The 288,358-nt window shown below is 40.3% G+C and overlaps 1 protein-coding gene across 3 annotated transcripts; it reads left to right on the top strand.

Moving 5' to 3' along the window:
• Positions 1-50,451: 50,451 nt before the first annotated feature.
• Positions 50,452-269,720, top strand: LOC140205545 (leucine-rich repeat-containing protein 4C-like). 3 transcript variants are annotated; one of them, XM_072273163.1, is made up of 2 exons: positions 50,452-50,531; positions 266,193-269,720. In XM_072273163.1, the coding sequence occupies exon 2, from the start codon at positions 266,243-266,245 to the stop codon at positions 268,163-268,165; it is 1,923 nt and encodes a 640-aa protein (XP_072129264.1). In that variant the 5' UTR covers positions 50,452-50,531; positions 266,193-266,242; the 3' UTR covers positions 268,166-269,720. The 3 variants fall into 3 exon arrangements, with proteins under 3 accessions (XP_072129264.1, XP_072129265.1, XP_072129263.1); XM_072273164.1 differs by lacking the exon at positions 50,452-50,531 and adding an exon at positions 147,293-147,309; XM_072273162.1 differs by lacking the exon at positions 50,452-50,531 and adding an exon at positions 159,479-160,474.
• Positions 269,721-288,358: the final 18,638 nt, after the last annotated feature.

The following is a 288,358-nucleotide window of genomic DNA, read 5'->3' as shown; positions in this document are numbered from 1 at the left end:
CAAATCTGGCAACATCCTTGTAAATTTTCTCTGTACTCTTTCAACCTTATCTACATCTTTCCTATACTGCACACAATACTCCAAATTAGGCCGCACCAACATCTTACACAACTTCACCATAACATCCCATCTTCTGTACTTGGGTCATTTGTTGGTGTAGTCTAAGCGAGTAAGTCTAATGCATATTTTGCATGCTGCACAATACAACTGGTGGTGAAGAGAATTAGTGAAAGATGGAGTACCAGTCAAGCATTGACTTGTGCTGGATGGTCAAGTTTCTGAACTGTTGTTAGAGCTGCACCTTTCCAGCAGGTGGACAATATTGTATCTCGACCCTCTCTTATGCCCTGTAGATGGTGAAAATATTTGGGAAATAAGGTGAATAACTTAAATCAAGAAACACAGCTTCTAATCCAAATGTGTAGACACCGTATTTATATAGATAGTTTTGTAGGGATTGAATTCTCTCAATTTATAGACTCTCTGTTGTTGGAGATTGTGATAACATAGTATCCAATGATACATATTTGCTTTTAAGCCCAAACCTGAAAGTTGTCTGGGTGTTATAAAGGCATGGGGTGCTTCATCAGAATGGAATCAAACATTGTGCAGTCAGCACTAAGCATCTACACCTCTGGCTTGTGTTAGAAGGGTGTTGAAGGATCATTTAAAAATTTTGATCCATGAATACCACTTCCATGTAATACTATGGCATCAAGTTAAGTTTGGACAAGGAAACATCCTCCTGATTATCACCTATTGGCCTCCATCAGTGCTGTTTCATTTTGATTTTCTTTTGGACAATACACCAAAAGTACAAAGGGTAAAGTGTGTGCTGGATGGGAGATTTCAATGTCCAACACCAAGCCTGGTTTAGTAAGGCCACTGAATGAACTGTCAAATTCTGAAGGGCATGGCTGCCAGACATGGTCTGCTGTCAGGTAGGGAGTGAACAAATATGATGGGTAACCTCACCCTCATCAAACAGTTTTAATAACATGTGTGTGTATTGATGATAGTAGTCCCATCATAGGAGTATTACCTTCATACCAAAGACACTCACAGTTGTGTTGTGTGGACTACAGTCATGCCAATATACAGACTCAGAACAGATCTGGCAACAAATAACTGAATATCCATGAAGTATTGTATTCCACCAGCAGTGCCAGTGAGCCATGAATAACGGCAAACAATTCAATTACTAAGGTGAGGGGGAGGCATCAAGAACATTCCCATCATCATTGAAAGTGGGGTTCATCATCTGAGTGCTCAGAACAATGTTGCAGTATTTGCAGTAATTTTAAGCCAAATGGTGAGTGGTTGAACCATCTTTGTCACTCATGAAATCCACATTACTTAAACTAATATTTTGTTAATTTGTTGAACTCTATATGATGACAAGAAATGGCTAACAGATTTGAATACAGCAAAGGTAAAGAGCCAACTAATATCCTTGCTGTCATCTGAAGACTTGGACAACTGAACTGACTGAACATTCAGCCAAGCTGTAACAAAACTTGCATGTCCCCATTAATATACAAAGTTGCCCAGGTATGTTCTGTTTGCAAGAAGCCGAACAACTCAATTTCAGCTAATTACCACAACATTAGTCTTTTCCCAATCATTAGTAAACTGATGAAAGGTATCAACAATGGTCTCGTAAATCAGTATTTACTTACCAGCAACATGGTCTCCAATGTTCAGTTTAGGATTTACTAGCACCATACAGAACCAGTCATTAATCACATTAATCAAAGAAGCATGGGGGCCATTTTTCTTAAGGTTGGGTGAGACTAGAGCTTGAGGTGACAGGTTTAGGTGAAAGGTGAAATGTTAATGGGACTCTGAGGGGAACCATTGGTGTGTGTGTGAAATGGGCTGCCAGCAGAAGCAGTAGATCTGAGTTCAATTGTAATATTTAAGAGAAACTTGGATGGGAGGGGTTTGGAGGGCTATAGGCTGAGTGCAGGTTGATGGAACTAGGCAGAAAATCTGGCTGGCATGGACTAAATTGGCCAGAGGGCCTCTTTCTGTGCTGTCGTGTTCTAGGACTCTATGGATCGATGAGCAGGATTCCTCAGATAAGGTGAGACTGCCAATCTGTGACATCAAAACAAGAATGTGGTAACAAGAATTAATGGGCTTCAGAAGGTAAACATTGGAATGGTTGAGGTTGTACTTACACAAAGTTAGATGTAATTATCAGCGGTCATCACTGCAGGAACTCCTCAGGGTGTACTTACTAACCTCCTACAACAGAGAAGAGGGCATTTTGATGATCAGGTTGATGTCATCTTCCAGAGCAGAAAATCCCATTGGTCACATTCCACTTCCCCCCCTTCCCTCATCTCTCATTACTTCTGCGAACTATTCTCTCTCTCCTCATGCTCATCAACTCTTTTGCTACTTACCTATAACAAGGAGTAATTTATAAGTACAAGTGACCAATTACCCTAGCCGCACATGTGACAAATGCTGGCTCGCAATGTTTGGATCAAATCAGGGATCCTGGAAAAATGAGATAGCAATGCTAGCCAAGCACCAGCTACCGGCCATGAAAGATGCCTTGAGGTTTCATGATGTCTGGGGTCAGTGACAAAGAATCCCAGGGCTACTCCCTTCTGCTTGTATGTCACTATTTTGTCCCTTATGGTGAGTTTATCCTAATCATGGGATTCGACTTATCTAGGAATTGGCAAGTTTTCTGCAATGTTTGATTATGGGTTCACCTGTCTTTTAAGTAAGCTTTGGGAGGTATCCCCCTATTTAGATGCCAGTCACAGGACATATGTGAGGAAGGCTTTGCAGGTTGTCTGGGCCAAGAGTGTCTGTGGTGCCCAGGTAGATACTCAGGCGGTAATTTCTCAATTTCACCAGAAGACTGTAAGACATAGGAGCAGAATTAGACCATTTGGGCCAATGAGTCTGTTCCACCATTTCGTCATGGCTGATTTATAACCCCTCTCAATCCCATTCTGCTGCTTTCTCTCTGTAGTCCCTGGCACCCTTACTAATCAAAGCCCTATCAACATCCACTTAAATATACCCAATGACTTGGCCTCCACAACAGTTTGTGGCAATAAATTCCACAGACTCACCAGTCCCACTGTCCAGCTAAAGGAATTCCTCCGTATCATAATTGTCATAGAACAATTGAGTGGTTTATTAGGTTTTTTCAAAAACCAGACAATGTACATTTTTCATCTGTTTTATCAGTTTATTTGTACAGCATGGTTCAATGAAATTATCTGGGTGATAGAAATAAAACAATCCATTGATAGATCTGATTAATAATAACATTCAAGTTATTTTAATTGATTTCAAAGATAATATAAGAAAATATCTTATTTGTTAGTACAAATAAGTAATTCTTCTCATGGACTGAATATATAAGGAACAAACCAGTGACTCTGTGCCACAGATGTGATTCCATTGTATGGTGCCTGACATATGGTCAATGTTACCACTCAGCTGGAGGGTGCATCTGAGCTGGGCTGGGGCAAATGTCATCATGTGGAGGTTTGCTGATGCCAATGGTGAAGCTTTAAATCTGCAAATGAAATGGAAAAAAAAGAAAAGAGGCAACAAAGGAATTTGGTAGTACTTCTCAGATATGACGCTGATTAACGTGAGTCACCATTAAACACTGGGGCATATAATGTCACAGGAATAACTGAAATATGATGTAATTATAGGAATACTAAACATTTCTGGTTAAGGCTTTGGAAATGAGAAGAAGGAGTAAATAAAAATTATTAGAGATTAGAGCATTAATAAAAAAACAAATGCTACTGTAAGAAGAGAGGACATATTTGAATGATAAGAGGCCATGTGTACTTAACTGAAAATACAGATCAGGGACAATGTTGCTTCCAAAAAGATGGACCAGAAGAGAATGTTCTCCATTGTAGAAAATACAGCTTTCCTACCTTGGATCTTGTTTTGACTGAAATAAATCTGTTAAATCTAGTGCAGAAGGTTCAGAAATGTTGGTAAGGCTGAAGAATTTTAGCAATAAAGGAAGATCAGCTGGATTCTTATAAAAGGCCATTGTCTGGCCTGAAGTTTAATTCTGTTTTCTCTTCACTCTATGGCAAATCACATTGAAAAGAGGATAACTACATTCACTTGCCCATCCATTGATATGTTCCCACATCCAATGATCTCACATTAAGGACTGTTTATCTCTATATTTCATGTTCTCATTATTTATATTTGCATTTGCACAGATTGTTGTCTGCTGCACTCTGTCTGATCTTTCTTTGATCCTGTTATAGTTACTATTCTATAGTTTTGCTGAGTATGCCCACAGAAAAATGAACCTCAGGGTTGTTACTGGTGACATATGTGTACCCTGACAATGAAATTTACTTTAAACTTTGAATGTTGAAGAAATAATGGGCTTGGTACTTGAATTTCTGCATCAAATAAGGCTGCTGACCAAGAATTGAAAAGTGGGAATGGACTTGATAGCTCCTCTTCAGCCAACATAGACACAACTGAACATGTGTCTGCCTTTTGGGTCATAAATTTTTATAATCCCAAGAATATCTTTGTCAATTAAACAACCACAAGGGACTTTGAATATTGTAACTGTCAGGACACAGAAGCAGGGACCTAATTGCGGACTAAGTACTGTGCACACTGTGATATTTACTGAATAGCAAATCCAGGGGGGCAACAAGGTCAGTGTCAAAGTTCAGGCAGAGATCAGAACATCCAGAGAAATCCAAAAACCAGAATCAGGAAACAGGCAGAGTCAATATTCAGATAGACAGGGTACAGATACAAATGCTGGAAAGGTTCAGGAAAACTCACTGGCACAACCTGGTAACAAACAGGTGAAAACACAGGACTGAAATACACTGAGCAATAGACAGAGAGGCAGATGATAGGTGGAGCACAATGAGACACAGGTGGCAGCAATACAGGTAATAATGAGAAATAGATGAGAGACTGAGTACTCAGTAATACAGTGGCCAGAGTAGAGCAGGAGCGGGGACAGGAGCATATGGGGCATGAAAACAAACAAGAGCACATGGCAATACAAAACCACAGACTGACAGCTAGGGGGAAACACACAAAAAGGCAGTTCAACTGGAGGTACTGACAGTGAACAACTTGGAGTAGGGGTGGACCATTAATCATTTTTAAAAATATCTTTATATGCAAAAAGTCTTGCAGTTAAATTTTCGGAGAAGCTACTCACAATAGTTTCAAACAAATGCAATATTTAAATAGACTCTTGCAAGCTCCAGTTACAAACAGCATGAACTTTACATACGTCAGTATTTGTCAAACAGATTTCTTTGTTAGAGAAAATATCAACTGACAACCAAAGATCTTTAATCCTTCTTGCAGCATCGTGAAGCAGAAAAGAGACCATTTTGTGTCATGAGTGAAAAAGATCCAATCTACTGCTATAATTAAAAGTTTGGCAACTGGAGAGTATCCAAAATGTATGTTGCATACTAACTGATTTAATTTTTGCAGAAAGCAATTAAGGATCCTATCTTTCATCTGCTAGAAACATAGAAACATAGAAAATAGGTGCAGGAGTAGGCCATTTGGCCCTTCGAGCCTGCACCGCCATTTATTATGATCATGGCTGATCATCCAACTCAGAACCCTGCACCAGCCTTCCCTCCATACCCCCTGATCCCCGTAGCCACAAGGGCCATATCTAACTCTCTCTTAAATATAGCCAATGAACTGGCCTCAACTGTTTCCTGTGGCAGAGAATTCCACAGATTCACCACTCTCTGTGTGAAGAAGTTTTTCCTAATCTCGGTTCTAAAAGGCTTCCCCCTTATCCTCAAACTGTGACCCCTCGTTCTGGAAATGTATCTTTTTTTTTGGTGCATTCACTTCTGTTTACAAATGAGATGTGTAACACTGGTGGTTAAAGTCACACACTGCGGTTTATCACTGTGCATTTTGACCCCTTGAATTCACATTTTACTAAATCATTACCCTCTATTTAGTCTGAAGTGGAAGAGCTAAATTGTCACAAAGAATAAAGTCCATGTCAATTCTCAGCTATTGAAATCTGAAAGCTCAGATGGGGCCACACTGCAGACTGATATACATAAGAATGTGACCTGGCAAGTGTGATGCATATACTGATGATGCTCACTTATATTGTCTATGTCAAGTAATAGCAGTTTGTGCCACACACATTAGCATACATGGACCTCATCCAAACTGGTGGAAATGAGCATGAGATTGGAAAGGAATGTGTTGTTAACACAAGGCAGTTCCCTGGTGTACAGTTACCATGATCAGTTAAAGGAAATGACAGGCAATGACAAGGATTTTGTTTTCATTAACAGAATGCTTTTCACTGTTCACATCATATTCAGTTGCACAAAGACATTTTTGTGGTCTTATCAGTGGGAAAACTCCAACCTGACATCTGTCTCAGCACTGTATGACTGAAATAGATGCTTAGATACTGCAGAATCAGAACCAGTAATAATACAGCTGCTCATCGAATCATCTTGAAATTTCTTCGTTGAGACTTGCAGACTACAAAGCAGAATATAAAGTGAAAAATATAGTCGTGTAGACTGAGGAACCAATGTGAAGACTGAGATATATAAGTGAATTAAATGCAAGAAACAATAAATAGGCAATAAAAGGAGACATATGCCTACATATATTAATCGGCAACACTATTTTTCGTCCTGATATGACATCACATTTGTAAAGTTAATTGCTCAGGGACAGAAAGGCTATTCACCAGTAATTACTTGTTACAGTGCTTAAAACTCATTCATACTTTAAGCTTTCAGCTGTTGTGGAACTTCAGAGCAAGTTAGCAATTGTAGACCTCATAGTAAAAAATATTTTGAATCTATGCAACTGGTATTTTTTTAACAACATTATTCTTCCTTTTACACAATCAAAGAGAAATGGTTGGAGAAGGAGTTCAATAATAAATTTACTTGGCTAGTCAGATATTGAAAAGGAGTAAATGATACCTTTACATCAAATGGTCTACTCCAGCTAGAAAGAAATTTAACTGACACGGTGCATGGATTTATCAAATCCTTGTCACTATCCTTATTCGGAAATATATTACTGTTTCTTTCGCAGCATGTAATCTTATTTCTGGAATACACCACGCAGAAATGTCTTCAGCAAGAGAACTACAGACATTCAAGTGGTTCACTATCACTTTGTGAAGGCCAATTAAAACTGAGCAATAATTGTTGCCCTTGTAAGTAATGCCCAATTCTTGGAAAAACAAATGATAAAAAAATATAAGGCCTTGAGGCTTCATTCCTGGCATTAACTTTAAGTGCACTATCCTCCTGAATGCCTAAGCCACCACAGAGGGCCTCCCTCCTTCTGGCTATCTTGCTACATAGGCATCCAGCTCGACACCTGAAAAGTGGAGAATTTAATCACTTTAGTGGCCAGCTCTAGCTTATATAGTTTTCCAAACTTCTCCAATGGTTTGTTGCAATGAATGTTCTTAGTAAGCTTCTCCCGTTAAAGAACACTAGAGGTGGCTTCACTCACTAGCAGTAGACGCTTGCAACTTGCGTAACTGAACCTCATGGAGATGTGCCGAGGTAAATAATGACATGTTCTTTCAGGATTATTGTAGTAAGTTTCAAAAGAGCATAGAAAATAGAAGACTAGAGCGCAAGAACAGGCCATTTGGCCCACAATGCTGTACCGAACCAGCTGAAAAGCAAATCTTTCTTTATAAATCTTTTTATTGAGTTAGTACTCAAAAGGTAAACCATATAGGCACTGATACACAGTTGCAATATAACTTTACAAGAGATATTAATACACAAGAAGAAAGTTAGTACAAACAGTGCAGTTTAGATATAAAATAACCAGGTAATATAATAGCATACTAATTTTCAAATATGTCAATAAGGAAAAAAAAAAACTCAAAAAAAAACCCACCGTGCAACTAAACTAAAAAGCAAAGCAATGCAATGGGCTAACTAGGTATCAAGTAGAGTTAAACAACTTAAAACAATCACGTCCTCAAACCCGACCTCCATTAAAAACAGTTAAAAAGCAAGAAGGGAATGTAAATATGGACCGAGAGAGAAAAAAAAAGTTACATTAAATGAAAATGTTGAATAAAAGATCTCCAAGTCTGTTCAAATTTAACTGAAGAATCATAAAGATTACTTCTAATTTTCTCCAGATTTAAACATAGTATCGTCTGAGAAAACCAAAAGAATGTAGTTGGATCATTAATCTCCTTCCAATGTTGTAAAATAAATCTTTTTGCCATTAAAGTAAGAAATGCAATCAATCTACGGGCTGAAGGGGAAAGATTACTGGAAATTTTAGGTAATCCAAAGATAGCAGTAATAGGATGGGGAGAAATATCTATATTCAATACCTTTGAAATAATATTAAAAATATCCTTCCAAAAAGTTTCCAGAGTAGGACAAGCCCAAAACATATGAGTTAAGGAAGCTATCTCCCCATGACATCTGTCACACAAAGGGTTAATATGAGAATAAAAACGAGCTAATTTATCTTTAGACATATGTACTCCATGGACAACTTTAAATTGAATTAGGGAGTGTTTAGAACAGATAGAGGAAGTATTAACTAGTTGTAAAATATGCGCCCAATCATCCACCGGAATAATAAGACCCAATTCCTTTTCCCAATCTGACCTAGAAAAGCAAATCAAAACCACCCAAACCACCCATATCCCTCCAACTTCCTAATATCCATGTCCCTATCCAAACATCTTTTAAGTATCCACAACACTCTGAGATAAAACTTGCCCCCTCACATCCCAACCTGAGTTTTCTAATGTTGCAACATAGCCTCCTGACTTTTGAACTCAGCACCTCGACTAATAAAAGCAAGCATTCCGTAAACCTTCTTAACCACCTTATCAACCTGTGTAGCCACTTCCAAAGGGCTATGAGCATGGATCCCAAGATCTCTCTGCTCAGTAACACTGTTATGGACCTTGCCCTTAACAGTGTACTGTCTCCCTGCATTTGCCCTACCGAGGTGCAACACTTCACATTTATCTGGGTTAAATTCCATTTGCCATTTCTCTTACCCATATTTCTCTTGGTCCAACCAAGTAGAGTTTACTGCCAAGAAGGCCCACCAGCACCTTTACTTCCTGAGAAAGCTAAAGAAATTTGGCCTGTCCCCTAAAACCCTCACTAATTTTTGTAGATGCACCATAGAAAGCATTCTTCTAGGGTGCATCCCAACCTGGTATGGAAGTTGCCCTGTCCAAGACCGAAAGAAGCTGCAGAAGATCATGAACACGGCGCAGCACATCACACAAACCAATCTTCCATCCGTGGACTCACTTCACACTGCATGCTGTCAGAGCAGTGCTGCCAGGATAATCAAGGACACGACCCACCCAGCCAATACACTTTTCGTCCCTCTTCCCTCCGGGAGAAGGCTCAGGAGCTTGAAGACTCGTATGGCCAGATTTGGGAACAGCTTCTTTCCAACTGTGATAAGACTCCTGAAGGGATCCTGACCCGGATCTGGGCCATACCCTCCAAATATCCGGACCTGCCTCTCGGCTTTTTTTGCACTACCTTACTTTCCATTTTTCTATTTTCTATTCATGATTTATAATTTAATTTTTTAATATTTAATAATTTTTACTATTTTTAATATTTTAATATTTAACATTTGTAATCCAAGGAGTGGAAAGCACAGAATCAAATATCGCTGTGATGATTGTACATTCTGGTACCAATTGTTTGGCGACAATAAAGTATAAAGTATCTGCAACTGATCCATATCGTGCTGTATTCTTTGCCAGGCTTCTATAATATCCACAACTCCATAAGACCATAAGACAAAGGAGCAGAAGTCAGCCATTCAGCCCATCGAGTCTGCTCTGCCATTTTATCATGAGCTGATCCATTCTCCCATTTAGTCCCACTCCCCCGCTTTCTCACCATAACCTTTGATGCCCTGGCTACTCAGACACCTATCAATCTCTGCCTTAAATACACCCAATGACTTGGCCTCCACTGCTCCCAGTGGCAACAAATTCCATACATTCACCATCCTCTGACTAAAAAAAAATTCTTCGCATTTCTGTTCTGAGTGGGCGCCCTTCAATCCTCAAGTCATGCCCTCTCGTACTAGACTCCCCCATCATGGGAAACAACTTTGCCACATCCACTCTGTCCATGCATTTCAACATTCAAAATGTTTCTATGAGATCTCCCCTCATTCTTCTAAACTCCAAGGAATACAGTCCAAGAGTGGACAAACGTTCCTCAAATGTTAACCCTGTCATTCCCGGAATCATTCTAGTGAATCTTCTCCGTACCCTCTCCAATGCCAGCACATCCTTTCTTAAATAAGGAGACCAAAACTGCCCACAGTACTCCAAGTGAGGTCTCACCAGCGCCTTATAGAGCCTCAACATCACATCCCTGCTCCTATACTCTATTCCTCTAGAAATGAATGCCAACATTACATTCGCCTTCTTCACTACCGACTCAACCTGGAGGTTAACCTTAAGGGTATCCTGTACGAGGACTCCCAAGTCCCGTTGCATCTCAGAACTTTGAATTCTTTCCCCATTTAAATAATAGTCTGCCCGTTTATTTCTTCTGCCAAAGTGCATAACCATACACTTTCCAACATTGTATTTCATTTGCCACTTCTTTGCCCATTCTTCCAATCTATCCAAGTCTCTCTGCAGACTCTCTGTTTCCTCAGCACTACCGGCCTCTCCACCTATCTTCGTATCATCAGCAAACTTAGCCACAAAGCCATCTATTCTATAATCCAAATCATTGATGTACAATGTAAAAAGAAGCGGCCCCAACACGGACCCCTGTGGAACACCACTGGTAACCGGCAGCCAACCAGAATAGGATCCCTTTATTCCCACTCTCTGTTTCCTGCCAATCAGCCAATGCTCTATCCACGTATGTAACTTTCCCGTAATTCCATGGGCTCCTATCTTGTTAAGTAGCCTCATGTGTGGCACCTTGTCAAAGGCCTTCTGAAAATCCAAATATACAACACCAACTATATCTCCCTTGTCTAGCCTACTGGTAATTTCCTCAAAACATTGTAATAGGTTTGTCAGGCAGAATTTTCCTTTAAGGAATCCATGCTGAGTTCTGCCTATCTTGTCATATGCCTTCAGGTACTCTGTAACCTCATCCTTGACAATCGACTCCAACAACTTCCCAACCACCGATATCAAGCTAACAGGTCTATAATTTCCTTTTTCCTTCCTTGCCCCCTTCTTAACGTTTGTAAATAGCAGAGTGACATTTGCAATCTTCCAGTTCTCCAGAACCATGCCAGAATCTATTGACTTTTGAAAGATCATCGCTAATGCCTCCGCAATCTCCACAGCTACTTCCTTCAGAACACACGGGTGCATTCCATCTGGTCCGGGAGATTTATCTACCTTTAGACTATTCAGCTTCCTGAGTACTTTCTCTGTCGTAATTGTGACTGCGCACACTTCTCTTCCCTGCCACCCTTGAGTGTCCGGTATACTGCTGATGTCTTCCTCAGTGAAGACTGATGCAAAATACTCGTTCAGTTCCTCCGCCATCTCCTTATCTCCCATTACAATTTCTCCAGCATCATTTTCTATCAGTCCTGTATCTACTCTCACCTGTCTTTTACTCTTTATATACTTGAAAAAGCTTTTAGTATCCCCTTTGATATTATTTGCTAGCTTCCTTTCATAGTTAATCTTTTCCCTCTTAATGACCTTCTTAGTTTCCTTTTGTAAGCTTTTGAAAACTTCCCAATCCTCTGTCTTCCCACTATTTTTTGCTTCCTTGTATGCCCTCTCCTTTGCTTTAACTTTGGCTTTGACTTCTCTTGTCGACCATGGTAGCATCCTTTTTCCATTCAAAAATTTCTTCTTTTTTGGAATTGTTACGTTTCCCGTAACTGGGTTGCCAAACCAGCAGAAATGGACCACTTAGTTGGAGTCTGGTTTAGCAGAAACTAATAAAGTTTTATTAAAGGAATAAGTAACACAGTACTCTAATCGTAAGGATATAAATGCAACAGGTTAGCAATGATAAAACACACATGCACACAGAACTAGGGTAATAGGAATCAATCAAGCTCTATTGCAGTCTAGGGGTAAAATGATCAGTCTCAAGTGACGCAGAGTTCAGTTCAGCTTAGTACAGTTCGCAGTAATCGCTGTTGTGCCGTTGGAGAGAGAGAGAGAATGCATATTTTGATTCAAACAGACCTTTGATGTTCTTTGCAGTTAGCTTTCGGGCGGTCCCTTTTTTATGTCTTCTGTGGTCACCGACTGTGACCCCTCCGTTCCGGATACGACCGTTCTTCTGTGGTGAACCCGGCACCCAGGCAAGAGTGGACACACACACCAGGTTCCTGCCGATCGTACCTTTTCACCCTGTGCGTTTATGGTCGGTTCCCGCGACCAGACCTCCAAACTGTCACCAACTTGTGGGGGCACACCGCTCTTCCAGGGTCTCATTATCTCGTGATCTCATGGTGTGTGTCGTGCCTTAGTGAACCTGTTCTTTTTATCCTCCTGCTGGAGTATCGCCTGTCCATCAAACTTCAAACAGTTCAAAGCAACCGGTCTGTCAATATTCTGAAATGTGTTTCTTTCTCGTTAATCTCTCTCTTCTCTCTTATTAGCATTTTGAATGTTTCTCCATTGTCTCACTTATCTCTCTCATCAGCATCAATCTTCTGATAACTTGGTTTGTCGTCACAGAATATACCTGTCTTGCACCCTCCTCACTTCTCGCATAAACTCCAGCCACTGCTGCTCTGTCGTCTTTCCTGCCAGTGTCCCTTTCCAGTCAACTTTGGCCAATTCCTCTCTCATGACACTTTAATTTCCTTTACTCCACTGAAATACCGACACATCAGATTTCGGCTTCTCTTTTTCAAATTTCACAGTGAACTCAATCATGTTATGATCACTGCCTCCTAAGGGTTCCTTCACCTCAATCTCTCTAATCACCTCCGATTCATTTGTACAGGGCCCTGGTGAGACCACACCTGGAATATTGTGTGCAGTTTTGGTCTCCAGGGTTAAGGAAGGACATCCTGGCTGTGGAGGAGGTGCAGCGTAGGTTCACTAGGTTAATTCCTGGGAAGTCCGGACTGTCTTACGCAGAGAGGTTAGAGAGACTGGGCTTGTACACGCTGGAATTAAGGAGATTGAGGGGGTATCTGATTGAGACATATAAGATTATTAAGGGATTGGACAAGATAGAGGCAGGAAATATGTTCCAGATGCTGGGAGAGTCCAGTACCAGAGGGCATGGTTTAAGAATAAGAGGTAGGTGATTTAGGACAGAGTTGAGGAGGAACTTCTTCTCCCAGAGAGTTATGGAGGTGTGGAACGCGCTGCCTCAGAAGGCAGTGGAGGCCAATTCTCTGGATGCTTTCAAGAAGGAGCTAGATAGGTATCTTATGGATAGGGGAATCAAAGGTTATGGGGACAAGGCAGGAACCGGGTATTGATAGTAGATGATCAGCCATGATCTCAGAATGGCGGTGCAGGCTCGAAGGGCCGAATGGTCTACTTCTGCACTTTTTCTCTATTGTCTATTATCAATCTAGTACAGCCGATCCCCTAGTGGGCTCAACAACAAGCTGTTCTAAAAAGCCATCTCGCAGACATTCTACAAATTCTCTCCCTTGAGATCCAGTGCCGACCTGATTTTCCCAATCCACTTGCATGTTAAAATCCCCCACAATTATCATAACACTGCCCTTCTGACAAGCCTTTTATATTTCCTGTTGTAATTTGTAGTCCACATCACTGCAGCTGTTTGGAGGCCTACAAATAACTGTCATCAGGGTCCTTTTACCTCTGTGATTTCTTAGCTCAACCCATAAAGATTCTGCGCTTCCAATCCTATATCACCTCTTTCTAATGATTTAATATAATTTCTTACCAATAAAGCCACGCCTCCCCCTCTGCCTATCTTCCTATCCTTCCGATACACCGTGTATCCTTGGACATTCAGCTCCTTTAGCATCCTTTAGCCACGTCTCAGTGATGGCCACAATATCATACCTGCCAATCTGTAGCTGTACAACAAGATCATCCACCTTATTCCTTATGCTGCATGCATTTAAGTATAACACCTTAAGACCAGTATTTGGTACTTTTTGCTTTGATTTCACTGCAACTTTATTGCACTGCAACTCATCCCAATGGCTACAAATTTGCCCCATCACCTGCCTGTCTTTCCTGACGTCTTTACTTCTCACTATCTTAGATTTATTTCTGTTTTTCCCTTCCTCTGCTCTGTCATTCCGGTTCCCATCCCCCTGCTAAATTTGTTTAAACCCTCCCTAACAGCTCTATTAAACTTTCCCGCCAGGATATTGGTCCCCTTCGGGTTCAGGTGTAACCTGTCCTTTTTGAACAGGTCATACTTCCCTCAGAAGAGATCCCAATGATCCAAGAATCTGAAGCCCTGCCCCCTGCACCAGTCTCTCAGCCATGCTTTTATCTGCCTGATCCGACTATTCTTGCCCCCGCTAGCACGTGGCACAGGTAGCAATCCTGAGATTACTACCCTGAAGGTCCTGCTTCTCAGCTTCCTTCCTAACTCCTGGAAATCTCTCTTCAGGACCTCCTCCTTTGTCCTATCTATGTCATTGGTACCAACATGTACCAAGACAACTGGCTGCTCAACCTCCCCCTTCAGAATATTCAGGACCCAATCCGAGACATCCCGTATCCATGGAGACATCTCCACCAATCTTGGTATCATTCGCAAATTTACTCACCCATCCATCTACATTTTAATCCAAATCATTTATATACATTATAAACAGCAGAGGTCTCAGCACAGATCCCAGCGGAACTCCACCAACTGCAGACCTCCAGCTCGAATAAGCCCCTTCAACCACTACCCTCCGTCTTCTATGTGCAAGCCGGTTCTGAATCCAAACAGTCAGTTCACCGTGGTTGCTACGCACCTTAATATGTGGATTAGCCTCCCATGAGGAACTTTGTCAAATGCCTTACTAAAATCCATGTAGACAACTCCCACTGTCTTACCCTCATCCATCTCTCTTGTCACCTTGTCAAAAAACTTAAATCAAGTTGCCAAGGCATGACCTGCCACACACAAAGCACGATGGCTTTTCCTAACTAAGTTATGGATTTCCAAATGCTCATATATCCTATCCCTAAGAATTTTCTCCAACAATTTCCCTACAACTGACATGAGACTCACCAGTCTTTAGTTCCCAGGATTTTTCCTTCTTCTCTTCTTAAATAGAGGTACAACATTAGCCACTTACCAGTCCTCCGGGACCTTGCGTGTGGCTAGAGAGGACACAACGATAGTGGTCAAGGACCCTGAAAACTTGCCTCCTTCAAAAACCTGGGGTAAATCTCATCAGGCCCTGAGAACTTATACACCTTAATACTCGTTAGCAAGCCCAACACTTCCTCCTCGATCGTTAAACGCCCTAACATATTTACACATTCAACATTGATCTCCTGGTCCTCCATATCCTTTTCCTTGGTAAATACTAAAACAAAGTACTCATTAAGAAACTCACTTACATTCTTTACATTCAAGCAAAAGTTCCACCTTTTATTCTTGAGTGGTCCCAGCCTCTTTCTAGTTATCCTATTACTCTTGATGTATGTATAGAATGTGTTCTACACCATGCCAAACTGGGAATGCCGGGTAGTGAAGTGGTGTAAGATTATGTATCCCTTTCCCAGACCAAGCTTTCCATTCCTATCCAGTTCAATCCCAAGTACTGTAGTCAAAAGTTTCATTAAATCAAATAATTAAGCAGAATATATTAATGACCAAATGCTGGAATTCTAATGGTTAATTTATCATTCAAATATACCTTCTCAATCACAGGCAGATATATTCTGTACCTGCTATTGTGAATGCAGGAGAATTTTGGTTCTATAAACAAGCATTCCAACAAAATTACTGCTCCTGTCTGTGTGTATCACACCCAATAGGCCCCCAAATCAAGCAAAGAATGCCATAAAATATTGTTGAAATCAAGTAAGGATTCAGATGTCAAAGCATGTGATTCATTCTTGAAGTAAATATAAATACTGTATTAATTACTAGCCAGGAGAAACAAAAAAGCTGGTGAAAACTATTCAAGTTCTTCCTGGCCATCAGCCTTTCTGACTGCATTATAGGACAATAAGCTAACGAGATTCAGTGCTGAACACTTCAGTAATCTTGGTCAGTACACCTGTAACTGTTAGTTTAGCTTTCTCATATTCCTAGGCTCAGCATCTCCTTGCAGGTGTCTGTGTGGTATTACTAATAATTGGCTAAAATCACAATTATGCGACTTTTTCACTAATTGGAACCACTTTTCTCTTAAAAGAGGACATGTTTGTGAGACACCCTTTTTCATGGGTAATAGTCTTGTCTTCATGTGATTCGACTTCTCTAATTACTTCAAGCCTTTACTTATCACAGTTTCACAAGAAATTACCAGCACACAATCTTTGAAGTCATTACCTTTTATACTGTTGCGATCACTTGTCTCAGTTGAATTGTGTCTGCTGCAAACGGAGCTAAAATGATATTTGGTACATGGATGCTGGGAACAATTTCACATCAGGTGGCATCGTTTTTCTCAAGCCACAACAGAGCTCATGCCTGACAACAATAATCATGATATACTTTGCTCTGATATACTTGGCCCATTGTGACAGTAAATATGTATTTGCTAAAACAGCTTTTCCTCATCTGGACAGACAAGCACCTAATTGTTAACATCTGAAGCATACTGACAATATAGAATATCTCCGATCAAAATGTTGACTGTTTACTCTTTTCCATAGATGCTACCTGACCTACTGAATTCTCCAACATTGTGTGTGTGTGCATAAAAGACACAAGATTCTATAGATGCTGGAAATCCCCCTCCCCTTCCTCTTCTTCATTTTCGCATTCTGGCCCTCTGGCCCTCTCTTACCCATTCAACTCACCTGCCCATCACCTACCCCAGTGTCCTGCCTTCTTCCCTTTCTCCCATGGTCTACTTTCCTCTCCTATCAGATTCCTTCTTCGCCAGCCCTTTACTTTTTCCACCTACTACCTCTCAGCTTCTTACTTCATCCCCCCTCCCCCACCCACCTGGCTTCATCTATTACCTTCTAGCTTGTACTCCTTTCTGTCCTCCAACCTCCCCCCCACCCCAACTTCTTATTCCGGCATTTTCCCCCATTCCTTTTCGGTCCTAATGAAGGATCTCGGCCCAACACATCAATTATTCATTCATTTCCATAGATGCTGCCTAACCTGCTGAGTTCTTCCAGCATTTTTTGTGTGTGTTACTCTAGATTTCCACCACCTGCAGAATTTCTTGTGTTTAAGGTTAATTTATATGTTTTTTTTTAATGGGCACTTTATTTTCTAACAACAGATTTATTAGTTTCAGGTAGTTTTCATATTTTCTAATGGCTTTCAACGGAACAAGTCTATAGTGGCTCTCCAGTAATTTTCCTATTCCTATTCCTCCAACTTATTTCCCAATAACCTCTCTGTCACTCATGCCCATCACTTAACACCACTAATTTACTTTAGTCAATTAGCCAATCACATCACACGTCTTTGGGTTGTGGGAGGAAGCAGAGCACCCAGGGAATACCAACGGAGTCACAGGAAGAATGTACAAACTCCATACAGACAGCATCGGAGATCAGGATCGAATCTGCTTACTAAAGCTGTGGAGAAGTAACAATCCCTGCTGTTCCGCAGTGTCACTGTCCTAAGCAGATCAATTTCATATCTGCCTAAAGGATCCGCTAATAGAAAGGTTGTGAGTGGTAGTAAAAATCTTCTGAGGTGTATATATTTCAATGCTAGGAGTATTGCGAGGAAGGCGGATGAGTTGAGGGCGTGGATTGACTCGTGGAATTATGACGTTATAGCAATTAGTGAAACTTGACTACAGGAGGGGCAGGACTGGCAACTTAATATTCCAGGGTTCCGATGTTTCAGATGTGATCGAGGCAGAGGAATGAAAGGTGGGGGAGTAGCGTTGCTTGTTAGGGAAAATATTACAGCAGTGCTCAGGCAGGACAGATTAGAGAGCTTGTCTACTGAGTCCTTATGGGTGGAGCTGAGAAACAGGAAAGGTATGGCCACATTAGTGGGATTGTATTACAGACCACCCAATAGTCAATGAGAATTGGAAGAGCAAATCTGCGGGGAAATAGCAAGCAACTGCAGGAAACATAAAGTTGTGGTGGTAGGGGATTTTAATTTTCCATATATTGATTGGGACTCCCATACTGTTAGGGGTCTAGATGGTTTAGAGTTTGTAAAATGTGTTCAGGAAAGTTTTCTAAATCAATATATAGAGGAACCAACTAGAGAGGATGCAATATTGGATCTCCTGTTAGGAAACGAGTTAGGACAAGTGACCGAAGTCTGTGTAGGGGAGCACTTTGGTTCCAGTGATCATAACACCATTAGTTTCAACTTGATCATGGACGAGGATAGATCTGGTCCTAGGGTTGAGTTTCTTAACTGGAAGAAGGCCAAATTTGAAGAAATGAGAAAGGATCTAAAAAACGTGGATTGGGACAGGTTGTTCTCTGGCAAGGATGTGATCGGTAGGTGGGAAGCCTTCAAAGGAGAAATTCTGAGAGTGCAGAATTTGTATGTTCCTGTCAGGATTAACGACAAAGTGAATAGGAATAAGGAACCTTGGTTCTCAAGGGATATTGCAACTCTGATAAAGAAGAAGAGGGAGTTGTATGACATGTATAGGAAGTAGGGAGTAAATAAGGTGCTTGAGGAGTATAAGAAGTGCAAGAAAATACTTAAGAAAGAAATCAGGAGTGCTAAAAGAAGACATGAGGTTGCATTGGCAGTCAATGTGAAGGATAATCCAAAGAGCTTTTACAGGTATATTAAGAGCAAAAGGATTGTAAGGGATAAAATTGGTCCTCTTGAAGATCAGAGTGGTTGCCTATGTGCAGAATCAAAGGAAATGGGGGAGATCTTAAATAGGTTTTTTGCATCTGTATTTACTAAGGAAACTGGCATGAAGTCTATGGAATTAGGGGAAACAAGTAGTGAGATCATGGAAACTGTACAGATCGAAAAGGAGGAGGTCCTTGCTGTCTTGACGAAAATTAAAGTGGATAAATCCCGGGGACCTGACAGGGTGTTCCCTCGGACCTTGAAGGAGACTGGTGTTGAAATTGCAGGGGCCCTGGCAGAAATATTTAAAATGTCGCTGTCTACAGGTGAGGTGCCGGAGGATTGGAGAGTGGCTCATGTTGTTCCGTTGTTTAAAAAAGAATCGAAAAGTGATCCAGGAAATTATAGGCCGGTAAGTTTAACGTCAGTAGTAGGTAAGTTATTGGAGGGAGTACTAAGAGACAGAATCTACAAGCATTTGGATAGTCAGGGACTTATTAGGGAGAGTCAACATGGCTTTGTGTGTGGCAGGTCATGTTTGACCAATCTATTGGAGTTTTTCGAGGAGGTTACCAGGAAAGTGGATGAAGGGAAGGCAGTGGATATTGTCTACATGGACTTCAGTAAGGCCTTTGACAAGGTCCCGCATGGGAGGTTAGTTAGGAAAATTCAGTCGGTAGGTATACATGGAGAGGTGGTAAATTGGATCAGTCATTGGCTCAATGGAAGAAGCCAAAGAGTGGTAGTAGAGAATTGCTTCTCCGAGTGAGGCCTGTGACTAGTGGTGTGCCACAGGGATCAGTGCTGGGTCCATTGTTATTTGTCATCTATATCAATGATCTGGATGATAATGTGGTAAATTGGATCAGCAAATTTGCTGATGATACAAAGATTGGAGGTGTAGTAGACAGCGAGGGAAGTTTTCAGAGCCTGCAGAGGGACTTGGACCAGCTGGAAAAATGGGCTGAAAAATGGCAGATGGATTTTAATGCAGACAAGTGTGAGGTATTGCACGTTGGAAGGACAAACCAAGGTAGAACATACAGGGTTAATGGTAAGGCACTGAGGAATGCAATAGAACAGAGGGACCTGGGAATACAGATACAAAATTCCCTAAAAGTGGCGTCACAGGTAGATAGGGTCGTAAAGAGAGCTTTTGGTACATTGGCCTTTATTAATTGAAGTATTGAGTATAAGAGCTGGAATGTTATGATAAGGTTGTATAAGGCATTGGTGAGGCCGAATCTGGAGTATTGTGTTCAGTTTTGGTCACCAAATTACAGAGAAGGGTACAGAGAAGGTTTACAAGGTTGTTGCCGGGACTTGAGAAACTCAGTTACAGAGAAAGGTTGAATAGGTTAGGACTTTATTCCCTGGAGTGTAGAAGAATGAGGGGAGATTTGATAAAGGTATATAAAATTATGACGGGTATAGATAGAGTGAATGCAAGCAGGCTTTTTCCACTCAGGCAAGGGGAGAAAAAAACCAGAGGACATGGGTTAAGGGTGAGGGGGGAAAAGTTTAAAGGGAACATTAGGGGGGGCTTCTTCACACAGAGAGTGGTGGGAGTATGGAATGAGCTGCCAGACGAGGTGGTAAATGCAGGTTATTTTTGAACATTTAAGAATAAATTGGACAGATACATGGATGGGAGGTGTATGGAGGGATATGGTCTGTGGGACTAGGCAGAAAATGGTTCGGCATAGCCAAGAAGGGCCAAAAGGCCTGTTTCTGTGCTGTAGTTTCTATGGTTCTATGGTAACCAGTCATTGTGATTTACTCATCTGAAAGCAGAAGCAACAGGGCAACATTTAGAGGATAAAGTTATTAAACTCGGAAAATTATAAAACTAAACTGCTATTGGCATATGGCAACTGGAATCTCTGCCACGTGACCTCTTTACTGCCATGTGAAACACTTTGTGTAGCAGTCTATGTAACAAAGACATAGATGAGCAAATTTGCCTGAAAAACTATAAGAAATGGGAATGGGAATACACCATTCAAGCTTGCTGTGCCATTTAAATAAATATAGTAGCTAATTCATATTTTCTCACATCTGCTTTCCTGTCTTACTCTCATAATCCACAACGTCCTTTCTAATTACAAATCCATGTATCTCAGCATTGAATATAATCAAGCCTTCACAGCTTTTTAGGCTAAAGAATTCCAAGGACTCATAACCCCTCAGAGAAGCAGTGCGTCCTTACTTTAATCTTAAATTGGTGCCTATTATTTGTACAGAGCAAGGTGGATGGGTAGGAGCAGCTGGTGTGTGTTACGGGTCCTGGTTATGCGGCCACTGGCGCCAGCCAGGCATTCTCTGAGGAGTGTTGATGGTGGCTGGGCTCACCTGTCCTGTGGAGATGCTGCCCAGAGGAAGGCTGTGGTGGACTAATTCTGCGGAGGAATTTGTCAGGATCAGTTATGGTCATGGGCTGTGATAACCCACCTCGTACATGATAAGTAAGTGTTTTAGACTGTATTTTATCAACTAAAAATGGATCAATTGAAGTCTTAATTTGCATTGGTGTGAGCGAGTGTGGGTCTCCGTTGGTCGGGGTGAACTGTGGACGTTGCCTCGCAGCTGTCATACAGAAGCCAGGGCAGAACGATACGGAGAGCAAGCTGTTGCCCATGCAGCAGGTTCACCTTCTTCATGCAACTGAGACTAATGGAACGGCAGAGACCAATACAGTTTGGCACTGGCGGCATCGCAGCAGTTGCCAGTCGGCGTTGAGCTCAACATAAGACTGCCTCAGGACTCCAGGCAGTGGGTATAGCTGCAAAGCAGTGGAGGTTTAAGGTTTGAGATCAGCTTTCTTTCCCCTAGATGAGTTGATGAACCTCATTTCACAAGGCATTTGATAAGGTGCCACACATGAGGTTGCTTAACAAGATAAAATCCTGTCCATTACTAGAATGATACTGGCACAGGTAGAGGAATGGCTGACAAGCAGGAGGCAGCAAGTGGGAATAAATGGGGCCTTTTCTGCTTGGATGCCGACGACTAGTGGTATTCCTCAGGGGTCAATATTGGGACCGCTACTTTTCACATTGTTTGTCAGTGATTTGGATAATGGAATTGATGGCTTTGTGGCAAAGTTTGTGGATGATATGCAGATAGGGGGAGGGGTAGGTAGTGCTGAGGAAGCAATATGATTGCAGCAGGACTTAGACAAAATGGAAGAATGAGAAAAAAGATGGCAGATGGAATGGCATAAACATCAATTTCTCCTTCCAGTAAAGATAAAATTCTCTTCCCCTCCCCTCTTCTATTCCCCACTCTGGCCTCTTGCCTCTTCTCAGCTGTCTATAATCTCCTTGGTTCCCCTCCTCCTTCCCTTTCTCCTACGGTCCATTCTCCTTTCCTATCAGATTCCTTCTTCTCCAGCCCTTTATCTTTCCAACCCACCTGGCTTCACCTATTGTCTTCTACTTATCCTCCTTCCCCTTTCCTCATCTTCTCCCTTCATTTCCAGTCCTGAGGAAAGGTCTCAGCCCAAAACGAAGACTGTTTATTCATTTCCATAGAAAACACCTGACCCGCTGAGCTCCTCCAGTATTTTGCATATGTTGCTTTGGATTTCCAGCATTTGCAGATTTTCTCATTTTTATCATCGCAAAGCGTTTAGAGTCTTAAAAATAGGGAGCTTTTGTTACATTTTCACAGTGGTAAGACGTGGCCTCAGCTGGAGTATAGTTTTGGTCCTCTCAACCAGAGGCATTGGAGCCAGCCAAAAATAGATTCACCAGGCTAATTTCCATGATGAGAGCGTTGTCCCTGTCTGGAAAGGCTGAATACTTTGGGTGTTTTCTCCTTGGTGTTTGGAAGAATGAAGGGTGAAGCCGTTGGGTCATATGAGATCTTCATAGGGTAGATGTTGAGATGTAATCTCTAGTGGGTGAATCACAGACAAAGGGAAATAGTTGCAAGATAGAGGGCCAGTCATTTATAACAAAAGTGTGCAAAAATTTCCTTTTGCAGAGCGTTGTGAATCTTTGGAATTTTTTACTCCACTGTTGTGGAGGCTAGATTACTACAAATACTAAATGTTTGAAAGGTCTGGGAATTGAGGGCAGTGCGGAACTGGCATAGGAGAGGAGTTGAGGCCGGTGTAGGTCAGCTACGATTGTATTGAATGGTGATGCAGTCTGAGGGGGCCTGCTGGCTTACTCATGCTGATATTTTCATGTGCGTTCAGTAGACAAACCCTTTATTCTTGGGTTCTTCCTGATGTATTTTCCCTGAATGCTGTTAATGATAAATAAAACTTTCCTTAAGTAATGGGACCAACAGTCCCCTTGATGTGGCTTCAGTAGAGCTTCTATAATTCTCTACATCTATGCTTCAACCTCTTGAAATAATTATTGCATTGCATTTGCCTTCCTGACGATCTACTCACCTGAATGCAAGCTTTTTGTGTCTTACCTAGTGTGATGCTTGAGTTTACTGTCTGCAAAGTCCTGAACTGAAGAACAAGATTTAAAGTCCTATCTGATGTACCTATAGGTATCTATGGGTACCCTTACTATCGTATCAACCTATTCTTCATAGCCTAACTTACTTTCCTGTCTAGTCTCTGGGGTGAGGTCCAGCTGTCAGTACTAACTATTTGAGTGGTAGGTTCCCTCTCCCTACCAAGGTGGCAATACTTTCAGCTAATGAAGTAGTTAAAACATAGTTGATATTATTTTTAATGATGCGCATTTAAATTTAGACAAATACTAGTTACAGCACACATATAAAACTCACTGATGATATCTGATTTATAAAAGTTTTCTGAAATACAAAGGTTTATAAATTATGTAGGATTACCAAACATATGCACAATTCTTTTGAACTAAATGAACATATCAATGAGTTGCAATCAAACGAGTCAATTGTTGCGAAAACTGAATGTTGAGAAATAATTTCTATTTTTTTTCCTGTTATTGTCTTTCTGTCATTCTCCTTGTCATTCCTAACAATCCCATTTGGTGTCTAACATTTATACTGTTTTACTAGTAGTTTGACATTGACTGCATGTGATGCTTTTCAGGTGTCTTTGCTGGGACAAAGTAATTCACACAGATGGTCTTAAAGCTTCTGGAGACAGAGATCTCAGACACCCAAAAATTAATACTGTGAGAGCTGACTCTGAGTACACAAATATCCCAACTATCAATTGATCAACTATACCTGTGACCATATTTGATGTGCTAAGTGACGTAATCAATCTGGTCTGCAAGCTTCCTTGAACTCAATCACAATGGTTCAAATAACCATTGTCTGGTTTGATGCAGACCGATTAGCATGACCACATTGTTTTACGTTAGGCTGATGCAGACAAGAAGGTTTCATGGCCACTTCGCTTTGAAAACCATATCTATTAGCAGCTAGCCTGCTGTCGTGCTAGAAAGGTGAAGTTAGCAGTAATTCCCTTGTGCCCATGAAACTGAATATCTATCACACTAGCAGGGCACCTCAGTTGTCTCTGTGCTGGAGCACTCTATAGTCCTTCGCTCTGTAAATAATAATCCCTTTTATTATTTGTCCTTCCAAATTGACCAAATTCACAATATCCCACATTCTTCTCCATTTATCAAGTTATTATGGTCTTATGGTCACTAAACCTATGAATATCTCTGTGTAAACACTCTCTGCTGTTTGCCTTCCCAGCTATTTTTGTGACATTTACAAATTTGGCTACAGCCCATTCTCTTCCTTCTTCTAAGTCATTAATATATATCAAAAAGAGCTGCATTCCAAACAGTGAACACCAATCCCTGCAGCACCTCACTGAATACAGGCTGCCAACCTGAAAATGGCCTCCTTTTCCCAAATGTTTGTTTCCTCATTAGCCTATCCTTACGAACGTATTACCACTAATGTCATGTGCTCTTATTTTGCAAAGTAACTTTGTGTGTGTGGCAAATTCCTCTAAAAAAAAACAAAATTTATTATATATGGTTAGTCTGTATCCAATCTGGCGGATACTTCCTTAAAGAATGCTGTGCCAAAAAATAGCTAAATCAAATTTATGATTTTTTATATGATCTGCTTTCTGTCCTCAAATCAAATTCTAGAAATTTCCCAGTAGTAGACATTAGACTATGCTTCCCATCCTTTTTGAATAAGGGTATCACATTGACAGCTTTTAATCCTTTGGACTCCTCCAGAATCTAACAACTTTTGGAAGATTTCAACTACTGTATCAATTATCTTTGTAGCCACTCTGGTTAGGATTCTATCATCAGGTCCAGGTCGCTAACAGCTTTTAACCTTATTAGTTTGCCTGATACCAATTTCTTACGATGGTGGAGGTATTTAATTCCTCTCCCATATTTTGGGTATTGATATGATGTGCATATTTCTCTTAAATATCTCTGCCATTAACTTGTCCCCATAACAATTTCCCAAGCATGTGAAGTGGTCTGTATGGACAAGACCACTTTCTTCCCTTTAATGTCCCTTTTTCTCTTGACATGTTTTAATCCTCCATTGCTGGTTCTAATATTTTTTTTAGAATGAAGATATTTTTGTGCAATGAATCAGTCACTTTTATTCCTGAGAACATTGAACTGGTCACACGTCAAAATATTTACTCGTCAAAGTCAAACAAGAGAGAAATGCTTCCTCTATTATGTGCACAGGTTTGAAGTGTTTCGCCAGCATTTTCCCATGGAATGAGAGCCAATCATCCAGTTGCAGAGGGAGGTACAGAGGCCCAGGTTTTGCAGCTTTTTGATTAGTACTGAGGGGATGATCATGTTGACATAATCCAACAATAAAGCAAAAAACTTGCTGGAATTTTTCAGCATTCATGTCTGTGCATCAGTTTACACCTGTCCTTGATTTCAAACCCTTTTATTTCAATGAAGATTTTAAACTTGTAACAGAGAAATTTAAGAATAAGGGCTGTCACATTTTTTTATAGAAGGGAAATCTAGGGGCTTAGCCTAGCAATCAGTAATAGTTTTTCAGAGGAAGACTGAAGACAAGGCTTATTCTGTTGTCCCTACATGACGTGATTACTTTGTGTGAGGCCTTGTTATTGCTCAGGATTTTGACACACAGGTCCAACATGGTCTCAGCCAAAAGGTTATATGTTTGATACAAACTATAACTCACTGATGTGCCACTAAAACAGAAAGCCAAATAAGAACCTGCATACTTGTGGACAAAGGAAGTGTATTTGTATATGTAGTCAGTAGTGAATGACTGTGGGTGACAGTCCCTGTAATGTATTGAGTGAGTATTCGTATCATCAGAGTGCGTTTGACATCAGGACGTGGAAAAAGGGTTTAAAAAAAATGGAAGTCTGGTGAGTAAACATTGGTTGTTCAATCTACACCAGTGTCCGAGTCACATAAATATTACATGGTGTCAGAAGTGGGATTTATTTACATCTCTGGAATGCACGCTTATCCTGCAACAAGTCAGTTTAAAATTTAGTGATGCCTTCATGCCTCCCAAACAAAAACTGATAGACTGCCGCATTAGACAACTGCCAATCCTTTCAATTGTCTAATTTGGTCTTTGATTTTTAAAATATACTATACATAGTGTGTCTGCAGGTTTTAGGCTTCGTTTTCTGCTGGAGAACTGTTTGTTGTGACTACTGAATACTCACTCAATACATTACATCAGGTGTGATCATCTCTATCTTCATCGTGTATATTCAGGTACAAATATTTATACATCAATAAAAGAAGAAAACGCGAACAATAAAAAGGAAGAGAAGCCAGGTAAAAGATGTCACAGTTACAGCCTCCGTCAAGTTTAAGCCAACAAGGTAATCTTGCTGAGAACCGGAAAATATGGATCCAGAAGTTTGAGCTGTTTTGCACTGCTAGCGGCCTAGCTGAAAAGACGGAGAAAGTGCAATGTGCTACATTTCTGCACGTAGTGGGAGAAGAGGCAATAAAGGTTTGCAACACGTTTGTCTTCCAAGATGATGAGCAAGAAAAAATTGAAGTGTTGAAAAAAAGTTTCAAGATTACTGCGAACCGAGAAAAAACTTACCGTACATCCGACACCGGTTTTTCACTAGGGCTCAAGGACCAACGGAGACCATAGACGCCTATGTAACAGATTTGAAGAGCAAGGCAAAAAAACTGTGAGTTCGGACAACTGCATGACTCTTTAATACGTGACAGGATTGTATGCGGCATACGAGATGATCAAGTGAGAGGCAGGCTACTGAGAGAGGCAGATCTTACATTAGAAAAGGCGATTGATGTTTGCCGTGCCAGCGGGATCATGTTAAGTCAGGTTAAAGTGCTCAATGAAGAGATTGAAGTGCACAAAGTAAAAACTGTGAAAACTAGCAAGAGTAGGACAAAGATATTTCTACATATACAGACTTGGAAACAAACGACACCAAGAGTGATGCAGACCCCAAAAACACAGGTCACTCGAGAGACTGACACGGATGAAGGTCAAGCACTGTCGTAGTTGTATCACACACGGTCTGGGAGACAAGTCAAACTTCCAGCTAGATACAGAGACTAGACATACAGTTTGAGGCAAAGTCACAGATGTCATAAGTTCCAAGGTGTGAAATAAAAGGTTTATTAGTCTATGTTAGTAAAAGAATATACACTGCTGTTAGTATTGTAAAATACAATGCAGAATACAGTACAAGAAGGTAAGATTTTTTTTAGTTTATGTCATAGTTGTTGCACTGTAAGAGGGGCATACCTAGAGGCATTGTTTTGGTAATTCACAGTGTTGTAAAAAAAATCTTGAGAAGGGGGATGTAATGTATTGAGTGAATATTCGTAGCATCAGAGTGCGTATGACGTCAGGACGTGGAAAAAGGGTTTAAAAAAAAATGGAAGTCTGGTGAATAAACGTTGGTTGTTCAATCTACACCAGTGTCCGAGTCACATAAATATTACAGTCCCCACTCAGGCTATACTCTTCTTCATACCACTAAAGTTGCATTTCAGAGTATTTATCAGGTTTCTCAGGAATGTCTCAAATGCTTCACATAGATTATTTCCGAAGTGACTGATCTTTGGACGGTTATATTGTATTTTGCACAAAACACTCAGAAAATAAGGCTAAATTCTGAGATTGACACAGAGCTTTCTACAAGGATTTTTAAAATACTGTCAGTAAAGGCACCAGACGAACCTCTGCTTTGCTTGTAATGGTGCTGGGTTCCGCGAAGTTCCATGCAGGGATGTCATTCTCTATCTGAAGTAAATGTCAATGTGTATCCTGAGGTCTTGAGCTTGTTTGTACTTGTGTATCCATGTTGTACAAGTGACCAATAGGCATATTCTTTTTTTTGGCGTAATATCATTCATATTAGTTGCTAAATGTAATATATTTATAGAACTTTGCCGAAGTTGTTGGAACATATATACAACTAAGGTGCCTAAGACCTTTACACAATATTGTAGCAATTTTATGTATTGCACCGTACTGCTGGCACAAACAAAAATCATGACATATCTGAGTGATGATAAACCTGATTCTGATATGGGGCGCTATTGTAGACAGAGAGTGGGAAGGAGGTAGGGAGAAGGAAGGCAGCAGGAAGCACCGGAGAGACATTGTGTAATGATCAATAAACCAATTGTCTGGAATCAAAAGACTTTGCCAGGTGTCTCAGTACAGGGTGTGTCTGCACCCCTGCATCCCTGCCCCAATGCACTCCTTCGCTGCCACCTGTGCCACACCCCTCCACGGCACTTCACCCTCATCATTCCCAACATCCCACCAGATTTACAAACTGCTCACTTTCCAAATTAATAAATAATGCACAGACAGAAAGAAAATGCAATCAAATTGTTGGTGAGAATGTGACAAAGAATTTGGAAAAAATCAGAATCAGAGTCGTTCAATATCACTAGCATATATTGTGAAATCTGTAGTTTTGTGGCAGCAATACATTGCAATATATAGTATTTTTCTAAAAACCTATAAATTTATAGGTTCCTGAAACGTTAGTGTGTGTCTTCAGGCTCCTTTACCTCCTCCTTGATTGTAACAATGAGAAAAGGGCATGCTTTATCTTGGGTAATTGGGGTTCCTTAATGAGGGATGCTGCTTTCTTGAGGCATCTCCTTTTAAAGGTGTCCTCGATGCTGGGGAGACTGGTGCCCATGATGGAGCTGGCTGAGTTTATAACTTTCTGCAGCATTTTCCAATCCTGCGTAGTGGCCACACCATACCAGTTAGAATGGTCTCCACGGTTTTGCTAAAGACATTTGTGAGAGTCTTTGGTGAAATACGAAGTTTTCTCGAACTCTTAATGAAATACAGTTGCTGTCATGCCTTCTTTGTAACTGCCTCCATATGTTGGACCCGAGATAGATCTTCAGAGATCTCCAGATTTAGAGAACCTCAGGAGATATTTTGATTGATCCTTCATGTTTAGATTGCTGTAGTGCTGGGGCTTTCTGGGAATTTCTCTCTTAGCAGTTGTTGAATTGGGTTGGAAAAAGATAAGGAGACATAAGTGGAAAATTTAGAAAAATGGGAAAAATTAATGAATATTAGCAATAACAAATAATGGAAGATAGAGTCAGCAGCAAGGAGAGTGCAAACAGCAACAAAATTGAAGTACATTTGAGGATACAGCAGCAGGAGTGAGAAGGATAATGGGAAAAGATGGCGAAGAACCAAGTTTATGGGGGAAAACAGCGAGCAGAAGTAGAAATGAGATATAAGGCAAAGGAGGAATGTACAAAAGAAATCAACAACAATTGGTGTGGGAAAGAGCAATTGACAACACATGGCAAGATAAATAGAGAAAGAAAATGAGAAATAGGCAAAGACTACAGCAACAATAATATAGGAAAATAAAGAAAATGGATGTCTCAGTTACCTACAATCCAGGATAAATTTATGAACACTCATTCCCAATGGAAGCCTTATATTTAGTATCAGGACAAAACTAATGTTGGAACTAAGTTGACATTTCCTGACTGTAACATAGTACAATATGTGTCCTAAGAAAAATGAAATGCTGATAACCTTATTGAAGTTTTCAGCAACCAAACTGGAAAGAAACTACTCTGGGGTATGGGCTTTTATTTATTATGTGTTGGAAATTTTGCAAGCATTTTTTTTTCAGTTGAGGCCATCGATATAACTTTGACAGCCACTATGCTCCGCGCTGTTGATGCATGATGACGTTCAAACTACATGATTAATGATAGCGATGTCGGTGCTGGAGATATTTCAAGAAACTGCAGCTGATTAATGGGAAGTTCTATGGCCAGCATTTATTACATTATGTTATGACTTTGATCAAAATATTTAAGCATTTATATTGCTTCCGTACATTTATCGGCTTTTTTGTGTGCCTATGCTGGAATACACAGCAGGAAGTAGCTCAGCTACAGGAAAAGCAGATATAATTGAAACGTACAGAGGATACAGAATAACTTGTGAGCATTCTCTTTGAGTATGAGAATTATAACCTCTTAATCTTGTAGAATTGGAAGCTAGTGACCAAAAGGAACAGGTTTGATGCCAGCCAGGGTAATAATCAAAGTACTACCAAAGTTTCAGCACTCCTGCATTAAGAAAGTGAATGCTGAGATTGGTTTAAGATTTAAAAAAAAGATTTCAAATCTGGTTGAACCAATCAACCAGAATTTCAAATCCAAGCCAGCATATGCTGTCTTGCTCCTATTGGCAGAAATTGGTTGAAAGTTATGATTGTTCAGTTTGTAATCTGCTAGCGTAGATATTTATTTCAAGAGTAAATTCATGGTGTTGATGGAAAAAAGTCAAGAACAAGAAGAACTATTTGTAGAAGTGTCTGTATCATTAGAGTTTCATCTTTGGTTGTAATAGAAACAGTAGGGTTAGTTGTCAAAAATCGGATGTTTATTGATTACAGATTTATTGCCTGCAAAGGTAATCATGTTGGTCGACAAATAGATTTGTATTTAACATAGTTCATGATTTGCTGAAAATTTCATTCACTTATTACATTGATCTGTATTTTATCTTGTACGACTGGTAGGATAGATTCTTAATATAATATTTTTTTCTACATTGCAAACAGCATCAAAATAATACATATAAGCATATAAAATATATCACATAATTTGTTCCAACTTGTAAATGTGAAAGTAAGAGATGTTGAAAATAGAGTTTGCAAGAATTCAGGTGTGGAAATATGATATGAAATATGTGTCTTACTTGTTCTGTGATAACTGTAATGGAATAATTATACCAACGAAAGACTAGGCAAATAAACTACATGTTGCAAAACTGTCAAGTTATTTTGAACAAAGCCAGTCATAATTGAAAGGGAGTTTCAGTAGAAATGCAGCTTCATGCATCTTCACCCTTCTAGCCTGGGAGAGTACAATGTTATCTTCACACAGAAGATTGTGAGATGTAGAATGTAATACCAGTGGTCATGAGAGAAGCAGAAATAATATCCACCATTCTGAACAAGTTAGATAAGTGAAGGCAATGGTTATTTAACTGGTATTGGCAGTACCCAATCATGCTAAGATTCCCTACGTATATCTAGGGAAACCAGCTCTCTGATTTTATGCTAGGCAGGTAGTCCTAGCAAAGATTTGGACTTCCTATTCTTTTGCATGGGAATTGATTATCTGGAGACTAGGAGGAAAAATAGCATTTATTGATTATGTAAATTTATTTTTGTTATTTTGGATTTCTTAGTCTTTAAATTTGTTTAAAATTAATTTCTTTTTTTAATTATCTAATGGTTTATTTTATTGTCAAATATAATTTAAAAACTGTTACAGGTGACACCCAGCTATGACAGGTAGTGAGTGTCGACATCCCAGTCCTGTTGCCTGTCAAAGGTTGTCAGGTATCAAGGGACAAGGCTTCAGTGGTTAGCCAGCAGAGGTCTATTTGTGACTGAGGCTTCGCTATGCCTCACCAACAACATGAAAATAAATTTGTCCAGCTCAATATTCAAATGAAGTAAACACAACCGTCAGGATCAACAGTGAGGTCTAATACCAGGCTGAATCCAGCTTGAGTCTATGCATTGATTCAGAACTTACCATTGTAATCATCTAATAGCATTTGTCATTTCCCAGATGTTGAAATTCAGAAACTCTTGTCAGAAATACCAAGCTCCTTCCTTGAGTGCGCTGTTATAGACAGAGGTGGTAGAACTGGCATTGAACTCATCATAAGTTATGAACCTAAGGGGCTAATCTATAGAATAGGCTGACAAAGTTAAGATTTGGATATTACAGAGTATGTGATATTTCTGTAAGGATAGTAATTATAACAAGATAACTCAATTCAATGTATTCTATTTTCTTATATTTTTCAATATGAGCAGAAAATTAATAACAAAAATATAAATTCTTTTACATTTTGTTTCTTCTGAATAGCACCAACTTTGCCTCTTGTACAGAATTTAGATGCAATTTACACTCAGTGATACTTTATTAGGTACACCTGTACACCTGCACGTTAATGAAAATATCTAATCTGCTAATCATGTGGCAGCAACTCAATACATAAAAGCACACAGACATGGTCAAGAGGTTCAATTGTTGTTCAGCCCAAATATCAGAATAGGTAAAAAATGCAATCTAAGTGAATTTGACCGTGCAATGTATGTTGATGCCAGATGGAGTGGTCTGAGTATCTCAGAAACTGACGATCTCCAGGGATTTCCATGCACAACAGTATCTACAGTTTATAGAAAATGGTGTGGAAACAAAAGAAAATGTCCAATGAGTGGCAGTTCGGTGAATGAAGACACCTTATTAATGAGAGAATTCAGAAGAGAATGGCCAGACTGGTTCAAGCCGACAGGAAGGCGACACTAACTCAGGTAACCACATGTTACAACAGTGGTGTGCAGGAAGCATCTCTGAAAAGACAAAGTGTCAAACTTTGAAGTGGATAGACTGCAGCAGCAGGAGGCCACAAACGCACATTCACTGGCCACTTTATTAGATCCAGGAGGTACCCAATACAGTGGCCACTGAATGTATGTTAATAAGTGTGTGTGTTATCTTTAGCTGCAGGCAATGAATTACAATTTGAAAATTCACATCTCATTTCCCAAAGATTGTGCAATTGTGCTATGCACCCATCTCCTTTCAGGAAAGGTGCATTTTCTATTGATAACTGCTTAGCTGTAGTAAATGATCTGTTATCAATTGACAGAGTAGTGTAGTGTAACTGTATGAATAAATTCTGAAACTGTTTCTACTCACCGTTGCCATGGCATTGGAATAAATCCGTTCCAGAACTTTAGAACCCTTATGATTCAAAGTTAGCATTGGTAATATTCTCAAACCTCCAGTAATGTTTCCACCCTCCCCCCTTCACTATTTCCCATCCCTTTGTCCCTCTCTCATGTTATCTCCTTGCCTGCCCATCACCTCCCCCTGGTGCTCCTCCCCTCTCCCTTTTCTTCTTTCTTTCATGCCCTTTTGTCTCTTCTACCAATCAATTTCCTAGCTCTTTGCTTCATTTCTTCCCCCTCCAAGTTTCACCTATCGCCTGGTGTTTCTCTCTCCCCTCCCCCACCTTTCAAAGCTAGTCCTCAGCAATTTTTCTCCAGTCCCGCTGAAGGGTTTCAGCCCGAAACGTCGACTCTACTTTCTTCCGTAGATGCTGCCCGGCCTGCTGAGTTCCTCCAGCATTTGTGTGTGCTACTAGTAATATTGTTCCAGTGGCCTGAGGCATCAGCTGCAAGTAATCTGGGTCTCAGAAGCATGTAAAAGGACAGGGATCTTTGCTGTCCATTAGAGCTTGAATTTTGGGCCAGGCATGAGGTATTGGTCTTTTCTTGAATTAACCAAAGGCTGTGCTGATCCTCTAAAGATGGTAATGAATTACATCAACAATAACTGTCTTCACCCACTCCAAGATATGGGAAGTGAGCCACGTTTCCAGAATCACACTTGAACCTTTATTGTCAGGGGCAGTGTGACGGAGTGAGGGTACAGCAAGTTGTTTACTGATGCTATTAGCTTCCTGAACTGCTGAACCTCCAAAGTCCTGTCATTACAATCGGTACAAAGTGCCTTTGCATTACGATTTGCTGTTTCTCTACAAGCTTGAAGGGCTTAAATTGAAAACAATGGAAATCAATATGATCACTGCAGAGGCATAGATATTTTTATTTTTGTGCGCTTGATTTCAATTGGTAGCTTAACATCACAAAAGGAGCAAATCAAAAGGATCACCCCGGTTGCCTGAGTACTATATCGATACTGCGGCAGGATTGAAGGGTAGAAATCGACTTGTTTTGCAGTACAAAGCACTTGGTGGTAGATTCTGTTGTTTCATTACTTTGTGACCTTCAAATAAAAACAGCAACTGTTGGAAATGTTCATCAGATTTGGCAGTGCCTGTGGAGAGGCAATAGTTAACATTATTGAATGATAACTATTTCAGATTTTGTATATTTCAACAGAGGTATTATTTCCCCCATCACTTATTGAATCAAAGAAAATGCATAAATTAACAAAATTACAAAATATTTATCAATGAAATAAAATTGCACTTTTGCCATTGTAGCTATTTTACACTGGTCAAGTCACAGTGTATCTGATAAAATATCGTTGAACCATTTCTCTCTTCATGATTGCTGTCTGGCATGTTGGGGTATGCCCAGCAATACAAGGCCCCAAACTGCCCTTCCAGGTGAGTAAGTTGGGGTAACTTAGTGTATCTGGTGCTCTTGGTGCTGCCTCCTCCACATCAGTGAGAGCCAAAGTAGACTGGGTCCACTTTGTCAAGTACCTTCACTCCATCCACAACAAGTAGGATTTCCTGGTGGCCAACTATTATAAGTCTAATCCCTGTTCCCACTCTGACATGTTGGTCAATGGCCTCTTTTGCTGCCACAGTGAAACCACTCTCATATTCTGCGTAGCCTCCAACCTGACAGCATGAATATCAGTTTATCTAAATTCCAGTAATTTCTCCCGCCTTCCCTCTTCTGTTTTTTTTCCATTCCTATTTGTCTATTATCTCTTACTTCTTTTCTTCTCCTTGCCTATCTGTCACCTCCCTCTACTGCCCCTCCTCCTTCTCTTTCTCGCATGATCCACTCTCCACCCCTAACATATTCCTTCTTCGTCAGCACATTACCTTTTCTACCTATTACCTTCCAGCTTCTCACTTAATCACCCCTTCACCCCACTTACCTTCCCCCTCACCTGGCTTCACCTATCACCTGCCAGCTGTACCTCTTTCCCTTCTATCATCTTATTCTGGCTTCTTCTCCCATCTTTTCTAGTCCTGGTGAAGAGTCTCAACCAAAATGTTGCTCCTTTATTCCTTTCAATGGATGCTACCTGACTTGCTGAGTTCCACCAGCTATTGTGTATGTTACTCTGGATTTCCAGCATCTGTAGAATCTTTCGTCTTTATTCCCAAAAATTTCTGTTTTTATTCCAATTATCTAGAATTTGCAGTATTTTTTTTCCTCTATGCTTTCTGGCCGTCAACTTGATCTATTTTCAATCTTAAAAAGTTAGGTAGCTGTTCAGTAGACATAGCACAGGAGTACAACCGGCTTTTTCCTTTGAGATAAATGAACACAAGCTGAGCCAAATGTGCAAGCTATCTCTTTGAGTGGTGGATATTCTTAAAAAATGCTAAGAAATAGTAACATATGGCAAATCAAAGGATTCTTTTTGAAAGCTTGCAATGGCACCTTAGCACATTACACTGAAAATTGACATGACAGAATTATACAAAAATGGGAATAAATTACCTTTGGCTACTATCACTAACTGGGTGCTAGGTGTCAGCTGTAGATATGTTTATCTTGGTATAGCTGGAGATTCAGTTCCACTGAAGTCATCAGAATATGCAGGTGGTAGGTAGAACTGGCTAATGATACTCTTGCATGTATTTCGTGTGAGTATCCAAATTCAAAATTTTCCACATGAAGTCTAAAATCTGTGACAAAGTAGTTATTTTATATCTATGCCTTAAAGGAGTACATTTTCCACCCCACAAGTGTGAAGTAAGTATTGACTTTTGTCTCCTATTTTTTCCATATCGCCCAGTGGAATCCCTGTGGTTTTACTAACAACTTGTAGCTCTCAGAATGCAGTCAAGCCCCAGACCTTGCTGCAATACTTTGCTCTTCTGCAAAATGGAGTGACGAAGCCTCAGCTGGCAGTCCCTTCGATCCTCCTTTTTGTCCACTAATAGCCTTTTGACAGCTCATTGTATCACTTCTTAATTATTTCAAAATACCTCCGATAATTCAGAATGAAAAACAATAAATAAGTAAATAATATCAGATATATACACTGTGGCTGGTGAGATTAGAATTACAGGTTATAGGTTAAGACTGAAAGTAGAAATATTTACATAAAGGGAACATGAGGGACAACATCTGGACTCAGATGGTGGTGAATGTGTGGGAAAAACTGGCAGAGGAAATAGTGGATGTGGCTTTGATTTCAGTATTTTAGAGAAATTTTGAAAAGTACATGGATGGGAGGGGTACAGAGAGCAATGGTTCCAGTGCAGGTTGATGGGACTAAGCAGAATAGTAATTTGGCATGGAGTAGATGGGCCAAATGGCCTGTTTCTGTACTGTAGTACTCTATGACTCTATAAAAATATCTTAGAAAATAAAAGCAGATGTACATGATGTATATTAATTATAACATTAGTAAATCTTTATCTATAATTACATTTACAATCCAGGTTATTGTGAAAATGCATGAGGCAGCTCTGTGGTTGACAGAAATGTTCGCGTTAACGTGCAAAGTTCATTCAGCCTCACAAAATAGCACCATCCTGTATTTGATATGGAGTTCAGTCATGGAGAGGGAAGTCAAACCTTATGAAAGGTCTTATCCTTTGTGCTGCAATACATTGGGGCAAATTTAGAAGTGCAGTGATCTGCAAAGAGGACATCACCAGCAAGTCTCTTCCAAGCCAACAGCTTATTCCATCATTCAATTTATTTCATCTTTCAGGTGTAAGTAAATGAGCTTTTAGTAATGTTGTCTGTGATCAGTACACAGACTTGAAACTGACTCTTTACTATAATCTGATTCTGATAGGCTTGGGCTATTTTCAATTTTAGCTCCTGAAATATATTTGGTAAATTGTAAACCCACCATGAAGCTGACTTTCAAAAACAGGACCAGCTGTGCTGGTGATAGGGAGCCAACATGCATCTATCTTGCACCTCATGAGGATACACTGCTGTTCCATTGCATGCAGCTCTGCATGAGACAAATTATGCATTTATTGTAAACAGAACAGAATCAATTGCTTGGAAATTCATCCCTGGTCAATAGTGCCTCTAGTTGTATCAGTACAATGCACTGTGTATCTAAAATTCATTACATTTCCTTCAGTGGAATAAATTTAGTAGACACAATGAAATGAAGATTCCCTATAATACCTGGAAGCATGCTATGATTTTATATATTGTTTTCGCTTAAGAAGTCTTCTGAAGCTTTTTAGGGGCTTTATCATGCTAATAAAGTTTTAAATTATTTTATTGTTTGATATTTTACATTTTATTATATATAAAACATGTACAAAACAAATCTTTTATTTAGTGGTCAGATTCATGGTTAATCAGCAGGTAAATCCCTCAAAAACAGGTGGAGTCCTCTATACTAATTTTACAGTAATTGAAACAATGGAAGTCAATGTCTCAATATCATACACTTGCATCAGCTGCCATACAGCTTATATGTGGAAGAATTTTCTTTTGCACATTGGGATAGTTGATGGACTTCTTCTTTTAACGGGTTCTGTTTGGTTTCTTTGTTTTGTGGCTGCCCATAAGGAGACAAATTTCAATATATATAGTATACATACTTTGATAATAAATGTACTTTGGACTTTGAAATACAATGGGATACGTGGCCTCTTTCTATGTAGTAAAATTCCATGGCATACAGAATTTACAAGTTAATGTTGAAATATAATCTGTTTGTGTGATGGTCCAACATCTACAGAAACTGTATTATTACTGAGAACGCCCTTTGCTTGGAACAACCAAAACTTCAGTGAGAACATGGTCATTTCATTAGCCTCGTCTTATTACCAGGCTGATTCCTTGCATCCCTGAAAGCATAAGGCAAAGGAAGGCAGAGCAGACTAAGATTTTCACTATGACTGCTCTACAATCTTTAATGATTGTGGCTGTGATCCAGTTTGATTATGCACTCACACTTTTTTCCCCAAAAATCTATCGATCATATCCTTGAACCTTCTGCATTTTGTATGCCAACAAGCCAAGATCTCTTTCTGCAGAAGACCCACTGGACTGCAGCACAATGAAGGCATCATACGTACTGCTAGGATACCAAGCATTTGCCATATTGGTTCCAAGTTAGCAGGTAAGAAATAGCAGCAGGAATAATGAATGCCTTGTGCCTGCTTTGTCATGTAAATGTATAAATTTACCCCAGTCCCCTGATTCACTTGATGTCTAAAACTTTCTATCACAGCCTTATGTACGTTCTAGAACTGAGCCTTCTTAGCTGTCTTGAGTAGAGAATATCAAAGCCTCTGTAGTTTTTGCATGTCTTGGTCTATATGGACAATCTTCCTCAGTCTGTAATAACAGATCTTGTCAACCAATCCAGGGCAAACATCAGCCCCACATTTACCTAGACAAAGCCCAGAATAATTTTGCTTGTTTTAATAGGTTATACATTTGTACATTTCCAAAATTGATATGGAGAGAATGAGCCTACCTGGTCCATTGCATCTCTGCTGGCTCTCTGTGAGGACAACGCAAAAGAGTTAAATAAAAGACAGAAACCACTTTGTGGCATCAAGTGGCATCTGTAGGTATACCACAAACTAGTCATCCAATCTGCATTTCATTTCTGCAATGTAGAGGAGACCATACCTCACCAATTAATCTGGGAAACCTTTGATAGTCTCCATTTATTTCAAGTACACCCTTCCTTTGTTCAGTAGATCAGAGCAGTAAAGAGTGCAGTGGATTCCAGTTAACTGAGCCATTAGTCAATCAAGGCAGCTGCTTACTTGGGACAAACAAACTGAGAAAATAGCCAGGATTTCCTTCATTTATTTAGGACACTACACTGCTTAATTAGGACAGGAGACAGTCAGTCACATGCACTTGTATCACACTTAGACACTACGCCATGCTTAGAGTGAAAAATTGCATCAGTTGTGTGTGCTTTTGTTATATTATTCATTTGGGCTGATGGGCACCGATTCAAACAGCGGTGGGTCTTTTTCATAATCTTGAGTTTTTTTTTTACTTTGACTTAAAAAATTGAGGCCCTTGCCAAGAAAAGGTTTGAAAATAAATGAAGAAATTAGCCTACTGGACCAAATAAAAAGCCATCCACCTAACAGCATTCACAATCACCTAGCAGAGATAACTGGAGTGCTGAAATGTACAATTGCACGCTTGGATACGTCAGTAAAGTAAACTGCGAGCAACAACAGAGAACATTCCAAAAATGAACGTGTGATGCTGAGGATCCAGATGTTGAAGAAGCCCTCAATCAATGGTTTTCCATTGCAACTGCAAGATGCGTACATATCAGTGGATCCACGTTAAAAAAACAAGTCAATGGAGCTAGCTGAGAAGCTGGGTCATGAAGATTTTAAAGCAACAGATGGTTGGTTATCTCAATGGAAATGTAGGCACCGCATTAAATTCAAGAAAGCACATGGTGAGAAAGGTAGTGTTGGTGCTATAAGTGCAGAGACATGGAAATCGACAAAGCTGCCGACTTGCTTCAAAAATTTTGTGTAGGTGATATCTACAATGCTGAAGAAACAGGTCTTTAATCGTGGCATGCCAGACGGTTCCCTTTCCTACAAACACGCAACACTATCACGTTCAAAGAAAGCACTGGATTTCATAATTGTGATGTGTTGTTCAAATATTTGAGGCAGAGATGAAAATAAATTGTTGGTTATTAGTAAAAGCATTAAACCTTGATGCTTTAAGGAGCTGAGAATGGATAGTTTACCAATTGAGTGCACTTAATGAATTCCTCTGTCTGTAACCATTATGAACTGATACACAGTTTTATAGTGTTATAGTACTATTGGTAGCATTCTAGTTTGTTCTATGTTTCTTACAAATACATAATTTGTTACTTATGTAAGGGGTTTCTTTTTATATGCAACTGTGTAATCTAATTAAAATGGCTTCTTTGTTATGTTATAATTGAAAGGGCTTCTTTGTTATGTTAACTGCTGAGAAAGTCCTCCCACTAGCAGTTTGTTTGAATCACGTTACTGCTAAGAAGATGCTATGAACCAATTGTGATAGTTGTTATGTTTTTGGCGTATCTGTAAGATATTGTATGCGCGGGGTTTTGGGGCAGAAGGCGGGAGAGAGAGACAGGGCATGGACCAGGTGCTGTGAGTCCGCTAACGGAGTCGGACCCCGAGCGGGGCGTTTGGCGAGGAGAGGAGACGGAGACGGACTCGTGTGGAGCGTCTGGTCGACCACCATTGTTGGTCCCAGGCGGCCATTCGAGGTGGTCTGAGGGGTCGCAGGGTGAAGAAGAAGGGTCCTGAGCTCCAACTGGTTGTGCACAAAGAGATTGAACTTTGATAAGTGCGGCGCCTTTGATTTTCCTTTTATATTTTATTCTCTATTAATTATATAGTTCCAGTAATATCTATAAACTGTAAATCATTTAATCGTATCTGGTGTATTGTCTGTTATTTGGGCGGGGTGGGGTACATCACACAGCATCCACACAAACTGATAACCCAGTTTGGTGGGGTGGAGGGCGGTTTCCCTAGACGACAGCGAGCCGAGCGACCCTGAGACTGGCCAGGGGGGCTACACTTAGTTGAATGGTAGTTTGTGTTTTTTATACCTTTTTGGATATTTCCATGAAACTTTAGGTAATGGGGGCAGTAGCTGGTTACAGTGTGTCCCAGTTAAACAGAATCCACTGTATTCTAGGTCTCACCACCTATATACATTGTGTGTCTTGAGGAAACAGAATCGCCTTTGACAACAGCACATTCCTGAGTCACTGTGCGTCTCACAAAGTGATTACCATGCAGTCAACCTAAGAATCATTGTGAAGCCTGATGCCTTTGCCTGTTGCTTTCTGGCAAGAAACAATGTCTCTTTATGTAAAATGCATCAGTAGTCTTCATTAGAAATGAATGGATGGCAAATTGCAAGGTACTATGTTATGTTCAAGTTTATTCTGGAAGGACTCCAGCAAAATAAAGTGAATTTGACAACTATCAATGTTGCCATTGATTTACGTTGAGGTGCAGCTATTGCTGGACATTAGTGAGAATGCTTTTCCTGAGATGCAGGCATTTTGTATGTGGTTCCTTGATAAAGTTCTGAGATAGAATTGCACACTGAACTTGTGGTTGGATGCGCTTTCTCACTGACAGCCCATCTAAGGAGGCTACTGATAACCTGGATGACATGAAAGAGATAGATAGTTTTACAAGAATATAAAACATTTCACCTACGAATCTACTGGCGTCATCTGTTGTATCTGTTGCTCCCAATGTGGACTCCTCTACATTGGTAAGGCTCATTGTAAATCATGGGACCACTTCATTGAGCACCTCTGCTCCATCCGCCACAAGCAGAATTTTAATTCCAATTACCATTCCTGTTTCAACATGTTGGTCCATGGCCTCCTCTTGTACCAAGATGAGGCCACCCTTAGGGTGGAGGAGCAACACATTATATTCTGCCTGGGTAGCTTCTAACCTGATGGTGTGAATATTAATGTCTATTTCTGGTAAAATCACCCCCCCCTTTCTCTGTTCCCCACCCTGACCTTTTATCTCTTCTCACCTGCCTGTTACTTCCCCCTGGGTCCCCCCTCCTTCCCTTTCTCCTATGGTCCACTCTCCTCTCCTATCAGATTGCACCTTCTCCAGCCCTTTCACTTTCCCACTCACCTTGGCTTCACCTATCACCTTCCAGCTAGCCTCCTTCCCCTCCCCACACCTTTTTATTCTGGCATCTTCCCCCTTCCTTCTTAGTCCTGAAGAAGGCCTTGGCCCGAAACATTGACCATTCATTCATTTCCATAGATGCTGCCTGACGTTTTGAGTTCCTCCAGCATTTTGTGTGTGTTGCTTTTGATTTCCAGCATCTGCAGACTTTCTTGTTTTCAAAAGAATGCAGATATTTGTTTCAGTCTATAATATAGTGATGCTCAAAACAAAACAGAATCTTGATAAAACTTAATCAGAAAATAATATTTTGACAAGCTGGTGAATTGGTAATCAAAAGGTGTAATCTCAAGATCAAGTTGAATGCAGGGAGAGGTCACAAGTGTTTATATCATGGTGACATGTTTGGACATGGAGCACCATAACTGTAATGATGGTGAAAGCTTACACCTTTTCATAAGGGAATTTGGAAAATAATTGTAAGTGAATATAAATTTAAAATATCACAGGAAAAGGTAAGAAAACACAGGAGGTAAAAGTGATACGATAAACACGCAGAAACTTAAGAGATGTGACACTGATGAAGGGACCAGAAAGCTCCGGGTAACAACACCAAAAAAAACTTGCTATCATCACTTAGGTGTCACTCCTGATATGTCTCAAGATAACGCATTGAATAGTGGCTCTAAATTATTATTTGCTTGTAAATCTTGTTTAAATTTGTCTTATATGATGATGTACAAAGTCATGCCTTGTTATAAACAATTCTAGTACTGATTTTACTAAATATTCCAATAAAAATGAATGTGACTCCAACTTGAGAGATTATTATTTCAACCCCCAGATATTTCAATTGGAATTATACCCAACATAAAAGACAAAATCAATCCATTTTTCTCCATTGGTATGTGCCAGTATTTATGCAACTTGCAAACCTTCTCCCATCCATGATATAACCATTTTAACATTATGTTCTGTTCCTTTCTCTCTTATATAAGTATCTGCTTTCCCCTTAATTACAGCAATTCTCTTTGCCTCAACTGTCTGTCCGCATAGTAGTGTGATGCCCACCAAGAGTCACAAATCAAATCATTCTCTGGATAAATAATTCACAAGGGTTTAGTCTATGCAAGGAAAGTTTCAATTGCTTAGTAGGGCACATAAGGATTATTCAAATGTGGATTAATGACAATTTCTTTCATCAACTCAAGGTCAGTCTTTATCAAACAAAAAATCAGTTTGAGTGTACAGTGCACTTTAGAATAAAGGCAACATCAACTTTGAATTTTAAATGATATTTTTACGGGATGGCTTGCAGCAGATTAAAACCTAATCAACAGTTAATTAAATAAACCCATTTTATAATCTTTTGCTAATCGTCATTAATGAATACTATTTCTATGATCCTAATTCATCTAAGCAAATTCCCTTAAAGTTACTTATGATCTAAAGTTAATTTATTTGCAAGAATTACTTCCTTTTCATCAGAAGATTCATCTTAATCATAATCCAGAGCACAAGACGCCAAGGATTGGTCAGCATATGATATGATTGATCTCATATCAAAATAATTCCGACAGAGTTGTGGACTATCTGTAATCTGCCATTCAACATAAAGAATCTGGTTTTCCCAAGTGACAATTGCTGATTTGTCATTATATTTTCTGATTATAATAGTTATTGTTTTGTGCTGTTGATTCCGTGAGAACTGCAGACAAATGTTTACTCCAGTAGTTCCTCCATTGGAACACTTTCTTTATTTCATGTCCCATTTCTCATCTCCATGTCGGACTATGATGACTCATACTTCTCAACCTCCAGTATCTCACTTACCTCAAACTTCATTTCCTGTCAATAATGCTGTACAAATTATACATAATTTATTCTATTGGAATAAATGGAGCTGGGCTTAGAGATTAATTGCAATGTACTATGTGATTGTATAAAGCATTTAGTGTTATTGCCCAGGAATTTATTTTTTAAGCAACATTTTGTTAACAGAGAGCCTGAAAATATTTGAGGAAATTTGGTATGTCACCAAAGACTCCAGAAAATTTCTACATACGTACCATGGAGAGCATTCTAAATGATTGCACCTCCATCCTGTATGGAGAGACAACTCTGTACAGGATTGGAAAAAGCTGCAGAGGGTTGTAAACTCAGCCAGCTCCATCATGAGCATCACCTCCCTAGCATCAAGAACATCTTCAAAAGTTATGCCTCAAAATTATAACCTCCATCATTAAGTCCCCCCATCAGCAAGGTTTATGCTCACTTCTTAGGTACAGATGCCTAAAGACACACATTGAACATTTTGGCAGCAACTTCTTTCCCTCCGCATTCAGGTTTCTGAATGGACAATGAACCAACCCATGAACGATAGGAAATATATATATTTCTTATTGTAATTTATAGTTTTTGTTAAATGCATTACACTACTCTGCTTCCGCAAAACAACAAATTTCACAGCGTGTGTCTGTGGTATTAACCCTGATCCTGATTCTGATTCTGAAGCGAGCAATGATTGGTGTCAGCACACGAAGCAGAGCCTGAACAGATTGAGAATTGGATTTGACATATGTAAATTATCTGTGTAATACACTATTATGTAGATCTGAAGAAGCAAGCCTTGCGTCATCTCCTGAGATACCCTGCAGGATCACATGATATCCTCCGCACAATTTGGCAGCACCAATACTAGAAACAGTGGTCTGAGTGAATCATATGAAAGGTTGGACTGGAAACGCAAAGAACAAGGAGAATGAAACTGTAGCCTGAGCCTGGTTCTGTTTTCACTCTGGTAGCAGGAATTGTTTCACAGTAAAAGTGCAGAGGTAATTTTCATTTAGAACCCTGTCATCAGGCTAGTTACCAGTTTCCTGAAGCAGTGAGATCATATTCCAAACTCACTTAAATATATGGTCAGGATGAAACAAAAGAGGCTTATACTTTAGCAGAATTTATGTAAAAAATTAATATCCTTAATGTCTGTCATTACCTTGGAATATCTCAGAGGGTTTTCCAGCTAATGGAATGGATTTTGAAGTTTATCACTGTAGTGACAAATGAACAGTGCACAACGAGGTCCCACAAACACCAATAAATAGATAGTCATAGTCATAGTCATACTTTATTGATCCCGGGGGAAATTGGTTTTCGTTACAGTTGCACCATAAATAATAAATAGTAATAGAACCATAAATAGTTAAATAGTAATATGTAAGTTATGCCAGTAAATTATGAAATAAATCCAGGACCAGCCTATCGGCTCAAGGTGTCTGACCCTCCAAAGGAGGAGTTGTAAAGTTTGATGGCCATGGGCAGGACACAACAGCACACAACAGCAAACATGATAGCACTGGCCACCACAGACTCGTAGAACATCCTCAGCATTGTCCAGCAGATGTCAAAGGACCTCAGTCTCCTCAGGAAATAGAGACGGCTCTGACCCTTCTTATAGACAGCCTCAGTGTTCCTAGACCAGTCTAGTTTATTGTCAAATAGATAATGAGACAATTAATTTTGGTAATGTTGAGGAAGACATACAGTAACTATTAACTGGGTAACCACAGATAATTCCCTGGAAAATTGCAGGGAACTGTTATGTCCACCTAACCTGTCTGATGGCAGGTACCACCTTACATCTTATCTGAAGAAATAGTCCAACAATAGCCAAAGTACAACCCTGTAGGACTCCATCAGCACTGCAATGGAATGGCAGCCTGGACATTTGTAATCTCACAACCTTCTAACTCAAAGACAAGAGTGCTACCAGCCTCATCATTCTTGACATTGTGGCCAGTGGTCAAAATCAGTAATAGAGTGAGAAACATGTATTTGCAAGCCAAACACTGATATCTGCACATCCTTTCCCAACTCATCACAGGAGGTTTCTGAGGTAATAAAATGTTTCAGACCCAACAAATGATAGTGTTTTCAATCGTGTCCATGCATCTGCACTCCAAACACATCTGACAGAAAACAGATTTTAAAATCATTTTGGACCTCAGCATTAGCAATACAATGATCAGTAGCACTGATATAATGTATCAACTCTTTTCCAGTGTTATGTTTGATTGATTTGAAGCTACTTAAATAAAGTAAAATTAGTATACTTTCAAGTGACATTAGCAAAGTAGTTGGGATGCAGTTTTGCTTTTTAATCTAGGTCCCTAATCTTTTAGGCAAGCTGTGCCTGAAATCAGCTTCATTAAAATGGTGATTACGGCGGGGGGCGGGGGGGCATGATCTATATATTATTAGGACCACATGTATCCAAACCTCTCCCCAGCAAACACACTTGCACCCACACTGACAACTTTAACAAGCAATGTCCATTGCTCCCAATTAAAGATCTTTTTCTTTTTAGTTAAATAAGTCAGCTTGATCTCATCAGAAACTTTCTGTGTAGCAACACTACTAATTAAATTATAAGACAGAAGTACAGTTGAATTGAACCGGTTAAATAATCGACAGGATTAAAATGGCATATTTCTGAAATTTTAAAGTGTTAAACCCCAAAGGCAGAGGAATGGAGAATGGACAGCCGGAAGGTGAGGTTCATAATTTTAAAATGGCAAACATGGCTAAAATCCAGGTCTCAGACACTTAATTTCAGAAAGGGACAAAGTGAAAATCCCGTTAACCAGAGGCTAATTTATCCTTTCGAAGTTTGTTAAGGCTTTTCACTGTCATGTATCTCCTGTTTCTCTGGACCTAACAGATTCCATGCCTCTCTAATATGTGGCCCAGACTGCAGAAATACTTCTTTCATACCTCTGAACCTTACCTGTAAACTAGACCCTCACCTCTACTTCACTCAGATGTTTAAAGCTTTTAGTCCAATTATGTTATTAATTTCAAATGTGTGTTCAATTTAGCAGGGTGTGCAGAAAATAGTATTTAACAAAATCCCAGCAGCAAACCCTTTTCTCCTCCCTTGCTTCAGATGTGAAAGGCACCAAATTTTGTTGCTTTTACCTTCACTACAGTTAGTGGCATTCCGGGTGAATTGTCCAAGATGGCCATTCTTTAAAAAAAGTATTAGAAATAGGAGCAGGAGGAGACCCTACCATCTCTCAAGCTTGTTCCACTACCTAACACTCATCTTGTATCTGAGCTCAACTTTCTTGCCTGATCCCCATTTCCTCTGATTTTGTCACCATCCAAGAATCTTGAATATCTCCAATGGTCCTGATGCAATGAAGACCATTAAATGAGAAGGTGAGGGATATTGGACCTAAGAAACCCATGAAGTGATATTATGGGGCTGAGAAGATTGACCTCCAACAACTAACTTTGAGTGAACTTTTCCCCTTGATTTCCATAAGCTTCATTTTCAAAAAGTCTCCATGATCCTGCACTCACTTAAGTGCCATCTTGATATCAACAACAGTCACTCTCACGTTACAATTGATTAAATTGTGTTTGCAATGATGGATTACGTTGTTCGTCTATAAGCAGATATATTATAAGACTTTGCAAAAATCAGTATATGGCTGCATTTTTGCTTTGTTGTATTGAGCCCCTGTGCTATATGTTTCATAATTTAAATTTGTTGTAATTTTGCTAAGCAACCAACTGATAGACTACTAAGCGGTATTACATACAGTTTTAATTAACACACCAATAGCACCACCAGGGCTGTGTAGCAAATGCCAGCCTCGTTTCAGTGGGAGTTCTCTCACGTCTGAGTCAGACATTTATGGATTCACCACCCACTCCAGAGACTGATACTCCTGTAAATTCATGCTGGCACTTCAGTGTAGAACTGTTAGACTGGGGCAGTGTTGGAAAAGACTTATTTCCAATGGATCTTTTGGTCTTTCCATAAAATGTCCTGTAATACTTTAGTCCTACAATAATGTTTGGAGTACAGTGGATTCTGGTTAATTGGGCTATCGGTTAATCAGGACAGCCATTTATTTGGGACAAATCTTAAGAACAAAAAAACTAAATCAAGAAACTGGCCAGCATTCCCTTCATTTACTTGGGACACTGTGACACTCAATTGAAGCAGGGGACTGTTGCCGAACATACTGTAACTAATGTCAGCTGGGTGCACTTGCGTGGCTGTTAGAGACTATACCATGCTTAGAGTGATCAGCTTTTAAATAGCGTCAGTTGCAGGTAATTGTGCTTAAAAAGCAGTGATTTTTTACCACTGGTAGTTGGAGTGAAATAAGTAGTAAGACAATTTAGACTGGTTTTGCTCACTGCGGTTTTAAGTTTTCAGGCTTGGAGATGCACCTCATCTTCTGTCTGGGAGTGTTACAGCCAATAGTACTGGTTGGATCAATTATGTAGCTTACTTTCTCTTTTTGTATCAAAGTGGCTACTTCTGATACAAACCATCAATTGGTGATATTAGCACACCTTATATCTCTCAGTTAACACAGTATTTCACAACTTTTCCTTTCCTTCTATTCTCACTTTCTCGATGCCCCCATTTACCCAACTACTGGTTGATCTTTACCCTTTATCCCGGAGCAACCTTAGCCTCATCCTATCATAGATATTCTATTTATCCTATACATTCATTGTAACTACTTCTCTACAAATTAAACTTAACTTCTTTCCTGCTTTTCTCTATTTCTATTTCCATGGTTACTGCCTGATTTGCGGTGTGGTTCCATTCTCTTCATTTTTATTACAAAACTGAGCATCTAGGTTACAATAATGAGCTCACAATAAGATTAAATGTGGTAAAACATCCAAGATACAGGTAAGAGTATTATCAGATAAAATAGGAGATATGTTAGCATAAATTAGGGTAGGGAACCAAAAGCTTGTCAGCACTAATAGAAGGGAGAAAGGGAAGGGTGTAGGTAACGGTTGCAAGACCTCAGAGTCTGAATCAGGGGTTGCCAACCTTTTTTATGTCATGGTGCCTTACTATGAAACCGAGAAGTCTGTGGACCCAGGTTGGGAACCCCTGTTCTAGATAATTGAAGGCACATCAAAGGAAGCAGCTGATTTCCACAGGGGCTCAGAAGAATTAAGATTTTTCATTCAGTTGCAGATCTGAATAATGTTATGCCCTTGAGATAGTGCAGTTTTGATTTTATTAAGTTTCCACTGCAATTTAAAAATACTTATTGTGTATAAGTTCAAAAGTTGGAAGTTCAAAGTAACTTTATTATCAAAGTACATATATTCAAGCTTCTAAAATTCAAAGCACGTTTATTATCAAAAAATATATGAATTATACACCTTGAAATTTGTTTGCTTACAGGCAGCCACAAAGTAAGAAACCCGAATAACACAATTTTAAGAAAGACAAAAAACCACTGTACAGAGAAAGAGAGAGAGAAAAAAAAAACAAATCGTGTAAACAATAGAAGCATTCTGAACCAGACTGGGTCACAGACCTGCTCCCAGAACAGGTAGAGTAGTCCCAAGATGTGCTCCCAGGTCATCACCCCAGTGGGGTAAAAACACAAAGCAGCCAGCTCAGTTCTCAGCCATAGTGCCACAGAAAAAGGAATGAACTTTCTTGGGAGAGCAGGCAAAATCAGCTCAGCCCCTGCCTCCTTTCCCAGCATTCAGGCTTCTAGATTCTCTGTGCTGGTGCCTCGCTCTAGGATCCGGACCGCAGCACCGTGATACCCTTGGGCCACCCTGCCCAGAGCCATTCTCAATCTCACTCAAGTAATGGCACATGAGGCGATCCAACTTTGCACCTGGATTAGGTAGACAGGCATCGAGACTTTTCCACATCGCCTGCACTCCATCTCCAGTAGCAATATGAACTCCGTCTGCTACCCCTGCTCAGACACACTGCACCTTGCAATGCCCCAGCACTGCTCATTTGCCAGATCAGCCTCACCTCCACCAGCTTCCTCACTGTCTGTGGCACAAGTTCACCACAATTGGCTTCAGAAAAGACGTTATAAGTAATGTGTTTAGTTGAATTTCTTACTTTTCAATCTACCAGTAAGCTGTTGCATGGCTTTGATAGTGCTGTCTTCAACCGGAAGTGTTAAGATTTTAGCATACTGTTAACTACATTGAAATTCATTTTGTTGCAGGTATTTACATGGAACATGTGAAAATATAATCTATTTATAATTATGTACAGAATTTACCAACACTGTAAAGGAATATGGCCAGTTTTTATTCCATTTCCTTTTCTGATTTTAAGAAATTTTTAATTGTAGTACTCAATAAAAGAATTGTCATGGAATGGAATGGCTTTCAATAGGGTTAACATGTTCTCATTGAAAAAAAATGTACAAGACAGATAAAAGTACAATTGTTATAGCAAAATTGCATTGTGCATTGACATCAGTTTAGATTAGTTTGACCTAATTTCAATTAATGAAGCTGGCTTTGAAACCAACTTGTGAAAAGTGGTTAAGTAAATTTAAATTGTAGTTTCACAGAAAAAGGACTATTTCCATGGGAACAGCATACCTAAAAATATCCCTTGGCTTCAGACATTTGCAATTCTCCAAACTTCATTATAAGGTGACAGAAGTGACGTAGCTTCCATTTTGGCCACCAAACCAACTCATTCTTATTAATGACTTAAGCTCTATAAAGAAATAATTTCTGCTTTCTCTTGGTATTGTTGAGTGAACAACATTGGATTGGCATAATATTGGAGTCTTGTTCTTCACACTTAGGTCATTCAAGTGGCAGAGGATATATTCAGTGTTGCTATTATTTGAAGCTGTTGTGGTAGTATCTTCCATCGGAAATCTGGAGATCCCACACAAACTTCATGGAACCAGCTGCCATGCAGAGTGGAGGAACTGAAAGCATAAGGAGAAGGAGGTATGAATCTCATTGAATTTTAAAGAGGCTATCTGTTGGACATGCTGGGTGTCAGCTGAGGCTGCTTGTGTACTTGCAGTAGATGAGATAAATTATGAGCAAATGTATTCCTTGAAACGTATAATTTCTCAACGCTTGAGGTTTATTGAAGTTTTATATTATCATTTCAAGGCAAAAGTATAACTGAGTGCAGCAACTCAGTGAAGTGCTAGTGAATTCTTGCTTACATACTGAAATAATTTGTTTTGATCATACTTCTGTAATATAGTGGTGAATACATTAATTTGAAATTAGGGCTACTTCATTCTATCGAAGATTGCTAACAGATTGGTTGCTGAGATTTGTTTGATGTCTTCCTGGGAGATTCACTTGGGAATTATTGGCCTTCAAGTATGACAGGGAGTTGGTTGCAATAAGCAAAGCAATTTGTTTTTCAAAATCATGAACTAAATACTTACTGCCTGTTACGCTGCTGGTGTTTAGGACAGCAATGAAGGTTTTTTCCATTGGTGTTTTCGTAAAAAAAAAAAAAAATTGACCAGTCAGGGTTGTTGACACGGAGCAGAACTCCAGCGCCTGGAGCAATGTGCTGAACAATCTTAGTCTGGCCTCTACTCTTTGAACTGTTTGGCATGTGTGACCCTACCAATAGTCAAAGCACAAGGCCCTGATTCCAGCTAACATAGCTCCCTGGGTCATTGAGGCGCGCAAGACCCCAAAACCTAGGACAAGTTTGGGGTCCTCGGAGGATGAACTAACTAGAAATATATATTATAATTATATAATTATAAAAACTACAACATAGTCTAAGCAACTCAGTAGCTGCCCTACGCACTCCCAAATAAACTTGCATTGTTTTTGTGGGATAAAGATAGTAGGCTGATACAGTGATATAATGATTAGAGACCTTGTTCACTGACATTCACAATAATAAAGTTACAAGTACCTTATAATGGCTCAATCAATATCTGTAAAATTTGTTATACAGTTTATATCATGGGGAATATCTTCCTCAATGTGACAATATATTGAAAAAAAAACACAATATCCTTAACTACCTAGTTCTAGAAGGTAAGAAGGCTACACCCTACAACTTTGCTATATTGCATGATTGAAACTTGTCATTGCAAGATCTTAAGGAGCAAATAATTTTTATTTAAATTAAATTTATAATTATGATTAAAAGGGAAGGATATAATAAACTTCATTAGCCATGTAATGTCATTATGATATGGAAAAGTTGAATGGAAAAATATGATTTTGGTTTCAATAAGAACACATCAAATTTAAAAACATAGTACAATAGATTTTTACTATCCTTAGCACATAATGTAACAATGCACCAGAGTCAGAAGAGAAACTCAGCTGGTCTGTGGTAAAAAGCACATGCTACATGTATCTTGCTCAGAAAATAGAGAACTAACTTCAGCTAAAGGGCTTCTGCTATAACATAATTTCTCTGATCATTCTTACCTGGAACTTTTCAAAATTACTCCTACCATGTGTGTACAAAGGAAGCTAAGTAAAATCACTTATTCATTGGTGAATTGTGCTTTAAATACCTGCAGTTTAACAGAATGGCTGAAATCCTGAGCAGTTTAGCAAAGGTTATCTAAGTCAGTTTTTAAATGATTTATAATCTGCTCCTTGATAAAATTTGGTCAGCATGATCAGATTTGACTGGTTGTTTTTTTCATACTTATTTACCTGTTATTCCTTGCCAGCAAATCTTATTCAGCAATATTTTTAATATTTTCTGTATTTATTACTTTGCTTTAATATAGCATTAATATTTAAGTGCTCAGTGGTGTGGAACTGAGCGTCAAGGATAAATGAACTAATTAATGCTGTTGAGTCTATTGCCCTGAGACAGCATGTAAAATGTAAAATAAAGCTGTGTCTAATCTTGATAGTATTTGATGTGGCAGTGCAAACTAAGAGGGGAAGAAAGATGGTATTGAAGATATTCTCCCCCTTGAATTATTCAATGCTGCCAATTATATTCTCCTTTCAGCATTGCAGTAAAATACTTGATTCTCTCTTTCTTTTGACATATGGTGGCATTGAGGAATGAAGTGTAATATATACCAGAAAATGGCTCTCTTGAGATAACAGGAAATGAGAGTTGGTATTATATGAAGTCTATTTATTAATGTAAAAGGTCTATGTGTGAAAATCCCCAGAGATCATCAGTTTCTGAGATACTCAAACCACCCCATCTGGCACAAACATCATTCCAAGGTCAAAATCACTTAGATTACATTTCTTCCCCATTCTGATGTTTGGTCTGAAGAACAACTGAACTTCTTGACCATAACAGCTGGAATGTTATGATGAGGTTGTATAAGGCATTGGTGAGGCCGAATTTGGAGTATTGTGTTCAGTTTTGGTCACCAAATTACAAGAAGGATATAAATAAGGTTGAAAGAGTGTGGAGAAGGTTTACAAAGATGTTGCCAGGACTTGAGAAACTCAGTTACAGAGAAAGGTTGAATAGGTTAGAACTTTATTCCCTGGAGCGTAGAAGAATGAGGGGAGATTAGATAGAGGTATATAAAATTATGATGGGTATAGATAGAGTGAATGCAAGCAGGCTTTTTCCACTGAGGCAAGGGGAGAAAGAAACCGGAGGACAAGGGTTAAGGGTGAGGGGGGAAAAGTTTAAAGGGAACATTAGGGGGGGCTTCTTCACACAGAGAGTGGTGGGAGTATGGAATGAGCTGCCAGACGAGGTGGTAAATGTGGGTTCTTGTTTAACACTTAAGAATAAATTGGACAGATGCATGGATGGGAGGTGTATGGAGGGATATGGTCCGTGTGCAGGTCCGTGGGACTAGGCGGAAAATGGTTCGGCACAGCCAAGAAGGGCCAAAAGGCCTGTTTCTGTGCTGTAGTTTTCTATGGTTTCTATGTCTGCATGCTTTTCTGCATTTAGTTGTTGCCACATGATTGGCTGATTAGATATCTGTATTCATGGGCAGATGTACAAGTATAAATAATAAAGTGGCCACTGAGTGTATCTGTTGGTAGATGTTTGATATGTTAGTAGATGCTAAACATATGTTGCAGATAACAGAAAAGCAAAATACTCCACATCAGTTCCCTGAGATTGCAACAGAAAATGATGGAGATGCGCAGGAGATAAAGCCGGCTTGGTAGGTGGATAACATTTCAGACTAGTAATTTTCAATCTGATCTGGAAAATGTAACTGCTCAAAGTTTCAAGCAAACAAAAAAAAAAGGAAAGTGTAGAGAAGAGAAATGACTAATTCAGAAAGTTGGTGATAAAGCGATTGATTTATAACATGGATCTAACAACATATCTCTAATTACAGCTTTGGTAACATTCTCAGACAGAGAATGGTCCCAGAATCCTTCAGTGCATGGGAAGGCATGATAAGTAAATGGTACATATATTTAAAATAAACTCTTCAGCTAAGCGCATCACTAGTATGGTCAGCCTTTATTGTTCATCATTAAAACATCTTCTTCTTGGGGACATAGAAGGGAGACTCATTCTTGTACTGCTGCAGCTTTTGTCTCTTAGGCGGGGACTTGCAGGACTTGGATCAATTGAGATACAAGGACCAGCAACATGTTTCCAAGTCAAGATGGTGTGTGACTTGGAAAGAAACCTGCAAGTGATGATGCTTCCATATGCCAGTTACACTTGTCTTTCAATGGTGACAGAGTTTACAGGTCTGGTGATGCTACCAGATTTGCTGAGGATTTTGTAAATGGCACACAGTGCAGGCATGGAGGGGACTAACAAAGTGTTTTTTGAGGGCCTGCCATTGAAAGTTTCTATAGTTATGAAGGTCCAGGATGTTGTGTCACATGGTTGTGAATTAGCTGAGCACTCTTCAGTGCCAAAAGGGCTCTTATTTGTAAGTGTAGGAAAACTGATAGGTCATCGGTTGAGAGTCATACAGGAGCAGCATTGAGCAACATACTCAAGAACCTGGGATGTCTTCATGTGAATCTGAAGTACAGGTCTTTTCCTACATAAACACCATTACACATATTCAGGTGGCTCCTTGAGTTATGTACTAGGTCTTCAATTTCCTTACCAAACATCTTTCCATAAAAATTAATTTGCTTAGTGCACTTAAAGGTTGTGATAAATGATGTAATTTCTGGATCTCTGCTTTCTGTGTTAAATTCTTAGATTGCCTGATACGTTTCAAGCAAAATAACTATTATGTTACAGAATAAATATTCAAATCATTTATTGCATTATTTTTGTTAAGAGTTTGCACAAAATGTTTCTGTTAAGTGGCAAACAAGTGTAATAGTTCTTTAGCATAGCAGTGCATGGTCCCAGTCTTATGGGGGATATCTCATCTGAATTAATTAACCAGAAAGTTGTTTCCATGTTATTTGTGGACTTCTTTACAGCTTGAATTGAATGGTTATCTTCTTTATGTACTTTCCGTCAACAGATAATGTATTTTTCAACTCCAAAAAATCAGCAACAGGGTCAGCAAATCAAGCGTTTAATGGAAAGGTTCCTTTACTTATATTTCTAAATAGAATCCAAGAAACATAGAACTTGCCACTCAGAAGACCACTCAACCCACCAGATCCATTCTGGCCAAAATTAACTGTTTAGGTTTATCCTACTTTCTCGGCTGTGCTGTGTTGCTTTGTACGTTTGGCTCTTCAAGCACTCAGTGTAATTGATCTTTAGGTGATTAGCTAATGTCACTGCCATTAAAGGTTCAAGTACGAGTTAAATTATTATTCAACCATACATGAATACCCTTGAACGCAGCCAAATGAAACCGTGTTCCAAGGTGCAAAACACAGTACCAACAGTCATACACAGCATAAGGCACATATAACACATGTCAGATCACAGTAAACATATAGTCACACAAAAAAGAATATGTATAGACCAAGTCCCTGAGTGACACGTCCTGTAAATTGATGATGCATGGGTGTTGTCGGCAAGAACAAGCAGTTTTCAGCAGTACTCAGACAAATGTTTGAACACACACATGCACGCAATCCAGCTCGTCTTCCACCAGTCGAACACTGGAAGGCAGCACCAGCAGAAGGGGACAGCCCCCGATCCAGCACGAACGCCGTGCTACAGCGCCTCCAGCGTCTCTCGTCCTGGACTGCTGCAATGGGCAGGTGTAACCCAGGTTAGTTAAGCCCAAAGATGTAATGTTAGAAAGTTCCATCTGCGGAGGGATGAAAATGAGGTTTACAAAATTAAAAAAGAGAGAATTTGAAAAAAACGCTATGCGAGTGAAGGTGTGGCTGACGCAGGCACGGACAAGGAGAGAAACGCAACAACATTTAGAAGCTGAAGACATGAACTGTGAAGAGTGGAATTAGTAGGAATATCTTTTTACTCTACTATCTTGAAAACCTCAGTTTGAAACCCCTGGAGGAGTGGTAACAGCGATAAAAGATTTATTGAAACTACAGCTATAACACGCAGCAGCTCTAACGAGACAATATTGGCAGAGATGAGTGTCCAAAACCCTCACTATGTAGTTGGGAATTAGTTTTGTAAAATCATGCCAAGGGATTTGGTCAAGTTTTTGTCCAAGTTTGTGAATTGACTTGCTGCGTATGATAAACTATTTCATTCCAATGAACCAAGAACGAAGATGCAAACTACCTAAAGGTTGACGAACCAGTATGGGAACGAAATGATGCAGAGGATTTATTACAGTTGGATGTATAAGTTATTTTCATTTGAAGAATCTGTATTTGATTTCCTGCAAGAATTGATTATTTTTGCAAAGACTTTGATAAGTTACTGAATGAGATTTATTTTGCTTAAAAGTTGTGATGTTGGAGAATTGTCATGAAAGGAGTTAAATAGTGTATATATAATTTTTGAATTTGAATTTAAACTTGTAGATATACTGCCTGGAACTGAAACTGAAGTTAACTATAATACTTAAGAATAGGAATTATATTTGATTTTCTAATTAATTAGGGATAAGTAACAAGGAAAGTTTAGTCTGTAAACTTTTAAATAGGGAATAACACTAGATCTAATTAGTTAGAGATTCGAGTAATAAAGGAATCTCACTGATTCTAATTAAAAAGGAATTTGTTTTGGTTTGATATCTAAGATTTGGAACTTAAACAGAACGTTGGAATTTTGAATTGTTCTTGCTCATGTAAATATTTTGTACAAGTTGTTTCTTTTCCTCCAGAAGCTTCTATTCACTGCCTCCTTCTGATACCTAGAATCTTCTGATGGCCTAGCACCTAGTGTAATTTGATTTTCTCAAAGAGTGCAGCAACTAGTCACACACGATACGACTGCTACTACACAGGGGTTACACAAGCCTGCTGCATGAGGCCTAGTGCTTGCTACAAACAAAGCCACACAGCTCTCTCGCTATCAGTCTCACCAATAAATCAGTGAACCGGATTTGCAGTACTTTATATTGCCAGTGTCCAACAGAGACTTGTGACGACAAGAAAATTATGCGAGGAATCACTCAGTGTAAGACAGCACTCCGCCATCACACATCAACACGGTTCTGTAGCAGGCAGCAACACCGATGGCACCAAGTCCAACTCCTCCAGGTTCTCCACTAATGACCAACTCACTGATGGGATATACATATACTACCTGAAGTTCTTAATGTCCAACATTGCCCTGTTATCATAAAAAAAAGACAAAAACACCTTTGGTTGACCCAGAAAAACTGCTGCAAGAAGTGTGCCACCATTTTACCTGCCACCTTAAATGAAGTTCTTTCTTTAAAGTGGCGGGATAATCTGGGCTTATGTTTGAACTTCATTGAAAGACATGAAATTGTAGTGATTGTTTTGGTAGACATGAACAAGACTTGGCAAAGAAACTTGAGTCTTATCTATTTTTATCTAAGTACATTTTAACAACATAATAATGTTAATTACTGTCAGTCTCTCTGGCACTGAAAAGCTAAATATGGAGTCTCACTCATACAAAAGGTTTATTTTATTCTCCCATTTGAGTTTTTCTTTCTCTCTCTCATTTTGCTGTCTGCATTTGATTTGGCGATGAATTCACCCACTCTGATTTATACTGCCTTCGTAATCCTCCCACTGTTAATTCTGTAACACTTCAAGCCAATGTATTAAGGAGACAAATAGTCACATTTCCCCTTTGGTTTTGTCACATAAGAATTATTGTTTGGTTAGGCATGATGGCTAAAATGACAGAGTTTAGAATAGATTCATGTAAGATGGTGGCGCGTTCAAACGCAGTGGCTTCTGTGAGGTCAACAAAGGGGCTACTGTCCCTTTTAAACATTTTTTACGATTGCCAGATTTTGCGAGACATTAAGAACTTAAAGTACTGCAGGTCTACCCCATTAGCAAGTTGCTCATTCAAGGAAATACTGAAGGAGTTGTGTGCTTACATCAAAGAGGCTTCTGGGGATTTGGTGCATGTAGGATGTGAGCTGTCTAATAGTGAGTGTAATCACAAGACCCTTTTGGACCTTGTTAGTGTAGAATGCTGCAAATCCGATTCACTGATATGTTGGCGGACAGCAGTGGCAGATGACAGGGGAGCTGCACGGCCTCAGCCATAGCAAGGACTAGGCCTCAGGCCATGGTGTTGTCTGTTTACAGACACCGGGTGAGCTGGTGCACTCCACCTGGGGGTGGTGTGGTGCTGCGTTCAGACTGAGGTCATAGATACCCCATCAATATTCACTCAGCAGAAGACAAGCTGTATTGTGTTCGACTGCAGATTTCTGTGGCATTCATGGACTTGGGGCCTGGACTATTTTATTTTGCATGGATGTATTTTACTGATATCTTACATGTACTTGCTATATTGTGTGTGATGAATGTGCTTTGTGAGGTGTGTAACTGTTGGCACTGCATTTTGCACCTTGGCCCTGGAGTAACATTGTCTCGTTTGGCTGTATTCATGTATGGTTGAATGGCAATTAAACTTGACTTGAACTGAATTGAATGGAATGGAATAAAATGGAATGGAATGAAATGGCATGTGAGCTCTCATTCTGAGTATTGAGCACAAGGTTATGTTCATGGTGATCTGAAACTATTTCGCATGAGGGATTGATAGCCCTTTCTATTCCTGAATGGATCAAGATTTATATATAGACTCAGTGGCCACTTTATTAGGTACATCTGTATACTTGTTCATTAATGCAGATATTTCATCAGCCGATCACGTGGCAGCATCTCAATGCAGAAAGATGTGTGGTCATGGTCAGGAGGTTCAGTTCTTATTCAGACCAAACATCAGAATGGGGAAGAAATGTGATCTAATGACTTTGACCGTGGAATGATTGTTGGTGCCAGATGGGGTGGTTAGAAATTGTTGATCTCCTGGGATTTTCAGACACAATCTCTAGAGTTTATACAGAAAGGTGCAAAAAACAATAAGCATTCAGTAAGCGACAGTTCTCTAGGCAAAAGCACTTTGTTAATGAGAGAGGTCAGAGGAGGATGGCCAGACTAGTTCAAGCTGACAGGAAGGCAACAGTAAATCAAATAATCACGTGTTACAACAGTGGTGTGCAGAAGAGCATCTATGAAAGCACAACACACCAAACCTTGAAATGAATGGGCTACAGCAACAGAAGGCCCCAACCCATCTCTCAGCCTTCCAATCCCCAAGCTAGATCTTCCTCTCCCACTTCCTGCTGCACTCACCTATGCCACCCATTCCTACTCTATGGTGGTGTTCAACAAAACTCACAATCAGTTCATGATTCAAGAGGGAAAAAGCCATCTTCAGCTCAACCTTGATGTTACAAAATATTGTCCTTCACTCAAACCGAGCACAGCCAGATCCATTTCAATTCAGTTTCCAAACAAACTGCAAGTATTAAGATCCTCTTTAAACATTCTAGTCACAGAGGTACTTCCTGATGTTCAGACCTGCTGAATGGTACTTTGATGACACAATGATTGGGTGGACAGACTTGGCCCAATCCATAAATCAGAGTAGAAAATGGAAGCTGGAATAGGGTGGTAGCATAGGGAAAACAAATCTCAAAAATGAGGGAGTAACAAAAGTATGTTTGAAACAATTGCTCCAACATATTGTATATTTCCCATAAATTACATAATCAGAAATGGTCCTATTTATTTTGCAACCAAGTTGTTAGAATATTTTCTTGTATTCTCATTTCTCCATATGAGTTGCAAACACTGTTAATCCATACTGATGCATTTAGGTTTTGCAGACTAATATAACACAAAGTAAGTAAGTTCAAGGTTATCTCATTGCTTTTTTACAAGAATATTTCATGAGCTTGTGTTTGGACAGATTAAGAGCTGTGAATAGGAGAACATTTTATCTTACACCATGTACCAAGTGTCAGCATCTAACATTCTTAGTGCTAACATTTCAGTATTCACTACTGCTTCTGCTTGGAATGTCCTGTTTGGTTCACAGAACAGCACTCTGGATGTCTGCTATAGAATGCACTGCTGAATCTGTATGTCTCTTGTGTAATGCACTTTTGTACCCGTGGAGTTCCCCTGTGTAATGCAATGTGGAGTCAATGGATTGTCTCTTGTGTAATGCACTGCTGAGTCCGATACAGCTGTCCTTTGTAATGGATGTCACAGAGCCCTCTTGTCTGAACAGTTTCAATTCTTACTAATGTGCAGCTAACACTGTACTACAGATGTCTACTCATAAGGAAATTACTAGATTATATAAAATCACTGGCAAACATAAAATGACATCTGAGGATGCTTTTTGATTTGGAAAGCTAAAAGCACAAAAACTCTTTGTATCTTCAGTGCAGTTCCTATTATGAAATAGCATTGCCACTAATTATTGATGTATGGTTCATTATTTTTATGTTGCTACATTTCATTTCTTAGCTGCAATGTAATTCTCCATATTAAACAAGCTCATAACTAGCAAGAGAAAATCAACACCTTGAAACAGTTCAGCTCATTTAAATTCCAAAAAAGCAAATCTTCTATTCAGATTAAATATTCACTCAGTGCATTTATGATTTCCATCTAAAGACTCTTAACTCCTGCAAGTTAATTCAATGTGTTCTTGGATATTTACATGTTATACTTTTGGGAGATGATGTCATTGGAGCATTGAAAATGTAACTGATCTTATTCATAAGCATTTACTCTATAACTAAAGACAGCCAGTATCCCCAAAGAACCTAATCAGTATCAGATCTCGTTAAATCAATGCCAAAATTTAAATGTAACTCTTGAATTTTATCTGCATTTTAGCAGTTGAAATAAAAGTCAATCTTTATATTCTTATCATTTTTTTTTCATTAACGTAATTTGTTTTGTACAAATCCAAGCCATTTTATGGGATTTAAACTGGAGAACTGATTTACCGAGGGAATCATGCTCATGTCTTTCCCACATGATGAATTGTTGTGTGCAGTTTGTAGGCAGCATCTCAACTGCCTCCAGCCATTTTTTTTATGTGCGCATGCGCCAGTCGTGCATGCAGCCTGTTACAGATGCTCCGTAGTGTCTTACATTTAAACTTTTTAACTTAGTTATTTGTTGTATTTTTTTTTTCACGGTAACACGTTGAAGCTGCACCCTCTCTAACATGCTGGTGGAGAGAGTTTTACTTGTTTTTTTAGTGCTGGAATGAGTTAGATTCCGACACGTCTCGTTAGCGTGGCAGCAGGATGGCCGCATTATTTATTCCAGGGACCAATTGATTGCGCTCATGCCCGCCGGCTTAGCAAACAGAGCAGCGGACATCCCGGCTGAAATCTGGAGGAAAATACACAGAGGATGCAGAGGTGGATCAAAAAGGCGAGGGAAGAGGACCCGGTTGAGAAAACAGAGGCTTATGGAGAAGAGAAGTTATAAGCCATGTCTCCCCTCTCTCATCATGGGAAATGTGAGATCACTGGGGAATAAAGTGGACGAATTGACGGCGCTTGTCAGAAGTCAGAGAACATTTCGGGAGACCAGTGTCATGTGTTTCACTGAGACGTGGCTGCACGAGGACATACCCGATCAAAGCGTTTCCATAGAGGGCTTCCAGACCGTTCGAGCTGACCGGAATTGCACTGAGAGCGGTAAGCGGAAAGGAGGGGGGGGGGCTGACGGTTCTGGTAAATAACAGATGGTGCAATCCTGGGCATATTACGATCAAGGAACGTGTCTGTAGCCCGGATATTGAACCTTTTGCTGTTGGAGTCTGGCTATATTATTTGCCAAGGGAAATCTCGCATGCAATTGTGGTTCTTGTGTACATCCCTCCCTCTGCCAATCCAACGTCGGCACGTAACATTATTTACATCGTCATAGCCAGATGACAAACCCAGCACCTGAGTGCCCTCATTACCATCTCGGGTGACTTCAACCAGGTTACCATGGCTAGAACACTGCCCAACTTCACGCAGTATGTGAGCTGTACAACCAGAGGGGAGAGGACTCTGGATTTGATATACGCTAACGTTAAGGATGCATACAGCTCCTCTCCCCTCCCTCCACTGGGAAGGTCAGATCACAACCTGGTGCATCTAAAACCCTGCTATGTGCGTCTGGTGAAGAGTAAACCTGCAACCTCAAGGACAGTGAGAAAATGGTTGGTGGAGGCTTATGAGGCGCTCCAGGGTTGTTTTGAGGTGACAGACTGGCAGGCACTCTGTAAGCCACATGGAGAGGATATTGATGGGCTCACAGAGTGCATCACTGATTACATCAACTTCTGTGTGGACTGTAATGTTCCGACAAGAACTGTCCTTTGTTATTCAAGTAACAAGCCATGGGTGACAAAGGACATTAAGGACATCCTGAATGCTAAAAAGAGGGCGTTTAGAGATGGAAATAGGGAGGAGCTGAGGGCGATACAGAGGGACCTGAAAGCCAGGATCAGGGAGGCTAAAGACAGGTACAGGAGGAAGCTTGAGTGGAAACTCCAGCAGAACAACATGAGAGAGGTCTGGAGGGGGATGAGGACCATCACTGGGTTCCAGCAAGCTAGCAGCAGAGGAGCTGAAGGCAGTGTGGACAGGGCCAATGAACTTAACCTGTTCTTTATCAGATTTGACATTGTGGCCCCTGTCCATCCCCCACATGCGCCATCTGTTGTCGGCCCCCAACCAACAGAAATTCCACTCTCCCCTCCTACCCCTCCTCACAGTCCCCCACCCTGCTAATTTCTTTAACCAATTTCCCCCGGGATCAATAAATATGACTATGACTATGACTATGACTATGACTAGTTTGTTTCTCTTTCCCCTCTGGACACCCAGATAGAATATTTATCTATTAATTGTTCCACATATGGAATAACAGCAATGATGGGAGCAGGTGTAGATTTTGGCCCCTTGAGTTTGCTCCACCAACAAGGTGATTGCGACTGAACTTTTCACTCTGCAATCACTTGCCGATCATCTACATCCCTCCAGGGTAGAAAATTCCAAAGATTAAACCCTCTGACTATAAAAATGTCTACACATTTCAGTCCTTTTTAACCACTCCTTTACTTAAAGAGTGCAGTCCCTATTCTGAAGCTCTTCATCCTAGGGAACCATTATTTTTTCATCTTCCTTTATGTGCTTCTGACAACTTGGTACTCATTCTCTCATTCTTCTAACCACCAAAGTGAAGCTGCATTTGTGACAAACTCTCAGCTTCAAGAGTCATTCCAAAATTTACAGAATTTTGGAAGATTTGGAAGGTAGTAATCCGAGCAGCCCCTAACTCCATTCAAACCTCTTTCAATACTCCGAGAGGTCAGTCATGAGGTACTTAGTAATCATCAATTTTTGGTTCATTGGCAGCATTTCTTCACTTTTGCTTTATTGTCTGCACCAGACCTTCAGTTCTTTAGTACTTCTGGGAAATTCTTTGAGTATTTCTTTTCTCTGAACATAACATAGAACATAGAATAGTACAGCACAGTACAGGTCCTTCAGCCCACATTGTTGTGCCGACCCTCAAACCTTGCCTCCCATAGAAACCCCCCACCTTAAATTCCTCCATAAACCTGTCTAGTGAAGACAGGCACAACCTGTTTGTTCAATTTTCTTCATCTACCATTGTGAATCCTAGTATCATTGTCTGTAATCAATCTTTATTTGTCCTTCTTAGATGTTACCATTTTTATGTATATAGAAACCCTTACACACTGTTTTTGTTTCTTCCAGTTTATTCTCACATTCCACTTTCCCTTTATTTGTTAATTTTGCAGTTATTCTAAAACACTCCAAACCTCAGATTTATGGATTTTTAAAGAAACTTTGTATGTCCTTTCCTCATGCTTTCTTTAATTTCTCCTCTAGCAGATCATGTTCTACTGTAAATGAAGTCATTAGTTGATGTATTAATGATGATACTTAAAGAAATATTTAAAAAAACATAAAAACTATGAAATAAGGGTATTTGGATGATGAGAATACAAATAAGGGAAAGTAGAAGTTCTAAGTTGCCTAGCTGTCTAACACATGTAATAGGCTGGGCATTTCTACTGAAGAGCGGATAAAATAAGCTTGTATCACAACAGTAGTTACCGCAGATTCTGAAATTTCCTTTTGAGTCTAAAGGGTTGCAATTTGCCCAGGTGCAAGATGAGGTGCTGCTCTTGAAATTGCTGCTCTGCCTCATTATAATGGTGTAGAAGGCAAGACATACATTGAGTGTATGTTCATGAACTTCTCCTGCTGTAGCTTGTACATTTCAAGGTTTGACATATCATGCATTCAGGGATGCTGTTCTGCACACCACAATTTGTAATGCATGGTTACTTGAGTTACTGTCACCTTAAACCATTTTGGTTATTCACCTCTGACTCCTCTGATTAACAGGGAGCTTCCATCCATAGAAAAGCCACCCACTGGATGTTTTAGTTTTGCTTTTCACAACATTTTCTGTAAACTGTAAGGACTGTTGTGTCTGAAAATCTCATAAGACTATAACCCATAAGAGCAGAATTAGGCCACTCAGCCCATCATGTCTGCTTCACCATTTCATGTCCCGACAGGCCCCGGGGATCAGCAGATTCTGACATACTCAAAGTCTGGCACCAACAATCATTCCAAGGTCAAAGTCTCTTAGATCATATTTCTTCCCCCATTCTGTTGTTTGATTTGAACAACAACTGAGCCTCTTTTCCATGTCAGCATGCTTTTATGCATTGAGTTGTTGCACATGATTCGCTGATTAGATATTTGTATTAACGACCTGCTCTTCAGGTGTACATAATGAAGTTGTCTCTTAGTGTAGTTTAGAGTGGGAGAGGGATGGAGAGTAAAAGTGGATGAGCTGCTGATTGCTTCCAGTTTTTATTACTTTAATTTTAGATGTTGAAGAATTGCAGTTTTTGGATTTTCATTTACTAGCAAACCTAAAGTAAAATATATTGTAACCATTTTATGATAACAGCTTTCTACTGGCTGTTTAACAGCAAGTTTATCAAACTAAATTGAAATATTTGCAAAAGGGCATGAAACTATACATGTGTTGATTACTGGAACTGAATATTCTCTATTATGAGGCACTTAATGGTTCTGGTCAAGATGGAGCCAGGCTATAGTCTCTGTTGAGGTCACAGCTTAGACATAGTTTTTCGTTAAGTTGTAGGGATGGTTTTGGGGATGGACAGGGGAGTTAGTGGTCAAGTTAAGGTTTAGCGATGGGGATGTGTGGCAGTTAGAGGATAGGCTGGAGTCTAAATCTTCGCTCTGGGTTCAAAGCCTAGCAAGGTGATTGTATTTGGACGTTGTCAGGTCAGCATGTGCCCCACCTCCCCAGGTCAACAGTTATCAAGTCTTTGGCCTGTTCCAGGGTTCCTTGTGGGCAGGAGGTATGATTGATGATGACTTTGTAGCTACACAAATAGGTAAGACTGATTTAGAAGCCTGGTGTTTGAGTCCCAACATCAGCGAGTTTGGAGTTTGGGACCTCATCCAGAGTCCTCATTCATCGTCATTGGAGAGTTCTGAATCAGACATCCAGATCAAAGCCTGAAGGTTGATTGGAAGTCCACATGTGAGGCCCAATGGATGGAGATCCAAGTATGCGAGTCTCTTTGAGTATGCTGGGAAAGTCAACGGCCCATAGTCTGCAAATACGCGAGGGTCTTGGATACTGGAGGCTGAAGACGACGTATCCTCAAGTTAAAGCACTGTGTTCGTGTGTGCATGGTTGGGAGGAGTGAATGAGGCTTGTTTTGCTGTTGTTTCTTTGTTGCTTGGTTTGTTCTGTTTTGTTGTGTTTTGTATTGTTCTGACGAGCCGGGGAGGCATGCCATGTTAGCGTTGGAATGTCTGGCGATATGTTCAGGCTGCCCCAGCACAAACTTCGGCATATTGGTCGTTAATGCAAACAATGTGTTTCACTATATGATTCAACATATATGTGACAAAGAAATCTGAACTTATATCTTATATTCTGGATTGTATTGAAGTCAAAGGCTGAAGAACAGGACCTCAAGGGTGACGTTCTCAGGATTGCTGCCAGTGCTACGTGACAGAGATGGTAAGAATTGGAGGAGATGGCAGTTGAATGCGTGGCTGAGAAGTTGGTGCAGGGAGCAGGGTTTTAGATTTTTAGATCATTGGGATCTCTTCTGGGGAAGGTGGGACCTGTACAGATTGGATGGGTTGCACCTGAACTCAAGGGGGAGCAATATCCTCGCAGGTAGGTTTGCTAGCATGGTTCGGGAGGGTTTAAGCTAATTTGCGAGGGGGATGGGACCCAGAGCGACAGAGCAGTGAAAGAAGTGCATGGAGTAAAGCCAGATCTAACATACAGAGAGGCTTTGAGGAAAGAGAAGCAGAATAAACGGTGTAAAGACAGTAAGGTAGAAGGGCTGAAATGTGTGTACCTCAATGCAAGAAGCATCAGGAACAAAGGTGATGAACTGAGAGCTTGGATACATACATGGAATTATGATGTAGTGGCCATTACAGAGACTTGGCTGGCACCAGGGCAGGAATGGATTCTCAATATTCCTGGATTTCAGTGCTTTAAAAGGGATAGAGAGGGCGGAAAAAGGGGAGGAGGGGTGGCATTACTGGTCAGGGATACTATTACAGCTACAGAAAGGGTGGGTAATGTAGCAGGATCCTCTTTTGAGTCAGTATGGGTAGAAGTCAGGGACAGGAAGGGAGCAGTTACTCTACTGGGGGTATTCTATAGGCCCCCTGGTAGCAGCAGAGATACAGAGGAGCAGATTGAGAGGCAGATTTTGGAAAAGTGCAAAAATAACAGGGTTGTTATCATGGGTGACTTTAACTTCCCTAATATTGATTGCCACATGATTAGTTCCAAGGGTTTAGATGGGACAGAATTTGTTAAGTGTGTCCAGGACGGATTCCTGTCACAGTATGTGGACAGGCCGACCAGAGGGAATGCCATACTAGATCTAGTACTAGGTAATGTACCGGGTCAGGTCACAGATCTCCCAGTGGGTGAGCATCTGGGGGACAGTGACCATCGCTCCCTGGCCTTTATAATTATCATGAAAAAGGGTAGAATCAAAGAGGACAGGAAAATTTTTAATTGGGGAAAGGCAAATTATGAGGCTATAAGGCTAGAACTTGCGGGTGTGAATTGGGATGATGTTTTTGCAGGGAAATGTACTATGGACATGTGGACGATGTTTAGAGATCTCTTGTGGGATGTAAGGGATAAATTTGTACCGGTGAGGAAGATAAAGAATGGTAGGGTGAAGGAACCATGGGTGACAAGTGAGGTGGAAAATCTAGTCAGGAGGAAGAAGGCAGCATACATGAGGTTTAGGAAGCAAGGATCAGATGGGTCTATTGAGGAATATAGGCAAGCAAGAAAGGAGCTTAAGAAGGGGCTGAGAAGAGCAAGAAGGGGGCATGAGAAGGCCTTGGCGAGTAGGGTAAAGGAAAACCCCAAGGCATTCTTCAATTATGTGTAGAAAAAAAGGATGACAGGAGTGAAGGTAGGACCAATTAGAGATAAAGGTGGGAAGATGTGCCCGGAGGCTGTGGAAGTGAGCGAAGTCCTCAATGAATACTTCTCTTCGGTATTCACCAATGAGAGGGAACTTGATGATGGTGAGGACAATATGAGTGAGGTAGATGTTCTGGAGCATGCTGATATTAAGGGAGAGAAGGTGTTGGAGTTGTTAAAATACATTAGGACAGATAAGTCCCCGGGGCCTGACGGAATATTCCCCAAGCTGCTCCACGAGGCGAGAGAAGAGATTGCTGAGCCTCTGGCTAGGATCTTTATGTCTTCGTTGTCCACTGGAAAGGTACCGGAGGATTGGAGGGAGGCGAATGTTGTTCCCTTGTTCAAAAAAGGCAGTAGGGATAGTCCAGGTAATTATAGACCAGTGAGCCTTACGTCTGTGGTAGGAAAGCTGTTGGAAAAGATTCTTAGAGATCAGATCTATAGGCATTTAGAGAATCATGGTCTGATCAGGGACAGTCAGCATGGCTTTGTGAAGGGCAGATCGTTTTTAACAAGCCTGATAGAGTTCTTTGAGGAGGTGACCAGGCATATAGATGAGGGTAGTGCAGTGGATGTGATCTATGTGGATTTTAGTAAGGCATTTGACAAGGTTCCACATGGTAGGCTTATTCAGAAAGTTAGAAGGCATGGGATCCAGGGAAGTTTGACCAGGTGGATTCAGAATTGGCTTGCCTGCAGAAGACAGAGTGTGGTGGTGGAGGGAGTACATTCAGATTGGAGGATTGTGACTAGTGGTGTCCCACAAGGATCTGTTCTGGGACCTCTACTTTTCATGATTTTTATTAACGACCTGGATGTGGGCGTAGAAGGGTGGGTTGGCAAGTTTGCAGACGACACAAAGGTTGGTGGTGTTGTAGATAGTGTAGAGGATTGTCAAAGATTGCAGAGAGACATTGATAGGATGCAAAAGTGGGCTGAGAAGTGGCAGATGGAGTTCAACCCAGAGAAGTGTGAGGTGGTACACTTTGGAAGGACAAACTCCAAGGCAGAGTACAAAGTAAATGGCGGGATACTTGGTAGTGTGGAGAAGCAGAGGGATCTCGGGGTACATGTCCACAGATCCCTGAAAGTTGCCTCACAGGTGGATAGGGTATTTAAGAAAGCTTATGGGGTGTTAGCTTTCATAAGTCGAGGGATAGAGTTTAAGAGTCGTGATGTAATGATGCAGCTCTATAAAACTCTGGTTAGGCCACACTTGGAGTATTGTGTCCAGTTCTGGTCACCTCACTATAGGAAGGATGTGGAAGCATTGGAAAGGGTACAGAGGAGATTTACCAGGATGCTACCTGGTTTAGAAAGTATGCAATATGATCAGAGATTAAGGGAGTTAGGTCTTTACTCTTTGGAGAGAAAGAGGATGAGAGGAGACATGAAAGAGGTGTACAAGATAATAAGAAGAATAGATAGAGTGGATAGCCAGTGCCTCTTCCCCAGGGCATCACTGCTCAATACAAGAGGACATGGCTTTAAGGTAGGGGGTGGGAAGTTCAAGGGGGATATTAGAGGAAGGTTTTTTACTCAGAGAGTGGTTGGTGTGTGGAATGCACTGCCTGAGTCAGTGGTGGAGGCAGATACACTAATGAAGTTTAAGAGACTATTGGACAGGTATATGGAGGAATCTAAGGTGGGGGCTTATATGGGAGGCAGGGTTTGAGGGTCAGCACAATATTGTGGGCCGGCACAACATTGTGGGCTGGCACAACATTGTGGGCCGAAGGGTCTGTACTATTCTATGTTCTATGTTCAAAAGACTGAGGCCTTCTGGCATTTTTAATATTTCAATCTGATGACATCCCATCCTGCTGCATTCAAACCAGAGTCTGTCTTTTTCTCTCTCCAATAGTAACTGACCTCATAGCTGATCTACATTGCAAATCTTTTACAGCTCTTTCAAAATGTTCCCTGAATCATTCAGCTCTTTGGTTTTGTCTTAGCAAGGCATCCATGCAATTGATCCATACCATTTCTATGATGGCTGCTGTTCGATTGTTTCCCACTGACATGCATCGGTACACAGGAGTGTGGTGCAGAATGGCATCAAGTAAATGGGACTGGGATCGCATTGCTTACCTTGTCGTTATGACAATGTCAAGGAGAACACAAGTAATGTTGTAGGGAATTGATCTTAATAGATAGCATAGCAGTTAATGTGATGCTATTACAGCTGAAGGCATCAGGGTTTGGAGTTTGATTCCAGTGCCCTCTTTAAGGAAGTTTGTACATTCTTTCTCTTCTATGTGTGGGTTTCCTCTGGGTGTTTCAGTTTCTTCCCACAGTCCCAGGAAGGTTAGTAGGTTAGTTGGTCATTGTGGATTGTTCCGTGATTAGACTAGGGTTAAATCAGTAAGTTGTTGGGCAGAAGTCCCTCGTCCACGCAGTATCTTCAGTACAGTATCAGGCAGTGAGAGTGTCTGGGTTGGGGGAGGAGTAGAAACACATAGCTAAGGGAATCTTTGATGTTTAGTCCAGTCTGGAATTCACAGCAGAGCAGAGAATGGAAGAAGATATGCTGACTGTTGCAGATCAAGCAGGGACAGACACTGGCAGCAAGAAAGCCTGCTGTTAAGACAGGTGCAAGGTTCTGGTTCAACAGCCAAGGATTGAAATAACACTGTAGCAATAGTGTTGTTATGGGTTGATTGTCCTCTTGTGTCACTAAATGAATTATTGATCAAGTATGCATGAGCTACAGTTATATGTTTTGTACTGATCCAGTGCAAGAGCTTATTTTAAGGAAGTACATAACAGGAGGTACATTTTGGGTGATCTTTTAGGCACAGCAAATCAATGTTGATGGTTCATGGTTACTTCAGATTTTCAGAAAGAAACCACCTTTCTTGATGATGGATACACCCAAGCTCTTGACACTGTGTGTCCCAAGTGGTCGATATACGCTGCTCCACGTTCCCAGAGAATCTTGTAAACTCCAGCTTCCTGAGTCCCAGGTCATCGTTGACCTGCATAAACTGTGATTTGATGGGGTCAGATAGGGCGGATGGTGGAAACCTACATCAAGGAGCACAGGAGGTGTATTCAATTGGGTTACCCGGATAAATCAATGGCAGCAGACATTGCACTCGCAATGGCTATAGGATTGACCTTGACGGCACAAAACTACTGTGCCACACCAATACCTTTTGGAACTGCCTGATAAAGTATGCCTTTGAAATAAAACTAGATGAAAAGAATTTTGACAAAGATGAAGGTCTCGCTCTAAGTAAGAACTGGAATTCGATTATAAAGAAGATGGGACAGCAGAAACCTGATTGGATGAGGGCTAAGCAATCAGGTGGGATGAACAACAGGGGTATAAATACACCAGACTGGATACAGTATGCTCAGGCATCATACCTGTTGAAGGTGGCAGATTTTGTCATCGAACCGTCAGTTAAAATTGATACCTGTACCCGGCTGAAAGTCTGAGAAGAGTTTATTCGTCAGCGTTAACAGAGAAGGAATTTGACTTTGATTGTCTACTGTTATAATAATGAGCCATCATTGGAGAATGGAAATTCAGTTTGCAAGTACCCCGAAGTTCTGCAGATTCCAAGGAAATTTAAGACTAATGTGTAAACAATAATATTAAAAAATGATAACCTGTCTTGACTGCAAAGATTTATGATCTTTTCTTTGTTTCAGCATTATCCTTTCAACTTAGTCCATGGCAAAAAAAAGTATCAAGAATGATGTAGCAGTAACTTTTGAAACAATAATTCAAGTGAGCAACATTTTAAATAAAGAATGTGGGATAATCAATATCATTGAACAGTACAATGAATTCTTACAGAGTTTTCTTCAAAGTATTAATACACCAACATCTTTTCTTTGATTTTGATTAGTCTTTCTTTCTTTTCAAAAGTTTTGGATGTTAATATTAGTGTCAATAAGGAACACTGTTCTTTTTCTGCGAGGGAGGGGGTTTGGGGTTTGATGTTATTGTCATTGTATTTTTTTTGTGAAGGAGGTGGGTGGGGGCTTAGGGTTTTGATATTCCAGGTGCTGTTTTCCATGTGGGTGAGCTGTTAGCTTTTTGTCCAAGGGAGAGGGTGAGGGGGGGATTTGGTGTTTGTGAAGTTTGTTTCTTTTTCTTTTCCATAGTTGGGATTTGATGTCTTTTTCAACAGAACCCATGTTTTATTCCCCATATTTCATGACTATCTGAAAAAGATTAATATCAGAGTTGTATTGTCCATGCATATTTTGACAAGAAAATGAACCTTTAAACCTTTGAATAATCAGGAATAAGCAAAACGACTGAATTGGAAGTTATTGGGCAAATTCACCTTAGTCAACTACTTTAAATAAAATGCAAGACTGCTTTACAAGGACATGCTAAGAACGTGTTTACAGTAATGAATATCTTTGAAAGAAAATAGAGCCTGACAGTAGTTATACAGCTTTAATTTTTAATACAACGAAGGCAGTGATAGTCTTTCAATGTAAGAGTGACTCAGTAAGCCAGTTACACTACTGACACTAATAATAAGAATAAAATCATTAAAACATTAATAATAACAGTAAAAAAGATATAAATGACATATTAAGACATGTCTAGAAAGATGTACCTTCAAGTAAGTGATTGTAAATCTCCTACGCGCTATTTATATTTTAATTTTCCTTTCTTTAATGAAGACCTGCCATCTTGGATCACCACCCACACCTGGGAGCTTCTCGACTAATGTAATTTCCAACTGACATATAGTATCTGCTTGCTGACATCAATAGAAATCATTTTGATGTCCTTCAGAATGATGTTACAGACCAATCAGCAAGTGCTTGAACTGGCAAAAATTGCATTTGAACCAATATTACTGTGCAGGTCATGTGTTGTGGCAAATAGGAAAAGCCGTTTACAATAAACTTCACTTGTTAGGAAAAAAAATCATAAGCAGAGAGATTTTGTCATTGGGGTTTGTGCGTAAGTGATTAGATGATTTACTATCATTAGGCCTGTTTGGACTCCTGTTTTTTTTTATTTAGTAAGCCTGAGTTTGTCTTTCATTTTAAAGAGTATCTTAAGTCTGTAGGAAATGAGTTTGTCGTGAGGTGCAGCATTGCAGAATGAAATATTGAGAAAGGAGATGGGGCATTGAAGCAGCTCTTTATTTGACATCAATTTTCACTGAAATTGAAACTACTGTAAACCTGCAGGTTAGTGTTATAACTTGTATTCTATTTTGGAGCGAACATAAAATAAAGGCCAGGTTTATTGACAGGCAAATCAGAAGAGGGTGTTCCACAGTTTCACCTAGTGGATAGAGTCAAAGATATTAGCGAGCTTGAAAAGTTGCTGGTCATGCTATAAATATCACATCTTTTGAGATGGGTCAAATTCACAGTGTGGTTCCCTGAGCAGCACTTTGACCACTGTGTGGGGACTATTCAGAAGAATTCTAGAGATCACTGCCTCTGCGATAGTTAGCAGGGAAACCCCTGAGTGGTTACCACAGTCAGGTTTATCTCCTTTCGTTGGGATTTTCTCAAGATTATGAGATTTCTGACCATTATCATCTACCCCAAACACCCCCTCTTCCCAGATGTGAGCCAATAGGCTATGAATTTATGACAAAGCGCAGGAGGGATACAATTTACCTCTAAGGGTGAGGGAGTGAGCTGATAGAGGTATATAAAATTATGAGAGGAATAGACAGGGTAGATAGTGGGTGGAAGTGTCAAATACTAGAGGGCATATGTTTAAAGAGAGAGGAGAGGGTTTAAAGAAGGTTTACAGGATAAGTTCATTGGCTTTTTAAAACAGGGAGTTACAGGTGCCTGGAACATATTCCGAGGGGAGATGATTGAAGCAGATCTTAGCAGCATTTAAGAGGCATATAGATAGACACTTGAATGGTGAATAGAGGCACGTGAACCATGAGCGAGAACATGGGATTAGTTCAATTGACATCTTATTTGGCGCAGACATGATGGGCTTAAGGGTTTTCCTTTGGTGTAATGTTTTATGTTCTAATTCCTAAAAAGACACACAACACTCATAGTCCTACTGATAGATGAGACCTCGGGTGAAAGAAAATTTATGAGTCATTGATTACCCATAATGCAATTTAGGATTATATACAAAAGGGAAGTCCACTCAGTTGATCCAAGAAAGAGGCAGTTCTCAAACAAAATGATGCTTTCACATTCCTTCTGTTTTCTGACGCTTGCCATCAGTGAATGTACCAGCGTCTTCTCTGTCCATGGACTATAGCCATGCTCACAACCCCAGAGGTAAAGTCCTCTCCATCATTGGAAATTCTCTCTTATATACATGTGATTAAATAGCATCCTATTACGTGACAAGTTCTTCCTGTCACATGGCTAATCTCTAGGAATCAAGCTTTATTTAATCTGTTGAACACATTATTATTTACTGCAAACAACAGGAATTCTGCAGATGCTGGAAATTCAAGCAACACACATCAAAGTTGCTGGTGAACGCAGCAGGCCAGGCAGCATCTGTAGGTAGAGGTGCAGTCGACGTTTCAGACCGAGACCCTTCGTCAGGACTAACTGAAGGAAGAGTGAGTAAGGGATTTGAAAGTTGGAGGGGGAGGGGGAGATCCAAAATGATAGGAGAAGACAGGAGGGGGAAGGATAGAGCCAAGAGCTGGACAGGTGATAGGCAAAAGGGGATACGAGAGGATCATGGGACAGGAGGTCCAGGAAGAAAGACAAGGTGGGGGGGACCCAGAGGATGGGCAAGAGGTATATTCAGAGGGACAGAGGGAGAAAAAGGAGAGTGAGAGAAAGAATGTGTGCATAAAAATAAGTAACAGATGGGGTACGAGGGGGAGGTAGGGCCTTAGCGGAAGTTAGAGAAGTCGATGTTCATGCCATCAGGTTGGAGGCTACCCAGACGGAATATAAGGTGTTGTTCCTCCAACCTGACTGTGGCTTCATCTTTACAGTAGAGGAGGCCGTGGATAGACATGTCAGAATGGGAATGGGATGTGGAATTAAAATGTGTGGCCACTGGGAGATCCTGCTTTCTCTGGCAGACAGAGCGTAGATGTTCAGCAAAGCGGTCTCCCAGTCTGCGTCAGGTCTCGCCAATATATAAAAGGCCACATCGGGAGCACCGGACGCAGTATATCACCCCAGTCGACTCACAGGTGAAGTGTTGCCTCACCTGGAAGGACTGTTTGGGGCCCTGAATGGTGGTAAAGGAGGAAGTTTAAGGGCATGTGTAGCACTTGTTCTGCTTACACCGATAAGTGCCAGGAGGGAGATCAGTGGGGAGGGATGGGGGGGCGAATGGACAAGGGAGTTAATATTTACTGCACAGTTTTTTCTTTAAACAATATTAGTTCCACATTTCACCAACTGCATCATTTCCCATATCTCAGGTGTATTTCCAAAGGAAAAATTGAGGTAGTATACATGGGTTCATTGTCCATTCAGAAATCTGATGATAGATGGGAAGAAGCTGTGTTCGTGAAATGTTGAGTGTGTGTCTTCAGGCTTCTGTACCTACTCCTTGATGGCAACAATAAGAAGAGGGCATGATGGAGGTGATGGGGGTCCTTCATGATGAATGCCACCTTTTTGAGGCATTGCCTTTTGAAGATGTTGCGATGCTGGGGAGGCTAGTGTCCATGATGGAGCTGGCTGGGTCTACAACTTTTTGCAGCTTTTTTCCCATCTTCTGAGTGTCCCCTCCATACCAGTGATGCAACTGGTTAGAATAGTCATAGGCAATATACCAAGTGTCCTCAAACTCCTAATGAAATGCAGCCTCTGTCTTGCCTTCTTTGTAATGACATTGATATGTAATTACAATACAATGTACTACTACTGAGGAAGTGAGCTGATAGAAGTATATAAAATGATGAGAAGAATCGACAGGGTAGACAGCAGGTGAAAGTGTCAAATACTAGAGAGCATATACTTAAGGAGAGAGGAAGACCCAGGATAAGTCTTCAGATCGTAGACATCCAAGAACTTAAAACTATTCACACTTTCCACTGCTGATCCCTTGACGAGGACTGGTGTGTGTTCCCCTTCCAGAACTCCACAATCAATTCATTGGTCTTACTGACGTTAAGTGCAAGGTTGTTGTAGCGATGGCACTCAATCAGCTGATCAGTCTCACTTCTATAAGTCTTCTCATCACATCTTAAATTCTGCCAACAATAGTTGTGCCATCGGCAAATTTATAGATGGCATTCGAGCAGTGCCTAGCCATGCAGTCATGGGTGTGGAGGGAGAGTAAAGCAGTGTGTTAAATACACATCTTTGAAGTGTGCCAGTGTTGATTGTCAGTGAGGAGGAGATGTTATTGTCAGTGAGGAGAAAGATGAAATCAAGAATCCAGTTGCAGAGGGAGGTACAAAGGCCCAGGTTTTAGAGCTTGTTGATTCATACTGAGGATATGATTATATTGAATGCTGAGCTCTAATCAATAAACAGAAGCCTGATTTAGGTATTGCTGTTGTCCAGAAGGGTATTGATTCAAGGCCAAGTAGAGAGCCAGTGAGATTGTATCCACTGTAGATCTGTTGTGGCGATAGGCAAACTGCAGCGGGTCCAGGTCCTTGCTTGGCAGGAGTTATTCCGGCTTTGACGAACCTTTCAAAGCACTTCATCACAGTAGATGTAAATGCAACTGAGTGATAGTCACTGAGGCAGTTCACCCTGCTTGGGGATCATCACCCTTTTGAAGCAGGTAAGAACCTCTGAGTACAGCAGTGAGAGTTTGAAGATATCCTTCACCACTCCTATCAGCTGGTTGGCACAAGTCTTCAGTGCCCTGCCAGGTACACCATCAGGGCCTGACACCTTGCGAGGATTCACCCTCTTGAAAGACGCTGTTATGTCAGGCTCCAAGACAGAGCTCACAGGGTCACCAGATGCTGCAGGGATTTGCACAGACATAGTTTTATTCTCCTTTTCAAAGTATGCAGAAAAGGCATTGAGCTTATCTGAGAGTGAAGCTTCACACCCATTCATGATATTAGTTTTTATTTTGTAGGTAGTAATGGCCTGCAAACCCATGAGAGCTGACGTGCATCTGATTGCATTTCTTACTTCACATGGAACTGATTTTTCACTCTTAAAATAGTGTTCCATAGGTTGTACCTGGACTTCTTGTATAGTTCTGGATCACTGGTCTAAAATGCCACAGATCTAGCCCTCGGCAGACTGCAAATCTCCTGGTTCATTCATTGCTTTTAGTTTGGGTATGTCTGGTATGTTCTCAAAGGCATAAACTTATCCACACAGATCTTAGTGAAGTTGATGACAACTGTGGCATATTCATTCAGATTAAAATATGAATCCTTGTATATTGTCCATTTCACTGAATCAAAGCAGTCCTGTAAGCACTCCTCCACCAACCTTGACCATAACTTCATGGCTGTGGTCTTTAGTCTCCACCTGTACTTTGGAGTAGAAGTACAGCTAGGTGATTGAACTTTCCAATGTGTTGGTGCGGTAAACATTCTTGATGGTGGTATAACAATGGCTAAATAGGTTGGCTCCTCTAGTTCCACAGGTAATTATGTTGGTGATAGTTGCCCAGAGGCCTCTTCAAGATTGCCAGGTTGAAATCCTTCACGATGGTAGTGAAACCATCGGAGTGCTGGCCGTGGTACTCTGCTCTTCAGGTGCCTGCCTGACATTGGCCAGAGGTGAAATATACATCACTACCAGGATGATAGCGAAAAACTCTTAAAGCAAATAAAATAGATAACACTTGGTCGTCAGATATTCCAAGTTGTGTAAGCAAGATTGAGACAGAGCCACCTCGTCTGTGCAGCATATTGAGTTAAAATGAATCATACTGCACCTCCTCTACCTTTAAATAATTCAGTTGTTCTGTCTTTGTGGTGGATGTTGAAGCCCTCGGGTTGCAGTGCTTCATCAGAAATGGTGGGGGTGAGCCATGTTTCTGTGAAGCAAGGTACACAGCAATCCCTGAAGTCCCTCTGGTACTGTAATCTTGCTCTGAGGTCTTTAATTTCACTTTCCAGAGACCGTACATTTGCCAGCAGGATAGTAGGGCGTGGGAGTCTAAGGCAATTATACCTGAAGCCCAGCATGCTTTCTACACTTCCTTTATCTTAAAGGGGAAGTGCCCTTGTGACCTGAGTCTACCATCCAGGGTCCAACAACTTTGAGGATAGATTTTTTAAATGCCTTAAAACGACGTTGCTTACTGAAGTACCTATGGCTGTGACTGTGGATTTCAGCTATTGTAGTCCTGAATGGGAATATGTGATGAATCCTATTGGAGCTGCATGTAAAGAGTTTTTATTTATTGATATTATCTTGATCTAGCTAGACAGAAGAGTTCCCTGTTCTTTATCAAGCTTATGAAACCTGTACCGGCATCCCAATGCACTGAAATGACACTTAAATTGACTCCTCAAAGCCCTGCAAATAGAAAGGTAAATAAACCAATGCCAAGCCAACATCTCCAGCATTAAGGCCTACCTTCGGTGTAAGCATGATAACCTATTATTTCACCTTCACCATAATACCATAAGACATGGGAGTAGAATTAGGCCATTTGGCCCATTGAGTCTGCTCCGCGAAACAACCGTGGCTGATCCTTTTTCTCCCCTTCCTCTGTCCTACTGTCCAGCTTTCTCCCTGTAACCTTTGATGGCATGTCGAATCAAGAGCCTATTAAGGTCTGCCTTAATTACACCTAATGATCTGGCCTCCACAGCTGCCGGTGGTAATAAAATCCACAAATTCACCACCGTTTGGCTAAAGAAATTTCTCTGCATCTCTTTTAAATGGACACTCCTCTATCCTGAGGCTGTGCCCTTTTGTCCTAGACTCCCCCACCATGGGAAACATCCTTCCCACCATCTACTCTGTCTACGCCTTTCAACATTCAAAAGTTTTCAATGAGATCCCCCCCTCATCCTTCTAAATTCCAGTGAGTACAGACCCAGAGATATGATGCTTTCTTTCCCAGAATCATCCTTGTTAACCTCCTCTGAACCCTCTACAATGCCAGAATATCTTTTCTTAGATGAGGAGCCCAGTACTGTTCACAATACTCGAGGTGATGTCTCACCAGTGCCTTATAAAGTCTCAGCATCACATCCCTGCTCTTATATTCTAGACCTCTTGAAATGAATGCTAACATTGCACTTGCCTTCCTCACTACTGACTCTACCTGCAAGTTACCCTTTAGGGTGTTCTGCACAATGACTCCCAAGTTCCTTTGCATCTCAGATTTCTTGATTTTTTTTTTCTCCTCATTTAGAAAATAGTCTGCACATTTATTTCTTCAACCAAAGTGCATGACCATGCGTTTTCCAACAATGTATTTCATTGCCATTTTCTTGCCTATTCTCCCAATCTGTCTAAGTCCATACGATTTTCCTGTTTCCTTAACACTACCTGCCCGTCCGCCAATCTTTGTATCATCTCCAATAGTAAATAATGATATAACTGGAATCATTAAATGAGAATGTACCTTAGATCTTGACACTGATAATCACCTTTATCCTGAGATAGGCACAGCAAATGCCTTATCAATATCCAAGCAGAAGACAAAGCAATTAACCATGAACAGCTATATACTTGAATCCTAGATGAGATTATCAAGGGAAAAAGATAGAACATTTGTGTTCTCAAAGTTGGGGCTAAAATCATCAGCAGCAGTTCAATAAGAGTCGCTACATTACACATTTTCAGTACGTGTCATGATGAAGACAGAATGCTCGTGAACAGATTCTGATAAAGTGTCACTGACCTGATACGTTGGCTCTGTTTCTCTTCCCTGCAAGTATCTACTGAGTCTTTCCATTGTTTTCTGTTTTATTTACAGAATGCTAATTATTCACCTAGCTGTCAAGTTAACAAAGTGTGACATAAAGTCATTCTTGGAATTCCATATCTTGAATAAGTGGCAATAATTAAATATGTGGCCTCATAAACTACAAGGTCAAAGTGTTGAAAATCCAATCTCAGAATCAGGTTTAATTCTACTGGCATCTGTTGTGAAATTTGTTGTTTTGCAGCAACAGTGTATTGCAAAATGTAATAATTAAAAAAACTATAACTTACAATAAGAAATATACTGTATAAAATTAAGTCAAGTAAGAAATGCAAAACAAGAGCAAATTAAAATAGTGAGGTAGTACTCATTGTCCATTGTCAATTCAGAAATTTGGTGGCAGAGGGGAGGATACAGCTTAACGGAAATGTTAAGTATGTATCTTCAGGCTTCTGTACCTCCTCCGTTATGGAAGCAATAAGAAAAGTGCATGTCCTGGGCAATGCAGGTCCTTCATGATGCATGCAGCCTTCTTGGGTAATTGCCTTCAGAATCGCTGGGGAGGCTCGTGACCATAATGGAGCTGGCTAAGTTTACAACTTTCTGCAGCTTTTTCCAATCTTACGTAGTAACCCCTCCATACCTGATGGTGATACAACCATTAAATATGCTCCCCACAATACACCTGCAGCTTTGGCGACATACAACGTGTCCTCAAACTCCTAATGAAATATGGCTGCAGTTATGTCTTCATCGATGTGCTGGACCCAGGATAGATCTTGAGATGTTGACCTGCAGGAACTTGAAACTGGTCATCCTTTCCACTTCTGATCCCTCAATGAGGACTGGTGTGTGTTCCCTCGACCACCCCTTCCTGAAGTCCACAATCAATTCCTTGGTCTTACTGACACTGAACGCAAGGGAGTTGTTGCGATACTACTCAACCATCCGATCTATCTGTTCCTGTATGTTTCCTCATCGCCATCTGAAATTCTAACAATGATTGTTGAATCATCAGCAAATTTATAGATGACATTTGAGCTATGCCTAGCCACACACTCATGGATGTAGAGAGAGTAGAGCAGTAGGCCTAGCGTATATCCTTGAGGAGCGCAGGTGTTGATTGTCACTGAGGAGGAGATGTTATTTGCTGACTGTAGTCTCCCAGTGAGGAAGTGAAGGATCCAGTTGCAGAGGGAGGGACAGAGGACTTGTTGATTAGACCTGAGGGTATGATTGTGTTGACTGCTGAGCTATAATCAATAAACTGCAGCATGATGTAGGTATTGCTATTGTCTACATCATCCAAGGCTGAGTGGAGAGCCAGGGATATTGCATCTGCTCTAGACCTATTGTGGTGATATACAAATTGCAGCGTCCAGGTTCTTGCTTAGGCAGGAGTTAATTCCAGCCATGACAAACCTCTCAAAGCACTTCGTCCCAGTAAATGCAAGTGCAACTGGGCGATGGTCATTGAGGCAACTTACCCTGCTCTTCTTGGGCACTGGTGTGATTGTTGCCCTTTGGAAGGAGGGGAAAACCTCCAACTGCAGCAGTGAGAGATTGAACATGACCTTGAACATTCCTGTCAGTCGGTTGGCATAGGTTTTCAATGCCCTACCAGTTACACCAACGGGGCCTGACTCCTTGTGAGGGTTCACCCTTTTGAAAGATGTTCTGACATCATCCTCAGAGACCAATATCACAGGATCATCACGTGCTGCAGGAATTTGCACAGATTAGTCTTATTCTCACTTTCAAAGCAGGCATAAAAGGCATCACCGCTATTCATGATGTTAGGTTTTGCTTTGTAGGAATAATGACTTGGAAACCGAGTTAGGGAACTGGAGCTGGAGCTGGATGAACATTGGATCATTCGTGAGGTAGAGGCAGAAATAAACAGGAGTCACAGGGAGATAGTCACCCCTAAAAGTCAGGAGGCATGTAGCTGGGTGACTGTCAGGAGAGGGAAGGGGAATAGACAGAATGAGCAGAGCACCCCTGTGGCCGTTCCCATCAATAATAAGTATATCGTTTTGGATACTGTTGGTGGGGACAACCTACCAGGGACAAGTTGCAGTGGTTGCATCTCTGGAACCAAGACTGGACCCTCAGCTCAGACGGGAAGGAGGGAAAAGAGGAGAGCAGTAGTGATAGGGGATTCGATAGTTATGGGGACAGATAAGATGTTCTGTGAAAAAGATCGAGAATTCCGGATGAACTGTTGCTTCTCTGGTGCCAGGGTCCGCGAAATCTCAGATCGAGGTCTCAGTATTCTCAAGAGAGATGGTGAGCAGCCAGATGTCATGATCCATGTAGGGACCAATGACGTGGATACGAAGAAGGAGGAGGTCCTGTAAAGAGAATTTGGGGAGTTAGGTGCAAAGTTGAAGGACAGGACCTCCAGGGTTGCAATCTCAGGATTGCTACCCATGCCACGTACTAGTGAGGCTAGAAATAGGGAGATAATGCAGCTAAATGCATGGCTAAGGAGTTGGTGCAGGAGGGAGGGCTTCATGTTTCTGAACAATTGGAACTTGTTCCAGTGAAGGTGGGACCTGTTCCAAAGGGATGGGTTGCACCTGACTGGAGGGGGACTAACATCCTTGCGGAAAGGTTTGCTAGTGCTGCTCCGGGGGGTTTAAACTAGATTTGCAGGAGCAGAGGAACCAGAGTGTTAGAGCAGATAGTGAGGTGGAGGAGGATAAAGGTCATGAGAGAACTGCAAGTATAGTACATGGAGTAAAGCCAGATAAAACATATAAAGAGGCTTTGAGGAAAGAGAAACAGAATAAAGGGTGTAAAGGTAGTAAAGCATAAGGGCTAAAGTGTGTGTACTTCAATGCAAGAAGCATCAGGAACAAAGGTGATGAACTGAGTCAGTATGGGTAGAAGTCAGGAACAGGAAGGGAGCAGTTACTCTATTGGGGGTATTCTGTAGGCCCCATGGTAGCATCAGAGACACTGAGGAGCAATTTGGAAGGCAGATTTTGGAAAGGTGCAAAAATAACGGGGTTGTTATCATGGGTGACTTTAACTTCCCTAATATTGATTGGCACCTGATTATTTCCAATGGATTAGACGGGGCAGATTTTGTTAAGTGTGTCCAGGATGGATTCCTGTCACAGTATGTTGACAGGCCGACTAGGGGGAGTGCCATGCTAGATCTAGTATTAGGTAACGAACCAGGTCAGGTCACAGATCTCTCAGTGGGTGAGCATCTGGGGGACAGTGACCTCCGCTCCCTGGCCTTTACCACTGTCATGGTAAAGGATAGAATCAGAGAAGAAAAGGAAAATTTTTAATTGGGGAAGGGCAAATTATGAGGCTGTAAGGCTAGAACTTGCGGGTATGAATTGGGATGATGTTTTGGCAGGAAAATGTACTATGGACATGTGGTCGATGTTTAGAGATCTCTTGCAGGATGTTAGGGACAAATTTGTCCCGGTGAGGAAGATAAAGAATAGTAGGGTGAAGGAACCATGGGTGACAAGTGAGATGGAGAATCTAGTCAGGTGGAAGAACACAGCATACATGAGGTTTAGGAAGCAAGGATCAGATGGGTCTATTAAGGAATATAGGATAGAAAGAAAGAAGCTTAAGAAAGGGCTGAGGAGAGCAAGAAGGGGGCATGAGAAGGCCTTGGCGAGTAGGGTAAAGGAAAACCCCAAGGCATTCTTCAATTATGTAAAGAACAAAAGGATGACAGGAGTGAAGATAAGACTAATTGGAGATAAAGATGGGAGGATGCGCCTGGAGGCTGTGGAAGTGAGCGAGTTCCTCAATGAATACTTCTCTTCGGTATTCACCAATGAGAGGGAACATGATGACTGTGAGGACAATACGAATGAGGTTGATGTTCTGGAGCATGTTGATATTAAGGGCGAGGAGGTGTTGGAGTTGTTAAAATACATTAGGATGGATAAATCCCGGGGGCCTGGCAGAATATTCCCCAGGCTGCTCCACGAGGCAAAGGAAGAGATTGCTGAGCCTCTGGCTAGGACCTTTATGTCCTTGTTGTCGACGGGAATGGTACCGGAGGATTGGAGGGAGGCAAATGTTGTCCCTTTGTTTAAAAAAGGTAGTAGGGATAGTCCAGGTAATTATAGACCAGTGAGCCTTACGTCTGTGGTGGGAAAGCTGTCGGAAAAGATTCTTAGAGATAGGATCTATGGGCATTTAGAGAATCATGGTCTGATCAGGGACAGTCAGCATGGCTTCGTGAAGGGTAGATCATGTCTAACAAGCCTGATAGAGTTCTTTGAGGAGGTGACCAGGCATATAGATGAGGGTAGTGCAGTGGATGTGATCTACATGGATTTTAGTAAGGCATTTGACAAGGTTCCACACGGGGTAGGCTTATTCAGAAAGTCAGAAGGCATGGGATCCATGGAAGTTTGGCCAGGTGGATTCAGAATTGGCTTGCCTGCAGAAAGCAGAGGATCATGGTGGAGGGAGTAAATTCGGATTGGAGGTTGTGACTAGTGGTGTCCCACAAGGATCTGTTCTGGGACCTCTACTTTTCATGATTTTTATTAACGACCTGGATATGGGTGTAGAAGGGTGGGTTGGCAAGTTTGCAGACGACACAAAGATTGGTGGTGTTGTAGATAGTGTAGAGGATTGTCAAAGATTGCAGAGAGACATTGATAGGATGCAGAAGTGGGCTGAGGAGTGGCAGATGGAGTTCAACCCGGAGAAGTGTGAGGTGGTACACTTTGGAAGGACAAACTCCAAGGCAGAGTACAAAGTAAATGGTAGGATACTTGGAAGTGTGGAGGAGCAGAGGGATCTGGGGGTACATGTCCACAGATCCTTGAAAGTTGCCTCACGGATAGATGGGGTATTTAAGAAAGCTTATGAAGTGTTAGCTTTCATAAGTCGAGGGATAGAGTTTAAAAGTTGCGGGGTAATGATGCAGCTCTATAAAACTCTGGTTAGGCCACACTTGGAGTACTGTGTCCAGTTCTGGTCACCTCATTATAGGAAGGATGTGGAAGCATTGGAAAGGGTACAGAGGAGATTTACCAGGATGCTGCCTGGTTTAGAGAGTATGCATTATGATCAGAGATTAAGGGAGCTAGGGCTTAACTCTCTGGAGAGAAGGAGAATGAGAGGAGACATGAAAGAGGTATTCATGATATTAAAAGGAATAGATAAGAGTAGACAGCTAGCGCCTCTTCCCCAGGGCACCACAGCTCAATACAAGAGAACATGGCTTTAAGGTAAGGGGTGGGAAGTTCAAGGGGGATATTGGAGGAAGGTTTTTTACTCAGAGAGTGGTTGGTGCGTGGAATGCACTGCCTGAGTCAGTGGTGGGGGCAGATACACTAGTGAAATATAAGAGACTACTAGACAAGTATATGGAGGAATTTAAGGTTATATGGGAGGCAGAGTTTAAGGGTCAGCACAACATTGTGGGCAGAAGGACCTGTACTGTGCTTTACTGTTCAATGTTCTATGTTCTGTGAAACCCTGCCAGAGCTGACATGAATTCAATTCTGTCTCTAACTTCAATCATTATTGTTTTTTGCCCTTAAAATATCCTTCCATAGTTTGTCCCTGGATTTTATTTTGAATAGTTCTGGATCACTGGACTTGAATGCCATAGGTCTTTCCCTCTGCAGACTACGAATCTCCTAGTTGATCCGCAGCTTTTGGTTTGAGTATGCATGGTCTGTTCTCGGAGTTACACACTCATCCACACAGGTCTTGGTGAAGTTGATGACAACTGTGGTGTATTCATTCAGATTCATAGATGAATCGAAGAACATTATCCAGTCTACTGACTCAAAGTAATCCTGTTAGTGCTCCTCCACCTGCCTTAACCATACCTTCTTGGTCCTCACCACTAATGCTGCAGTCTTTTGTCTCTCCCTATATGCTGGGAGCAGAAACATAGCCAGGTGTTCAGACTTACCAAAGAGTGGGTACACGATGGCATGGTAAGTGTTCTTGATTGTGGTATAACAGTGGTCAAATGTGTTGGCTCCTCTGGTTTTACAAGCAATATGATGGTGATCGTTATTGTTACGTACCCCGTAAATGGGTTGCCAAGCCAGCAGAAATGGACTGCTTAGTTGGAGTCTGGATTACTCGAACTAAGGAAGTTTTATTAAAGAAGTAAGTAACACAGTACTCTAATCGTAAGAATATGAATGCAACAGATTAGCCATGATAAAACACACATGTACATAGAACTAGGGTAATAGGAATGAAACAAGCTCTATCACAGTCTAGGGGTAAAATGATCAGTCTCAAGTGACACAGAGTTCAGTTCAGCTTAGGACAGTTCGCAGTAATCGCTGTTGTGCTGTTGGAGAGAGAGAGAGAGAGAGGATGACATGCAAATCTGATTCAGACAGACCTTTGTTCTTCGCAATTAGCTTTCGGGCGAACCCTTTTGATGTCTTCTGTGGTCACCGACTGTGACCCCTCCGTTGCGGATACGACCGTTCTTCGGCGGCACCCAGGCAAGGGCGGACACACACACCAGGTTCCCGCCGATCGTACCTTTTCACCCTGTGCATCTATGGTCGGTTCCACGATTAGACCTCCAAACTCCCACCGACTTGTGGGGGCACACCGCTTTTCCAGGGTCTCGTTATCTCGTGATCTCGTGGTGTCTCTTGCCTTAGCGAACCTGTTCTTTTTATCCCCCTGCTGGGGTATCGCCTGTCCATCAAACTTCAAACAGTTCAGGTTCAAAGCAACCGGTCTGTCAATACTGGGACTGGTGTCTCTTTTCGTTATCTCTCTCTCCTCTCTCATTAACATTTTGAACGTTTCTCCATTTGTCTCCCTTATCTCTCTTATCAGCATCAATCTTCTGATAACTTGGTTTGTCGTCACATTATTCAGAGACTTTTCAAGCTGGCCTGCTTGTAATCCCCCACAATGAGAAGAAAGAAATTAGGATGTTTCATGTATCATGACTGTTGATATGGTGCTGAGTTTCACCAGAGGCTGTCTGACGTTGGCCTCAGGTGGAATGTATATCGCTACACTCATGATGGCAGAAAACTCCCACAGTCGATAAAATAGACGGCACCAGATCATTAGATTTTCCAGGTTGGGTGAGCAAGACTGTGATAGAACCACCATGCCTGTGCATCATGATGAGTTAATCATAAAGCATACTCCACTTCCTTTCCCTTTAAAAGGCTGACCTGTCCTGCCTGCGGAGAATAGGGAAGCCATTTTGAAGATCTTTCATCAATTAACAATAACAGCCAATCAAGTATTTCACCCAAATTCATATTATTTTCTCCAAATTCGGATTGTACCAAAGTTGTTATATACTGATGAATTCAATAATCATTCAAGCTTAACATTTTGAACCCAATGTAGTTAATTTAGCTGATAACAAGAACTCTTCACTGAAGATCAGATACAACTTCTCACAATCAAACATTGAAGAAATGCAGACCCTGGGGAATATAAATCATTGCTGTTTGAACATCCTAATAACGTGTACTTCATTGAGAAAAAATAATGCGTTGTTAGTGAATTGCTCATGATGAGTTGAAAATTAGCCATTATTCGCCATTACTTGAGAGAGAACATGTTGCATTATCTGAGTTTGTGATGTAAAATAATCAGGCTACACAAATTTTATAGATGTAATGGCATATGATACAGATAGGCATCTGGATGAAAGGAAAATGGAGTGTTATGTGGAACGAAAGGGATAGATTGAACATGGAGTAGATTAATGCCAATAACATCATAGGCCAATGGGCCTTTACTGTGCTGTACTGTTCTGTGTTCTATGACATATTAGGCAATAAGCATATTCACATTTTGAACAGAAACACACATTGAAAGAGGAATTTACAGTAAAATCACTGCAGTTCAAGCAGGTGTCTCATCACCACTTTAACAAAGAGAGTTAGGTAACAGATAATGAAATTAATAACCACAACCGGATTCTGAAAATTAACAAATAAAAAGAAGTTTGCTGCCACTTTGAATTGGAATTGGTTTACTATTGTCACATGTACCAAGACACAGTGAGAAGTTTACCTTGAATACTTCTGTCCAAGTAAACATAACCAGAAATTGCCTTCAAATTAGTCAGTCTTAGTACGGCAGCATGTTTGGAGAGAGAGAGTATTTCCAGCATTTCCTGTTTTAACTTTACATAGTTTGCGCACCTGTTTATTTTACTTCTAAGAATTTTGCTAAAATCTGCTTGAACAATATGGAATTAAGAGGTTCACCAGTTCTCCTCTCAGTTTCATTGCAACCTGAAGATTCTTGTTAACTTCCGTTCAGCCCTCTTCTGATAACCATCCCCTCTCACATGGATGGTCTAGCTCCTTTTATTAGATCTCTGACACTTATCACCATCAGTGAATGCTGATGACAACTTGACTGCCCATAAATGTGACCCTGTTTAACACTGATCTGTGGTGGGGTGGGGTTTGGGGGACCTTCAGCAAATGCCTGCTTGCTTATCTAGTATACGCAAAGGTTGAGACCCAACCCACTGTCAGGTGAACTTCTAGCTAACGTATTTGTGTGCAAGGATAATTTGTTGCAACAAATTTTAGGCTGCTGTATTTAAAAGTTCCTCATGCACTATTTGAAGAAAAGTTGGAATTCACCATCACACCCTCCAAAACAGAATATCTGTTCATCCATAACAATGTTGTTTCCTGGTTACATGCTGTGCATTACCAACTTCTCATTTATTGTCAAAAGCATCAATGATTGTGAAGGGCTTTGGGAAATCTTTAAGCTATAAAAAGAATCTTCAGCAGGCAAATCAGAAAACATGTCTGACCAGTGAGAGAAAGTGAGCAAATGCGCAATGTCATTCTCGTTATTGTAGCTCAATGCAGTCGGTCACTGAATCTCAGAGGATTTCCTTTTTTTCAATGTTTGCAACAAGCAGACATTAACCTCTTCCTAGGTTGTGTAGGTCATCTGTGGTGGCATCCGTTAGTCTCGCGAGACCATGGAGCTGCGCCTGGAAAGTTCCAGGGCGCAGGCCTGGGCAAGGTTGTATGGAAGACCGGCAGTTGCCCATGCAGCAAGTCTCCCCTCTCCACGACACTGAAGTTGTCCAAGGAAAGGGCAAGGGCTGATGCAGCTTGGCACCAGTGTCGTTGCAGGAGTTGCCAGAACAAGGTTGAAGGCAATATCGGACTGCCTTAGCTCCGGATTTGTCCTTAGAGTTTACTCCCGAAGCCTTTCCCATGGGTGGGTATGGCCGCAAGGCAGCAGAGCTTTGAAATCAGAGTTTTCCCTCTCTTAGATTATCAAGGTCCTGAAATTTCAGATTAACAAATATTTCTCATCTTACTTACGTGAAGATTTCATCAGTATGAAAGAGCCTTAAGCTAGGATCAGTTTGTTGAATGTAAATATCAAACATATCATAGAAAATGCAAAATAATAATTTTGGTAAAGCAGTGAATTATTTTAATAATGCATAGACTTAATTGATATAATTACAGTCTAACAGGACAAATAATCTAACAGCACAAGGATATAATTAGAACTGCAGAGAATAATTTGAGTTTACATAGCTGTTTTGAAATTAAAAAGTGTCCCCTTAGCTGCAAGACTACCATTATTTTCATTTATAGTTTGAGGTAAAATACCTTTTGTGACGGTACTTTTTGTGTGCAGCTATCACCTGCTCACGGTGGGATACAAATGGTGCATTTATTTAAAGTTGTGCCTGCTGCACAGCTGGTGATAATCTCTACATGGCAAAGACTCACATATATATGCCTTCTTCGTCAACCCTTTCAGAAATGCCTAGGGCACTTTACACCCAGTGAAGTAGTCTGTGAACTGTACACAACACACAATTGTGCTCTTTTGCAATATGTCTTCAGTAATATTGTCAGCCTAAATTTTTGTGCTTAGGTTTTGAATGTGGGATTCAATCCATAATCTTTTGACTCAGAGAAAATGAAGCTACCAAGTGAACTGAGATTGCGAGAAGCCATATTGTGAAGGAATGGAGGAGGAGAATAGGGAAATGAAAGAATGCCAAGAGGTCAGGAAAGAATGGAAAAAGAGTGATCACTGGAAAGAACATGCAAGTGGTGGGTGCTGAATGGTTGGACTTGCTGTCATTCAGATGAGGTTTTCAATATAAGAGGAGTACAAACTCAGTAGAAAATAGATAGTATTAAAGAAAGGAAATTAATAAGATATAGCGTGGGAAGATCTTTTGAAACAGGTTGTATTGTATTTAATAAAAGATATTGCAATGGGCATTTATGACTGGCATTTGATACTAGATCTGTATATGGATTCAGGGACTAAACAGTCACCCAGCCTTCAATAGGAAGTGAATCAACTTTAGTGTCAAAAAATGATGTTCAAAACAATCCATTATACTGGAAATAAACTGTTGACACACTATCCACAGGTATTTTATAATATTTTCTGCTACTAATAATTAGTCATTGGTATTGTTCTGTCTTCAGTATTTTCACTCTTCAAGATATATTGCTTGTAACATGAGAGGAAAAGAGAGAACTAGTCAAAGCATCACACATTATAAAAAGATGAATCAATAAAAGCAGAAGTCCACAGTTACAATCCGAACAGAAAACAGGTACTTCAGACACCAGTGTTTCAACACGAAATGTCAGAATCAGGATCAGAATCAGGTTTAATATCACATCACCGGCATATGTCGTGAAATTTGTTAACTCAGCAGCAGCAATACAATGCAATACATGATAAATATAGAAAAATGAATAGTTAAATTAAAAATAGTGCATAAGCAGAAATAATAAAAGTAGTAAGGAAGTGTTCATGGGTTCAATGCCCATTTAGAAATCGGATGGCAGAGGGGAAGAGGCTGTTACTGAATCACTGAGTATGTGTCTTCAGGCTTCAACTCTCCATCATTTCCCCTACAGATGCTGCTTGTCCTACCGAGTTCACCCACCAGCTTGTTTTTTTCTCGAGATTCCAACATCTATGTTCTCTTGGGCCTCAGCCTCCCTGAAGAGATAATACTGGAAATAATATATAATCATGCATTAACATAAGGAAATGGACATTTCATATTTGATTTCCTTGAGCGCACTAAAATGTCAGCAAATAATGCAGGGTACGAGTGGAATAATCTACATGAGCATCAGGATAAATACTAACAGTTTAATATTGTTAAAAGCTAAAGCCAGAAAGATGAGACTACTTTATGATGTGTAAACCTGCACTGTATCGAATATAACACCATAAACAAGCAACATTATTCCTTGTAATTGGTTTGTTTTTAAATACTTAATGTTAGATTTTGACAGCTCAAAATCTACTGAATTCAAACAATGGATTTTCAAGAATGTTTCCTTAAGTATTTTCTGGGCACTGTCAAGAGATCTGCATCACTTCCCAAGTCCAGATGAGGTAAAGTGCATATTATGAAATTGTTAAATTTGATTTAGGAGGAATCTTCAAGCAATTCAGAAAGACAGTTTCTTCAGTTTTACCTCTGCTATTTATTTGAGAAATCAAAGAATGAACTCTAATTTGGAGATACAGTGCAGAACAGGCCCTTCCAGCCCAACGAGCTGCACCACCCTGCGACCCACCTTTTTAACCATAGACTATTCACGGGACTGTTCACAATGACCAATTAACCTGTTAACCAGTACACCTTTAGACTGTGGAAGGAAATCGGAACAGCTGGAGGAAACCCACGCGGTGCATAGGTATAAACTCCTTTCGGTGATGCCAGAATTGAACTCTGAACTCCAGAACACCCCAAGTTGTAACTGAATTTTTTTGGTACTGTTTTTGAAAAACAGTGATCATAGACTCAGAGTCATACAACACTACAGTATAGAACCAGGCACTTTGGCCTATCTAGTCCATGACAAACTATTAATCTGCCTAGTCCCACTGACCTGCATTCGAACCATAGCCTCCCATACCCCTCCCATCCATCAAGATGTTTCTTAAATATTGAAACTGAATCCAAATCCAATTTCTGGTAGCTGGCAACTCATTCCACATGCTCACCATTCTCTTGAGTGAAGAGGTTCCCCCTCATGTTCCTTTTAAACATTTCACCTTTCACCCTAGACCCATGTCTCCCAGTTCTAGTCTTGCCCAACCTCTGTGGAAAAAGCCTGCTTACATTTACTCTATCTACACCCCTCATAAATAGGTATACCACTATCAAATCTCTCCTCATTATCCTACTCTTTATGGAATCAAATCCTAACCTATTCATCCTTCCCTATAACTCAGATTCTCAAGCCCTGGCAACATCCTTGTATTTGTTTTCTTCATTCTTTCAATGTTATTGATATCTTTATTGTAGGTAGGTGACCAAAACTGCACACAATACTCCAAATTAGGCCTTACCAATGTCTTATACAACTTCAACATCACATCCCAATGCCTATACTCAGAACTTTCACTTATGAATGCAAAACTGGCAAAAGCTTGCTCCACCACACAATCTACTTGTGATGCCACTTTCAAGGAATTATAGATCAGAATTCCCAGATCAATCTCTGCTCCCACACTCCTCAATCTCCTACCACTCACCATTCAAGTCCTATGCTGGTTTCTCCTACCAAAATGGAACACCTCACACTTGTCTGCATTAAATTCCTTCTACCATTTTTCAGCATATTTTTCCAGCTGGTCCAGATCCTGCTGCAAGTTTTGATAGCCTTCCTCAACGCCTACCATGCCCCCAGTCATGGTATCATCTGCAAATTTGCTGATTTGGTTTATTATATTATCAACCAGATCATTGATATAGATGACAAATAACAATGGACTCAGTATCAATTCCTGCGGCACACCACTAGGCACGTGCCTCCAAACATAGAGGCAACCATCTACTACCACTCTGCCTTCTCGTGCTTTTCTGGTCCTTTTTTTATTGAAACATTATTTCAAAAGGCAAATGGTTTTATCTCTTCATTATTGAAAAAAACTGGCTCCATACTTAAATGATGAATTTTTCTGATAGTCTCTGATGGCAGTTCACCAAACACAGATTGCATTGGGGAAGTTAGATATTAATATAGAGAGTGTATAGATGTACAAAATATTGTCAATATAAAGTTTGAACAGGGGCATGAACTACAATAATAATGATGAAATGGCTTTTAAAGTCATTGACAGAAACTCAAGAATCTTAACATGTCCAACCAACACAGAGCAGTACCTGACAAAGACAATAGAATGCAAAATTAATAGTCAAAATGTGGAGTCAATAGGAATCTGAATAGTCATGATAAAACTATACCAAGTTCTCGCCAGAGTGCAACCAATTATAATCACCAATGCATGTATCAAAGGCACAGAAGAGCAGAAACAATTACTGCATTTGTAGTATCAAGAACAGCAACAATAAGAAAAGGAGGAGGTAATAATAGCTTTAAATCTAAGAAAGTGATCATAGAAACATAGAAAATCTACAGCACTTGATCATTTGGGTTGTGAAATTAAAATGTGCAAAATTCTAAAAAGAAGGGAAAATTACAACCAAAATGTATACAGTAGTGAAACAGAAGTGTTTTTCGTTTACGTCAAGTTATCTCCAGAGTGAAAACTTGTTAAAGTGCTGCAAGCTTTCTTTAAAACAATTGATTTTGCATGGTCATAAACATGATGATTTATGTTGTTGTCAGGAAAAGATTGTGCTAACAAAATTAGCAAAAGATGACAGGGGAATCATTTGTAAGAAAGTTTGCTGAATTTGCTTTCAAGAACATCTGCAGTGACTTTAAAAAAACTTAAATTTTCTAAAAAAATATCTAAATAAGGAAGGTTAAAAGTTCTGAAAATACTTTAAGAAGTCTTTTTAATTATATTAAATTAATAAATATTTGAAAAGCACTTCCAAAAGTCATTCTTAAAGTTAATAATCTATTTAAATACTCTCACTTGTACCTCTCTTTGCCATTCTTGAAAATCTTCTATGGTATACTGAAGCACTCCATGTTTTGCTAAAACCTGGTGCAAATCCACTGAGAGTTAATTACAGGCAGTGAACACCTAACCCAAGTTCACACTTCATTGTTGATCTTCATGTTAACTTCATCATTGGAGTCATGATCGACACAACCTACAGAACTGTACTGAATTAATGACATGAGATTCGGGATTTCTGCAGTTAAATCACACTGTGCTGTAATCCCAGAGTTATTCTCAGTTTCACTCAGTAACGCTAGCAAACAGCAGGCTTAATTTTTACTCCTACTGCAACATCAAGTGTAAAAAATAAGTAAAATGTATTAGTGAGATTAGTTTAAGCTAGCTTAAAGATATATTTAGGACTGAACTCAGTAATTTTTTCTTCACAAATAAATAGTGGGTGTTTTGGCTGCAGAAACTGTAGCTGGGAGACAAAGAAGACCTTATTCAACACAACAGAACTTCTGGAAAACATACTCTCGTCTCCTGACATGATGTGGTGTACATTTTAAACACAAAGACAACAATAAATGATGAACTACTGTTTCAATGGCCATAATTACCTACTTAAATTTAACATTTCAAATGCAGATGGGTTAACCAACGGTACTACCACATTTGGAGTGTTGTGGGCAGCTTTGCGCCCCATATCTAAGAAAGGATGTGCTGGCATTGAACAAGATCCAGAAGAAGGTTATGAGAATGATAGCAGGAATGAAAAGTTAACATTTGAGAACCATATGGAGGACATATGAGCCACCAAATCCAGCACATCATTCTCCACAGCTTCCACCATCTTCAATGGGACCCTGCCACAAACAGATCTTTACTTACCCCTAACTCTTTGCTTTCCACTGGGATCACCCCCTTCATGATTCCCTTGTTAATTCTTTCCCACTCTCACGCCCCCTACCAAATAATCCCCCTCTTGGAATTTATCTCTGCAAGCAGATGAAGTGCTACACCTGCTTATTCACCTCCTCCCACACATTCATTCAGTGCCCCAAACAGTCCTACCAGGTGAGGTAACATTTCATCTGAAAATCTGTAGGAGTTGCCTACTGTATCCAGGGCTCTCGATGCAGCCTCCTTCACATTGGTAAGACCTAACGTAGAATGGGGGACCACTTTATCGAGCACCTTAGCTGCATCTGCAAGAAGCAGTATTTCCTGGTGGCTAACCATTTTAATTCCAATCTCCATTCCCATTCTGACATGACGGTTCATGTTTTCCTCTACTACCACGATGAAGTTGGAGGAGCTGCACAATCTGGATAGCCTCCAACCTAATGGCATGAACATCGATTTCGCCAACTTCTGGTAATTTTCTCCTTCTCCCTTCTTTCATCTTCAACTCCCCACTCTGGCATTCCTCTAACCTCTTCTCACCTGCCTATCACCTATCCCTGGTGCTCCTCCTCCTTCCCTTTCTCCCATGGTCCACTCTCCTCTCCTGTCCGTGTAACTACATGACCAAACATCTGAGCAATCACGTTATCAAATTCACTGATACCACAACAGTGGTAGGGTTCATCATTAACCACGATGACATGGCCTACGGAGAGAAGGTGGAAGAGGTCAAGGCCTGGTGCCAGGAAAATAACCTCTTCCTTAATGTCAACAAGACAAAGAAGATCGACTGCAGGAGAACTCACACTTGCCTTTACAGTGGCGGCATAGCAATGGAAAATGGAAGCAGTTTCAATCACCTGAGAATGCACATCACACACTACCTCGCATGGTCCCAGAACACATCCTACACAGTCAAGAAACCCCATCAATGCCTCTACTGAACAGAGCTGGACCTTACACATCCATACTCACGTCATCCTAGAAATGCACAGAAGAAAGCATCCTAAGAAACTGCATCACTGCTTGGTATGGAAACTGCATTGCAGCGGACAGGAAAGCTCTAGAACAGGTAGTCAAAATTGGCACCAGCCTATCAGTCATCAAGGACATATATACAGAGAAAGGTGCTGGAGAAGGGCCAGTAACATCATAAAGGATTCCGCATGCCCTGCTCATGAACTGTTTGTCCTATTTCCATCGGGGAGGAGGCCATGCAGCATCCACACCAGGACCACCAAAATCATAAACGCAAACACGAGAAAATCTGCAGATGCTGGAATTTCAAGCAGCACGCATAAAAATTGCTGGTGAACGCAGCAGGCCAGGCAGCATCTCTAGGAAGAGGTACAGTCGCCAAAGGGTCTCAGTCCGAAACATCAACTGTACCTCTTCCTAGAGATGCTGCTGCCTGGCCTGCTGCGTTCACGAGCAAAAATCATAAACTGTTACTTTCCCTGAGAAGTAAGGCTGATCAACTCCTCTACCAATAACTCCACCACTACTTTATTATTTCCTGTCAGTCACCTTTTCCGCAGACTAGTGTCACTTTAGGGACATACAATCAATCTATGTATACAAGCATTCTTATGTATTTATGACTATTGTGTTTTCTATTATTATCATGTTCTTTATCTTTTGTGGGGTTTTTTGAACTGCATTGGATCCGCAGTAACAATTGCATCATTCTCCTTTACACGTGTGTACAGGAAATGACATTAAACAATCTTGAATCTAAACCTCTAGAATCAGATTTCTTTTTCTCCAGCCCTTTACCTTTTTCACCTATCAACTCCCAGCTGCTTATTTCGTCTCCCCCTCCCCCACCCACCCGCTTTCACCTCTCACCTTCCAGCTTGTACTCCTTCCTCTACCCCCTTCCTTCTTATCCTGGATTCTTCCCGCTTCCTTTCCAGCCACGATGAAGGGTCCTGGGCTGAAATCTATACTGTTTATTCATTTCCATAGATGCATCCTGACCTGCTGAGTTCCTCCAGCATTTTCCGTGTGTTGCTCTGGATTTCCAGCATCTGCAGAATCTCTTGCGCTTAACATATGAGGGCCATTTAACGACTCTAGGCTTGTACTCGCTGGAGCTGAAAAATGTGAAGGAAGATCTCATTAATATCTACAGAGTATTGAAAAGCCCAGATAATGTGGTTGTGGAGAGGATGTTTCCAGTAGTAGGAGAATCTAGGACCAGTGTATACAGATTCAGAATACAAGGGTATCCCGGTAGGGAGAGATGAGGAGGAAGTTATTTAGCCAGAGGGTGGTGAATCAGTGGAATTCATTGCCACAGGTGGCCAAGTCATTGTGCGTATTTAAAGTGAAGGTTGATAGGTTCTTGATTAGTAAAGGTTACAGGGAGAAGGCAGGAGAATAGGTTGAGAGGGAATATAATTCAGCAATGTCTGAATGGTGGAGCAGATGTGACAGGACAAATAACTCAATTCTCCTCCTATGTCTTGTGGTTTTCCATTTGAACTGCAGAACCCCCTATGAGTATTTATATCCTGGTGGCTTGTCTGAAAGCTTTTGACTTCAGACACCCAAAATATACTGCTTGATTTACAGTATTGTGGAATGACTCCCTGAATATACAAGTAACCAGAATACAAAGTGACATAGCAGACATGTCCTGAACTGTGCAATAAGTGACAAGCATATGCTTTTAACAATACGTTAATACAGGAGATGTTCACTTACTTGTTTCTCTGATTTCATTATGAAGGTCCAATTAACATAAATAAACATCTATTACCTTTCCTTGTGTAGTTCTAATAGCACGAAATGAGAATGACTAACACCCAGAGATATGTTTTGATAGCTTTACAGCATCAGCCGAATTTGATTTTATTTTATTTAGCAGCACAGCACAGGGTAGGCCATTCCAGCCCTGCGAGCCACACTGCCTCAGCAACCCAAAACAAGCCCAATTAACCCTAACCTAATCTCGGGACAATTTGCAATGACCAGTTAACCTACCCAGTATGTCTTTAGACTGTGGGAGGTAACTGGATGACCTGGAGAAAACCTATACATTCTTTGGGGAGGATATACAGACTCCTTACAGAATAGCACTGGAATTGAACGTCAAACTCAAGAACACCCGGGGTGGAATGGTGTCACCCTAACTGCTATGCGTTTTGAACAGATGTAATTTCATGAAAACTGGTTGTTATGTCAACTGGTTGTCAAGAAGCAATTCTTGTATTTGCCTTCCATAATATCATACCACTCAAATAATCCCATCATTGACCAGAATAGATATTGGACTTCCAATCATTAGGTACAAAATAAGAGAATTGGATTCATATAAGAAACAGATGGAAACATCAATTTTAATATTTTTTAGGTGGTTGTACTTAGTTGTTAACTAACCCATAACTAACCCCTCATATGTAATATCTTTGCTTGTTCAGTGTCTCCAGCTGAAAGATAAGGATTGCCCAAGCCTTTTTTGTGATTGCATGGCCTTCCATTTTCCCTGGAGGATTGACACTGCCCTTTAAACGTCTTTTCTGAAGAAAAAGTAACTATGAAGCAATTCTTGTATTGTTATTACATGCAAGAATGCTTTCAGATTGTGCAGGCTATGAATAATCAGCATATAAACTAGGAATTATTTAAACTTTTGAGGCAGAGTTCCACTTGATGACACAGTGCTACCTAAATATTTTTAAAGTATTGTAAATCTTTGCAGTACATTAACAGAATAACTGGCAGATATGGAGTTCTGTGATTCCTCTAGACAAACGCTAATGCTCAAAACTTCCAGCTTTTCCATTTTCAATGTTAAGAGAAGGAAGAACTTCTGCAGTTTTGGTACCAAATGGCTTAGCTGTGGCAAATAACATGGTTGCACATAAGAGGAATGTAGATAGCCAAATTGGTAAGGAAAAAATATGTGAATAAAGTGTAGGAGGTTTTGAGGACAATTAAAGAAAAACTGACAACCAATTTGCCTGAATGGCCTGTTTTTGGGCTGTTAATTCTATGTATTAAAATATTCAGGATTTCAGAGACAAAGGTTTATATGTGCAACTTTTTCATTAAGTAGACCTACTGAAAACTTAAGGTTAAAATTTCCAAAAATTTCAGATTAATTAGCTGCCTGTTCTCTTAAATGGTGAGACGTTTATTGACCTAGCTGCTATTTTTTTCGGTCGTTCCACAAATTGCATTTTTTTATCTGTAAGCTCTCACAGTTGTATCAAGCTGGGATAAAGAGATGTGCAATGCTATGAGCACACCTGCTATTGGGTTTCTCATTCATTGTTGCATACAATTCTTGATCTTGATCAGGCCTTGAGGGGGAGTGGGGGCACTTAAAAACTGGCTGAATATTAGTGAAAACCTGGAGTCAGTCTCCTATCTATGGGAATTCTGTGGATGTATTAATTACTCTTGGTAATTGATAACAAATTAATTCCTGGCACATGAATCTGCAGTTGATTGTCTTCATCTGTCCAATGTAGACGAGACAGATGACTGCTCATATGTGAAATAAAACATCAAGGCATTTCGGTTCATGAGAACTGAATGGATAGTTTCCTAAATCACTAAGAAAATCAGACAGATGGACACACACGTGAATTTCTATGGGATTTGAGGAAGTCCATGTTAGACACTTACAGTGCTTGAATATGGCTGCATTTGAGCTGAAAGACAAGCATTTATTTTGAGTCAGTATCTCTGATGGGTCAGTTGCTGACTGATCCAGTCAAGTGCGATTGGAGTCTTTATTCCGGGTTTTATATTTTACCCTCCCTATAAAGAGCACTGAGGCCCCAGTGGGACTGTATTGGCTCCCTTCCTGTTTACCCTGTATAACTCGGACTTTAGATACAACACTGAGTCATGTCATCTGCAGAAACTCTCTGATGATTCAGCAATAGTTGTGTGTATAAAGGGAGGACAGGAGGATGAATACAGGGCCCTGGCAGAGGACTTTGTCAAATGGTGCAAGCTGAATCATCTGTAGCTCAACATCAGTAAGGCAAAGTAGATGGTGATGAACTTCAGGAAGATTAAGTCTGCACTGCTCCCTGTTACTATTGATGGTTAGGACATGGCTGTGGTGAGGAGCCACAAGTACTGGGGGAGGGGGGTGCACCTGGATGACAGACTTGACTGAAGCACCAACACAGAGGCTGTGCACAAGAAGGGAGAGAGCCACCTCTACTTCCAGAGGAGACTGAGGTCTTTAGAGTATGCAGGTATCTCCTTCACATGTTCTAACAGTCTGTTGTCACCAATACAATCTTCTATATGGTGGTGTGCTGGGGCAATGGCATCAACTTGGGTGATGCCAACAAGCTCAATAAACTGATTAGAAAGGCTGGCTCTGTTTTCGGAGTCAGACTGAACACACTGGAGGCTGTGGTAGAACAAAGGACCCTAAGAAAATCGTGGCAATTCTGGACAATGTTTCTCACCCTCTGCATGCCACCTTTGCTGAACAGAACAGCACTTTTAATAATAGACTAAGACAACTGTGCTGTTCCAAAGAGCACTCTATGAGTCATTCTTACCCTCAGCCATTAGGCTCTATAATGTCAACCTATAGCCAGGGAAGTGATGACTCCGTCCCGTTAGACTGCTTGATGTAACTGTTTATTCTTTCTTACCTCTACTCTAATATTTGTCTATTTGTATATCTGTGCACTTATAATGCTACTGTGAAACTGTCATTTCCTTTGGGATCGATAAAATATCTACCTATCTGTTGGTAATACAAAATAGGAATCCGGACTGGTCCTTAATAGCAAAGTGTATTTGGTAATTGGATGACAATAAAGAGGAAATATTTATTCTGCAGTCATTGTAATATTGTATTTCTGCCTCAGATGAATTAGCCAATTGTCCATTTGAACGATGTTGGTAACGAATATAGGAAATCAGTTTAAAATAATTAGAAAATACTAAAAAGCTCATTTAAAGCACAGGTTTGAAAGTAGGGCATAGTATCTGAAACATTTTCTACAGCTGGGATTTACACAAGATTTACAGTACTTAAGGGGTAACTTCTAATGGCAAAGAAGAAAGGAAATGAGCAAAGGCACTGATAGATTCCCGAGCATTACTGGGCAACTCAATACAGTTAATGTGGAACTGCCAATCCTAAATATTCTTTTATAGTTATTCTTCAGGTAATCTGAAATTCAAAAGATACAAGTAAAGTAAAATACAAGAGTCATGAAGAACAAAGGTAGAATAGTTTCATTTATTCTCGATAGATATGGCTCTTCCAATATTTCCTGTCTATCACCCCTATCCAAGAATAGAGGACCAAGAAAAAATCTTAACCATGTACATTTATCTTCATGGAATATGTGAAAAAAGTAAACAAAGTCACAGTATAGTAGCTTGTTTGCTGTATTATACGCCCGAGGCTGAGAGGAATATGCAGTGTTGCAGCTTTACTTCCATAATAAATGAGTTCACCTTTGTGCAGGTCTGTTAACATCTTGACCTTGGCCCAATGTTACTGTTTAATTAAATAGGCAGGGCTTCCATATTGTAAGATTATTCATTTAAAAGTTTAATAGACAAAAATAGCCAACTTGGATGAATACAGGACAAATACTGAATGCCAACATACTAAACTTTAATTAGATATACTATTGAATAACACAGCAACAACATTGGCTTTATCAGACAAACACTGTAACAATCCACAGCATGTGTCAGCTTGGTCCTATTTTGCAAGAGATTCATAATCCCAACTCCAAGCAAAAAAATTTCAAATCAAAGAGTTAAACCACAGGGATCATGTTGCTCACCTTCACCTCCACCATCTCCGATAAACTGCTCCACTGCAACATCTCCAATAAAATTCAGTTTTGATGTCAGTTTACTGTAAGAACTGGCTGATTAATGACAACATCTATTTCAAAGAACAACATTGTTTTTTATCAGATTCCCCTGTTGAACGTTGCATAATTCTATCTTCATTCTGAGTCTTTGAACCAAAGAAGGAAAATTAATACAGTAGATGTATTTATTTACGTCTGTTTATTACTTGTAGGCATTTGAAACTTGCTAGGAAATGATAACAGTTCTGTGCTAACACTTATCATTGTAAGTGTTAAGGAATTTTGGACTTCCATGTGCGAATTGAAATCCTTAAGTTGCTGCATAGATTCCTTCAGTAATTTTCTGACCATGGTCATGTACTAGTTAGAAAGTATATCAGCAGCGAGCACAAGCAGTTCACAGCTGGCCACAGGTTCCGGATATTTGGATCTCTGAATGAAGTACTTAGTACATTGAGATAGAGGTGTCCTCACAATAAGGAACATCATGAAATTATGTAACATTTTCTACATTCATGCAATCAAGATAAAAAATAAAGGTAAATCTGATTTATGCTATCAGATACAAGAGATGTCAGGAAATAATGGTAGAAAACTTAGAACTGTGAACTGTGTTGAATGAGTATGTGTGGCATACATATAGCATACGCAGGCAGAAATGATCAGCGCAGCTGTACAAAGAAGAGTACAGTTGACCCTTTGGCCCACCATGTTGTGCCTACACTCCAAGATCAATCTAACCCTTCCTTCTCACATAGTCCTCCATTTCTCTTGCATCCATGTCCCTATCTAAGAGTCTTAAATGTCTCTATCTGCCTCCACCAATATCCCTGGCAGTATGATCCATGCTCCTAGCCCTCTCTGACTAAAAAACACAGCCTCTGAAATCCTCCCTATACTTTCCTCAAAACACATTAAAGTTATGATGTTGTGCAAAATAGCAATAAACCAGTGTATTTTTAAAAATATAAGCTGATTTAGAAACCAATAAATCAGTGAAGAAGAAGAATTGGTAACATATGTATATACAAATTAGGCCACTGCCCTTCAAAACTCCTCTGTACCTTACTGAGAATGTGGCTGATCCGTTTCCACAGTCTCGTTCATCTGCAGAAACCTTTAATCCTTTTGCAGACTCAAAGTGAGATGCCGAAGAATAAAATTTAAACAGACGTTGAAGACTCTAAGTGGGACAGAAAATTGAACAAAATATAAGGAGGTGAGGATATCATGGCTTTAAACTTTCAAATAGTAAACTTGGAAATTTTATCATAAGCAAGGACGATATGTCATGACTTCCCAGGTGGAGCAAAGTGAAACAAAAGTCTGAGAATTACTCAAAAAATATTTGGTTGCTGCAGTGGAAAGACTTTAAAATCACCCTGGCACTTGAGCAAAGGCAAATAAATTTTGGCATCAGTAATTATAAGATGAAAAAGAAGTTAGTGTTTAAAAACTGCACTGTAGCTCAAAACTGAATTATGAATGTTTAAGTGGTGATTCAGTTGATTTACTTCATGTCTGAAGCCTAACAGGGGGAGTGTCAGATAAGCTGTCGGTTCCTTAAGTTTTCCCAGTTCTACATCAGAAGCGGTTGTAATGGGCTGGATTAATCAGTCCCAAACTATTTGAGTGTCCAGGAGATGTGGGAATAAGTGTACAAGCACAACAAAGTCTAATTTATTACCAGCAAATGGAAAGCAAAAATAAACCAAACAAAATACTATGTAGCAAGACATAAAGATTGCTACCAAAATTTCAGGACCTACAATTCTCAGTCACCATTTGATTGTTCCCGTTGTTGGGGGAACTCCGAATTCCGACTCACTCGTGAAACCACCCCCTAGACAAAGGCACCAGTTACGATTTCCCGCCCTCAGTTGAAGTCTGACGAACTCAGGAAAGGCACCCCAATAAATACAAGTTTTACAAGTGCAGAGTAATCCAGAAACAGAGAAATACTTCGTTCTTTTGTCTCAACACAGCCTGTCTTTTTTTTCAAACACACCCTGTATCCAGTAACACAGTGTTCAGCATATCCACATAAATCAATTAGCCACTACCCGTTATGTTGGAGCACACAACATTCCTTTGGACTTACAAAGGAACATCAGCCCAAATACAAGCAACACACACAAAATGCTGGAGGAACTCAGCAGGCCAGGCAGCATCTATGTCCTGCTGAAGGGTCTCGGCCTGAAACATCGACTGTACTTTTTTTTCCATAGATACTGCCTGGCCTGCTGAGTTCCTCCAGCATTTTGGTGTGTTGCTTGGATTTCTAGCAGACGTTCTCTTGTTTTTAAGCCCAAATGCAGACATACACTAAGTAAGAATCTATCAACCCAGCTCTCAAAGTGACCAACAGACATTTTGTCATTAACGGACCTACAGACATTCTACATGCTGTGAGCTTAAAAAGCATTAAATTGTCATTTATCCTCCAGACATTCATCCAATGTTTTACAAAATTAAATAGAATACATTCACCCCTTGAATTCTGACAGGTGAAAGATTCATTGTACTCTTCATTCTGCTTAAAATGAAGAATACATATTAATATCCCTCAGATGATTAAAACTAATATTAACATGATAATTAAACTATGAAAAATTTTACATATCCAAGGAGTAACTTCAACATTCACATTAAAATATATGTCCTCATCTTAATGACAGTTCAAACAGAATGGGTAAAACTTACAAACATTGTAATCAGACATGCTAGAGTCAAATTACAATCAATTTGGCACTTCAAATGTTTCATAGTAAAAAGTCACATGGGGCCAGTCACTCCAGGTTCAAAAAATTCCCTCACATTTATAGGCCCCCCATTAGCACATATCACACAATGTACCTCTTTTCCTGAAACAATAAAATCATTTTCACAAATCACAGTGTAATCAATGGCTTGTCAGGTCTCAAGAGAAGTCCCACATCCAACAAAACACAAGACAAGCATTAAAACTGCACAAAGCAACACTCTACACAACAGGAATTCTGCAGATGCTGGAAATTCAAACAACACACATCAAAGTTGCTGGTGAACGCAGCAGGCCAGGCAGCATCTGTAGGAAGAGGTGCAGTCGACGTTTCAGGCCGAGACCCTTCGTCAAGCAACACTCTGGCAGGAACCTTTAAAAACAAAAGTGGAGCAATACAGTAGTTAGAAAAGTTTTCATTCTCTCTTAATCAGTTTAACCTTATCCACACACAAAGGACGAGTCTGTCTTCACATCATCACCCAGTATGTATCTCCTTGTCCATCGGTTATTAAACTCACCTTCCACTGGAGGGGAAGACAGGTATGTCACAAACACTTTACCTCCTTGCAGAACTGAATCAGCTCTTTATCTGCCCATTCAGTTCTGCCATCGGGAACAAGAGAAATATATTGTCCTGTCATTAACAAAAAAAAAGAGTGCCTTCTTTCAAGGGGCAGTTGTTCCAATTATACAAAGCACGGGGAGGACAGGTAACCATCCAGATAAGGTTTGGACAGGAATAAGTAAACAATTTTTCTGTTTTAATAGGCCATTCCTTCAGCCAATCAGGCCACTGGCTTGAGGATAATAGAGGACATGGAAGACCCACCGTACACCATTAGACGCAGCCCACTCTGTACCCTGGAACACAAAAAGTGTGAACCATTATCAGATTGAATTTCAAGGGGATCACCATAGGCAGTGAATAGACGTTCTAATCCCGAAAGCATACCATCCTGATTAGCCTTAACAGTGGGGATTGTCATCAAAAGAGCAGAATAAATGTCCACCATAGTGAGGAGGTACTGGAATTGCTTCTGTAAAGGAAGGGAATGTATTTGCCAAATCTGTGAGGAGTTCCCCCACAGCAAATGGCAGACAAGGGTTGTTTTAAAAGCTGTCAGTCCTATATCAATGGGAAGGAATAATCACTGCTGCCTGGACCACTCTGTGGTACCCTGTATCCCCAAGTGACCAGGAAACTCATGGGCCCACTGAGCAAGTAGCAATAATGGTATTTGAGGCTGAGGGATACATGTCACCACATCAACATAAGCAAGTTAAATATTGTCATCGGTGAATCATCTTTCAAATAGTGTTGACATGGTACACTGTAATTGTAACATACAATAATCAGTTCCAAAAGTTCCTCCATAACTCTTCCCCATAAGGGACGTCCTATAACAGTATAAGACTGTTGAGTTCACTAGGGCAAGCAGACAGCAAGTCGAAATGCAGCAGCCTAAGAATCAGTATAAATAGAAACTTCTCTGGTTTCATGTATGAAAGCATGCACTACTACGAGCTCTGCATATTGACTCAATCCATCAAAGCTTTCCTTCTTCAGAACGTTGGGTGAGAGGGTTAAAGACAGAAGCCTTCCAACAGGGACAACTATTCTTCCACAGAACCTCCTGCTGACGATTGAACTCTATTGTGCACACCCTACCTTATGGGTGAGCATGTCAGAGAGTACCCATCCCATAACAGCAAGGTCAGGGCAGAGAGAGATGAGGAAATCTCCCATCTGTGTTTCAGTCTCTATTAAAGCCCTGTTGCAGGCAAGAAGTTGTTTCTCAAACCCAGAGTATCTGGTGGCAGCATCAGAAAGTTTTTGGGACTAGAAACCCAGAGGCATATTCTTTCTTCCATACTTCTGCCACAGGCTCCAGACAGTCACATAATCTATAACAGAAATTTGCAGTTCAAAAGGAAGTCCAATCACAAACGAGGGAAAATCTGCAGATGCTGGAAATCCAAGCAACACGCACAAAATGCTGGAGGAACTCAGCAGGCCGGGCAGCATCTATGGAAAAGAGTGCAGGCAACTGTTCCATAGTTGCTGAGTTCCTCCGGCATTTTGTTTGTGTTAGTTCAAAGGGGAGGCCCTCTTGATGAAGAGAGAGGGATAAGGCGGCAACAAAGCCTCCTTTGCAGTCTCAAATGCTGATTGTTGCTCGGGGGCCCCATACAGAACTATATTTATTTTTGGTCACAGCATACCAGGGTTGAAGGCACATGAGGTATGAGGTAGTCAAATGGGGTATGTGATGTTGCCTATGTACCAAAAGGCCAGCAACACATTGGGCTTCTTGTTTTGTCGTAGTGGGGGCTGTGTCTAGGATCTTATTTCCAAATTTATCAGGAATTATCCTGTTTCTCTTAGTCCATTTTATTCCCAGAAAATGAACATTTGTAGCTGGGCACCATACTTATCAGGTTACTTTCCCATCCCCTCGATTGCATGTGGTCAATCAAAGTATTAAGTGCTTCAGAAACCCCCTCTTCAGAGGATCCCCACTACAGCACATCATCTGTATAGTGAGCTACTTTAATGCTGGGGGATAGGACACATTCAGGTAAATTTCGGGCCACCACACTATGGCAAATAGGAGGACTATGGACATATCCCTGTGGAAGCCGTGTGAAAGGCATACTGAAGGCCATTGCACGTGAAAGCAACCTTAACTTGGGACTGCTCAGCAATAAGGGTGGAAAAGAAAACATGAGTCAAATCTTTAACAGCACAATAACTGTCAGTCCCGCAAGAATGGTCCTCGGTCAGGGTCACAATGTCTGGACAGCTGTGGCCTGCAGAGGGGCAAATCGATTTGACCGGCAGTATTCAATGGTCACGTGCAATGAATCATCAGGTTTCTGAATTGTACAAACAGGGTTATTAAAAGGGGATAAGGCTGAATAAAGAATCCCAGGTTTCAAGGGCACTCGACTGTCTTAGCAATTTCCTTATGCCCTCCTGGGATACAATATTGATTGGCAACTATTATTTGCAATGCCAAAGGTATAAAGTCAGATTCCCATTGTGCTTTCCACACAGAATAGACACCTTCCGAATAGCAAAAGCAAATTTGCCAAAAGGTGTTGTGATAAAAACTCCCATTGCACATCAATTCTCAAAATGTTTGAAGGTACCTGGGAGATGAGCACAAGGTCAGACCGAGGAGGCCCTCGCCAAAAGTTAAACAAACCTTCGTTCGTACAGTGCCCATAGCCGATCCTCCATATCCTTGAATACACACAAGCTCCCTTCAATATAGATCCAGATTCCCATGAACTAAGGTAATATAAGCCTCAGTATCCACCAGGGAGATTCACCGCTGCTTGGTACCTGGTGACCACCAAAGGATACGGCCTCATGTTTCCCTCTGGAATGCCGGAAATATGAGTTGCCAGAGCAAGAGCGAAGGTGCCGGTGCCCTGGCCATACAGCCAAGGCGATGGGCTGAGTAACCCGCCATCCAGGGTCCGATTCACCCAAGTTCGGGTATAACCGGTGAACAGCCTTCTTGGGATGAACATTATAAGTCGAATGCAACCCACCTGGATCACAATGCTCAAGGTGTAACATATAAAGAACACAAGAAGGTACATCATCATTTTTTTTTCCTTCTCCAGTCCTGCATTCAGTAGGAACAGACACATTTCCTTCCTAAGGTGGGAAGAGGGCTCTTTGATACCGACTGTTGAGGCACGGTCGCCTGCAGCTTTGGAGCATTCACAGTTCTCTACATAAGGCGCTCAGAATTCTTCTGCTGCCACCAGATTTAAAAGCAGTATTAACCTGAAACGTTTCCACTCTACATCTGACCCTTCAAGTTGGGTCAATAGACTCCTGTTTGCAACAGTCTGACCCTCAGCTGGCCCTAACAGAGCCAGCAAGATATCTTTCCATTGTGAGGGTCCACATTCCTTCAATCGGGGGCGCATACCAAGGGAAAGGGGACAGCCTCAGGGCTGTTAAACACATTATTATTATAAATGACAGATTGTGCTGCCATATCATGCAGTTGTAGCCTCAGAGATGGGGTGGGGGGAGGTATATTCCAGGGACGAGGAGCCGCATTCCAATCCAGAGGGGCAGGGTAGCAAGCACGGACAGCGTCTATAACAACTGCCTGTAGGGAGCGTCAGTTCTGTACAGAAACCCGACTAGCCTGCAATTGAGCCGGGACCAATGGGTCCGTCGTTTATGACATTAACTGAACCAGTTCCTGCACATTACATCAGTTGTGAGGCCCGTAAATCCTATAGGTGGGTGTGCCGACTAGGCGACGATTCCCCTGGCCATTGATGCAGCTTTGGGTTAAATCCTATAACTCGGTGGTAGTGTAGTTACAGATCAGGTCCCGGTGCTGGTAGGGACCACCACTGCAGCTTGTTTTTATTCATCAACATTCCTGCATTCCTCTTTAACTTTTACAGGGGGCGCGCTTTGATTACATTATTCCCGTCCCCATCCTAATCATCATCCCAAATATCCCCGTCAGCTATGGCAGTCTGCTTAGGCTTAGGCAATTTAGCGTGCCCCTGCGCCACCCACGGTATTTCATCTTAAAGTATGTTCTGAGAACTCAAAGAGGCCAACTTGCGTTGCGGTCGCTTGTTTTCCTCAGAGGGTTCAGCTGTTCAGATACTCAAATGCCACAATGCAGTCATAAAAATCCACCTTACTTGAGGCAAAGAATCCACCTTGGAGGGAAAAGCAATATACTTAAGGTACTGTGATTCTACACACATTGTCCTTAGCACCAGACAATTCAGCAAATACCTTCTCCAAACATCTCAGAACATTAGCCAATGACCCAAACCCTCAGAAGTATCCATCCATCCAAACACTTGATAGGTCTCAACTATGGTATCGCTCGACTTGCTTGTCCACCTCCACATTTTCCCGCAACCTATTTGCAGCGCCAAAGAACTTAGAATTAGAATTGGAATTTATTTAAATCTTACATCCATCTCACAATGTGAGAGAGTAAAAATCTTTGCCTTATGACTCTGTTGAAATGTACAGACGTGAATTTAAAAGACAAGTAGCTTGTAGAAAACAAAACTGTCCCTTAGCCTGTTCATCCATGCTTTAATGCTGTGGTAGCATTTTCCAAACAGAAGCAGCTGAAACAGTTTATGTTGGGGTGACTGGTGTCCCCGATTATCTTCCAGGCCTTCTTTATGCACTTGCTGCTATAAATGTCCTCAGTGGAGGGCAGTTCACATCCACAGATGCACTAAGCTGTCCGTACCACTCTCTGCAGTGCCCAGTGATCAAGGTTGTTGCAGTTCCTCTACCAGGAGTTGATACAGCCAGTCAGGATGCTCTCAATGGTGCCCCTGTAGAAGGTGTAACCCTCAGCGTCAGCCAGCTCGTGTTCATCTCAGGGAAAACAGCCTTTGGCCCCGCCAAACTGAGAAATCACTTTTGTGTGGATGCTGTGTAATTTACCGCCCAGTTACAAACCCACAAGGCAAAATATCAGACAGTACATCATATACAATTAAATGATTGAACTTTATGAATCTTAATCTGAATATAGGGTTAGTATAGAAAATTTAAAAAGGGCCCAATTCAAGGAAAAGTCAAAAGTGCACATTTGCCATTCTTCCTCCATCGATCTCTGAGCGTCACCAACATTCGGACCCTCAGATCCCAGTCCACTCTGTCTAGTGGTCTACCAGTTCTCTCCATAAGTGCCTTCCCTCCTCATCTCTCCTCGAAAAAGACCGCAAAAAACCTCCATCCAGATTCACAAGCAGAGCAACAATCTCTGATTGGCTAACAAGCAGACCATAGTCCTGTTATCTCCAGCCATAACCCAAACATTGCTGTTACAGAGAAACCATTACATCAACAGTGAACATTACAGAGAAGCCATTACATTAGCCTTAGCAGTGAAGCATTACAAAGAAGCTATTACATTAGCAGTGAATCCTTACAGCACGTTACAAAGGTCTTGAGCATTTTGGTGCTGAGCATTTTAGGGCCCTTGTCGAACTGAGGTGGAATACTTTATACTTTATTGTCGCCAAACAATTGGTACTAGAACGTACAATCATCACAGCGATATTTGATTCTGCGCTTCACACTCCCCAGATTACAATATTAAATATTAAAAATAGTTAAAATTAGTAGATATTAAAAATTTAAATTATAAATCATAAATAGAAAATAGAAATATGGGAAGTAAGGTAGTGCAAAAAAACCGAGAGGCAGGTCCGGATATTTGGAGGGTACAGCCCAGATCTGGGTCAGGATCCGTTCAGCAGTCTTATCACAGTTGGAAAGAAGCTGTTCCCAAATCTGTCCGTACGAGTCTTCAAGCTCCGAAACCTTCTCCCAGAGGGAAGAGGGACGAAAAGTGTGTTGGCTGGGTGGGTCCTGTCCTTGATTATCCTGGCAGCACTGCTCCGACAGCGTACGGTGTAAAGTGAGTCCACGGATGGAAGATTGGTTTGTGTGATGTGCTGCGCCGTGTTCACGATCTTCTGCAGCTTCTTTCAATAGATGCTGTTGTGCTTTTTTTTTGGCACAAAGCCGGTGTGTACAGTCCAGGTGAGATCATCAGTGATGTGTATACCGACAAACTTGAAACTACTCACTCTCTCAACTGCAGACCCATTGATGTTCATCAGGCCAAGCCTGTCTCTGTTCCTCCTGTAATCCAAAATAACCTCTTTTGTTTTTTGGACATTGAGGGAGAGATTGTGTCACGTACACCGTGACGGGTTAAAGAACCAGCAGAAATGGAAAACACTTTGGAGTCCAGTATTGCTATTAACTAATGGTATTTATTAGTAACTACACAATACAGTAATATAAATGCAGATAAATCAAACAGGTTAGCAATGATTTTATATATATATATATATATATATATATAAGTAAGTATGGAAATATATGAAAACCAAGCTTCCTGAAGTCTAGGGGTAAATGGGTAGTCTTACGAGGATGAGTAAAGTTCAGTTCAGTTCAGTTTGTGGTATTGAGTTGAGTAGTGATGGAGAGAGAGAGAGGGAGAGATTTGAGTCTTCAGGTGAGCTGACGCCGTCGATCTTCCCGTTGTCCTCCGAAATCCTTTAAAAGTCACCGACTGTGACCACAACAAAGGGGACCGTTCTTCTGTGGTGGAATTATCAACCCAGGCGAGGGTTGGACACACGAATCACTCCCCACCTGTCACACCCTTTTCACACTGCGAGAGCCACTGATTGATCCGCCTGATTGATCCTCCAAAACCCATCTTTTCTGTGGGCACAACAAAGCTCATTCAGTGTCCAAAACCATATATCTGTAGTCTAACAGCTGACCTTCTATTTATCTCACTGTCATGGTCCGGATCGGGGTCTCTTTAAATTTACTTCGTTTATGTTACGATCCGGACCATTGACTCCCTGTTTCCCTTTGGTTCCCTGTTTTCCCGTGTCCCTTGGCCTTGGTGATTAGAGGCAATTTACTCTTGGCTGAACCGGTAGTTTATAGTCTCCAGCTTTCAGCTGTTCGGCACAAGAGCCTCTGCAAAGTCACCAAAGGTACGGCGTACCAATGTCATCCGGCCGGAGCAAGCCTAGTCTCAGCCTGAAGCCAGTGCCGGTAATTCGCCTTTCCTCACTGGAGCAACCCTGTCAAGTTACCTCATCAAAGCGAGCCTGCAAAGTTTCCTCACTGAGGTGGGTCTGTCAGTTAACCCGCCGGAGGGAATCGAGAACCGCTGTCTACTGTTCCCGGGCCAAGTCCAGAGCTCGCCACTACCCGGAGGCTCCAAGTCAAGTCCTGGCTCTGGGGGCATTCAAGTATCAAGTCAAGTCCCGGCCCTGGCGGCATCCAAGTTCTTAGTCAAGTCCCGTCCCTGGTGGCAGCAAAGTACCGAGTCAAGTCCTGGCCCTGGTGGTCTGTGATTCCTGTCCTACTCCCCCTGTCTGAATCCCTTCTCTGCCCCCCTCGCCTCTAGCCTTCGTCTGCAGCCTTCGCCTGCACTTCGGTCTAGTTCAATCACCAGAGCTAGATAGGTACTGTCTGGTATTCTTTCGTTTTGGTTGTCTTGTCCTCGCCTCCGTGGGGTAAGTCAGGCCGTCTTGCCATTGCCCCGCGGGGGGGGGTCATGTCTTGTCTTGTCTGGTCCTCGCCTCTGTGGGGTAGGTCTGGCCATCTTGCCATTGCCCCGCGGGGGGTCATGTCTTGTCTTCTCTGTCCTCGCCTCCGTGGGGTAAGTCAGGCCGTCTTGCCGTTGCCCCGCGGGGGTCATGTTTTGCCTTGTCTTGTCCTCACCTCCATGGGGTAAGTCAGGCCATCTTGCCATTGCCCCGCGGGGCGTCATGAGTCCCAGCCCTATGTCCTGTACCCAAGGAGGGTTACCGACTCTGTGTTCTGTGTATGTGTCCATGGTTCCATGTACCTGTTCTCCCAAGACCGAGGCTCTGTTTTTCCATGTTCCTCCTCTCCCTAGCCCATCTCATGTCCATGCCTGGTTCTGGGGTCCGAGCCTGAGGCAAGAGCCAGGCACTGGATCCTTGCCCAGTCCCTGGCTCAGAGTCCATACCGTAGCCTCTTCATGTCACCCCTAGTTCTGGGATCCTATTCCGAGTCCTAGCCCAGACCCCTATCCCAGCCTAGTCGTAGTCCTGAGTCCTTGTCCAGTTCGTTATTCCTGCTTCTGCTTTGCTCTCCTGGTATCAAACAATAAACTCAATTTACTTAACCTCACAAGATGTGTCTTGCATTTGGGTCCACCCTTGCTCCCAATGCCCCACCATTGTGACACTCAACGTGCTGAATACCAACTGTCCATCAAGCAGCTGCTCCCTTCTCTCTCTGTAAGAACTTGGAAGTTGCTAGTGCCCTTGTAGGAAGTATAAACAAACTGTGAGCAGTCTTCGCCTCTCTCTGTCTCTTTCTATCTCTCTCTTTTTAACAAGGTGTCTGTGTTCCACACCTCTCTCTCTCTCTTTCCAAAAGCACAGTTCATAGGGGTAATTCAGGACCCTGTCACAGGTTGCTATCCTGGCACTTCTGCGTCAGCGTGTCAACCTCTTCTCCGTAGGCTTTGTCATTACCACTAGAAATAAGGCTGGTCAAGGTCGTGTCATCTGCGAGTTTGATCATCGGATTGGAGCTGTGTGTGCCGTACAGTCGTGGCTGTAAAGGGAGTAGAGAAGGGGGCTCAGGACACAATCCTGGGGGGCACCTGTGTTGAGGGTCAGAGGGACCGAGGTGAGGGAGCCCATCCTTCCCACCTGTCAGCAATCAGATAAGAAGTCTAAGATCCGCCTGCACAAGATTCCTGTCAGGTCTGGAGGGAATTATGGTGTTAAATACTGAACTGAATTCCAGGAACAGCGTTCTAACGTATGCTTCGCTGTTCTCCAGGTGAGTGAGGATGGTGTGTAGTACTGTGGCTATGGCGTCATCGGTAGACCGATTCCATCAGTAGGCAAATTGTAGGGAGTCCGGTGTGGGTGGTAGCATGCTGCAGATGTAGTCTTTAACTGGCCTCTCAAAGCATTTTCTTATAATTTTTACAGGCTGGATTAATTAGTTCCAAGCAGTTGCAGTTGTAGTAATAAGCATACAAGCACAACAAAGTAACTTAAGCCTAATTTATTATTATGAAATAGAAAGCACAAATAAACCACACAGAGATTCAGGGTTCACAGTTATCCATCACCAATTGATTGTTGCTGTTTTCGGGGGAACTCGGAATTTCAACTCACTCATGAAACCACCCCTGGTCACAGGCACCGATCGCAATTTCCAGCCCTCAGTTGAAGTCCGACGAAATCATGGAAGGTATCCCAATAAATCCGAGTTTTACAAGTGCAGAGAGACCTGGAAACAGACACTGTGTTCTTTAGTCTCAATACCGCCTTTTCTTTTCAGACACACCCCGTGTCCATTGACATAGTGTTCACAATATCCACGCAAATCAATTAGACATTGCAACACATTCCTTTAGATTTACAAAAGAACATTAATGTTTACAGATAAGTGATAAGCCCAAATGTAGACAAACACTACGAAAATGTCCATCAATCCAGATCTCAAAATACCCAGCACACATTTAGTCTTTAACAGACCTATAGCGTTTAACTTGGACAGACATTGCACATGCTGTGAGTCCAGGAAGAGCTAAATTGTTATTTAGCCCTCAAGCCATTCATCCAATGCTTTACAAAATATAATATAACACAGTGGTGAATGCTAGAGGCCTGCGATGTTTAACATTTTAAAAATTCAGCAGTAGCAAGTGGTAATTTGGCAGTCTGGGGGATCCAAGAGATGATGTGGGAAATGCATTGCTTTTATAACATTCAGCAGTGGTAAATCTGTGAAGAAAGCTAACTGTGTAATATGTAAACCAGGTGACTCAAAGTTCAATGTAAATTTATTATCAAAGTATGTAAATGTTACCATATAACTTAACATTCATTTTCTTGCAGGCATTTACAGAAAAAAAAGAAATACAATAGATTTTCAGGAAAACTAAACATAAAAACTGACAAACAACATATGTGCAGAAGAACACAAGCTGTGAAAAAAATACTTAGAGCAAGAGTTGTAAAGAGCTCTGGAAAGTGAGTCTGTGGGCCATAGTAACAGTTCAGACTAATGGTGTTTGAAATTATCCATGCCGGTTCAAAAGCATGATGGTTGGTACTGCTATATATTATAACTTCAAAAACTAATCAAAAATAAAACATGGGAGTTGGGAAAATGCGTCCGCTTCATTTTACTTTAGTAAGGCAATCACATATGACGTGGTGGCATAATGGCACATACCGTTCACATACTTTTACATGTAACGTGTAATGAATTACATAAACAACATATAATGCTTAATCAAACAATGTATTTACAATATAACTCAAATATGATTGAAATATTAAATACACAACACTCTTCCCTGCTTAGCTATAAACCCCAATTCAATATAGAATGCATCTCAACTTACGTAATATACAGTATGTATGACAAGGTCTTTCCTGACAAGGGGTGGGGGGGGGGGCTCACTCTGCTTGGCAGGTGAGACTTGTGGCTATGAAATAATCTCAGGTTCTGGAGCCTCATCCATGGTGGTTGTAGACATTAACTCTGGGACTGCAGGAAAGTGGTTCTGACAACTCTGTAACAATTGATCCTGCTGTCCTCAACTGATCAATGTGCTGCCTCCAGATGACATCAGATGCAATCTCCACTGTGTAGGGGAGTGGTTCAGTTCTGTGCCTAATTTTTTCTAAGTACCCACTTTTGATCAGCTCTGTAGCCCTCGCTAGGACTGCTTGTTTAGGAGTGAAATATCAAACCTCTTTTTTTGAGGAGCCCTCAGTTTGTCTCAGCTGTTTGTCCTGCATACTCCTTCTGAGATTGGGCTTGAGAAGAGCCAAGCGTGAGCTCAAGGGATGACCCAGGAACAGCATAGCTGATGACTCATTAGCTGTGGAGTGAGCTGCACTGCAATATGCGAGGAGGAGTTTCTGATTCAGTGTAGTGTGTTTTGCTGATATTGCTCACAGTAAGTTCTTTAGACACTGGACAAACCTTTCAGCCAAGCCATTTGTAGCTGGGTGATATAGTGCAGATGTAATAGGTCTTAGTCCCCTTGTTTCCTGGAATGACTGAAACTGTTCTGAAACTGGTCCATTGTCACTGATAGGGTGTCCTGAAACATTAGTCATAGTCATAGTCATACTTTATTGATCCCGAGGGGAATTGGGTTTCATTACAGTCGCACCGATCAAGAATAGAGTATAGATATAGCAATATAAAACCATAAATAATTAAATAATAATATATAAATTATGCCAGAAAATAAGTCCAGGACCAGTCTATTGGCTCAGGGTGTCTGACCCTCCAAGGGAGGAGTTGTAAAGTTTAATGGCCACGGGCAGGAATGACTTTCTACGGCGCTCAGTGTTGCATCTCGGTGGAATGAGTCTCTGGCTGAATGTACTCCTCTGCCCAACCAGTACATTATGTAGTGGATGGAAGACATTGTCCAAGATGGCATGCAACTTGGAAAGCATCCTCTTTTCAGACACCATTGTCAGAGAGTCCAGTTCCATCCCCACAATATCACTGGCTTTACGAATGAGTTTGTTGATTCTGTTGGTGTCTGCTACCCTCAGCCTGCTGCCCCAGCACACAACAGCAAACATGATAGCACTGGCCACCACAGACTCGTAGAACATCCTCAGCATCGTCCGACAGATGTTAAAGGACCTCAGTCTCCTCAGGAAATAGAGACGGCTCTGACCCTTCTTGTAGACAGCCTCAGTGTTCTTTGACCAGGCCAGTTTATTGCCAATTCGTATCCCCAGGTATTTGTAATCCTCCACCATGTCCACACTGATCCCCTGGATGGAAACAGGGGTCACCGGTGCCTTAGCCCTCCTCAGGTCACCACCAGCTCCTTAGTCTTTTTCACATTAAGCTGCAGATAATTCTCCTCGAGAAGAGGTTTCTCAACACAGCAACAGTGTGCAGGGCTGTAGTGGAGGCTATTGGGAACACTTCTGGCCACTTTGTAGCTGCATCCACTACTGCCAAGAAATTTGTGCCCATGAATGGTCTCGCAAAATCCACTTGAGTCCTCTGTCGGTAGTGCAAGCCATTCCCAGGGATGGAGAAACGCTGCTCTTGGCATCTTCAAGGTGTTTTGGCATCCCAAACAGTGCATTACAAGCTGCTTGATCTGCTGATCTATCCCAGGCCACCAGACAAACCTTCAAGCCAATGCTGTCATCTTGACCATGCCTAGATGATCAGCATGTACCTGCTCCTACACTTTAGCTCTCAGCTTGGATGGTACGACAACTCTAAATCCCCACTTAAGGCAACCTTCATCAAGGGCAAGTTCATCCCGACTCTGGGAAATATGGGAGAACTGGTATTTCTGCTGCTCATTCCAGTCATGTTGGGTAACCATGTAGATTTAAGGTTGTGTGGGGACTTTTCTTGTTTCCCTTTGGATCATCTTTGCTGTAATAGGGATTGGCTTATTTTGCTTTATGGAGAATACAGCAAGAGGAGTGTCTTCTTTTGTAAATTCTTCAGGTTATTTCCATTTCTAAAGATAAATGAAACAATCAGTCAGCATTTCCGTGATTAGTTGCCCTCTTGAATTCGATCTTGCATTTCTGTCGTCCAAGAAACAGAGGTCATCTCTGCATTTGTGCTGCTGGTGTGGGTGAAACATCCTTCTGTGGATTGAAAACGGACACAAGTGGTGATGATTAGGAATAAGGGTAAACTTTCTCCCGTACAAGTACTGTTTGAAACGTTTTACACCCCAAACCAGACTTAAGACCTCTCATAATGTGTGAGTAATGTGTGAATGTGTTCCTTTACCTCTTGGACTGGCACCTCACACCTCACACCTCACACAGCTTTGTCCACTGCCGAACTGTAGTAATGAATTCAAGGGGTGGAGTACAGTAGCCAGGTTTGGCAAGAGCCTGTTACGGTAATTGACAAATCCTAAAAAGGACTGCAATGTTAATATGTCTTTTGGCCGTGGGGCATCCACCACTGCTTGAATTTTCTCAGCACACTTGTGTAATTCTTGTGTGCCAGTGGTGTGACCACAGTAATTCCGTGCAATCTAGCTCACTGGCTAATTGTCACAGATGGTATAAGGAACGCGATGAGCTTTGTAAAACTCAAGTGTGGTATTTTCATGTAACAGCATTTTACTTTTGATATATTTGAGTTTTCCGATGCCATCATTGAACACTGCTGTGGCATCATCCAGTACCTTTCTTCACTCACTTTCAGTTAACTCTATTGCAGGGGATATGGCATGCAAATGTTTGATGGATCTCCATTCAAGTTGTAGTTGTCTCAGCCAATCATACCACATTCAAACCCAATGTGGTTGCTGTATTTCACTATTACAAATGTCATTCCCACAGGAGTTATCTTTTCTCCAGTGTAAGTTCTTAGTTGGATATCTGCAGCTTGTGGTGCACCTATGCTGATGGTGATTGTGGAGGAGATGTTGTTGCCAGTCCATATTGACTGGGGTGTGCAAGTGAGGGAATTCAGATCCATTTGCATATGGAGGTATCGAGGCCTAGGTCTTGGAGCTTTGTGATGCGTTTCGAGGGGATGATAGTGTTTTATGCTAACCTGTAGTCAATGAAAATCATCCAGAGCTATGCAGCTGTATTGTCCAGATGTTCCAGAGCTGTGTGAAATGCCAATGAAGTGGCATCTCTGTTGACTTGTTATGATGTTAGGAAAATTGGAGTGGATTCAGGTCACTCCTCAGGCAGGTGTTGATATACTACATTTTGAGCCTCTTGAAGTACCTCATTGCATTGGGTGTACGTAAACGCTACTAGACAATAGCCATTGAAGCAGGTTACCATGCTCTTCTTAGATATCTTAGTGCCGAAGCGAAAGGTTGAAGATGTCCATAAATACTCTAGTCAGTTGATTACCACACGTTTTCAATACTCAGCCTGGTACACCGTCTGGGCCAGATACTTTTCGCAGATTCATCCTCCAGAAGGGTGCTCTCATGCCGGCCTCAGAGACTAAGATCACAGGGTCGGCGGGGGCTGTGAAAGTTCTTGAAGTTGTCTCTATGTCCTGCCAGACAGTGAGCATTAATCTCATATGAGAGTGAAACTTTATTGCCAGTTACGGGGTGATTGATAAGTTCGTAGCCTAAGGCAGAAGAAGTCAATTTTAGAAAACCCAGCACATTTATTTTTCAACATAGTCCCCTCCTACATGTACACACTTAGTCCAGCGGTCGTGAAGCATACGGATCTTGGACCTCCGGAAAGTGTCCACGGCAGAGGTGATTGATAAGTTTGTGTTCTAAGGTGGAAGGGGATGAGTTATTACATTAGATTATGAGGACATGCAGTCCTCATGCATTAAGAAATGATACAATGTTTTTCCAGAATGATATCACGAAAACACATGACAAACCGACTTAAAAACTAACAAAAACCACATAATTATAACATATAGTTACAACAGTTTAAAGCAATACCATAATTTGATAAGAACAGACCATGGCACAGTAAAGGTCTCAAAGTCTCTCGGAAGTCCCGTCATCTCATGTAGACGGTAAACCTCCGGCGCCGCCAACTTGCCGATGCGGCATACTGGAAGCATCCGACCACAGTCCGACCCCGAGTCCATCCGAAGACTCCAAGCCCCCGACCAGCTCTCCGACACCGAGCACCGAGCACTATCTCTGCTGAGCGCTTCGACCCCAGACCCGGCAACAGGCAATAGGCAAAGCCGAGTATTTGGGTCCTTCGTCTCTGGAGATTCTCGATCGCACAGTAGCAGCGGCAGTGAAGCAGGCATTTCAGAAGTTACTCCAGGTGTTCCTCCATGCTTCTCACGGCTGTCTCCATCAAATCCGGATTGTGCACGACCCCCTAGTTACACATACGATATTCATTCGGAACGGCCGCGTGCACTGCGTCACACTGCCATCTTCTCCTCCCTCCTCCCCTCTCCTTCTACCTTAGGCCATGAACTTATCAGTCACCCCTGATGAGTTATTAACTTCAAACTTTCTGCATAATCACTCAAAGAGTTGAACTGCATGTGCATGTAACAAAGCCATATAACTCATCGCCTTCTACTTTAGGCCACGAATGTATCAATCACCCCTGCTGTGGACACTGTCTAGAGGTCCAAGATCCATATGCTCTACGACTGCTGGACTAAGTGTGTAAATGTAGGAGGGGACTATGTTGAAAAATAAATGTGGTAGGTTTTCTAAAATTGACTCCCTCTACTTTAGGCTACAAACTTACCAATCACCCCTTGTATGTTGCTTGGTTTTGCTCTGCAGAACATTATGCAGAAGATTAAGCCCTGCCACAGTGTTGAGTGTTCTTCTGTGATTCAGGTTTATTCTGGAGTTGCCACTTTTCATGTGAGATCACCTTCCAGAAGTCATACCTGGATGCCAGACCTAAATTTCCACTGATCTAGACCTCAGCAGATTTTGATTCTCTTGGTTTATCAAGGGCTTCTGGTTGGGGAAGACTTTGAATAATTTTTGTAGAGATATACTCATCCATGTATGTCTTCATAAAGTCTGTGACAACTATGGTGTATTCATTCAGGTCTTCTGATGAATCCTTGAACATGGCCCCATCCACTGACTCAAAGCAGTTCTTCAGCTGACCCTCTACCTTCCAAAATTACTTCTATGTTGTCCCTTATATTTGTACCTTGCTCTTTAGTCTCCGCCTATGTGTAGGTAGGATAACTCAGCCCCACTAATCTTCATTACATGATATTTAGCATTAACTTGAAGAGCAGTCACGTTAATTGTGTTGATCACCTTAAAGTTCATTGTCATAAATAGCTAATAGGTAGAAGAAATGCTTTATTGATTGCAAGGACAGGAACTAATTTCATAACATGCAAATTCACATATTGTTTATGGTATTTGAAACCAATTATCCTTATGAAAAGGGCAATTTTAGTTGCATTTTAGCTGATGCGAGGGTCCAGAGATTCCTCAGATCAGAATTAATAAATTTAGCAATTTGATTAATTCATTATGTCAGGATTAAATTAAGCTAATGAACAATGTTTAATAATGTTAGCTAACTACACACTATCAAAACACATTTCTATTTAATCTTAATAAGTCAAGAAATAAATGCAGTCACATATTTTAAGCATTAATAAAGTTACTAAATATTAATTTTACTATTTTGGTGTTGCATTTTGAATGTAATTGTTCAGTGATTTATAAGCTTTTTGAATATGATTGACCAGATTTCTATGATCAGCATAAACCATTCTTAGTGGAGAATATACTTATGCATTTTTCATGTGTATTTTTAAATCTTTCTTGCATAATTAGTGGATGATATCAAACAAAATCAATTTTAGATTGAAATTAGCATAAGCAGATAATTGACTCCAGCCAAAATCTGCTGATTTAAGGAAAGGCACATAACTGCCTCAGCATTCCCTACATAACTAAAGCACAACAACAGTCAGGAGACAAAATCAGCAAAATGTACACACAGTGAACTCAAATAGCCCTGTCAGATTGGTAAATAATTTTAATTTTCTTATTAATTTAATTAATGAATGACATTAAATTTGTGGCTTGGAGAGTATGTTCAAACATAATTTATTTTCCAGTGCAATTCACCTAAAATTCCAGAAATAAAACAATACTAATAATCCAAGAATTCCAAACTACAGACAATTACAATTTGAGATTCTGCATTTTTTAAAATATATATAAACTATTACATTACAGCCACTTGCTCCAACAAAAGTAGCTGCAGTCCCAGATCATATTAAGCTACATTGTGCAATTCTATAAATTGCATCTATTTATTTGAAGGTTGCCTTTTAAACTTTCACAATTAAGTTTATTTTCTACCAAATGATTCTTCATCATATTACAAAATAATAATGCTGTCTTGTTCAAAATCTGATTACTCAGATAGTGAGCAAGGAAAACTGGTTCTTTAATATGAAAACTCCACAGTTCTTCCGTATCAATGAACCAACATTGGATTAGTATTTTTTAACTCATCAAGAACTATAATAATATCTCTGTAAGATATTTCCTGTTTGTGCTCTTCCATGGTAGAATTTATATTCAGTAAGTCTAAATGGTAATCTAACTGCAATCTTTTTAAAATAATGCCATTTAAAGCCAAAATCACTCATTCCATTCAAGCAGAAATTATTTGACTCCTAATATTTGAAGCAATTTAAACTAAAAAAAAAATACTGAAAATATTTAGCAGGGCAGGTAACATATATAGAGAAAGGAAAACTTATAATTTCAGATGAATGAACACTTCATCAGTACTGGAAATATTTGAGATTTAACAACCTTTAAGGTTTAGAACAGCACAAAGGAAAGGAATAAAAGAGTGGAATAATTTCTGAACATTCGTCTTTGAATGTTTCATTTCTGAACATAACTGATGCTAGTTACCTTGCTAACCATCAAACTGTCATGATTTCTCCTCCTATTTGTGATCATTTCAGAAAAAGGAGGGGTTCTCATCGAAACCTATTGAATATTGAAAGGGCTAGATAGAGTGGATGTTGGAAGGATATTTTCTATCGTGGGGGAATCTAGGACAGAGGACACAGCCTCAGAATAGAAGTACTGATTGTCTCTTTAGAACAGAGATGCGGAGGAATTTCTTTATCAAAAGGGGGTGAATCTGTGGAATTCATTGCCACAGATATCTGTAGTTTAAGTCATTGAGCATATTTAAAAGTGGAGATTGATAAGGTTATTGATGAGTAACAACATCAAAGACTATGGGGAGGAGGCAGGAGAATGGAATTTAGAGTGAAAATAATCAGCCATGATATGCAGCAGACTTGATGGTCTGAATAGCCTAATTTCCTCCTATGCCTTATAGTCTTATTCTGTTTAAAACTAAGTTTATAATATTTGGGTATCTGCACATCAGCCGATGACCATTTACTGGAACTATTTTAATTTCAGCATTCAAATCATGGAATATTCTTCAAATAAAATCAAAAATAATTATTATTAAAACTTGTAAAATCATATTTGTAAACTTTCCAGTGTCTGAATTATCCAGAGTCCTTAATGTAATGCATGTATATATTTTTTTTCTTTTTTCAGCACTGCATTGACATGTTGCAGAATAGTGAGAGGGAAAAATAGTACATTACCCTGGTTTCCCTCCAATTAGATAGGTCAGTCTATGTCAAACTCAAAACTCTTAACATCTATAGCAAAGATGAAATATTCATCCCATATCTGATTTAATTATTAAGTCTCTATATGCACTTGGCATTCACTTTAATTCATAACATGTGAGCATTGGCTTGAACTAAATCAATATATACATGCACTGTGTCCTTGAATATTGGTAATGTTTGCATTTATGTCAGGATGGGATTTTTGAAAAGCTGAATGATTTGACAGACCGTAGTATATGGGATCCTTGTGTAAATTTAATGATGTTACAGGAGTGCTTTCAAAGCAACAGTTGAAGGTGACAACATCTGCAGAAGGCTCCGAAAGACTTAATCTGAGGACTGGTCTTATATCCTCAGCTTGTATTTTTTTTTCAGCATAGGCAATCAAAAGGTGATCTGTTTGAGGTATACAAATTGGCACACATATTGAGTAGGGTAAATGTGGAAAACTAGAGCTATATCAGTCTTCTGATGGAACTTAGCAGGTCAAGCAGCTTCTGTGGTGAGAAAGGAATGTTGATATTTTGCGTCAAAACCCTGCATCAGGACTCATTCAGGGCCTGTCTCAATGTCAACAATTCATTTCCCCCCTTCTCGACCTGCTGAGTTGCACCATCAGACTGCTTGTTGTTCCAGATTCCAGCATTTGCAGTCTCTTTTGCTCCAGGTATGGAGAGCCTATTCTGCTGAGAAATTAATGACAAGGAAACAGTGGTTCAGATCTTGAAGTAATACAGACCAAACCATTATGCAGTGCATTGAGACAGAACAAGGTAAAACAACAAAGCAGAATAAACTGTAGCAGCTACAGAGAATGTACAGTACAGGCAAAGGTCATAACGAGGTAGATTGTGAGGTCAAGGGTCCGTCTTATCGTACTAGGGAACCATTTAGTAACATAATAGTGGGGTCGAAGCTGTCCTTGAGCCTGCTGGTATGTGCTTTCAGGCTTTTGTATCTTCTGCCTAACGGAAAGGAGAGAAGAGAGAATGTCCAGGGTCTGTGGGATCTTTGATTATGTTGGTTGCTTTGCCAAGGCAGTGGCAAGTATTGACGGAGCTCATAGAGGGGAGGATGCTTTCCATGATGTCCTGAGCTGTATCCACAACTCTCTGCAGTTATTGCAATCACATGCAGAGCGGTTGGCATATCAAGTCATTATACATTCAGATAAGTTGCTTTCTGTGACAAAAATTGTAACGGTTGATTTCATTAGCCTCCTGAGGAAGTAGAGATGTTGGTGAGTTTTTTACCGTTGGCATCTACATGGTTGGACCAGGATAGGCTGTTGGTCATATTCAGTCCTTGACAGTCGAAGCTCTCAAATCTCTCAACCTCAACACCATTGACGTAGATTGGAGAAAGTGCACGTTGTAACCCATGTCTGCACTACACTTTTCCAGATATAGACAACTAGCTGAGTTGATCCTCTGCATCCCCTGGGCATCCATTGTGGTGTAACAAGCTCTGTACTTCAAGCATACCTCATGGCAGATTGTGAAGATGCTTCCGGAAGTATGAAATGACATTTGTCAGCTCATGCATATTGAAAGGATTTTTGGTGTTGTTTTTAACTATCACCGATGAACAGTGACAATTAAAAAAAACTTTATGGTGTCCAATTTTGAGCTCTTTATCCTTGAGTAATCCCACCATAGGAAATTCCTCAGAAAACAGCTGGCTGAGCAAATTAAACATGGAACAAGTTCAGTATGTTTGCTATATTCAGCAACATTCAGGATCTTTTAAAGAAGTGTTAGGTGTTCCTGTCAGTGTGTATTATAAAGATATGCTCTTCAAATCATCAAGTATTACATTTAATATAAAACACATCAGATTTTTATAAAACTGAAATATTTAGCTTGTAAATCGCAATGTCCTAGTACAATAACATCCATTAAAATTGAAATGTCAATATTCATGTGATGTGACATTTTTAGCTGCATAAAACCTGCCAGGAAGGTATTTACTTAAATTTCCACTTGGAATATTTCATAATTAAGTAAGTTTTAGCAAAGCTTATCTGGCTATTTGGTATTAATATTTATTTCAAATTCTCTCATTGGATGTTGTTTACTGGACCATTCCAATTCCATCTCTATCTGACTGCTCCTTATCTTTATGTTAAAGAGCAGACATTTTTTACATATAACAATAAACGTCAAAGTAAAGCCCGAATTTGCTCTTACCAATAGATGAACATGAAATCTTTCCAGCTAACTTCATTATGATCAGAAGAAAAAATTCTGTCTGGTTCACCTGCATGACCCATATCTGCCACATTCATTATTAATAACTTCGGAGGAATGTTAATTGCTTTCCCTTTCCACCAGTGTTACCTGATTGACTGGGTTCCTCCAACATTTCTGTTTTGTTCCTGATCCATGTGTGTCGTATTATAACTATAATAGGGACAATTGTATTATCACAGATCAAGGAAAATTATTGCAGACATTAAGGATAGTTATCTAAGGTTATAGTAGAATATAGAAGGATACTAGGGCAGAGCACTGCAAGGTGGAATTTAATCTCTACAAATGCAAGGGGATGCATTATAGGCATGCAAATAGAGCAACGACTTATAAAGTAAATGTTGTGAGCTAAGAAATATTGAATAGTGAGACCTAGGCGCCCAAATCCATATTTCTCTGCAAGTGGCAACGCAGGTGTGTGAAGAAAGTATCTGGCACGCTTGCAAGGGATAGGATATAAGAGTTGGGCTGCTTGGTTGCAAGTTTACAGCACAGTGCTGTGTGTAGTCCGGCCATATAAGGATGTGGTTATGCTGGAGAGAGTGCAGAGGCGATGTACCAGGATGTTTCCTAGACTTGAGAATTTTAGTTATGGGGAGAGATTGCTTCAGCAGGGCCTTGTGTTTTCCCAGACTGAATGGAGCTGAGGTGACCTGACAGAAGTATACAAGATTATAACGGGTGTAGATAGGTTCGGTAGTTGAAATCTTTCCTCCAGAACAGAGATATCAAAAACCAGAAGACATAGTTTTAACAAAACTGGTGGAAGGTTTAAGGGAGACCTTAAGAATAGTTTTTTTTTTATACAGAGAGAACTTGAGATCTGGAACATGCTGCTAGAGGAGGTAGTGGAAGTGGATACAGTTAGTCTGCTTAAGGGAAATTTAGACAGACACTTAAACAGACAAGATTTAGAAGAATATAGTCCAAATGCAGGAAAATAGAATTAGTCCAGTTGGGTAAAAAGTAGACTCAAGGGCCTGTTCTGTGATGTACAACACTCTGATTCTGTGATAAACATAGATCATTTCAAGTTTGTATGTTTGTACCTACCAGACAGTGCATTTGGTGAAATTTTATGCATATATTAAAAATATCTTAATGCAGGTGTTAATTGAAATACAGTCTAAAACAGTTTTTTGTTTTGGTGTGGCACATTTGCATAGCAGTTAACGTAATGCTGTTGGAGCGCCAGCAACCCGAGATCATTTCCTGCCACTCCCTGTAAGGAGTTTGTACGTCCTTCACGTGTCCACATAGATTTCTTCCAGTTGTTCTGGTTTCCTCCCACGTTTCAAAAATGTAAGGGGCAGTAGGTTAATTGGTCACTTCGGTGCAACTAGGGGGTGTGGGCTTATTGGACCGAGAGGTCCTAGTTCTGTGCTGGTATCAGTAAATTAAGTTGAACTGAGACTTCATATCTTTTCAAACAATGGATAAACTAAACAATATGAATTAAGATGTTTTGGTTCAAACATCTAATCCACACGATTAAAGGTTTAAAAATGCCATAGTTCCTAATCATAACAATCACGGGATACTTTTAATATCTTGTTGCTAACAAGATGTGGTAAACATCAGAAGCATGATTTTTGTTTTCACATTTATAACTTTCCCACCAAATGTAAATGGAGGAATTGATGTAATTCTGTATTGAATATATATGATTGTCTTGTTGTTCCTAAAATAATTTAATGTTTTGATTCTCCAAAACAGATTATATACTGATACAATACTCACAAAAAATGCTGGTGAATGAAGGCCTGCTGTGTTCACCAGCACTTTTTGTGCGTGTTGCTTGAAATTCCAGCATCTGCTAATTTCCTCGTGTTTGCATATACTGATACATTTGGGAAAAGTCCCAATGGTTTTCATTCAATCTGCAGGGATGGCACGGTTAGTGGACGGAATTAACCTTTATCATAGAGCTTTTACAATGAGTGCAGTGCATATAATACATATGTAGCTTGATAATAAATTTACTTTAAACTTTTTGAATTTTGAATGAGTAGGATTCCACGGATGCAGTTGGTTTATATGTGATTTTATGAATAAACTTTTTCACTGAACTTCGCTCACATGAAATAAACATAAGATTCAATGTAAATAAGATACTTACTTACATACTGCCCATTTTGCCGCTGGAATTTAGGACAGCAATGAAGGTCCTCCATCTCAAGTGGTGTTCAAGGCTTCCTTCATTATGTCAGTAGCTTCCTCCTGGTTTTCACTTCTGTCAGTCATGTAAGTCTCGCTTGGAGACTCAGGAATACTATCACACTCATAAATAGTCCCGAAGAACCGGTGGACCACTATTATTCTGGTCTTTATCCTTTGACCTGTTAGACATGGGTGATCCTACCAAAAGTCAAAGCATAAAGCCCTGACACCAGCTAACATACTGTAGCTCTCCAGGTCATTGAGGGACTCAGGTCTCCAAACCCGACAACATGGTTGTGGTCCTCTTGGAGGAAATAAAGATAGAAATAATGTAAAATCCTTTTCTCCAAACTCTTCCTTTCCCTACTGATGTTATGAAAATTACTTTGTAAGATAATAAATCTGTCATTTATGCATATTTTGTGCAATAGGCTGCAATTTTCATCAGGTTACTCTTTCTTTGCAGGCATAATCATCCACCCAGCACAAAAATTTGTAGAAGTTAATGTTAAGTTCAAGTTTCTATCATATACTACATTCATTCCAAAAGCTTTATGATTTGAGTGAATTCCATCCACAAAGCTAGCTATGCTTGCAGAATGAAAGAAAACCATTGGGAACCTTTCTTAAATGTATCAGTGCATGATCTGTTTTGGAGGACCTTAAAACTATATTATTTTATGAACACCAACAGTGATATAGTTTATATTTTCTAATGTGCTAAGGAACTGAATACTGCACATTTATATACAAATTGTTTTACTATTTTGTTATCTAATATTGTGTAACTAATATATTTACATTAGTCCCTTACTCAGTTGAAACAAGCTTCCTTTTAAATCTTCAGTGATTTTTTTTTTAAATGACTAGATTGCAAAGTGGAAACTTTTGGGTAAGATATTATTTAGATCTTTTCTTTTACTGTAATGGATTGTTACATGATAGACAAAAACTAAACTGCAGAAAAAAGCTGAAACTTTAAAATAAATAAGGCAATGGAAATAGTGAATTCACCCTGCTGCTTCTAAAATTAAGGCTATATGTAAGCCTGTGTTATTGCAAAGAAATTTGGTGCTCATTATTTTTTGGATGGGGTTCAGGGTTAAGTTAATAGGCTTTTTGGGATTTCAGGAAACACAACTCTTCACTAATGCAAAAGGTCAAGAAAAACTGTGCATGGTAAGTTTTGGTACAAGCATCAAAAGAAATTTGGTTATAAATTTCCTAGGAAAAAACTCAGTTCTTAGCTGGTTGCTGTGAACAAAATCATAAAGAAATTTCAATCCAGTAAATAGAACAAGAATAATTATTTAAGATACAAATTGGCAAATAGTTTGCTTTTTAATATGGGCCCGGACTAATATCAGCATCATGATAAGGCAACTGCAAATTATCACTGCGGTGGAGAGATTTGTGATGATGCAAGACTTTAATGTTCCATTAATTTGTTTAATACCATATCATGATTCTGAAACAAATCCAGTTTTTGACATGCAGTGAATTACTCTATGAACTGTTCTGATTGTTGTTAAGAATCTGAAGCATCCAATCTGTACAGAGCAGATACAGAACAAACATCAAAGGAAAAAACTGTCCAATTTATATTTAAAAATATTTGCTTATTTTGATCGAGACAAGCACATTAACTAGGAGATTATCTGGATCCTAGGAGAACTTGTTCTTTGAACAGTTCCATGATTTTTTTTCAACAACAATTATATTCAATTGGGACTTGTTTAATGTCTTACTTGAAAGCCAAATATTGGGAAGTTCATCCCTCATGGCCCAATGCACAGAATATAAACTTGGAGATTATTTAAACTAATCGGTCAAAGAAGTAAGGCACGGAATATATGTATGTAGATGTGGGATGAGGTGGTGTGATGGGGGCTGCAGGGAGAAGTACAGTCAAATATAGAAGAAAAGCTATCAGTATAGTAAGCAGAGCATACATAGGTGTAACTTAACACATTAGAAGGAATGCAAGACGCAGTGCACTTATTTTAAAACAGGGAGTCTGGTGAGCAATCAGATGAGTGGAGGGTGTTGACTGGCAATGATAATATAATAGACATTTTAACCATCACATGGCATGGGTGAAAATGGGACAGGCAGGAACCTTGGTTGGTTTGGATGAGTTAGGCCAAAGCTTGTTTCTGTCTTGTGTACTCTACAAATTTTTTATTCAAGGGTTGTTTGGAATCTGGAAAACAATGCCTGTGGGAATGGTGAGGCAGCAATCCTCAGGATATTTAAGAAACATTTAGACAAACACTTGAACCGGAGGCAGAGAAGGCTATGGAATAAGTGCTGATAAATAGAATTAGAATAGATTGATGGTGTGGTGTTGTGGAGATATGTCTCCGCCAAGGGCTGCTAGCCTGCAGGTCACCCTTGGGCAAGGTGTAGTATCTACTTAGCACACCCCCCCCCCCCAATCAGGGTCATGTAAAGCCTTGGGAGCAGGTGGCGGATGGTCATATGAGCAGCTTGTGCATAGCAGTCATGATTATGCGACTACTGATGCCAGACAGACAATGTCAGAAGGGTATTAGTAATGACTGGGGTCACCCATCTTGTAAAGACACTTCCCAGAAGAAAGCAATGGCAAACCACTTCTGTCAAGAACAATCATGGTCAAGACCATGATCGCCCAAGTCATATGATATAGCACATAATGATGATAACTTGATAGTTGGTATTGGCACAATAGGCCAAAGAGCTTCTGTATGTGAACTACAACTCTATGGTCTAATTGTACTGAGCCTCTGTATTTCAGTTCTATTGTAGTTGCTGCTGCACAATGCACGTAGTACTTCTGAACAGGTATGGATTGCTAGGTGAAAATCAACAACAGTGTTCTGTCATTTCTGCACAGAGTATCACACCAAATGACATGTTCAATTCGTAGAGTGGGATTTTTCACTCAAATGTGAGAATGTTACCAACTGAGTCAAGTTGACACTACAAAGCTGACACATAGTATTTGTAAGGAGAAAGGTCAGGAAACTTGCACTTTACGCAACATTTAACACTTTAGTATAGGTGTTCTGCTTATTGTTTGTGTCATATATTTGAATAGATAATCATGCTGGCGATACAACAAGAATCTGAGGGGCCATCTTGAGGAAAATGTAATATAGAAGAGACGGCTAGTTTTCAGTTTTCAAAACTGCACATGAACTGGTGCTCACAATGGCAGTATAAAATAAACAGTGTACCGAAAAGTAGAAGGAAGTGTGAACTTAATGCAAAATTCAACCACTTACTTACTGGTGTTAATGCAAGACAAATCAAATTAGTGAGGATAGGCTTTATAAGAGTTTATAGAACATATTCAGGATGATTTCACAGTGCCATACATTGGGATGTCTCTAATCAGGCAAGCATTCTATTAGTTCTAGCATTCAAGGGATAAGACCGTCTATTCTCATTCTTCAATACACAAGTGTAAAGGTGAGTGAAATGATTGTTACTTTGGACCAATGCAGTATTAAAAAAAAAACACAATAAGCATAAAGAACACAATAAAAACACAATAAATATAATTACATAAATTATATACATAGGTTGACTGTATGTACATTATCATTAATTCTGCTGTCATAAATCGTAATTGTCATTAATTATTGATTTCATAGTAAAAGATAGCCTAGGATAGATTCATTATAATCTGGTAGAATTTCACATTCAGTCTGACAGTATGAAATCTGTGTCTGAAGCAATGGTGTTATGCCAGAGCTGAATAAATGGATGGAGAATATAGATTAAAGGGGAAAATAGATTAAAGGGTAAAATCAGAAGTGACAGATATTTAAAGAGATATTTCATCAATTTCAGCAAACATGTTTTCCAGTGAGTAAGAAAAGCTCTATGAGGAGGAAGCTGGTCCTTCTCGAAGTAAAGACATTAAGGATAGTGTCAAACCAAAAGAAAATGCAGATTATGTTGCACAGATTAATTGTATGGCAGAAGATTGGGAAATGTTGGTATCCAGTAAGAAATAACTGAGGATATTTTAAAAAGGGGAAAGATATAGCATGATGGTGAACTAATAATTAATATGAAAAGAGACAATGAGATCTTCTAATAAATATTCAAAGCAGTCAAAGTAAATGTTGGTCTCTTTGAGGCTGAAATTGAGAAAGTGAGAAATAGCTGAGATACAGAATAATTATTTTGGATTAGATTTCATGGTAAAATGCACAAAAGGTATCCCTTCAATAAAGAAAGAACTTTTAACAAACTCATGAGAAACATGTAATAGTCAAGTCACAGTGCTAAATAGATATAAATGCCGCGATCAGATGGTCAGTATTCTTTTCTCTTAAAGGAAGTAGCTGCAAACAGAATTAATGCATTGGTTGATATCTTCCAAAATTACTTGCATTCTGGAGATGTTACCAATGATTGGAAAACTCCAAATGTAATGCTACCATTCAGGAAAGAAAAGAGAAAAAACAGGAATCAACAGGTATAAGACAATTGCTGTAACGTCACTGAATGTGAAAATGCTAGAATCCATTATTAAAAGGGTGATAACAAGATATTTAGGAAATCATAGGACAATTACATCGAGTCAAAATAGTGATGTAAAAGTGAATTATGTTAGGTAAATTTTCAGTATTTCTTTGAGGATATAATTTGCTGGCCGTCAAATTGCTGAGTTCCTGACATTCAGGAGCAGTCAATGCAACTAAAAAATTAACAAAGCCCTTTATTTTGGAAGAAATAAATTTTAAAATGCAGACTTAAGCAAATAAAACAAAAAAAAATTAATTCTGAAAATATAATTAGGGTCAATCATTCTTTGGCTGTGTGACTAAAACTGAGGTTAACTTATTATTTTGTTATTAATCAGAATTAACAGTTTTAAAACAGCAGAAGTGAGTAGGCAAGGATTAGGAGATGGGGTGTAATGTGGGAAAATGTGAGGTTATCCATTGAAATCCAGGTTTTGATACATTTAAGAAATCTGCAGGACCATTTCAGATTACCTTTAATTGTGAACAAGATTATTTTGTATCTTTGGTCACATTCAGCCCTATCCGACTAAGATCAGTTTTCTTCTCTGAAGGGCATTAGTTAACCAGTTAGATCTTGACAAATTAGGTGTTTTGGTATTAGTTGGGGATGTTGATAGAGATGTATAGATTATAGTACGGGAATGCACTTTATAGTGTGGAGTTGTGGGAAGAGTTTAGACTTGGTGATTGGAGTACAGTGTGTGACCTTAAAGGCTTGGTTGGGATGAGATTATTTGTAAGGGGTAGTAGTCAGGAGTGTAGAGTAGACATGTTGGTGGGTGGATGGGTTGGCAGATATGATGAAGCACTGGTAATTATGGTCAATATTCCAGGTAGCTGGCTAGAATGACTAATTGGATCTGTAATTTTCTTGGATAGAACACTGATATATAGCAGAATGTCATCAAATTTTGAGGTGTATATGCACACTTTCTGCACATTTTACATTGATTTTTATTGTTCTCTATTGGACAAGAGGCTTTTGCAAATATAAAGTCCTCTAGTGCATTGTGTTTTGACTTTTCAGGTTTCACAGCTAGATAGTTTCTAAAACAATATGATTACTGTTAGTTCAGTTGTGGGATGAGGTGGGAAAATAATTCACAGATATGTGAAAACTGGAAACCTCAATTTCAAAATGATGATTATTACGTCTGTACTTTATTTAAATTTGGCAGTGTAACCAATAGCCCAAAATTACTACAAAATAGCTGTTCCATGTATAATTGATGACATTTACCTCCATAATTGTGAGAAAGCCAGGGACTTTGGTACAGGTGCAAAGTTCCAGAACTTCCTCAGAGCTGGTCACTATTATCATTCAATATGCACTGTGATAATGGAGCAGAAGATTTCCCAATTTCTCAGCTGTGGTTCTGCATAACCTGCTTGCTGGATCTGCATCCGGGACGGACTGTTTATTTCAGTGGAGTGGAATGGTTGCTAGGGAGTTATATATCAGTTACTTTTCCTGACTTTGGTTAATTCAATCACATTTAATAAGTTAACACACACAGCGACACATTTCACTGCATCTTTCCATGTACATGTGACTAATAAATCTAATCTTTGACCTCTGATGAAGGATCTCAGCCTGAAATACCAGCTCTTTATTCTTCTCCATAGATGCAACCTGACATGCTGTGTTTCTTTAGCATTTGTGTGTGTTATTCTGGATTTCCATCATCTGCTGTATCTCCTGTGCCTAACATTTAATGGTTATAAGTATTTTCAAGTTCCCAATCTAATGCTATTTTATCAAGTTTTAATAACTGTAAATCAATTTAAAAGAATGCTTAACTTTTAAGACTAGTGTTTTAAATTTATGTTAATATCTGAGGTATTTTGTTCTAAGTGAGTTGTGGGCCACTGGAGTGTGCAGAATGAAAATTTGGGAATGATAAGATGTATGACAAGATGTTACACCCTTCCCACATTTCCTAAATTGCCACCTCACAGGAAGCCTGCAAATGTGACATGAGTGAATAATCCCTCTGCTTTTACGTACCCTACAACTGGAAGGTTTGTTTTATATCAGATATTATCTTGATTATCTGGAGTGTCCAATTCAGGCTGGTATCACTTGCCTAAAGAACAACTGTTGCAATAACTCAAGGAGATGAATCATTGCATAAATTGCTTTGAGGCATCTCAGTGTGAAAGGAATTTTCTCTAAGGAATTTCTACGAACGAATGCCACTGCTGTTAGAAAATGGTAAAGGATCACAGAACTCCAGTTCAGAGCCAACAGAATTACAGGTTTGAGACGCGAGTTGTAATCTCCCTAGAAATATATTTTGAAATTGAAAAATTGTGCTGGATTGAATCAGATCTGCTTCATGAATTGCTGATAGTTGATACCTACGTATGTAGCTTTTTCCATGGTGAATATTACAGCATACCACTAACATTACAAATGCTAACTAGAGATGACCCAAAAGGCATTTGTTATTTGTGTTTTTGTACTAATTATTACATTTGCTTAATTTTACTAGTTTGTGGTTTTATTTATTTGAAGAGTTCAGGGCCAATTTAAAACAGCATACTGTATAGAGGTGACTGACTTCCATTGCAAGCAGGACACTGATTAAATTAGCAGCATTTTGATAATCCAGCTAATGCAGTATGTGAAAAGGAAACTATTTAAATAGGGTGTTTCTTTTTAATAGGGTCCATCCTGGAGGTGATTGTAGAGAGAATGGCAAGAATAAATTGGTCTCTTGGTAAAAGTTCTGCAGGTGACCCTTATGGTAAATAACCGTTAAAAAATATCCACTGAATTCGGTTTGACAAACAGTAAAATGTGATTTAAAAGGTTATTTGCTGCTTTTTTAAAAAAATCTTTCTATTTTAAGGCTGTTTCCAACATTGTGTACTTGGTGCTCTGACCCATTTAGACATTGGAAACGAGTGACATGTCTGGTTACAATGCAAGCTACCAAGATTGTGTAACTTTACTAAGTGTTAATTTGCAAATATGGGAGATGGCGGGGGGTGGGAAGTCAAGTGTCCCCAACAACCATGTCTGCAGAAAGTTCAACCAGCTACAGCTCCCCTTGGATTATGTGGATCAATTGGAGTGAAATTTGAACTCAGTGAGGAGCTCACAGGAGACGGAGGTATTGTGAAATATGTTGCAGGGAGGTGGTCACACCACAGATCTGGCTAAATAGACACGTAGGTAATAGACAGGAAGAGCAAGAAGGGCAGGAAGGGCCGATGTCCCCTGTGACTGTTTCCGTCTCTAACAAGTACGCCCTTTTGGATACTGTTGGGGTGATGTTTTCTTGAGTAAAACAACATCAATTCCCAGATCAGAGGTACCATGGCTGGTTCTGTTGTACAGCATGGTAGATCAACTAGGTGAGTTGTAGTGTTAGGGAACTCTATAGTCAGGGGCACAAACAGTTGGTTCTATGGCAGGGAGAAACACTGCAGATGTTGTAAATTAGTAAATTGATTTATTATTGTCACATGTAGTGAGCTAGAGTGAATAAATTATTGAGCCATCAAAACAGATCATTTTTTTACATCAGCTTATCAAGATAATATGGCAGAAAAGCAAAAACAAATGTTAAGTATTAAAGTTACTGAAAAATTGCAGTGTAGGTAGACCACGCCACAATGAGTAGATTATGAGATCTAGAGTCCTTTTTATTGTACTATGGCATTGTTTAATTGTCTTATAACAGTGGGACAGAAGTTGTCCTTGAGCCTGGTGGTACATGCTTTCAGGTTTTTGTATCTTCTACACAATAGATGGGGGGAGAAGAGAGAACGTCCAGGTGGGTGGGGCCTTTGATTTATGTTGGCTCCTTTACTGAGGCAGCAGGAGGTATAGACTGAGTCCATAGAGGAGAGGCTGGTTTTCATTAGAGGAACTGTGTCCACAACTCTCTACAATTTCTTACAGTCTCGGGCAGAACAGTTGTCATACCAAGCTGTGATACATCCAGATAGAGTTCTTGCTGTGTTGCATGAATAAAAATGAATTGGTTCTGAGGAAATAGTGGCATTAGTTAGCTTTCTTGGCTATGGCGTCCATATGGCTGGACCAGGACAGGTATCTGATGATGTTTGAACCTTTCAACTCTCTCAACCTCAGCACTATTGATGTTAACAAGAATTGTTTACTAACTCCCTCCTGAAGTCAATGACCAACTCTTACTGGTTTTCTGACATCAAGGGAAAGGTTATTGTAATTACACCATTTCATTAGGCTCCATAGCCACTTTGTGCCCTCTGACTCTTTGAGATTTGGCCCACTACACCAGTGTTACCTGCAAAAATGCAAATGGAGTTAGAGAAGAAGCTGGTCTCACAGTTGTGAGTTCATATGGAGTAACACAGGGGGCTGAGGATATGGCTTTGTGGGGCACCAGTGTTAAGGATAATCATGTTGGGGCTGTTGCTGCCTACCCTTAGAGATTGTGGTTGGTTGGTGAGGAAGTCAAGGATCCCTGGTGCAAGAGTCAACGAAATCTCTGGGCACAGAACATAAGGCTGGGCAAGTTCTGGTCTATCCCTAGACCAAAGAAGCCTGAGAGTTGACATGATAGAGGTATACAAAATTAAGAGAGACATATTTAGTGTAGATAGAAAAAGTGGGTTTTCATTATTTGTGGTTTGGGGGCAAAACCCTAGGTTTAAAGTGAGAGAAGGTTTACTGGCAATCTGAAGGGTAACATTTTCACACAGTGATTAGTCAGAATCTGAAATGAGATGCCAGCAGAGGTGATGGATTCAGGAATAGCTACAGCGTTTAGAAAGTATCTAGATAGTTAGCTGAATGAGCATGGCATAGAGGAATATGGAATTAATGCAGACAAGTGAAATTAGTATTTTGGTTATGATGGTTGACATTGATATGCTGAGCCACAACAAACATGTTTCTGTGCTGTAAATCTCTATGACTCTATACATCTTGTGAGTTGCCCATTCTTTGTTTCAGGCCACAGACCATAAGACATAGGAGCAGGAATTCTATCATGGTTGATTTATTATCTCTCTCAAACCCATTCTCCTGCCTTCTCCCCATAACCTTTGATGCCCTTACAAATCTAGAGCCGATCAACTTCTGCCTTAAATACACCCAATGACTTTTCCTCCACAGACATCTGTGGCAATATATTCAACAAATTCACCACCCTCCCTGGCTAAAGGAATTCCTCCTCATCGCTGTTCTAAAGGGGCATCATTCTATTCTGAGGATATGCCCTCTGCACCTAAACTCTCCTACTATAGGAAACAGTCTCTCAACAGCCACTGTATCTAGGCCTTTCAATATCAAATAGTTTTAATGAGATCCTCTCTCATTCTTGTAAACTCTAGTGAGTACAGGCCCAGAGCCATCAAAATCTCCTCATAAGTTAATTCTTTCATTCCTGGAATCATTCTTGTGAACCTGCTGTGGGCCCTCTCCAATGCTTTCTTAGTTAAGAGGTCCAAAATGCACATAGTACTCTTCAGCTACCTCTTTTAGAACTCTGGGGTGTTGTTCATTTGGTCTAGCTGAATTACCTACCTTCAGACCTTGCAGCTTCCTAAGTACATTTTCCTTAGTAATAGCAACAGCAACAGTAATCAGATCCACCATGAACCCAATTTTCCCAGTCTGCTTGCACGTTGAAATCCCCATGACTATCGTAACATTACTCTTTATAAACAGCTTTTCTATCTCCCATTGTAATTTGTATCCCACATCCTAGCTACAGTACAGAGGCATGTATATAACTCCCTTCAAGGTCTTTTGACCCTTGCTGCTTCTTAGCTCTACCTCAAGGATTCTACATGTTCCAGTCTTTCAGTGTATCCAACCTGTATTGCCCCTGTATCATAATTCTGAGATCCGTTTGGTTCTCCTCCTAACAGTTCCTGTTCCCCTCAACACAATTGGGAGGAACATCATTGGACAAGTGCAAATTATGAGATTCCTCCAATGCTACCTTTTGGATACTCATAAATGTTTAACTCATAGTAAAACTACCAGTCTCTCTAGTGTGGCTATTTCTACTACATTGAATCCAAGAGATATAACTACTTCCTGAAACAAAGTGCATCACTGTGTCCAAACCTTGAACTCCAACTCTTCAACTTTGAACCAAAGTTCATAAAATTGTAGACACTTAATACAAATATGGTCAGCATGGATCCCAGTAGTTTTGATCAACTTGCACATACTACAAACAGTACCTGCCCAAACAAGTCTGTTTAAATTAATGTATTTACTAATCTAATCAAAACCCTACCCTCCCTGAAGTACTTCACTTAGCAATCTAGTCTGTTGTTGCATTAAGGACACTATATTCAAAACATTCAGTACTTTTAGCTGACCCACAACCTTATTTACCAGTTACCATTATTTTGGAGTCATGCATGGAATAAGCCAATTCTAGTTGATTACACAAGTGCCTTTGAGTCTGAAGCCTATTTGTTGTTTACCATGTTATTTCTCAGTAATGTTAATCTATAAGAGAATATGACTGTAAAATCAAATTACATAAATACATGTTTTAAATTGAAAATAAAATCATTGCCTAATTACCTTATGTTGCAAAAGCTACACCTCATTGATGTAGCTCTGTGAATTCTGTAATAAAACCATGCTCTGCTTTTCAGCTGGGCCCTTAGATTTAATGCATCTCAATGAATTATTTTCAAATGTTGAAGTTCTAGAGTCGTTAAGTCATAAAGCTTGTCAACAGGCCATTCAACCCTCCAGATCTACCCTGACCACTCCACATCTATACTTAATATCTTCCTGGGCCTATCCATCCTGATCACACGTGCCATTCATAACTGGGACAGTTCAGTTTGGGATTTATTTTTGCACATAAGCTGAAGTGCAAAAATAAACACACACTCAATGGCCATTTTATTAGGTACACCTGTACACCTACCTCTTAATGTGGCAGCAACTCTGCAAACAAAAAAGAATGCTGACATTGTCAAGTGGTTCAGTTGTTCAGACCAAACATCAAAATAGGGAAGAAATGTGATCTAAGTGACTTTGACTGTGGAATGACTGTTGGAGCCAGACAGGATGGTTTGGGTATCACAGCAACTGCTGATCTCCTGGGGTTTTCACGGCCAACAGTCTCTGGAACTTACAGAGAAAGGTGCAAGAAACAAAAAAAAACTTCCAATAAATGGCGGTTCTGTGGGTAAAAATGCCTTTTAGTGAGAGAGGTCAGAGGAGAATGGCCAGACTGGTTCAAGCTGACAGGAAGGCGACAGTAACTCAAATAATCACAGATTACAACAGTGGCATGCAGAAGAGCATCACTAAATGCACAATACTTTGAACCCTGAAGTGGATGGGCTACAGTATCAGAAGACTATGAACATATACTCAATGGCCACTTTATTAGGTACAGGTAGTACATAATAAAGTGCCTACGAAGTGTATATACAGTATATTTACTGTGTGATTACTAACATGGAAATGATTAACTTTGTATAAAATATAGTTCTGGAATTAACTATGTAGTAACTTCTACTTTGAAAAAGGCACACTCGACAACTTCATGCCCAAGAAACAACTTTATCTCGAACTTCAAAACTGTTAGGTATATACAGAGGATATCACAACCCATACGGCATGGCAGGCACACTATATACAAAGCCCACCGGAAGTAAAAAGAATGGAAGTAAACCCTCCCCCCATTATCCTAATTAGTATTAACTTACTTTTAATAATGCTCGCATTACAACATTTCTCCCCCTTTAAAATCCAACACTCCCCAAATGTTAAAACTAGGAAATAAAAACAGTGGTGTTATTAACTTGCGTACCCCTGAAAACTTATACTCGTATCTCAGCACCAGTTAATCAATACCAAACATCTGGAAAACATGACAGATTCAACATTCAGTCTAACAACAACAACAAAAAAAATTGTCCCGTCAAAGATTCAGTCTGTCAGGAGGTTTACGAGTGCGCTGTGATCTGTGCACCACCCCCGGGCCGGTGACCCAGCAGGCACTGCTGGTGAGGGGATTTTGGGTGGATCTGGTTTAGGGGGCATGAGAGGGGTCTGTGTGTCTGCGTGAGAATGTCTATCCTCTTCAGGGGACTCCGAACCCTCTGCCAGTTTCTCACCCTCTGGCAAAGTCCCTGATGGACATGCTTCCACCGTAGTCTGTCTCACAAGTGGAAACTCCATGGAACTGTCTGCCTCTGAGCCGGTATCATGACACAGGCGCACATGTTCCTGATGTCTGTGGGAAACACGCCCATCAGTCAGCTTAACAACATAGGAGACTGACCACTCTGCTTAAGAATAACCCCAGGCAGCCATTGCTGTTTGTTTTTCACAAAGACATTGTCATCCGGTTTTAACTGTCCCTCTCGCGTATGTTGATCATGTCCCTCCTTCTGCTTTTCCTGCTTTCTCTCCACTTTCGCCTTCATGTCCGGGCGCAGCTGGTCCAATCTTGACTTGGGCCTACGCCCCATCAGCATCACTGCTGGGGTGTGGGCAGTCATAGTCTGTGGCGTAAGGCGGTATTTAAACAGGAAATGTGAAAGCTGCATGCTAAGAGAGTCCCCTGTCATCCGCTTCAGGCTTTCCTTCACTGTCTGAACAGCCCGCTCAGCCAAACCACTTGTGGCTGGGTAGAAAGGGGCTGTCCGAATGTGACGAATGCCATTCTGCTGCATGAACTCACTGAACAGCTCACTGGTGAATGTCAGGCCATTATCGGTGACCAGAGTGTCAGGCAACCTGTGGACTGCAAACACTTGCCTGAGTTTGTCTATGGTTGAGGGTGCTGTGATGTTGCTCATGATGTGAGCTTTGATCTATTTAGAATGCGCATCTACCAATACAAGAAACATCTGCCCCAAAAAAGGGCCAGCAAAGTCCAAATGTAGCCTAGACCAGGGGTGGTCTGGCCACTCCCATGGATGCAAAGGAGCTGGTGGTGGCATATTCTGATTAGTCTGACATTGTGTGCATGATTTTACCTTGTCCTCCAGATCCTGATCCATTCTTGGCCACCAAATGTAGGATCTAGCAAGGCTTTTCATTCGAGACACTCCGAGGTGAGCCTCATGAATTTCCTCCACAATCTGTGAACGGCCAGGGGGAGGCACAATGACTCTCGCCCCCCAGAAAATGCAACCATCCTGCAGACTGAGTTCTGACTTGCGTTTGGCATAAGGCCTCAGTTCCTCTCCTCCCACGACTCTGGGCCAATCTTGTAAAAGAAAAGTCTTGACTTGGGACAGGACTGTGTCCCTCTCTGTCCACTGCCTAATCTGGGTCACCTTTACAGGTGTCTCTGACAGCCTCTCTAATGAAAACACAGTCTCTGGAGGCACATATGTAGTAACAGGTGTCTCAGGTAAAGGTAGTCGACTCAGTGCATCAGCATTTGCATTATTCCCACCTGCTCTGTACACTATAGTGTACTGGTAGGTTGACGATGTAAGAGCCCAACACTGTATCCTGGCTGAGGCTAGCAGTGGGATGCATCTAGTCTCACTGAACAGGCTCATTAGTGGTTTATGGTCCGTATAAATTGTAAATACGCATCCATAAAAGGTACTGATGAAAGTGTTTGACTGCTAAAACAATGGCCAGACCTTCTTTGTCTAGCTGTGAATATCCCTTCTCAGCAACTGTCAAAGTATGTGAAGCAAAACCAATAGGCTTCTCTGAATGGTCCTCCATTACATGTGAGAGAACTGCCCCGACTCCATAAGGCGAAGCATTGCATGCAAGGGTGATCTTCTTGTCTGGGTCATGGTGAACAAACAGCTTCGCTGAGTGGAGGAGTTCTTCCACTTCCTTGAAAGCTTTCTCCTGCTCTTCACCCCATTGCCACTTAGTGTCATTGCGAAGCAGCTTATACAGTGGGGTCAAAACCTTTGAGAGGTCAGGAAGAAACCTGCCATAATAATTCACCATGCCCAAAAATGATCTGAGTTCCGTGACGGTCTTAGGGCATGGGGCCTCCTTAATAGCTCTCACTTTGTCCTCCACAGGGCAAAGCCCCTCAGCTGTGATCTTGTGTCCCAGGTAAGTCACACTTGATGCCAAGAACACACATTTTCCATGTTTCAACTGCAGCCCTGTGTCTGAGAGCCTCTTCAGCACCCGTTCTAAGTTAGCCAGATGCTCCACCTCCGCAGCCCGCATGATCAAAATATCAAGGTACACTGCTATGTGCAAAATCCCCTGCAGCAAAGTGTCCATTGTCCTTTGGAAAATGGCATGGCTGGACGCTACTCCAGACACCAGGCGATTGTACTTGAATAATCCGTTGTGCGTATTGATTGTGATGTACTCCTTTGAAACCTCGTCGAGCAGCAGCTGTTGGTAGGTGTGGCTCATGTCCAGCTTTGCGAACAGCTTACCCCCTGACAGGGTCGCAAACAGGCCATCCACCCGTGGCAATGGGTACTCCTCCAGCCTAGAGACCTGATTCACCGTAAGCTTATAATCCCCACATATCCTCACTGTTTTGTCTGCCTTCAAAACTGGAACACTGGAACAATGGGAGCCGCCCACCTTGAAAACTGGACGGGCTCAATAATGCCCAGCCTCGGTAAACGTTCCAGCTCCTCCTCGACTTTGCCTTTCATGGCACAGGGCACCGACCTGGGCTTAAAATAACGTGGTGTAGCCTCAGGGTCGACATGGAGTTTCACTGTCACACCCTTCAGTGTTCCTAGCTCGTCCCTGAAAACGTCACTGTACCGCTGCAGAATGTCCTCCGTCGTGTGTGCATACTTAATTTCATGCCAGTTTAGCTGGAGTTTGCAAAGTCAATCATGACCCAAAAGACTGGGCCCCCTGCCCTTAGCTATCACCGGCCTGGCTTCAGCCTTCTGACCCCCGGCTGAAATGTCCACATATAACACCCCAAAATGAGGTATGGGCTGCCCCGTATAGGTCCTAAGTTTGAGCTTTGACGGTCTGATGGGAGGCAGGTTGGACCCCCATGTCTTCCTGTAGGTCTCCTCACTAATGACCGATGCAGTAGCCCCTGAATCAATCTCAAACTTAATGTCCTTTCCTGTCAGCGACTGTGGCATAATATGGTTTAGGTGGTTCCACCTCATCTGTTTCCACTGCAAACATGTTGTAGGCACGCACTGCCTCTTCATCTGCTTCTTCTAGATGGTGTGTGGCTGCCTGAGCTTTAGCCTGCCCAGGCTTAATCTTACCCTTTGAACTTCTGCACTTTCTAGCTAAATGACCCTTTTTGCTACAAGCATGGCAGACAGTGTCATTGAATTTGCAATCATTTGCGTAGTGTGTCCCTCCACACCGGAAACATTCCACCCATTTTGCCTGTTTACCAGTCTCCCTCCTGACTTGGTGCACTGCCGCCGACTGTGACCCCCCCCACCCCCCAATGTCCTTTCTGGATATCCTTGACATTATTAGCAGCCATCTCCATGCCTTGGGCAATTTCTAAGGCTTTCCTAAAAGTCAACGTTGGGGTTTCCCCTAATAGGCGGTGTCGTATGCCGTCATTATTAATGCCACATACCAATCTATCATGGAGCATGTCATCCAACACCACTCCGAAATCGCAATGCTCCGACAGCTGCTGAAGCTCAGCCACGAAATTGGCCACAGACTGACCTGGCTTCCTGAAATGGCTGTGAAACTTACACCGTTGGATTATCACAGAAGATTTCAGATTGTAGTGGTTCCCCGCGAGTTTGACCAGTTCGTCATATGGAATGTACCCCGGTTTTCGCGGTGTGGCTAAATTCCTTATCAGCTTGTAAGTCTTTGCCCCACACACACTCAGGAGAATAGAGCGCTTCTTAGCCTCCTCAGTAATGCCATTAGCACAGAAAAAGTGTCCCAACCTATCCTCATACTCCGGCCAGTCCTCATTTCCTTCCAGAAATTCGCCGATAGTTCCAAACATAGCCATTTAAAACACGAAGTTCCCCATTCGAAAAACGTGCCGATACGTTCACAATACCAGTTCACCTAGTCACCAAAAATATGTAGTAACTTCTACTTTGAAAAAGGCACACTCGACAACTTCATGCCCAAGAAACAACTTTATCTTGAACTTCAAAACCATTATGTATATACAGAGGCTTTCACAACCTGTACGGCATGGGAGGAACACTATATACAGAGCCCACCAGAAGTAAAAAGAATGGAAGTAAAACCCCCCATTATCCTAATTAGTATTAACTTACTTTTAATAATGCTCACATTACAACAAACTATATAAATACCTGTTGTAAAGATGAAATTTCTAAAACAATCCAGATCACAGCTCTTGGTGTTCTTCAAAAGTGAAATTTTGTCACTGATTCCAAATCTCCTTTCCTCCTACTCTATCATCTCCCCATTTATTTTCTGGGCCATAAAATTGGTGAAGCTTATTTTTTTGCGAAGGGCAGTTCTCCGAGTACCGTAATTTCTCCAGCTACCCATAGTGGAATTATTGGTAATGGCATGCATCAACAACCACAAATAGTCAATTTTCAGGTGTTAGTCAGCTGTGGAAATAGCCATAGTCCAGACGAATCTTCCATTGACTTTATACCTAAAGGTGAAAATAGAGTTTTCTAAATAGTGATCTCAGTCATGAAGGCTACCTATGTTTTCCACTATCCTTTCAAAACAGGATAAAGTTATAATTACTCATTTCACTCACCATTATATAAGCAATAACCCAAATCATATATATGACCATAAGACATAGGGGCAGAATTAGGCTATTTAGCCCATAGAATCAGCACCACCATTTCTTCACGGCTGATTTACTATCCCTCTTAAACCCATTCTCCTGCCTTCTCCCCATAATCTTTGGTGCCCAGACTAACCAACAATCTATCGATTCCCACTTTAAATACACTCACTCAGCCTCCACAGCTGTTGATGGCAATGAATTCCACAGATTCATCACCCTCTGACTAAAGAAATTCCTCCTCATCTCTGTTCTAAATAGACATCCGTCAATTCTGAAGCTGTGTCCTCTGGTCTTAGACTCTCCCACCATAGGAATCGTCCTCTCCACATCCACTTTATCTCAGCCTTTCAATATTTGATAGGTTCCAATGAGATATCCCCTCATTCCAGTGAGTTCAGGCCCAGAGCCATCAAATATTCCTCATTCATTAACCCTTTCATTCCTGGACCCTCTCCAACATCAACACATAATTTCTTAGATAAATGGCCCGAAACTGTTCACAACACTCCAAGACTGATCTGAACAATGTCTTATGAAGCTTCAGCATCCCATACTTGCTCTTATTTTCTAGTCCTCTCAAAATGAATGTTAACATTGCCTTCCTCATCACTGACTCAACCTGCAAGTTAACCTTTAGGGAATCCTGCACAAGGAATCCAACTCCTTTTGCACCTTTGATTTTTGAATTTTCTTCCCAATTAGAGTGTAGTCACTGCATTTATTCCTTCTATCAAAGTACATGACCATACTCTTCCCTACACTGTATTCCATCTGCCACTTCTTTGCCCATTCTCCCAATCGTTTTAAATTTTTCTGCAGACTATTGGGTTAGGGTTAGGGTTTAGGGTTAAGGTTAGGGTTCAGGGTTAGGGTTAGGGTAGGTATAAAGTATAAAGTATAAGACTCAGTGCTTCCTCACCACTACCCACCCCAACACCTATCTTCGTATCATCCACAAACTTGGCTACAAAGCTATCAATTCCATTGTCCAAATTGTTGGCACATAATGTGAAAAGAAGGGGTCGGTCCAATACTGACCCCTGCGAAACACCACTAGTCACCGAAAGTCAACAAGAATAGGCCTTTATTCCGACTCTTTACCTCCTGCCATTCAGCCAATCTAACATACACTAATTTTTGTTATAATATATGCCTTCTCCTTTGATCTTATGCTGTCTTTGATTTCCGTTGTCAGCTATGGTTGCCTCATCCTCCTTTTACAATACTGCTTCATCTTTCCTGTGCCTTTCAAATTGACCCAGAATCTCCAACCATTGCTTTTCTGCCATCATTCCTGCTAGAGTCTCCTTCCAATCAAATTTGGCCAGCTCCTCTCTCATGTCTCTATAACTCCCTTTACTCCACTGAAATACATTTGAGTTTATCTTCTCCCCCTCAAGCTGCAGGGTGAATTCTATATTATGATCACTGCCTCCAATAGGTTCCCTTCCCTTAAGCTCACAAATAAAATATGTTTCCTTACAGAACACCCAATCCAGAATTGCCTTTCCCTAGTGGGCCCAACCATAAGATGCTCTAAAAAGCCATCTCGTAGGCATTCTACAAATTCCTTCTCTTGGAATCCAGCATCAAATCGATTTTCCCAATCTACCTGCATATTGAAATCCTCCATGACTAACATAACATTGCCATTATTACATGCCTTTTGTATTTCCCATTGAAATTTATAACCCACATCCTGGCTACTGTTCAGTGGCCTGTATATAACTCCCATCAGGGTCTTTTTATCCTTGCAGTATCTTATCCACCAGTAATCTACTTCTTCCGAACCTATGTCACCTCTTTCTTAGAAGTTTATTTCAATTTTTACCAACAGAGCCATGCCACTTCCTCAGCCTACCTGCCTATCCTTTTAATACAATGTGTATTTTTGAATGTTCTGCTCCCAACTATGATTACCTTTAGCCACAACTCAGTGATGCCCACAATGTCATAATGCCATTCCTAAGCGCGATACAAGATCATCTACCTTTTTCTATATACTGAGTATATAATTTCAAATGCCTCCATACAACATTCATGAAGACTTACTAGCTTTTCTTGTTCCATGTCACTCTGTTGTGTTATTATTGAGTCATCAAAGAGGTCAAGATGTCTCCATTTTGTGTATACTGTACATTTTGGGATGTTACAAATTTTATAAAAAATAATTAGTAGCTGAATCAGAAGGCCAGAAGATTTCATTTCTCAAAATGTCACATTATAGGCATTATAGGTTTGGGAAATGAAATTCCTTTGGCAATTTCATAATTTGTTTTTGCCAATGCATATACTTTTCATTCTTATTGCATGTTATGCGCTGGGGTACGTTTAAATTGTGTATTATAATGCAAGCTATTTTCCTTCAAGCTTGATTTTTAACTTGTATTCCTAAATTGTAAATGATTGATTTGAGCAGCAATGTATTTTTTTTAACTTTCTGAGAAGTGAAATGCAGCAATAGAAAATACGCTGGCTCATTGATGATGAGGTTAGACATCCTGATTGACAAAGCCAGGATGGAGACTAAGACTGTACATCCAGTAACAAACCAAAGGCCACTTTTTAGGTCACAAGGGAGTTAGTATGGAAATAAGCAATAGGAAAAGAATGAGGAAGGAACTTTAGAGAAGTAACAAAAAACATTTGTTCTTGATGTTACTGCTGCTTTGGGACCACAACGGTAATCCACAAAGCAGTTGCTGTGCATGACAATATGATCATTTATGTCAAATAGCAGCACACAAAGAGAAATGCAATATATGTTTCAGAAAATATCCTTAATTTGGTTAAAGCATTTCTCTATTTATTGGTATTTATACTGAGTAATAAATACTCAGTATTTATGCAACAGGCAAATACATCAGAGATAAGCACTTAACTGCAATGTGCTCAATACATTTCAAGAGAACGAGGAACTAAAACGAAAAGAATTTGAGAAAACAAAATGACCGAGGGTGATATTCTTAAAATGGAATATTAAACAATGGACCAGAATTTTATGGAGCACAATATTTGAACTTACACACATTTCTTCATTTTGCTGTACATCCTCTGCGAATACTTACAGAATATTCTGCATATAAGCTGCAAGTCCCCACAAATAAATGAACATGTTTATGCAAATTGAAAAATGTTACTGAAAATTAAGCTTTTATAAACATTTAATAAATGACAATAATTGTGAATTCTTTATTATGAAATAGTTTTATTTGGGGTTAAGAAATTACAATAGTTCTAATACGTCAGCCTTACTTTCCTCTCTACTCTCTTAGGTACAAACTAATCTCAGCATATCCATGACCATCTCATAGGTCAATCCACCAATGATCTGATGAGGCATCATTTCTTGTGAGTCACTCTTTTCCAAATCCATGAATTTAAGTCATCGTCTGCTGTTGACTGATGAGCTCACCCTACTGACTGGATGACCAAGAGATCTTACCTTCAAGGTAGAAACCTCATACCCATAAACAGATATAACAGCAGTTTTCCATTGATCTATTGCTAAGTTTCATACTCACTATCTTTCAGTCTGTAGAAACAGAACTTCAGCACGCACTACAACTTCTCCGTTGGGTAACTGTGGTGGAATTTTAAAGATAGAGTTTGACTTCTGTTCCAGCTGGTCAATAGTTACAATGGGATTATATTTATGACAGGGTTTCAGTTAAAATAGGTAATTAGAATAGAATTATATACAGTGGATTCTGGTTAATTGGGACACATTGGGACCAGTACATTTTGGCCCAATTAAGTGGCTGATATAATTAGCCAAAGCTAAAAAAGGAAACAGTTAAAAAGGTATAAAAAATAGAAACTACCATTCAATTGAGTAACAAATTAGGCATTTAAATGAAATACAGAACAAATTCGAACACTACCAATATTACCACAGTACCAGAAAACTGTGTATTAATTCCTAATATTTATTGAGGAGGAATTCATTCAGTATACTCAGCTGTGTTCTCTGGATTGACTGTAAGTGAACAAAATCAGTGTAGACACCTAATGCAGATAATGTACTGCCTTTGTACAATGTTTTCGATTATTTCATCCTTGAAATTTTCATTTGCATTGTAATTTTCAATATAATTGTCATTACCTTCAAATTCTTTGTAATTCCTAAATTGTCAAGCAGTTTTCACTCCTGGCGATTTCTGGCATCTTCAAGCCTCAGTGCTTGAAACCACAGTGAACAAAATAGTTCTGAATTGATTGCTTATTAGTGAGAAGAATCACTGGTTTTTGAATGTAGCTGACACTGTTTAAAAGCTAAGCATGTTGTAGTATCTAATGGCCACACAAGTGCACACGACTCATGCTGCTTAGAAACTATTCAGCAACAGTCTCCTGTCCTATTTAAACAGCATGGTGTCCCAAATAAATGAATGGAACCTTGGCTGTTCTCTTGATTAGTTTTTGTTCTTTAAGAATTGTTACAAATAAGTGGCAGTCACAATTAAATGATAGCCCAGTTAACTAGAATCTACTGTATCTATGATTGTGTTACATTTCAAGTAGGAAAATGCAAATATCAGGACTTGTGTTCCTTTTGATTGCACTGTTTTTACAGCACTTTTTTGAAAGCTTGTGCTAACACAGTTATTGAAACATGAAATGCCTTGACACAGTAGGGGTTTGATTGTAGCAGTTCTTTCTTTGTTTGTATAGTTGAAGTACACTTCTCATAGTTTTGTACTCAACAGGCTTTGACTGTTTTATTTTTCCAAAGGCTTTGGGCACAAAACCAAGCTTTTCAGCACTCTTGTTCTTTCTAAATGTTATAATTTTGTGGGTACCCAAAAACAACGGGAGGTCAGTTGCTTAATGTTTGTAAAATACACTCTCTTTTTCTCTCAGATTGTACATTTATGGAGCCCTCGATTTTCTCATAGCATGCTACCATATTACATTTTAGTCAATTTTAGATATGCAGACAACATTACTGAGCAGTCATTCAGCCGTGTAACTCTGGGTACATTTTGTCACAAGCTTCCTGAAGAAACAGATAAAAATAGAACCCAAATATTAAAATGTTCACAACTAATGTGGGAGATACTGTATATTAGAAATGGATTCATCCATCAAAATAGTTTTATATTTTTTCACTCTGTATTTGACTAATCAAGTTTTCCTACTTTTAACTTAAGTAATATTATTCTGACAATCAATGGTACACTGAGTCATTGTTTAAAACCTATTTAACTTTTCTTTTACCGGAGATCAAAATGTAAATCCTTCAAAGATACATAATAATAAAAAAAAGATTACAATAATAAATACACATAAAACTAAGATTAAATAAGCAGTGCAAAAAGAAAGCTTAAAAAAACTGACATCCGTTCATTGTCCATTCAGAAATCTGACGGTGGAGGGCCAGATGCTGCTCCTGAAATGTTGAGTGTGTGTCTTCAGGCTCCTGTACCACCTCCTTGATGGTAGCAATGAGAAGTAGGCACATTTTGGGTGATGAGGGTCCTCTATGGTGACTGCCGCCTTCTTGGGGCATCACTTTTTGAAAATGTCCTGAATGCTAGGGAGGCTGGTGCCCGTGATAGATCTGGTTGAGTTGAAAACTTTCTGCAGTTTTTAGCACTCCTGTGCAGTTGACCCTCCATATCAGACAGTGATGCAACCAGTTTGAAAGTTCTCCATGATATATCTGCAGAAATTTGCTTGAGGCTTTGGTTACATACCAATTATCCTCAAACTCTGAATGAAATATATCCATTGTCATGCCTCCTTTGTAACAGCATCACTATGTTGGGCCCAGGATAGATCTTAAAAATGTTGTCACCCAGGAACTTGAAACTGCCTAGTCTTTCCACTTCTGATCCCTCGATGAGTACTGGTGTGTTCTTCATTCTCCTCTCTTTGAAGTCCACAATCAATTCCTTGGTCTTATTGATGTTGAGTGCAAGGTTGTTGTGACAACATTCAACCCACTGATATATCTCACTCCTGTATGCCTCCTGGTCACGATTTGAAATTCTGCTAACAATAGTTGTGTTGTTAGCAAGTTTATAGATGGCATCTGAGCTGTGCCTAGCCACACAGTCATAGGCGTAGAAGGAGTAAAGCAGTGGGCTAAGCTTGTCTCCTTCAGTGTGCCAGTGTCCATAAGACCATTTGGCCCATTGAGTCTGCTCCGCCATTCAATCATGGGCCGATTCAATTCTTCCAGTCATCCCCACTCCCCTGCCTTCTTCCCATACCCTTTGATGCCCTAGCTAATCAAGAACCTATCTATCTTTTCCTTAAATGCACCCAGTGACTTGGCCTCCACAGCCGATCATGCCAACAAATTCCACAGATTTACCACCCTCTGACTAAAGTAATTTCTTCGTATCACTGTACTAAATGGACGTCCTTCAATCCTGAAGTTTTGCCCTCTTGTCCTAGACTCCCCTACCATGGGAAATAACTTTGCCACATCTAATCTGTTCAGTCCTTTTAACACTCAGTTGTCAATTGTCAGCGGGGGGGGAGATGTTATTCCCCAATTGCAATGAATGTGTTCTCCCGGTGAGTCAATCAAGGATCCAGTTGCAGAGGGAGGTACCAGGTCCAGGTTTTGGAAATTGTTGATCAGAAGTGAAGGCATGATTGTGTTGTATGCTGAGCTGCCTGAGGTAGGTATTACTATTGTACAGGTGATCTTAGGCTGAGTGGAGAGCCAGTGAGATGGCATCTATTGTAGACCTATTGTACTGATTGGCAAATTGCAGTGGGTTCAGGTCCATCTTTTGAAAAGAGCTGATTCTAGCCATGACCAAACTCTCAAACACGTCATCAGAATAGATGTGAGTGTCACTGGACAATAGTCATTGAGACATCTCACCCTGCTCTTCTTGGGAAATGGTATGATTTTCACCCTTTTGAAACAGATGGGAAGCTCCCACTACAGCAGTGAGAGATTGAAGATGCCCTTGGACACTTCTGCCAGACAGTTGGCACAGGTTTTCAATGGCTTACTGGTACACCATCAGTGCCTGATTCCTTTCAAGGGTTCACTCTCCTGCAAGATGTTCTGATATCAGCCACTGAGACAGATCACGTGGTCACCAGATGCTGCAGGTATTCACGTGGGTGTAGTTTTATTCTCCCTTCAAAAGCGTGCATAAAAAGTGTTGAGCTCATCTGGGAGTGCAGCATCTCAGTCAATAGGTTTCACCTTGTAGGAAGTAATGGCCTGCAAACCCTGCCAGAGCTGATGTGTATCTGATCCTATCTCTAACTTCAATAAGAATTGCTTTTCATTCTTAAAATAGCTATCTGTAGGTTGTATTTGTTCTTCTGGGACAGTTCTGGATGACTGGGTTTGAATGCCACAGATCTAGGCCCCAGCAGACTGTGAATCTTTTGGTTCATCCACTGGTTTTGGTTTGGCTATGTCTGGTATGTTCTCAAAGGTCCACACTCATCCGTACAGGTCTTTAAGTCAATGACAAATATGATATATTTATTCAGATTCAAATATGAATCCCTGAATATTGTCCAATCCACTGACTCAATGCTGTCCTGTATGCATTTCTCTTGACCATACCCTCTTGGTCCTCACTATTGCTGCTGCAGATTTTAGTCTCTGCCTATGCACCGGGAGTAGAAGTACAGCCAGGTGATTGGACTTGCCAAAATATGTGTGTGAGATGTTAAGTGTTCTCATTGGTGGTATAACAGTAGTCAAATATGTTGGCTTCTTTGGTTCCACAAGTGATATGTTAGGGTAGTTGTTCAGAGAGTTCTTCAAGCTGGCTTGGTTGAGATCCCCCACAATGATAGGGACCAGCTGATCATAGTTCAGTACTCTATTCCAGTTAAGGAGTAAAGTCAAAGATAGTAAGGTACTTTAGATGACCGTGAACGAATCTTGGATGACTCAAGACCTTAAATTTAGGAATAAAAAGGAAGTATATATAAGATTTAGAAAGCTGAAATTAGACTGTTCCCTTGAGGAATATAAAGATAGCAGGAAAATTCTGAAGCAAAGGATTCAGGAGGCCAAAAGAGGCCATGAAATGTCCTTGGCAATTAGAATCAAGGAGAATCCCAAGGCATTTTATACTTGTAAGTACTTTATAGGTATTTTACTTTCTATTAAGAAAAAGAGGATAATTGAGGGGAAAGTAAATTGACCCAACATTAAGGGAGGGAAATTGTGCGTGGAGTCAGAGCACGTGACTGATGCATTAAATGAATACTTTTGTATCAGTATTTACTGAGGAGAAGGATTTTGAGGATAGTCAAGGCAGAGTGGGGCAAACTATCCTAACATGCTTTGATGTTTTGAGATGAAGGAGGAGGTAGTGTGGGTCTTCTGAATAATATTGAAGTGGTTAAAACCTCAGGACCTGATGGCATCTATCCTCCAGTACTGAAAGAGGCAAGTGAGGAGATTGCTGGGGCCTGGACAAAGATTTTTGTATGCTCCCTAGCAACAGTTTTCAAGAAAGGAAATAGGAAGGATCCAGGTAATTATAGGCCAGTTGGTCTCACATCAATGATAGGAAAGCTATTGGAGAGGATACTGAGAGATGGGGTTTATGTGCATTTGTAAAGGTAGTCTGCTTAGGGACAGTCAATATGACGTTGGGCAGGGTAGGTCATACAGTATCTTACAAATGTGAATGGGTTTCTTAGATGACAAAGGAGTTTGATGAGGTTAAGGCAGTGGACATTATCTACATGGACTTCAGTAAGACATTTGATAAGTTTCCTCATGGAAGATTGATTCAGAAGATAATTTGTATACAAAATTATGAGATACAGTACAGATACAGTAAATGCAAGGAGGTTTTTCCACATGAGAACTGGAGACCAAGGTTTAAGGGTGAATGGTGATATGTGTAACTGAAACATGAGGGGGAACTTTTTCATTCGGAGGGCAGTGAGAATGTGGAACAAGCTATCAGCGGAAGTAATCGATGTGGATTCGATTTCAACAGTTAAAGAGAAACTTGGACAGGTAGATTGGTGGGAGGGCCATGGTCCGGGTGCAGTATTATGGAACTAGGCAGATTAATAATTCAGCACAGAATGGGTGGGCCGAAGAGCCTGTTTCTTGCTGTTGCGTCCTATGACTCTATAAAGATGTATGAGATCCAGGGTGAATTACAAGTTTGGATTCAGAACTGGCTTGTCCATGGCAGACAGAGAGAAGTGACGGAAGGTTGTTATTCTGGCTGGAGGTCCTTGATCAATTGTGTTGTACAAGAATTGGTGCTGGGATCTTTGTTGTTCATTATATATATATATATATATATATATATATATATATATATATATATATATATATATCAATGATTTGTATGAAAATGTAGATAGGTGGATCAACAAATTTGCGAATGACACCAACGTTGGTGGAGCTACGGACAATGTAAAGCAGCGGTCCCCAACCACCGGGCCGCAAAGCATGTGCTACCAGGCCGCAAGGAAACGATATGATTTGGCGATAGGAGTCAGCTGCACCTTTCCTCATTCCCTGTCACGCCCACTGTTGAGTTTGAATGCACGCGAGGTCATTACGCATGCGAGGTCGTGACCCACGCATCATCCATGTCAGCGCGGGAAGGAGATCAACTCCTCAAGCTTGCAAGTGACGGCGGGCTGAGAAGTATGTTTGACAGAACATCTCTGTCGGCATTCTGGATCAAAGTCAAGGCTAAATATCCTGAGATAACCACGAAAGCACTGAAAACATTGCTTCCATTTCCAACATATCTCTGCAATGAATGCAACGAAAACTAAATTGCGGAATAGACTGGACATAAGGAACCCTCTTCGAGTATTGCTGTCTCCCATCACCCCTCGATAGGACCGTGTTGTTGCAGGGAAACAAGCCCAGGGCTCCCACTGATTCAGCGATATTGGTGTGTTGCAAGGATTTTATATATTCATACGGGGAAAATATGTGTTGTGTGTTTAATATCCAAACATTACTTAAAATGTTATCAACACACATCAAAGTTGCTGGTGAACGCAGCAGGCCAGGCAGCATCTCTAGGAAGAGGTGCAGTCGACGTTTCAGGCCGAGTCCCTTCGTCAGGACTAACTGAAGGAAGAGTGAGTAAGGGATTTGAAAGTTGGAGGGGGAGGGGGAGATCCAAAATGATAGGAGAAGACAGGAGGGGGAGGGATGGAGCCAAGAGCTGGACAGGTGATTGGCAAAAGGGGATACGAGAGGATCATGGGACAGGAGGTCCGAGAAGAAAGACAAGGTGGGGGAGACCCAGAGGATGGGCAAGAGGTATATTCAGAGGAACAGAGGGAGAAAAAGGAGAGTGAGAGAAGGAATGTGTGCATAAAAATAAGTAACAGATGGGGTACGAGGGGGAGGTGGGGCCTAGCGGAAGTTAGAGAAGTCGATGTTCATGCCATCAGGTTGGAGGCTACCCAGATGGAATATAAGGTGTTGTTCCTCCAACCTGAGTGTGGCTTCATCTTTACAGTAGAGGAGGCCGTGGATAGACATGTCAGAATGGGAATGGGATGTGGAATTAAAATGTGTGGCCACTGGGAGATCCTGCTTTCTCTGGCGGACAGAGTGTAGATGTTCAGCAAAGCGGTCTCCCAGTCTGCGTCGGGTCTCGCCAATATATAAAAGGCCACATCGGGAGCACCAGACGCAGTATATCACCCCAGTCGACTCACAGGTGAAGTGTTGCCTCACCTGGAAGGACTGTTTGGGGCCCTGAATGGTGGTAAGGGAGGAAGTGTAAGGGCATGTGTAGCACTTGTTCCGCTTACACGGATAAGTGCCAGGAGGGAGATCAGTGGGGAGGGATGGGGGGGACGAATGGACAAGGGAGTTGTGTAGGGAGCGATCCCTGCAGAATGCAGAGAGAGGGGGGGAGGGAAAGATGTGCTTAGTGGTGGGATCCCGTTGGAGGTGGCAGAAGTTACAGAGAATAATATGTTGGACCTGGAGGCTGGTGGGGTGGTGGGTGAGGACCAGGGGAACCCTATTCCTAGTGGGGTGGCGGGAGGATGGAGTGAGAGCAGATGTACATGAAATGGGGGAGATGCGTTTAAGAGCAGAGTTGATAGTGGAGGAAGGGAAGCCCCTTTCTTTAAGAAAGGAAGACATCTCCCTCGTCCTAGAATGAAAAGCCTCATCCTGAGAGCAGATGCAGCGGAGACGGAGGAATTGTGAGAAGGGGATGGCGTTTTTGCAAGAGACAGGGTGAGAAGAGGAATAGTCCAGATAGCTGTGAGAGTCAGTAGGCTTATAGTAGACATCAGTGGATAAGCTGTCTCCAGAGACAGAGACAGAAAGATCTAGAAAGGGGAGGGAGGTGTCAGAAATGGACCAGGTAAACTTGAGGGCAGGGTGAAAGTTGGAGGCAAAGTTAATAAAGTCAACGAGTTCTGCATGCGTGCAGGAAGCAGCACTAATGCAGTCGTCAATGTAGCGAAGGAAAAGTGGGGGACAGATACCAGAATAGGCACGGAACATAGATTGTTCCACAAACCCAACAAAAAGGCAGGCATAGCTAGGACCCATACGGGTGCCCATAGCTACACCTTTAGTTTGGAGGAAGTGGGAGGAGCCAAAAGAGAAATTATTAAGAGTAAGGACTAATTCCGCTAGACGGAGCAGAGTAAAATGTTATGATGCTATTGACTTATATAACCATATAACAATTACAGCATGGAAACAGGCCATCTCTGCCCTTCTAGTCCGTGCTGAATGCTACTCTCACCTAGTCCCACCGACCTGCACTCAGCCCACAACCCTCCATTCGTTTCCTGCCCATATACCTGTCCAATTTTTCTTTAAATGATAATATCGAACCTGCCTCTACCACTTCTACTGGAAGCTCGCTCCACACTTACTTCAAGCTCCCCTGTCCTCCCCTGATAATTGACTTATCACTATATTCATGTGAGGAAAATATGCGCTGTGTTTTTAATATTAAGTTCGTTAGATAAACCCTTTCAGAAACGAAATTGAGTGTATTAGCCACTTATCACCTATATTCTGGTCGTGACTAACAGCCCCCCCCCGAACAGAATCGCCAAAAACGACTTGTAGAAAAAATTCAGCACGTACGCGCATGCGCACTGGTACTCGCACAAGGCTTCATGGTCATTGTAGTCTTTCTCGGGGTAAACCCAACGTATTTGACTGCTACTCTTGTCCGTTGGCAACCCTACACCGCACCCCCCCCCCCCCCACAGGTCAGCCCGTCCGCAAGAATGTTGTCAATATTAAACCGGTCCACAGTGCTAAAAAGGTTGGGGACCCCTGATGTAAAGGACTATGAAAGAAAATTGTGAGGTATGGACCAGTTATAAGATCTGGGCAAAGGAGACGCAAATGGAGTTTAATTTGGGCAAGTGTGAAGTGTAGGGAGGCCAAATAAGAGGTGGGACATTGAAGTACAAAATGATTTTAGGATCCATGTCCATAATTCACTTAGCAACCATGTAAGTAGATAAGTTGTTAAATAAGGCATATGGCAAGCTTGCCTTCATTGGTAGGGGTATTGAGTATAAATGTAAGGAAGTTATGCTGAAGCTATATAGAACTTCAGTAACACTGCATCTGGGATATTGCATGCAGTTCTGAAATGCCCATTGTAGGAAGGATGTGGAGACTGTGCAAGATGCTGCCTGTATTAGAGAGCATGAGCTATAATAAAAGATTGGAGAGACTTGGGTTGTTCTTAGAGCATTGGAGGTTCAGGGGAAATCTGATAGTGTTTGTTTTTTACTAATTACAAGAGGCTGGGCAGTGAAAAACTTTACCCTGGGGTAGAAATGTCAGAGGATATGCTTTTAAGGTTAAAGAGGAGAAGTTTAAAGATGACACGAGGGGCAAGTTTTATTTAAAGCAGAGAGTGGTACGTGCCCGAAATATGTTACTTAGGTGGTAGTGGAATCAGGCAGTTTGGTGGAGTTTTTAGATAGGCACATGAATATGAAGGCAAGAGAGAGAAAGAAATGAAGCACAGGAGGGGTACATTTAGTATAAATTGGCATTAAGATTGACATAACATTGCGGTCTAAATGGCTGTTCTGCTCTATTCATTTTTGTTGCCATTGATTACAGATTTTATTCATTCTTTTAAGTATCCAAATGTTGTGCTTTAATCAGAATCAGAATCAGGTTGATTGTCACTGACATGAAATTTGTTGTTTTGTGGTGGCAGTAGAGTGCAATAAAACATTGAGTGTGTCTCTTCAGGCTCGATTACCTCTCCTTGCTAATGGTCCTAATGACAACAGGGCATGTCCTGGGTGGTGAGGCAATACAACCTTCACATTAATTCATCCCCTTTTGCTACCATTTTTGTCAGTGAATGGTTGCCATGGATGTGGAATGTATAAACAAACAAAATTATACTCCCCATTTCACTTTGAACTTGGCTCCAATAATGAAGCTAGCAATGGAAATGCTATAAATTGATATCTTGATAAAGACATACAGATTCTACCCTGATGCTGAGATCCATTACTGGAAACTGTATTAGGAACTGTCACTTTACTGTCTATAATGTCCAGATATGTATAACGTGGATCTTTGCTGGCATCTTACAAACTGACAAAAATGTTAGTGAATGCTGGATAAAATCATTGACATCAGCTTTGACGCATTCAGTAATACTATTCAGATAAGATCCTATCCGGTCAGGTACTTAGATCGTCTTCCACTATACCATATGAGTGAAAATTTCCCAAGCTTTAATTCACATTTTATGAATTTCATGAATGTGCCTTTACTATTAAGGTAATTAACAATTTCATGAAAAGAATCACACACTACAAAGTCAAAGCCATTCCTATATTTTTCAGGTAGCAGGGAAGTGCTGATCACAGTGATAGCTATCCTTGAAGACATACCATTGCTTTCCCCATTTCACTGTATTTCAAATCTAGTGGTGGCAATTGCATTCAAGGAATGGTGAAGTCATCAAGCTGGGTATGAAGCCAATCAATGTATAGAATTTCAGTCAGCAAACTAGGAGGTAAAGCAGTACTAAAAACATACTTTAAATAAAAGATCAGAACCTAAGTACAAAATTAAGGAAGATGAAATATAATTTTAAAATTAGTTTTTAATAATGCAATGAGAGAACAAAACTATACACATAAGCTTAACTCTTTCTGTCAGCTAATTCTATCTGCACAATAGATGTGTAGTGGCAGAGCGTCTCTGATGTTATCATATTTGTGTTTAATTGAAATGTGGCACAAGAAACTTATCATTTTTACATGGTATTAATAGTTCTGTCATCATTAAAGCTACAAAATTCCAGGTCATTGTACGTAAAGTTATATTTTTTAACCTGCACAACACCAAGTTTATAAAGAACACTAACAAAGCAATTGGAAACAAAACCATAAATTTTGGAGACTCTAGCCAAGAAATTCATCCTAATCAATAGTGCTATAAGCATTCATGCCGATGCAATTAATTTTGGAGGCAAAGTACGGTAGACTGATGTTGCTATGATATACACTCATTTGCCATTTTATTAGGTACACCTGCTCCTTAATGCAAATACCTCATCAGCCAATCACATGGCAGCAACCTGATGCATTAAAGCATATAGACATGATCAAAGGCCTCAGTTGTTGTTTGGAGGAGTATTTCTTAATGCACAACATGTCAAGTGGATGGGCTAGGGCAGCAGAAGACCAGGACCATACACTCATTGGCCACTTTATGAGGTACAGGAGGTATCTAATAAAATGGCCACTGATTGTATATCTGTATAATGTTACAAACCAGAGTTAACTTTGTCCACATCTCAGTTTTCCCTCCATTACCAACATCCTCACAGAGCTTACTGCTAATAAAAGCAAAAAAAAATCTGCAAGAAGCAGAAATCTATGATAAAGACAAGTACTGTAAATACTCAGCAGGTTCAGCAATATATGTGCAGAGAGGCAAACCTAATATTGTAGGTTGAGAAATTTCCCCAGGCTTGATTCTACCTAAAATATTGTTAATAACTTACTCTTTAATCACGTGCATTTTAAAATTTTAGGTGAAAAGTTTAAAAACTTCGGAGAGGAATGGACCTTCCAGTGCCTTCTCAATATTAACATCTACGTCACGTTCTTCACTGACAAATGTCACGATTGCACCAATACTCTGTGTCTAAGTTGTATGCACGTCTATCTTACGTAGAAGTACCCGTGGCAGTAAGTAGCAAGGGTTAGCAGCGCTAGATCTTTGTAGTCGAAAACTGCGCTAAAAATAGACGGAGGAATCTCACCAAACTCCGAATCTCCCCCTTGAGAATGCGAATAAAATATATATTTTTTGCTGAATAAATGTTGCGCTCGCTTGGGTTCTTGATATGCTTAGATTGCCCGCACGGTGGCAGTGGTGGCTTGATGATCGTCCGCCAAAAAGCTCCCTGGCCGACGTCAAGGGCCAATACAATTGACCAATCAGTGCTAAGATGATGGGAGGTAATCGGGTAATGGCATTTTTCCCCATCAGGAGAGAGAGAAAGAATAAGTGAAAAGAACTAAAGAGTTGAAAGCAGACAGCCGCGCAAAGTGCATGTGGACCGAAGCGTCCAAGATCATCCTGGATGTTAATCAATAAGTAAAGGACATGTGGGCTGGAATTTCATCCAACTGACAGGAAACTCTTTCTGGTTTTAAAGGAGTGCAAGATTTGCATTTGAAACTCCCTAGGATTTCTCCAACCCGCCCCTTCCCTCCCCCTTCTCCCCTCCTCCCCGGGAAAACTAATTGACATTTTAAAGGTGTCAGCCAAACTGATGATGTTCAGAGGAGAGATTAACTTGTAGATGGCGGTCTGGGAGATGGTAGCGTGACTCAAGAGCCGCAAAGGGAGGAGGGTAAAGTGGAAGGATAGAGCGTGGAATAAAACGAAAGGAAGAGATTTGGGAGGATCGCTCTGTGTCCTGATGGTGCCAAGATAAGGAGAATGAAAAGCAAGGAAGAACATTCGGAAGGAGCTTGTTCTACAGCCGAAAGAGAGAGCAGAGGGGCGAAGGAAATCAGCGCCTGGGCTTGGATGCTGTGCTCTGCCGAGGGGTTGAGAAAGGAACAAGAAAATGGAATTGAGGATTGCACCGGCCGATCTTATCTCTGATGTGAGATGAAAGAGAGCGCGAAGAAAAGGAGGAGAATTAAAGGGCCACGGGAACCGAGAAAAAGAAAAAAAAACCTTACCGCACTGCTTTGTGATTGGAAAATATAATCAGCTCGTAGAGAAGGAAAGAAAGTTGTTCTGGGAGTAACGTATGTATATTTAAAGAAAAACAAACAGAGGCTTGTTGGCGCTCAGACACGGGCAGCCAGGATAACACGCTAAAAGATTCCGATTCCTTGAGTGGAGAGGGGAATTCTAGTTGGGAAGTGATGGCTCTTTGAGTTTGGGAAGAAGAAATGAATGCCGCTGTTTAAAGAGAGAATACGCTGCACGGGAGAAGGAGAGAGGGGCCGATGGCCAGGGAAAGACGGAGTGAATGAAGAGACGTGCCTTTTGGATATTTCTGCGGAGCGGACGGGAATGCCATGCCGGAAATTGATTTGAAATTGCAGATGTGCATTTCTCTGCTGAGAGGGGAGGAGAGATTTGGGAACTAAAAGAGACGTGGAAACAGGAGCAAGGGAAATTAATCTGTGAGTTCCGTTCGTTTTTTTCCCATTTAAATATACGTGCTTTTATTTGTTTAGTTGAGTCAATTTATCCATCCAGCACCGAGTAGTAAGGGGGTTGGCAAAGCATATAAAAGGCGGTTAAATTTCCGTTTCCAAGCTGCTGTGCTTTGTTTGGGGTTGAGAGCTGAAGTAACGGATGGCCGGGCTTATTTTTTCCTCTCCGGGAAGCCGCCGGTTCGCTGCAGTTTCCTAATGAGCTGCAGATAATGAGACGGTCGGCTGTGCGGAACCCGCTTTTAACTCCCTTACCGCTGTCACTGCACACAGGCGCCAACGTGAAGTCCCTGTCATTTCATCCGCTGTGCCGTTTCAATATGCGTTAATTATTTTAAATTAAAAACTCACAATCTTCGCCTTACCTGTCAAGAACAAATAGTTGATAAGAGTACACTTCTTTTCATGAGGAATTTCTAATTTTCACACAATTCTATGCGCAAGAATTTATACTGAAGGGAATTCAACCCGAGCCTCCTGTGATATGAATTATTGCAAGGTGCTTGTAGGCATAATTGACGGGTGAACTGCGATAAAGGGTTGAATTCTAAAATAGCATTACACAACCGAAGCCCTCCCACCACGCTCGAAGCTTTTTCTCATATGTTTAGATTAAAAATGTTGAATGTGGATTTTTTTCTTAACGCGCCTATTGTCAGTTGAGATACAATAGTTGTACTCAGTACGGTGCGATCGTTGAACAATAATCTCATTATATTGATACTCCCTGTTACATGTCAGTAACCACCGTGAGTTCTCTTCCCGATTGCTTACGAATCCCAGTGCTAGATCAGTCTGGAAGATTCATTGAGAAGAAATTCTCATTAGAGGACTTCATTAATACTGGGCATGCTCGTGTCCTCTGGATGATTGAGAATGCATCAGCCATAGAGAAACTGTCCATTTTGTCTAAAGTCCCAGCCAGAAATAATTATTTTGTGTTTCCACGGTTAAGCTGACAAATCAGGAAAATGAACAACGCCAATAGTATTAGCCGCACATTTAGAAATATTTTATCTCCAACTTTTAAAGTTCTCAATGTTCTGATTGAGCATGGGTTTAACACTTTGTGGGCATGTGTATGTCCTAAACTGCGATTTGTAACTATATTAAAGTATGTAAAAATAAGCCTGGATGTTAGTGAAATATTAGAAGTATTCATACTTTCCTTGGATTCCACAGCAATTCAATATTATATTTTAGTATGCTAATTAAGAAAATAGTCAAAGTAATTAGATTTTATTGCACATTTTTATTGTACTGAATCTAAAAAGTTGATATTTCAATGTAACATTGTATACATTGGTACTGAAGTTTATTTAGATTCATTTTGCAAAGACATTATTTTTACCCTAATATTTAATTCTTAAACATCTCAATTCCTAAAATCCAGTCTTTATCAAATTTAAAATTGAGATCATGTACGAAATTCGTAATGTCAATGTGAATATTCACTACTTCACAAAAATCTGCAAAAGCAGATATCAAGTACAAGGTCATAAAGAATCACTATTTTCCTTAATTATTCCTGGTAGAATTTGGAAATGAAAGGCTTATTACAATCTATCTATTATTTGATTGGTTTATCTCCTATCTGTTAAGTTAGTTATCAGGGCCCTATTCAGACGTGTAATTAAAATCATTTTATGTTGGCTTCGAGGCTAATTAACCTAACTTTAGGTTATTTTGCACGTGTGCTTCCAGCACTATTTTGCAATTCATAGACTTAATCTAGTTTAACTATTTGTATTCTTTCCCTTATGGCGTTAATGTGTTCATCAGAATTTAAAAGTAGTATTTCAATGCTGTAAAAAATATGACCTATTTCTAGACTTCCTTGCTCTGCCATTGCAGAGCGCAAATTAGAAAATGCTTTCAGCCATTTCAATGGCTGTGACCAGGAAGGAATCCCGAAATGATGCACAATAACCACAGATCCAAAATTCAGTAGCTGAGCTTAACCCTTTCTATTAATTGTATTTGCCCTGCACCAATAGCTTTTTAAAAAACAGCAGATTTAATAGATACCAATACCAGCCCAAGGAAAGGCTGCCATCATGGAGACTGTTTTGTTCAGTTCTATTTTTTTTAAAGCAAAATAACTTAATTTTAAGTCTCTTTAGGATACAGGTTTTATTTATTAATATAAAGGAAAATGTTAAACTTGAATTTTAATAATAATCAGCATGTTTATAATATTTCTATGTCTAGATGATCTAGGGTGGGCACCTATGATTAAGATGTGCCAAATTACCTAATTTAGCAATGAAGAGAGAAGACACATCAACGTAGAATCTTGATGGATTATAAATGATCTATTGAAATCCACAAACAAGGGAGCAATGCAGAGTGGATTGCATATTGATCACATGTTCATTTAAAAGTCTTGTGGGGTGACTATCTATGTGTTTTTCTAAAAGTAGTTTGGCAGGTGTCTGATTATTGGGCAATGCCAATAAATCCATGACAGAATTCAGGAGGGAATTCAAGAGAGAGGATATAGAATTTGCTATCACTTAATACAGTTGGGATAAGTAGCTCAGGTACATTTAAAGAAAAGGTACAGCATACTTTTTTAGGAGAAAATAGACAGAAAAACATAAACCTTATACCTAAAGAGGGAGGAATTTGGTGTAGGAAAGTAATTGGATGCTGAAAATCTGAATTTAAAATAGAAAATGCTGGTGTGGCAGGCATCATCTGTGGAAAGAAAAACAGTTAAACATTTCAAGTTGGTGACATTGGATTATTTATGTTATTGGAAGTCATCTTTAGAATCGGCGTGGCTAACCCCTTGCTTCTTATGATCAATGAACTTTCCTTTACCGTGCGAATATGCAGTCATGTGATAGCACATCTCGAGTCTCGAACAATGGAAGCTCTGTGTTATATGAAGTGAATGCCAGAATGCTGTGTGTGTGTGTGTGTGTGTGTGTGAGACAACTTGCATTTTTCCAGTCTTATTAAAGGCAGCTTGATTAACAATTTATTGAGGCAAGATCTTGTGTGAATCATCAAACTGCAGTACTTTAAAATCAGTAGGTGGACATGAAATTAGCAGCAATAATGTTCACTGCCTTCTTGCAATTCAGATTTTTTAAAACAGCAAAGCACTCTTTGCACTCCGTGGTGACAGCAATCTTGGTTAATTTCTCTCTCATTCTGACCTGTTTGTGGGCAATGCTCCTCCTCTACTAGTCAGATTTCCTGTCGCGACTGTATAAATGTGTCCCAGTTCCATTTTGCTCATCTGACCTTGTGCTTTCTACCCTATCTTCATATTGGTACTTCCTAGTCTCACTTGCTCGCAGTTCAGCAATGGCAATTGAACTAGTTAAAGATTCCTGCCAACCAATCCTGCTGAGCTCAAGTAAGCAGGGTTATCCTAAGTGTAATGGATGTGGAAAATCACTGGTCTGTTAAATGAATTTCCTTCAACTCAAGTAGTCCGTTTTGCCTCATCTGATTTCCAAAGCACATCTCCAAATGCTGCTGTTCAGTTTAACCATTTCAGAAAAGTTTTAGTCCAAATTATTTCAAACTTCTGGCAAAAAAGATCAAAATTCCCAATGGACGGCACAGTGTAATTGAGAAAGTGCTGTGAGGTAAATGTGATTTGAGTTTTGTAGATTTTCATCAATTTGAAGTTGAAAAAAATTATGCCACTTTTTTTTGTCAAGGTTGGAGTGTTAATGGCAGGAAAAATTCAGACTATAATTGAGTAATCTCTAAAACATCTATTTTCATAATTTTTCATTAATATAAAATAATTAGCCAGAAAAGTCTCAACTGTTGTAGAAATGCCATCACAGAATAAATCACAGTAGAAAATTCCTTTAGTGTTATGAATAGAACATTGCTAATATAATAGAGGAGGGGTTAAAGAAAGCACCCAGTGTCTAAATATGGGTAAAATAAACTAATTCTGAGGTTAGGAGTTAGTAAAACATAGTATTAGAAATATATTAACTTTGTGGAAAGATGTTATCTTATGGTCTTATTTGTGAGAGTGTCAAGGGTTATGTGAAGAAGGCAGGAGAACGGGATTGAGAGGAATAATAAATCAGCCATGACAGAATGGCAGAGCAGATTCAATGGGCCAAATGGCTTAATTGTGCTCCTATGTCTTATGGTCTTATGCTACTTTAGCAGCTGAACATTTACTTTGAGAAAATAACATATAACATTAAAATGTCAGGATATAAGTACCAACCGTAATCACCCCTTGCAATAAAGATTGCTAGCACTTTAAATATACTTCAAGTGCAATGGAACAATGTGGATTAGTGGTAATGAGACCAATCTTTCAAATCTTTTGAGAACATTTTCCAAAAGGTAAAAGATAGATGGTAGTACACAATTTATGGGAAGTGTATGGTCGTGCACTTTGGAACAAGGAATAAAGGTGAAGACTATTTACTAAACAGGAGAAGATTCAAAAATCAGAGGTGCAAGGGGACCTGGGAGTCCTCATGCAGGATTCCCTAAAGATCAACTTGCAAATTGAGTCAGTGGTAAGGAAAACAATTGTAATGTTGGTGTTCATTTCAGGAGGACTAGAATAGAAAAACAAGGCTTTATAAAGCATTGGTCAGACTGCATATGGAGTATTCAGAAAAGATGTGCTGGCATTGGAGAGGATCCAGAGGAAGTTCAGGGACAATGATTCTGGCAATGAAAGGATTAACTTATGAACACTGTTTGATGACTCCGGGCTTGTACTTGCTGTAGTTCAGAAGAATGGGGGCGGGGGGGGGGGTTCTCATTGAAACCTATTGAATATTAAAATGCCTAGATGGAGTGTATGTGAAGAAGATGTTTCCTATAGTGGAAAAGTCTAGGACCAGAGGGCAAAGCCTTACAATAGATGGGCGTCCATTTGGAACAGAGATGAAGAGGAACTTCTTTAGCCAGAGGGTACTGAATCGGTGGAATTCATTGCAACAGATGGCTGTGGAGGCAGAGTCACTGGTTATATTTAAAGTGGATTTTGATTGGTTCTTGATTAGTCGGAGCATCAAAGGTCATGGGGCAAAGACAGGAGAATAAGTTTGAGAGGGATACTAAATCAGCCACGATGGAACTCTGGAGGAGATTTGATGGGCTGAATGGCCTAATTCCCTCTGTCTTATGGTCTTAAAAAAAACATGGCTGCAGAGTTCAACTCTGTGGTGACCACTATTTGGGTTCCCCATAGTTCATTGAAGAGCAATTATGTCGATGATGTACCTGAAAACTGGAAGTATGCAGAACCAGCTGCACTGTTGAAAGGGGCTTCACTTCTGTGGCTACCATTGCATCCAATATGCCTGCTATGTGGGATGGCAGTGGGATAGACTTCTCCTACCTGTCCAATGCAAAGGGATAGATAATTACTTTAGGATGTTGCTGATTGACCTGTGCTAGACGTGAAAGTTCTTCTTTCCAGATTTTGTGCCTTTTTTGACATCTTCTGACGTGGAGTTGAAGGAGGGGAGATTTTGTGCCTTCATGTTTGAGCAGATTATTGCTCTTTGTGCTGCTGTACCCAACCAGTTTAGATTGCAGCATTATGTGGCAAATGAATTTGAAGGTGGGCACAGCAAGGAGACCTATTAAGATAGCATTTTCATCTTGACTATTCCAATCAAGATGGTGATGAGCTACAGTCTCGTTGAGATCGTGACTCAGACCTAATTGTTTTATTAGCAACTTACAGGTTATGTTAGTTGTAAATGCAAATTTCAATGTATGCTTCAATGTACAGGAGATAAATAAATGAGTCAGAATCTATCAGAGGACAGAAGCAGGAAGTCCCTAAGAGGCAAACCACAAGTGTTCACGAAGCTGTCTCCCGTATGTTGCCCAGTGAGGAGAAAGGTCTTTGGAGATTATACCTCAGTAGGACAATCTGGGCAAAGATGAGCTACACCCTGCAGCCTCTGAGCTGGGTGAGGACCATGTTGTCAATAGACTTCACGCTCCTGGTGGGCTTCAATTGTTATGCATCTGTCTTTTTCCAGTCTGGAACAATTTGCAACTGCAATTTGTTTTTTAATATTATGATGAAGATCAAGACAGTCTGGACTCCAGGAGAGTGGAGTATATCATCTTCTGCTTCATCACTGAGAAGCAGGCAGAATGAACACATGTGGTGCAAGATGCTTCTAACTGCACTTATAGCAGCATATTTGACTGCAGAGAAAAGCTGCATTGGCCAGACATCTTGCTGTCTAATTCTGCAGTTAGTCTGGAATGTACCCAATGCTACATTGGTCAGTGTTGTGCAATGTATTCTGGTGCGTTGCCTGTATTGATTGAAGAACTGGCAATGCTTGCAAGCTTTGGGATATGGTTTTGGAGCCCAGAGAAGCAATAAGTATGTGAGACTGAGCAGGGCATTTGGAGGACTGACAGAAATTGTTAGTGTGTGATGTGCTGAGTCAAACATAGGCGTAGTGATCCAGTGCTAAAGAATATTATCGGAAGATCCATTCTCAATTTTAGACCACCATTGTTAGGTTATTGAGCTTTCCTTGGACAGGCTTCTCTTTTACAGAGCCCTGAACTACTCTCTCCTACTGCCACATTAGTATCTGCTTGGACAGTTCCTTGGTCTGCCAGATTAGAGGAACTCTCTTGTCTTGTTCATTTCACCTAACAAATGCAACACTGGAAACTACAGGTGACTGTTCTCACCTGTGTTTGCCTTTTCTGAAGCAAAGAGCTCAGGAATTACCTTAAACCACTGGTTCTAATCCCAATGCTCCTTTCCAGCTGGAGATGTATCTGCATTTAATCACAGCAAGATGGTTAAACAAATCTGAAGAACTCACAAAACTGATGTTATAAGGTAATCTATTGAGTGGTCATTCCTGACTGATCACTGAAATTTTGCAAATCAGCCACGCAGCAAGTACAAAATAGTTATTGCTTATTTACTTCTAATCATTATTATTATTTCTTGTATTTGCACAGTTTATGTCTTTTGTGCACTGGTTGAACATTCAAGTTGGTGCGTTCTTCCACTCTATTATACATTTATTGAGTATACCCACAAGAAAATGAATCCCAGGTTTGTATATAGTGACATATATGTACTTTGATAATAAATCTACTTTGAACACTCTTTTCATCTGTAGCCTGCATCAGATAACATGAGCTAATAACCCATTGCAATGCCACTTGTTTTTTGCCATGATTCAAAGGAGCTCCTTTCATCCAACTGCAGATCTCTTCACTTGAAATGAGGCAATGAAAGATTGGATTCTTGGTGATTAAATGTAAGACTTCTAAACAGACTTTAGTCTACTTGTGGAGTAGAGTACTATTTTTACTGTCAGAGTGCATTAGACCTGAATAAAATCTAATAATAAAATTCCATGAGGTAGAACATGAGCATGCACAGTCGCAACAAGACCATCAGTCTCCAGCTAATCACTTCCAATTTGCTGTTAATACTCTGCATTGAAGGAAAGGGATCAAAAGCATCTGAGCTTGATTTTGTAGCATTGATATAAGATCCAGTTTAATTCTTAATGGATTTGAATCCTGATTGATAACTCTAGTATAAATTTAGAAAGTACAAGTTTTCCAACATAAGAGGTGAGGAAAATTTTAATTATCTGAAAGCAATCCAGTAATTCTTATTTTGTATTCACTACAATTCTCTGTGAAACGGAAAACATCGTCAGTATTTCTGAATAGTAATGCTGAAGTTGCTGTCAATGATTCAGCAAGACTCCACAGCCCTGACTTCACAATAAAGCAAAGATTTTCAGCTACAGTATTCCTTGATTCTGCAGTGGAAATTTTGATTGAGATTTTATTGGCACTTTCAAGTTATAATAGCTGCTTAGTAATCTAATTGGTCCCAAATATTCTAACGTCATATATCATATTATAATGCAAATGTTTCCAGATATATTTAAAAGTAGTATTTTATATTTTCAGCAATTCCATAAGACATAGAAGCAGAATTAGGCCATTCAGTCCATCGAGTCTGCTCTGCCATTCCATCTTGGCTGATCCTGGATCCCACTCAACCCCATACACCTGCCTTCTCGCCGTATCCTTTGATGCCCTGACTGATCAGGAAACAATCAACTTCCACCTTCAATATACCCACGGACTTGACCACTGCTGTAGTCTGTGACAGAACATTCCACATATTCACTACTCTCTGGCAAAAAAAAAATCTTCCTTACCTCTGTTCTAAAAGTTTGCCCCTCAGTTTTGAGGCTGTGCCCTCTAGCTCTGGATACCCCCACCATAGGAATCATCTCCACATCCACCCTATCAAGTCCTTTCAATATTCAGTAAGTTGCAATGAGATTCCCACACAATCTTCTAAATTCCAGTGAGGAGGCCCAAAGCTGCCAGAGGGTCATCATATGTTAACCCTTTCATTCCCAGAATCAGCCTCATGAACCTCCAAGAGCGACCTGACTAGTGTCTTATAAAGGGTCAGCATTATCCCCTTGTTTTTATATTCTATTCCCCTAGAAATAAATGCAGCATATTATTTACATTCTTTACCACAGACTCAAACTCTAAATTAAACTTCTGAGACTCTACCATGAGGACTCCCAAGTCCCTCTACACCTTTGATATTTAAACCTTCTCCCCATTTAGATAACAGTCCACATTATTGTTCCTTTTACCAAAATGCATTATCATACATTTTCCAATACTGTAATCCATCTGCCACTTCTTTGCCCATTCTTCCAATTTGTCTAGGTCCTCAGCACTGCTTACCCCTCCACCTATCTTGTTTTCCATTTGTTATTGAACAGATATTTTAATGTTAAGGAAGTAAATTAAAATTTGTGTGTTTTTGCATCTTAGAACATATAGAACATAGAACAGTACAGTACAATACAGGCCTTTCAACCCCTGATATTGTGCCAACCCTTCAGCCTATTTCAAGATTAATCTAACCTTTCCCTTCCACATATCCCTCCATTTTTCTTTCATCTGTGTGCCTGAAAAGATGTTGGAGTAAGGAACTATCCACCCACCCAGTTGCACTCCAGATCCTACAGGAACATTTCAAAGAACAATGGAGGATTTCAACATGGTATTGTAGCCAATCATTCTCTCTTCAGCCAACTAAAACAAACTCAATCATACCTCTCTGGTGCTTGTGAAAGCTTTCTCATTCAAAGTGGCTACTATATTTTCATAAATAGCTACTATATTTTAAAAGAATGTCATTTGGTTGTTGTAATGTTATTGGTGAGATTGTTTTTGTCATTGGCTATTGAATCAACTTGGTGACATCACACTGCTGAAATCCTGTTGGAAAGGAGGAAGATGTTGCCAAAAAGATTTCAAGTTTAAGCGTTCACCAGCAACTTTGATGTGTATTGCTCAAGTTTAAGGTCAGCTGTTGCTTTATTGGAGTACAAATTGTAGGAAATCTTGCTTCAACTGTTAGTTTAAATTAACCCATTTCTGTCTTAATTCCCTTTACTTAATGAGGGATATATTTGTATTGACATACTTCCAGAGAAGGTTCAGTGAGTTGATTCCTGGAGTGAAGGTTGAACATCAGACCTACGCTTACTGGAATTCAGAAGAATGAGAGGTGACCTAATGGAAACAGATAAAGTTCAAAGGGAGTTTGACAAGGTAGTAGCTGTGAGAGCAACATAGAACTGAAGAGTATGGGTTCAAACTATCCATTGAAGACAGAGATAAAACAATCTCTTTTCTCAGAGGGCTATAAAATTATCGAATCCTTTCCCCCAGAAATCTGTGGAAGCCATGTTGTTGCATATATTCAGAGCTGAGATACTACAAATCTTTTGAATACAGAGTTTAGAAGAGACAGGAAAGGATCCAAAATCATTTTGGCCATAATGTTACTGGATGATGAAGCAGGCTTGAAGGATCATAGCATCATTCTGCTTTTATTTCCGATGTTCATATGTGACTGCAAAATTTGGGCCAAACCTGTCTAATCATTAATATAAACTCAAGCCAATGGGAATAACTATCGAAGGAGGCTCTGGCAGCTATGGAAGTCACCTTCTGCCAATACTGAGCAGAAAATTGCAGTGATTAGCTTATGTACATTGGCCAAGGTTATGCACACTCTATTTGAAAGATTATTGCATAATCTGATTATTTTGTCACCACACTAAAATTAATGTGCACTACTAACCAAGATATTTTCTCAAATGTTGTGTGTAATATAATTGGCATGAGATTTTAATTCTGCCATTTCATCTGCTACGTGGAACAAGCCATGTTTCAAATGTACACTGACTGGCTTCTCTCTTATCCCTTCTCTTCTCTTCACCTGCCCATCACCTTCCTCCATTCTTCGATGGTCCACTACCCTCTTCTATCAGATTCCTTCTTCTTTAGCCCTGTACCTCTATCACCTATCACTTCCCAGCTTCCTACTTCATTCTCCCCCGCCCCCGCCAACTCACCTGCCCACTTTCTCCCTCACCTGGTTCTACCTACAACTTTCCCTATCCCCCAACTTTTTATTCTGTTTTCTTCCTTATGCCTTTTCAGTCCTGATAACAGGTCTTGGTCCAAAACGTCAACTGTTTGTACCCCTTTATACCCCTTCATAGATGCTACCAAGTGGGTGTCAGTTCTGTTCAGTTCCTCCAGCACTTTTTGTGTGTGTGTGTGTGTGTGTGTGTGTCTGTCTGTCTGTCTCCAGGTTTCCAGCATCTGAATCTTGTCTGTTCAAGATTTTAATTATAGCCTTTTTTTCTACATTCTCTCAATACATGATGAAAGGTGCAAATATAATGTCTAGTGAAGTAAATGAGTATATATTCCAGAAAAAGGTAATAATGGCAAGAAATAGATTATTCAAACAGGTATGACTCCAGGTAAAGTGAACTTCCAAATATATTAGAGTACAAGACATAGAACTGCTGAGCAATTAGTGTTACAGACCCCTGCAGCAAAATCTAGATGGTTCATGCCCAGTTTAGACCTTAATGTTAGTGTGAGTATTCTTGGAGCAATGCATTGCTAAGTTCAAAGTTGCCTTGTACTTACCCGGTTGTAATGGAATAGTTTTTGATACTACCACCTGGATATTGGAAGAAATTATGGCTACCTTAAATGTAGAATAAATGTACTCAGTATGTGTAACACGCTGTAAGGTTTCACTGCTAAAGTAATGATTTCTCTGTAGTAGCAATGCTTGGGTTATGACTAGAGATAATTGGGCCTTTGGAATGTTTGTTAGCCAATGGGAGGCATGTTGTTCTTCCTTGTGGGTCTGGGAGCAGGGATTTTGGGACCTTTTGTTGGCGAGAGATGAAGAGAGAAGACACGAATGGAAAGAGTTGGTACACCGCTGGACAGAGTGGACTCAGAGTGAGGGTCCAACAGTCCGCAATGCCCGGAGGAGGTCAGTGGGGTCGAATGGACGATTCCGTGAGCTCCAGTGTGCACTTTAGACTGTTTCATTAAAATAGGCCCTTTTTCTTTTAATTTTCTTTACCAACCCTATAGTCAGATTAAGATTTATAAAGTTCCATTTTTTAATTGCATATGGTGTACTGTCTGATATTTTGCAGTTTGGGTTTGTAACCGGGCAACACATCACGCAGCATCCACACAAATGAGTTTTCTCAGTTTGGCTGGGCCAGAGGCTGTCTTATCCTAGACAAATGTATGCTGGCCGAACCTCAGGGTTACAATTATGGGGGTATCGTTCCGGGATTGATTCCGTTGGATGCTGTGTGATTGCCCTGAGCATTGAACCAGTGGGTTGTGTGTTTAAGTCTGTGCTGGGATGGATGCTACCGGGTGGAGTGGTGGTGCGTCTCCGTGGGGTTACCGGTAACCAATGCGTGTTGAGTGGGGGGATATTCGTAACCCAGATGAATTGTTAATTCAATTTTTGAGTACTCTTTAAAGCTTTTGGCAAAGTTGAGGCTGTAGCGCGGAGGTCTGATAAAATGGTGGACTCAGACTTTGTTTTAGTTCAGACTAGCGCTGATGTAACGGGGTGGAACTGCCCACTTCTATCAGTGCCCCAGGTGAGGCGGGCCATGGCCTGTCCATACCCTCAGGGAGGAGGAGAATGTAGCGGAGCGGGCCGAATCCCAATAGAGCTTCCCATAGCTGGGGGCGGAGACTTCAAAGACAGGGTTCTATCGTTCCTGAGGAGTGAGGGGAAGGAGTGGTCGGATTTGGAATGTCTATTTAGTCCCCATCCCCGTCCCCCAGTGAACAGTGACAATGCCGCCCTTGCCTCTCTGGCGAATGAATAGAAAAATGCCCAGGTTCAAAGTCCCTGCTGTGGTAGGCTCCGCCTATTCTCTGGAATAATGCCCACCCCTAAAGGGGCAGAGGGGTACGAGAATTGGGCGGAGCAGACCTCTCAGTTGTTAGCTGCGTGGCAGTGCCCTGATGACGTAAAGCGACAGAGAATGGTTGAAAGTTTTTGAGTGGGCAGGCCGCTGATGTGGTGAGGACTGTGAAGACACACCAGCTCTTAGCCAACACTGTTGATTATCTGGGCACATTGGAGAGCGCCTTTCGTACGACAGGGAGCCCACTGGAGCTCATGGTGTGGTTTCAGAACATGCGTCAGGAGAAGGGGTAGAAGCTTTCTGCTTACATTGTTCGGCCAGAGAGGCAGCTAAATTGCTTATGGCGTAGAAGTGTCATTCAGGCAACTGAGGTGGATAAGTTAAGAATGAACCAGATAGCCAAGGACGCCCAGTCCCAGGACCTGATTGCTTGGGGTCTCCGATAGTCCTGTAAGATGCATCACCCTCTCTTTTGTTGAGCTGATCTTAGAGGTACGAGGGGAAGAGGGTGTGTCAGAGGCAGAGTTGAGAACTGAGATGTCTCAGCTGTTATCAGTGGGTGTGATTCCCCCCCCCCCATATGATGGAGCTGATGGGGGTGGGGTGGATCCCCTAGGGAGACGAGCAATGCGAAGGGCTGCTAACTGCCGGTGTCACATGAGAAGGAGAGTGAGCTTCCGGGTGCCTAAGCAGAGAGAGTCATCGGGAGAACGTAGAGGAGACCCAGTGAGGGAATGGCCTGGTATCTCTGGGGGAACACGTTTCCAGCAATTTACCAAGGAACCCCCAAAAGTGAAAGACCCAATTCCTGAAGGCTTAGTGGGACCAGATAGAGGGTATTTATGCTAGAGCCATACTCAACACCAGGTTGCAGGTCACGTTGTTGTACCATTCGTTTTACAACCCGTATCTGAAGCCTTTACCATCGACATTATTCAGGGCACTGGAGATCTGGGGGCTTAGTGCTAGTGATTATCCATACAACGGTTGTTTGTCAGTGGAGCTGAGTTTCAGAGGCTGATGTGGGAGTGTCTGAGGCCATTGATACATTAGTGCTTGTTTGTCCGGACCCTGTTGGGAAGGGCGGCATTTCAATTCTGGTGGGGACCAGCACCTCTCTTGTGAGAAGGCTCATGGGGGCCTGCAAGGACAAGGCTGCGAGACCTTTCTGGGAACATTGTCCGTGCACCCGGTATTTCAAGCTGCTTTTGAGGAAGTGCGTGGCTGCATTGGACTGGATTCTGACATTAGACCAGGGACTGTGTGGTTTACCCCGTTGAAGCCAATGGTGGTACGGCCTGGGGAAGTAGCGAGAGTGATGGAGACTCCCAAATTTCCCAGCGTGCCTAAAGGCGAGGCCCTCTTAGTGGACGCTCTGGAAGTCCACGAAGGGAAGTCAAGACTTCCTGCTGGGGTACTGGTGAGGCCCAAATTGCAGAAGCCCTCGGTTGTACAGGCGAGCAGGATGACAGTGATTGTCAGGAACACTACGAAGAGGGAGGTCCTCCATAGGTGGGAGATGCCCCTCGCGCATCTGTTCCCGGTGACAGTAGTGTCTAGTGTCCCTCTGAGACAAGCCAGACAGAAAGTATTGGAAAAAGGTGGAAAGTTGACAACTGAGTGGTTCGACTTTGGGGACTCCCCGGTGCCTGCAGGTTGGAAGAGGAGGCTGGTAGAGAAGATGTTGAAGCTGGGAGATGTCTTTTCCACTGACAAGTTTGATGTGCATTGTTCCAAGTGCACTCGCCACACTATCCAGGTGACTGAGAATACCCTGTTCCGAGAATGGTCGCAGCGACTGGCCCCTGCAAAAGTGGAGGATGTTTGGCAGCATTTGTGTAAGTTGAAGGAAGCTGGAATCATCACTGAGTCCAGAAGCCCTTATGCATACCCAATAGAAGTGGTCCAAAAGAAGAATGGGAAGATACAGATGTGCATGGACTATAGGTCCCTGACCAGTATACGGTCCCGAGGATCAAACACATGCTGGTCTGTCTGAGTGGTGCAAAGTGGTTCGGTGTGCTGGACATGAGGAGTGGATATTACCAGATCCCCATGAGTGAGGCCAACAAAGAGAAGATGGCGTCTATATGTCCCATGGGATTCTTTCAGTGCGAAAGGATGCCCCAGAGCATATCGGGAGCCCCTGCAACCTTCCAGTGGGTCATGGAGAAGACAGTGGGGGATATGAACTTGCTTGAGGTATTGATGTAACTGGATGACCTCATAGTGTTTGGATCCACCTTGGTCGACCATGAATCGAGGCTGCAGAAGGTGCTTCATCACCTGAAAGCTGAAGGGTTAAAACTTTCCCTGGACAAGTGTCAGTTCTGCAAAACATCTGTTAGCTATGTTGAGCACATACACTCACCGGATGGGGTAGCTAAGATAGAGCCGGTGACCGCTTGGCCAAGACCTCAGACTGTGAGCGCTCTGCGCCCGCTCCTCGGGTTCTGTGGTTATTATTGGAGGCTCGTGAAGGGCTATACGAAAGCGAGTCACCCATTGAATCAGCTTCTGTGTGGTTACCCTCCCTTGGGGAAGAAGGGGAGGGGGGGAAAAAGGACTGGAGGGTGGAGATTATCTTAGCCCATTGGAGTCCTTTGGACCGAGGTGAGATGCAAAATGTGAAGAGGCCTTTCAATCATTGAAGGAGCTGCTGACCGAGGTGCCGGTGCTGGCTTTTGCAGACCCCTGATTGCCTTACATACTGCACACTGATGCCAGCCAAGAGGGCTTGCGGGGGGGGGGGGGGGCATCCTTTATCAGGATCAGGGCACCAGGTTGAGAGCCTTTGCACTTGTCAGCCGGAGTCTGTCGCCTTCCGTGGAAAAACTGTCCCACACACAAGTTGGAATTTCTGGCATTGAAATGGGCAGTGGTGGATAAGCTGAGTGACTGCCTCTACGGGACCAAGTTTGAGGTGAGGATGGACAACAACCCCCTAATTTATATACTGATCTCAGCAAAACTGGATGCCACAGCCATTGGGGGTTGGCGGCGTTTGCCTGCCTATGATTTCAGCCTGAAGTACCGGCCGGGAAGCCGGAACATTGATGCTGATGCTTTGTCCTGATGGGCGCATGAAGGACTGGACAGGAACAAGGAGTTGGAGAGCGTTCCTGCTTTGGGGGTGGAAGGCCACGTGTCAGTTTGCCATCACCATGAAGGCAGAGGGAAAAGAGGGGCAGGATCAAGCGTGGATCAATTGGGAGCTTCTGATGACGCCACCCCCCAAGTTTACTGTACCCTAACTGCTCTGAAGACAAATCAGCTGCCGGGATTGAGTTCTGGAGAAGTGGCAGCTGCTCAGCCAGATGATCTGGGCATCAGTACCATTTGGTCAGCGGTCGAAAAGGGAGGCATGCTCAGGTGAAGAAGGCGAAGCACGTAGTGGTGCCTTCATTACTGAGAGAATGACCTCGTTTGGAGTAACAGAACCAAATCTCGTACAGAGTCATGTCATCCATGGATATGCGCAGGCTTTTCCTACCAAGGACCAGAGGGCATCCACAGTGGCCAAAGTGTTATGGGAGAAGTATTTCATTTATTATGGCCTTCCCAGGCGGAAACATAGTGATCAGGGACGGGATTTTGAGAGCAGGCTCATCCATGAGTTACTGGGTATGCTTAGGGTCAAAAAGTTGAAGACCACACCCTATCACCTGCAGGGTGATCCCCAGCCCGAGAGGTTTAATCAAACCTTGCTAGACATGCTCAGGACCCTGGAGATCAGCAAGAAGAGCAGGTGGAGTCAATATATTGGACATCTGGTTCACAGTTACAACTGTACTCAAAATGAAGCTACTGGGTACTCACCATATTATCTGATGTTTGGACGCGAGGCAAGGTTGCCCATTGACCTTTGTTTTGGGACTGACAAGGGGGACTTACCACTGAAGACTTACCTGAAGTATGTGTCTGACATAAGAAGAGAGCTGAAAAGTGCTTATGAATTAGCTGGGGTTATGGCTGCCAGGCAGAATCAAGGAAATAAGAGGATGTATGATCAAAAGGTGAGGTTCTCCCAAGTCCTGCCGGGAGACCGGGTCCTCATAAGGAATTTGGGGCTACCTGAGAAACATAAGTTGGTGGACTGCTGGGTGGCTAAGCCCTATATTGTGGAGAGTCAAATGCCAAACCTACCAGTTTTCTGGGTGAAACCAGAGGATGGGAATGGGCCTGTCAAGATTCTCCATCGGAACCACCTGCTGCCCCGGGACAAGAGGAGCGGGTAGGCCCAGAGCCCAACTTGGAGCCTACACCCAGTAAGAGGACTCTGCGGAAACGTGGGGCGACTGCAGGGCCCACAGCAGGCGATGTTACGCTGATCCCCACTCCTGAGAGTGATACTGATTCGGAGGATGAGAGCCTGGATGAGTGGTATATGTTTGCTAACTCCCCATTGATTGAGGAAGAGATTTCTAGCCCTTCCCCCACTGAGTCAGGTGAAGTGGGGGGACAGCCTGGGTTGCAGCAGGACCCTGTAAGGGATGAAGTGGGTCTTGGCCACGGGACAGAAGGCTCAGAGTTGCAGGTGGGCATGAGTGATAGGTTGGGGGAGGCCTCGCCAGGTAGGCCAGAAGTCTCCGCAGTAGTGTCTGAACCTGAAGAGTTAGGTGAGGGGGTGCAGAGGTCTCAGAGGATTAGGAGACCACCAGATAGGCTGGCCTACATGGCATCGGGCGAACAGAGGGTGATTTATAAACTTCAATCGTTTAATCGCATGTGGTGTACTGTCTGATATTTTGTGGTATGGATTTGTAACCGGGCAACACATCATGCAGCATCCACACAAATGAGATTTCTCAGTTTGGCTGGGCCAGAGGCTGTCTTGCCCTAGACAAACGTATACTGGCCAAAGCTCAGGGTTACATGTGATTTACATAGAAGACAAGTTATTGTAAGGCTAATCATTAACATAATAAGAGGAATTGCATGTATGACTGATTCTAAATTCTGTAAATTACAGTGGTTTTATAGAGATATCAGTGGTATCTATTGGAATATATAGCTGAGATTAGAAATCAGAAGGAAATGTCTTCATTTGAAGTAAAATAAATCTTAGGAATTCTCAGCCTTGAGGACACACAGTTGTTGTGTATATTCTAGACAAGGATCATTAGATTTTTGAACTTTTAAGAGTACAAAGAGTTTTGCAATCAGTACAGGACTGTGGCTGCATTCCCGCTATTGCAAGTGATTACATCCAAAGAGATGGTGTAGAAAGAGGGGTTCAGTTTTCTGAGAACTTGGGATCATATCTGAGCTATGGGAAGCCTGTCCTGATCACACAGGCTATGTCCCCAACAGGATTGGAACTACTCTCCGCACACTGGGGTTTGATCAAGGTTTTGAGGTGGGTTTAAACCAGTTTGGCAGGTAGAGCCTGCAAAGAGAGACAGGAGGGAAAGAAAAATAATGTGGAAGTTAGAAATGTATTAAACAAAACAAGTAGGCAGCAGAAGCAAAGGCAAACAGCAAAAAAAAATTATAAACGCCAGATTTAATGGCACTGTATTGAAATGCATACTGCTGCAGTAATTAGGGAGTGAAATGGCATGTTGATCTTTTATTTGCAAAAAGATTTGGGCCTGTGGGTAATAATATCTTGTTATGATTATTTAGGACTTGAGTGGGACCACACTGGAGTTTCAGTTTGGATTCCATGCCTGAGCAGTCTATTTTGCCATTTGAGCAGAGTACTGCACAAGAAAGCAGCATCCATTACCAAGGTCCCCACCAACCAAGCCAGACTTCCTTCTCGCTACTATCACCAAGTAGGAGGTACAGAAATCTTGGATCCCGCATCACCAGTTCAGGAACAGTTATTATCCTAAAACCTTCAGGCTCTTGAACTGGCATGTTCATTCCCCATTACTCTGAATTAATTCTATGATCTACAGATTCTCTTTCAACGAATCTTTATAGCTCACGCTCTCAGTATTATTTTTTATTTGCACAGTTCGTCTTTTTGCACATTGTGCATTGGTGTTTGTCAGTCTTTGTCTGTTTATTTATAGGTTTTTTCATAAAAATGTATTATATTTCTTTATTTTTCCAGTATGTGCTTTCAAGAAAATGAATCTCTAGTATGTGGTAACATATACATACCTTGATAATAAATTTATTTTGAACTTTGGTTTCTATAGAGGCATCATAGCAATGATTCAACAAATGGATTCATGAAATGTAGATTCTATCATATTCAGAGAGACTAAGTCAGTTAATTCTCTATTCTTTTGGGTTTAAAAGAATGTAGGGTGACCTGATTAAAATATACAGGCTTCTCAGGGCTTGATAGAATAGATATGAGGAGGCTGTTTACTTTGATTGAGGAATCTAGAAATCTGGTTACTTTCGGAATGTTGTTCACTTCAATTGCTTGCATGATATTTGTGTTTTTCTTTTTCTCTTGCTCATCGGGTATTGGTATTTTAGTTTATTTTTCTTTAATTGGGTTCTTTAGGGTTTCTTTGTGGCTACCTGTGAGTGAACAAATCTCAAAGATGTATATTTTATACGTTCTTTGATAATAAATGTACCTTGAATCTTTGAATTTGAATAAGCAGAGGACAGATAGGACTGGTATGAAGAGAATTTCTTCATTCGGGATACTGGACCTTTGGAATTGCTCATTTTCATTTATGAAGTGACCTGGTGTTACACCACTATAATCAGTTTCAACACTATCCTGACGACTAATACCTGAACTAACAGGTTTGTAGTTCCCTGCATTCTTTCTCCTTTTTTAAATGGTGAGGTCACAATAGCTATCCCCAATCTGCAAAATCCATTCCAGAGTATCAAATTAATTGCAATTGAATCACCTTCCTATGAAAAAAAAACATTTGGAATTAAGAAAGTTGCCAACAGGCATCACTGCACAAAGCCAATATTATGAAGCTACTTGATGATCCTAATTGAAATAAATAGGACTGCTTGTTAATAGACACCATAGCGCTTGTGACAGAAAAAAAGGCTGCTGGCATTTCAGGTGACTGCCTTTCTTGCGTTTGTCCTTGGCCAGATTGTGCGCTCCACTGCATCAGTCATTGGTTCTCAGTCCCAGCAACATTAAATTATGCAACCAAGAATGTAGCTACAGTATTAAAACAAGTTCTGTCTCTAGGTGAGAATCGGAATTTAGCACACCGTATGCTATTGTTAGTGCCGAACTTGGGTCTGAACTGGGAAAGAACGTGTTCATTAACAGAAGCCAATTTTTGAAAATTTCTGGGTTATGCAATTCAATAGCAATGAAAAATCTATTGTCATGGAAAATAGTGGACTTAATTTGAGACCACCCAAATTTAGTGAACCTTTTAGATCCTGCTGCCATCAGGTAAAATGTACAAGAGCCTCAAGACTTGCAACACGCTAAAAGGAGATAACTACACTTAACTTTACTTGCCCCATTATTTAAATGTTCCCACACCAATGATCTCATTTTCATGGACCCTTTATATCATTAACCCGGGTTCTCATTATTTATTGCTGTTTATCTATAGTTGCATTTGCACAGTTTGTTGTCTTCTGCAGTCTGGTTGAACTTTCCTGGATCCCGTTATAGTTACTATTCCATAAGTTTGCTGAGTATGTCCACAGGAAAATAAATCTTAGGATTGTACAGTCTATGTACTTTGATAATAAAATTTACTTTGAACTTTTAACTGTGGCAAACATACAGTACTAACATACTAACAGTCACAAGAGGCTGAATGTTTTGACAGTGGTTCAGAATGCCTTGCAATTCAGTTTTGAATTCCACTTATGGCTCTTGTCTTTGAATCCCAACCCATCCCAACCCCATCTGACCTGACTGTTGACATTATATCTCCTAGGTCTGTATCCTATCCTTCTAACAATTAATCACCTACCTCTGTAATTTAATCCACTTAGTCTGCATACATCACAACTGTGAATGAAAGGACATGATCTAGTGAAATAGTATGGGACAACTTGACCTTATACACTGCTGAACTTTGCACTTTGACCAAGTGCTCATTGGATGTCTGGAAAACTCTTTAGTGCACCCTTATCAGCATCATTTGATTAACAAAAATGATCTCTGAAAGTATTCATGTGAAATTTTTTTGAGGACATATTTCAATAGATTTACAGGAAGCATATTTTTGTTATTCTCAGCAGATATTTCACTTGATCATTTATAAACAAATATTCACTTAGTTACTTCTGTATATATTATTGCTGCAAGTCTTTTTTTAAACAAGAAATTGCTCTGAAGAGTAAAGGCAAAGCAAGTTGTATCTCAATATCTTGAGGTACCTTGAAAATTTAAATCCTGTTTCGATATTTGATTTTGATTTATTGTCTAACTTTTCACCTAGTTTTCGATTGTGAAAAGAACATGGTCTCCTCGAGGTACATGTTTGAAATAAACTGGAGCTGACAAAGGCCATGTGTTCAAATCTTGTTAAGGCTTTATTTCTTCCGGACTCCGTGAATGTTAGGATCCCTAAGGCCTCTGAAAATCTTGCAATTATCCAACCTTCATGTAATTCTTCAACTGCCATCTCTTGAATTTTGGAGATCCTATCTTCCACACCTAAACTGTCTCATTCTTTGCATTCCCCACTCTACACCCCCCCCCCGCCCCCGTCCCCACAATTAGTAGTGCATTTGCCTGTGAGTAACACTTGCCCAGAATCAATTTCATGTTAAAGTTCAAGTTTATTATCATTCAGCCAAACACATGTATACAGCTAAACTTATCACTGTTCCTCTGGAGCAAATGTGCAAACCACGGTGCATACAGTTACACACAGCACATATGACCATGATACAGCACATACAGTTACCTTAAGGCACAATACAGTCCCAAAATAATGTTAGCACAAGTCTCTCAGTGGCATGGCCTGAAGATTGTTGATGCTGAAATAAGATTTTGCCTGATATCTTAACTTGAAACATAAAATCTCAGGGAATGCTTAAAAGTGGCATGGGAACTATCCTGAGCATCTATTTAATCAGAATCTATTTACATATGGCTTAAGAGATAAATATTTGTTGATTATTTGCTTATAATCACACTGCTATGTGTAGGTGTTCTTGTGTGTATACCTTGGCTGCAGTATTTGCAACTTCATAGAAATTATGTCACAGACAAAATGGAAATCAAAGGTTGTAAGGATTTAAAAAAAAAATGAAATTTAGTCAACAAACTGATCAGTCATTAGGTTATCAAAGTCTGACCAGGCTGGGGAAACCTTTTAAGAAACACGTTTTTCTTTTATTATTTGTCATGAGCTCCCTCTACTGGTCAGCTATTCATGCAAAATAAAATGACTTCACACATAGTAATACATGATTGAATGCCAGTGATCTGAACAAAGTGAGTCTTGTAAATGTCTGCAAAGACAGAATGGTGCTGTTATGATCCTTGGTAATAAGCAGCAGATAAAATGATTAACCCCTATGGTTACAGGAGTAAAAATGGATTGCCTTGTATGAAACTAATGCTGAAAGTCAAGTTATCCTGAGCAACACACACAAAATGCTGGAAGAACTCAGCAAGTCAGGCAGCATCTTTGGAAATGAATAAACAGTCGATATTTTGGTCCAAGATCCTTCATCAGTACTGGAAAGGAAGTGAGGGGAAAAAAATCATTCCGATTTCTTTCAACATCTCTTTGTTCTGTAGCTGCAGAAAATGAACAGTTTGTTTTACAAAACTGAGTTATAGTTGATTAATTCAGTGTTTCTCTGATTCTGCCAGCTGTGTCAAGTCATAATTCAGGCTGAGATGACCAGAAGGGCTATTTCAGATTCTACTCATTCAATCAAATTGTGGAATTGGTGTTGGAAAGGATGAGACATTTTTTTTTCCTCTGCTAATGAGATGTCAAAAGGAAGAAGACCACTTTGATTGTAGCTTTGGGTGTTAAGACCTAAAGGATGATTTTAAAAAAGAACTTGCTGGCTCCAACCAAGCGAGGAGAAAAGATACATAGGGCTGGTTAAACAAGTCGAATGGCATAACTTCCTTACTCCAATTTCCATAGTTCAAAGATTTAGCAACTGGGATCAAAATTCTGATGGAAACGGTGTTGACCTTATAGCAGTTTGTTTGGGATAGTTTGCTGAATACATTGGTCTGATAGGAGTTTGGAGGAGATGTTTTGGAATTGTATTGTTTGTGGAATCTGCAATTGCTTCTTTCAAAGGAGACTTCTCAATGAATGTCCAGCAGGTGTTTGAAATAGCCCAGGTAGTAGGGACTCTGGTCAAACAATACAGAACTTGCATCAGCATCGAGTGCTGGCTCAGGTTGTTAATATGTTGAGGTCTGATACTTTAGGTTACTGTCACAGAGTCGTGGAAAAGTACAACACAGAAACAAGCACTTTTGCCCATCTATTCCATTCCAACCCCTTTAATCCGCCTTCTCCCATCAACCTGCACCAGGACCATAGACCTCGTACCCTACCATCCATGTACCTATCCAAACCTCTTAACATTGAAATTGAGCTTGCATGCACCCTTTGCACTGGCAGCTCATTCCCCACTCTCATGACTCTCTGAATGAAGAAGTTTCTCCTCACGTTCCCCTTAAGCCTTTCACAATTTGCCCTTAACCCATGACCTGCAGTTGTTGTCCCACCCAACCTCAGTGGCAAAAGGCTGCTTGCATTTACCCTATCTATACCCCTCATCATTTTGTATACCTCTATCAAATCTCAATCTTCTGGAAGAACAAGGAACTATCTGAGGAGGAAATGTTATCATTACGCTATTACGTGATCTTAAGTAAATTAAGCGAATTGCACAGAGAATGGTTACTGATTGCAATATCAAAGAATATTTGTCAATAGTTTGAAAGAAAAGCAAGAACATGACAAGCTCAAGAAAATGAGCGGAGTGTTACATCTGTTGAGAAGTTCATTATATTTATGAACTAATTGACGAATGTGGTGAGCCGCGGAAATCATATAGATTGCCCACGTAATGTCAGAATTCGACTGAGCCTTCCTTAAGTATCTGGAGATTATATTCAAGGAAGGAGAGCCAGTTGATCAAACTGGACACCACTACTGCAACACTGCTAATGTGTGACCAGGAATTTAAGCCTGAATATAAAGATTGTGGCATAACATTTCTACCTTCCTTTGTACCTACATTGGAGAAAGAATCAAAGTGAGAGGAATTTGTGAAGCTAGTGAGAATTCATGGAGGTGAGTCACATCTTCATCTTCTCGTTGTTCCAGGTTGAGGACAAAAATAATTTGATGATCCAGAAATAGCTATCCAGGATAAAAGCAAAAATAAAAATAGAAAATTTGTGGAGCATCAGTGTAGGAAGAAAATCATTTAATGTTTTGGGTTGATGCCCTTTGGGAAAAGTTAAAAATAAAAGTTTATTTGCAGATATAAAGTTTTTATTTCTAACTTTTCTCAGTACAAATAAAAGGTCATCAATCTATGACATTGACTTTCTTCCTTTGTCTTCTCAGATGTTGCTTGCCCTGCTGAGCAGTTACTGTATTCCCTGTTTTAATACCTCATTTTGCAGATTTTGCATTTAGAAAGATAGAATGATTGAGTGTTGTTTATTTAATATTTCAATAATATTTGAGTAATCCACACTTGCATCGTAAGTGAGGTGCTCGTGTATCACATGGTAGTGCGATGCTGTAAGCAATTCACATTTATACATATAAACCATCATAAATTATTTAAACAAGAATTATATATACAGGATTACTCAAATATTATTGAAATATTAAATACACAACAAAGAAGAACATCAATAAACTGTCTATGTCAAATGTGTTCAATAGAGATTACGAATAAACTTGAAAGTATTCACGGCATAAAACTCAACATTCACTTGAAGGAGAATGCAATTGTGTAATATCTGAAGCACCTTAATTTTGGAGTCATCAGTAAGCAGGTCTCATTAAACTGGCTGAGGTTTCCGATTGGGCTGCAATAGTCTTTCCTGTAGTGAAGACAGATGGCACTATTAGGATCTGTTGAGATTACAAGATAATAATCTATAGGGTGCAAAGGTAGGCAGATATCTCTTAGTTCTGATTGATTATTTCTCTGCTCAGATAGAAGGAGAAGAGATCGTCTAAACCCTTGATATGTCACATGCTCACCAGAAAGGGAATACTTTATAATAAATGCTCACTGTGAATTGTTCCAATATGCTAAACTTCCATTTGGGAATATCAGCTCCAGGCATTTTCCAGAGAGCAATGGGCAGTTTGATGTCTTATCTGCCAGTGGTTCAGACATCTTAGATGACATATGGATGCCTGCAAGAACAGAGCAGGAACACAAAGAAAATCTGGAATGTGTACTTGGATTCTGAGAAGCAGAAGATGTTTGAAGAACGGTATATGCTTTTATTGCTTCAAAACATGGCTACCTTACTATAAGATAGACCCTGGTGGAATTGACACAACTGGGGACAATGTGAAAACAAGATTTGAAGATGCCTAGAATAGAGAGATACGGGACTGCTAATGCTGGAGTCTGGAGCAGCAAACAATGGGAATTTGGGAATGTGCTGGAGGAACTCAGCAGTTCGAGCAGCATCTGTGGAAGGAAGGGAATTGCTGATGCTTTGGGTCAAAGCCCCTGCATCACGACTGAGAGTGGAGAGGCGAGATGGCCACTGTAAAGAGAAGGGAAGTAACAAATAAGGATTTTGAGGCAATTGGTGAACTGAGGAGGGGTGTACAATGTTAGGCAGTTGGTGCCATGTTGGGGAGAGTGGGGGATAGCTTTGGAAGACAGTGGCAGGAGAATAGTAGATGGAGCAAAACATAAAGAGAGACAAAAGGGGGCGGGGAAATCAGATGGAGCAAAGTGGATGAGGAAAGTGTGAAGATGTGGAACAGCTGCCAGAGGGAGATGAGCAGCAACACAAAGCACTATCAGCGCTAGATTCAGATAAGAAAAGGAAATGAGAATGGTAGCCATTGGGGGAGAGGTGAAAGACAGTTGGAGCCACATTTGGAGGTGGGGGGGGAGAAGGAGGGAATCTGTGTGTGAAGTGGATGGAGAGAACCATGAGGGGGAAGGAGATGAAGATGTGTGAAGAGAGGCTGGGTGAGGTATAGGAGAATTGGAGGCAAAGAATGTTGCCAAAAATTGAAATAGTCAATATTGACTACCCAGAAAGAATATAAAGTGCAGGTGTCCCCTGCTTTTCGAACGTTCGCTTTACGAAACCTCGCTGTTACGAAAGACCTACATTAGTTACCTGTTTTCGCTAACAGAAGGTATTTTCACTGTTACGAGAAAAGGCAGTGCGCACCCCGAGCGGCCAAGCTCCTCCCCTGGAACTGCATTCTAGCCGGCATTGCTTAACCATGTGCCTGTGAGCATCTGTGCTTTATGTCGATTTATTTTGAGCATCCGTTAGCAAGATGAGTTCTAAGGTATCGGAAAAGCCTAAAAGAGCTCATAAGAGTGTTACACTTAGTGTAAAACTAGATATAATTAAGCATTTCGATGGTGATGAACGAAGTAAGCACAAAGTGAGTTTGGCTTGCGGAAGTTGACGAAGATGATGTTGAAGAGGTTTTGGCATCCCATGACCAAGAACTGATAAATGTAGAGTCGATGCAATTGGAAGAGGAAAGGATAACAATCGAAACTGAATGCAGTAACAAATGGGCTGAAAGTGAAGTTGTCCAGGAACTGAACGTGAAGCAACTGCGTGAGATTTTCGCTGCAATGATTACAGAAAAGTACGACTTTAATTTTGAACAGGTACGTAGGTTTAGGGCATATTTGCAGGATGGTTTGAGTGCTTACAAAGAACTATATGATAGAAAAATGCGCGAGGCTAAGCAGTCAAGCATACTGTTGTTTTTCAAGCCTTCCACAGCAGACGAACCTCGACCTTCGACATCAAGGCAGGCAGAGATAGAAGAAGATGACCTGCCTGCCCTGATGGAAAGAGTTGACAATGAGATGACACTTCAGTGTCCCACCACCCCAGTGGTCCCAACCTCCGGGCTATGGACCGATACCAGGCCGCGAAGCGTGCAGTGGCTGCCGGGACGCACCCAGCACATCTTTAAGAAAAAAAGACGAAATAAACAAGCTAATTAACTAGATTGCCGATTGTGTCACCTCTGATCTGGGCCGACACTTACGTGCTGGGCGACACCTAATTAATTAGCTTGTTTATTTTGGCTTTTATCTTAAAGATGTGCTGGGTGCGTCCCGGCTATCGCTGCACCAGTGCATGCTTCATGGATTGGTATCAATCGGTGGCCCAGAGGTTGGGGACCACTGCACCATCCTAACCTCCAACGACTCAGCCTAACACACCATAATCAGTGTGCTCGGTGCTGTCTTCCCGATTCTGGTAAGTGATACTACACTGTACATACATTATTTCTACTTTATATAGGCTGTGTATTTTTATGTGTCCTTTGGTATGATTTGGCAGCTTCATAGCTTAAAGATTACTGGAGAGAGTGTTTCTACCGAGAGCGCTTGTGCCGTGTTTCTGCCGAGAGCGCTTGTGTGGGTTTTTCGCTACGGTGGACAGTGCGGCGATGATTGTAGAAAAGTATTTCTACCTTATATAGGCTGTGTATTTATCATACAATTCCTGCTTTTACTGTATGTTACTGTTATTTTAGGTTTTATGTGTTATTTGGCATGATTTGGTAGGTTATTTTTTGGGTCTGCGAACGCTCACAAATTTTCCCCATATAAATAAATGGTAATTACTTCTTCACTTTACGACGTTCTGGCTTACGAACCATTTCATAGGCACGCTCTACCTTTGGATGGCAAGGGAAACCTGTATTTAACATTGGGCTTCATCCTGGCAATAGAGATGGTCAAGGATGAACAAGTCCGTGTGGGAACGGGAAGGGGAGTTGTAAAGGTCTGCAGCTGGGAGCTCAGGATGACCATAACAGATGTACCTACTCTGAACAACTGAAGATGTGCTTAGAATTTCTGAATTTGCTGGCATCATTAATATCATGTTTGGACCTCTACATGAGTTAGTGAATCACAAAGCAAGTGGGAAGCGGACAAAAATACAAGGAGTTGCATTCGACGAATAATAGCATTTGCTGCCAAGTTTACAGACTGTTGCTCATCATGATCTAGTGAAGCTGTTTCTGTTGTGGATTCCTTTGCTTTACAACATTGATGTAGTTCTGTCACAGATTCTAGGGGAAGAAAATGAGAAACACACTGACTTTGCCACAAAGTCTACTTGCTGTGTAGAGTAAGATTGCACCTAGACAAATTATCTATTGAATGACAAAATTCTCTAAGTATTATGTCTGGTTAGTTTTCACAAGTTCTAATGGGTAAAATTGTAATCCCTTATTTGCTCAAGCAGATCAATGCCTAACATTGAACACTTCATTAAATGTTGCCTAAACTATCTCGGTTCTAGGAATAACCACAGCTTATCCTGTCACTCCTCAAAAGTAAAGAATCTTAATCAAAGAGAAAGCTGACTAGTCAGGAACAGAACAAGGACAATGAGAAATTCTTCAGAAGTGGGTTAATAAATATTTATGGATGAACCAATTGATTTATCCCTTCCTCTGGACTACTTCTCAACATTCATGATGATTAGCACAGTTAAACTGCACGATCTTCTATGTGACTTATCAACTGTTTTAATTATTTCTGCTGGGTGTTACAAGTGAACAACTTTCTGCTGGAATGCTGGAAAAAATAAAGCAGCTGATGCTCTTGGGGGTTTTCTCAGACTACCTTAAATTTAATTTGTACAGTCAGTATGAAGAATCTATTTTAACAGCAATGGCCAAATCCTTTGGCATTAAGTGGCATGGTGAAATAATCATGTGTATAAATGCCATTTTGTTTCAGAGAACACAAATAGAAATGAACAAAGCAGAGGATCATTATCTGAGATTATCTCTGCTGTGCAGTGGCATGAGAAAATAACTTTCAATCTTTTGGTAATATACTCTGCAGTAATATAGGATTCAACATGTTTTTTTTCCCCCAATTGATTTAGAAGTGACTATGTGCACTAAAAAGTTGCAGAATAGTTAAAGAGTACTCTTTGAGAGCACAGAACAATAGACAAAAGAAAAATGGAGGTTTGTAGGCTGCTTAGGATATAGATCAGTGATAATAAACCTGATTTTTCAAACCAGTGAAGATTGCCTGGTTGGTTTGATTCAGCAGTCTTAACATTTGTCTACCTATTCCTAAAGATCTTTACTTAACCAAGGCTAATAAACAAAATCACTGACAATCGCATTTATGGTCACAATTCTAGAATATTCAAGATAGAATTCTCCTAAAAATTGTCATCAATGGTATGATAATACTGGTGAGAAATTTTTCATGTTCCAGACGACGTCAGTGATTTTTACAGATGCTCCACAGGAGGCATTTTGTCTGGATGCATCGCAGTTTGGTATGGCAACTGGTTTCCAATATGGCGGTGTGTCCAGTCGGAGAGGACACGATAGCTCCAGCTAATGGTGTAGTTGTTCATCCTCTATGTCTTTCTTACGCTCAAAGACTCTGCTGGATATTAAGAACACCAAGTACTGCAAGTCTACCTCACTAGTGAGTTGCTGGTTAGCAGAGGAGCTGTGCAGCATGGGCTTATTGCGTACTGTGGCATCGCCTGCTACAGCCACCCAGGGAAAAAAGGCAGTGGAAATGAGAAGAGCACCGAGGATGTCACCATTGAGACCCTTTTGGAGCAAGGGGTCTGCTTCACCCAACACTACATGACGTTTTATGTGCTAAAGATCAAAGAAAAAATCGGGGCAATTCAAACATCCATATTCACATTACTTCCTTTGAACTACGTGTAACAGTTTCAAAAGCCTGCATCCTCCCACCATCAGGCCACAATTAATGTTAATTACCATCATACTCATGGAATAGGATGTTGATTGGATTCATGCATCTGTAGACAATTAGTTAAGTGCCTGTTTCCTGGTCTGTCTGGTCTGCATTTTACTGTTTGGAACTGCATTTTAATTTAATCTTCAATACGTATTCAGATCTGAAGGCTGAAGTCAGTTCAAGTTATTTGCTGCATGTGGTATCCCCACAAATCACTCTAACAAGAAGCAGCTTCTTTCCTCAGCCTGTGAGACTGCTGAGCTCCTGCCACCACCCAGGTGTAATCACATATGAATTGCCAGTAGCGTTGTACTGTTTACTTTTTAACTTGTGTCATAAATGCACCTTTAGCTAAGTGTCAGTTATTTCTTAATCTATTCATGTTTACATTACTTTCTGTGTTGTGTGTGAGTTATATATACTGTTTGTGCATGATAGTCTGGAGGAATATTGTTTCATTTGGCTGTCTACATGTATACGACTGAATGACAATGAACTTGAATTTGCTCTGTCCAAAGCTGTAAGAAACTGCCCCATCTATCATGAAAAGCAGCATCTCCCCCATTGACTTTGTTTATACTGCCTCTGAAAAACAGCCAACATACAGTAATCAATTGTATGTTGGTCTTCCACCTTGGTCTTTCTCTCGTCTTCCCCTTCCATCACGCCAAAGATTCAAAGACTTGAAAAGTATTTACCGCCATATCTTGGTATATGTGACAATAATAAATCAATTACCAATTACATTTAAAATAGCTTCATTTTACTGACAGCTTATATTAGGGCTTTTGGTATATTCTCACCTTCACCTGAAGACTTATTTGCTCTATGGTTTTTATTTTTTCATGCATGCATCTTGCTGTTTTCTTGCAGTAAGCCCCTTTCTCTTACCATTTCCACCAAGACTGACAACGTTACAAGGCTTCCTGTCATTTTAGACTATAAGACCACAAGACCTAGGAGAAGAATGAGGGCATTCAAACTATCAATTTGGTTCCGCCATTCCATCGTGGTTGATTTATTATCCCTCTTATCCCAATTCTACTTTCTCCACGTAATCTTTGATGGCATGACTAATCAAGAACCTATCAACCTCTCCTTTAAATATACCCAATGACTTGGCCCCCACAGCCATCTGTGGCAATAAATTCCATAGATTCACTACTCTCTGGCCAAGGAACTTCATCCTCATCTCTTATCTCAATGACCGTCCCACTGTTCTGAGACTGTGCAGTTTGGTTTTAAACACCCCTACAAAAGGAAACAACCTCTCTACGTCCACTACATCTAGGCCATTCAGAATTCAATAGTATTCAACAAGATCCACCCCTCATTCTTATAAACTCCAGCAATACCTTTACTTCTTTGGGATATATTTAAACTACAATGCTCTTCATACATTAACCCTTTCAGTCCTGGAATCATTCTTGTGAACCTTCTCTGGACCCTCTCCAATGCCATCACATTTTTTCTTAGATAGGGGCCAAAAACTGCTCACAATACTCCAATTGTAATCTGACCAATTCCTTCTAAAGCCTCAACACTACACCCTTGCTTTTTATATTGTAGGCCTTTTGAAATGAATGCTGATATTGCATTTGCCTTCCTTACCACTGTCTCAACCTGTAAGTTAACCTTTATGTAATCCTGCACGAGGACTCCCAAGTCCCTTTATACCTCTGAGTTTTGAATTTTCTCGCTGTTCAGAAAATAGTCTATGCCTTTATTCCTTCCGTCAAAGTGCATGGCCATGCACTAAATATCTTCAAATTATTTGCCCATTCTCTCAATCTGTCTAAGTCCTTCTGCTTCCTAAAGACTACCTGCCCCTCCACCTATCTTTGCAAACCTAGCCACAAAGGTATCCATTCCATCATCTACATCATATAAATACAATGCTGACTTTGGTCTGTTTTTGTCATGTGCCTATGAGTACCACAAAATCTCATCCTTGATAATTTATTTCAACATCTTCCCATCCACTGAAGTCAATCTAACTGGCTTCCTCCCTCCTTAAAGCGTGGAGTGAAATTTGTAATTTTCCAGTCCTCTGGAAACACTCCAGAAGCCAGTGTTACCTGAAAGGTCATTGCTGATGCCTCCACGATCTCCTCAGCTACCTCTTTCAGAACTCTGAGTTGTGGTCTATCTGGTCCAGTTGACTTACCTATTTTCAGAATTCTCAGATTCCCAAGCACCTTGTCCTTACTAATAGTAACTACACTCATTTCTGCCCCCTGACACACTCAAATTTCTGACACCTCTGTCTTTCAGGGAAGTCTGATGCAAAATACTTACTAGAATCATCTGCAATTTCTTTGTCTTCAATTACTACCTCTTCCAGGTCATTTTCCAGCTGTCAGATGTCCACTTTTACCACTCTTCATTCTTTATACATCTGAAAAATCTTTTGGTATGCACGTTTAGTAGCTAGCTTACCTTAATATTTCATCTTTTCTTTCCTTATGGCTATTCTATTTGCCTTCCATTTGTTCTTAAAATCTTTCCAATACTCAAATTTACTTCAAATTTTTGCTATACAGTACTACATTCTCTCTCTTTTGCTTTAATGCTGCCTTTGACATCCCATGTCAACCATGGTTCCCTCATCCTCCTTTTGGAATACTTTTCCTTCTTTGGGACTTATTTATCCTCTGCCTACCAAATTGCGCCCAGAACTCCAAGCACTGCCGTTTTGCCATCATCCCCGCGAGTATCCCCTTCCAATTAGCTTTGGCCAGCTCCACACTCATTCCTCTGTAACCCCTTTACTCTGCTGTAATACTGATGCACCTGACTTTAGCTTCTCCCTCTCAAACTGCAGGGTGAATTCCATCATGTTATGATTACTGCCTCTGAAGTACTGATCCCTCTAAGATATGCGACGTGCGACTGCGCAGTAATTGAAATGCTCCTGCAATTATAGCCTTTATTGCCACTTAGCAGAAATGTTCTTTTATGTATTAAGATGAATTTTGAAATTATGCTAATATAGTTTTGAAATCTTAATATAATTATGAAATACCCTATAATTATATGTTAATGAATATAATTCATAAATTTTCTAAATAATAAATATACTCTTCATTTGAAACATTTTAGAGTTTCAATGTGGTTCCATTGCACTGGACAACAAATTTTTTCAAACGTGTTGCTTCCTCAGAGTTTTTTTTTTGTTTATGATAGACTGCTTGAAGCTGAACACAAATATAATTTCAGACTACTTGTACCACGTAGGAATTCGGAGAAACAACGAATTAACTTTTATTGAATATAATGTGTTTAACTGCATAATGGTGCTGATGCTTTGCAATAGTTCAACTAAGTTAAAAATATTTTGTGAATGATTTTCATTTGTACTCAGTGTCTGAGGCTTCTCCCTTAAGTGTCCAACAATGATTCGCTAGCATTGATGAATTCCAGTTGCCCTGGTATCTTTTCTCCATGACTGCAATGTCCTGGTGAAACCTTTCACCATGCTCGTCACTAACAGCACCAAGATTTGCAGGGAAGAAGTCAAAATGGGAATGCAGAAAATGAATCTTTAGTGACATGTTGCATTTCGTGGTTTTATATGCTTGAGGCATGCTTTCAACCAGCTCCATGTAGCTTGGTGCTCTGTAGATGCCGAGAAAAATTTTAACAACTTCCTTGAATGCCTTCCATGTGATTTTCTCCGGTCCCACTAGAAATTCTTCAAATTGCCTGTCATTGATGACCTGTTTAATTTGTAGACCAACAAAAATGCTTTCCTTAATCTTGGCATCAGTTATTCTGGGAAGCATCTGTCTCAAATATCAAAATCCTTCATAGAAATTTTTGTGTTGTTGATAGCAAATTCCATCCTTACAGTCCTGAACCCAATAATTATTACTAAAACCTGTCCTGCCATGCAGCAGCTGTGCTGCCTAAGCATGCCCAAGTATGCCTAGACAAGATAGGAAACTTTCCAGCTTACATTGTAGGCAACATTTTAATTGACTTGAATTATGAATTGAAATAATAAACATAAGCTTATTTTTAAAAAATGGTGCGTGATAGGGAAATTTCATGGTGATTTTCATGATCAGTAGCCCAAATTTGATAAGATACACCTAAAGGTATTCAGGAAGCAAAATCTTTGTTGACCAGTGTTGTTAGAGTTTCAAGTTACAAGATTGTTACAAATGGTAAAAATATTCACAGAATGAAAGTCGGTAGCTCATTGTTAGATAAACAGCTGGCCCACTGCACGCGGAATCTGTATAAGTTTAAAAGTTTACAAAACATGAAAACTTTTCTTTGTACTGAATTTCATTATACCCTTCAACATTATTGACAGTGCTCTCTCCTTTGCCCACCTTTACTGTTGCTCACTTAGGATTAGCCATCGTTATATTCAGCAATGCTGCTTGCAGCTCAAATTGCTATTGTGGTCACCAATACGTTTACGTGATAGAGCATCCTGATTTAACATCAGGTCCTTTTTTTCATTCTAAGTTCTATTCTTCATGGAGGCACAGTAGTGTGGTGATTAGTATGCTTTCCGGTGACAGTGGTTGAAATTTAATTCCTGTGGCTGTCTGTAAGGAGTTTGTACACTCTTCCCATCACTGTGGGGGTTTCCTCTGGGTGCTGCAGTTTCCTCCCACATTCCGATGTTGTATGGGTTAGGTTTAGTAAGTTGTGGGCATGCTACATTGGCACCGGAACCACTTGCGTGCTGCCCCCAGCGCATCCTAGGACTGTGTTGGCCATTGATGCAAATGAAACATTTCACTGTTTATTTAGATTTTTCGATGTGCATGGGACAAATAAAGGCAATCTTGTTTGAAATCTTTATGTTTCATAACTGAATTGTAATATGTGGTTAGATTCTTATTCCAAACGTTCCCTGAAGTTTGAAATGTATAATCACTGATAAATATGAAGTCTCATCAAAATGTACGAATCGTGTTTGTTGTACCCTTTATAGAGAGCAGGTCTTATTACTAAAGTTTGAGTCAGCTAGGACTTCCTTTTTGGAGCAAAGAGGATGAGAGGTAACTTGATAGAGGTGTATAAGATGATAAAAGGTGACTAACCAGCGCCTTTTTCCCAGGGTGGAAATCGCTAATGCAAGAAGGCATAATTTTAATGTAATTGGAGAAAAGATTGGGGGGGGTGGTCAGAGGTAAGTTTCTTACACAGAGTGGAACTTTCCAGGGGTTGTGGTAGGAATGGACATATTAGGGAGATTTAGGAGACTCTCAGGTGGGCACATGCATGAAAGAAACAAATGGAGCTCTATGTGGGACGGAAGCATTAGATTAATCTTGCAGTAGGTTAAAAGCTTGGCACAATATCATGGGCTGAAGGGCCTGTACTGTGCTGTCCTGGTCTCTATTGTATGTACAGCTACACTGGGCATTTCTGTATGTTATAGTTATGCCACACATATTAATTCAATATACTTCTAATGCATTATTTATCTCAGTAAACTCAGCTACTTATATTTCTTGGCCGTATAGTAGGATTTTTGAATTAGAAATGCTTGGATCTAGAAATTAGTGGAGAGTTTGCTGTGTCAGGGGTTTAACTGAAATCTCTCATCTCAGAGGGGGTGTGTGTGTGTGTGTGTGTGTGTGTGTGTGTGTGTGTGTGGTGTGTGTTTACAAGCTATTCCTCCTGAATATATTCATAGAGTTTTCTCCCCATCCTAATGGCTTTGCATTCCCTTGATGATCTTCATCGACGAATAATGAATTGTCTGTTCCCAGCCTTTTTTTAAGTTATGTGTGCAGCCCAAAGCCCTGCTTGAACACTAAATCAAATCCATTGCATTAAATTAAAATAGTACTGCTCATGGTGATGGAGCAAGTCAAGAACTGGATCACTTCTAAAAGTGGCCACAAATTAGTAATTTTATCTCACAGTCTGAAGTAAATACCTTGAATCATTGTGGTCTATAAACCAATACTTTCCTGTCTGAAGGTGTATTATTACAGTTAAGTGCTGCGATAATTGTTTACCAAATTTTCAAGCCGTGTTGAGACACCACTTGAGAACTATTTAAAAGAAAACCTTATTTTATTACCCATGAGCAAATTACATTCCTTAGATCTGGCTGTTCAAAAAAATTGGTGATACCTATCTTCCTTACACTAAGTTGGTGCAATTTGCGAAATCTTTGTTGCACTCTGCTTATTGAGAGATACCAGTCCAAAAGATTGTCATCATTATAAGATATTTTTCTTGCACTTTTTTGACTTGTTTTTGGAGTAAGCATAATGGATTGAGTCACATGAACGTGTTTTTCGTTGATATTAGCTTTGGCCTTAATAATTTAATACAAAGTTGAAAGAGGGTTTGTGAATGTTTCTTTCTCTTGGCATTGCAATTTGGTATAAGAAGACTTTCCTTTTCAGATCACCTTGTTATTCCATCTTAACTGCAGGTGGATTTTTGCAGTCATGCTGGATATGACATGACTGAATGTTTTTTTTTGCTCTAGATCCTATCGTATATAGTCTTTCCTTTCTCCAGTGACTTCAATCATGTGTCCCAGCAATACTGAGAAACATATGTTGCAAAATAAAAAGGAATTGCCTAGAAATTGGACCTGCTTTTTACATGATCATTTGTCCGTGACATAACACCCACTGGAAAATGGGCTGGATGCTATAGCTGCTATTTAGATTGCATATCTGACTCTTCTCTGGCATCAGAGCTACATCTCATGCCAATACAGACTGCTGCATACCAATTTCAGCCAAAGGAATGACCCTCTGGAGCTTTAGAAAAATAAAATGTAATTCACATTCTTGGTGATGGATAATTGATAAAGAGAAGCACTCGAAAGTCTAGCTCTGCTTAAAGTGAATAAATTGCCCGCATCTTGGGTTGTTGTGGGGAGTAAGGGGGGAAGTTACAGATGCTTCCATCATAATGTTCGAAACTTGTGTAGATTTAGGGATGCTGCCTGATCTCAAGAAGCTTTGTACTTCTGTTTAAGTCAACAGGCTTGAAGCACCTTCAATTACTCCAGAAGACTGAGGTTTGGTAAAATACTGAAAGGCTTTTATTCGCTGTACAATACGACCTCCACAGTGAATGTCTGCCCCCGGACTGAGGGGGAGGGGCAAGGCAAACACCTTTATACAGGACTCTGTGGGAGGAGCCACAGGGGCGGTCAGCAGAGGGGTGTGTCCAGACAGGCAACCGAGTTACAACATATATATATGGTTTACCACAAGGCTGCAGGAATGAACTTGTAATTGGAGACCAGTCAGTTTAATTTCATTGCTGAGGGAATGTAATAGAAAAAATAATCACTGACAGAATTGGCACGTACTTTGAGAAATGTGGATTGAAGTCAGGAAATTATGTCTTGATTGATAGATTTTTTTTGATGTTACATAGATAGGGGAAATGTAATTAGTGTGATATATTCCAACCTGATGGCATGAACATTGACTTTTCTAACTTCCGTTAATGCCCCACCTCCCCTTCATACCCCATCCGTTATTTATTTATTATTATTATTATAATATATCATTTTTTTCCTCTCTCTTTTTCTCCCTCTGTCCCTCCTTGCCCATCCTCTGGGCTCCCGCCCCACTTTCTCCCTAGGCCTCCCGTCCCATGAACATCTCATATCCCTTTTGCCAATTAACTTTCCAGCTCTTAGATTCAACCCTCCCCCTCCTGTCTTCTCCTATCATTTCAGATCTCCCCCTCCCCCTCCCACTTTCAAATCTCTTACTATCTCTTCTTTCAGTTAGTCCTGACGAAGGGTCTCGGCCCGAAACGTAAACGGTACCTCTTCCTATAGATGCTGCCTGGCCTGCTGCGTTCACCAGCAATTTTTATGTGTGTTGCATGATATATTTAAACTTTAGAGAATTGTTGATAAGGTACTGAATAATGTGCATGTGATCTGTTCTGAAGAACGGAGTTAAAAGAGCTGTATGAAACTAGTCCAAATACAAGGATTCACAAGGGAGCTCCCAGGGATCAGTAGCAGAATCACTGGTTTTCAGTGACCTGGACTTGGATAGTTAGGGACCAATTTCCACATTTACCAGTGACACAGAACTTGGAGACAAACAGTGAAAAGGGACTAATTGTCTTCAAGGAAACACAGACAAGCCAGTGGGTTGTCAAAAAAGTAGCTGATGAAATGCAACGCTGGGAATGTGAAGTAATGCATCTTGGCAGGAAGAATGAGTAATGCCAATAAAAATTGAGAACACAATTCAAAAATGGGCACAGGGCCAGTGAGATCAAAATATATAGTTGCAGTGTTAGGGCAGGAAGAGAAGTTACTTAAAATATACAGTATCTTGGATTTTCTACATGTACAAGTGAACAAGAGTAAGTAAATTACAATGAACCTTTTATAAAATGTTGGCTCAGCCACTTCCGTGCCATTTTATTCCAGCTACAACAGTTTTGGAAAGTTAGTATGATTTTATGTAAAATACAGAAATATTCTGTGGAAGAGGGACTTTATTTAACTGGAGAAGATGGGTTTGTTCCAGCTAAAGTGGAGAAGGTTGCAAAGAGATCTGTTAGAATTATTTAAAATTATGTAGAATAAACATACAGTAGATTAAGGGAAACATCCTGTTGGCAAATGTGTCAAGAACTTTGGGACTTAAAATGAAGGTGATTTATGAACGAATCAAAGTGACACAAGGGTAAATTTCCATGCAGCAAGGTGTAGGTGTTTGTCATGCCCTCTCAGGTATTGCAGTGAAAACAAGTTCAATCACAGCTCTCAGAAATGAGCAAGGTAAATACCTGAGGAGATGGAGTTTGCAGGGCTGGAGAGTGAAACAAGTTTGATTGGTCATACCTGGAGCTACTATAGACTTGAGGGGATGAATAACCATTCTATGATTTTCCTTGTGTTGGATACCATGTGTGTGGAAATCAATCTGGATGTGTTTATATTCAGGGATTTCAAATTGTCACATGTTTTGCATGATCAGAGGGATGGACTCTGGAAGACAAATGCATCCTATGCACTGGCTTCTTGTACCTGGAGTATTTGTTGAACTCCATTACATATAGATCAAGGAAACCTCAACATTATTTTGGGAAGATCATACATTTTGACTATATGCTTCTAGTTTTTGCATCAGGCTGGGGTGCCTTGCAGTATAAACTCAGCAGAGGCAGAGACTTTATTGTTCAGTGCTGCATGCTGCTCAACATGTCAACTCAAAAATGGTGCATGCTGGTCGCTGTGTTGATAGAGCATGTATGCAACATCTCTGCAATGTAAGACATCAATAGTATGATTGAATGTCTGTCAGCCAGCTTGGAGTTTGAAGCTGCACTTGAGCAGATAATCACATTGCTGTCTACTTGGGCACGTGAGAGTTTAACTGGTGGTTTGGATATTTGCCCTCATCAGGGTCCTAAACCCTCTTATCACCACCTCTCGGGCAGCATACCCATCCAGTTGTTCCAAACATTTCTTCTTGCCCCTGGGCAGCAGTCTAAAACTGGTGCCTTTGAGATCAAGAACTGATTCATTAGGAACAATGAATTGCTCTTCGCAGGAAAGAGTGCAACCATCCAGCAGCCAGACTGCACCCACATGGAGGCACTGCAAAGATGGCACTAGGCCATATACTCTCACATGTTATTGAATGGAATAGGCTTTAGATATTATAGTTTACTTAAGTATTGAATGATTTGCATGACAATATCATTTATTCTTACACTGTCATTTCCATTTTTCCATTTGACACAGAAGGAGACCATTTGACCCAGAGCAGTCCGATCTGAGAGCAATCCCATTCCTCTACATATTTCTAAAACTGATTCTCTCACACATGCCCATTAACTGCTGAGCCTGAGCAGAACTCACTACTAGTCACTTTCTTGCTTCCAGTAGGATGTCACCAGTTTTCCACTCGAGGTTGTTGCTGGTTCTTCCCAGTGGATTTGGATTCTTTGTTTGAAGCTTTCATGAGAGAATGTCCCGTCACTACAGTTCTGCAGCATTTTAATCATTCTTCAGATGTTATAGATTGAAAGCTTGTTCTAGGATAAGCTGTTCTAAAGGTCTCTCATAAAAGTAGTAACTTCCTGAAGTTTTTAATTCATCTGATTTCATGCCAGATAATCCAACAGGGTGATGCCTTCCCCTGCCAGCCTGTGTTTGCAACAGACAGGTAATAGAATTACCGTATGCGTGCATTTGTCTTTTGCTGGGAAGTTAATAAATGGTGAGAGGATATAAGAAGTTATTCTGTGGTGATATGCCTTTACTGAGTTTGAGAGATTACAATGACCTTCATATGATAGATAATCTATGATTTTGCTTCTCTTTCTATGCTAAAAGGTGAGCCTCGAGTATTCACAGCCATCCTAGAGGTCCTGGGTATGGTATGGTAATCTGACAAAGTCATCTTTCCCCTACTGTTGCCTCTGTCCCTGTTATCTACTTGCTTACTGTAACTGATGACTGACCAGGAATCTCACCCCTGACAGCGGTGTCCACTGGGCCGAGAGATTTTACCTCTGAGCTAAAATTCTGCTAGCCATAAACAGCTGTTAATTGCAACTCCCCTTTTACTTAAAATTTACAAATGTTTTGTCCCCTGGCCTGAGCAACAGGACTTCAGCTTTCTAGCTCTCTTTCCCTATCTGTTGCCTAGTTACTGTCTCTGCTGTTTTTGATGCAATTTCTATTTCCTAACAATGCCACAATTTTAAATTACATTTCAGATATAATTTTGTGTTTTACAATGGGATTACGCTTACAATGGGTTTTGGGTGGGAAGGCAGATTGGGAGTGTAAGGTTAAGGAACTCTTAGGAGGTAGTCATCATAATGCTATAAAATTCACCCTGCAGATAGAGAGGAAGAAGGTAAAATTGGATATATTCAGATTACAGATTAGTAAGTGTAACTGCAGTGCCATGAGAAAGGAGCTGGCCAATGTTGATTGGAAGGGGACACTAGTAGGGATGACAGCAGAGCGGCAATGGCTGGAGTTTCTGGGCATAATTCAAAAGAATAATCTGGGTGAGGGAATTTATCACTTTGTGGCAAATTTTGCGGATGGTACAAAGATAGGTAGAGCAGGAGGGCCAGGTAATGTTGTGATAGAAGGGAGTTGTCAGGACGCTGGAACACTGATCCAATTGAGTAACAAATCCCAAAGTTGGCGTCAAAATTCAGACAGAGATCAAAACATCCAGAGAAATCCAAAAAACAGAATCAGGAAACAAGCAGATTCAATGTTCAGATGGACAGAGTACAGATATGAATGCTAGAAAGGCTCAGGAAAATTCACTGTCACAGTCTGGCAGCAAACAGGTGAAAACACAGGACTGAAATACATGAGCAATAAACAAAGAGGCAGATGATAGGTGGAGCACAATGAGACACAGGTGGGCAGCAATACAGGTAATAATGAGAAGCAGATGAGAGACAGAGTACTCAGTAATACAGGGACCAGAGTAGAGCAGGAGTGGGGACAGGAGCACATGGCAATACAAAACCACAGACTGACAGCTAGGGGGAAATACCCAAAAAGTCAGAGTTCAACTGGAGGTACTGACAGGAGTCATCAGAGGGGTTTAGATAGATTAGGAGAATGGGCAAAGTAATGACAGGTGGAGTACAGTGTATGTAGGGAAGTACAAGTCATACAATTTAGTAAAAGGGATAAAGGTGTAAAATATTTTCTAAACAGGGACTGAATTCAGAAATCAGAACTGCCGAAGGAATTGAGAGTCTCGGTACAGAATTGCCTAAAGGTGAACTTGCAGGTTGAGTCAATAGTAAGGAAGACAAATGCAATGATAGCATAAATTTCAAGAGGACTGGAATATAAAAGCAAGAATGTAATGCTGAAGCTTTACAATGCAGATCACATTTGGAGTATTTTGAGCAGTTTTGGGCCCCTCAATTAAGGAAATCTGTACTGGCATTGGGGAAAGTTTAGAGGAGGTTATGAGAATGATCCTGTGAATGAAATGGTTAATGTAAAGGGAGCTTTTGATGGTGTTGGACTTGTACTTGCTGGAGTTTAGAAAATGGGGTGGGTTAAATCGCATTGAAATTTACTGAATATTGAAAGGCTACAGTTAGAGTGGACGTGGAGATAATGTTTCCAATAGTGGGAGAGTCCAGGACCAGAGGATACAGAATTAAAGGATATCCATATTGGCGGCACGGTAGCTAAGTGGTTAGCATAATGCTTTACAGTAATGGCGACCCGGGTTTCAATTCCTGCTGCTGCCTGCAAGAAGTTTGTACATTCTCCACGTGACCACGTGGGTTTCCTCTTGGCACTCTGGTGTCCTCCCACAGTCCAAAGACAAATCGGTTGGTAGGTTCATTGTGAATTGCCTGGTAGTTAGGTTAGGATTAAATTAGGGTATTACTGGGTGGCATGGCTGGAAGGGCTTATTCTACACTGTATGTCAATAAAGAAGAAAAAATAAATAGAGCAGAGATGAGGAGGAATTTCTTTAGCAAGAGGGTGGTAAATCTGTGGAGTTCAATGGAGGCCAAGTCATCAGGTATATTTAAAGCATGGTTTCATAGGGTCTTGATTAGTAAGGGCTTCAAAGGTTACAGAGAGAAGGCAGTAAAAAAAGAAAAGATACAAATACAGCGCACTGTAACCTTTTAAGCAAAACACGGCATGGTAGGTGGAGACTGAAAGCCTGCCATTGTTTGTTCTTGTTCAACAGCTGATTCAGGTATTCTCCTGATGCTGCCGTGCTGCTTTTCTTACCTTAGTATATTTTCATTATATGTGCGTGATGAATAAGTGTGAGACAAAAACTACTTATAGGTAGCACTTAAATTCAGAGTCGGAAATGGTGATCCCAAGCTATCTCATTATGTATTCCAAAATCTGAAAAGAAGTTCGAAATCCAAAACACTTTCAGCCCCAAGCATTTTAGATAAGGGGTGCTATATATATAGTTACATTTTGAGTGGTAAATGCAAATCTCAGGATTTCCCAATATAAGTAGTTTTGCTATAATGAGATTCCGTGATGCAAATTGGATGTAATAGATTGATGGGTTACAGAAATTTATTTGCATTACATGGTCTGCCTTGGTTACGGTGTGATCAGGAACGCCTGTGAAACAGAACCACAAGTGTTGCATAGGGGCTGGAATCTATTTTTTTTAAATTCCGTTCTGCACACAAAGCAATGTGTAAATATTAAGCTGGATTCCATCTCTTCTACACCATTTCCCAATTGCACTCCCCCTCCCCTACAAGACATTTTATTCATGGTTGTCATTCAATGTCCATCAGTCTCCATCTATTTTCACATCTATAGGCTCTGGAGGCCACGTGACTTTGCTCTCCATGGAGATGACAAATAGGCTACCTTTTCTCTTGTCCTGGCTGCAAGCCACATGTCCTCTGGCTCACTCTACCTAGATACTACACATTGCCAATTTCGGAAACAGAGACTCTTGGTATTTAGCAGCTGAGACTGGTCAAAGGGGAAGCTCTTGTTTCTCTGGAAAGGATTGAGAGAGAGAGTTGTTTTGAGGATAGTGGACAAGTAAAGGTTGTGTCTTATGTGCAGTTAATAGATCCTGTAAAGAGTAGGATTAGATATGAACATTCAAACATCTTCAATGGATTCAATCCTTTTAGTGCTCACTCACTCGTAACAGCTGTGTAAGAAATCGTCAGCACTCTCGAAGCCAGTGAACCAATGAACAAGGTCATGTCTTGTGTAGTTCATGCCCGTGAGCACTGGTAATGCTCCTTCTCAATTGTGTGTATTCCAAAGTGAGTAATGTGTCTTTGAAACAGTTATTAGGTAGTGGCACGAGTCCTGGAGTAAGGCGAATAAGTGGAGTTCTAGAGTAAGCATGAATAAGTGGGTGCATATGAATGGTAAGTCAAAGTCATGTTTGATAACAGTTGTTGTAGCATGAATGATGTGCCATTCCTCTAAGCAGTGTATGAGGCTCTAGGTGCATTTGTTGGGAGTTGGTATTTGTTATTGTCTTTGCTGATCTTGACTTTGTATTAGGTTAATAAAATTATCTGCTCTTAACCTTTAGATCCTGACGTTAATCTTATCTTTCTGCTGCTTCATTACAGATCTGCAGGGCTTCTTAAACCCTTGCAAATAGAACTGGATCCAAAAATCAGGGTACATAACCCTGTCTCTGCCCAAAAATCATTCCACAGTCTTGAAAAGATGACAGATTCTCTTTTAAAATATGCAGTTAATGCATTCTATCTGCACCAAGTAGAATAAGCCACGGGGCCTTTTGTATTCTTGTTAAGTCAGTAACCAATGCATTTAACATGCCTGGATACTAAAACCCTGATAGCGAGATGGCCCCATGAATTCTGTGTGTACCCTATGGCAGGTTAAATGAGCAAGGGTTAATAATGCATCTTTATAACTGCATCTTAAGCAGTATTCAGTGTGCACCTCATTAACTCTTACATAAGTCTGTTATAAAAAAAATATTCAGGGTTGTTCAAATGTCACTATATAATAAATTCATTCCAATTCATAACGTCACTCACAGAGTTCCTGTAGAAATGGATTTTTGTTATTTATTGATGACACTTAGGTTTACAAGGATTTTTCTGATTAATATTTAATAGGATTATGGCTGATTGGGAATGTCACCTAATGGCAAATTCAGATAACCTCATCAAAACTTTAATTGATGTAAGGTCACTACTAAAACCAAAACATAAAAATAAACATTATATTCTTTTCTGACTGTGTGTTGTTTTTGAACATAAACAATTAAAATGAAAGTGATGCTTATAATACTTGGGAATAGTGCCAGAATGTAACAGGTCCAATGTAAAGAAATTGTAGTGGGATACTTGCCACGAGGTATTCTTGTAATATGAATCCTGTGAATCATGTTATCCTTCCAGTAGTTGAACTCAAAAGGGAACTACCTCAAACTTCATCTATTTCTGTTGTTATTTATTTTTATTGCACTGTTAATCCAAAACTTCATGCAGGCAATTACATGCTTTTAGGTATTTTGTTTTGCTGCATTTAAAATGTGACAACTGTATAAAGTTGTAGTTCAAAGTAATGTATTATCAAAGTATATATACGGGACCATATACTACTTCCTTATTTACTTAAGCACATCACCCTACTGGGGCATAGACAGTAGCAGCTTGCCAGAGTCCTCTATCATGGGTCAATATTTCAAATTGTCCCCAGATGTAGCCCACCTTCCAAAGATCCTTCCTCTCCCAGGGATGGGGTCTTTGGAGCTTCAGTTGTCACTTCTGTAGCACTAGATTTTTTTCGAGATGGAGTTGCTAGCCCCATGCCCAACCCTCCTCCTTTCACGGCCGTACATGGAACTATCCATGGCGGAGTTATATATTAACTTGAAATTTATTTTCTGGTGAACATTCACAGAACAAAGGAGTACAATAAAATCAATGAAAAACTACACACAAAGACTGATAAACAACCAATGTGCAAAAGTAAACAAGCTTTGCAAATACAAAAATAAAATAATAGAACTGATAATAAATAAAAAACAAATAATACCAAGAACGTGAGTTGTAGAGTTCTTGGAAGTGAGTAGATAGGTTATGGAATCAGCTTTGTGTTGAAGTGAGTGAAGTTATCCACTCTGATTTAGGAGACTGATGGTCAAAGGGTAATAACTGTTCTTAAACCTGGTGATGTGGACCCTAAGGCCCCTGTACCTCCTTTCCAATGGCAGCAGGGAGAAGAGAGAATGGCCTGGATGGTGGTCCTTCATGATCGATGCTTCTTTCTTGTGGTACGTTCTTTGTAGATGTGCCCAATGGAGGGGGGAGGGCCTTTCCTGTGATGGACTTAGCTGTATCCACTATTTTTGTAGGCTTTTCTGTTCTTGTGCCTTGGTATTTCCATACCAGGTTGTGATGCAACCAGTCAGGACACTCTCCACTTTGCATCTGTAGAAGTTTGTCAAAGTTCTAATTGATAACATCTACAAGGTATCTTTGTAAAGTGTTCTATTAATTAAAAGCCTGGAAAGTGCTTTATTAATATCAAGTTCAGTGTTTTAGACCAAAGATATTTCCTGATGAATTTCACAACCATATTTATCAAAAGCAAGGAAACTTAAACTTAATTTACAATGCATATTGTAAAAGTTGATATGCATTTTTTTAGTAAACAAGTCTTTGTTTCAGTTTATTGTCAAAATTTCTTGCATTAACTGGGATATTATCATCAGTTGCTTTATAAACAGATATTTGAATCAATTGAATTTTAGTAAAAAAAAAATCTGTCCAAGGCAAAGGAATGGGTTACCAGGTTGTACCTACTCATGAAGGTCAAATGATGTCAAAAGTTATGCGGCAGACATTGCAATGTCATTTGGGCAAATTACGTCTGAACGTTTAAGGCCCATGAACAGCGCTGACCACTGGAAAGGTGAGGACCATAACAGAGTAGATAGGTAAAGCTGGTCCTAGTAACTATCTCATTGCTAATATCCATTCAAACCCCCACCTCCACCAGCCTATTGTAACTGATCCGCCAGTTTTACCATTGACACCCACTTCCTTTCTTCACTCTCTGAATTGTGTCCCAATCATATGTCGTTCCTAATGTTTAACCCAATCAGTGTGTTAAACCTCCAGTGCAGTTCCTTCCACCGACATTGGCCTGCAAATTATTCTCTCGTAAGTGCCTCTCCAGATTTCTTTTGAAAGCCCTGATTTTCATTATCCTTAAAGGGGAGAGCCTCCCATTATCATGGGCAATATTTTCCCCTTCCATTTCCATTACTTTTTTTTTCAAAACTTTAAATGAATGCAATCTGCCCCTTTAATCTTATGCTAGGGCAAAGAGCTTCTTTCTGCTGACACTATCTACACTACTTGTTCCCTTCCATCAATCTCCTCTCAAGCAGGTTTCTGTTCCAAGTAAAGCAAGCCCAACTTTTCCAGTCAAGACATAAGCCACTGCAGATGCTGGGCAGTGGAGTAAATCACTAGCTGCTGGAGGAACTTAGTGGAAGAAAGATGAGCAGAGAATGGAGGAAAATAGATGGTCACCATTTTGGATTGAGACTGTTCATCTTTATTTTATTCTTCAGTTTAAACCTATTGCTGAAATCACTTAGCCTTTGAAGCATTCTAGTAAATCTTGCCTGCACCCATATTTAGACCTTCTCTTCCTTTCTAATATTAAGTGATCAGAATTGGATTTCGTTTATCATTTGTACCATTACCAGTATTTTAAGCGGGTACAATGTAATTTTCCTGCTTTTGTCTTCTACACCTCTAATAATGAATTCCAGGAACTGTATGCTTTACAAACACTTCCTTGGCAAGTCTAACAAAAAAAAGGTATTATTTAACTGGAGTACAATGTAGACACTGGTGCTAACCTTAAAGTCACAAATTCTGACTGCTTTGGCTCTCTTTAAACCTTAGTTTATGAGCTTATGCTATTAACTGCAGGCCAGTGGCTTCTGTGCAATAGACATTCCATGTTTCCAAAGTGCTTAAATGTGCTCTCTTTACATTTCATTTCTTTTGTAGGTCAGCTTAGAAACACTATTGCTTCCCGGTTGAAACCAAACATAGCAGGTTCACCATGGAGATGTTTCCCTTAGTTACACATGAAAATTATCTGTACCTCAGGTTCTGAGAACTGAATAGAAAATATCCCCATGTCGCATTGCCCTACTCAACCTAGCTAGCAGGAGTAAGATAAAATGGATTCATTTCCTTCCCATGGCCTGATCTCCTCCTGCGGTCACTGTGTTGTTGTGTGGCACTCTGCTTAGCTGCCTGGCTCAGAATTGCTAGATTACTGACCTGTCACCAAGTACCTCAATACTGCAAGGGTTTAGAATATCAATAAAAAGATAATTAGAGTGTAGAGAAAAGCTGCAGTCTGGGAATTAATTAACACCAGTAACAATCAGACTCTTAATGAATACACAAAGAATGAACTTTTTGTTTATCATGCATTCTGGTAATGATACAATATTTTTCACAGCATACAGAAAGTGACAAGAAATATTGCTTAAATATTTCAAAGAGAAAAGCTGCAAACAGATTAGGAAAAGCATCTGACGAGGCTCAAGCATCAGTGTTTTTCAACTAGTTATCTAACTAAAAAGAAAAATATTCCCTCTTTCCTTCCCAATGATTTCCCGGGTATATGGTAATGGTAATCTATGGCAAAGTGGTAAGGTCAGATATTTGCCCTGACCAGAACACATGTCTTGCCTGGGTTTTTACCTCTATGCAGATTGTCTCAGTACGCAATTCCATCTCAGTCCAGTTTTAGTTCTGTTGGCTCCAGCTGATCAAATACCAATTTATCAGCCAGTTCCAGTAATCACTTCCTTGGAATTTTCCATGGAATGCCAATATATACTGTACAACTGCAGACACATGCCCACATAACCAATCACTCCTGTTCTTCAGCCCATCTTCACCAGCAGAGGTTATCCTTATCTCCAAGGTGTTGCAACTGCCTGTGATCGATCATGTCACTGTCCCCTGTTCTTTAATAATTCCTAGCTATAAGGCTCTAACCCTGTGCTTTGCAATTTTTTTTTTCTTTTTAGCATTCCTTAAATTCAAACTTCCAAAGTTTCACTTTTGATTTCCGTTCTCAGTGCCAACTGATGACTCCATTCCCTTCCAGACCTTTGCTTTTAGGTTCTATTTACTTCCTCTAATTGTGCAGTGTAGCTGATCTTTCGTGGAACACTATTGTCCTTGACTATTGTAACATCAATAGGAATCCCCATCTATTCTGGTTTTCTCTGCCCTTGCCCACTGTCCTGGTGTACACAGCACAGTCTATGCCCTATTCTGAACTCTTGTACTTGATTTCCTCTTGGTCATGACCTTTTTTTTAAGACAGAAAGGGATTCTTTATCACTAAGTTACAAAAATTCCTGGCTAGCTTCCTCCGGTTTAGGAGAATGAGGGGGGATCTCATTGAATCCTATCGAGTATTGAAAGATAGAGTGGACATGGAGAGAATGTTTCCTATAATGGGGGACTTGAGGACCAAAGGACACAGCCTCAAAATACAAGATACACCCCTTTAGAACATAGTTGAGGAGGACTTTCTTTAGCCAGTGGACTGTAAGTATGTGGAATTCATTGTCACAGATGGCTTTGGAGTCAAAGTCATTGGGTATATTTAAAGCAGAGTTTGATAGGTTCATGATTAGTAAGGATGTCAAAGGTTACAGGGAGAAGGTAGGAGAATGGGGAGCAGACTCAGAGGGCTGAATAGCGTAATTCTGCTCCTGTGTCCTAGGGTCTACACTTCAAAGCCATTTAATTATTTGGAAAGCATCCTGAGGTCTTCTGATATTGCAGAAACATTATGTAAATGCATATTATATATTTTATTATTACCATATAAATGAAAAATATGCAATGCTATTTGTGATGCCTATCAGCCAGTTATACAGGTGGCATAAAATGATTACATTTATGATTAAATTAATGCATTTTTGTGCATTATTAAAAATGTACATGCACTCAAACAATATGACCTAAATATATGACGAGTTCCAAGGAATATTGAACTTCTTTATCGTTCCTGGGAAACAGTTTGGTTGTAAAATGATTTCTGTGATCAAATGTAGTGCAACTGCAGTGGTCCACCAATGCTATGACATTGGAAATATCATGTCAAAGAAGGCAGTTTGAGCTGAATTGGTAATAAGAATAAATGGAAATTCCAAAGCTTTGCTTTAATTTAACTTTAGAATTTGGGAGAAAGTTGATATTTTATTTCCTCATCTGTATAAGTATGAAACCCTATGAAGATTAAAAAAAAATAAATCATTGAATGATTATGGATGAGGTTCCTATGTTTACCAACTCAGCAGCATCCACTGAAGTGTAAATATATAATGGCTTAATATATTCAAAAGCCACTTTATTAAGTAACTCCTGAGCCAAATAAAGTAGCCACTGAGTGTACGTTCATGGTCATTTTCTGCTGTAGCCCATCTACTCCAAGGTTCAATGTGTTCAGCACTCAGAGATGCTCTTCTGTACACTACTGTTGTAACACATCATTATTTGAGTTACTGTCACCTTCCTGACCACTTGAAGCAGTCTGGCTATTCTCCTCTGACCTCTCTCATTAACAAGGAGTTTTTGCCCACAGAATTGCTGCTCACTAGTTGTTTTTTTTTTGTTTCTAGCACCATCCTCTGTAAAACACAGAGACTTATGCATGAGATCATCAGTTTCTGAGATACTCAAACCACCTCATCTGGCACTAACAATTATTCCACGGTCACAGTCATTTAGAAAACATTACTTCCCCATTTTGATGTTTGGTCTGAACAACAGCTGAACCTTTTGACCGTGTCTGCATGCTTTTGTGCATTGAGTTGCATATGATTAGGTATGATCATGATTAGGCTGATGAGGTATTTGCATTATTAAGCAGGTGTGCCTAATAAAGTGACCACTAATTGTAAGCATATTAAGGTGTTAATAAGTTATTTATTGAGATACAGTGTGGAATAGGCCCTTCTGGTCCTTTGGGCTGTGCTGCCAGCAAGCCCCAATTTAACTGTGGCCTCACCACAGGACAATTTACAGTGAACGATTAACCTACCAGCTGGTACGTCCCTGGATTGTCGGAGGAAACTGGAGCACCCGGAGGAAACCCACATGGTCAAAGGGAGAATGTGCAAACTCCTTACAGACAAAGGCGGGAATTGAATTTAGGTCACTGGTTCTGTGAAGTGTTGTGCTAACCTCTATGAACTGGATGAGTTAATCTGTAGTCTATGGAAAAAGTTTGCTAAAGTGCCTTTGTCCTTGGTCAGAGCTGTTGAAAGCAGAAGTTGGCAGCTCATTTGCACGTGCATGATAGTGTTTTAAAATTGAGTATATATAAACAAAACCATAAATATTTCTCAAACCCTTGGCAAGAAGTGTAATTTGTCAAAAATGACTCACCCTCACAGAGAAATTATGCCTGAGGTTTTACAAACTTTAATATTCTTCTCTTGCCACCCACTTCCAACCTGCCTCCAGCCCAAATTTTGAAGCTATGACATGATGTAGAAGCAATTCAGACCTCCTGGATTTATTATTTAAATCTGAGATGATGCACTGTGTTTCCTTGAATATTCCATCATCCTGGAGCCCATGTGCAAAAAATACCTTGTTTCTGTCGCAAGCTTATTGTGTTTTGAATGTTGTTGACATTGAAAAATATTAAACATTTTAATAACAGCAAAGAATTACCAAAAACTATCTCAAATATATAAGAAAATATTCTGCCTATTACTTCCCCCTGGGTTCCCTCCTCCTTCCCTTTCTCCTTTGTTCCCCTTGCCTGTCTTATCAGATTTCTTCCTCTCCCCACTTTACCTTTCCCACCTACCTGGCTTCACCTATCACCTTCTAGTTATATCCCCTTCTCCCACCTTTTTATTTTCACGTCTTCCCCCCTTCCTTCTCAGTATTGAAGAACAGTCTTGGCCCAAAGCGTTGACTGTTTATTCATTTCCATAAACGCTGCCTGATCTGCTGAGTTCCTCTGGCATTTTGGTGTGTTGCTATAAGAAACTAAAATACTTGTTCAAATATGTCAATTTTTAAAATTCTAAAATAAATAGTTCTTTATAACAATTCCCCTCTTCTGAAATTAATGGAGTATAACGTGCAGCTCTAACTTGGCACATTGATTAAGTGGTAGGAAATCTCTTCACTTTTGTGCTCCTATGCCAGTAAACAGCTGTCTGCAACTTAGGGGCCTTTATGAAATGCTGACACGCACAGAGATCTTGAATTTTCCCCCACTTGTATGGGCAAATGGCAGCAATTATGCATAGAGCAGTCTGCATTTTCCATCAAATCTGGGCCAGTCTCTTCAAATATGAAACAATTTTTAAATGACATTCAATGCCCCAAGTCTGTTATCTGTTGGTTGTTTTGATATCAGTCAAAAAATTCCTTAGATGCAACAACTTTAAAAGCATCTGAAATATCTATAGTGCATTATTAATGTACGTTCTTGTTTCTGATTCCCTTTAATGTGCAGGAATCATATAACTGGTCAGCATATTATGTTTGTTGTTCTGGATTTGACAATCCTCTGCCTTTTGTGTCTGTCTTTAACTTTTTCCGCCCCCCTCCCCATCCCTGTCTCTCTTTTTCCTTGTTTTTCTTTTCCACCCCCCCCGTCTCTGTCTCTCTTTTTCCTTGTTTTCTATGTCTCTCCATCTCTGATTGTCTTTTTCTCCCTCTCTGTCTTTCTCTCCCCACCTTTGTCTGTGTCTCTCTTCATCTTTCTGTCTGCATCTCACTATCCCTTTCACACACTTTCTCTCTACATCTCCCCATCCGTCTGTTTGTGTGTCTCTCTCTCCCTCTCTCTTTCTCTCCCCACCTTTCTATCTGTATCTCCCTCTCTCCCTTCAATCTGTCTGTGTGTTTGTCTCTCTCTCCCCCCCAATCTGTCTGTGTGCCTCTCCCTCCCCCCAACGTGTGTGTGTGTTTCTTCCTCTCTTTCTCTCCCCTCCATTCTGTCTGTGTGTGTCTCTGTCTCTCTCTCTCCCCCCACCTTTCTGTCTGTGTGCATCTCTCTCTCTCCCTCTCCTCCCCCCAATCTGTCTGTTTGTGTCTCTCCCTCTCCCCTCCCCAAATCTGTGTGTGTGTGTCTCCCTCGCCCTCTCCCCCTAATTTGTCTCTGTGTCGCTCTTTATATATCTGTCTGCATCCCTCTCTCCTCCCTCTTCCCCCCCTTGAACTGCCTATTAGCTAACTGAACTCTACAAAGTAATGAGAGTTTACATAGTGTCAGTTTTTAGCCTGCAGCAATGCACAAAGTAATTTTACCGATAATTAGTCAAATATGAGCATACTACAAAATTAGTAAATTGTTTCGCTTATGGGTGCATCATATTTTTAGAGTTAAGGTTGGGAAAATATATTCTAATCAACTTTTCCATTCAGTGTCTAAGCTGGGAAGGTTTGGTGTTAACAGTGACAGTATTCTGCCCTCCAGTGCTCTTGTTTTCCTGCAATGTGCATCTACTTTCTTACCTATATAAACCCTATAGCTATTTTAATTCAACGCACCATGCCACAGAAGTGAATGGACATCAGAGGTTTCATTTCTCCAACATGTACTTCAATTAAACCTCTATCTGGGGAAACTCCATCTTTGCCAGCAAAAATATGCCGTATACTGTAGACACAACTGCAGCCAAGGGTTAGTTTTGTCAGTGAGCTTTGAGGTGACTGACTATGAATTTCTTTTTCTTTTGGGTCTTTCCGGGTTGATGCTGATATCAAGTAACTCCTCTTTGGAGAGGGAGCTTCAGTGGATGTCTGTGCAGAGCTTTGCCAGGATGGTTGGACTTCTGGTGGCATGATTGTTGGTGCCAGATGACACAGCTTTTGGCAGCTGCTGCACAACATAGAAAGGAGGTGGAGGAGGAAGATATCCTTCCTGTCCATGCTGAGTAACCTATCCCCATTCAACAATAATTAACATGGAGCATACTGTGACTGCATGGAGTAAAACCTGCAGAATATTCGGGCTTGGATTTACTGATAAAGTATATTCAGCCCATAGAAATCTGAGACTATACAAATCTTAGTGAAATGACAACAGACTTTAATGACCAACCATTGGTACTTAGTGACAGTACAACACTAGAACAAAACCAAGTCTGGTGTCTCACTAAATGCCGAGCATTCTTTATGCTATATTTTGCAGTACAGATTGAATCTGTCCACGTATTAGTTTCACAGAAACCCACTTTCCAGGGTAGCGAATAGGGTACAAGTCAATTGAGCTTAATTGCCACAATATTATTGAGACTTTTGAATATTCATTGAGCTGCACTCAAAGCAAATAAGTGTGTAGGATTTCATGCACTCCTGACTTCTGTGTTGTACGTGGTGGAAAGGCTTTGGAGAGTTCGGAATTGGGTCACTAAAAATGTAATAGCCAAGTTCTGACCAGTTCTTGCAGTCATATTAATTTTTCTTGTTAAGGGTGAACCCTGGAATCTTGATCATTGGTTCGAGGACATATACAAAGCTAGACACTCGCACAGAAGATTATTCCTGCCTTAAACTCATTAAGGAACGTTGCACAGATATTGAACAAAATGCTTTGTTTTCCAGCTGGTAGTTAATCAGTTAAAGATCTCTACAGTAAAAGATAGGGATAGGTTGCTCAGCATGGACAGGAAGGAGTTTGCCCTCCTTCACCTCCTTTCCATGCTGTGCAGCAGCGGCCAAACCCCGAAGCAGGCAACATGATGGAAGAGTTTAGGACATGCAGCACGTCAGCAAAAAAATGAACCTTCTCAGAACTGTATTGCAGTGCCTCCCCAGACCATGTTAATACTTCACCACATCAAAGATGTATGCAGTGAGTTATGGGAGGTTGTATTTTTGTCAATGTAAGCGTGTTCTGCTTAAGTACATAGTGCCATCAACGGAATCCGAAAGAAAGATGCGCTGGTGTTGGAGAGGGTCCAGAATTAGTAGGAGCATTGGAGGTTACAGGGAGAAGGCAGGAGAATCGATTTGAAAGTGATAATAATTCAGCCATGACGGAATGGAGGAGGAGATTTGATGGGCTGGATGCTCCAATGTTCCAATGTCTTGTGGTCTTACGGCATTGTACTGGATTCCAAGCAGACCCCTATGTCTGATTTGATGCTGGAATGTAACAGGCAAAACTTGGAAAAGGTAGTTTTCGAGCATAATCTTATTAGGATTAACAGGTGAAGTTGTTTTCTTCAGAGGCTAAGATATAATGGCATTTAGACTTAAAAGCAGCAGAAGTATGCAAGGAGGGTGACTTAAAAATAAGTCACCAGAGAAAGAAAAACAAAAACAAGGTTCAACTAGAAAAATGTGGAAAAAGAAGTCCTGCAATGCCAAATCTTTGAGTCTGGTATATCTTCTTTGTCTTCAATCTGCACAGTACATGCTAGAGTTTGTATTTGTTAACCAGGTACTTCTCATTAAATATTGCGTTTCTGGATGTTACATAGTAAAAATCAATATTTCTATATCTTATCAAACTTATAGTTTGCCAATGTCATAATGAACCTAAAGATGCTGGAAATCTAAAATAAAAAGAAATGCTGGGAAAAACCTACCGATGCAAGCCACATCAAGCCACATCTGTGGGAAGGGAAGTTTCAGGTCCGCGTCCTTTCTTCAGTTCTGCCCTGACCTGCTGAGTATTTCCACTGTATTATGTTTTTTATCATAAACTGAAAATTCGGTTCTTTCACCTACTGGAAAATTTCATAGCCCCCTGTTGTTTACAGTCTAGATCCGAAGTTATGACTTATTTCCTTAAATCTCTCTGCCCTTCCAGCTTTTGTTCCTCCTGTAAAATTCACCTTGGAACTACCAGCTGCCTTAATGTCCCCTGATAGAATTTGGCATCCGTATTTGTTTTGTTTGACACGCCTGCCACATTAAAAATGGAAGTAGTTGCTGCTTTAACTTGTGTTAGATCCTTTATCACTAGTTCCTTATTGCAATTTTGTTGAGTTGCACATTTCTTCACAGTAGCAGAGAAAGTGTTTAGTTAGTTATCTATTTATAAGCAGAAAATAGTGATGTCCAACTGCCATAACAAATTAACACTAAAATTCACAAACTCAGGAAATGATGGTGTGCTGAAAAATGTAAGATGTTTGTTTATACTAATTTCAGAACACAAGCAGAAGTTGATAATGAATTGAGAGCCTCCCTCATCCCACCACTAAAGACATATTTGTTGTTCACAGAAGCATAATGAACAGCGTCGTTAATCTTTATACTGCTGACTGTGACAGCATTCAATAACAAAACATCTTAATCACAGAACACGCCTGCTGTTGTACGATAAAGAAAGAACATTTATGACAGATGACAACTTATTGTAGTCATAAGAGCAGGTTTACTAAAATCATTCCAGAGGGAAATAACTCCATTGACAATTTATATATGCTGTTTTAAAAAATACTCATCTGTATCCGGGTTTGATAGCATATAAATGCAATGCAGTAATCAGAGGTTTTCACTTCTCAATAAATTTCTATGCTCTGCTTTTTTATCAGAGCAATGAAATTAGCACAGAAACTGATACATGTGCCTAAAATATCTGACAGGTATTTCTTTGCGAATAAAATTTAAGAAAGTAAACTTTAGTTTATCAATTAACTAATTCTGATGAAGAGACTTCAATCTGAAGCACTAATTGTTCTACTTTCCATAAATTCTGCTTTGACATGCTAAAGGCTTCAGCATTTTCTTTTGTTTTCTGTAAGAAAATAACATTGACCAATACATTGAACTAAGCAAAGACTTTCATATTGTCTGCAGTTGTGTTCACCTCATAGAGAATGTACAACTTTGCTTGTTCCAGGTGGCTGCTCTATTTTAATGGGGACTGGGTATTTTGTATCATGGTCATTCACATAAGCCAGAATAACATGTTGTGCAACTAAAGAATATAATGTTAGCAGTGAAGGTTGCAAAGGAATACCAGCTCTCAAAGTACTTATTAGTTAAATAAATTAAACAGTTTACAATTCCCCTCGAGAGAAATGTTCTTACAAGTGGACAAATGCCTTAGAAACTCTATGTTACAGCATGATAAAACACTGCTAATGTTAATCATAAAATGATACAGGGTTATGGCATATTTTGATATTATGGGAAATGATAAATGACCTTTAATATTTAGAAATAACAGAAATATAAAGGAGACAAAAATTATGTGAATGCAATATTTATATTACCAGAACTGCAGATACACAATGACACACTTCTATCAACAGTATTCAATATTTGTTCAGATTTTCCCAGGGATTTCTACATTAAGACGGTACTGAATCCTGGCCAATCTAACAGAGTATCGAGATAATGGAATGGTGATTTCAGTAGTAAGGTAGGCCATTCCATTTTTCTCTGGGATTTTTGTGCCACCCTGCTCTTATCCTGAATGAAAATCAATTAGAAAGTTACTATCATAGCTCCACTCCATTAGTGCTAATGGCCAGAGCAATTTCTGGTCTTGAAACTATTTTCATGCAACTGACCTAAGTGACCTGGTAGTGATATAATTTATGTTCCATAACCAAGGTTAAATATCCAGTAGTTAAAATTGTACTGCTGCTGAAAGGAAAGTACAATTAAAATCTTTAAGTACCCCCTTTCAGTCCATGGGATTTTCAATTTTAAAGCAATCACACTTGCAGTATATCTGGACCCCATTAAATTTCAGACAGTGTTCTGAAATTAAATAGTGCTTCACCGTTTGCTCTGCACTTTTAAATTTCACCATACCCACAATATGCTTACATCTTTTAATATAGTGCCTTGAATAGGTATTCAGTCCCCAACCATTTGCTCACATAAGTGAGTATCACAGCCCGGGATTTTGATCAATTTAACTGAGATATTTTTTTTGTGAATCACATGCTCCTTTTTTCCCCCATAGTACAGCCCCAAAGCAACGAAAATTGTAAAACATTGGATTTGGAAACTATAGAAGGGGTGCAGACGAGATTTACAAGGCTGTTGCCTGGATTGGGGAGCATGCCTTATGAGAATAGGTTGAGTGAACTTGGCCTTTTCTCCTTGGAGTGACGAAGGATGAGAAGTGACCTGATAGAGGTGTGTGTATAAGATGATGGGAGCCATTGATGGTGTGGCTAGTCAGAGACTTTTTCCCAGGGCTAAAATGGCTAACATGAGAGGGCACAGTTTTAAGGTGCTTGGAGAGGTACAGAGGAAATGTCAGGGGTAAGTTTTTAATGCAGAGTGGTGAGTACGCAGAATGGGCAATGGTGGTGGAGGTGGATACAATAGGGTCTTTTAAGAGACTCCTGGATAGGTACATGGAGCTTAGAAAAATAGAGGGCTATGGGTAATCCTAGGTAATTTCTAAAGTAAGTACATGTTCGGCACAGCATTGTGGGCCAAGGGGCCTGTATTGTGCTGTGGGTTTTCTATGTTCCTAACATGAAAAACAAAAAAATCAAAACTGAAAAGTTAGCAGTTCAAAAATATTCATCTCCCTTGCTCAATACTTAGTGAAACCATCTCTCAAAGCTATTACAGCCGGTTGTCTTTTTGGATAAGTCTCTGTTAGCTTTGCGTAACATCATGGAGCAAGATTTTCCCATTTCTCCTCGCAAAATTGCTCAAACCGTGCCAGGTTAGTTGGGGAGCAGCAGTGGACAGCAATCTTGAGGTCTTCTGAGATGTTTGATTGGGTTAAGGTCAGGACACTGACTGGACCACTCAAGGACTTCAATCTTCTTCATTTGAAGCCATTCCATGTGTGCTTTGGGTCGTTATCCTGTTGAACAACGAGTTTCCTCACCAATATAAGTTTTCTGGCAGCAGCTAGCAGATTTTTATCCAGGATGTCTTTGTAAATAGAGGCGTTCATCTTCCTATCAATCCTGACCAAACTTCCAGTCCCTGCTGTTGAAAAGCATCCCCATAACATGAAGCTACCTCCACCATATTTTACAGTAGGGATGGTGTTACCTAGCTGATGTGCAGTTTTAGATTTACACCATATGTACCGCTTAGTGTTGAGGTCAAAAAGTTCCACTTTACTCTCATCTGACTGCAAGATCTTCTTCCACATCTTAACAGTATCTTCTAAGTGACGCTTTGCAAAGTCTTTACAGGAAAGAATATGTTTTTTTTAAGCTTGGGCTTCTTCTTGCCACTCTTCCATAAGCACCCTTTTTTTGTACGAGGCCTCAGAGATTGTGGAGCCATGGACGTCATTTCCAGTTGCAGCCACTGACTCCTGCAGCTTACTCAGAATGACTGTAGGCATCACAGTAGCCTCTCTTGTCATTCTTCTCTGGCAACAAAGTTTAGAGGGGCAGTCTGACCTAAGCAGTGTGGCTGTGATTTCATATATTTTCTGTGATGGGCTGCACTGAGCTCTGAGGTATGTTCCGTGGCTTTGAGATGGTCTTGTACCCTTCCCCAGATGTGTGCTTCTCTATTATCATTTCCATGGCTTATCTTGAATGCTCTTTTGTCTTCATTATGGTTCAGTCTGTTGAAAATCCACCAGACTGTTGGACGTGATAGAGAGAGGGAGGGGGTATTTACAGTATTCTTATGAATTCATTGAAGGCAGGTGATCCTCCAAACATCAACAAATTGGGTGAGTTGGTAAGATACGAAAGGGGATGAATACTTTTTCAAGGCACCATTTCTATTTTCTTACTAAATCACTTCTGTTTTAATTAGTTTTGGGTATATTGATGCACAGGCAGCTTAAAGGTATTTTGAGAACAATTATTTAGCAGCAAGCCAACCTGTTGTTTTGTTTGCTGTGGGATTATTCATCTTGTTCCAACACTTGACTTGATGGTAAAGTTAAATTTCTATGTGATCCTAATTAGCTGATTTGTAATTCAAAAAAATAATACTTAATAATTGGATACAATACAATAGTTTGAAGTGGCCTAAAGGAGGTAGTTTTCATCAGAAATCATAAAAGTGGAGAATCTGCGTTATTAAAAGTCTCATGCAGTACTAATGTATTCAAACATTAAAATTCATGATTACACTTTCATTATCCTGCAGAATATACAAATAGAATTGTTTCAGATTGTTACAATGAGCAACCAACACCTATTGGTCTGCTGACAACCAATCACAGGCTGACTTTCAGTAATTGTTCTAATCAATGTCTTGAATCTTCTTTGGGGATACCATTTAAATAGAGGTGCTTTGAGATGTACAGTTGAGTCTGAGTTTGAAATTTTGTAGTTGTGTGGATTTTCTGAATAAAGAAATCTTTTGAGTTCTAGCTTTGTCTTATCTCCTGGCTTCAGGTATCATCAGTAGTTACAGATAAGTGAACACAGCATAGGTGAATTGTAAATGTTGTCTCTAGATCCAGATAAGAGAATGTAGAAAAGATTACACCTGCAGTCCGTGCCGGAATTCTTACTTTAAACCTAATATCCTGTATTTTGGAAAGACAGTAATTGAGGAGGATTCAGGCACATGATTATTTTTTGCTGTTCAGAGAGTTCCAGTTGCTTGTAATTGTGGTAAGAATGTGTGAAACAAATTATACACAGAAACACAGACATAACCGTATCTATCCTCCACATCTAAAACAGTATTTATTTTATGAAGTCAAACAATGTTTAATAGGGTGAATGCATTTTTCCTTTGATTTTTGGGGGAAGGGATATAACACAGGAAGTCTTCGCCAGCATTTTTTACCCCAGTGTACTAGGACATGTGTGTGAAATCACAAGAATTACAGGCAATTTTTAGATGAAGCAGATATTTAAAGATGTATATTTCTGTCATTTATCATTCAAGGCAGACAGTTTTATATTCTGGCAGAAGATTTAGCATCTGGTTGTCTCCTGTCCATATTCTGCTGACCTTAGTGGCAAGCGCACCTCTGTGTTAATCAAAATTTGATCGAATGGTGAGTGTTCCTTTTAAATCAGTCACTTCCATTTCCCTGTGTGAGTCTTGGCTGCTGAGCTGAAAAAAAAACAATAGTGTTTGAATGGTATTTAGAATCTGGGGCAGTTTCTATCTAATCCAATTTCTACTTCATCCTTAATCATGCACCCAATACAAATTTGAAAAACAAACCAGTTAAAATGAAGATAGGATTACACTGTTGAGTTTGCCGCTGCTGCTCTGGGAATTATGGCAGGGACCAGATTTACCGAGTGGTATGAAGTATGAACAGCATCAACCAGGTGCAGATCTTGGCAGAAAAGAACTCCTTTTTTGAGGAATTGGTAAGGTACAGGTGAAAACTTACTGCTTTGTCAGTCCAGTGTTTGAGATGTCATGGTAAGCTTCATCTGCAACCTTGCCCATCACTTTGATTTCTCATACTGTCTCAATGGTCGTGATTATTGTTGTCCGTTCATTTCTGTTACTACTCCAGTCTATGGATTTCTCAAATGCTCACCAGCCCTTTGGCAAGCATCCAGAACAACTCCAAGCTTTTACTTTAACCAGGCAGTTTGTGATTCATATAGCTGGTAATGTGTTACTTAGGGCTCACTAGAACAGCTGCTACATTGACCTTCCATCATGAACCCTCCAGACCAGCGAGGGGCGCTGCGTAGCAGCAGGCCTTGACTCACCTGAACATCATCTATTTGAGTTTCTTAGAATTGTTTAATGGCTACTTTCATCATTAAGCTGTCATTGTTTTTCGTGACGCTCGTTTTGTGAATACAGTTTCCTTATGCTTCTTATTCTTAAGTGATTAGCTTTTGATTTCAACCCACACAGGCTTCCTATGTTTTCTGTTCTATTTAAGGTTACTATGGACCAATACTCATTACTGAGTCCTGGATTTGAGTTTTGTGTGAACTACTGTTCTGGTGTGCTTAAGCCCCACATAAGTGAGCTCTTAATTTGATTAATATTCTCTGAATAAATCTTCATCATTAATCCTATCGAGTCCCAAGTTTACTCTGCACCTGGGTCCGCTCATCAGAAGATTGCTACAGCCTATCACGGACACAGCAGTGAATGAATAACTCTGCACATCATTGGCCTGCCAAGGACAGGCAGTTAGACAGCATGAGCAGTTTCTCTGGGAGATGCTTGCATCATTGCAGAAGGACTCTGAGACCAGTAAATGGGATTCGTGTTCCTCAGGGATAGACTTCGGTCCCGAGCATCCAGCCTGTGTGTCCTGCTACATGTTCCCAAAACTACCATGGAGCGTCAATTAGCCTGTTGGCCCTGAAATGGTACTAGGGGGACAATGAGTCTTGCTGCAGGTTCTTAAATCAATGCTCCCTAGTCTTTGAATTTCAACTCGCAAAGTTCCCTTCGGACAGGAGTAAGGTGGCCCATATAATTTCCCTCTTCTCGGGCAGGGCCCTTTCATGGGCAGGATTATGATAACCTTTATGAAAGTCCGTGATAAATTGAGGGTCCAGTAAGGGAACCCAGCAACTTTCCTCTGGGCCATAGCCTTCTCAGTCTATATCTTACCATGAACACGGGAGTCCAATATCAGAATCAGAATCCTTTAATATCGCCAAGTATGTGGACACATACAGGGAATTTGATGCCGGTTTCCCTGAGCTCTCGCTGTACAGAATCAAAAAGCAAACAAAACAATAGTGCAAATAATTGTGAACTACATACAATGAGGTATACCTGTGTATGCACAGGTGGACTTGGTTTATAATAGACTAAAATTCAAGTGTTCAGGAAAGAAACTGTTCTTGTACCTATTTGTCCCGGCATACAGTGATCTAAAGCGCCTACCAGAAGGAAGGAGTTGGAACAGGTGATATCCAGGGTGTGAGGGTCTACAATGATGCTGCTTGCTCGCTTCCTGACTCCAGATGCGTATAAGTCCTGGATCGAGGGCAGCTTCACACCAATAATCCTTTCAGCAGCCCTGACGGTTCTTTGGAGTCTATTCTTGTCTTGTTTGGTAGCTGATCCAAACAGTGATGGACGAACAGAGAACTGACTGGATTATTCCTGAATAGAATTGAATCAGCAGCTTCTGAGGCAGGTTGTACTTCCTGAGTTGACGTAGGAAATACAACCTCTGCTAAGCCTTTTTGATAAGAGTGTATTCACCTAACTATGTTAACTAGTGGTCCATCAACAAAATGAGGAGGAGGAAGAGTCTTGGGAGCAGGGCCCAAGGGACTGGAAAGTACAAACTCGAGGCAGAAGATTTGAAAGGTGGGATGGGTACACAAGATTCTGGGTAATTGTAAATTATATGTCACTGGATTGATTTTTTGGAGAACCCTAAAAGTTCCAATGTATCTGGGAGCTCATTTCCAAGATTTCACCTGTATGGGAAAGTCCCGGGTGAAAAGCCAAACCCGCTGGCCCAGAGATAATGAAGGAGCTCGTCACCTTCGATGGTTAGCCTGTTACTGCTGCTGTTGAGAGTTGGCCAAACTGACATTTGAAAGGGGATATCCCAGTGGAGGAGTGAAAAAGGTTATTGTGCATGAATTTTCCCAAATAAGATGGTCACTCCACATAGTTGGATTTCCTAACCAGACTTCTTGATGATCTCTCTAAATTCTGATCTCTCTTTGTCAGCCCATTAGTTTGTGGGTGGAATCCTAAACATAACCTCACAGTTGCTTTTATGAGAAGACAAAAGGCACGACTTTTATCATTAAGCAGTCACTGTGTTTTCAGTGAAACTCATTGTGTGAATACAGCTTCCTTATGCTTCTTGTTCTTCAGTGATTAGTTTTTGATTTTGACACACAACAGGCTTCCTGTGTTTTATGTTCTGTTTAAAGTTATTCTGGACTAGCGCTCATCACCCTGGATTCAAATTCTGCATGAACTACCGTTCTGTGTGCTTCGTGTGCTGAGTAAGTTGAGCTCTGCATTTGTTTATTCCCTGTATTATTCACCGAATAAATCTTCATCGTTAATTTCTACTATTCAGTCCGGAGTTTAGTTCATGCCTGGGTCTGATCGTCTGAAAATTATTGGACCCTCAGTTAGCACAATCACCAGAGTTCTGTATGTCTGGAATCCAGAATACTTGCACTGAACTGTTGATGAGTAGTTACAATTAACGTGTTGACAGTATATCTGTACAATTCCTCATTTTCAAAATTTTGATAAAAGTAAGTACTTTATTGATCCTGAGTGGGAAATTATTTCATTACAGCAACATTTAAAAACACATTTACCAATAATAATAACTAATAATATTATAATAATATAAATACATTATTCTATATTATTATTGCATTGGAGCAACTTGATACTTGCAGCTGCTACCCATTGTTACTCTATAAGTAGACACTCATTTTAATCTTATCCTTTCTCTCCAAATTCCATGATGCATTTCTCAAACATCATTGGCCAGGCTTTGCAGCAATGACCAGCTGGCGGTTCTATACAAAAGTATGGGCTAGCTCCAGTGCAACTGACAGTTTTTAGTATGTCTGTGCACTACGCGGGCATCTGACTTACCACTCTAACATCGGACTCAGTACTAGATCTTGTGCTTTTAGATGACTGTGTAACATTTAATGTTTTAACTCTACCAAATATTTAGTTTTGATCACTTTAATGAATAGAACTGTTTCCAAATGTTTCTGATTAATGGGAAAGGCCTCTGCAGGCAGAGGTCTCGGAAAGCCAATAACGTGGCCTGGGATTGGAGTCTTATCTTACATGCCTGAGGTCTAGTTGCTCATGGCAAAGTGTTTTGTTCCATGGCAGCGTCATGGTGGTGACACACTGAGGACGTTTGGAGAAAGGTAGCTACAACAACCCTACAGAAAACAAATGTGAGCCCGGAGCCCATTAGAACCCATATAAAATGAGCCTTTTTTCCATGTTACCTTTTTTCTTTATTACATAATGTGACATTTTTATTTCATTCATACTAACCAGATGAGCAGATTTGATATGTTTGCATCATAAGCTGTGACAATGGTGGTAAGTTTGCAACTATTGGCCCCCACACTATCATCCACCCTTTATTAACTTGAGAAGCTAGAGGTGGGTTTTCTTCAACCATCATAATTAGGATGCTGTTGGTAGTGCTGATGGATTGCCCCAAGTTGACCAAGCAACAACAAAGGATTGAAGAATACCCAAGATGAAGATGGTGCATTCTGTGGTAGGGAATTCTATGCATGCTCTTTTGACATTATCAGTATTGTCCATCTTGGTAGTATTCACTATATCAAACTAAACTCAAGGAAGCTTGATCTCCTTAACCTATCGGAATAAAAAAAATACAGTCTTATAGCAGTCCTAGGATGCTTCCGTTAAAGTGCTGCTTGTATATATTTAAGGCACACCCTTTTCTCACTGTTACCATCAGGTATGAGGTACAGAAGCCTGAAGGCACACACTCAGCGATTCAGGAACAGCTTCTTCCCATCTGCCATCCGATTCCTAAATGGACATTGAACCCTTGGACACTACCTCGCTTTTATTAAATATACAGTATTTCTGATTTTTGCATTTTTTAGTCTATTCAATACAAGTAATTCTACTTATATATTTATTATTTTTTAAATATTGTATTTATTATTAATTTTTTCTCTGCTGCTGCTAAGTTAACAAATTTTACATCACTTGCCGGTGATAATAAACCTGATTATGATTCTGAAAACCCTAATGCTTATTTCAAAACTATTATATAAACTTATTGGTGTTCACAGGGATGGTGAAGTAACAATATATTTCATGGTGATTCCATATCAATAAGGAAAGCAGAGAAGAGCAAATATACTTTCTTGATGATGATGTTTCTTTAAAACAATGCACACAAAATGCTGGAGGAATAAAGAGTTGGTGTTGCGGGCCGAGGCCTTTCATCAGAACCCATCATCGTAGCCCGAAACACTAACTCTTTTTTCCTTTCCATAGATGCTACTTGACCTGCTGAATTCCTCCAGCTTTGTGCGTGTGCTACTCTGGATTTCCAGCATCTGCAGAATCCCATGTCTTTAAAACAACACATTACTTTATCACACTAGAAAATGTCTGCAGAAACAACCCTTCCTGATGGCAATGTAGTTAAACAATATGCTGGTAGATATGCACTTTATGAATGGTGTTCTGAGTTACCATCAATTAAAAAATAGCAGACATCTTATGAGGTGCCATTTACCTTCGGCTTACTGATTTTGTTTTATTTATTCCCTTCAAGCCATGCCTCCCAACAATCACCTGGCTTATTTCTAGCCTAACCACAGGACAATTTACAATTAACCTACCAACCGGTAGGTCTTTGGGCCATGCGAGGAAACCAGACCACCCGGTGGAAACCCATGCGGTCGTGGGGAGAACGTACAAACTCCTCAGAGGTGGGAATTGAATCTGCATCGACTGTACTGTAAAGCGTTGTGCTAACTACTACGCTACCGTGCCGCCATAAACTTCATCATTGCCACAGACACAGATGTTGACCTAAATTTCAGCAGTAAAAGCTTTTGTTCTTCAGTTAATGGTAATTTTTCGAGGAGCTGAATTGGTATATGAGAAAGGAGAATACATTTCATGTGATTTTGGGCATCAATGTTCTTCTAATTGTAAAACTCTCCTTTATAAGGATATTATTTTGGTTCAGAATCATCTTCAATTTCTTTTAACTATGCTCACAGGCTTGAGTTAATTCCAATTTACTTGTTAGATAGTTTACAAAATCATGAATTGTTGATTTAAATTGGTATGGTTTAAAGGTTGGAAGACTTGAATTTGTGCATTATTTTAATTGTTGACTGCAATTAACCTTATTTGATCAATTCTGTGTTATGCTTCTGATGTCATTAGGGGATTCTCTCAATGTTCCTGTTCCTTGTCTTCTTAGCACATTACATAATTACTTGCAGTCATTCATAAGAAGTGTGGGAAATTCCAGTGTTATCTATCGCAGCCATTCATTATTTTAAAGCCTTCCAATGGTCACATTCCAGTTCTCCTGTTGGTTGATTTAATTAATTTTATTGGCAGGAAATGAGATGATCAAGTACAAAAATCGGTGGCAGTCGTATATTTTCATAAAATGGTGTTATATTATCACAGCAATGCAGTGGTGGATTCCTGTTACTGCCAATTGTAAATGGGTTTAAAAACTGTTTATGATACTTATAACAGATTGAGGAAAAAATACTGACTGTTCTAAGTTGTTTCACACCTTAACAACATTGCTGGAAAGAATGAATTCTTTGCTGAGATGTGCAAATACTATTCTCCTCCATTTGCAAACATTATTAGAGGAAGCACAATATGGTTGATTTACAAATGGTAAATAAAGCGGTGGGGGGGGGGGCAGTTTTCCAAGTCCAGGATTGAGAAAGGGAATCTCTGACTGGAAGTGAACAGTTAGAAAGTCACATATTAGCTGCCATGATTTTCCAGCCATTTATTTTAATGGATAGAGAATTACTGGCAGTGCAACTGTGCATCCCAATTTGCACAGCCAATAGATCTGGGCTCTTCACCAGTAACAGAAACTTGCTAAATTATCCCCAAGGCTCCCAATCTTAAACCAAAGAGCTGTTAAATTTTGAATTTGATATTCATGGCTGACTTGCGCCATTCAAGACTGCCTGCTTTTCTTGTTCAATCAGTTTTCAAACTAACTTGAAACGTTGTTTATTTCTTAGTCATATTTTTTATTGACACCTCAGCTGTGTACAGAAGGAAAAGCAATTAGAGGAACATTGCAACACACACAAAATGCTGGAGGAACTCAGCAGACCAGGCAGCATTTATGGAAATGAATAAACAGTTGACGTTTTGGGTCCAGACTCTTCATTAGGACTGGGGAAAAAGAGATGAGAAGTCAAGAGTTGGGTGGTGGGGGTAGGGATGGAAGAAGTACAAAGTGGTAGGTGATAGCTGAAATCGTGAGGGGGGAGGGAAACATTTACAAGCTTTAATCTTATTTGCTACAGTGTGGTATCCCTTTTTACTATGAGTTTAAAAAATCAGCATTTTATATTTCATTACCTAAAAATCCAGTCTGTGGAATAAACTTTTTAACCACTCCAGCAACAGTTTTATTACTATGGTTCTCACCGTCTGTGTTACAGTGTTGTGGGGGTAGGTAAAGGAAGCTAACAGATGATACACAATAATATTGGATCATGTATATAGAGTAATTACATTGGGATTTACATAAAACTGATATGAAGAATGAGATGTCTGCAATATTTTGCATTGTTATAGTAGATTTATCAGATCAAAACTTTGGAGTAAGTGTTAACTAATAGAAAGTGGCCCCATGCTACATGTGACATTGAGAGAAGTCGCAAGATATTAGTTTATTGGCTGTTTTTTTGTAATAGCTTAAAACAGGATAAAGTGGTCGGAAGATAGGCACCTTTAGGACTTGGGGCAATATATTTTAAAAACATAGTGACCATTTATGGAGCAACAAGATTTAGGGGAATGGAAGGGACAAGTATTGAACGAGCGCAGCAGTTCCTGATAGTTATAGGTCTTGAAGATACTTAAAAGTCTGTTTAAAATGACCCTTTAGTAATTATAGTGGCATGTCTGATGATCTATGTTTCAACACTATTAGCACTTTTCCAGTGATTACAATGCTTGGATTGTTTTAAAGGCTTATAAAATGGGTGTTTGATGGGCAAATATCCAGCAACTTGCCAATGTTTTTTGGTTTGATATGTGAGCGTACTGATGAAATCCAGTGGGTTGAGGATAATGGTTAATTTTTCAGTTGTCTATCAAGTTATTAGCAATGTGAAGTATATGTGGCTCCTTTGTCTTGTGTTTTATCCAGTTGGACGGAAAAACACTTCATATGACTCTATGCATGTCATTACAATGATGTTGGCAAAAGCTGAGGAAAAGTATAATATTAGAGAATTTAGAGCAGTCCAGCGAGTGACGCTGACAACAAGTAAGGTCTAACAGTTACAGTCTTTTAATATCTCTGTGTCTGTGCTTGTTGAGATGATCTGGATGGAGGATTTTTGATTCTTTGACAGTTTGAAATGAAACACTTTGAGGAGGCAACTACACTGCAAAACATCTGATGCATAACCAGTATTTTATCAAAATGCCATCCTTCTTTTAACATCCCTCCCTGCAGTACTGGAATAACTTTCTGTCTGGATGGCCTCTCTTGGGTTGAATGAATTGAATATCAATGAGTACTGACAGTTTGGCAATTTTGTGCTTTTGACATACAGGCTTTGAAATGATTTTGGATAGTTTGCCAAAGTTTTTGTCATATTCACTTAGTGACCACTTTAGTGGGTACCTCATGTCCCTAATAAAGTGGCCGCTGAGTGTAAGTTTGTGCTATCCTGCTGCTGTAGCCCATCCGCTTCAAGGTTCAATGTGTCGTGTGTTGATAGATGCTCTTCTGTATGCCACTATTGTAAAAAGTGGTTATTTGAGTTACCTTCCTTTCCTGTCAGCTTGAACCATTTTGGCTTTTCTCCTCTGACCTCTCTCATTAACAAGGCGTTTCACATCCCCGCCCCCCCCCCCCCCCCCAAACTGCAACTCTCTGGATGTTCTCTTTCTTTCTTTTTTTTTTTGCACCATTCCCTGTAAATTCTAGAGATTTTGTGCAAAAATCCCAGAAGATCAGCAGTTCCTGAGATACTCAAGCCACACCGCCTGGCACCGACAATCATTTGTAGTCAACGTCACTTAGATCATACTTCCTCCCCATTCTGATGTTTGGTCTGAACAACACTAAGCCTCTTGACCATGTCTGCATGCTTTAGCTGATTAAATATTTGCATTAACGAGCATGTGTACAGGTATACCTAATCAATTGGCCACTGAGTGGTCACTCTGTATTATTTTGACAATGACTCATTTTTAATCAGGATAGCCACTGCAATAATTTACTGGAAGTAACAAGCTAGCAATGTCAATATGAATCATTATTAATCTAAGGGGAAAATAGTATTACATAACTAGCTTCTGCTGAGAGCTGGAATAATCATCAAGGGCTGATGACTGTCCACCATGATTCACTCAGCACCACACAAGGAACTAGGAGAAAGCAGGGGCCATCATTACATCAGTGTGGTTGGCATAACCAACTCCATGAATGTCGCTGAGGGTTTATCCTATTGTAAATAGATTGACATGGTTACACCTCCAAATAGTCAAGCACCGAATTGATTTCATTCTTATCAGAAAAGCGGCTAAATTTTCCTTCCATTGATGTTGCCAAACAATTTTCTATGTGGCAGCTTCAGCTATGCAGCTAGATTATCATCACATTACCAGGGGCATTCTCTGTAAAGTGATTTGAACTGGCAGAGTGGAACAGATATTCTATGCACATCAATTTAAAGGCTGTGCTTGCAGCATTTTTCATTAAAATGTATTAATTTTACTTCACATTATTCAATCCTTTAAGTAATAGGGTGATGACATACCTTTTATGACTAAAGAGGGTGAAAGGCATCTTCCATTAAGCCTTAGTAGGGAGCAATGACAACATTTGAATTTCAATATTAAAGACAGTTAGTAATAAATCAGTAAATGCATTTGCACCCTTAGAATACAGCATTAAAGTGTTATCAACTATTTAATAAAATTACAGTCTTAAGGTTCATAATCTGACTTTCTAAGCATTTTTGAGTTTATTTGGTGTTGATCCTTCATCAGCTATCTTCAACCAATAGTGTAAGTCTTTCACTTATCCAGACACCAGACCAGTGTAAGTAGTATCTTAAGATCACTGAGTATGTATGAAAGCTTCAGTAACATGAATATATTGATCTGCTTGAAGTTCAGGCCAAGTTTCAATATAATCCGTATTTATATTGATTATGTTCTAAGGCTGAATTAACCTGTTAAAGAAAGAGTGCAATAAGTCAAAACAATATTGTCCAAGGTTTTGCAGATTTATTTTGACTCTGATTGTTTTCTTGCCTTTTACCAGCAACAGAATGAGAAAATCATGATTGTAGGAAGTAGATATAAAGGGAGACAGAAAACACAGTGAATTGGAAAAGCTAAATGGTATAGGGGTCAGAATTATGAGATATGTAATTTTTATTAAAGTGCAAATAAAGATAGAGTTGTAGAGATTGATTGACACAGGGTTCTTTTTATAATTCTGGCTTTTTTTCCCCACTATGTCACTTTAGTAGTTCATGGAGTCTATTTTCCTGTGTTGTGTGGCCATCTTTATCATTATTTAATCCTCTAAACGTGCATCATTCTGAATCAGATATTCCTACATTTGTCTTTTCAGAAAGCTACTTGATGTATTATTGATTGTTTTGGCTGGGAGCTAAAATACTTTACTGACAAATAAGAAAGGGTTATGAATTAATCTGTGATGTTTGCTTCTTTTGTGCTTTCATTACTGAATGGCTCATATGAATATGACTTTCTCTTTTCTGATAGTCTTTTTTTTAGAGTCATAGAACACTACCACACAGAAACAGGCGCTTTGGCAAATCCATACTGTGCTGAACCATTAATCTGCCTCGGCCCATTGACCTGCACTCAGACCTTAGCATTCTACACTCCTCCCATCCATGTACCTATCCAAATTCCTCTTAAATGTTAAAATCAAACCTGCATCCACCACTTCTGTTGGCAGTTCATTCCATCTTACCACGCTCTGACTGAAGAAGATCCCACTTATATTTCCTTTTAAACATTTCATCTTTCACATTTAACCCATGACCTTTAGTTCAGGTCTCACCAAATCTCAGTAGAAAAAGCCTGCTTACATTTACCCTATCTATACCTCTCATATTTTTGTATATTTCTGTCAAATCTCCCCTCCTTCTCTTATGCTCTAACCGATTTAATCTTTCCCTATCACTCAGGTACTCAAGTCCTGGCAACATCCCTATAAATTTTCTCTGCACTCTTCCAACCTTATTGACGTCTTTCCTGTAGTAGTTGGCCAAAACTGCACACAATACTCCTAATTAGGACTTCCCAACATCTTGTACAACTTCCAACATAAGCTCCCATCTCCTGCATCTGCTTTGATTTATGAAAGCCTTTGTGCTAAAAAGCTACATTTATGACCTCATTTACCTGTGATGCCATTTTTCAGGAATTATGGATCTGTATGCATAAACTGCTCTGTTCTACTGCACTCCTCAGTGCCCTACTCCTCACTATGTAAGTCCTACACCATCTTGGTTTGTCCTCCCAAAGCGCAACACCTCAAACTTACTTGCATTAAATTCCATCTCTCATTTTTCAGCCCATTTTTCCAGATGGACCAGATCCCACTGTAAGTTTTGATAGTATTCTTCACTGTTCACCACACCCCCAAACGTCATCCGCAAATTTGCTGATCTAGCTAATCACATTAGATTCGATTATGAGGACACGCAGTCCTCTTTTATTGTCATTTAGTAATGCATGCATTAAGAAATGATACAATATTCCTCCGGTGTGATATCACAGAAACACAGGACAGACCAAGACTGAAAAACTAACAAAAACCACATAATTATAACATATAGTTACAACAGTGCAACAATACCATAACTTGATGAAGAACAGGCCATGGCACAATAAAAAAGTTCAAAGACTCTCGAAAGTCCCACATCTCACGCAGACGGGAGAAGGAAGAAAACTCTCCCTGCCATGGCCGACCACAGTCTGACTCTGAGTCGTTCAAAAAATTCGAGCCTCCGATCAGCCCTCCGACACCAAGTACTGAGCACCATCTCTGCCGAACGCTTCGACCTCAGCCTCAGTCGCCAGCAGCAGGCAAAGCCAGGGATTTGGGGGCCTTTCCTCTGGAGATTCTGGATTGCACAGTAGCAGTGGCAGCGAACCGGGCATTTCGGAAATTTCTCCAGATGTTCCTCTGCTTCTCACGTCTGTCTCCATCAAATCAGAATTGTGCACGTCATCCTACTTACAAATACGATATCATTTCACCAGAGAGCTGCGCGCTGCATAGGGCCGCCATCTTCTCCTCCCGCCTATCATCAATCATCCAGATCATTGATATAGATAACAAATAGCAACATCCCAGCACTGATATCAGCAGCACACCACAAGTCACATGCCTCCAGTCAGTGAGGCAACCATCTACTAACACTCTCTGGCTTCTGCCACAAAGCCAATATCTAATCCAATTTGCTGCCTCACCTTGATTGGCAAGTGACTGATCCTCCCATGTGGGACCTCATCAAAGGCCTTGGTAAAGTGCTTTTAGACAACATCCACTGCCTTGGCTTCATCAACTTTCCTGCTGACTTCCTCAAAAAACTCTATTAAACTCGTTAGACACAACCTACCGTGCACAGAGCTATGTTGACTGGGTCCCTGAGAATACTTTTCAATAACTTACCCACTACTGATGTCAGGCTCACTGGCCTGCAATCTCTTAAACAATAGAACAACATTAGCTATCCCCTAATCTTCTGTCACCTTACCCATGGTTAAGAATTTTTAAAATATCTCTGCTAGGGACCCTGTAATTTCTGCAACACTCACAACACGCTGGAGGAACTCAGCAGGTCGGGCAGCAGCCGTGGAAATGATCAGTCAACGTTTCGGGCCGGAACCCTTCGTCAGGACTGTAGAGGGAAGAGGCAGAGGCCCTATAAAGAATGTGGGTGGAGGGTAGGACGGAGAAGGCTGGAAGGTTCCAGGTGAAAAACCAGTAAGGGGAAAGATAAAGGGGTGAGGAAGGGGAAGCAGGGAGGTGATAGGCAGGAAAGGTAAAGAAGGAATAGGGGAAAACACAATGGGTAGTAGGTGGAACCATGAGGGAGGTGATAGGCAGCTGGGGGAGGGGGCAGAGTGACATAGGGATAGAGGAAGGGAGGGGGAGGGAATTACTGGAAGTTGGAGAATTCTATGTTCGTACCAAGGGGCTGGAGACTACCTAGACGGTATATGAAGTTTTGCTCCTTGAACCTGAGTTTAACCTCATCCTGGCAGTAGAGGAGGCCATGTATGGACATATCTGAATGGGAGTGGGAAGCAGAGTTGAAGCAGGTGGCTACTGGGAGATCCTGTCTGTTGTGGCGGACGGAGCGGAGGTGCTCGACGAAGCGGTCCCCCAATCTGTGTCGGGTTTCACTGATGTAGAGGAGGCCGCACTGGGAGCACCAGATGCAATAGATGACCCCAACAGACTCACAAGTGAAGTGTTGCCTCACTTGGAAGGACTGTTTCTGCAATTTCTGCATTAGCCTCCCACTGGGTTTGAGGGAACACCTTCAGATTCTGGGGATTTATCCACCTAATTTGCCTCAATTCAGCAAACACCTCCTCTGTAAACTCTACACAGTCCGAGATCTCAATGTCTCACTTCTTTCTGTACACTCCGTGTCCATCTCCCAAGTAAACACAGATGCAAAAAAAATCCTTTTAAGATCTCCATCTCTTTCGTTTCCGTGCATGGATGACCACTATGATATTCCAGAGGACTAATTTTGTCTTTTGCTATCCCTTTGCTCTTAAGATGCCTGTAATAGCCCTTGGTATTTTCCTTCACCTTTTCTGCTAGTGCAATTTCATGCCTTCTTTTAGCCCTCCTGATTTCCTTCTTAAGTGTTCTCTTGCATTTCTTATACTCCTCAAGTATCTCATTTGCTCCTCCATGCCTATACCTGCTATGCACTTCCTTCTTCTTCTTAACAAGGGCCTCAAAATCTCTACAAAACCAAGGTTCTCTATATCTGTTATACTTGCTTTTTTATTGTGACAAGAACATGTAAACTTTGTAGTCTGATGATTTCACTTTTGAAGACCTCTCACTTACCACTTACCTCCCACTTTGCCAGAAAACAACCTCTTCCAAGCCAAACTTGCCAATTCCTTTCTGATACCATCAAAATTGGCATTTCTGCAATTTAGAATTTTAACCTGAGGGTCAGACCTATCCTCCATTAGAATATGTTGCAATAAAGCATAGCCTCTGATTTTCTCATTTTGCTCAATAGATTGCAAACCTCATATATGCTAAAAAAAAAAATACAGATGTGAAATAGAGAATGCATTTGTTATTTTCCCAAGCCTTTGGGCAAGGTTGGGGTTTCAAATCAAGACTGACTACTGCCAGATCTTCCAGTTCACAACTCTAATGAGACACTTTCTCAGAAGTTGCATGAAGCGATCTCCTACCTACAACTGTCTGATCCTGGCAAACAGGCGTTTTTCTAATCTAGAATCTGAAAATGAAGAGGGCGAGAATGCCGTTATAATACCTCAATTAGTTTTCCTTTTAATTGCTGCCATGACGATTGGTTTTGAATTCTTGGAAATTCAAAATTATTCTGAAAGTGCTGCTGAACCTACTTGTAATTTGTTTGATGTTTCTGAATTCTGTCTGTGTTTCACATTCATTATTCATAAGCTGATAAGCAATGTACTTTCAAATCGACTTAACACACTGCGATTTCATGATCTTCTGAAGGATTTGGCAGATTTCAGCAAACAGGTATGTCACCTTTATGTGGACGAAAGTACATCACCATGGCTGGAAGCGAGGCAGTCTGGCGTTCCCAGCTGAACTGTAACACAGAGGAATGAGATAGCCATCTTACCAGCATTCTGTTAGAAAATGTGCAGTTGCTGGACAGCAAAACTAAGGACCTGAGAGCAAAATTGGTACATCAAAGGGAAATGAGAAATCACCGTTCTGTGTTTTACTGAGACTTGGCTTACTCAGAGTATGCTAGATACGGGGATGAGATGCAAAGGCTTCTCGATACACAGGGTGGACTGAACTGCTGATATCAGAAAAGGCAAAAGGTGGTGGTGCATGTTTCTTGATAAGTTCTCTGCGGTGGTTTTGTCATACTCGTGTCCTTTCACCTTGAACACCTAATGATCAAATGCCAACTGAGAGTTTATTCTCCTCTGTTATAATGACTGCAGTTTACATATTACCATTGACCAAATATAATCAAGCAATTGAGATACTGCATGATGCCATCACTAAACAAGAAACCCCAGTGCACCTCATATCATAGTCAGAGATTTCAGTCAGGATTGGTTGAAGAAATCCCTGCTTAATTACCATCGGCATATCACTTGTAACACCAGAGGTCCCAACACACGAGAGCACTATTATACTAAGATAAGGAATACCTATGGTCAAGTTGTATTTCAAGAATACTGATCACTTGGCTGTTCTTTTCCTACATGTATACAGGCAGAGGCTAAAGAGCAAGGCCCCAGAGTTTAGGATAACTAACAGGTGGTTGTGGGAGGCAGAGGGGTGACTACAGGATTGCTTTGAGTCAGTGGACAGGACCGTGTTCAAGGTCTCATCTGTGCATCTGAACGAATGAGTTGTCATGGTTGTCATGGACTTTATAAAAACTGTCATAGACGAGCATGTCCCCACAAAATCACTCAGTCTTCCCCAAACAAAAGCCCTGAATGAACCATGAGATCCCGAAATCTGCTGAGACACAATTCGGAGGCATTCAAACCTGGTGACCAATAAAGTTACAAGAGGTCTCGTGCCAGCTCTGGAAAGCCACCTCATTGGTGAAGTGGCAATTCCGGACTAAACTTGAATCAATGAAAGGTGCTCAAAAGTTGTGGCAAAGCATGAATGCTTCTATATCTTACAAAGTGAAATCAGGCAACATAGTTGACAGTAGAGCTTTGATCCCAGATGAGCTGAATGCCTTTTATACTCACTTTGACTATCAAAGCAAAGAGGATCCATCACAAACTCCCAAAGCCCCCAATGGTCCTGTCATATCAGTTTCTGAACCCAATGTGCAAGCATCCTTCAGGGTGGTGAACTCGCCATCCAGATGGGTTACCTGCCCAAGTACTAAAAATGTACCAATCCATTGGCTGGAATGTTCATTGAGATACTAAGCCTCTTGCTTCAGCAGTCTGATGCACTCACCTGCTTCAGGCAAACTTCAGTTATGCTGGTCCCTAAGAAGAACGTGGTAACCTGCCTCAATGACTATCATCCAGAGCAACTTGCATCAGCAGTGATGAAGTGTTTTGAGAGGTTGGTGATGAAACATATCAACTGCTGTCTGAGAAGAGACTTGGATTCGCTCCAATTTGCCCACTGGCACAACAGATTCACAGCACGTGCCATCTCAATGGCTCTTCACTCTACCCTGAAACATCTGGACAGCAAAGATGCTGTTTTTCAACTACAGCTTGGCATTCAATACTGCCATTTACTCTAAACTAATCAATAAATTTCAATACACCCTGTGCAAGATCATCTATCTCCTCACTTGCAAACCCAGTCCGTTTGGATTGGTAACAACATCGCTTCCACAATTTCCATCAGCACAGCTGCACCACAAACCTTGTGCTTGTCCTCCTGATCTACTTGCTTTACACTTATGACTGTGTGGCTCTGCACCACTCCAATGCTATGTTCAAGTTTGCTGACAACTTACAATGACCAGTTAATCTACGAACTGGTATCTTTGTGCCAGTGTGCAGAATAAGACATTGAGCAAGCTAAGGATGGGGAGACTCAAGAATTGAAACTTATTTAGTCTGCTATCCTGACCAAAGGTAGGATTGGAAAACTTTTGTGTTATTTGTATCATGAACTAAAATAAATACACCTGAGTAATCTAAGGGAAATTCCAGCTCTAAATATATAGACTTTAGAATTTATAATGTTTTGAAGTAGTTGGCTGTTTACTGTTTGTTTGAATGTGGAACTGTTTGATTCAGTGTGTTTATATTTCTTTAGCTCAGCTTTGAGTTTATTAGCGAGTTACCTGCACCACAGGGTATAGGAAAGCCAATTTTAACAAAGTGTGAATTAAGAGGAGTAAGTATAGGGTGTCATAAGCAACTGCAGATGCTGGAAATCTGGAGCAACACACAGAAGCATTGAAGGACTTCACTGGGTCAGACAAATCTACGAAGTGAAACAGGGAGTCAGTGTTTTGGTTTGAGACCTCTCATACATACTTGATTCAGTCTCAACCCAAAATGTTGACCATCTCATTCCTTCCATAGATGCTATCTGACACATGGCGTTCCTCTGGTACTTTTGTGCAATGCTGAGTATGGGGTGTGTTGATTTGGGCCCTGATTTCATAGAGTTCTTTATGTCCTAATAGTTATAAGGGCTCCAAGGCACAATATGGACATTCCGGAGACTGATTTCTGGCTGAAAATAGTAAGAAATTTGGTAACGTGGATGGAAGTTAAAATTGATGGGCGATTAAGTCATCATTTGTTCTTGACATGTAAAGATTGGAGACTATGGGAGGATGTATATAAAAGTGGAGATATCAACAAGTTTAAAATGAAGAAATTAGAGGAGAGGAGCTTAAAGAATTCTTGTTAGATCAAAAGACATGCTTTTTGTGCATTATAAAAATCTCACTAAGCTTCTCTAACCAGCTCTCCCCTGCTTTCTCAGGCTAGTTGGAGGCTGTAAGACAGCCAAAGTCAGGCAATTAGTATTTTCTGTTTGATGCTTGACTTTTCAGCATCTGCAGATTTTCTCTTGTTAGTATTTTCTATATTGTTAGTTTAGACAAATAATCAAACATGAGCTTGGAAAATAATCAAGAATACAGAGATTAAAATGTTCAATTCGCTCTAAACTATTATGGACAGTATAAACTGGTTTGATCTCTGACCATTTGAGGAGGGGTGATGGACTGTTACAGAAATTATAGGTGGAAGCAACAAAGATGGGTGAGCACCATGGCCAAAGTTCCTGTATCCACGCTGTGACTTTATGTCATTGGGAGTTGCTTCTGTTTAAATTAAGACCTCTTTTCTTCTGTGATAAACACGTTGAATTTGGCTAGATAAAAATATTGAAGGCAGGAAAAATAGTAATAATATGCTGTCTTCCACCTGAGCTCTTTGTTACTTCCACTTACTGGGAGGAGGACGAAGAGACAAATAATCACTGATGTTAATGAAAAACAGTTAAGTATTCATATGTTGAAAGTACTCATTGGATCAAGCGGAAGTACTGCTGATTATAGAAGTCAAATAATATTAAACTGCAAAATCATTGCACCAATGAATGCAAAGGAAAGGTACAACAGATGATGGAAATCTGAAATGAAATAGAAAATGTAGGAAATATACTATCATCTGCCAAAAGAGAAACTGAATTAACACTTTGGACTGAATTTTGTATGCTAGAATTACTGCTTATCACTGGCTCATTGATTGCAGGAGAGACTTGGAACCCTTTCACTCTGTGGGTGATTATTAAACATGGATGTGTGAAAAATAATTTATTTTTCACTTTGGAGCAATTGGTTTGGTGCAGAATTCATTTTGAAAGTAGAGCTGAGAAAGAGTTGCCATTAAAATTAATGCAACAAAAATGGATATGAATAGGTACATTGCACATAAAAAATCCTAGAATCCTATAGTTTAGTGGACCAATCTTTATATGAAAAAGTATTTTTGCTGGAGTTCCATGGAATTATTTGAGAAGTACCTCATAAAAATGGCAATGAACACTGAAAGCAAAAAACCCTGCCAACGTTGGAATTCTGAAATGGAACAGAAAATGTTCAGAACATTCATCAGGTCAGGATGTACAGTGATACAATTAGGAATTTGTGTCTGATGCCATTCATCAAAACTGAGTAAAAGAGAAAACAACTTGGTTCTCAGAGAGGGAGGAGAAAGGATGGGTGGAAAAGAGGAACAAATTGTGTGGTAAGGCCGAATGAGTTAAAATCAGATTATGTTTCTCTAACTGTGCTATGTGTAGACTAAAGCAGCATTATGAAATATGTCTAGACAATCATACAGTATTAAGAGAAAGAGAAAATCTCAGCCAAAATTGGATAAATGACAGGCAAAAATGGACTGATGTGATTCAGAACAAATGAAAGAGAAACTTCAGGAATTCAATATTGAAGGCAGATGTTTGTAGCCAACATAAATTCATTCACAGTCTGGTCTTGTCTGTAAGTGGAAAGCTTTTCTCTCTCTGCCTATTAAATTGTTCTATGATCTTGAAGAATTCCAGCCAAAGATTCCCTTTCATTATGTTCCTAGAGGAATAAACCCCATCTTATTCAGTCTTTCCTGACAAGTATAAACTGTCAGACGAGTTACTGCCCTTGCAAACCTTCCATATATTGTCCGAAGCTTTTATAATGGGAATGGTCCACAGCATTGGCAGAAAGAACCAATTTAGTTCCTGAGTGATTCCTAACTTTCAATGATATACCTCTAGAAAGAAATGATAGTAATCTCATTTGATTTTACTTCTACTCTGCATCTAATGCTTTCTGTATCTATATCACTAGATCCTTCTGTTCATCAACTCTACTTAGACTTTACTTTCTTATACCTTCTATTTCTTCAGCCATTATTATTTGCATTTTCTCACATAATGAACATTTTTATCACATAAGCCAAAGCATTGAACTTACAGGATTTAACTGGATGTTGATTTTGTGTATATTGCACAAGAGAAGTTGGAACAAAAAGCTGAATAAGTACAAATCCATGCCTTTTGAGTTATTGTGCTTTGGTGAATAGAAAAGTTCAAGTTCAGGTTTATTGTCATTCCTCCATATACGTATACAGTAAACCACCAAACAAAACAATGTTCCTCTGGCTAAGGTGCACAACATAGTACATATAATTCATGCATAACACATTAATATAATCACAAGTACATTAACAAGCAATAAGGTACATTTACATTGCAAGTTTAAAAAGTAACTGGCACTTCAGTGATGAGACATGGGTGGTGGCAGGGAGTTCAGTAGTCTCCCAGGTTGGCGGAAGAAGCTGTTTCCATCCTAACAGCCCTTGTCGGAATGCTCTAGTACCTCCTGCCTGATTGTAGGGGGTTGAAGAGATTGTGGGATGGATGGGAGGGATCGTCGACAAAGCTAAGGGCTCTGCATGCACAGCGCCCCTGATAAATATCTCGGAAACAGACCAATATTTCTTCCAATTAAATTTTTAATGTAAGTAGACTTTAATGTAATCTTTCAATATAATCTGTAATTCCTCATTATTATGCTTGAAATATCGAGGTGTCACTCCAGTTATTTCAATTAATTGATTGGATTGACTGAATCCATTGTGCTTCAACCAAATAAGATTAGAATTTTAAGAGTATTATAAAGGATTCTAGCAGTATGACAAAGTATGACTTCTGGAAGTTTTGAAAGCTCCTGGCATCCAGTGAATTATCTTGTTATTTGTCAAGGAAAATTGAAACTAGCAGGTGTCTGCCAGCTGATGAAGGACAAGTTAATCTGTTTTTAATGGCATTGGCTGAGAGAAGAGCATTGGCCTTGACATTAGTAGAATTCCCTATTCTTTTTAGTGGCATGACGGCTTTTAAGTTTATTGGAATGGACAGGAAGACTTCAGTTCATCACTCATTTGTTAGTCGGCACAATCAACAATGTAGCACTTCCTTACTGCTTAACTGAAGTTTAAGCTTCAGTGGCAAGTATGTCAGCAGTCAAAATAACTGAGCCAATCTGATATATCAGGGTAAAAATGAGAGTAAGTATGAGTAGGAACATAGACATCACTAACAAGATAGCATGGTAAATTCTCCTGCAACTTGTAAGGCATTGCACACAGCTTCTATTTATGAAATTACTTTTCCATCATTAATATCAAAAGAAGGTTGTGAAAAGATGTCTTTTCAAAAATTAAGTTGCATTTTTTTTGTGTTATGCCAGCAAATATTCTTTTATGTTGCAGAGTGAAATCTGATGATAAGCATCGCTTGGTCATTTTTCTGAAATTTGGAAAAATTTCACTGAATGATTTTAAGATTGAAAATCGTGGCATCCTGATTTAATGTGTATGTCACAGAGCAATGGCAATAACACCTGCATTCCTACTGGATTGTTTCAGGGATCCATGATGTCCTAGGAGAGGTCATTGCTGGCCACAGTCAATAAAACTGCACATTCCAGTAAAGCTTTGGGGACACCAGTTAAATAGTCAATTAATTTTCGTCCTCTGGGCTCTTTTGGTCATCTGATCAACTGTTCCTCGAGCCTAAGTTGTTGACTTCTATGATCTGGTTCCTTTACTAAAGTCACTTTAATGTAATCACATTTTTCCTGTGCCCGACCATCCACTAGAGGAACATTCAACATGCCCCACTACCAGCCCTGACCATGTATTACAAAGCTGTCATCTAGTATACTTATAGTTTTTCTGCCCAGCCAACCATCAATTATCTGGCCAATGTGTCCTGTAAAGCTTTTCCAATCCTCTCTGTGCCAGTGTCCCTATGTTATGTTTATGCCCTATGATCAACTAGCCGCTGTTCTGGCTCACTTGCCCACTTGGGCTATTCAACCATGTCACCATGATGCCATCCATCATCACAACCACTTCGGACCCATCCTGAAGTTGACACTAACAGTCTACCAGACAACAATCTTTCAGGCTCCTTTGCTTACATGCTATTAATGCAGCTATAAGAGAAGCTAAGAATTTTTAGTCCATCCAGTCCACGCAGCAGGTCTGCTTGAAGAATTTAGTAACATTCCAGCCTAACTTGTATAAGCAGCTTACTTTCGGAGCTCCTTCTTGCCATTTGTTGTTAAGCTTCCTTATTGTAAGATGGAATCAGAGTGCAAATGCAGTTAAGAACCAGACTAATTACTGTTGGACCTAATTACAGAAGATTCAAATGGGAACTGGAAAAGTAATTTGAAGAGGCAACAAGAAAGTTCGAGGAAACACCATAAAATATAAAAGCAGCATTAGGCCATTCAGCCTATCCTGTCTGCTCCACCATTCAGACATGGCTGATTTATTTTCCCTATCTACCCCATTCTCCTGCCTTCTCCACATAATTTTGACCCCATTACTAAACAAGAATCTATCAACCTCCTCTTTAAATATACCTAATAATTTGTCCTCCACAGCTGATTGTGGCAAAGAATTCGACAGATTCACCACCCCCGGCTAAAGAAATTGACAGGGTAGGTCTTACGCAGTGAGTGATGACCAGTTGCAAAGTGTTCCCTCACACAAACTTCTGCCACTTGCCCTGCTTCATTCCCCAACAGGAGATCTAGTTTTGCACTCTCTGTACGTGGAACTTATATGTACTGATTTTCTGAACATTTGAGAAACTCTTTTCCATCTGGCCCTTTTACAATATGGGAGTCCCATTCAAGATGTGGAAAGTTAAAATCACCTACTATCATAACATTGTGTTTCTTGCAACAGTTTGTAATATCTCTACAAATTTGCTCCTCTAAATCCTGCAGACTGTTAGATGGTCTATAATATAATTCCATTAACATTTCTTATTCCTCAGCTCTATACATAAAGCCTAACTACATGAGCTCTCCAGTCTGTCCTGACTGAACACTGCCAAGAATTTTTCCTGACTGGCAATGTCACTCCTCCTACTTCAATCTTCCTGCTCTATCATGTCTAAAACAACAGAACCTCAGAACATTGAGCTGCCATCATCTCACTATTGGCAAAAATGTCATAACTCCACATGCTGATCTATGCCTTGAGTTCATCCCCCTTTCCTACAATGCTCTTTACATTGACATATATGCAGCTCAGAACATTAGTCCCATCATGCTTGACCTTTCAATTCCTGACTTTGTATGTAGGCTTAACAATATCTTTCTACAAAACCACTCCGCTATCTGTTCTGGCGCTCGGGTTTCCATTGCCCTACAACTCTAGTTTAAACCCCTCCCTCCCGCTTGCAGCACAAACAAACCTTCCCTCTAGTATATTAGTCCCTCTCCAGTTTAAGTACAAACCATCCCTTCTGTACAGATCTCTCCTTCCCTGGAAGAGAGCCAAGTGATCCAAAAGTGTAAAGCCCTCCTTCCTGCATGAACTCCTTAGCCACATGTTAAACTGTATGATCTTCTCATTTCTCACTTAACTAGCACTTAGTATGAGTAGCGATCCTGAGATCATAATGTTAGAGATCCTATACTTTAACTTAACACCTAACTCCCTGAACTCACTTTGCAGGACCTTGTCACCCTTCCTACCCATGTCATTAGTATCAACGTGGACCACAACCTCTGGCTGCTCGCCTTCCCACTTAAGAGTGATGTAGACTCAAGCCAATGTAGCACCCTGAGGCAATAAAAAAACATCTGGCAATCTCATTCACATCCACAGAACTTTCTTTCTGTTCCCCTAACCAAAGAATGCCCTCTCATTACAGCTTGCCTCTTGTTCCCCCGCCCCCCATCCCTTTTGAATTACAGAGACAGACTCCGTGCCAGAGACCTGACCGCTGTGGCTTTCCTCTGCTAGGTCATTCCCCCGCACACTATACAAAGTGGTATACTTGTTGTTGAGGGGAATGGCCAAAGGGGTACTCTGCATGGGCTGCCTTTCCCCTTTCCCCCACCTGACGGTCACCCAGTTACCTGTGTCCTGCTCCTTGGGTGTAAGTACCCCGTATGTCCTGCCTACCAACCTCTCTGCCTACTGAATGATCAGGAGCTCATCCACATCTAATTCCAACTCCTTAACACGGTCTATTAGAATCAATGGTTCGATACACTTTGTCCAGCTGTCATCATCAGAGTCACTGGAGGTCTCACTACCTTCCCACATCCTGCAAGAGTAGCATTTCAGTATCCTGCCTGGCTCTAAATGTACAATAAGATATAAAGAGAAAATAATTAACAGCAAAATCTACTCTGGCCTACCCTCTCTTTGCCAAAGCCTCTACTCCGCACTCCAACAATGGCCACTCCCACAATGGTGCTCTGCATGCCCTTGCCAATTACCTTTGCGCAATTCCATGTCTCCCCAGGACTGCAGCGCGTAAGATGTGCTGACTGTCTCCACTCGCTTCCTTTAAACCCTCTCTCCCTCTAAATTATCCAGAGTCTCCTAGGGACCGTAATGTGCAAGATGTGCTGACTGCCCCTGCTTGCTTCTTTTAAAATCTTTATCCCTCTAGCCAATCCAGACTTTGTGTCATAAAAGATAGAAGTTTATGATAGATGAATAGTAGAGTCAGGGAGAGATATAGCACAGAAATGGATCCTTTTGAACCATTGAGTCTGCTCTGACCATCATCTTCATACTTTCACCAATCCTATCTTCATCCTGCTTTAATTCTCTACCCATTCTCATCTGCACACGAAGGGAAAATTTCCTAATGCCATCAGCTTACACATTTTGAAACGTGGGATGCAACTGGAGGAAACTCACAATATCACAGTGAAATTGTGCAAACCCCACCAAGACAGCGTCCGGGGTCAGGATTGAATGCTGGTCTCTGGCTCTCTGAGGCAGTGATTCTACTAGCTGCTTCTCTGTGTCACCTAATTTAGGGGCAGTTAATGGAAACATGAAGGGATTAATGTAAAAAAAATGTCTGCTTAATGGTCTGTGGACTAGTGAGGCCTTTTTTATGACTATATACAATGCAACTCTCCATTAGTTAAGACCTCAGTAAGGCTTCATCCACCTCAATAAAACAAACCTCAAGTTGCACCAGTCACCATAGCAAGTAAGTTCAATTGTTTCCTCTTAAAAAATTTGAAAGGCCAGAAGCCTTGTATAAAATTTAGAGACAGTGTATCCCTGGCCATCAGAGAGAAAGAACTAACCTTGAGGAAAACATTTAGCCATATAAAAAAGGATGCTTGGCAGAATATTGCAGGGAAAATCAGTAAGGGTAGGAACACTCATGTAAATATGGGAGCCTTGAAATGCAGCCAACAACCCCCTCCAGTCATGAAGAAAAAAAGTCATATTTATCAAAAATGGAAGTTTTCCTCACTTTGCCAGGAGAACTTTGCTTGACTTTTGCATTGGAGCAGTAAATAGCATCATGTCATTGGTGGCATTTCCCAATAGAAACAGACTACAAAAATCCCGAGGCAAGTATTCCGACCGTAGCTTTGCAGTTGAGAGATCGTATGTGCACTTGTATCTGTGTGCTATTTGACGGCTGTGTGGCAAACAAGCACAGGTAACATCCAAGCATGCACTGTATGACACTGCTTGCAACCAGAATTCCTATTTGAATCAAAATCATGCAGAAACTGAATAAAAATAATGGACTTTATTTAACTTGCATCATTCCCAGTCTGCAGTATGAAGACATATTTTGTTGTCTAATGGGGTAAGATCATATAACATTCAAAAACACTGGGCTACATTTTCCAGTTTCCAGACAATTCGAGCCAGCTGCTTAACTGCCTTGACCTTGGTATAAAGGAATATTGTTCAATCAAAAGTAAATACATTATTCGGAGTGAACAGTTGAAGGGTAAGCCATTAAAATAAAGTGCTAGCCTTAAACATTTTTCCAAAATTGAACAGAAGCTAATCTCTCTGAATGTGCTGAATTTATGGAAGATGGCTTTGCTGCACAAAAGCTCAAAACTGAACTGCTGCACATGATTATGTGTATGTGTTTTGAATGGCAGGACAGAAGTAATATCAGTTAGATTTAAACTGAGTAAAGGGCTGACTAAAACTCCAATTTGGTATGTGTGAAGCACCTTGCTTAAGGTGAAATTAGACAGCAAAGCTAGCATCCAAATCTTTTAACTGTTGCTCTAATAAGACAATAAACCATAGGAGCAGAATTAGGCCACTCAGCCCATCGAGACTGCTCTGCTATTCCACATGGCTGATCTTTGATCCCATTCAATCCCACACAGCTGCCTTCTTGCCATATCCTTTGATGACCTGACCAATTAGGAAACTATCAACTTCCGCTTTAAATATACCCACAAACTTGGCCTCCAATTAGCAGAGCATTCCAAAGATTCACTACTCTCTGGATAAAAAAACTTCCTCCTTACCTCTGTTCTAAAAGATCACCTCTCAAATCTGAGGCTGTGCCCTCTAGTTCTGGATACCCACACCATAAGAAACATCCTCTTCACATCCACCTTATCTAGTCCTTTCAACATTTGGTAGGTTTCAATGGGATCTCCCCACATTCCTCTAGATTCCAGTGTGTACAGGCCCAAAGCGGTCAAACGGTCCTTGTATGTTAACTCAAGCAAGGACAGAAAACAGGGCAAAGTGAGTATACTTATTTATTCAGTAAGCTATGGGTCGAAGTATTTGGTGAGTACATTTCTAACTCTTCTGGCTTCAGTCTCGTTGCCATCTGCTCTGAAATTGTTAGGTTCTGCGAAACGCAGAATCAAATATCGCTGTGATGATTGTACGCTCTAAACAATAAAGTAGTAATAATAATAATAAGAGGAAAACAATGAAATGCCGCGCTGCTGCCATCTGTTCCAGCACGTCGTGACAGCGGTTTTAAAAAGCTCCGGTTACCCCGTACACACTGCGACGGTTATTAGGCATTCTCAGATTTATTCACTCTGGAGACCGTTTCTGAAAATCTCCATTTTTGGGGGCTAAAACCGGTTCAGTGTGGATGGAGGGTCAAAACGAAGAGAAAAAGCTTCGTTTTCAAAATTACCGGCGTAGTGTGAATGTAGCCTAAGGCCGGCCATATACAATGAATGGCAGTGCCCTGGGGGGTTTTCTTCAACAAAGAGACCTTGAGGTACAAGTACGTAGTTCCTTGAATGGCAATAGATCTAGGGTGGTGAATCAGGCAGATGGCATGCTTGTCCTCATCTCCAGAGGCACTGTGCACAGAAGTTGAGAGGGTAGTTTGAGCTGTACAAAATATTGGTTTTGCTGCAGTTAGAGCATTGTGTGCAATTCAGGATGCCACACCACATGAAATGCGTATTTAAGATCTAGACGGGACAGAAAAGATTCACAACAATGTTCCCTATATGAAAGTGCTTAAGATAATAATTTTTTTCTTGAAGCAGAGAGGAGAGGTGACATAATAGTAAAGGTTTAAAGGAGACCCAAGGGCCAGATTTTTCATACAAAGAGTACTTGATATCTGGAATGAGCTACCAGAAAATGGACAGTACTTGGAGTATTGTGAACAGTTTTGAGCCCTTTAGCTCAGAAAAGAGACGTGCTGCCATTAGAGGTTTACGAGAATGATCAGCGACAGGAATAGTTACAACATGTAAGATGCATCAGGACAGGTACTTGAATAAGCAAAGCCATAAGACCATTAGATATAGGAGCAGAATTAGGCCATTCAGCCCATTGAGATAGCTCTATCATTCTGTCGTGCATGATTTATTTTCCCTCTCAACTCCATCCTGCTGCCTTCTCCCTATAACCATTGACACCCTTCCTAATCAAGAACCGATCAATCTCCACTTTAAATATACCCAATGCCTTGGCCTCCATAGCTGTCCATGGCAATGAATTCCAAAGAATCACCAACCTCTGGTGAAAGAAATTCTTCCTCGTGTGTTTTAAATGGTGTCCTTCTAGTATGAGGCTCTGCCTTCTGGTCCTAGACTCCCCCACTATAGGAAACATCCTCTTCACATCCACTCTAAGCCTTTCAGTATTCAGTAGGTTTCAATCAATTGCCCCCTCTTTCTTGTAAACTCTAGCAAGTACAGGCCCAGAGCCATCAAATGCTTATCATACATTAATCCTTTCATTCCTGGGATCATTCTTATCAACCTCCCTATGGTAGCACATTTTTCTGTGATAAAGGCCTCAAAACCGCTCATAATACTCCAAGTACAGTCTTAACATATTCCTTAAAAAGCCTCTGTATTACATTTGTACATTCTTTCTTTTATATTCATGTCCTCTCAAAATGAATGATAGCATTGCATTTTGCTTCCTTACCACCAATTCATTTGCAATTTAACCTTTAGGGAATCATGCATGAGGACTCCCAAGTCCTTTGCAGCAATGATTTCTAAATTTTCACCTTGTTTAGAAAATAGCCTACACCTTATTCCTTCTGTGAAACTGTATGACTATTTCCCTATACCTGCCACTTTTTCCTCTACTCTCCTATTCTGTTCAATACCTCCTTCAGAACCCCTGATTCCTCAACAGTACCTGGCTGTCCACATATCCTTGTACTGTCCACAAAGTGACCACAAAACCATTAATTCTGTTATCCAAATCATTGACATACAATGTGAACATAATCCGTCCTAGCACTGATAACTATAGAACACCACTTGTCACTGGCAGCCAGCCAAAAAAGACCCTGTTTATTCCCACTCTTTGCTTCCTGCCAGTCAACCAATGCTCAATCCATGCTAGTATCTTTCCTGCAATACCATGGGCTCTTACGTTGTTCAGCAGCCTCATGTGTAGTACCTTGTCAAAGGTCTTCAGAAAATCCAAGACCTATAATTTCCTATCTTTCGCCTCCTTCCAGTCTTCAAGAGTGGAGTGACATTCGCAATTTTCTAGTCCTCCAGTACCATTCCAGAATCTAGTGATTCTTGGAAGATCACTACTAATCCCTACTCTCCATAGGGACATGGAGAGTTGTGGAATTAATACAGGCAAGTGGGATCAGTATAGAAAGGCATGGTTGTCACTGTAGACACAGTGGGCCATTGAATTGAATTAACTTCATTTCTTACATCTTTCACATACATGAGGAGTAAAAATCTTTACGTTACGTCTCCATCTAAATGTGCAATGTACAATCATAGAAATTTATAATAAATAGAACAGTAAATGTAATATAGAGTACACTCAAATCAGCGTGAGTTCACCAGTCTGATGTCCTGGTGGAAGAAGCTGTCCCGGAGCCTGTTGGTCCTCGCTTTTAGGCTGCGGTATCACTTCCCAGATGGTGCTGGAATACATTGTGGTTGGAATTGTTTGAGGCCCCAATGATCCTATAGGGCCTTTTTACACACCTGTCCTTGTAAATATCCTGAGTCATGGGAAATTCACAACTACAGATGCGCTGGGGTGTCTCCACCACTCTCTGCAGAGTCCTGCGATTAAGGGAGGTACAGTTCCCATACCAGGCAGTGATGTAGCCAGTCAGGATACTCTCAGTTGTGCCCTGTAGAAAGTTCTTAGGATTTGGAGGCCCATACCAAACTTCCTCAACCGTCTGAGGTGAAAGAGGTGCTGTTGTGCCTTTTTCACCACACAGCTGGTGTGTACAGACCACGTGAGGTCCTCTGTGATGTGGATGCCAAAAGCTGTTTAACCTCTCAACCCCAGATCCATTGATGTCAATAGGGGTTAGCCCGTCTTCATTCCTCTTGTAATCCATAACCAGCTCCTTTGTTTTTGTGACATCACCGTGTCGGAAAGATGACTTCTTCCCTGTAGGCCACCTCGTTATTGTTTGAAATAAGGCCAATCAACGCAGACTTAATTAGCAGTTTCGAGCTGTGGGTGGCGATTCAGTCATGGGTATACAGGGAATAAAGGAGGGAACTCAGTACGCAGCACTGAGGGGCTCCTGTATTGAGAGTCAGAGGGTTGAAGGTGAGGGAGCCCACTCTTGCAACCTGCTGGCGATCTGACAGGAAGTCCAGGATCGAGCTGCACAAGGCAGGGTCAAGGCCAAGGTCTCTGAGCTTCTTGTTGAGCCTGGATGGAACTATGGTGTTGAATGCTGAACTGTAGTCCAAGAACAGCATTCGCACATAAGCATCCTTTTTCTCCAGATGTGTAAGGCCTGTATGCAGAGCAGTGGCTATTGCATCATTTGTTGGTTGTGTCAGTACGCGAATTATAGAGGGTCCAGTTTTGGTGGTGGCATGCTGCAGATGTAGCCTTTGATCAGACTCTCAAAGCATTTGCTTATTATTGAGGTGAGTGCGACAGGACATCAGTCGTTCAGGCATGTTACCTTGGTCTTTTTTGGTACAGGGACAATAGTGGATAATTTGAAGCAGGAGGCCACTCTACACTGGGAGAGGGAGAGATTAAAAATGTCTATAAACACAGTTGTGCTGTGCACATCCTAAGTACTCACCCTGGGATGTCGTCGGGTCCCGCGGCCTTGCGACTGTCCACTCGTTGGAGGCCTCAGCCTCAGAGATGACCAGGTTGTAGGTTGTAGCGGTGGCTTTCCTTGGAGGCTCAGAGATAGCGACATCAAACCGAGCATAAGAGCAATTGAGCTCATCTGGGAGAGAGGCCGCGATGTTGGCGACACCACAACGTTTGGCTTTGAAGCCTGCGATGGTATGCAGCCCTCGGCACAAGTCACATGTGCTATTTGTTGTGAATCTTGACTCAATCTTATCCCTGTATTGTTTTGCAGCCTTGATAGCTTTGCGCAGATGGTAGCTGTTTTTCTGGAGCTCTAGGGGATCGCCAGCGACATAAGCTCGATGTTGCGCTGTAAGTGCTGCTCGCACAGAACTATTGATCCAGGGTTTCTGGTTTGGGAATACCCTGACCGATTTCTGGGGGACAACGTTGTCAATGCACTTCCGAATGAAGCACGTGGCTCCATCAGTAAACTTGGAGATGTCCTCATCATGGAAGATATTCCATTCAATGTCATTGAAGCAGTCCTGCAGCATGGAGGCCGATTGGTCGGACCAACAGTAGATGGTTTTAACTATGGCCTCCTCTTGTTTCAGCTTCTGCTTGTACGTCGGCAGAAGCAGGATCAAGGAGTCATCTGATTTTCCAAAAGCTGGGTGAAGAAGAGCTTTGTAAGCATCGCAGAAGGGAGTGTAACAGTGGTCAAGTGTGTTATTTCCATGAGTGCTCACCCGGACGGGCTGTCAAAACTTCGGAGAGACTTTCGTCAGCGACGCTGGATTAAAGTCACCGGCGATGATGGAGGCAGCCTCTGGGTGTGCAGTCTCCAACGTGTTAATGGTCTTGCACAGCTCCTTGAGAGCCAGGTCAGTATCAGCGTGTGGGGAAATGTACACCGCTGTGATGATAACAGCCGTGAACTCCCTAGGTAGCCAGTAGGGTCTGCACAGCAGTACTAGGTATTCCAGGTCTGGGGAACAAAAGGACTTGAGTGCTTGAATATTCTAGGGGTCGCACCAAGCATTGCTGATCATGAAGCATACCCCTCCTCCTTTACTCTTCCCAGTGAGGTTTTTTGACCTGTTTGCCAGGAACAGGTAGAACCCAGAGGGCTCGATGGCAGGATCCGATATTTCCTCCATCAGCCAGGTCTCCACTCAGCACAAAATGTTGCATTTCTTTATTTCCCGCTGATAGGAGATTCTGGCTCTTGGTTCACAAAGCTTGTTATTCAGGGACTGAACATTAGCCAGGAGTATGCTAGGGAGTGGCGGTCGATTTGCATGCCGACTCAGCCTCACCAGGTCGCCAGCCCTTCTCCCTCGCCTCCGGTGCTTCTTCCGAGGTAGTGGTGGTGTAAGAGATGAGTCTCCCATGGATTGCGCAAGCAGGAGATCCCAGTGTAGGAAAGGCGGCACATAGTGGGTAAATGCTGTCTTTCCGATGTTCAGAAGGTCAGTCTATCGTATCTGAAATGACTATCAGCTACTTGAACAGAAAATGCTAAGAAAATCGTAGAAATTAGTAATATAGAGTAGATTTGGAATGCAGCTTGCAACACAGCCGCTGTACGCAGCACCATCTTGAATATATTTCAAGATGGCGCCACGTTTCAAATCTATTACTACTTAAGAAATGATGGTACATTGTGCAGTTCCTTCAACCTAGTAATCCATGGTTGAAAGTTGGTCTTTTTGTTCTACCAGTTCACCAGCTGTCTATCCAATTGAATTTAGACACTATAGATGGGAAATGCTCTGCTGCTTGTGACTTGCGATTTTACACCTGACAGCAAAATTTCAAATCGTGTAGCAAACGATATTTGAAACCATTAAAGTTACATTATTCTGGGAGAACAAGATGCCACTCAAGGAAATTGATTTCATGAATGACATGTTGATACACTCAGTGTTCTATTTTAAAGGCTTGAGCTAATTGTAGAACTTCATACAAGGCTGTAGAAACTAAACATGGAAGTAATTTAAATAATTACATAAAACACACATTTGCCATCAAAATAATCGTAAGAAGATTGGATTTTCTTGTGAAAGCTCAAAATTAAAAAAAAAAATCACCTTTAATTTTTGGTTTCCACATATCAGAAATCCAGAGGGATGCATACCTTCATTCCTTTCATTCTGTTCGATCAATTTGGACATGAATTCCTTTCAAAATAAATCATTGAAATTCATTTATAAAGCAAAGAAAAAAATTGGATGTTTTTTGTAAGACCTGGAACATCTGAAAATGCTTCAGAAGAAATAGATATTTAATTGTGCCCACCATTTCAAAGGCAAATATGGCAGCCTACGATCTGTTCCCACAACTTTCACTGAGGTAAATGGTACAAAATCAAAATATTCTAATATTGTAAGGTGAGAGATCTGCAGCTGATCATCTTGAGCAAAGTGAGCACCAGTGAGACCCTGTAGTTTTTCAGAGATTGGCATCATCACATGGTAATGACTGAAGATACCCCAAGAAGGAAATGCACTGACAGCTGTCTGTGGCATATCCCTTATCTTATTGGATGGCAAAGAGTATAACATTTGCACATATTCAAAAACCTTTTGAAAATTAATCTCATGATTAAAAATGTACAATATTAAATATAAATAAAACACTGAAACTGAAAATTACTGTATCTTGTAATTTTTAATCATATAGTAGTTCCCTGGAGCAGTAGGAGGTAAAGATAAAGCGGGTGGCTGAGGTCACAGTAGCAAGGGGTGCAGCTGAGGGATTACAGGTTTAATTTTAAAAAAATTACTTATTGTAAGTATTTGATCCTCAGTGTCTGATAATTGAACACAATGATTTTGTAATCACCTCACCTCCTGCTAACCACCGTTCTCTTAGACTTTGGTTGAATCAGAATCAGGTTTAATATCACAGGCACATGTCGTGAAATTTGTTAACTTAACGGCAGCAGTACAATGCAATATATGATAATATGTATAGGGAAAAATAAATAAGTAAATCAATTACGGTAAGAATGTATATGCGTGTTAAATTAAAAATAGTGCAAAAACAGAAATAATAAAAATGAGATGGTATTCATGGGTCAATGTCCATTTAGGAATCAGATGGCAGAGGAGAAAAAAAACTGTTCCTGAATCACTGAGTGTGTGCCTTCAGGCTTTTGTACCTTCTTGATGCATGTTATAGTTGTTGAAAAGCAACGTGATACTTCGGTACTTAGAAATAACTTGAGAAATCTGGACTGAAGAAATCACTTTATTTCCAGAGTTGGCCCAAGTATTATTGCCATTCACTACTGTAGTACATTGTTAGCTAGAACCATTCCCATACTCTAACCAAGCAGTGACACAATTCCTGTGAATTAGGGTGTGGTGTTCAATGGGGTAAATGTCAGAATCTGTCCTTTTGAATGATCTTGACCAAATTTCTCTAGTCCATGGCCCAACCAGATATCACTGTCCCACATTATGTACCCTTAGGCAGGGTAATATTTTGCCTGAGCTGTGATGATATCATAATTGTTCCTTTTATTGATTGCCTGAGATTGGAATTAAACAATAGACGATTGACTGTGGTCAATAATCCATAACAAAACTGGCAGAAGCAGACCAAATGAAAAAGAAATGTAGACAGTACAACGTTCAGTATCTGAAATGTGGATTTATACCAGCACCAAACAACCAACAGCAGCTATTGTGTCTGTTGTGTGAACATTTTTTTTTCAAATTAAGCAATGAAACCATCTAGGCTTCTTGAACATTCGAAGATAATACCCTGATAACGCAATCAAGAACTTGGCTTATTTTCAGTCATATTTTGTGAAAACTTTCAGAAATGGAAAGCAGTTCTAAACGTTTGCCAGCATTTCACAACAGAACAGTGATGGCTTGCGAGCTTCAGATAAGATTTCATTGCTCATTAATAAATTTGGAAGTCCCCATACAATTGGAGAAGAACTGATTCTGCCAGCAGTAAGGGAGGTTCTGAGTACAGTTTTGCATAAGTTACCAGACCAAGTCATTAAGGCGATTCTGCTCAGTGACAACTCTGTTCAAAAATCAATAGATGAACTGTCTGATAATGTGGAAGACACATTATGCAACATACTTTGGACAACAGAACTTTCTCTGAAGTTGGATGAGTCAACTTTGCCAGGCAACAAATCTTTGCATCTTGGTTATGTTCTCTTCACAAAAGATTAAAAAAAAACATGATTCAAAAGCTGGGTATTATTTGCAAGGGGACTAGAAACAGATATGAAATGGGAGTCAATATTTCGGGTTGTTGAGCAAATTTTCATAGGGAAGAACATTCCACTTACCAACATTCTTGCTGTACAACATCACTACTAACAGGATGCCACCGTAGAGTTATTACTTTATTGAAAAAAAGCTGTACCTAACATGTTTATCATTCATTGTGTAATTCACAGACAGCTTGTCACAAAATCCTAAGTGATAGGCTGCACAAATCTTAAATACTGTTACCACAGCAATAAATAAAATGAAGTCCCATGGTTCTCAATTCTTGAACATTTTGAGAGCTTTGTATTGAGAATGATAAATAGTTTGAACACTTGCACACACAAGTCAGATGGTTGTCAAAAGGAAACTGCCTGATATGCTTTTAGGCACTTTAAGAAACTGAAAAAATTCTTTGAAGGCTCGAATACTTCATTCAATAACCAACTCAAGAATATTAGGCATGACATTGCTTCTTTGTCAGAATCATTCACAAAATTTAATGAAATCAAGCTTCAGTTGCAAGGAAATTATACAAATCTTATCAAAGTCAAATCAGTCGCCTCCAAATTTCAGTCCAAGTTAACCCTGTTTAAGTGCAAGATGGGCCGTCGCAACCTTTTTCAATTTCTGAGCCTCTGAGTTGGAAGTTAAAGAAAGAATAATAGATGATGATCTTCAAGTACACTTTGCCCAGCTGGGTGAGATGCATAAAGGCATATCAGAGAGATTTCAAAATCTCCTCTCGATTCAAATTTCATATCAGGTAATAAATCCATCTCTGAACACTTCTAATGAGAAATTAATAAGAAGGATGGTGGAAGACCTTGTCTTACTACAAAATTACTTCCTGAAGCAAAGGTTCAAAAATCATAACAAGACTTTTGGTTGCAGAAAGAAATCTCTGAACGCTGTCCTTCACTGTTGAAAAAGGTCAAGATGTTCTTTATTGCCTTTCCGAAATGATATTTAGTGGAGCGCGGTTTCAGTACAGTTGCCCAACTTCTTTCAAATCAACAGACCGACTACAAATTACTGAACGTGGGGATCTGAGACTGCAGAGTAACATTCAGACTGATGTTGAGAAGCTGATATTACTGCACCAAGCCCATCCATCTGACTGAAAGGTGAAAAGGCAATGAAGTAGTGAATGGTTAGACTACTAGTGTACACTCTAAAATTGTTTATGAATTTTTTTACTGTAATTAAATAAAGCATCACTTTTTTGTAGTTTTAAATAGATTTGTATATTTTTTTTGCAATTATTTTCAGTTTTGAATTTGCAGTTTCTGTTTTCTTTCACTGTGCAACGTAAATCAAAATTCTTTATAGTTTTTATGTAATTACTGGAAAGGAAGAGGGGGATTGTTACAAGAATTTACTTAAGTATTAGCCATCAATAATAAAAATCAGTTGGGCACAGAGAGAACCTGAATTTACTGACAAGAACCTTTATTTGCTCAACTAACAAACACGTGGATTTACAAAGTGAAATACCTGTGTGCACATCCACTAGGCTTTTCTGACTTTCTGTGAGCAGTCAAAAAAGGGAAAAGGTAATACCCAGGAAAAGGAGTCTAGGCTGCCCAAGTGTTCTTCTTAATCCTGACTTAGTCTCCACATATCAGGCGTGAGGTCATCCGCTTCTGTGTTGGTTGGTCTCCACTGAGTTGTCACTGACTGTGCTCTCAAAATTCAACATTCTTATTCTTTTCTTTATCAGATTAATCTATTACCTTTCAGTTTCATTGACCAAGGATTATCCGACTGACCTATGTTAGCTTCTTATTGGAAGTGGCCAAGGCTACAAGCATTATTGCTTTATGGCTATTTCCACCAGCCATGTGATCTAGGTAATAGATTTTGTTCTCTCTAACTCAGACTAATTTAACCCAGTCCAATCAGATCAGCCAAACATTGGACGCAGACAACCAGATCACAGGCTGTTCCTTCGGCATGCCCGCCCATTTGCATAATAAGCAGTATCTTATTTGAGAAAGCTCTCAGGTTTAGCAGATGATCAGCAGTAGAATTCATGTTCGCACTCAGTTGTTCTGAATATATTATTCCTGAAAGGAAAAAAAAACAGTTCACAAAATGGCGGCTGCATGAAGAATCTCAGAAACTGGTCGCCTCCAGTCCTACAACCACAATGCTAGAACAAATACTCTTCCTTTGACAGGTTCCACTGCCTTTGCCTCATACCTGTTTTCTGATTTGTAGATTGTAGTTCTTTCTTGCTAACAGCCTATTGGGGATGTGGTGTGGGAGTCAAGGGGATGGTAACCCATAAAACTTTGGGAAACACTGTTATAATGTTTTCTTGTAGCAGTAGTCGTTGATATATATCAGATTGTTCAGAAGGTTGTGTCAAGGAGACCTGGGTGCAGTTCCCCACCAATTCATCTATTTTCAGTCTCCAGTCCTGTGTTTGTCAAGCTCATTCAAGTGAATTGGCACATTGGTCAGTCGTTAGTTTGGTCAACCTACTATTGACTATTAATTCTGTCACAATACACCCAAGCTTCAGCTTTGCATTTACTTTCCACATAGATACCCCAAAGGTGTGACCAGTTCCAAGTTTCAAATATGACAGGCTTATTGCTAAAAGATGCACTGTGCCTTTGGCTCAAATCTAGCTTCAATCTGGATACTTAAATCATTTTATTCTCTGACAAAATTAATCCCTATGATGCACTATTTCAGACTGACAGTGGACCCTGGTGAATTGCTGAAGTGTCACTGGCTAAATTGCTGAGAGACATTCAGCATTTTTGGTTCTTATTCAGACTTCCAGGATCTGTGGCATTTTTGTATTTGTACTTTTTTTAACCATTGCTTTAACTTTTAGCACCTATCATACCAAATTTTGACAAACAAGCTTGTCAGGGAACTTTGAGGAAACATCCCTGTTCAAATCTTGTTACAAGTTTGAATCTTTCATCAATGCAGCCAGATTTATTAAAGGAATCATTATTCCCATTGCTTTGCTGTACACTATTTTTATTTATTTTATTATAAACTGGCTGTGTTGCATCTTTTCATGGAATTTAATGAGAGAATAAACTTAAAATAGCAATGATTGTTGTGACACAGTTTTCCTGGGTTATTTTAGTCTTTTGAAAGGAAGGGGAGGTGAAGGATGACTTTTATACTATATTTTCTGAGAAACAATTTGGTGTGTATAAAAAGCCCAGAATAACTCAAAAACAGTATTAGTTCAGCGCTACTAAGTGTAATGATGGAAATCTGGTCACATTTAACTAAGATAAATCAAAATGACGTGGGTAACCCTAGGTAATTTCTAAGGTTAGGATATGTTTGGCACAGCTTTGTGGGCCAAAGGGCCTGTATCGTGCTGTAGGTTTTCTATGTTTTTATGTTTAACGCTTTATTCTGACATACACCACTTTATCATTGTAGCAGAAGAAATTCATTACAGGAATTACTCTAAGCCCAACGTATAAATGCATTCTAAAACCTGGACTATATATAGTGTGCATTTGAAGGCACTAGGAAAATATCAGGGATTGATTTCCACATGATTTCAGTTTGTGGTTCAAGGTTTTGTCACTTAACATTCAAGATTGAGGAAGTAAAATGGAGTAGACATGGGCTTCACAGGAGTAGCTAGAGAGTGTTCTCCATCTTCCTCTGGTGCTCCCCTCCCCCTTTCTTTTTTCCAAGGCCTTCCGTCCCATGATACTCCCCCTTCTCCAGCCTTGTATCCCTTTTTCCAATCAACTTCCCAGCTCTTGGCTTCATTCCTTCCCCTCCTGTCTTCTCCTATCATTTCGGGTCTCCCCCTCCCCCTCCCACTTTCAAATCTCTTACTATCTCTTTTTTCCATTAGTCCTGACGAAGGGCCTTGACCTGAAACGTCAACTGTACTTCTTCCTCTAGATGCTGCCTGACCTGCTGCATTCCACCAGGATTTTGTGTGTTGCTTGAATTTCCAGCATCTACAGATTTTCTCATGTTTGAGTGTTAGTAGATGGTTGCCTCTCTGACTGGAGGCTCTTGACTAGTGCTGTGCTATAAAGATTAGTGCTGGGTCTGTTGGTGTTTGTCATCTATATCCACGATCTGGATGATAATGTGGAAAATTGGGTCAGCAAGTTTGCAGATGACACCGAGACCGGGTGTGTAGTGTAGTGGTCCCCAACCTCTGGGTCGCGGACCGATACATTGCCGCGAAGAATGCAGTGGTGCAGCGGTAGCCGGAATGCACCCAGCACACCTTTAAGAAAAAAGTCGGAAAAAACAAGCTAATTAATTAGGTGCCGTGGCTTGTTTATTTCGGCTTTTTTCTTAAAGATGTGCTGGGTGCATTCTGGCTACCGCTGCATTCTTCGCGGCAATGTATCAGCCCGAGGCCCGGAGGTTTAGGACCACTGGTGTAGTGGATAGTGAGGAAAAGTACCATGGTTTGCAGCAGGTTCTAGGCCAGCTGGAAAAATGGGCTGAGAAATGGCAGATGGAAATTAACGCAGACAAGTGTGAGTTGTTGCTCTTTGGGAGGACAAACCAAGGTAGGTCTTGTACAGTGATCAGTAGAGCACGGAGGAGTGTTGTGGCATAAATAGATCTGGGAATACAGATCCATAATTCCTTGAAAATGGCGGCACAGGTAGATAGGTTCATAGAAAAAACTTTTGGCACACGGCCTTCATAACATCCCAATTCCTCATTGATTTATGTTGAAATTCTGTAAGACAATGGAGAGGGCTAATTTGGAGTATTGTGTCCAGTTTTGGTCACTTACCTAAGGAAAGATGTAAATAAGATTGAAAGAGTACAGAAAAAATTTAGAAGGATGTTGCCGGGACTGGAGGACCTGAGTATAGGGAAAGACTGAAAAGGTTAGGATTTTATTCCCAAGAACATAGAAGACTGGCAGGAAAGCTGATAGAGGTATATAAAATTATGAGGGATCTCGACAGGGTAAATACAAGCAGGTGTTTTCCACTGAGGCCGGATGAAACTAAAACTAGAGGTCATGGGTTAAGGTTGAAAGGTGAAATCTTTAAGGGGAACCTCTTTATTCTGAGGGTGGTGAGAGTGTGGAACAAGCTGCTAGCACAAGTGGTGGATGCAGGGTCAATTTCAACATTTAAGAAAAGTTTGTATAGGTACACGGATAGGAGGGGATGGAGTGCTATGGCCCCAGTGCTGGTCATTGGGAATAGACAGATTAATGAGTCGGCACAAACTAGATAGGCCAAAGGGCCTGTTTCTATGTTGTAGTGTTCTATGACTTTATGACTCTAAGGTACTCCAAATTCTTTATATGTATACGTAAATTCACATTGGTGCCCTATTCCAGGCCAAGCTCCAGAGTACTGAGGCCTACCAGTCAGTGATGGTAAGAGTAGGCAGCTACAAGTTCCTGGGCATCAATATTTTGAGAATCTACCCAGGGCCCAACACACTGATGCAGTCACCATGAAGGCTTGCCAATGGCTCTTTGTAGTTGGGAGTTTGATAAGATTTGGTATGTCATCAAAGGCCTCTTACAAATTTCTATAGATATACAGTGAGGAGTAATCTGATTGGTGCACTGTAGCCTCTAATGAACAGGATCGCATGAGGCTGCACAGACTGTAGACTCAGCCAGCTCCAGCATCACCTGAGGACATCTTCGAGAGATGGTGCCTTAGGAAGGCTGCATCCATCACTAAAAACACATTAAACACATGCCCTCGCCTCATTACATCCATCAGGGCAGAGGTACAGGAGCCTGAAGGCTTGCAGTCACTGATTAAGGAATAGCTTCTTTTCCTCCATCAGATTTCTAAAAACTCCATGAACCCACAAACACTATCTCCTTATGCTTCTTTTGCACAGTTTTTTTAATTTTTGTAATTTATAGTAACTTTGTGTGTTTGGACTGCATTGCTGCTGCAAAACAAAACATTTCCCATCATATCAGTGATCATAAATGTGATTCAAGTAGTTACTCTCAGACAAGTCTGTTGGGCAGGCTAATTCCTGTGCCCAACACCAGCCTCGTGAAACACACACACTATTTCAAGTTGTGTCGCAGGAAGAAATTACCAGATGAATAAAGGTAAGCATTCAAGGATGTGTTCAAAAGCTTCTTGAAGGAACACAACATCCCCACAGACATTTAAGAATTCCTGGCTCATGAGCACTCAGAATGTAGAAGCAGCATCCAGAATGGTACAGAGAACTTAAAATGCACGCGTCAGGAGTTCTATGTAGATGGAGGAAAGAACACACCACCTCACATACTACCCATCCAGTTGTCTCATCAGGGACCTCATGTCCCATTATAGGATAGTCTGCCGAACACACATTGAATCATGAAGGAGGCATAACAGAGTCCAAACTTCATTAGGAGTTTGAGAAGATTTGTTATGTCATCAAAGTCTCCAGAAATTTTTATAGATGCACAATGGAAAACATTCTGACTGGTTGAATCATCACTCCAATACATAGAGTCAAAAGTGGTACAGGGGGTTGTAGGCTCAACCAGCTCGTCACAGACACAAATCTCCCCACTATTAAATATATCTTCAAAAAGTAGTATTCATCATTAAAGACGCTCATCACCCAGGACATGCCCCCTTCTCATTATTACCATCAGGTTGGAGGTACAGGAGCCTGAAGACCCACACTCAATGTTTTAGAAACCAGTTTCTTTCCTTCTGCCATCAGATTTCTGACCAGTTAATGAATACTACCTCATTATTTATCTTTTGCATTATTTATTTATTTTTATTTGCAACTTAATATGAGTTTTGTGTACTATTGCTAAAAAAACAACAAATTTCATGACTGGTCGGTGATTATAAATCTAATTCTAATCCTCGTCTCATTAGTCACCTCAAAACTATCTGAACATTAGGTAAACATTCATCCTTGATCTCAAAAGGTTGCCAAACAAAAAATTTATTGAACAACTGAGACTCTGGGGAAAATGGGTTACCAATATGTCTCAACACTTTGTAGCTATGAGCAGATCCTTCTCAAAGACAGTAAGCTTTATAATATGAGTGTGCTAATTACTAACTGTGATTTAGATGTTATGTGAATGTCCTTGGAAGTTCAAAGAGAAGCCTGACCAAGTTACTCAACTCTAGAAGGAAATGGATATTCTCATGTTAATAGTTTTGCAACTTTTACCAATGTTGATATAAACTTTCTCCTCTGATTCCAATTTGATACTTGGATCAGATGATGAATTGATATATTATAGGTTGTTTCATGCCCTACTAGATTTGTCTTTTTTTTAAAGCTGATGTACCATAGAACACAGAAGTTAGTTATCAGCCTGCAATGTGAAGAATTGGGAGTTCAATGAAAGTACAGTTCTTCCTGTGAATAACTGCACTTTAACCTAGTAACCTTCTAGGATTTCTTGTAGAATATGTTTCATATCAGCAAATATTTTGAACTAATCAGGCAGACAAATCTGATTTTAATTTCTTGCTATTTTCCTTGCCAAACATACTTTCTCCCTAACTGTCAGATTTTACCCTAGGTAACACCTCGCCATAAAACAACATTTGATTTTATTTTATGACCATTACATTCAATAAAAGCCTCATTATTTGACGGTGAATGGTTATTCAGAATACTCATACAAAACTAATATGTACAAAATTTGCTAGGAAAATTGTGTGCTAAAATGAGATAAATTACAACATACAAATGATATAATTTATGAAAAATGTTTTCCCAAAGTTATTACACAGTGTCCAATTGAAATTCCATAGAATGTCTTGTGTTGACGGAGCTACATTCACCCAAGCAAGTAGAGAGCATTCCATTACACTCCTAGTCAATGACAGAATGGCTTTGAGATGCCTGAAGATGAGGAAGTTATGACAGTAACATCAGAAGACAATGATCTGCTCTGGTAGCCAGAGTACTAAGTGCTTGCCCACTGATCAATGGTGCCCCAAGATGGTAATTGCATTGAAATAGAGAATCATTATGTCATAGTCATTTCATCACAGTACAGAGACGTGCACTTCAGCCCACTGTGTGCTTGCTGACCATTGAGTGCTCACCTATTCTCATCCTGCTTTCCAGCATTTTGATCCATTGCCTTCTAGTTCTTGGCAATTTAGGTGCTTGTCTAGGTGCTTCTTAAAAAATGATGAGAATCACCATCTCCACCACTTCCTTAGGCAATGTATTGCAAATTCCAACCATCCACTGGGTGGGACAAAACGTTGTTCTCAAGATTCTCTCTGAATCTCCTACACTTTAATACAATGCTTTCTGATTTTACATACCTCTACCATGGAGAATTACTTTTACCCTCTATACATTAATCTGTTCCCTCCGCCTCCCTACTCTTATTCTTTTTCACCCCCAGCCTGTCTCGGTATTCCTCAAAACTGAGGCACTTCATCCCTGGCAACATCTGGGTGAATCTTCTGTGTATCCTTTCTGGTGCAATCATATCCTTCCTTTATTTGAGTGATAGTACTCCAGTTCTGGTTTAATTAATGTTTTTTTTTTAAATAACTTATGCCATAACCTAGAAAAAGGCAATGGCAAACCACTTCAGTAGAAAAATTTGCCAAGAATGGTCATGGAAAGAACAGGATCACCCACGTCATATGACATGGTACATAACAAATGAATGGACCGTAACCTGGAAACATAAGATACTGCAGATACTGAAATCTGGAGAAAAAACATACAGCTGAAAAAACTCAGCAATAAAGCAGCATCTGCACCAGTTCTAATACAGGGTCTTGACCCAAATGTTCAACCATTCCTTTGCCTTCCCCCAAGGGATGTTATTTGACCTGCTGAGTTCTTCCATCAATTTGTTTATTTTAATATGCAGTATATACATTAACCTCCACACTCTTATATTCTGTTAGTTCAATAGTTGCTCTTATGGTTTTATTTTGCAGTTGTCTTCAGATTATGTAAACTGTAATTTTTGTTGTTCAACCTATTGAATTATACATACCTATTAGTAGCAGGTTTATTTAAAATTCAACCTTCCATTAAATTAAAGTTACAGTGATATGAATCCAGCCAAACGTACACAAGGCAATTGGTGCTTTTCCTGTCACTGTTCAGTAAAACAAGCTGCAATTTTAATGTCTTCCCCATCACCGAGTACATGCAGCCGCACCATCTAAAGTACTACATTTCAGTGATGGTGACTTCTGTGAAACACTGCAGAACGCCAGTACCATATAAAATCACATTGAAGTTACAACATAGCAAAAGGCTATTCAGCTCAATTCCTCAATGCTGTTGGTTATGTCCTTTCCACCAGATTCATCTAATCTACTTTACATATTAATTCACCATCATAAATTTATCCACCACTCCCTTGAAGGCATCAAAACCATTTGCCTTTAATTTGCTCCAAGAGAGAGAATTTTGTGCGTTTTAACCACTCTGGGTAAAGGTGAATCTTCTGTGCCCACACTGAATTGATAATTGTCTATTGTACAATTATTAATGGTGGATATTGATACTCCCACAAGCTGTATATATAAACTCTGTGTCCACCTGATAGAATTAGTTCAGCAAAGAGACAAAACTTTCAAAAGGTGTCAAAAATTAGCGATATTGTACCTTTTTTAAAAAAATATGAAATAGACAGGGACTCAAAAATTTCAATACAGATCACATATGGTCAATATGAGGCACCAATACTGCTGCGATTATTTAAATTGCATATCAGTAGACCTGATATTAGAAGATCTATTATGTAATCAGTTGGATGAGATTTAAACTTAGACTTTATGTAAGCCAAAAATATACAATTAATATAACTAATGATACAATTTTAGTTCCAGATCTGTGGAAAATGTTTGCTGTTGGACCAGCGAATCTGATGCACATCTAATTGTAGTGACTAAAGTTGGGAAATGAAAATGTGTAACAAGATACATGTAAAAGTGAAATAGTTCCAAGAGTTATAGAGCTCCTTCAATTGTGTCGAAAAGAACGTAAGACATACATTTAGAAGAGAGACAAGAATAAAAGAATCAATTAATTCAACATTTTTTTCTAACTTTTTGGTATTTGTTTAGGAGTTAGTTAGAGTTCCAACATAACATTTTTACACTGTTAATATATGTAATAGAGGACAACAAGTGTCTGCCTCAAGTATCACTTTATTCTATGCCTCATTATTTATATACGTAGTGCAATCTGCTTCTATTAAGTTGCTTTGTGATACGTCACATTCTGTGCATCACTTTCCAGTGTTAAATATGAGATGTTTTAAGAATGTAAACTGGTGTACACATTTCCTAGAACATTGAAAAGGAGCCTCACAAAAAGTATGATGTTTCTGGGGAACTTAAAGTTTTTAAGACAACTTGACTTTGTACTGAAATGTCATTTGAGATGATTCTCTAAGATGAACTCCCAACTAATTTTTCTAGACTAAGGATAAGCATAAAGGAGTTAGAGACCTAGGGTGTGACTTGCACATCTCTTTGAAATAAAAAATATTTTGAATCATTGAGAATATATCACTATTACCTGATACATGTATCATTATACCTCTACTTGCCAATATTTTAAACAACTTAACTCAAATTCACCTCAACATATATTCCTTAACGTATGCAACTAAAAGGCATTTTCCTCACAATGTAAAATATTTTGAAATCATTAAAAAATGCCCAACTGAGGTATTTTTATATGCTGATAATAAAATGACATGCTAAGCTTTCAGGCCAGATTCTACTGTCTGTAGGAGGCTCTTCTGAATAAAATCACCAGTGTTAGTCATTTCATTAGGCCTTGAACACACTGTTCAATGCAGAAGTGCCAGACTTACTACAATGATCTATTTGGTAGCAAAGTGCTGTCTTGCTGTGGTTTTATTGACTCCTGAGTCAGGATCATGGTGGCTGTGGATCAGCTATGCAAAGCTGATGTCTTTTAGACAGTTGGGCAGATGAGAGACAAAGAACAAGTTAATCTTTTTTAAAATATTATGTTGCTTTGCTTTAAGGTTTTTGTGTACAGAAGTATTTTCAGGTAAATTATAGTTAAATCAGTCACATTAACATATTAACATTTTTATTTTTAGTTCAAATGTAATTGCTTTTAAATTACTATGAATGATAGAGATATTTAAAAACTATAAATATATCTCACAATTGTTTTACAACTTGTGTAGTAGGGTTGAGGCTTTGCCAATGGTTAAAGCTTTCAGTACAGTTTTTAGGAGTGGTGTTTGCTCATTGAAAGATATCTGTTACTACAGAAACCTCATCATTAAAGTCTTGCATGCTTAGTGCCAGTAAAACATAGAAAATGCACTTTTCATTCATACTGTACACATGTTATATCATTTTAAATAAAGGACTCCTTTATCTCTTGTTTTTACAAAGCCACTCATTTGCAGTGGATCAATTTCTCCTTTAAAGTAGCAGAACAGTTAATACATACTGTATACAGAGAATGTTTGTCCAAGTACTTACATAATAGCACTTCTGGTATTGCATAATTTACTTGCAGTTCAAACACTTCAAATTTAGTTGAAGTACCTTGAAATTATAGGATTGTTCTATTTTGGAAACTGTTGTGGGTACGCATTAAATAACTGTGTTAGAAATCATTTCTGAGTCTGTGCTTCTCAGCAGTGTATGTCATGTGTTTGAAATTGGGATTTTAAATGAAAAAGTAGCTACTGGTACATATGTTTCTCCACATATGTGCTGGGCATGCATACAGGTGAAAGAAGTACAACACATGCAAGGAGTGTGTGGTGCAATTTGCTTCCAAAATTCAGTTCTGTTGAAGGCAATATAACCAAAGTTTGGAAGTGGAATACTACAAGTGCAACTACACTGCATGCTTAGGGAAAATGTCTCTTGGGCAACTTTTCTTTCAAGAATATTTAAAGAATGTTTTTGCAAGTATGATAGCCTTGTTAGTTTATCTACAATATACAAATGCACTTAGTTCAAATGTCAATATGAGCTGGCCTCAAGACAACCCAGCATGCGCCAGTGGGAATTATTACAGGTATTAAAGTACTGAGCAGGAAAAACATTGAACAGGGAAAGCAATATGGCAAGCTTACAGAATAGTCTAATGATGCACTTGTTCACAGCAGTAATTCCATCTTTTTTCTTTGTTTTTCAGATTATACTAATAACTTGAACTCAAGAAAACAAACATCCAATAAATTATGAATGTTGAACAAGATGACATTGCATCCACAGCAGATGATGATAGGTCCAAAGTTTAACAGGGCGATACTCGACCCTTTATTTGTGCTGCTGTTGGCTCTACAACTTCTTGTAGTGGCTGGTTTGGTTAGAGCGCAGACTTGCCCTTCCGTGTGCTCCTGTAGCAACCAATTCAGTAAAGTGATCTGTACGCGACGGAACTTGAGAGAAGTGCCGGATAGCATCTCCATTAACACACGCTACCTGAACCTGCAAGAGAACAGAGTCCAAGTAATCAAAGCTGACAGCTTCAAGCACTTAAGGCACCTGGAGATTCTGCAGTTAAGTAAGAACCACATCCGGCAGATTGAGGTTGGAGCCTTCAATGGCCTGACAAATCTCAACACCCTGGAGCTATTTGACAACCGCCTTTCCACCATCCCCAGCGGAGCTTTTGAGTACCTATCCAAACTGAAAGAGCTGTGGTTGAGGAATAATCCCATTGAAAGTATACAATCGTATGCTTTCAGTCGAATTCCTTCTCTAAGGAGATTAGATTTAGGTGAGCTGAAAAGACTTGAATATATTTCAGACAGAGCCTTTGAAGGTTTGTCAAATCTAAGATATCTGAACCTTGGTATGTGTAATCTTCGGGAAATCCCAAACCTCATGCCTCTGATAAAATTGGAGGAACTGGAACTATCAGGGAATCGGCTTTCATTAATCCGACCGGGCTCCTTTCAGGGTTTAACTAACCTGCAGAAACTGTGGATGATGCATGCTCAGATCCAGGTGATTGAGAGGAATGCCTTTGATGACCTTCAGTCACTAATAGAGCTTAACTTGGCACACAATAACCTGACTCTGCTGCCTCATGACCTCTTCACACCCCTTCATCATCTAGAGCGGGTCCACTTGCATCACAACCCATGGAACTGCAATTGCGATATCTTGTGGCTGAGCTGGTGGCTGAAGGAGATTGTACCCTCCAACACAACATGTTGCGCTCGTTGTCACGCTCCCCCTAGTTTAAAAGGGAATTACATTGGAGAACTGGACCAGAACAAATTCAACTGCTATGCTCCAGTAATTGTAGAGGCTCCCACTGATCTCAATCTGACCGAGGGAATGGCTGCAGAGTTGAAATGTCGAGCCTCAACCTCCATGACCTCAGTGAGTTGGATTACTCCCAATGGCACAATTATGACTCATGGAGCATATAAAGTTCGTATTTCCGTGCTGAACGATGGCACGTTAAATTTCACAAATGTGACTGCGGAGGACACGGGATTGTATACATGTCTGGTGAGCAACTCTGCAGGAAATACAACAGCTTCAGCCACTCTGAATGTGACTGCTACAGAAAACAGCACTTTCACTTATTTTACAACTGTTACAGTGGAGACTATGGAGCCATCTGTACAGGTGCACACGACGGATGATAAATTTAGGCCTACACCTTTCAGTGAGTGGGATACAACATTTGTAACGACCTCCTTGACTCCTCGGAGCACAAAGTCAACAGAAAAGACAATCACTGTTGCTATTACAGATGCAGGAGAAAATCTCATACCTGGCTTGGATGAGGTGATGAAAACTACAAAGATTATTATTGGTTGCTTTGTTGCCATCACACTAATGGCGGCAGTGATGTTAATCATTTTTTACAAAATGCGCAAACAGCATCACCACCAGAATCACCATGCTCCCACCAGGACCATCGAGATCATCAATGCAGAAGATGACATCACAGGAAGTACTGCTGTGGAGAGTCACCTGACCATGCCCACGATAGAGCATGAGTATATAAACCATTATAACTCTTATAAAGCTCCTTTCAACCACACTACCACAGTAAACACAATTAACTCACTACACAGCTCTGTGCATGAACCATTATTGATGCCAATGAACTCTAAGGACAATGTGCAAGAGACACAAATATGAGCGGGGGGATAAAATACACAAATTTACAAATGACAAACAGGACAAGGCTGATTCTACTGTTTAAAAGAAGTGTCTTTAAAGAGGTTTATTTATTAAAAATAATTCTATTGTGATCTAAAACAGAGACAATTATGTGTATTCCAAACACTGATTTGACATGATGCTGCGCCCAATAATTTAGTCATCACCATGTTTTTCATAGGAGATTTTGATTCTCTAAGGGACTATTCAGATATTTTGTAAGGATTATGTTTCACATGGGGTTTTTATGGTGAATTCTAGTGGTGAGATTCAGTCTGTTTTGTCTCATTCTGTTATTTCATGACTCTTACAACCGGTAATGACAGAGAATGCAGTATTAGAGGTAGATTTATATTAAATCTTTTATTTTCCATGTATCATCTTGTTCTATATTTACAAACAGAATCATTCTGTGAAGATTGCTTGTAAAAAAAATCAAAAAAAAACACATACCCATGATCTTTTAAACAATTCTAGATCCAGAATTTGTAGTTAAGTACTAAATAAGATTATAAATAAACTATTGTTGGTTTTCAGTACCTTCAGATATCAAAATTAATGGTTCTGAAGTTGGAATTTGACACTGTATTTGCAGTATTCAGTAACATATTAACCCAATTCAGAGGGAATCAATACTTCAAATTTGATTAGCTCAATTCTAATTTAATTGGTATAATAACCACATTATTTTTTTTTTCTCATTTTGTCATGTTAACATAGCACAAGGCTGTGGAGGTATGGCAAGCAGTAACAAATATTTTGGGGAAAGAAAGATGCAAAGACAGATAGGATTTCCTGTTAATACGTACCCAATGTACATTGCATGGGTACTCAACACATAATTGTCAGGTTTTTTTTTGAGAAAAGCATTCAGCACATAATGCAGGAACCACTTGAAGATTATGAAGCTTACATCACACTAAAGGTTATTCCACTGAAGACATATCATCAGGATAAACTGTCACAACCAGAATTGAAGATTGTGCATGGAATCACTTTATCAAGGGATTAAATATACACCTAATTCTTAAACAGATTACAGGTTGTGTTAAGAAATGGCACACTAATTGCCATAATATGTTTTGATTTATATGAATGGATTAAAAAGGGTTTTAATCTCTATGTCCCATTTTATTGCATAACATTTTCCCCCCAAAAATCTATAATACATTTGGTTTGCACAAATAACGGAATTTTTACATTGTTCTCGGGTCAACTTCCTGTCTAACAGTATAAAGTGAGTGGTTAAGTACCACCTCATGATAACAAGGGAGGCATATTAAGCATCACCTTGTCATCAATGCCCGCATGCAATAAATAAAATAATTAAATACCATTCAATTTTTCCAGTTCATCTCAAGATAAGTAATGACCACCGCATTTAAAGACACTGGGGATTAGAAATTGAACCCTATTAAAGTGTATTTATATTACTTTGAACATTTTCTATAAAAATGGAGATAACCAATCTTCACATTATATGAAGTAAAAGTATTAGTTACCAGTCAATCATTTCTCTTTCCTTCTCCTTCATTATGTGATGATTATTCTAGTCATATTGTTTACAGTATTTATAAACTTACGATGCCCTTAATTGAATAAAATTACAGCTTTGTCTTTGAAGAATATAATTTCATCTGAATAGATTTGCATTAATATTAAGAGTTCATTTTTTTAAGATGTTATGATGTGTGATCCGAGCTTCCAAGATTTAATTAAAAACTCTTAACACCTCATTTAAAAATAATTTGTAATGTAACCAATTAACCACATTTGCCAGTACTCCTGGGAAGAACATTCTGTCAATTTATGATGTAAAAATGGTATAGAAATGCAAGTTGTTATGCTTCCATTGTGCTTTTGTTGGAAGTAGCACCTCATACTTACGTCCTGATATTTTGATACCTTGGTAAGTTTTGATACAAGAGCGATGAGGAACCATTTGACCTTTGTTTTCACTCTCTTTGCATGGATCAAACTTATACCAATACTCTAAGAGATTAAAAAGTCCTAGTCAAGGTCATTTTGAGCTTGTAATTTAAATTAAATTATCTTTTTTTTTGTTTGGCAGGAAAGCCTTAGGAAGATTGCCTGGTATTTGATTTCAACATCTAAAGAAGCTAAAAAGCACATTCAGATATTCAGAAAATCAGGCCACGTTGCAAATTTGACCTGAAGAACATGGGGTCAGAGATATGCTTATTAAGGCCAATTATCTGAGTTACTTTGAATTAATAGGGAAAAAGCTATTGGGCAAGAACAGAGGATGATCATATCTATTCCCTTGGAGAAGTAAGGGAAGAATAATAATTATAACAATGTTTAGAATGTATTTATAAAATACCTGTTGCATTAAATTTCCAGGAAAATAGGTATTATGAAATTCTGTCTGCTAATTTCAGAAGACATAGTTAAAAGAAGACTGTTCAGTCAAATAATTTTTTTATAAATTTATATAAAACTGAAAACACTAAAGTCTAGGATAGCTGCTCATGCTTTATACTGTCAGTATTTGACACAATTTGCATCATCAAGTGAAACCTGATACAAAAATGTAACTAAGCAGTTCTCCATGGTAACAGTGGCCCCCAAGCATTACCTCTTGAAACATTATTCAAAAGTATGCGTAATTATTGCAAAATAACTGCATGCTTAGATTTCAGGGAAAAAAACAATCACAGATGAAGTGAGAGCTCAGATCATAATAAGCAAATAAAGAGGAATAACACTAGCATGTTATCTTAAATGTGTTAAACCCACCATTGTAGATGCTTCTAAAAATCTCACATTTTACTCAATGCTATTTGCTAAGGTGATTGGAAATGTATTATATAGGAAATGATTTCTATTGTTTTTTTTGTATTTCCACTATCACATTTACCTTGTCATATACTTAGTGGCCACTTTATTAGGTACCCCCTGTACCTAATAAAGTGGCTGCTGAGAGTATGTCTGTGGTCTTCCGCTCCTGTAGCCCATCCACTGCAAGGCTTGAATTGCTGTGCATTTGGAGATTCCTTCTGCACACCATTCTAGTGACACTTGGTTATTAAATTGCTGTTGCCTTTTTACCAGCTTGAACCAGCCTTGCCATTCTCCTCTGAGCTTTTTCCATTAACAAGGCTTTTTTGCCTACAGAACTGCCACTCACTGGACATTTTTTTCTGGGTTTTTTTTGCACTATTCTCTATAAGATCTAGAGCCTGTAGTGTGTGAAAATCCCCGAAGATCAGCAGTTTCTGAGATACTCAAACCACCCCGTCTGGCACCAACAATCATTCCACAGTCAGTTATTCAGATCACGTTTCTTCCCCATTCTGATATTGGTCTGAACAACAACTGAACCTCTTGAACATGTCTGCATGCTTTTATGCACTGAGTTCCTGCCACGTGTTTGGCTGATTTGATATTTGCATTAATAAGCAGGTGTACCTAATAAATTGGCCTCTGAGTATAGATGAACTAGTCCAGTAAGATGGCGGCGCGCTCGAACGCAGCAGCTTCTCTGGGTCCAAACAAAGGTGTGATTATTTGTAATTCATATCTTTTACACAATCGCTGGTTATCAAGAACGTCGACTACTGCAAGTCTTACCCCACTAATGAGCTGCTGGATAGCAATGATAGCTTGTGGCTTCAGCTACCCAGGGAAAAAGGCACCAATAGTGGTGTGCGGAGGACGGTGCGGGTGATGGTCTTGGATGTTTTTGTTGTATTCGCAAGACCCAGTTGTACAGTGGCAACATAGAATACTGTAAGTCCAGTTCACTGGTTCATTGAGAAGACCGGCGCCGGCGGAGCTACATGGCCTTGGTTGAGGTGCGAATCAGGCCTCATTCATGCCTTGTAGTCGCCTGTTGCGGACCAGGCTCCAACATACCCCAGGGATGCCTGTTGAGGAAGGAGACACCAGAGCTGGCTGAGTGCCACTGGGTTCCATGGTGGGATGCAATCTAGCCCCTCCCATCAGTTCTGTCCTCCAGTATTCGCTCAATGGAAGACAAGCTGGACTGCGTTCATCTGCAGCTATACTGCCTGACATGAGGAACTGCTGCTCTGCAGAAACATGGCTCCAGGACAACATCCATGCGCCATCAATCTACAGACTATGACACTCAAAAGCTTGGGCAAGATTATTATTGTTTTAATATTATTTTTGTAACTATGTTTTTTTGCTGTCATATCTGTTTTATGTGCAGTGTGTGAATGTTGGTTCTGTGTTTTGCACCTTGGCCCCAGAGGAACACTGTTTTTTTAGGCTGTATTCGTGTGTATGATTGAATGACAATTAAACTTGAACTTGAATTTAATTAATGAAAGTTGGAATTCCTTGTCTGTTATAAATCAACTTTTCTATCCATTGGCAACACCAGAGAGCCACAATTCTGCCTCCATTCAAGTTCAAACTGAATCTATAATACAATAGGATTAGAAAGACTTGAATCTGAAGGATGTTCTCAATGGTTAGAAAGCTGAGGTCAAGGGATCACTGACTCAGGACATGGGGATATGCTATTTGCCACTGAGATCAGGAGTAATGCTTTCACAGTGTGGAGAGAATCCTGTGGGATTCTTTTGCACCACAGCCTGTGAAGGACAAGTCATTGTTTTTTTCAAGGAGTTAGAATATTTTTATGCTAAAGAAGTTAAGGGATGAGGGGTAAAGGCATAAACATGATACTGAAGTGGCTGATTGTGATTGTGTTCAATGACTGAAGGAATAAATTGTTTATTTTTCCTTTTGTTTTAATTATACAAATTAGTTAGTAAGATTCACCATCAATCTCACCAACTCCAGAATAGAAAATCATAATTTATCCTCCTCTTTAGCACTGTAAGAATACTTGCAACTTCTGCATGTGACTAAACTACCATTGGGCACCATGGCAACGGAGCAGTTGGCATGATACTACTAGAGCTCGGGCTGTCAGAGTTCAATTCTGATGTCATCTGCAAGGGGTCTGTACGTCCTCATATGGAATGCACAGGTTTTCTCCGGGTATTCCTGTTTCCTTTCACCGTCCAAAGACATACTGGTTAGTAGGTTAATTGGTCATTGTAAATTGTCCTATGATTAGGGTTAAATTGGTGGCATGGCATGAAGGGCTGGAAGGGCCTTTTCTGTGCTGTACCTCAATAAATAAATAAACAATCTGAGCAGCGAATTTGGAATAATGATTTATGATCATAAATTTTCTTAGTGATTCTAAGAACTCATTATCTGTCTTTGGCTCCACCCTTTTAATGCAATATCATTTTCCTTCAATAAAGTACATACAGTATGGGCTAATATTTTAGGTTATCAACCCTTTTCTGTTTATGAAATATGGATGCTTCATAATGCAGTCAGTACTTGAAATATCCTGCTTCACTTGTGGATCTCGGTCAATTAAAAAGGTTATTTTAATGAGTTCTTATACAATTTCCTTGAGGCTCAAAAGAGTGTTGAATAACTTTATTTTGTGAACTGCTCCCAATACATACTTAAATAAAGAATGATAAGCACATATTGAAAGAACATGTTTAAACCAGTGATAGAATAAAGCAGGATACAGAACACAGCATAAAAATGAGTGAATCCTGAAGAAGGGTCTCAGCCCGAAACATCGACAATTTACTCTTATCTATAGATGCTGCCTGACCTGCTGAGTTCCTCCAGTGTTCTGAGTGTGTTGCCATAAAAATGGATGTATGAAAAATATATTTGTGCTAAAGATCCATTCAATTAAAAAAAACTGTCAAATCTTCTTATTGAAAAAAGGAGAAAAAACTACCTTTCTGCAATATATCTTTTGTGTTGCCAGGGAATCTACAGGAGCTGGTTAAAATTGATAAAGTTAACTTTAAGATACATGGTAAGTGGAATAAGTATGTCTGAGAATTTCTCCTCTCTGAAAGAAATATAAAAAGGCTGGCTAAAGGTGGGAAGACTGATTTTATGTTGCTGAGAAACCTTTTTTTAAAGGTCTTAAATGACAAAATGATTCAGTCTTTCACAGCTGAGTTAAATTAGAAAGTAATTTATGTTTGAAGCTATTTGCCTGCAATTTCAGTGGCAGTTCTTCCCCCAACCTTGCCTGCACATCCCACCATCTGCCACAAATATGAGCGGTGATAGAAAAAAAGTCACAGCGACTCTTCTGACAGCACGGTAAATCTGAATATGTTTCACTTGCTGGGATGAATAATGTGCAGAACAAGTGAGAACACCAAAAATAAAAGCTGTGTTGCATCATTACTGCGAGTTGCCAGCTGAGGTCAATTACAGGACAACAATTTAATGGCAGTGATATAATGGACTTCTATTGTACTGAAAACAATGTGAAGTTCAACACAAATTGAACAGTAAACCATCTTGTTCTCATCAGTAAAACGGCAGAATAAACAGATTTCACACAACTGGGATTTATCTATTCACATGACTTCTAAATGATTTTCACTGGAAAAACCTTTCACTACAAATGCTTAAAATATTTTGCTAATCTGGTATGACATGCCTACAGTACCAACTTTTCTCCCTCCCATAATCCTTTGACAATTCCAAAATCTCCTAGTTTCCTGCCCAAATAATTTAGTAAAAGCTTCTTTGCAAGGAGAGAGCTGTTTAATGTCATGAGCTCCACCACCTGTTTCTTGATATGAATACTGTAATTTGCACAACCCTGCTGTTCCTCCTAATCTATTGCTAGCTGCATCTTTGCTTGGTTTTCTTTGTGCTTCCATGGTAGTCTATATCTTTAATTACTGCTTTTCACAGGAGTTGCAACAGGAACACTACTGGAGTTTAACCAGCTGCAAAGTACGGATGAGCATCTCAAATAAAATTAGGTATTTTCATCATATTCTGGTTCTCTATCTGTTCATTTGTGGCACAGTCAAGGTTTAACCTCTCTTCCGAAAGATGACAGCTCACTGCACCACCCTCTATTCCGCTACATTGTAATGTCAGCTGGGGTTTCTGTGTTTAAATCACTGTGTGGGGCTTGATCTCTAACCTTCTCATCAGAGGTAACAAAGCATAGCAGTAACAGCCAGCTTATGTGTAGTGATAGGCCACACTGATTCTCACTGGGTATCCCGGGCATGATATCCATTCCCAGATCCACTAACAAAGGCTGGAAGTAGATATGATCCAACCCTGTAATTCCAACCCCCCCCCCCAACTTGATGGTACAACTTGTTATTGGAATTTAGTCTCTCTTCATACTAGTCAACATTCTAAAAAAATTCAGCAATTCAGTGCAAGGCAAAAATAGCAGTAGTCCCTAGGAAGTCACACTGAATCATTGCTGCAACAGAAGAGTCTTTGCACAATATAAAGTCAAGAACAATGTAAACTGAGTTGGGAACTAGGATATAGAGTAGAAAAGCTGTAGTGAGAGGGTCAGAACCATAATTTGAAGGATATTGATCTCCAGGGTCATGCCAAACATCTAGGGAAGGTCATTATTGAATCTGGAGAGCAAAAGTCAAAATAGTGTAATTGGGTGGCACTATGATGAGGCGTATAGGAACCCCATTAGCCTGGGTTCAAGTCCTGGACTTTTCAGACCTGACCTGTGGCTCCTTCCAGTTTCAGCACAGAAGTTCCTTCCATTAATTGTGGAGTCTTGTTTCAGCATAAGTGGCAGGAACCTAATTCAGGTGATGAATATAACAATGAATTTTATGGAAATGACATCTCTGTACACATGTGGAAACTACTGCACAATTCCAGTTGCATCTTATGCATAAATCAACTGGATGCACAAAAGAGAGAAATAATAATAGTGTTCGGATTTCAGTAAAATTCCATCCTGTTGCACAAATAGGCATTGTACAACACAGTAGAATTTCTAAGCTCAGGACTGTATGTTTAAATATCTTCAATCATGAAATGCTCAGTATATATTTCAGGAATGACAGGAAATAGTATTTTTCCAATATGTTGAGAAGTGAGCACCTGCCCATCTGTCTCAGCCAGCAGAGTGCAAGTCACACCAGTAAATTCATTTGCTTTCTATCAACATTAGCTAGCTCCATTCCACAGATGGAGTAGCAATGCTTTTAATATTCTATTAAATTAAATGCTAACAAATTTGAAAGTAAATAAAATAAGCACATTATTGGATGAATGGTTTGTACTTTTGTTACTAAACATGGAATGATATCTTCAACAGGTCCCAAAGCTGTCTTGTTTGCATTTTTTACTGAGACTGTTGACTCTTTAAAAAATCAATGAATGTTTTACATTCCAATAATGAAACTCACTACACTAGCCAAAAGATGGATGAAGGAGTTGTGGATAAAATTATTTTTCTTCTGGTTTGGCACTGCAAATTTGGCAGATTAGCATTCGTGGCAATTGTACTCTGGCAGGTGACTTACTAGACTGCTGAGCACTCTTCCCTCTTGACATTGCTAACGCATATGGCAATGCCCAGAGAATTTGATTGTTTGTATTTGTCATACTAACTTCTGTCTGATACTCATCTTGAAACTCATTGGGTTTTCCAAGGTATTGGTCTTTGCTATGAAACCAGGTTTCACTCATTTAAAATTGGCATACAAGACTACTGCCAAATATCCACCTCTGAAGACACTCAGTGGCTTTGGAATTGCCTGGTGGTCTGAAGACCAAATCATAGCCGGATTGAGTTTCAAGCATCAGGTTTTGAAAGAGTTCTCCAGCATATGCTGATCTATTTCATATGTCTATTCTGCCATTTTGATGGGTGGATCATTCCTTTATAAGTACTCTATTATCTGTGCTGATGACATTTGGCATTCTGATAACTGGTTCCATTATTCTATTTTCATCTTCTAAGAGTGTCTGGCTTTGTCTATCATTTGGATGCAGCTTTTAGTCACTCAACCTGTTAGTAATGAAAGTTTGGTATCTGAGACTCAGAATGTAGTACAGTACAGGACTGTGATTACCTAATTAGGCTAATGGTGCCTAATTACACTAATCCTTTCTGCCTGCACAGGTCCATAACCCACCATTCTCTGCATATTCCACCGAGATGCAACACTGTGCGTCATAGGAAGTCATTCCTGCCTGTGGCCATCAAACTTTACAACTCCTCCCTTGGAGGGTCAGACACCCTGAGCCAATAGGCTGGTTCTGGACTTATTTCCTGGTATAATTTACATATTACTATTTAATTATTTATGGTTTTATTACTATTTAATTATTTATGGTGCAACTGTAACAAAAACCAATTTCCCCCAGGATCAATAAAGTATGACTATGACTATATTCATGTGCCAATTGAAGCACTTCTTAATTACCCTTGTCATATCTGCCTATACTACAACCCCAGGCAATGAATTCCAAGCATTTGCAACTATCTCTCTGTGAAAATAAATTTGTTTTGCTCCTCTCCTTTGAACTTCTCCCCTTATTTAAATGCATGTCCTCTATTAGTAGACATTTTGACCCCCAAGGCCTGAGTCGACTCAGTAGTTGACTCTGGTAAAAATGTTGGCTGTCTATCTATGCCTCTCATAACTTTATAAACATCTGTGAGGATTCCCCTCAACCTCCATTGCTCCAGAAAAAAGTAACAGAAGTTTGTCCAAACTCTCCTTATAGCACATACCCTCTAATCCAAGCACCATCCTGGAAACTTCCTGCACCTCTCTATTTCCTCCACATTGTTTCTACAATGGGGCAACCAAAACTGAATGGAATACTTCAGGGGCAGCCTAACCAAAATTATAAATATGCAACAAAATTCTTGAATCTTAGACTTCAATGCCTTGACTAATAAAGACAAGTATGTCAGCTTGTGCAGCCATTTTCAAAACACTACTGACCTGGACCCAAATATCCCTCTGCATATCATGCAGAGACTCTTGCTGTCAGTACCTCCCGTTGAACTCTGTCTTTTTGTGTGTTTTCCCCTAGCTATCTGTCTGTGGTTTTGTATTGCCATGTGCTCCTATCCCCACTCCTGCTCTACTCCGGCCCCTGTATTACTGAGTACTCCATCTCTCACCTGTTTCTCATTATTACCTGTATTGCTGCCACCTGTGTCTCATTGTGCTCCACCTATCATCTGCCTCTCTGTCTATTGCTCAGTGTATTTGTGTCCTGTGTTTTCACCTGTTTGTTGCCAGATGGTGCTAGAGAATTTTCCTGAGCCTTTCCAGCATTCGAACCTGTACTCTGTCTGTCTGAATATCAACTCTGCCTGTTTCCAGATTCTGGTTTTTGGATTTCTCTGGATGTTTTGATCTTTGCCTGTACTTTGACACCAACTTTGTTTGCACCTTGGGATTTATTACGCAATTAATATCACTGTGTGCACAGTACTGGGATTGCGATTGGATCCCTGCTCCATTGTCCTGACATTTGCCTAGTTTAAGCAACAATGCATTCAACCTTATGCCATTAAAATATTTTAAAAAACACAAATGCATGCTGTTTTTAATTTGTATTGAAATCCACTTTCTACATTGCTTTGGTCATGAGGAATTGTTCACAGTAGTTTTAGTCATTGTAAAATTTCCTTGCTCCTCTGGGAACAAAGGGTGAACTATTCCAAGCTCATACACTTGTAGTAGGATCTGATGAAGGAAATTCACACTACACGTTTGAGTTAACAGTCTGTTTCAGAAAAGTTGGATCCTCCACTCCTTCACCACTTCATGGTCTATTGTTAAAGTGTTCCACCAGATCTCTTTTGGATTCTGATGCAGGAGACTTCAGATGCTAGAATTTGTAGCAATAGTCAAAATGCGGGCAGAAGTGAGTGTTCAGGCAGTATTGGTTTAGGAAATGGTGAACACTCTTCATTTGGAATGTTCTGGATTGAGAACCTACACTTGCACTGGACCAATCCAGATGAAGGGTCCAGATATGAAACATTGACTGCACTTCCCTCAACATATGCTGCCTGACTGATTGTATCTCCAGCATTTTGTCTGTTGCTCTTTGCGGTCCTGCTGTGTTTTCAGTTTTGGTATTCATTCCATCTAGTTTACCTTCTGAATATGACACTAAGGACTTTATGTTAATTTTATATACAGCGAGGTACTATAAGTATGGTCCAGTTTGCCTTTCAGTGGGAACTTTTGATTTATGGAGTGGACATCGAGAGATTCAGCACAGCCAATGTAGCATCATGGTGCTACCAATCAAATAAAATAGAGGAACCTACAAGTATCGTTGTTCAGTTATGTGAAATGTGAGCTTCAAAGTTATTCAGTCAATGATTCTATCTTTGTCTATGTTCAACACCTACAGCACATTGTTCCATGAATGCAGCAAGGACTATATTATTTCCTTAGTTCTCTCTGGATGGTTTATTTGAAATTTAAGTGGCTGAAATTGCCTGTTCTTAATGGAGTTCAATATACAACTATGTTTTTAATTAATTTCACATATACATGTATCCATAACAAGATAAGGAATAGAAATTCCTTGGAGGTTTAGGCCCCTCTCACGTAAATAGACTGTCATTGGTTGATGCTTAACTGTTAAAAAATCATTAAGTGCTTAAGGAGGGTTATTAAAGGATATACAGTCTGCCTGAAAAAATGGCAGATGGATTTGAATCCATATGTGATTGCACATTGGGAGGTCAGATGTAAGAGTAAAGTATACAGTAAATGGTAGGATCCTCAGGAGCAAATCCAGAGCTCCCTGAACATAGATAGAGTGAGAAAGAAATTGCACGGCATACTTGCCTTTAACAGTTGGGGAACTGAGTATAAAAGTTGGAAGTCATGTTGCAGCTATATTGAACTTTGTTTAAGCCCATTTGGAGTATAGTGAGCAGTTCAGGATGAAAAAGAGATTTGCCAGGTGCCTGAGGGATGACTTGATAGAATTATATAAAAATATGAGAGGCATGGTTAGGGTAGATAATCAGAGTATTGTTCCCCTGTGTGGAAATGTCAAATACTAAAAGGCACAGATCTATGGTAGGAAGGTAGAAGTTTAAAGGTGATTTATTAGGCAGTTTTTTAAATTACACAGAGACTGGTGGGTATCTGGAACTCACTTCTATGGGAGCTGGTGGAAGAAGATGCATTTAGACAGGCTTTTGAACAGGTATAGAATAGAAGGAGACAACTCATATGGAATTAGTTTAATTTGGCATCATGGTTGGTGTAGCCATCGTGGGCGGTGGGGCGTGTTCCTGTTCTGTACTGCTCCATGCTCTATGAGGTGGTATTGGAAGCCCAGCATTGCCTGGTGAGATGTGGCAAAGTGCAAAGTTAATATATGCATTAGCTGCAATGAACTGTGCCCTTGGCTTCTGAATCATGAAGAAGGAATTAGTCCCAGTACACATGAAAGAAATACCTAGTCACCTACAGAATTGTTGGTGTTGTAACCTCCAACAGGTCAAATAAATAGGTGGAATGGAACTCAATGAAGGGCGAACATGTTCATTGGTTGTCATCTTCATCATGACCTTGATTACAGTTATGTAAATGTTACTTGAAAACACATCTTTCAGGAGGGAGGAGAAGGTGGCGGCACGTCGCAGCGCTCGTGGCGGCTCTGAATTGATATCGTATCTGTGAAGTAGGATGCCGTGCATAATCCTGATTTGTTGGAGACAGCCATGAGAAGCATGGAGGATCATCTGGAGAAACTTCTGAAATGCCTGCTTCGCTGCCGCTGCTACTGTGCAATCGAGAATCTCCGGAGGGGAAGGCCGCAAATCCTCGGCTTTGCCTACTGTGTGTTGCCCGGGCTGGGGTTGAAGCGCTCGGCAGAGGTGGTGCTCGGTGCTTGGTATCGGAGAGCTGGTCGGAGGCTCTAAGTTTTCGGATGGACTCGGAGTAGGACTGTGGTTGGGTGTTTCCAGGATGCTGCATCAGCAAGTTTGCGGCACTGGAAGCTCATGACAGGAAGAGTTTTCTTCCTTCAACCGTCTGCGTTTGATGATGGGACTTTCCAGAGACTTTGAGACTTTTTACTGTGCTCATGGTCTGTTCCTCTATCAAATTACGGTATTGCCTGCACTGTTGTAACTATATGTTATAATTATGTGGTTTTTGTCAGTTTTTTTAGTCTTGGTTTATCTTGTGTTTCTGTGATATCATTCTGGAGGAACAAATTGTATCATTTCTTAATGCATGCATTACTAAATGACAATAAAAGAGGACTGCGTGTCCTCATAATCTAACCTAATCTAATCTAATCTTCTGTGTTCACCCCTTTTATGGATACCTGCATGTGCTTTGGTCTTGGGTTGATATTTTGCAGTGAAGGAAATGTATACGTTGACTTTATAATAGCTTCCCATGATCTTCAAGTGAATTATATAGTAGATGATACCATCAATACTATAAATCTTCACCAGAATGCTAAATTATTTGTACTTCCTGGACAATCCTTTCCTTTTATGCCTAATAACGCTCCAGTTGCTGTTTTGCTGACACGCCCACAAGGCTGATTTTAAATATTGCCTCTTCTTCTCTAACTGGAAAGACAATTCAGAATGCTTGGTCATAGTCTGATAACATAACAGGGAGAATCACAAGGAAATTGTCATTTTTTTCCTCAAGCAAACAATACATGAAAAGAAAGTTTCACACACCTTGGTAGATTACCGCCAGTTGTGCTCTTTTTTCATCAGAGCTGCTCACTTCCTGAAGTTGCTTCTTGTGTCAGGAAGAACAAACAGATCTATACAAACTGCTCATGAGTTGAGGGCTTTACTACAAGCTTGCAGTTGCAGCACACACACATCCAAATCAGTCTCAACCTTAAGCATTGACTCTCCATCTCCCTCCCCAAGTTCTATCTGACAGATTCATTTCTTCCAGTATTTTTGTTCGTTGATCTATGAAACAGTGGATGGCTTCTACTATTTAAATCTGAACCTCACTAATGCATTAATGTACTAAAATTAGAATAACTCAGACATAGACCAAAGAATGCAAACCAACTGGACTTTACTCCCTTTGATTACAGGAAGACTGATTTCTGTTACTTCTCAGGTTAGTGACATTGTATGTATTTAACAAATTTAGAAATAAATGCAGCTTAAATTTTAACTTTTACATATACATTGGCTACACTAATAAAATATATAGAAGAAGATCAGCAAGGATTCATTGATTGTTAAACAAATGGTTGCAGTAAGCTGTTTTGAGGAAAGAACAATGATAGACTTAAGAAAGGACCAATACACAAAAAATGCTGGAGAAACTCATGTGTTCAGGCAAGATCTATGGAGTGAAATACACAGTTAAAGTTTCAGGCTGAGACCCTTCATCAGGAATATAGTTCAAAGTTTAAAGTAAATATATACATTATGTATATAGAAGATATAAAACTACAGTACAGTATATGCCCTTTAGCGTATGATTTTGAGCCAACTGGAAAGAAAGATGACAAAAGCCAGAATAAAAGAGTTTGGGGTGGAGAGGGAGGGCCATGAGCTGACAGGCAATGGGTGAATCTAAGTGACGGGGGAAGACAGAAAGGTAGGGAGGGGAATGAAGTAAGAAGATGGGAGGTGATAGGCAGAAGAGGCAAAAGGCTAAAATGGATAGAATCTGATTGAAGAGGACACTCTACCATAGAATAAATGGAAGAAGATAGGCAACCTGAAGGAAGAACTTGTAACCACAGAAGTGGTACCTCCTAGAAGGGGTCTGGCATATTGGTGATTAGGATAAAAGTGATGGGACAACTGAAAGATACCCAAGCTGATATAAGTGGCAGAAGACTGAGAAGGTCCTATAGACTTGAACCATTACAGGTTGAGCACTCCTCATCTGAAAATCGAAAATCCGAAAACCTCCAAACCCCGAAATTATTTTTGAGTGCTAACTTTATGCCACAAATGGAAAATTCCCCAATTGCTGGGAAGGTTCCCAAGCGATATGCAAGTCTCTGCACACCACAGACCACTCTGAGAAGTGATCTCCCATACCCGAAGTGGGGCCCTGCTGGTGCCAATTTGTTTTCGTCGGAACTCCAGAAACAAATAAAAAGAGAAACACAGAAGCTGAGATAAACATGTCCACTTAAATTTACTGTCGTGAGGTGCGCACTTATGATGTGGTGTAAGGATGTGTGCCATTCACATATTTCATACAGATATTCCAAAAAGAATTAGGTAAACAACAAAGAATACTTAATCTTTGAAAATTACAGAAATATTAAATACGGAGGGTTGTGGATCTGTGAAATGCTCTGCCACAGAAGGCAGTGGAGTCCAATTCTCTGGATTCTTTCAAGAAAGAGTTAGATAGAGCTCTTAAAGATAGCGGAGTCAAGGGATATGGGGAGAAGGCAGGAACATGGTACTGATTGTGGATGATCACCCATGATCACAGTGAATGGTGGTGCTGGCTCTAAGGGCCGAATGGCCTACTCCTGCACCTATTGTCTATTGTCCTTTACATTCCTGCCTGCTCACCTATAAACTCCACCTCAATATAGAATGCCTCCCAACTCAAATATGTAACGTATTGCTGGCTCGGCAAAGGATGTGGGGCATGGTGAAGATGGAGCATCGCAGGAGGGGTGTGAGAAAAGTGGCGGAAAAGGTGTGTCAGTGGTGGTGAGGGTGGCTCAGGTGCAGACACACCCAGCCCTTGAGACACCAGGCAAGGTGAGTCAAAACAATTGGTTTATTGATCATTACAGAATGTCTTTCTGATTCTTCCTGCTCACTCTCCCCTCCCTTCCCTTTTTCCCAACCATGAGTCACTATTTCTTGCCTTTTCTCACCCTCAGCCCACAAAAGACATCAAATCAGAATCTGGTTTCTCATCATTCACATACATCATGATTTTTTTGATTGTGGCAGCAGTACAGTGAAATACATAAAATTACAGCAGTACTGTGCAAAAGTCTTAGGCATCTTTGCCATATATATTTATATAGTACAACTACTATATAAGCATTCTCAGCATGGTAAGTGTTAAATTGACCCATTCAGGCCTAAAGATTTATTTCGCTGTGGAGGATTTCTTACTCTTGAGGACCAACATCTTTCCTGAAAGGTGGGGGGGGGGGGGGGGAATTACTGTGCCATGGCAATGCAGGCCATTCCCTGAAATGGAGAGCCACTGCTCTTGGCATCATCTTCTGGATGTGTTGGCATCCCAAACAGTGCAAGACAAGCTGCTTTATCAGCTGACTTATCCCAGGCTAATACAAAAGCTTCAAGACAACACTTCCCATGTTAACAATCCCTAGGTGACATGCATTTTTTTTTACCTCTAACAATTTAGCCCTCACATTGGATGGTACAACAACTCTCGATCCCCACATCAGGCAATCCCCGTCAGAGACATATACATCTTGGTGCTGGTAGCAATGGGGCAACTGGAATTTCTTCTGCACATTCCAGCCATTTTGAGTTGCCATGTAGACCTGACACAGTGTGGGGTCTTGTCTGGTTTCACTTTGAAACATCTCTGCCTTGTGTTAAGGAGAATATATCACGAAGAGTGTCTCTTTATGTAAAATTTTCAGATATTTCCATTTCCAAGGATAAATAATTTTCATGATTAGTTGTCCTCTTGAATTTGTCCTTGCAATTGTGTCCTCCAAGACACAGAGCCCACTTCCGCATTCGTGGTGCTGCTGTTAGTGGGACACCCTTCTGTGGATTGAAAATTGACGGAATAGGTTGATGATCAGTAATGAGGGTAAACTCTCTCCCACACAAGTACTGGTTAAAACATTTGACACCCAAAAACAAGCCCAAGCCCTTTCTGTCATTCTGTGTGTAATTTTTCTCTGCAGGGGCAACGGAATGTGATAAAAAGGCTATACGCCATTCACTTCCATCACTGATACCATGTGACATGACAACACCTATATCATAAGGTGAGGCATCACAGGCAAGCTTCCCTGGATGAAATGGATCATAATGTGAGAGTTCAATGTCTAATGTCACCATTTCCTATGCCTTTTGGAAAGCTACCTCACACTGGTTTGTCCATTGCCATTTCTTCCCAATCTGTAGCAATGAGTTCAATGTATGGACCACAGTAGCCAGATTTGGCAGGAACTTGCTGTAGTAATTGACAAACCCTAAACAGGACCACAACTGTGACACATCCTTTGGCGTTGGGGGCATCCAACCCTGCTTGAATTTTCTCAGCATACTTGTGTAATGCTTGCACCAATAGTGTGACCCCAGTAAGTGATGCTTGGTTTAAAAAATTCACACTTGTTGCATCAGGCCCTGAGCCCATAATCTTCTAATCTGTTTAAAACTGTCTTGAAATTTTGGAGATGTTCCTCACTGGTAACAATGATGTCATCCAGGTAACATTGAGTGCCTGGGCAGCCTTGCAGCACCTGGCCCGCCTTGCAGCACCTGGCCCACAGCTTTCTGCCAGAGAGCAGGTGTGGATGCAAATGTTACTCTAAAAATAAGTCTGCTATAGCTATAAAGCCCTTTGTGAGTGTTTATGGTGAGAAAAACTTTGGACTCTTCTTCCATCTCTATCTGTAGTCAGGCCTCAGCTAAGTCCACTTTACTGTAGTGATCCCTACAGAAAAAGTTTGCAAAGATATCTTCTATCCTGGCCAGAAAGTATTGATTTACTTTCAGTACTGGGTTGATAGTGACCTTAGAATCGCAGGTCTCGATGAACTCATTCTTCTTGGCTACTGGGACCACTGGCATTGCCCATGGGCGCCACCCAACTTTGAAAATAATTCCTTAAGCACTACTGTTGCATCATTCAGTACCTTTCTCAATTCATTTTCTGTAGACTATGTAGGGATTGTGTCATGCAAATAGTGGAGCGATCTCCAATCAAGTTTTAGTTGTCTCAGTCAAGCATGGCCCCACAATGCCGGTCCTCCTGTTCTTACCACATACAGTGCCTATAAAAAGTATTCATCCCCCTTGTAAGTTTTCATGTTTTATCGTTTTACAACTTTGAATCACATTGGTTTAATTTGGCTTTTTTTAACACTGATCAACAGAAAAGACTCTTTCATGTCAAAATGAAAACAAATTTCTGCAAATTAGTCTAAATTTATCATAATTATTAAACATAATGAATGATGGCATAATTACACCCCCCCATCAAGTCAGTATTTGATAGATGCACCTTTGGCAACAATTATAGCCTTGAGTCTGTGTGGATAGGTCTTGATCAGCTATGCACACCTGAATACCTCAATTTTTCCCCATTCTTCTTTACAAAACTGCTCAAACTCTGTCAGATTGAATGGGGATCATCAGTGTACAGCCCTTTTCAAGTCCAGCCACAAATTCTCAGTTGGATTGACATCTGAACTCTGTCTTGGCCACTCCAGGACATTAAATTTGTTGTTTTTAAAGCCATTCTTGTGTAGCGTTGGATTTATGCTTGAAGTCAGCTGGAAAACAAATCTTCTCCCAAGTCACAGTTGTCTTGCAGACAGCATCAGGTTTTCCTCCAGGGTTTCCCTATACTTTTCTGCATTCATTTTACACTCTACCTTCACAAGCCTTCCAGGGCCTGCTGCAGTGAAGCATCCCCACAGCATGATGCAACCACTACCATGCTTCATGGCAGAGATGGTGGTTCTTTGATGATGTGCAGTGTTTCACTTTTGCTAAACGTAGAGTTTAGTCTGATGTCCAAAAAACTCAATTTTGATTTCATCAAACCATATTACCTTCTTCCAGCTGACTCACCAGTAGATAGACCTTATAGATACAGTGTATTTTTACTATAATCAAGTGAAACACCTTGACTGCACTCAGCTCATCTCCATTTAACTAATTATGTAAGGTCTAAAACCAATTGACTGCACTAATGATAATTTGGTGTGTCATATTAAAGGGGGTGAGTACTTATGCAATTAAATTATTTTGTGTTTTATATTTGTAATTAAATTAGGTCACTTTGTAGAGATCTGTTTTCACTTTGACCTGGAAAAATCTTTTTATGTTGATGAGTGTCAAAATAGGCAAATTAAATCCATTGTGATTCAATGTTGTAAAACAATAAAACGTGAAAACTTCCCGGGGGGGTGGGGTGGTGTATACTTTTTAGGTATAGTATGAGTCCAACGTGCTTTTAGTTTGTTGTACTTCAGTCACAAATGTCATTCCCACAGGAGTTATCTTTTCTCCAGTATAAGTTCTTAGTTGGATATCAGCAGGGTTATGTTCAGTATCTTTGGAATGCCATTCAAACTCAATTTATGAAATGATGGAAACAGCCAAGTCAGTGTCCAATTCCATTTTAATTAATTTGCCATTCACTTCTGGTGTAAGTCATATTGCTTGTCTCTTGTTAATTTTCACATTGTAAAACTTAAGAGTACCCAGTCCTGTACACTCTCATCATAATGAAATTTTTCATGAATGGCATGCAGATTAGTGTTCTTTTTGAAACTGCAATATGAATTTTTGTCTTTTTCTCTTCCCTGTGTAGTCCATTTTTTTTATCTTCTTGATATGCTGCTATGTGTGTCCTACTTAGTTGCACTTTCTGCAAGTTTCACCTTTAAACCTGTATTGGTCTGGTGCGTGTGAGCCCAAATAAATCGTAGTAACATGATTTATTTGGCCACGTGGGTTTTTGTTTAGACATTGCAATTTTGTTCACGGTCTCCGAACAGTTGCAGTTCCGAACTGCAACTGAATTGCATGTCTGGCTGCTGTTTCCATTGATACGATGATTTCAACTTCTTTTTTAAGTTAGAAGCTCCTCTTCAGTTAGAAGCTGTTTTTCAATGTTTTCTTGTAAGATTCTACAAACAATACAATCTCTCAGTGCACCATTATACTCAGCACTGAACTGACACTACTTGGACAGCTTCTTCAGTTCATCCATGTGAGCTGAAAAGAACTTCCCTTCCTTGTGATTCCACTTAAGGAACATCAAGCTCTCTGCATTCAAAAATGGCTTCAGTTTTAAATGTTCCTACATTACATTCACAATAACAGCAAAGCTAATTTTCGCTGGTTTGTTTGGAGCAGTTCAATTTTTAATCGAACTGTATGCTTTTCCACCAATTGCTCCCAGCAAAACTGGCAATTATTTCTCATTGGCTATTCCATTTACTTTAATATACTGTCAATTCTTTCAGTATACATCACCCAATTACCTGTTGCGCAATCAAACACGTCTATCTTTGGGATGTAGCCAACCATTCCTACTTTTTACTTATTATTATTATTATTATCCAGTACTCACTGCTAATGAACCTGTGAATTTCATCTGCTTCCTGCCTTTTTTTCATGACTGT

This window comes from Mobula birostris, chromosome 11, assembly GCF_030028105.1.
Source record: "Mobula birostris isolate sMobBir1 chromosome 11, sMobBir1.hap1, whole genome shotgun sequence".
NCBI classification, from domain to species: domain Eukaryota; kingdom Metazoa; phylum Chordata; class Chondrichthyes; order Myliobatiformes; family Myliobatidae; genus Mobula; species Mobula birostris.
This window is presented reverse-complemented; position numbering and strand designations above follow the sequence as displayed.

Bases quoted from the DNA above. Each gene is read 5' to 3' on its own strand.
- LOC140205545 (XM_072273163.1), top strand. From the start codon at position 266,243: ATGTTGAACAAGATGACATTGCATCCACAGCAGATGATGATAGGTCCA.